Raw genomic sequence first — 247,608 nt, 5'->3', positions numbered from 1 at the left:
ATTTATGACATTCCTGGGAGTGTGTAAACTTAAATGTTGTATTATCATACCAGTTTTGTATGTTCTCTATAGTTATGTACTTGAAAAAGTATCAATTGACCAATTCGGCACATTATACAACATTTTCAATAGTAATGCAATGGTTCATTGGAATAATCTAAAACTTTGTACACACACTGCTGCCATCTAGTGGCCAGAATCGAAATTGCGCCTAGAGTCCTAAGTGTAATAATGGCCTTTCTCTTGCATTTCAAAGATGAAAAAAATTTAAATAGAAAACGCAGGTTTTTTTCATTATATTATCTTTTACCAGAGCTAATGTGTTATATTCTCCTACATTAATTTCACATTTCCACAAACTTCAAAGTGTTTCCTTTCAAATGGTATCAAGAATATGCATATCCTTGCTTCAGGTCTTGAGCTACAGGCAGTTAGATTTTGGTATGGCATTTTAGGCGAAAATTGGAAAAAAGTGTCCGATCCATTTTAAATGGGTTTCCATGCGTTTTCAACTCTACCGATGGTTTTGTCTCAAACTGTTGCATTATATAGCAAATGTGCCCAGTCTGGTCTTGGCAGTGAGCTCTAACCAACAGCTCGCAGATACAGTGCTGGTATAGCCTACATTATGATATTATGGATAAGAGCGGGATCATTTTTATTTCTCAAACTGGAGCCAATTAAGCATTGATCATGTCACCAGAATTAGATCCTCCATATTTATTGAAATGGAGCATCAAACTCATCACAGTGCACTTTCACCACCCTGTAAAGTTCATAATTTATTTCAGCTGCAGCCTTCTAAACTGCATGCTTTCCCGAGTCATAGTGGGAAGACCATACGTCATCGCGTCACCTCAAATTGACTACGATATGATGGTTATTAGGCCTATAGGCTATCAATATTTGCGCATAAAGTCGTTTCCACCACCATTTCTCGAATCATTTATTTTACCGACGCAAACAAATCATACATTTTCTAGCATATTTTGTTTTGTTAACATTTGGAAAGTTTACTGATTTGCTATTACCATCGTGACATTTTTTATCCGACGTACTTTATATCTATAAAAAGGTTGTCTGGAAACCTGGCTAGTGTCAATTCTTACCTTTCAAACTTCGCACATTTAAGTAACAATTTCCGAGTTCCCAGTTGTTTGGAACGCCGCATAAAATACTGTAAGGAAGTGGGAAGGAGGGATCAGTGGCGTGGTGAACGGAGAGGGTTGAGTTGGTTTGTCAGACGCCTCAACTAATATAAAAACGTTTTCTTTTTCAGTCCGTAACCAAAATATGCGGGCAAATGGCGTAATAGTTTTAACACTGTGGCCGATTGAGATGATTAGAGTCTGAGTTCAGAAGACATTTTTGGCATTTCAAAATTGCATAGGCCCACCTAGGTAACAGCATTTGTGGGCAGGTAGGGAAGTAGTCTTCCGGAAAAATTCGCGATACAGGTTGGCAGTTTGCATACGGCACTCGTAAAGCAAGTTTTGAAACAAGTTTTTAATCAACTACAGCCTCTATCAACAGAAGGAAAAATGAAGGATTTTAGAAAGAAGAAGCTGTATGTCTTCGTGGACGTGCTGTGCGTGGTAGTGGGTAAGTACAGTAGCTACAGTGTATCAATTTCACACTGCGCTTGAACAAAGACAGGATTATATACTAGGCAGGCTACGTAAACGGATCTATTCACATACAGTCATTGGGACTACCGTGTCCGTGCCTCGGTAACATTGATTTTAATTATAGACTGATGAAAAACCATTGGACATGAGGTATCCAGATTGTTACCAACATAATATTCCTCCTCGTGGTTAATTTATGTGGCAAATGACAACGTCTTGACTGTAGATTTAACTGATTTAGTCACTTTTGATTACATAGTTGAGTCGGCCTACTCTTCATAAAAAAATAGAAAGTTCAAATATGTGCGCCCTAGAGACAATTCTTATAAAGCTGGCGGACTGTGAAAGAGTCAAATGTAAGTTTTTGTGTAAACACTTTCTCCAGTTCATACTGATTATAACACCGTAGTAGGGAATAAAGATGGGAGTAGCTTGTTTATAATGCCAGCCTGTCTGATCCAGACCATCACCACTTCCAAACATGCAGATTTGTCCAGATGACATGATGCGATATTAAATTGCACCATGGGAAAATAGGAAAAGCTCATTCGCATCATGGGCCTTTACTTTTTGTACTGAGTTTCAGTAAACTCAATATTTGTTTACGGAAATGTAATATGCATATGTGTGCCCCCTTATCCCTATTTTCCTCTATTTGGCCTTCCAAAATCTTTTGAAGAATATGCCTCTTGTCCACATTCAATGCATTTTCAAGGAAATTGCTTGCAAATGTGCATGACAGACCAGCTACTTCAATACTGAACTTCAATATGAACTCTGGCTGGGCATTTCAAGTGCAGACTGTCAATGAATCAATGAATATAAATAATAGGGCAGTGCAAATGTACAAGTGGACAGTGGTTTGAGGTGAAGCTATAGCAATACATACAGTACCAGTCAAAAGTTTGGACACACCTACTTATTCAAGTGTTTTTCTTTATTTTTACTATTTTCTACATTGTAGAACGATAGTGAATCAATCAAAACTATGAAATAACACACATGGAATCATGTATTAACCCAAAAATTTGTTTTATATATTTTACATTTGAGATACTTCAAAGTAGCCACCCTTTGCCTTGGTGACAGCTTTGCACACTCTTGGCATTCTCTCAACCACCTTCATGAGGTAGTCACCTGGAATGCATTTCAATTAACAGGTGTGCCTTGTTAAGTTCATTTGTGGATTTTTTTTCCTTAATGCGTTTGAGCCAATCAGTTGTGTTGTGACAAGGTAGGAGTGGTACAGAAGATGGCTCTATTTAGTAAAAGACCAAGTCTATATTATGGCAAGAACAGCTCAAATAACAAAGAGAAACGACAGTCCATCATTACTTTAAGACATGAAGGTCAGTTAATCTTGAAAATTTCAAGAACTTCAAATGCAGTCTCAAAAACCATCAAGCGCTATGATGAAACTGGCTCTCATGAAGACCGCCACAGGAAAGGAAGAACCAGAGTTACCTCTGCTGCAGTGGACAAGTTCATTAGAGTTAACTGCACCTCAGATTGCAGCCCAAATAAATTCACGCAGTTCAAGTAACAGACACATCTCAACATCAACTGTTAAGAGGAGACTGCGTGAATCAGGCCTTCGTGGTTGAATTGCTGCAAAGAAACCACTACTAAAGGACACCAATAAGAAGAGACTTGCTTGGGCCAAGAAACACAAGCAATGGACATTAGACTGGTGAAAGTCTGTCCTTTGGTCTGATCAGTCCAAATGTGAGATTTTTGGTTCCAACCGCCGTGTCTTTGTGAGATGCAGAGTAGGTGAACGGATGATCTCTGTATGTGTGGTTCCCACCGTGAAGCGTGGAGGAGGAGGTGTGATGGTATGGGGATGCTTTGCTGGTGACACTGTCTGTGATTTATTTAGAATTCAAGGCACACTTAACCAGCATGTCTACCACAGCATTCTGCAGCGATACGCCATCTGGTTTGGGCTTAGTGGGACCATCATTTGTTTTTCAACAGGACAATGACCCAACACACCTCCAGGCTGTGTAAGGGCTATTTGACCAAGAAGGAGAGTGATGGAGTGCTGCATCAATGACCTGGCTTCCACAATCACCCAACCTCTACCCAATAAAAAAAATATATATATTTAACTAGGCAAATTCTTATTAACAATGATGGCCTACACCGGCCAAACCCGGACGACAATGGGCCAATTGTGCGGTGCCCTATGGGACTCCCAATCACGGCCGGTTGTGATACAGCCTGGATTCAAACCAGGGTGTCTGTAGTGACGCCCCTAGCACTGAGATGCAGTGCCTTAGACCACTGCGCCACTCGGGAGCCTGACTTGAGATGGTTTGGGATGAGTTGGACCGCAGAGTGAAGGAAAAGCAGCCAACAAATGCTCAGCATATGTGGGAAGTCCTTCAAGACTGTTGGAAAAGCATTACAGTTAAAGCTGGTTGAGAGAATGCCAAGAGTGTGCAAAGCTGTCATCAAGGCAAAGAGTGGTTATTTGAAGAATCTGAAATATTAAATATGTTTTGATTTGTTGAACACTTTTTTTGGGTTACTACATAATTCCATGTGTTATTTCATAGTTTTGATGTCTTCACTATTATTCTACAATGTAGAATAATAGTAAAAATATAGAAAAACCCTTGAATGAGTAGGTGTGTCCAAACTTTTGACTGGTACTGTATATTGTTGTCCAATCATCCTCTCTGACTTTTCTATTATTGTGTAGCACATTCCCCATACATGTCAAGCAGGCCAATCAGTCCCTACTCCCTAGAGATGGGTTTCCCAACTCCGGTCCTCAAGTACCCACAACGGCACACATTTGTTTTTGTAGCCCCGGACAAACACCTGATTCAACTCATTTAAGGAATGATTCAGGTTTTTTCGTCCAGGGCTACAATAAATATACACTGCTCAAAAAAATAAAGGGAACACTTAAACAACACATCCTAGATCTGAATGAAATAAATAATCTTATTAAATACTTTTTTCTTTACATAGTTGAATGTGCTGACAACAAAATCACACAAAAATAATCAATGGAAATCCAATTTATCAACCCATGGAGGTCTGGATTTGGAGTCACACTCAAAATTAAAGTGGAAAACCACACTACAGGCTGATCCAACTTTGATGTAATGTCCTTAAAACAAGTCAAAATGAGGCTCAGTAGTGTGTGTGGCCTCCACGTGCCTGTATGACCTCCCTACAACGCCTGGGCATGCTCCTGATGAGGTGGCGGATGGTCTCCTGAGGGATCTCCTCCCAGACCTGGACTAAAGCATCCGCCAATTCCTGGACAGTCTGTGGTGCAACGTGGCGTTGGTGGATGGAGCGAGACATGATGTCCCAGATGTGCTCAATTGGATTCAGGTCTGGGGAACGGGCGGGCCAGTCCATAGCATCAATGCCTTCCTCTTGCAGGAACTGCTGACACACTCCAGCCACATGAGGTCTAGCATTGTCTTGCATTAGGAGGAACCCAGGGCCAATCGCACCAGCATATGGTCTCACAAGGGGTCTGAGAATCTCTTCTCGGTACCTAATGGCAGTCAGGCTACCTCTGGCGAGCACATGGAGGGCTGTGCGGCCCCCCAAAGAAATGCCACCCCACACCATGACTGACCCACCGCCAAACCGGTCATGCTGAAGGATGTTGCAGGCAGCAGAACGTTCTCCACGGCATCTCCAGACTTTGTCACGTCTGTCACGTGCTCAGTGTGAACCTGCTTTCATCTGTGAAGAGCACAGGGCGCTAGTGGCGAATTTGCCAATCTTGGTGTTCTCTGGCAAATGCCAAACGTCCTGCACGGTGTTGGGCTGTAAGCACAACCCCCACCTGTGGACGTCAGGCCCTCATACCACCCTCATGGAGTCTGTTTCTGACCGTTTGAGCAGACACATGCACATTTGTGGCCTGCTGGAGGTCATTTTGCAGGGCTCTGGCAGTGCTCCTGCTGCTCCTCCTTGCACAAAGGCAGAGGTAGCGGTCCTGCTGCTGGGTTGTTGCCCTCCACGTCTCCTGATGTACTGGCCTGTCTCCTGGTAGCGCCTCCATGCTCTGGACACTACGCTGACAGACACAGCAAACCTTCTTGCCACAGCTCGCATTGATGTGCCATCCTGGATGAGCTGTACTACCTGAGCCACTTGTGTGGGTTGTAGACTCCGTCTCATGCTACCACTAGAGTGAAAGCACCGCCAGCATTCAAAAGTGACCAAAACATCAGCCAGGAAGCATAGGAACTGAGAAGTGGTCTGTGGTCCCCACCTGCAGAACCACTCCTTTATTGGGGGTGTCTTGCTAATTGCCTATAATTTCCACCTGTTGTCTTTTCCATTTGCACAACAGCATGTGAAATGTATTGTCAATCAGTGTTGCTTCCTAAGTGGACAGTTTGATTTCACAGAAGTGTGATTGACTTGGAGTTACATTGTGTTGTTTAAGTGTTCCCTTTATTTTTTTGAGCAGTGTATATACTATTGGCGGTACTTGAAGACGGGAGTTGGGAAACACTGCTTAAAGTTTGGTTCTCCATCTGTCAAGGCTCCAATGTGGGGGTGTTGTTACACAGGGGGGTGTATGATAACTGCACTTACACTTGGCAGACTGATTGCATAATGGTCTGGCCTTTAGCAGCACATTCCCGTGTTGTTGTTGTTCAGTGTGGTGTGAGAGAAGAGGAGAGCAGAATGGGTCATGCCTGTTGGGACCTGCTTCAGAGCAGCATCCCCAGGCTTTCAGGATATGATCCATTCCACCATGAGATTCCAGCAGTGAGTACATCACACCGACTGCTACATGGAGAGAGTCTGGCTGGCCCCCCTAATGAACTCTAAAGCCCACCATGCCACGAGGCTTAAATTCTCACGGTCAAATTTAGAGGATCCGCCTCACTTCTTGCACCCTCCAAAGAAAGGAGAAATAAGTCAAATCCATGCTCCTGATCTTTGCAAAAAATAGTGTTTTTAGGCACAGGATACACTAGTTATGGTGTGGCTTTTGTTCCACCTCATAAATGGATTGAAATGCGCTCCACTGCCCATGCCCGTTGCAATAGTATGAGAACAATGTTTTTGCTGGCTTGCCTGAAGGACATAAATTGCTAGAAGTAAAAATACAACTGAATCTTTACCATGGGGAAGTTGATATAAAGGGAGGGTGCAGTGATGTGGTCTGTAGTTTAATTATTAGAAGGTTACTGTGAAGTGTGAATTAATGGTATTGCAATGGTTATGCAACAAGTCAGAACCACATTCCCCAGAGTTAACCTCTGATGTAGGCTATTACATTTAAATGACATTACACTAAGCTCTGTAGATATAATCACAGAGTAATATAACTGGTAAATACTTATCCTGCCCAGTGCTTTGCCCATGTCAAACTATCAAAAGCTGGTGTGGCAGGTGAGGTGTGTGATTATTAACCATGGGTCATTTCCATTTTTAAAGGAGCCATGAGCCCCAGCATAGGAAGTTCATAGGAGCATATCAAATTGGGTGTCAAATGAAAGCTAAGAGTCTATATTTTTGGCAAATGAAGGCATAGATTCATTTTTCAACCATTGTCCATGTAAAACAATTGTAATGGCTTTGATTTCTGGTCAAACAAATGGAAAAGGAGTCTTAGAAAACATCTTCCAGAAAAAGTCTTCAAAGGTATTAGAAATACATCAAAACACAATCATGTTGAAGAAAGAACCCTGCCAACTAATATCAACACTTCTATTTAGTTTTGGAGAATTTATTTTCCTTCTGTGAATTTATGAAACATTGCCTTGTGCCTTGTAATTCCATTACCAAAAACCCACATATCTTTAAGATATTTTCAAAAGTCTCTCCCTCATGATTAGGGAGGATTATGAAAGTTCACAGAAGTAACAAGTAAAGGTAGACCTACCAATTTGTTATAGTGTTTTTACTGATCAATATTTGTTTATGAGTTATTAAGCGACTCAAACTCAATTCTGTTACCAAATCAGTAAGAATGACTGAAAAATCAGTAACGGAATTACTGCAGTTGAATTGTCTACAATGGGAAATGATAGTAGTCACAATCCACAGTTAGGTCTCCTGCTACTGTCATCCCTTCCACTGGTATACTGGTATGTTCAGTTTATAACGGTTGTCTTTCTCTTTCTGTCGTTTCGTGGTCAAAAACTGTCTGGACAACCCCATCCGCTCTCTCTCTCTTTGCCTCTCTTCTCTCTCGTCTCTCAACTTCTCTCTCGTCTCTCAACTTCTCTCTCGTCTCTCAACTTCTCTCATTCTCCTCTCGCTTCTCTCTCCTCTCTCTTCTCTCTCTCTCCAGTTAATGTTACCTCTCCTCTTTCTTTCTCTCTCTCTCTCCAGTTAATGTTACCTCTCCTCTCTCTTCTCTCTCTCTCTCTCTCTCTCTCTCTCTCTCTCCAGTTAATGTTACCTCTTCTCTCTCTCTCTCTCTCTCCAGTTAACGTTACCTCTCCTCTCTCTTCTCTCTCTCTCCAGTTAATGTTACCTCTCCTCTCTCTTCTCTCTCTCTCCAGTTAACGTTACCTCTCCTCTCTCTTCTCTCTCTCTCTCTCTCTCTCTCTCTCTCTCTCCAGTTAATGTTACCGCTCCTCTCTCTTCTCTCTGTTCTCTCTCTCTCTCCAGTTAACGTTACCTCTCCTCTCTCTTCTCTCTCTCTCCAGTTAATGTTACCTCTCCTCTCTTACTGACAGCTACCCAGCATGAGCCCCCTCTCTTTCCATGTACTGTAACCAGCATTCCTACCAACTGAGCACTGACCTACACCGGACATCCATGGACGTTGAAAAGTAGTTGATTTGATTTCAACATCCACAGACGTTGTTTTTTGGTCCGATCCGGAACGGCCTTGATTTGGCCCAAACGTGGACGTGAACCAATCATAGACGTCTATTTCACAAGTTTGGTCATCACAGTACAGTCGACTATAGTACTGTAGAGCACACTAGAGTTTAGTACAGAAGAATGAACTCTACTGAACTGTACTGACCTCTACTTTACTGTGATGTACTGTGCTGTTCAAACAATGTGAAACAAAGATGTCTATGATTGGTTGAGATTTGGTCCGAAACAACCAAATTTGGGCTTGTTTGTGGGCGGAGCTCTTTACAATAATAGTCATATATGCAAAGGATTATGTTGCATATTTCTACCTTTATGTACCTGTTTAGGACACATCACCATGAAGAGAATGACATTCATATCCATAATTATGCATTTCTGTGTAGTACAGATCAGGGATCCATGATTGAATTGGTTACTGTAGTTCAGTAACCAAAATAGATTATTTAAAAGTCATAGCTGACATCCCATTCTTTCTGCAGACATCTTTGAATCTAAAAGGGATACTTCGGGATTTTGGAAATTAAGCCCTTTATCTACTTCTCCAGAGTCAGCTGAATTCATGGACACCATTTTTATGTCTTTGCATCCAGTATGAAGGAAGTTAGCATTAGCTCGCAAAACTACCTCTAACTAGTGTTACCATAGACTTCCAGTCATTGCGCTATCTACTAGCAGCTACCATAGACTTCTAGCCATTGCGCTAACGCTACTTAGCAACTTTATTCAAACTGCATGCAGACACATGGTATACATAAGTTAATCTCTGGGGAAGTATATAAAGAACTTCATTGCCTAAATCCTGAAGTATCCCTTTAATTCGGAACAAATACTGTTTTTGAAAAACGTGGTCGCATATATGGTTTTTTAAACTTTGAAATCAATGTTTTTTGTTTGGCTCAGCATAATTCCATTATTGTGGAATTGCCCCATGACAAAGAGGCAGTTTCAAAGTCACTAGTTGGAGTCCTCACAAGCCCCCTGCTTTACAACCCATGCTAGTATTTCACTGTGGAATTAGATGTTCCTCAGACAATAAGGTGCTTCAGAGAGCTTTCTCTCATGTTTAGGAAGATGGCCTCAGCGGCTAGTAAGTAATCTGCAGTTACCAATTTTTTGGGATACTCAAATATCTGCCCTAGTTTAGGCTTGAGTTTGACATTCAATATAGGCTCCTCACTCCCACCCCTCTCAAACCCTCTCTCTCCCTCCCTCTCTTCTGTCTGTAAACCTACACTCAGCACAAATAGACAGTGGGTGTTGGCTGGGGTTAACCTCTCCCTGTCTGAAGTTTTCATAGGTATCACTACAGAGAGACCAGCAGAGCAGAATAACATAGTCTACATTTTCAGCTGTACTCTGTGCTTCAGTCCATATGTATAGCTTTGTACCCCCCCCCCCATCCACATCGACAGGGCCGCAGTGGTGAGGTTGAAAAGTTTCAAGTTCCTCAGTGTGCACATCACTAACAACCTGAAATGGTCCTTTCACACAGACAGTGTGGTGACACATCACTAACAACCTGAAATGGTCCTTTCACACAGACAGTGTGGTGACACATCACTAACAACCTGAAATGGTCCTTTCACACAGACAGTGTGGTGACACATCACTAACAACCTGAAATGGTCCTTTCACACAGACAGTGTGGTGACACATCACTAACAACCTGAAATGGTCCTTTCACACAGACAGTGTGGTGACACTCACTAACAACCTGAAATGGTCCTTTCACACAGACAGTGTGGTGACACATCACTAACAACCTGAAATGGTCCTTTCACACAGACAGTGTGGTGACACATCACTAACAACCTGAAATGGTCCTTTCACACAGACAGTGTGGTGACACATCACTAACAACCTGAAATGGTCCTTTCACACAGACAGTGTGGTGACACATCACTAACAACCTGAAATGGTCCTTTCACACAGACAGTGTGGTGACATCACTAACAACCTGAAATGGTCCTTTCACACAGACAGTGTGGTGACACATCACTAACAACCTGAAATGGTCCTTTCACACAGACAGTGTGGTGACATCACTAACAACCTGAAATGGTCCTTTCACACAGACAGTGTGGTGACACATCACTAACAACCTGAAATGGTCCTTTCACACAGACAGTGTGGTGACACATCACTGACAACCTGAAATGGTCCTTTCACACAGACAGTGTGGTGACACATCACTAACAACCTGAAATGGTCCTTTCACACAGACAGTGTGGTGACACATCACTAACAACCTGAAATGGTCCTTTCACACAGACAGTGTGGTGACACATCACTAACAACCTGAAATGGTCCTTTCACACAGACAGTGTGGTGACATCACTAACAACCTGAAATGGTCCTTTCACACAGACAGTGTGGTGACACATCACTAACAACCTGAAATGGTCCTTTCACACAGACAGTGTGGTGACACATCACTAACAACCTGAAATGGTCCTTTCACACAGACAGTGTGGTGACACATCACTAACAACCTGAAATGGTCCTTTCACACAGACAGTGTGGTGACATCACTAACAACCTGAAATGGTCCTTTCACACAGACAGTGTGGTGACACATCACTAACAACCTGAAATGGTCCTTTCACACAGACAGTGTGGTGACACATCACTAACAACCTGAAATGGTCCTTTCACACAGACAGTGTGGTGACACATCACTAACAACCTGAAATGGTCCTTTCACACAGACAGTGTGGTGACATCACTAACAACCTGAAATGGTCCTTTCACACAGACAGTGTGGTGACACATCACTGACAACCTGAAATGGTCCTTTCACACAGACAGTGTGGTGACACATCACTGACAACCTGAAATGGTCCTTTCACACAGACAGTGTGGTGACACATCACTGACAACCTGAAATGGTCCTTTCACACAGACAGTGTGGTGAAGAAAGCGCAACAGCTCCTCTTCAACCTCAGGAGGATGAAGAAATTGGGCTTGGTCCCTAAGAACCTCACAAACGTCTACAGATGTACCATTGAGAGCATCCTGTCGGGCTGTACCACCGCCTGGTACGGCAATTGCACGAGCTGTAACCGCAGGGCTCTCCAGAGGTTGGTGCGGTCTGCCCAACCCATCAACGGAGGCACACTGTCTGGCCTCCAGGTCATCTACAACACCCGGTGTCACAGCCACCCGAACCTCGGCCTGTTCACCCCGCTACCATCTAGAAGGCAGAGACTGTACAGGTTCTTCAAAGCTGGGACCAAGAGACTGAAAACAGCTTATTTCGCCAGGCCGTCAGACTGTTAAATAGTCACCACTAGCCAGCCTCCACCGAGTACACTGATCAGTCTCTGACATCCCATTTGGCCAAAAAGCAACAAATTTGAAGTTTTGGAATGGCCTAGTCAAAGTCCAGACCTAATCCCAATTGAGATGTTGTGGCAGGACTTGAAACGAGCAGTTCATGCTTGAAAACCCACAAATGTCGCTGAGTTGTGCATGGAAGAGTGGGCCAAAATTCCTCCACAGCGACATGAGAATCTGATCAATAAGTACAGGAAGTGTTTGGTTGGAGTACATTGCAGCTAAAGGTGGTACAACATGTTATTGACTGTAAGGGGGCAATTACTTTTTCACACAGGTGTTGAGTGTTACATGACTTTGTGAAATAAGGATGTCATTGTTGTATTATTTGTTCCCTTTATCTAATATTAGGTTTTGGTTGAAGATGTAATTACATTCTGTAAAAAAAATATGCAAAAGTAGAGAAAATTAGAAAGGAGGTGCAAACTTTTTCACAGCACTAACTACTGCTGTACACGCCTTTTCTATTCATATACTGTCCTTACTGTGTATTCACACCATTATATACATATAGACATTGAGTGGACAAAACCGGATACAGGCTTCAATAAGCCTTGAGTTTCTCAGCATTTCCATTCTGTTTTCAATCGGCTGCAAGGTGTGAACATTCCTACCAATAGGATTTTGTATTGAAAGGCTGTGTGTGTGGAGACAGATTTCATGTCATACTGTCTAAAACATTTCCAGCTGTACAGTAACGACAGCCATGCACACAGTAGCCCTCAAGACAAGTTTATTTTCATTAGAAATGTATGTCCATGTCCACTGAGTGTACAAAACATTAAGGTCACCTGCTCTTTCCATGACATAGACTGACCAGGTGAAAGCTATGATCCCTTATTGATGTCACTTGTTAAATCCACTTCAGTCAGTGTAGATGAAGGAGAGACAGTTTAAATAATGATTTTTAAGCCTTGAGACAATTGAGACATGGATTGTGTATGTGTGCCATTCAGAGGGTGAACGGGCAAGACAAAATAAGTGCCTTTGAACGGGGTATGGTAGTAGGTGCCAGGCGCATTGGTTTGGTTTGGATGTGTCAAGAGCTGCAATGCTGCTGGGTGTTTCCCGCTCGACAGTTTCCCGTGTGTATCAAGAATGGTCCACCACCCAAAGAACATGCTGCCAACTTGACACAACTGTGAGAAGCATTGGCGTCAACATAGGCCAGCATCCCTGTGGAGCGCTTTCGACACCTTGCAGAGTCCATGCCCTGACAAATTTAGGCTGTTCTGAGGGCAAATAGTGGTGCAACTCAATATTAGGACAGTGTTCTTAATGTTTTGTACAGTCAGTGTACATATTTATATTCTGGTCTCTGACATTGCTTGTTCTGATATTTCTTCATTTGTGTGTATTGTTAGGTATTACTGCACTGTTGAAGCTAGAAAAATAAGCATTTCGCTGCAACTGTGATAACATTTGCAAAATATGTGTGCGGCCAATAAAATTATATTTGAATGTTAGTGCCATCGGTAAGAAAGTTTTTCTATCCGTGTTAAATAGGATAGTACTGGAAAAATGTTGGGAAAAAGATTTGACTCAATAAAATATGTTCCCATGTTCTTTGACCTGACTGCCCTGGAGTTTCTAGTGGTTGAAAGAGGCCTGTGAAGGAAACGATGAAGCAGTCTCCAGGGATTCAGGATTCTCATCCACATTGGTTGGGAAAAGGCATTGTCATGAGTTCTCCAACTGGTTCCACTCACGGAGAAATGTACTGATGACAGCAGAGGGAATAGTGCTCCCAGGGCAGTTACGTTATGGAATCTGAAGGCATTTCAATAAACAGAGTAGAATAGGTGGACAAACACACTTAGATGAGTTTGTTTAGTGAAGTATTGCAACAAATTTCGCAACCAATGACCTTAAGCACTACATTTTAAGGATTTGATACAATTAGGTTAAATGGAATGGAGAAGAGTACCTTAAATAGTTTCTTAACCTTTTTATATCATGGGTCTACAAATATCTATAGCTCCCAGATGTATAATCAAAATGTGTTGTCTGGTCTATTTGTTTGATCTAAGATAAGTCAGACTATTCCCCAGACCAGATTTAACTGCCCTCCATCCGCACTACTTGGTGCTCAGAATGCGTAAATGATGAGAACGAGAGAAAGGGGATTAGAAAGCAATGGGTAGCTGGATTTGGTGTGAGTGATTGGGGAAGTCGGGTGTTTCTAGTGTGAATTAGAATTCCCGATCCAAATGCAGAAGTTGTATGCTCAGCACATACCTTCCACATTAGTCAGTCTAGCCTGCCAGAGAGGACAGAGCAGAGTAGACTGTGGGGCTGGGAGAAGGGCCCTAGTCCACACACTACACAGTGAGGGAAGAAGACATTGAGAGAAGTTGAATGAAGTGCTCTACACAGTCTACGCAAACAGAGCCGATGTAGGTCCGTTTGCATTGTGTTCCAAAAATTCAGCCGCACAAATGTATGTTGAACTACGTAGAGAACGACACAGATGGACCTCCGCCAGCTCCATTTGTGTAGACTGGGTAGAGAGGACGGAGAGAGATTGTAATATTGGCAAGATGAGAGTTGAGGAAAGGGCGTAGATGGACTGGCGGAAGGAGAAACAGAGTAGAGGCACTGAATGAGAGACTTAGAGGAGAGTGGCTGGAGAGAAAAAAAAGTCGCTGGATGACCCTCACAGTGTGGAAAGACAGGCCATCCAATCCCAGGAAAGCAGAGTGTTCTAGCACGTGGTCCAGCTGTGACTCTGTAGGAAGGCCGCCTCTCCAGTCTGAACCAGTCAAGTCACACCTAGGGCTGTTGGGGTGACAGTGTTACTGTGAAATTCTAGATGACTGTCGAGTCACAGTAATCTCCTCTTATGCATTCTTGTACCTTTTATTGACCTTTTTATTCCAGTATTTGCACTGTCTCTATGCACACTCACAGGGCCCTACACACTCACACACACACACTCACTCCATCTGCTCACTCACACATAATAATGCACATACATTTATACTGACTCTACATACCTGCACACCCACTCACATACAAGCTGCTGCTACTCTGTTTATCTTATATCCTGCTGCCTAGTCCCCTTACCCCTATATATATCTACCTCCATCACTCCAGTATCACTGCACATGTACAGTAAATATGGTAGTGCAAGCTTTTTTTTGCAACTTTCTCAAATCATCAATAGCCTGTAGTCGCATCATGCAGCCCATGTAAGTTTTCATTTCTAATGCATTCTAAGGTTTGTTTCATTAACAACTAAAGTTGCCCAATAACTCGAAATCAAATGATCACTTTTATGTTTAACATAGCCACTTCATATGCGCGCGCTCTCTTGTTCCGGAATGGGAAATTATTCAGCTAAGTTCCAATATATTCTTCTTACTATAAAATCATGTAAAATAATGTCACGGGACTTATAAGCATATCTTGTCAGCTAAATGAACAAGCCTACAGCCTATATCATGGAGCAGAGCCAGATTACATACAGTATCTAGTCAGCTAAATGAACAAGCCTACAGCCTATATCATGGAGAATAGTCAGATTACATACAGTATCTAGTCAGCTAAATGAACAAGCCTACAGCCTATATCATGGAGCATAGCCAGATTACATACAGTATCTAGTCAGCTAAATGAACAAGCCTACAGCCTATATCATGGAGCATAGCCAGATTACATACAGTATCTAGTCAGCTAAATGAACAAGCCTACAGCCTATATCATGGAGCAGAGCCAGATTACATACAGTATCTAGTCAGCTAAATGAACAAGCCTACAGCCTATATCATGGAGCATAGCCAGATTACATACAGTATCTAGTCAGCTAAATGAACAAGTCTACAGCCTATATCATGGAGAATAGCCAGATTACATACAGTATCTAGTCAGCTAAATGAACAAGCCTACAGCCTATATCATGGAGCATAGCCAGATTACATACAGTATCTAGTCAGCTAAATGAACAAGCCTACAGCCTATATCATGGAGCAGAGCCAGATTACATACAGTATCTAGTCAGCTAAATGAACAAGCCTACAGCCTATATCATGGAGCATAGCCAGATTACATACAGTATCTAGTCAGCTAAATGAACAAGCCTACAGCCTATATCATGGAGCATAGCCAGATTACATACAGTATCTAGTCAGCTAAATGAACAAGCCTACAGCCTATATCATGGAGAATAGCCAGATTACATACAGTATCTAGTCAGCTAAATGAACAAGCCTACAGCCTATATCATGGAGCATAGCCAGATTACATACAGTATCTAGTCAGCTAAATGAACAAGCCTACAGCCTATATCATGGAGCATAGCCAGATTACATACAGTATCTAGTCAGCTAAATGAACAAGCCTACAGCCTATATCATGGAGCAGAGCCAGATTACATACAGTATCTAGTCAGCTAAATGAACAAGCCTACAGCCTATATCATGGAGCATAGCCAGATTACATACAGTATCTAGTCAGCTAAATGAACAAGCCTACAGCCTATATCATGGAGCATAGCCAGATTACATACAGTATCTAGTCAGCTAAATGAACAAGCCTACAGCCTATATCATGGAGAATAGCCAGATTACATACAGTATCTAGTCAGCTAAATGAACAAGCCTACAGCCTATATCATGGAGCATAGCCAGATTACATACAGTATCTAGTCAGCTAAATGAACAAGCCTACAGCCTATATCATGGAGCATAGCCAGATTACATACAGTATCTAGTCAGCTAAATGAACAAGCCTACAGCCTATATCATGGAGCAGAGCCAGATTACATACAGTATCTAGTCAGCTAAATGAACAAGCCTACAGCCTATATCATGGAGCAGAGCCAGATTACATACAGTATCTAGTCAGCTAAATGAACAAGCCTACAGCCTATATCATGGAGCATAGCCAGATTACATACAGTATCTAGTCAGCTAAATGAACAAGCCTACAGCCTATATCATGGAGCATAGCCAGATTACATACAGTATCTAGTCAGCTAAATGAACAAGCCTACAGCCTATATCATGGAGCAGAGCCAGATTACATACAGTATCTAGTCAGCTAAATGAACAAGCCTACAGCCTATATCATGGAGCATAGCCAGATTACATACAGTATCTAGTCAGCTAAATGAACAAGCCTACAGCCTATATCATGGAGCATAGCCAGATTACATACAGTATCTAGTCAGCTAAATGAACAAGCCTACAGCCTATATCATGGAGCATAGCCAGATTACATGCAGTATCTAGTCAGCTAAATGAACAAGCCTACAGCCTATATCATGGAGCAGAGCCAGATTACATACAGTATCTAGTCAGCTAAATGAACAAGCCTACAGCCTATATCATGGAGCACAGACAGATTACATACAGTATCTAGTCAGCTAAATGAACAAGCCTACAGCCTATATCATGGAGCATAGCCAGATTACATACCGTATCTAGTCAGCTAAATGAACAAGCCTACAGCCTATATCATGGAGCATAGCCAGATTACATACAGTATCTAGTCAGCTAAATGAACAAGCCTACAGCCTATATCATGGAGAATAGCCAGATTACATACAGTATCTAGTCAGCTAAATGAACAAGCCTAGAGCCTATATCATGGAGCATAGCCAGATTACATACAGTATCTAGTCAGCTAAATGAACAAGCCTACAGCCTATATCATGGAGCATAGCCAGATTACATACAGTATCTAGTCAGCTAAATGAACAAGCCTACAGCCTATATCATGGAGCATAGCCAGATTACATACAGTATCTAGTCAGCTAAATGAACAAGCCTACAGCCTATATCATGGAGCATAGCCAGATTACATACAGTATCTAGTCAGCTAAATGAACAAGCCTACAGCCTATATCATGGAGCAGAGCCAGATTACATACAGTATCTAGTCAGCTAAATGAACAAGCCTACAGCCTATATCATGGAGCAGAGCCAGATTACATACAGTATCTAGTCAGCTAAATGAACAAGCCTACAGCCTATATCATGGAGCATAGCCAGATTACATACAGTATCTAGTCAGCTAAATGAACAAATCTACAGCCTATATCATGGAGCAGAGCCAGATTACATACAGTATCTAGTCAGCTAAATGAACAAGCCTACAGCCTATATCATGGAGCAGAGCCAGATTACATACAGTATCTAGTCAGCTAAATGAACAAGACTACAGCCTATATCATGGAGAATAGCCAGATTACATACAGTATCTAGTCAGCTAAATGAACAAGCCTACAGCCTATATCATGGAGCAGAGCCAGATTACATACAGTATCTAGTCAGCTAAATGAACAAGCCTACAGCCTATATTATGGAGCATAGCCAGATTACATACAGTATCTAGTCAGCTAAATGAACAAGCCAACAGCCTATATCATGGAGCAGAGCCAGAATACATACAGTATCTAGTCAGCTAAATGAACAAGGCTACAGCCTATATCATGGAGCATAGCCAGATTACATACAGTATCTAGTCAGCTAAATGAATAAGGCTACAGCCTATATCATGGAGCAGAGCCAGATTACATACAGTATCTAGTCAGCTAAATGAACAAGCCTACAGCCTATATCATGGAGCAGAGCCAGATTACATACAGTATCTAGTCAGCTAAATGAACAAGCCTACAGCCTATATCATGGAGCATAGCCAGATTACATACAGTATCTAGTCAGCTAAATGAACAAGCCTACAGCCTATATCATGGAGCAGAGCCAGATTACATACAGTATCTAGTCAGCTAAATGAACAAGCCTACAGCCTATATCATGGAGAATAGCCAGATTACATACAGTATCTAGTCAGCTAAATGAACAAGCCTACAGCCTATATCATGGAGCAGAGCCAGATTACATACAGTATCTTGTCAGCTAAATGAACAAGCCTACAGCCTATATCATGGAGAATAGCCAGATTACATACAGTATCTAGTCAGCTAAATGAACAAGCCTACAGCCTATATCATGGAGCAGAGCCAGATTACATACAGTATCTAGTCAGCTAAATGAACAAGCCTACAGCCTATATCATGGAGCAGAGCCAGATTACATACAGTATCTAGTCAGCTAAATGAACAAGCCTACAGCCTATATCATGGAGCATAGCCAGATTACATACAGTATCTAGTCAGCTAAATGAACAAGCCTACAGCCTATATCATGGAGCAGAGCCAGATTACATACAGTATCTAGTCAGCTAAATGAACAAGCCTACAGCCTATATCATGGAGCATAGCCAGATTACATACAGTATCTAGTCAGCTAAATGAACAAGCCTACAGCCTATATCATGGAGCAGAGCCAGATTACATACAGTATCTAGTCAGCTAAATGAACAAGCCTACAGCCTATATCATGGAGCAGAGCCAGATTACATACAGTATCTAGTCAGCTAAATGAACAAGCCTACAGCCTATATCATGGAGCAGAGCCAGATTACATACAGTATCTAGTCAGCTAAATGAACAAGCCTACAGCCTATATCATGGAGCAGAGCCAGATTACATACAGTATCTAGTCAGCTAAATGAACAAGCCTACAGCCTATATCATGGAGCAGAGCCAGATTACATACAGTATCTAGTCAGCTAAATGAACAAGCCTACAGCCTATATCATGGAGCAGAGCCAGATTACATACAGTATCTAGTCAGCTAAATGAACAAGCCTACAGCCTATATCATGGAGAATAGCCAGATTACATACAGTATCTAGTCAGCTAAATGAACAAGCCTACAGCCTATATCATGGAGAATAGCCAGATTACATACAGTATCTAGTCAGCTAAATGAACAAGCCTACAGCCTATATCATGGAGCATAGCCAGATTACATACAGTATCTAGTCAGCTAAATGAACAAGCCTACAGCCTATATCATGTAGCATAGCCAGATTACATACAGTATCTAGTCAGCTAAATGAACAAGCCTACAGCCTATATCATGGAGCATAGTCAGATTACATACAGTAGGCCAACTCATATTCTGTTCTTCTGAAATACATTTTCTTCAAGTTTCTTTAGACCTGCCTAAAATAAATAATGAATTTATTGTGATGGTGTATATTCAATTGATTTACTATACTTTTTTAAATGTAGATGTTCCAAAGGTGAGCATCAGAGGCTTGTATGCTGCTTGTGTGAGTAGGGGGCCTGGAGATGCTAAACATGTTTATGTTAAATAACTGTAATGACAATAACCAGCTGACCATTTCATGACCGCCACAGCCCTAGTCACACCACAGCATGTGAATATCACATCAGATCAATCAGCTATGCTTTAAAAAAATTGCACAAAGTAAAATCCCAGGCTGTATGTTTTTGTAATTTTGTCCAACTGTGTCTATAAAGCAGTCCAGGTGCCACAGAGTAAAAGGCAGGGAGAGGCCCGGTCTATAGTGCAGTGTCAGTAAAGTTTGAGGCGGAGAATGATTCTTTAATGAAATCAGTGGTCTAGATGAGTTGTACAGTCAGTACAGTTACTCAGGTGTTTGAGTTCAGGCTCTGACCACTCCGTTACTGCACTCATTTCAGGGAATAAATGTAAATTCCAATGCAAGAATCGAAATGAGCCATGTACAGTGGGGGAAAACGTATTTGATCCCCTGCTGATTTTGTACGTTTGCCCACTTACAAAGAAATGATCAGTCTATAATTTTAATGGTAGGTTTATTTGAACAGTGAGAGACAGAATAACAACAATAAAATCCAGAAAAACACATGTCAAAAATTTTATAAAATGATTTGCATTTTAATAAGGGAAATAAGTATTTGACCCCTCTGCAAAACATGACTTAGTACTTGGTGGCAAAACCCTTGTTGGCAATCAGAGGTCAGACGTTTCTTGTAGTTGGCCACCAGGGTTGCACACATCTCAGGAGGGATTTTGTCCCACTCCTCTTTGCATATCTTCTCCAAGTCATTAAGGTTTCGAGGCTGACGTTTGGCAACTCGAACCTTCAGCTCCCTCCACAGATTTTCTATGGGATTAAGGTCTGGAGACTGGCTAGGCCACTCCAGAACCTTAATGTGCTTCTTCTTGAGCTACTCCATTGTTGCCTTGGCCGTGTTTTTTGGGTCATTGTCATGCTGGAATACCCATCCACGACCCATTTTCAATGCCCTGGCTGAGGGAAGGAGGTTCTCACCCAAGATTTGACAGTACATGGCCCTGTCAAATGATGCGGTGAAGTTGTCCTGTCCCCTTAGCAGAAAAACACCCCCAAAGCATAATGTTTCCACCTCCATGTTTGACGGTGGGGATGGTGTTCTTGGGGTCCTAGGCAGCATTCCTCCTCCTCCAAACACGGCGAGTTGAGTTGATGCCAAAGAGCTCCATTTTGGTCTCATCTGACCACAACACTTTCACCAGTTGTCCTCTGAATCATTCAGATGTTCATTGGCAAACTTTAGACGGGCATGTATATGTATTCTTGAGCAGGGGGACCTTGCGGGCGCTGCAGTATTTCAGTCCTTCACGGCGTAGTGTGTTACCAAATGTTTTCTTGGTGACTATGGTCCCAGCTGCCTTGAGATCATTGACAAGATCCTCCCGTGTAGTTCTGGGATGATTCCTCACCATTCTCATGATCATTGCAACCCCACGAGGTGAGATCTTGCATGGAGCCCCAGGCCGAGGGATATTGACAGTTCTTTTGTGTTTCTTCCATTTGCGAATAATACCACCAAATGTTGTCACCTTCTCACCAAGCTGCTTGGCGATGGCCTTGTAGCCCATTCCAGCCTTGTGTAGGTCTACAATCTTGTCCCTGACATCCTTGGAGAGCTCTTTGGTCTTGGCCATGGTGGAGAGTTTGGAATCTGATCGATTGATTGCTTCTGTGGACAGGTGTCTTTTATACAGGTAACAAACTGAGATTAGGAGCACTCCCTTTAAGAGTGTGCTCCTAATCTCAGGTCGTTACCTGTACAAAAGACACCTGGGAGCCAGAAATCTTTCTGATTGAGAGGGGGTCAAATACTTATTTCCCTCATTAAAATGCAAATCAATTTCTAACATTTTTGACATGCGTTTTCCTGGATATTTTTGTTGTTATTCTGTCTCTCACTGTTCAAATAAACCTACCATTAAAATTATAGACTGATCCTTTCTTTGTCAGTGGGCAAACGTACAAAATCAGCAGGGGATCAAATACTTTTCCCCCCCACTGTACAGCCAGGTCCAACATTATTGGCACCCTTGATAAAGATGAGCAAAAAAGACAGTATGAAATAAATAATACATATTTTATGTTCAACATTTTTTGGAAATGTATATTTTATACTAATACAATTACTCCAAAAAGAGGCGTATAAATGATTGGCACCCCTGTTTTCAATACTCTCGGCACCCTCTCCTTGCCAGGATAACGGCACCGAGCCTTTCTCTCAAGTGTTTTATGAGTTGGAGAACACATTGGGAGAGATCTTAGACCATTCCTCCATACAGAATCCTTCCAGATCCTTGATATCCTTCACCTGCACTTATGGACTGCCCTCTTCAATATAAACCACAGGTTTTCAATGGGATTCAAGTTTGGAGACTGAGATGGCTATTGCAAAATTATGATTTTGTGTTCAATTAACTATTTCTTTGTGGATTTTGATGTATGCTTGTATTGTCTTGCTGGAAGATCCACGTTTCAGCTTCCTGGCAGAAGCAACCAGATTTTTGGCTAAAATGTCCTTGTACTTGGTAGATGCCGTTGACCTTAACAAGGGCCCCAGAACCAGTGGCAGCAAAACAGCCCCATAACATCAAAGATTCACCACCATTTTTACAGAAGGTATGAGGTTATTTTCTGCATATGGCTCTGGATATGGCTCTGGATAAGAGCGTCTGCTAAATGACTTAAATGTAAATGTAAATGTTTCAACGCCAAACCCACCACTGGTGTGCGTGGCCAAAGGGTCATCTGACCATAGTACTGGTTCTAATCCAAGTGCCATTGGCGTTTAGCAAACTTTTACATTTGTTGGTGGCTCTCAATAAAGTCACTTTTTATGGCAACCCTTCCAAAGAGCCTATTGGCATGGAGGTAACGTCTAATTGTAGATTTGGAGACTTGGCGACCCAAAGATGTGACCAAGTTCTGTAATTCTCCAACTTTGTCCCTTTTGATATTTCTTTGCGTCCTGAACCATCTTCCTCACTGCGTGGGGACAAGATATGCGTCCTATCAGGCAAGTTTACCACTGATCTTAATTATTGCCCTAATAGTGATAAATGGTATATCTTTTTTTATTGCTATTTTCTTTGTACTCATTGGCTGATTTTTATGAAGGTCAACAACCAATTGTCACTTCATTTGTGAGCTCTTTGCCTTTTCCCATGGTAATGGCTGACAACAGGATTTTACATGCGTGTTATGTCATTACCAGTAAAACAGGAAGCCATGAAAGGCCACAATAGTTAATTAGTTGAAATTAACTTCAAATCTGCATTCAAATTGAAATGTTTTATTTTGTTTGATTTTATTTCTGAGAATCTTTAGATGTGCCAATAATTTCAATTCCATATGTGTTATTTCATAGCTCTGATGTCTACACTATTATTCTACAATGTAGAAAATACAAAAAATGAAGGAAAACCCTGGTATGAGTAGGTGTGTCCAAACCTTTGGCTGGTACTGTGTATATATACCATCCAATAGCTCAGTATTTTAATTATTTGTTTTATACAGTCTTTTTTGCTCATCTTTATCAAGGGTGTCTGACTGTATTTTCAATTATGTCTCTTTGGTTCTTTTGCTGGAAATTCAATTCACTTCATGAATTGAGATGGCATTGACCTTATCCCTGCCCTCCACTGTGTAGACAGAGAGAGGATGTGACAAATTGCAGTGACTCTCAGCTTCCAGTGAGATCATGACCCAAATCATCCCATGTAATTGCAGATCAGCTGTCTAAAATAAGCCGGGCTCCATTCAGACCTCTATATTTACAGAGCGGGAGAGTATAGGAGGACACTGGGATTGAAGGAATGACAGAGGATGAATGAGCTCGAGAGACTCTGAATAAGAGAGGATAGGAGGATAGAAATTAGTGGCGTTGATGTAATACAATGAATCTCTTCTACCCAGCTCAGAGGGGCCAGGTAGCTTAGGACCCTCTATGAAAAAGTGTAGATCTTATGTATATCCTGTAACTTTGAGCAGGTGCTGGATAGCTTTAAGTGAAACTTTTTTCCCATGTGTTTGTGTCAGAACCAATTGTCTTCAAGAGTCATTTTCCTCCCCTCTCCCTCGTATTTCTGTGCCCCAAGACCCCGTTTAGGAGAAGCATAGAGTAGATGAAGGTGACATTGTAAATGATTGTGAAAATCGAAACTAGAAGAGAAAAGGGGAACATTAGCTTCTGAAAATGTGACTGAAAGCTGTTCAAATGGGGTTCCTTAATCTGAGGCAGGTAATGTGAACTCCTGCTTCTTGTGACTTCAGAAGGCCTCATTATGGGCTCAAATAGGAGATATTTCACTGGCATTCCAAGCAGGGCCTCATTTCCCTCCAACTGTATAGTCAGGTGTTTCATGGAGCGAATACATTCCCTTTCAAACCTGCTTTCCTCTATTACTCTACCTTTTCTTGCAACAACTTTCATTTGGACCTTTAAAGACCAAGTTCCCTATTTTCCTTCTGTAAAAATAAGGTTCTGCAGCACTGTCAATTTGGGCTGTGGCATTTTGTTGTGGTATCCTGGAGACCTATTTTGCCTGTCTATTTTTGCCAGGTCAGTGTGGCTGTGTTTGTTTGTCTGTCTGTGTGAATGTTTTTTGGGGTGGGTGAAGAGGCTTGGAAATCTCTTTCAGATATTCTATGTAGACCTCATGAGGTTTGTTAGACACTTCTACTGTAGGACACTAGAGACAATTTATTTTTATTTTTGGTATTTGTTTATTTATTTATACATTTATTTAAATTTTTTGGTACTTTATTATTTTATTTTTTTGCTGACATTGTTTAAAAAACTATATTTTCATATTAACTTTTAGATGTATGTCTCATCAGTCAAAGTGATGTCTGCAGTATAAATGCAGTATTATGAGTACAGAAATAAAGATGTACACAGCTTAACAAGCCTGGAGGGGGTCATTTCAGGCTTGGTGTACTGCCTACCCCATGCCCTACACTAATACACTAATAGAAAAAGTGTCCTTCACTCTTCTAACTTCTTTATAGCCAGAAGTGCTAGATCCAAACTTGATGCAATGTAAGATTTCTGCACAAATATTGTAGTTATTTTTGCTCATCTCAGATTCGACACTGATTCTCTCCACTCCTGCACTGTCTTGTTACTTATGTTGTAGTGATATTTTTCTCGGTTTTCTGTTTTCAGTTTATAGGAACTAATATTCACAAGTCTGAGTATTCGGTCACTTTTCTTTCATAATTTGAACCTTATTTTTCCCACTTAGCCACTATTAATGCTCCTGACAGACCCTTCTGAACAATGGTGTTAAAAGCATTGCAATTGCTGCAGGGTGTTTGTTATACAGCATCAAGCACAAACTGGCTATTTAAAATGGCCTTTCACCATGCTGTATTAAAGAAAAGAAAAATGTCCTAGATTTTATCCAGGGGTGCAGACCAGCGCTCAGACTCACAACACTAATACTGTAAGCATTCTATGTTCACTCATATGGGCAATGCAAACCAGATACAGGTTTCTATAAGCCTTGAGTTTGTCAGCATTTCCATTCTGTTTTCAATCGGCTGCAAGGTGTGAACATTCCTGCCAATAGGATTTTGTATTGAATGGCTGTGTGTGTGGAGACAGATTTCATGTCATACTGTCTAAAACATTTCCAGCTGTACAGTAACGACAGCCATGCACACAGTAGCCCTCAAGCACAAGTTTATTTTCATTAGAAATGTATGGCCACTTATAGTCCCGGTAAATATTGTTTTTCTGAATACATTACAGAGGATTTGACAGCTGGCGCTAATCCCAAGCAAGCTACATTATGAAAGATCAAGAGTCTGGAACTTCGCTTTGAGAAAATACTGTATGTTGTATAAAAACTTTCAAAGTGATGTATGATTAACTCAGAAGTGAAGTGGTGATAGAGTGAATGTCCTTCAGAGATCATCAGCCTGTCCTGATTTAAGTTACACACAGTTCTTTCTGTGATTCACTTCCTGCCATGTGTGGATTTGGAGGAGGAAAAGGAAGCCGTTCCTTGACATTCTTGGTGTGATTCTGACTGACGTTGTTTGTGCTAGCTGGAGGCAGGGTGTAAGACAAATGAATTGACAATCAAATGGTGGATGGCCACATTGTCTTGTGGCACCACCAGAAAGGATGGAGGTGCTGAGGGCCTGGGGCCACTAAGGCTTTTATTCTAGGGTTCTATTCCCTCACAAAGCCTTCTACCACTGTGTAAACACTACCCCAACAGGCCTGTGCTGAGAAAAACATGGAGCGGCAGGCAGGTGAGCTACTGCTGCTGGTGATGACAAACACAGAGCAGAATACAGAGGGATAATGGTTGGTGCCGGTTGGTTCCCATATGAAATATCTGACGGTTAAGTGCAATCTGTTTGGTGGTGACGCTGTCTGATCTCTGTTGATATAATGGTGGGTGCTTGCATTCATATTAAATGTAATAAACATATCCTCTTGAACTAATATTAGAAGGCTAGCAATGCAATGGACCATTTCTGTCAATGTAGCTTGTGTGAATCTCAGCTGCTATTTCCAGTTTTTTCTCTCCAATGTTTGTCTCATTGTGCCTTTTGTCGTGTCTGAAACCTAGCAGCAAGGTTAGACTGTATGACACAGTACACTGATCTGTCTTTATCCTATAGGGTAGTTCCACCTCAAAAAGCACAAGAAAGAGGATTTCGACACCCACCATCTCAGATTGTTCTGAAATTGTTTCTGTTGTTGTAAGCAGATAAGTTTAGCATTCCTGCAACATTGTTTTATATAATTTGATCTCTGAGAAATTAAGCTAATAGATTACACCCAAATTGGCCATTTTAATTGATGGGATTCATATAATATTCAATAAATATAGTACCTAACATCTGATTTGGACCAAACTTTTTTTTCGAACAATGAGTTAGACATGAGGAATCCAAAGAAATGGTCTAAAGCCCCTCACGGACTCAGTCGCCAGGTGCACAGTGTTTCCTCCGACACATTGGTGTGGCTGGCTTCCGGGTTAAGCGGGCATTGTGTCAAGAAACGGCACTGCTTGGCTGGGTTGTGTTTCTGAGGACGCACGGCTCTTGACCGTCGCCTCTCCTGAGTCCGTACCGGAGTTGCAGCGATGGGACAGGACTGTAATTACCAATTGGATACCACAAAAATTGGGGAGAAAAATAGGTATTAAAAAAAAGTCCATAATAAAGTAATAGTGCTAAGTGGCTAGCTAGCCACGAAAAATTGGCAGTCAGCTACCCACGACAAATTTACATCTACCTTGCATAACGTTAGTTTTAGGTCATTTTTGCCTGTTTAACTAGCTGGCTAGCTAGATTATTACAGTTCACATATATCAAGCTGATAATTATGAAGTAAAACGCTTGCTTTGTTTATTTCTTGTTTCATCTATTGTTAACATTGTCCTGGCTGGAAGAAGGTTCAGTGAAGGGGGAGATGCAGCATTAGGTAGTATAGTAGGGGGAGCGATTGCTTCTTAAATGTAATGTTTTATGCGTTCTCCACACTCTCGCCCTTACAAGAACGTCCTCTGAGAATGCACTCGGAGAGTGTGGAGCACGATAGTATGCATATTGATAAACACCCTGTGTTTAAAAGCACTGTCTGTGTGTGTCCCTAACCTTGCCAACAGACAAAGCTGTGAATGGATCAGTGGTTCACCAGTCAGGGCCTTGATTAGCTCTGCAACAGTAACAAGGCGTGATGTGTAATGAGAAAAATAAAATGGGTGGAGAGAACGTTTCTTTAGGACCATCAGGTGACATCCTGACAACTGATAAACGGAAATGTTTATGGCAACTATGTTTGGTGGGATGTTGGTGGAATATTCTAACCCTCAGAAAACTGGACACGTGAAATGTATTGCAACGTCCCATGAAACGTGTCTATAATATTAATATTGGATATTCTGAGAACATGGTAACCACGTTCTGGATTGGTTTGACATTAAGGGAATGTTCGCCTAACTCTAACCCCAAAACATGCTAAATAGGTTTTCATTGAATGTTCCTGGAAAACTGGACACTCAAACATTAGGGATAATATTACAAACACTTTCTCTCTCCCTAGAATTGTTAGCTGGGAAGAGCTCCTTGCAGTTGTACCAATAAGGTATTTTTCCACATATGTTTTATTTCGTAGATGCAGCACAGACTAGAAGAACATTAGTCATTAGGTTGAGTTTATCAACAGGAACTGCAGCAACGAACGCGTAATGCCTTCCTTGTGGTGTGTTTGTGGCTTTGCATCACACATTAGACAGGTTGAGCGTGTGTGTGTGGATTCAAAGATGTTTTCTCAATGTTTCAAGTACATTTTCCATCCACTCTATAGTCTGGAGCGGCTATATTTGGGCTTGTTTGTGCACACCACCACATCAGTCAGTCTTCTAAGGAAGTGCACTGGGGAGGTGTGTGTGTGTGTGTGTGTGTGTGTGTGTGTGTGTGTGTGTGTGTGTGTGTGTGTGTGTGTGTGTGTGTGTGTGTGTGTGTGTGTGTGTGTGTGTGTGTGTGTGTGTACATCTCAGTCCATGTGTTTGTTTTTGCAATCCCTTACTCTAAAGACTTTACTACAACATTTCACAACCTACTTCAATGTGTGGTGTGCACAGCTTCGGTATACTGGGCTTTTCTGGGCCATGAATGTGACATATTTTCAGGATAGTGTTATTCCACTGAACGAGGTCTTCAGGAAAGGAGGAGAAATAAAACTTCTCAGAGCACCTTGAAGAAACATTTAACCTCCCAGATTGAATAGTGATGTAATGTCTGGGTTTCTGGAAATGTAAAATATATTTTATTTAACTGATGGATGCTCTCGTAAATCTTTATATACGTTAGCTTGAATCAACAGCATTATCATTAATCGCTCCTGATGTACTTTATCACCCTTTATTATAGGAAATGTCAATGCTGGTAGTTGAAGTGAAATAATGAAAGAGAAAATAAAATTCACATCCTGCTAGTTCAGGTGCTGGACATAAAAACGAATGAAGAATGAAATGATGTCAGCAGTTGGATCATATCCATACAATTGTTGCAGACATCATTTTTCCAGTTGGAGTGAATTAACAAGTTGCCTGCCTGCTCTCTCTTCTCATAGCGGCACTGCCTTTCCTCATTATGACCGTCGTTTTCCGGCCATACCAGAGGGGCGTGTACTGTGACGATGAGGACATCAAGTACCCCCTCAAACCTGACACTATCACCCACGGCCTGCTGGCTGCGGTCACCATCTCCTGCACCGTCATCATCGTGAGTCCCGCCCTATACTTTCCTCTCTGACACCTAGGTGAGATAAAGAACATCTGACTACATTGATTCCCAGATCAGTGTAACAAACAGCTGTTTCTCTATGTAGCCAGTGGACCAAACCAGATATTAGCTGTCATACTGGAAGGTTAGATGTAATTCAAGCTCCTCTCTCTTTCTCTTCCCATAGCTAGCATCAGGAGAGGCCTACCTGGTCTACAGTAAGAGGATTCACTCTAACTCTGAGTTCAACGGGTACGTGGCGGCGCTCTACAAGGTGCTAGGTACCTTCCTGTTCGGGGCAGCTGTCAGCCAATCACTGACGGACCTGGCTAAGTTCACCATTGGACGCCCGCGGCCCAACTTCATGGCCGTCTGCAACCCCAAGGTCTGCAAAGGCTACATGCTGGATATCAACTGCACCGGCAACTCTCATGACGTCACTGAGTCCAGGTAGTTACTGAGGTAGAGGGTGTCAGGGGAATATTGTTGACCGGTGCATTGCTCTATGCCAGTGGTTAATGCTGAACTGGAACCAATGCTTGCACAAACTGCTGCTCACCAGGACACGGGTTGGTGACCACAGCTTAATGCTCTGATAGAAACACACTGAATAGATCCACTGTCGTCTCCAAACAGTCATGATAGGTTGACATGACCATTTTTAAGAACATCAATTCTTTCCATTTCTCCAGGTTGTCCTTCTACTCCGGCCACTCCTCCTTTGGGATGTACTGTATGCTGTTTCTAGCAGTGAGTATCCAAGGCTCATGGAACAGACGCCAATATCGACTACAAACACCCTTATATTCAACATTCTCAAACAGAATCAATTTATGTAATGCCTCTCCATTTAAATTAGGAGTAATGGGGTAGATATGAAAAGGCAAAATAGAGCAGGCTTTACCGAGAGTGATTGTGATATATATATACGCAGAGGCTAATGCCCTGCTGGACTGCCATAGACCGGAGATGAAGGCTAGGCCTGTGCTCTGTTCCTGGTTATCTAGTTCAACTACCCTGGCCCTTGTCATTGGCTTTTTAGTATTTATTACCATCCCCATTAGCTGCTGACAAGGCAGCCGTTACTCTTCCTGGGGTCCAAACAGGAATAAAACAACACATCAAAACAATAGTCTACATCATAAATAAAACAATTACATCACCACAAAACAATAGACTACATCAGTGGTTCCCAAACTTTTTATAGTCCCGTACCCCTTCAAACATTAAACCTCCAGCTGTGTACCCCCTCTAGCACCAGGGTCAGCACATTCTCAAATGTTGTTTTCTGCCATCATTGTAAGCCTGCCACACACACACACTATACAATTCAGTTATTAAACACGAGAATAAGTGTGAATTCTTGTGAATTTTTGTCACAACCCGGCTCGTGGGAAGTGACAAAGAGCTCTTATACAGTAGGACCAGGGCACAAATAATAATATAATAATGATCAATAATTTAGCTCTTTATTTAACTATCTTACATATGAAACCTTATTTGTTCATCGAAAATTGTGAATAACTCACCACAGGTTAATGAGAAGGGTGTGCTTGAAAGGATGCACATAACTCTGCAATGTTGGGTTGTATTGGAGAGAGTCTCAGTCTTAAATCATTTTCCATACAGTCTGTGCCGGTATTTAGTTTTCATGCTAGTGAGATCCAAGAATCCACTCTCACATAGGTACGTGGTTGCAAAGGGCATCAGTGTCCTAACATCGTGTTTTGCCAAAGCAGGATACTCTGAATGCAGCCCAATCCAGAAATCTGGCAGTGGCTTCTAATTAAATTACATTTTCACAGAACAGCTTGTTGCAATTTTGATGACGCTCTCTTGTTCAGATATCGGTAAGTGGACTGGAGGCAGGGTATGAAAGGGATATCGAATCCAGTTGTTTGTGTCATCCGTTTCGGGAAAGTACCGGTACCTGCTTAATTACGCACCCAACTCACTCAGGTGCTTCGCTATATCACATTTGACATTGTCAGTAAGCTTGAGTTCATTTACACACAAAAAAAATCATACAATTATGGAAAGACCTGTGTGTTGTCCTTCTTAATGCAGACAGAGAAGAGCTCCAACTTCTTAATCATAGCCTCAATTTTGTCCCGCACATTGAATATAGTTGCGGAGAGTCCCTGTAATCCTAGATTCAGATCATTCAGGCGAGAAAAAACATCACCCAGATAGGCCAGTCATGTGAGAAACTCGTCATCATGCAAGAGGTCAGACAAGTGAAAATTATGGTCGGTAAAGAAAACTTTAAGCTCATCTCTCAATTAAAAAAAAAATGTGTCAAACTTTGCCCCTTGATAACCAGCGCACTTCTGTATGTTGTAAAAGCGTTACATGGTCGCTGCCCATATCATTGCATAGTGCTGAAAATACATGAGAGTTCAGGGACCTTGCTTTAACAAAGTTAACCATTTTCACTGTAGTGTCCAAAACGTCTTTCAAGCTGTCAGGTATTCCCTTGGCAGCAAGAGCCTCTCGGTGGATGCTGCAGTGTACCTAAGTGGCGTCGGGAGCAACTGCTTGCACACACGTTACCACTCCACTATGTCTGCCTGTCATGGCTTTTGCACCATCAGTACAGATACCAACACATCTTGACCACCAAAGTCCATTTGATGTCACAAAGCTGTCCAGTACTTTAAAAATATCCTCTCCTGTTGTCCTGGTTTACAGTGGTTTACAAAAGAGGATGTCTTCCTTAATTGACCCTCATAAACGTAATGGACATATACCAGGATGATGAAGTCATTGTCTGTATAGTTTTTGTGGCCTTTTCCCCCAGCATTGTCCCAGCCATATCCGCGGCAGCAGGAAGAATTAAGTCATCCACAATAGTATGAGGCTTGCCTGTCCTAGCCACTCTGTAGCTCACCATATAAGACGCATCTAGCCCCTTCTTATTAAAAAAAAGGCTGCCTAAGTATGGCTTCCAATCAGAGACAACGATAGACAGCTGCCTCTGATTGGAAACCAAAACATATAAATACCAACATAGAATGCCCACCCCCTATCACACCCTGACCTACCTAAACAGAGAAAAACCAGCTCTCTTAGGTCAGAGCATGACAGTACCCCCCCCCAAAGGTGCGGACTCCCGGCCGCAAACCTGAACCTATAGCCTTGAGGGCTAGTGGTAGGTCATTATTAAAAATAGAAAACAGTAAAGGACCAAGACAGCTGCCTTGAGGTATATCACACTCTACCTGGTTTACGTGAGAGAGGCTTCCATTAAATAAACCCCTCTGTGTTCTATTAGGTAGGTAGCTCTTAATCTACAATATGGCAGAGGATGTAAAGCCATAACACATCTTTTTCAGAAATCGATTACAATCGATAACCTCAAAAGCTGCACTGAAGTCTAACAAAACAGCTCACACATTCTTCTTTCTGCTTATCATCAGTCATTTGTCTCAGTGCCATACATGTTGAGTGCCCCTCCCTATCAGCGTGCTGAAAGTCAGTTGTTAATTTGTTTACTGTGAAATATCATTGTATCTGGTCAAACACAATTCTTTCCAAAAATGTACTAAGCGTCGGTAGCAGGCTGATTGGTCAGCTGAACCAGAAAGGGGTACTTTAATATTCTTGGGTAGCGGAATGACCTTTGCTTCCCTCCAGGCCTGAGGGCTCACATTTTACTGTAGGCTTAGATTGAAGGATAAAGGAGTGGCAACACAGTCCACTACCATCCTCAGTCATTTTCCATCCAAGTTGTCAGCACCAGAGGGTTTGTCATCATTGATCGACAGCAATAAATCTAGCCATTGACAGACACAGACAGACAGACAGACAGACAGACAGACAGACAGACAGACAGACAGACAGACAGACAGACAGACAGACAGACAGACAGACAGACAGACTCTAGCAGACGACTCGGTCCTCACTGCCAATCAAAGCAATCAGTCATCTGCTCTGCTTTGTTTCTCACAGACCCTTTGATATTCCCTATTAGGTGTGATTAATATCTCCATCTCCCTACAAGTGTTGAATGCTGAGATTGAGTGTATGTGCGGTAGGGGGGCATGTATGGATGCCAATTTACACACCTACTATGGCAGGAGCCTGCTAGCAGCCCAGAGAAATGAATGTGCCAGTTAGACATTCTGGCAGCAGCTCTCTTCTTCTGTGAAAAGGGGTTTCAGTCCATAGTTGGGCATAAATTAGATCAACATTCAACGTCTTTTCATGGTTTATGCGATTCAAAGCATACCATATTTCAGTTTTTGCTGGAATTTGATTTAGTATGAAGGGGCATTTAACTTTTAAATTATTGCCTGTTATCATGTTTATCTGACTAAATCAAATCACAGTTCATTTAATGTGTATTTAACAAAGTAACGACACACTTAACAGAAAGAAATTAAAAACAATTATTTCCTGTTACATGTTTATCTGACTAGTGACTACATGTAGCTGATGTTAGCATTTTGTAAAAGCTGAACAATGTGCTTTCATATTAGCCACTTCTAGAATGGACTCCCACACACTGTATACATGAAAATAACATTTACTAACAAATGCTGTGTTTCACATGTTCATTGAGGCATATTTGATGGACTGAAATATGATGATAGGCTTTATGTTACTGGGGCCAGTTTACAGTCAAATAACATTGCCTTATTTGGTGAGATGGTTCACCACTAATGACCTCAATCAGCAGTAAAAGCAAATAGTCTTCAAACAAAGATAGCTCTACTTATGAGAACTGAAACATCTCCTCCCTCTCTTTCTCTCTAGTTGTATGTCCAGGCGAGGCTGAGGGCAAAGTGGGCCAGACTCCTCCGACCCACAATTCAGTTCTTCCTGGTGGCCTTTGCAGTGTACGTGGGCTACACCCGCGTGTCCGATTACAAGCACCACTGGAGCGACGTTCTGGTGGGCCTCCTCCAAGGCGCTCTCATTGCCATCCTCAACGTGAGTGTTGCCTGCTGGCTTTTTATTGTTCCTAGTCCCCTGTTTTGATTGAACCTCTTTCAGCAGCGCCTTTTGGATGTCTCGGAGACGTGGGTGATTCATATTGGAAAGCGTAGCCGCGATTCGTATTTCAGACTACTGCATGCAATTGGGGACCCTCCCAGGCCCAATGTTTTATGACTTCTCTGGCCTGGTTAGAGAGCTGGAGGGGTTATGCAATGCACTGTGTGTTCCTCTCAGACGTGGAGCAGCTGCATGGTGCCCTCCACCACCAGACATACAGTATATAATCACATTTTCCAGCCCTACCCTTGGTCCTCTCACTTTATCTGACCCACACCATTTCACTCCTCTCCTCCCTACAGGTGCGCCACGTATCAGACTTATTCAAGCAGGGTCCTCCCCACTGCTCCAGCCCAGAGACGGCCGAGGACGAGGAACTGGAGCGCCGCAAACCCAGTCTGCAGATTTCAGATGCAGATCACAACAACCATTACAGCTACCCAGGGCCTGTGTGAGAGGGGCCAGCCCGGTCAACCACTCTCACAACAAGGTCCCACAAATCACTGGACTGACTGAGGGGGCTGCGCACATTACCAGAATCCTCTATGGCCTGGGTGCACCAGCGCATGAGTGGGAGAGGACTTTTATATTGAGACATCATGGTTGATGTTCACTAGTTTTTTTTTGTATATTCGTCTCAGATGTTTTTTTTACACAATAGATTAGGTAAGAGTACCAAACATTCAGATAAGAAAAAAAGAAAGACCATTCTCAGAAGACAAGATGTCTAGATGAGTCCCATTTTAGTGCACCTTAATCATATGAGTAATCTGAATTTCAGTGGGAGTTTGGGATTGATATGTTGAATGTTTCACCTATGTGAAATGGACTGCAGAGATTTAGAAATGTTGATTGTGTAAGCTTGATATACCACTAGATCACAAACAATCAATGCAAACGTTTGGCATAAAGATTTTAGAAATTGAAAATGAGAAATTCTGCTTTTAGCTATGCACATTCTGGCATCAATCACTCTATTTTTTTAAATGAAGAAATCAATGTTTTAACAGTAGCATTGCTCCTTTTACAAGAATTTAAGGTATTTGGAAAGTGCCTATTCATTTTTATTCTATAGATTACTTTATTCACAAGGTCGGAGATGTCTATTATGCCAGCGCTGTTAAGGTATTGTGCAATCACAATCACCCCTGTTAGCCACTATGAGCCACAAATACTGTATCTGCTAATAATATGGCTTTTTTCTTTTTTCAAGTATGTTATTTTTTTCTGTGGCCCATATCAAACCAGTGCCTTGTTGGACTAGTGCCCTTTAAGATTGACACAAATGGATCAGATTCCAAGTTCACAACACAAACCAGATGCCTTAACATGAACCTTTAAGAGTTGTAATGATACAGCTTACCATTCGAATCATTTGTGGCAAGCAGGTATAATGCTCTATGCAAAGTTGAAAGATTTTTCCTTTCCTGTGTGGACTGCTGGGGCTAATTTGTGAAGAAATGCTCCTGTACAGTGACTATGTCAGGCCTGGCCCTGCTTGGCACAGGAGGACTGATGACAGATCAGTCAGCTCTGGCAGAGAGAGGCTCACCTGGTAGTGATTGTGAGGCTCAGAGAGCTGACTCAGAGCTGGCCTGTGACTGTGGAATGGCAAGGTACTCAGAGGGGCCTCCTGCGGGGACGCGGGTCCTACGGACTTCAAGAGTTTTAAAGACTTTTCTTTGAATTCCATAAATGATAACCACCTAGAGCAGCTTCAGTGAAGTGTTGTTGTTGTGTAACGTCTCAGCCCAAATTTACCCATGAAGCAATAGTATCACAATGTTATGGGGTTTGAGTTTCCTCCAGGTTTCCATCATAAAAGGCCCTCCGTTAGCCTTGTTCTGGGTGGTGTGTGTGTGTGTGTTTCATATGTAATAATACTATTCCCATTAGAGGATTGGTGCCTAAGGTCCTGGTTGGCCATTATATGTACAGTTGAAGTCGGAAGTCTACATACACCTTAGCCAAATACATTTAAACTCAGTTTTTCACAATTCCTGACATTTAATCCTAGTAAAAATTCCCTGTCTTAGGTCAGTTAGGATCACCACTTTATTTTAAGAATGTGAAATGTCAGAATAATAGTAGAGAGAATGATTTATTTCAGATTTTATTTCTTTCATCACATTCCTAGCGGGTCAGAAGTTTACATACACCCAATTAGTATTTGGTAGCATTGCCTTTAAATTGTTTAACTTGGGTCAAACCTTTCGGGTAGCCTTCCACAAGCTTCCCACAATAATTTGGGTGAATTTTGGCCCATTCCTCCTGACAGAGCTGGTGTAACTGAGTCAGGTTTGTAGGCCTCCTTGCTCGCACATGCTTTTTCAGTTCTGCCCATACATTTTCTATAGGATTGAGATCAGGGTTTTGTGATGGCCACTCCAATTCCTTGACTTTGTTGTCCTTAAGCCATTTTTCCACAACTTTGGAAGTGTGCTTGGGTTGATTGTCCATTTGGAAGACCCATTTGCGACCAAGCTTTAACTTCCTGACTGATGTCTTGAGATGTTGCTTCAATATATCCAGATAATTTTACTTCCTCATGATGCCATCTACATTTACATTTTACATTTGAGTCATTTTGCAGACGCTCTTATCCAGAGCGACTTACAGTAGTGGATGCATACATTTCATGCATTATTATTATTATTATTTTTTTTTTGTGAAGTGCACCAGTCCCTCCTGCTAGCAAAGCACCCCCACAATATGATGCTGCCACCCCCGTGCTTCACGGTTGGGATGGTGTTCTTCAGCATGCAAGCCTCCCCATTTTCCTTCAAACATAACAATGGTCATTATGGCCAAACAGTTCTATTTTTGTTTCATCAGACCAGAGGACATTTCTCCAAAAAGTACGATCTCTGTCCCCATGTGTAGTTGCAAACCGTAGTCTCTTTTTTATGGCGGTTTTGAAGCAGTACAATATCAAACAGCAAGCTTGAGTTGCGATAATAAGTTCTCTAACAATGGTCAGTTGGTTTAGAAAAGACGTGAAATCCGTCTCGCTACATGTACGTTACTGTAGAAATGATTGTCGTTAGCTAGCCTGCTACTGTTAGCTAGCTAGCAGCGCACTCCATGCTGAGCGGCCTTTCGGGTTATGCCGATATAGGACTTGTTTTACTGTGAATATAAATACTTTTGGACCTGTTTCCTCCAGCATTTTCACAAGGTCCTTTGCTGTTGTTCTGGGATTGATTTGCACTTTTCGCACCAAAGTACGTTCATCTCTAGGAGACAGAACGCGTCTCCTTCCTGAGCGGTATGACTGCTGTGTGGTCCCATGGTGTTTATACTTGCGTACTATTGTTTGTACAGATGAACGGGGTACCTTCAGGCGTTTGGGAATTGCTCCCAAGGATGAACCAGACTTGTGGAGGTCTACAATTTTTTTTCTGAGGTCTTGGCTGATTTCTTTTGATTTTCCCATGATGTCAAGCAAAGAGGCACTGAGTTTGAAGGTAGGCCTTGAAATACATCCACAGGTAAACCTCCAATTGACTCAAATGATGTCAATTGGCCTATCAGAAGCTTCAAAATCCATGACATCATTTTCTGGAATTGTCCAAGCTGTTTAAAGGCACAGTCAACTTAGTATATGTAAACTTCTGACCCACTGGAATTGTGATACAGTGAATTATAAATGAAATAATCTGTCTCTAAACAATTATTTGAAAAATTACTTGTGTCATGCACAAAGTAGATGTCCGAACCGACTTGCCAAAACTATAGTTTGTTAAAAAGATATTTGTGGAGTGGTTGAAAAAATAGTTTTAATGACTCCAACCTAACTGTATGTAAACTTCCGACTTCAACTTTGTCAAACATTATGCTGTTCTGTTCACTGTACATTTATCTATCCATAGCTGTTTATGTATACACAAAAGGAATCTAAATAAATACTAAATACACCATGTTTCAATACAATGCCATATTTTCATATTAACAAAACAGCTGAGTCTGCGTAGCTTTCATCATGGTTTAATCTTCGATGTATGCATTGTCTTGACACGTTATTTGTCATACATTCCATTCCACATTTAATGAGTTTGCATTCCAAAGAACTCATTCGGTAATCAAATAATTAGATGCCACGCTGGTTTCACTCTTGCAACACATTTCACAAGTATGGGTTAGGTGGTGGGGCTTGTGAGTTCAGAAGTGTGAAATGTAACTGATCTCACATTGTGTCCGAGTGATTTGTAAATCGTGATGAGGTGGGTATGATATCAGAGTGCGTTTTGAAGTAAATTTGTGGGCAATAAGAGAAACAGGATGCCTTGCCATCTAGTCTGGTTTTGACTAGATGGAATACAGCTTTTGTCAGATTTGACTTTTTGTAGCAGGTTAGGAGAACTTATGCAGCAGGTTAGGATAACTAATATAGCAGGTTAGAAGACATAGGTTAGGGCTAGCTAAAATGCTAAATGAAATCCAACTTCTGGCGTCAGTTTAACAAAAGCTGTATCCCTTATAGTCTGGGCATGCTCCAGCTAGCTTGTTTATAATAATCATGAATCCTGATTTCCAGCTGTTCTCTGCTTGATGATTCCAGTCCCTCTGCAATTACTTACTGTACGAGGTGGAAGGTCTCACTCAGAAATTAAAGTTTAAAAAATTATGTAACTTTGTTTATTTCACAAATATACACTAACTTGTATACATCTACTGATAAAGGATTGGTATCTGCTTTTATGGGTCTATTGTTTGTGAGAGATAAACCTGACCATAGATAATCCCTATGAGTTTGACATCCTTCTTCCTATTGACAGTGGAATTCCCACGAGTAAGTTATTCTGACTGTTAAAAACACCCTGCCTCACCATTGTTCCTGTGCAAAGAGGAAACCAACATTCTCTGTAAAAAAGCTATTTGCTCATTGTTCTGCTACTACCATGGTTCTCTTATCTGAGTTTCTGTTCTTGTGTGAGGAGGGTATATTTAGGGATTCTTCAGTCTCCTTCACTGTTTGTGTGCACTTGGCCCTGAGTATTTTCACTAGCCATTGTAGGCAGTTTATCCTGTGTACATTAAAGAGATGAATAGAGATATCACAATCATCAATGCCTGTCGGGTTTCTGCTCTTGCTCACTTGAGATGGAGTAGAGCTTTGAAGAAGCTATCTTGAGGTGGTTAATCATGACACTTCCGCTGACGTTTTCTGTCCATTTAGACATAGCGGTAGCAACACTGACTACATGAGGTTATACGTTTGATTAGTGTCTGAGAGCCCAAGGCTTTGCATGCAATGCATGGTGGGAATATGGCTCAACTGGGCAGATCCATGAATTACATGGTTTTTACTTGGAGACATCCTGTCCTGTGGCCCCAGCTCTGTCCTGCTTTACAAGTTCAGTACAAAACCCCTTGACTTATCCCCCTGGCTTTTCAACAAGACTAATTAAAATCAAGTTCCAGGGATTGGGAGAGGTTGAGCAAGACTCTACCCCCTCAGAGAAGGGCCAGAGAATGGGAACTCTCAACCAAAATAAACACACATTTATATCTAAATAAACATTGGACCCCATATTTTTAAAAGTCTTATTGGCAGCTCAAATATACACCACTCATTTAAAACAATATGAGTTACTGACCTATTTTGAAATTCCTGAGTATGTCTCTAACTTGTTTTGGATTTTCAATGTCAAAGCAACTCAGTCAGGAGAGTAAAAATCATTGATTGAGTTGCAGCTAGGTACTGAGTGGACTTAAATGCATATGCTACATTTCTCAGTAATAAATAACACATTCATACAATGGTATCCCGAGGTTGCTGAATATCTGTTCCTATGGTAACACAGGCACATTTCAGAGCAATGAGTGTGAGGCTACGGACCTATAACTGAAATGCTAAGACATTTCAACCCCTTGTTTAGCATAGTAATAAGAACATTCATAGATCTGACTGGAGAGTTAACCTCACGATAAATATGACTAGGCTAATCTTGCAGGTGTGCATTTATTATAACCCTGAAATCTCAGTATTAATCCAAAATACAGGTATCATAATCTTCATACATGACAAATAACACAGTAATTCACACAATTCCTTAAAACCCATCTGAGCTCAGTGCCTGGTGAAAAGTGGCTCCTCAAATGAGTGGTTAGAGAATCCTCATCTGGGAAGAAGTCTAGAAGTCTGAGAGAGAGAGAATGGGCTCCGGCTGCAGTGTTTTGGGGTGTGGCTCCAGCCCTGTAGTGCGCCTCATTCTGGTCCGACTCACACACACTGTGATGACCATGTGGTCCGAAGCTGGAATGCCTGGGCAAACACTGGAGCACGTTAGATTGTAGCCTTGTATTGTCTCTCTTCGCCTCGGCCTATGTTGTTATTTTGCGGCTTTCATTGTTGTTATTTTGCGGCTTTCATTGGGGTGTGTCTCTGTTTATGTTCATGGTTCACATGCTTAAGACAAGGGAAGTGAGTGCTCCTCACACTGTCAACACCCACTCTCAGTAACTAGCTACTAGCTGTTGTCAGACTTAAACAGGGGATTAGACCTATTGATCAAATGGCCCGGTTCAAAGGTTATCTAGATAAGACCATTAGGCCAGTGACTACTCACTGATTCTGCTGCATTCACTCATTTGCCAGTCGCTATTCAATGTAAAATGTACACTATGTATACAAATGTATGTGGACACCCCTTCATATAAAATCAAGCACATATACATGCAATCTCCATAAACAAACATTTGCAGTAGAATGGCCTTACTGAAGAGCTCGGTGACTTTCAACGTGGCAAGAAGTTAAAGTTTCATCATTTCTGCCCTGCTAGAGCTGCCCTGGTCAACTGCAAGTGCTGCTATTGTGAAGTGAAAATGTCTAGGAGCAATAACGGCTCAGCCGTCTAGTGGTAGGCCACACAAGCTCACAGAACTGGACCACCGAGTGCTGAAGCACGTAGCGTGTAAAAATTATCTTGCCTCGGTTGCAACATTCACTACCGAGTTCCAAACTGCCTCTGTAAGCAACGTCAGCACAAGAACTGTTCGTCGGGAGCTTCATGAAATGGGTTTCCATGGCCAAGCAGCCGCACACAAGCCTAAGATCACCATGCGCAATGCCAAGAATCGTCTGGAGTGGTGTAAAGCTCGCCACCATTGGACTCTAGTGCAGTGGAAACGCGCTCTCTGGAGTGATGAATCATGCTTCACCATCTTGCAGTCCATCAGACAAATCTGTGTTTGGCGGATGCTACCTGCCTGAACGCTACCTGCCCGAACGCGTAGTGCCAACTGTAAAGTTTGGTGGATGAGGCATAATGGTCTGGGGCTGTTTTTCATGGTTCAGGCTAGGCCCCAGTTCCAGAGAAGGGAAATCTTAACACTACAGCATACAATGACATTCTAGACGATTCTGTGCTGCCAACTTTGTGCCAACAGTTTGTGGAAGGCCCTCTCCTGTTTCAGCATGACAATGCCCCTGTGCACAAAGCGAGGTCAGTGTGGAAGAACTTGACTGGCCTGCCCAGAGCCCTGACCTAAACCCCATCGAACACCTTTGGGATAAATTGGAACATCGACTGCGAGCCAGGATTAAACGCCCAACATCAGTGCCCGACCTCACTAATGCTCTTGTGGCTGAATGGAAGCAAGTCCCCGCAGAAATGTTCCAACATCTAATGGAAAGCCTTCCCAGAAGAGTGGAGTCTATTATAGCAGCAAAGGGGGACCAACTCCATATTAATGCACATGATTTTGGAATAAGATGTTCAACGAGCAGGTGTTCACATACTTTTGGCCATGTAGTGTATCCACCATCAACTGTAGGTATACAGTAGGTGTCATGGTTAAGGTTTTCTTTTCTCATGCAGGATCCCTGTATAGAGGCATTTTTAGCTTAGCTCTACATTCTACCAATTAAAATGTCTCCACAAAATAAGCTGCCACTGCTTGAGTCACTGTTGTTTTCCACCTCCTATTACAGGCAGCTCTCTGTCTCACTGCTGGCTCCTAATGCGACATCACCCTCATGTGGCCTTGTCCCCATAGCATCCATTCACTGTTGTGTTCTGTGTTCATTCGTCGTGTCATGGATGGTAATACTCTAAATCCTCTTGAACTTGTATTGTAATCCCTAGAAATATAATTATTCTTTCTCCAAGCCATTTGACTAAGTTTTAGTCCACCGTCATATTTTTCATATAACTCCATTAGTCGACTTGTCTAACGCTTTAGTGAAATTGAGTCAAAACTGATTGTCATAACAGAAAAGCCACATGCCTCGCTATCAAGTATGTTAACATGTTTTGGTCCATTTCACTGCATCTATTTCAGGAAGCTTCAATTAATTTAAGTAATCTGTGATAGAGCGAAACCACGTTCTTAAGCCTATTATTTTCATGTCTAGTAGGGTTTGACTGTAAAACAGTCCAAAGCAGATATTTATAAAAATATGTGCATGTTTCATCCTGCAAAATAACCAAATGGTGGAGTGCCTCCAAATCCTTACCTCACACACTCCTATCCATTCCATAGTTTGTATTGCAAATTAACCCATGGTTTGATTCTCATGTGACCCATTCATATTTGCAATTTATATCTAGGCTTTACAGAACGATGTATTGCTTTTGCAGACATTCCTTTTACAAACCATTAATTTCAGATGCAAACTGTCCCTTAATGTAGTGAGCTAGAGTTTTCTCCTTCCCCTGAAGCAAAAATGGAAAAAGAGAAGAGCAGAGTTCAACCCGGTCTCATAGCCTTTCGCGTTATTATGTACGTAAACCCAAAATGCTCCCTTTAGGATGAAATATTATGTTTCGTATGGCATGCATTAATTTGTGCATGTCCATCATCCATTTTGTATGATATGTTACGAATTTGCGAAATGTACAATATGTTACGAATTAGCAAAATGTATGATTGTTACAAATTTCCAACGTATAAAAAATAAATAAAAAATAATAATATGTTGCGAATTTCATTTTTGGGGGGGTAACATTAGCTAGCCGGCTAATGTTAGCTAAGTTAATGGTTTGGGGTTAGGGTTAAGGTTAGGAGTTAGGTTTTAAGATTAGGGGAAGAGTTAGCTAAAAGTATTAAGGTAAGGGTTAGGCTAAGTAGTTGCAAAGTAGCTAAAAAGTAGGAGTAGTTGAAAAGTTGCTAATTACCAAAAATGCTAAAGTTGTCCATGACAAGATTCGAAAACGCAACCTTTGGGTTTTTAGATCTTCGCGTTATACAGTTACCTATCCATCCCCCTTTAAGGGATGGATCAAAATGTACAGAATGGTTACCTGGAGGTAAATGGGGTAGGGTAATGCTTTTTCAATTTGAGTCCAGGGGAGGGTCATGTAATTTGTACCTGATGAAATTTCAATATTTCTCAGTGTTTTAGAATTAGTTTATTAGCCTATATATCAATCAGAGGTGTCAGTGAAACCGGTGAGGCGAATTTACTGCATTTCTACACAATTTAAAAACTCTAACATGCTATTTGGAGAACAGCAAAAGCAAAACCAAATGACCCCAGATATTAATTATCACCTCAATATTAGGTTTAAATTCGGAAAGTATTCAGACCCCTTGACTTTTCCCACATTTTGTAACATTACAGGCTTATTCTAAAATGGATTAAATAGTTTTTTCCTCATCAATCTACACACAATACCCCATAATGACAAAGAAAAAACTAGTTTTTCAAATTTTTTTGCAAATGTATTAAAACAAAAAAACTGGAATACCTTATTTACGTAAGTATTCCTTTGCTATGAGACTTGAAATTGAGCTCCGGTGCATCCTGTTTCCATTGATCATCCTTGAGATGTTTCTACAACTTGATTGGAGTCCACCTGTGGTAAATTCAATTGATTGGACATGATTTGGAAAGGCTGTCTATATAAGGTCCCACAGTTGACTGTGCATGTCAGGGCAAAAACCAAGCCATGAGGTCGAAGGAATTGGCCGTAGAGCTCAGAGACAGGATTGTGTCTAGGAACAGATCTGTGGAAGGGTACCAAAACATTTCTGCAGCATTGAAGGTCCCCAAGAACACAGTGGCCTCCATCATTCTTACATGGAATAAGTTTGAAACCACCAAGACTCTTCCTAGCGCTGGCCGCCCGGCCAAACTGAGCAATCGGGGGAGAAGGGCCTTGGCCAGAAAGGTGACCAAGAACCCGATGGTCACTCTGACAGAGCTCCAGAGGTCCTCTGTGGAGATGTGAGAACCTTCCAGAAGGACAACCATCTTTGCAGCATTCCACCAATCAGGCCTGTCTGGAGGAAACATGGCACCATCCCTACGGTGAAGCACGGTGGTGGCAGCATCATGTGGTTGGGATGTTTTTCAGCGGCAGGGACTGGGAGACTAGTCAGGATAGAGGGGAAAATGAACGGAGCCAAGTACAGAGAGATCCTTGATGAAAACATGCTCCAGAGCGCTCAGGACCTCAGACTGGGGAGAAGGTTCACCTTCCAACAGGACAACAACCCTAAGCACACAGCCAAGACAACGCAGGAGTCTCTGAATGTCCGTGAGTGGCCCGGCCAGAGCACTCTCCATTCAACCTGACAGAGCTTGAGAGGATCTGCAGAGAAGAATGGGAGAAACTCCCCAAATACAGGTGTGCCAAGTTTGTAGCGTCATTCCCAAGAAGACTCGAGGCTGTAATCGTTGCCAAAGGTGCTTCAACAAAGTACTGAGTAAATGGTCTGAATACATATGTAAATGTGATTTTTGTTTTTATATTTACATTTGCAAAAAAATCGAAAAACTAGTTTTTTCTTTGTCATTATGGGGTATTGTGTGTAGATTGATGAGGAAAAAAACTATTTAATCCATTTTAGAATAAGCCTGTAACGTAACAAAATGTGGAAAATTGTCAAGGGGTCTGAATACTTTCCTAATGCTCTATATATTCTGTTCAGTTTGATAAGGAGAGCGTGACGATGAGAAGGAGGACCGGAGGTTAACTTTGATGGCATGCTACTACTATAATTTTATTTAATTTAAAAAATATATGTTTCTTGCCCATGATGTATTTATCAAAGTTATTGACCTCACTATAAGCCAGATTCGAGTAACTTACATTGTGGTGCTCAAACTTGAAGCAGCAGCCGCGTCACAATCAATTGGAAATGGACAGTTCATGGTGCTGAAAGTAAGCAAATTCGAGTAGGCATAATTAATTTAAACCGTCTTCATTTTAATTAGACTTTACTAACAACAAGACGGCTTTGTGTTGGAATTTCTTCCTTTTTAAGAAATAAGAGGTAGGCCTACCTGTTTGACAAACTATAGGCTATAGGCTGCTAAATCCATAGATTTGTAGGTCAATTCCTCCACCCACCATGCACTCTCTAAATCCTTAACAGTCTACTGACTCACCGTGCATCAATCTAAGTCACATAATAAAAAAATCCCATCAAAATCCATTTAAGCTAGAGAGAGATATTAATTTTTTTGCATGGTCTATGTCTCAATTCACAGCTACATTGATGTTTGTCAGACCATGAGACCATGAGACCATTCTCACAAAAACTTCTGTAGCATCCGAATGGTTGGCCTTCAAACTAATATGAGCACTCTATGGAATGATGAGACTCTCACGAACAAATGCGACTCTCTTGAAGGTAATTTTTTTTTATGGAAGTATGGAGGTAGTTTAATGCCAACAAAAAAGGGCTTAAATATGTGTCTAAAAAAATTATAATATATTTTGAGCTTTCTTGCATCTCCTAGATATAGGGCAGACACTTCAAAACCTTATTCCTCATTATTTATTTTTGGACTGTCTGTTTTGCCATTTATGAATGTATTATTCAATGTGTTTCTGTAGACTATAGTAAAAAGGGCAAATTCAAAATTCGATCTAATAGTTTTTCTATCTTTTTTTTATACCTACAACGGGGGTCCTAAAATTCTAAATCAAATAGCTAAATGATCCATCGTATAACCATCTTAAAAAATGTCCATATTTTAGCTTAGTTGATTCCCCCCCCCCTAAAATTGAGGGGTTATGAGAGAGTATGCCATAAGCCTACCTTTTATTAAAGAAAATGGCAAAAAGCACAGGCCTACCCCTTGTTAGTTTCAGATACTGAAGAAAATAAAACAGATCCGATTACATAAAGTGATCTATAACAGCACTTTGGTCCCACATACTTTATACTACAAACAAGTTGTAAAATACCCGGAAAGACGTGACTGTCACGACTTCTGCCAAAGTCGATGCCCCTCCTTGTTCGGGTGGTGCTCGGCGGTCGACGTCATCGGTCTTCTAGCCATCATTGATCCATTTTTCTTTATCCATTGGTTTTGTCTTGTCTTCCTACACACCTGGTTCCAATCCCATTCATTACATATTGTGAATTTAACCCTTTGTCAGAGATTGTTTGTTGTTTTGCGCGTGTTGTAATTTTTGGTGCGCAACAGGGTTTGGTACCCATGTTTCCTTTTTATTGTACTTTGGTTTTTGGAGTTTGTTTTACTTTATTAAACTACTCCAGTTCCACGAAGCTTGTTCCTCCTGCGCTTGACTTCTCTGCCACCTACACCCACGTCTTGACAGTGACTCTGATGCATATGGGGATATCATTGTTTCATTTCTTTGACATTCAGAGGCTGAGCTACAACCTTCTATAATCGAGGAGACAAAAAATTGACTTTGCTTGGGAAGTAACCTAATTCTGTCACTAATTGATTAAGCTATTCATATTCTGTACAATAGAAGATGTTTAAATCCAGACAATTTTAGGAAAACACTAGCCAGCAGTTAAAGCTTTCGTTTGTCTGCATCCGTAGACCAGGGGTGGAAAGGTAGGCCTAACTTTTGAAAGTACAATGCTCAGAATCCTAATGGCATCTTAGATGTAATTATTTTCAAACAGGGACAGTTTCTTTGCAAACAAGACATAATGATTTGGCATTGGAAAAATACTGTATGATAAGATGAACACATCTCCCTGTCCATTCTTAGCCTGTAATTTCGGTCATTTGTGTTATTAAAAAATATTCTGCCAATATGTAAAATGACTTAGAATTGCATTTAAAAAAAATCAAAAAAATTGTCGGACCTGCAAATACAATGATACTGTAGATTCATGTAATGCTTTTACTACAAAGGAGATCTTTCCACCCCTACTCTTGTCTACGGTGATCTGTGAACCCACAACATTCTGGCCTGCAGCCCTGGGCACTATCAAAATTCCTGAGTTGCCATGTAATGCATACAGAATGAACAACAGTTTCTAAAACTGCATATATAAGGCTCTGGTCTGTCCAAGAAGTGGGAGTAAATGGTAAACATGTTCTCTTCTATCCACTTTGTTCTAATAATTATTTTGGGTATAAGGGAGGTTCTTTTTTGTTTGTTTTTTTAAGCATTCAAGGAGGGTTTAGGTTAAATATATTATGCTGAATGTCGGGCCATCCATTTTCCTTTCAGAGAGGTCAAATGCTCGCCATGTAAACCTTATTATAAATAACGTTCACTCCCTAAGTAACCTATCTTATCTAACAGTACAAAGCGTAACATATCATACTAATTTGAGTGTCCCGTATTTACAATGACTATGTTACGTCTAGTCTATGACACCAGGCTGCAGAGCGAGGAGAGTAAACCATACAGCAGTCTGCAAGCAGGCCTATGAAAGACAGAGGGTGTAAACCACAGGAGACTGTTGAGGGGAGGAAGCCTCATAATAATGGCTGTAACGGCGGGAATGGAATGGCATCAAACACACGGAAAGCATGTGTTTGATTTATTTGATACTGATCCACCTTTTCCACTCCAGCCATTACCACGAGTCCGTCTTCCCCAATTAAGATGCCACCAACCTCCTGTGGTGTAAACAGTTTTTTTGCAGGACTCTGGGTCCCTTTGGACAGGCGTTGAGTTCTAGACCCGGGGCCTGGCTGGACAATGCTGCACTTCTTTCAGCCTGTGGAGCAGAGCACTGACGTCTGGCACCCAGCCATCCCCACAACCACCACCAGCCCTGACGATGGATTTATATATTTATACATGGCCACTGTTACTGTCGCTTCAACTGCGGCTCCAATCGCTACTATTTCACAGCGGCATGTGCTGTGCTGTCACCCATAAATCTATAAAGCTGTGGATGACTTACTGGCTCACTGGGAACGACCATCTCAGACACACAGAGAAAAACAGACGTTCAGTACCTGAAAGCGCAGCGTGAGAGCCATGTCTGACAGCCAGGGGCTTGATATGGATACAGCAGAAGGCTCTGTTTCAGTATGGAATGATGTCATTTTGCAGGGAAGGATACACTTACTGCAGCATGGGATAATACCTCATTTGTTGATCACACATGATGATGAGCAGATATGTTGCTGCGTCTATGTGTTTACATATACAATAATGTACACACAAATCATGTGAATTATATACCTTAATGATATACTGATGATACACAGCTCAGCCATCTCATCTAGTGTGGAATTGATTTATGTCTCTGCCAAATGGGTGAAAAGGAGTATTTATCCAACTAGATTTTTACCATGTTTATGTGTTTATCTTTAAGCGAGACCGATTTAAGACCAAGACCGGAGCTGAGGGAAAATAGAGCTACTCTACAAATTATTACTAACCCAAACACAGTGGAGAACAATGGGCCTTCTATGCCTTCAGAGAAGGGCTAAGGATTTATAAAATAATGATTATAATAATAATGACCATTATATTCTAAACAACGATGTTCTGATTTAATCTCCTCAGTTTTTGTTGGAAATGAAAGGGTTAAGACTGAAGAGAAAAATCAATCAGGATTTTTATTTTTGTTGTTCTCTGGGGAGATAAATCTAGCTAGCTAAGTCAGCCATTGGCTAGGCCATCAGAAGCTAGATAAATCAAATCAAATCAAATGTTATTACTCACATACACGTGTTTAACAGATGTTATTGCGGGTGTAGTGAAATGCTTGTACTTCTAGTTCCGACAGTGCAGCAATATCTAACAAGTAATATCTAACAATTTCACAACAAATACCTAATACACACAAATCTAAGTAAAGGAATGGAATTAAGAATATATAAATATATGGATGAGCAATGTCAGCCATTCAACTGCATTAGGGCAAAATGTTGGAGTGACAGTGGATTCAACCAATCACATTTTGACTGTTTTTACAAAAACGTATGGAAACTTCTGCCTTCTTGAAGGCCAACAGGTTACTGCGCAATAGCGAGCAGTAGTGTTCCCACAGTCTAGCTAGCTACCTTTTGTTGTCGTCTAGTTTGCAGCAGCTGCAGCAGGTGTTATCAATGAGGATGTTGTTGCTAATTTGTTAGTGTCTCCCTTCTCAAGAATAACATTTAAAGTGGACGTGACAGCATTTTAGCAATATCAAATCTTATTGAAATCATATACAGTCGTGGCCAAAAGTTTTGAGAATGACACAAATATTCATTTTCACAAACTTTTCTGCTTCAGTGTCTTTAGATATTTTTGTCAGATGTTACTATGGAATACTGAAGTATAATTACAAGTATTTCATAAGTGTCAAAGGCTTTTATTGACAATTACATGAAGTTGATGCAAAGAGTCAATATTTGCAGTGTTGAGCCTTCTTTTTCAAGACCTCTGCAATCCGCCCTGGCATGCTGTCAATTAACCTCTGGGCCACATCCTGACTGATGGCAGCCCATTCTTGCATAATCAATGCTTGGAGTTTGTCAGAATTTGTGGGTTTTTGTTTGTCCACCCGCCTCTTGAGGATTGACCACAAGTTCTTAATGGGATTAAGGTCTGGGGAGTTTCCTGGCCATGGACCCAAAATATCAATGTTTTGTTCCCTGAGCCACTTAGTTATCACTTTTGCCTTATGGAAAGGGGCTTCATCATGCTGGAAAAGGCATGGTTCGCCACCAAACTGTTCCTGGATGGTTGGGAGAAGTTGCTCTCGGAGGATGTGTTGGCTGTGTTCTTAGGCAAAATTGTGTGTGAGCTCACTCCCTTGGCTGAGAAGCAACCCCACACATGAATGGTCTCAGGATGCTTTACTGTTGGCATGACACAGGACTGATGGTAGCGCTCACCTTGTCTTCTCCGGACAAGCTTTTTTCCGGATAACCCAAACAATCGGAAAGGGGATTCATCAGAAAAAATGACTTTACCCCAGTCCTCAGCAGTCCAATCCCTGTACCTTTTGCAGAATATCAGTCTGTCTCTGATGTTTTTCTTGGAGAGAAGTGGCTTCTTTGCTGCCCTTCTTGACATCAGGCCATCCTCCAAAAGTCTTCGCCTCACTGTGCGTGCAGATGCACTCACACCTGCCTGCTGCCATTCCTGAGCAAGCTCTGTACTGGTGGTGGCCCGATCCCGCAGCTGAATCAACTTTAGGAGACAGTCCTGGCGCTTGCTGGACTTTCTTGGGCGCCCTGAAGCCTTCTTCACAACAATTGAACCACTCTCCTTGAAGTTCTTGATGATCCGATAAATGGTTGATTTAGGTGCAATCTTACTGGCAGCAATATCCTTGCCTGTGAAGCCATTTTTGTGCAAAGCAATGTTGACGGCACGTGTTTCCTTGCAGGTAACCATGGATGACAGAGGAAGAACAATGATTCCAAGCACCACCCTCCTTTTGAAGCTTCCAGTCTGTTATTCAAACTCAATCAGCATGACAGTGTGATCTCCAGCCTTGTCCTCGTCAACACACACCTGTGTTAACGAGAGAATCGCTGACATGATGTCAGCTGGTCCTTTTGTGGCAGGGCTGAAATGCAATGGAAATGTTTTTTGGGGGATTCAGTTCATTTGCATGGCAAAGAGAATCTTTGCAATTAATTGCAATTCATCTGATCACTCTTCACATCATTCTGGAGTATATGCAAATTGCCATCTTACAAACTGAGGCAGCAGACTGTGAAAATTAATATTTGTTGTTATTCTCAAAACCTTTGGCCACGACTGTACACCTCCAGGAAGAATATGACACTTAAAAAAAAAACATCTGACAAGCGACCACTAAGATATTGTCATTTTCACGTTTTGATAAATTCTTTGAATGTTTGGGAATTACGTATACTAAGGCATTTGTGAAAATTCTATAGCAAAATAGAGTGGGAAAGCAGATGTGCATTTGCACAATTAATAGACACTGCAGTAAATAAAACCAAATAAAAACATCTGTCTTGTCCAGGACCAGAGTCTACACAGACCGGTGCGCTATAGCCAATCAGAGTTATAGTTGGCCTTTATAAAAACAAGCCATTTGCCAAACGGACCTACCATCATTCACTTTGAACTGAACTGTGTGTTTACAGGTAGTTGCAACAGCACGACTTTAGATCATTAGAATGCATTTGGCAAAAGCCACATAAATACACCAGAATGGAATTCTGCAAATATGTAAACACCATGGGAGTCCTCTTACATTTGGGAACTTTACAGTCCCATTGATCAAGCAACCATGAAAGGTAGGCTCTCTCTCCCACAGTTATGCACATCAACTTCAACAAGATCAACAACTAATGCTAGCCAGAGCAAGACGAGCTAAAATGAACATTAAAGCTAAAAGGAACATTAGATAAACCCTCTCAAACTTTTCCAGCTAGTTGGCCATCAACATTGCACTGATAAATGATGGGGAATTGTAGCCTCCTCGTCCTGCTGTAGCTTGCCTGCCATTGCATGCTTGTCCCAACCAAGCACCCAAGCAAACTGGCTAAAGTTGGATAGCTTGCTAGCTACCTACTACCAGACATAAATGAGAGAACACCTCGTTCTGACAATTTTACTCGCCGTAGCAGAGCTGGTTAGGCTGTTTACATGTTATCTAGACAGTACTTGACTAACTATTACTTTTTTGGTCTACGTTTACTGACATCGGTCATATTCAGCGTTTGTAAATTCATCAGTTGTTCTGCGCTCTGGCACACTCAGACGAGAGTACTCTGAAATTGGAGTATATAGCAAGAGTGAATTTGCAAATGCAAGAGATTTGCTAACTGGATAACAGTCATACAAGTTCTTAAAACCAAATGACACCTGCATCTCTAGCTGTGTATAGCCACCGAAAAACAAAATGAGGGGGAAAAGTCAGTCACTCATCCACTCTTCCAATGGCATGACATTACATTTTCCTAGCAGCTGGATAGCTAGCTAGCCAACATTAGGCTCCATGTTTTTTGCTTGCTAAATAAATATATATGCTAGCCTATTAGCAACATTAAGACTGACTTGTGATCATTGCCCTTGCTAGTTTGATTGTATTGACATTCCCAGCCTTCATTACATTTGTCCATTTTTGGCCAGAATATTGAATAATTGAAACTGAAACAGTGCATTCCAAATGGAGGCAGCAAACAATGTACCAGGCCATCTGTGATTTACAACCTGATAGCAATATTTTTTGGACTAACAAGAAATGTATTGGTGAATTATATTAATCATGCATTGAACTGCATCTATCTATTCTGCCAACAATGCCTTAGTGTACATTATGGAACTTTGAGTCAAATAGAACCTATTTTTAAAACCTCTTATAAAGCTGGTTTTGTAGCATAAACTGGGAATTTGAAATGGTGTGCTGATATTATGATTGTCTGTTTGTTTCATATCTGCAAAGTAGTTAAAACGCTGTCAGTTCTACTTTAAACTTTAGGTCACTTTGTGTGCTAAACGGGAAATGTTTATGCAATGGGAAGTAATAGTTACATTTCGACTGGGAAATGTTTAATGGTCGTGTTTTTGTATTATTATGATTGGGACCTACTGTCTTATTATGTCAGAGTTTATGGACTGCTTATCCTTTAACATCATGCTGTATGTGACTGCTGTCTTTCCATCGGCCCTATGCAATGGTGTAGTGGTACCTGGAGAAGTGGGTATACTCATATTTTGCCAAAAGGTTCCCAAACGACCTGCCCAGCGAAGGAAAGGCACCCTGTGTGAAAAATCACACTTTTTACAGAAAAAAATACAAGGATTAGATGGTCGAACAATGCTTAAACAACATCAATCTGATTGGGTGGGCCTGTCAGGGCCTGGCTTCCCAGTGGGTGTGGCCTCTTGTCCACCCAGACACATCCATGTCTATGCCCCTGATGCAAACAGTGCATGATGACAATTTCACATCACAAATAGCCTACTAACCAACACTTCGGACTAAACTTTTTCAATATCTAGTTTGCATACCCATTGTTGCCTTAGATAGCGTTTACTGGTAGATATCAAAAGTTGAAACATCTTTCCTACCCTACCGGCTACCGATGTCATTCTTCTGTGAGCTGCTCCATGCCAAAACCAATTGAGAGCTGCACACTCTTGCTGCCTGGAGATGATATTCCACTGAAATTTGGCTATGTGTGCGGTGCGCGCATGTGAATATAATTCACTTGCTTTGCGATTGTGTGGGCTACTTTGTGCATGATTTCTCTATTGTACTAAATAATTGATACATCGTATACCTCCACTACACTACTTTGACACACATCAGTAGGGATTAAGAAGTGAGTATATGCAATGCCCACTGAAAAACAAAGTAAAAATGAAAACGAATTTAGTTTCATCCTTCAAGACATTTAGAAGTATGAAACTTTGTCTTGAAACTTTTTTTTTCAGGGTTATCCTTGCTCTAATGTTCTATTATCATTACGCTATTTATTATTCTACTATGAGAGATACTATGGCAGTAATTCACTGTAATAGGTACACACGTTGTATCTGACACAAGTGACGATTAAACTGATTTGGATTTCAAAGACTGCCATTTCATTACGTTTTTTTGCAAATGTATGCCTTTATTACATTTATTTTGGCTGAATACTCAACGATGATTAACACCTCAGTTATGTGTGCTGCTGTCATGGTTGTGGTCAAATGTCATTTAAAGTCAATTTAGCAATTGAACAAAAATCCAATTCAATTTGAAAATGTTCCTAATTGCAAAAGCATGTAACAGAATTTGGGTATTCCAGAACTGTAATTTACATGTAAATAAACATAACCCTGTTTTATGTTTTTAATACTGCAGATAGAATGCTCTGTGTGCCAGAGATTGTACCATTGAGGATGACAAAGAAGGACTTTAACAAAGCCAAAATAGAAAATGATTGGAAGGGGCCTCTGCTGTTCAATTAGAGACATATAAATAAATGACTGTTGTGCCTTGTAACTACTTTAAAATGTGGAACTGTTGCACTAAAAATGCGAACATTTATTTGGCATAGAATTTAAGATTGTAAACATTGTACAACTTTATGTAAACATTGTCTAACTTCATATAGAATAAGTTGCACTTGAAATGAACATTTCTTTAAAGTTATTGCAAATAAATGCATATTTTCACTTTTTTCTGAAACAGTCACTGAATTGGTTATTCATTTCTTCATCTTTAAATGCAATATTTGAGATTTTATGTATTTCTATCAAATCAAAATGCTGGAATTTCTACTCAAGGCAAAGGTTTTAAAAGTATGCTAGACATTTATATAATAAATCATACCTAGTTTGATGATTCTGTCATAATAAGTGAAAACGTTATTGATTTATATAGTTTAAATGGCATTTTATAGATGTTATATATTTCTAGCAAATCAAAACTGGAATTTCTACTCAAAGCAAAGGTTGTAAAAGTATGCTAGACATTTATAGAATAAATCATACATAGTTTGATGTTCCTGTGACAAACAGTGAATTAGTTATTGATTTATACCACTTTAAATGGCATCTTACAGATTTTATGTATTTCTATCAAATCAAAAGTTTTCAAATCATATTTTTATGTTTCTATGACAATCAATGAATTAGTTATTGATTTTTACAATTCTAAATGGCTTTAGGCGAATGTCTGTTGAATGTCAAATCAAATCAAATTTTATTAGTCACATACACAATACAACAGGTGTAGGCCTTACAGTGAAATGCTTACTTACGAGCCCCTAACCAACAATGCAGTTTAAAAAAATACGGATAGGAATAAGAAATAAAAGTAACAAGTATTTAAAGAGCAGCAGTAAAATAACAATAGCGAGACTATGTACAAGGGGGTACACCGGTACAGAGTCAACATGCGGGGGCACCGGTTAGATGAGGTAATATGTACATGTAGGTAGAGTTATTAAAGTGACTATGCATTGATGGTAACAACAGAGAGTAGCAGCGGTGTAAAAGAGGGGGGTGGGGGGCCATTTGATTAGATGTTCAGGAGTCTTATGGCTAGGGGGTAGAAGCTGTTTAGAAGCCTCTTGGACCTAGACTTGGAGCTCCGGTACCGTTTGCCGTGCGGTAGCAGAGAGAACAGTCTATGACTAGGGTGGCTGGAGTCTTTGACAATTTTTAGGGCCTTCCTCTGACACCGTCTAGTATAGATGTCCTGGATGGCAGGAAGCATGGCCCCAGTGATGTACTGGGCCATTCGAATAACCCTCTGTAGTGCCTTGTGGTCAGAGGCCGAGCAGTTGCCGTACCAGGCAGTGATGCAACCAGTCAGGATCCTCTTGATGGTGCAGCTGTAGAACCTTTTGAGGATCTGAGGACCCATGCCAAATCCTTTCAGTCTCCTGAGGGGGAATAGGTTTTGTCGTGCCCTCTTCATGACAGTCTTGGTGTGCTTGGACCATGTTAGTTTGTTGGTGATGTGGACACCAAGGAACTTGAAGCTCTCAACCTGCTCCACTGCAGCCCGTTGATGAGAATGGGGGCGTGCTCGGTCCTCTTTTTCCTGTAGTCCACAATCATCTCCTTTGTCTTGACCACGTTGAGGGAGAGGTTGTTGTCCTGGCACCACACGGCCAGGTCTCTGACCTCCTCCCTATAGGCTGCATCGTCGTTGTCAGTGACCAGGCCTACCACTGTTGTGTCATCAGCAAACTTAATGATGGTGTTGGAGTTGTGCCTGGCCGTGCAGTCATGAGTGAACAGGGAGTACAGGAGGGCACTAAGCACTCACCCCTGAGGGGCCCTGTGTTGAGGATCAGTGTGGCGGACGTGTTGTTGCCTACCCTTACCACCTGGGAGCGGCCCGTCAGGAATTCCAGGATCCAGTTGCAGAGGGAGGTGTTTAGTCCCAGGGTCCTTAGCTTATTGATGAGCTTTGAGGGCACTATGGTGTTGAACGCTGAGCTGTAGTCAATGAATAGCATTCTCACATAGGTGTTCCATTTGTCCAGGTGGGAAAGGGTAGTGTGGAGTGCAATAGAGATTGCATCATCTGTGGATCTGTTGGGGCGGTATGCAAATTGGAGTGGATCTAGGGTTTCTGGGATGATGGTGTTGATATGAGCCATGAGCAGCCTTTCAAAGCACTTCATGGCTACAGACGTGAGTGCTACGGGTCAGTAGTCATTTAGGAAGGTTACCTTAGTGTTCTTGGGCACAGGCAGTATGGTGGTCTGCTTAAAACATGTTGGTATTACGGACTCGGACAGGGAGAGGTTGAAAATGTCAGTGAAGACACTTGCCAGTTGGTCAGCGCATGCTCACAGCACACATCCTGGTAATCCGTCTGGCCCCGCGGCCTTGTGAATGTTGACCTGCTTAAAAGTCTTACTCACAACGGCTGCGGAGAGCATGATCACACACTCTTCCGGAACAGCTGGTGTTCTCATGCATGTTTCAGTGTTATTTGCCTCGAGGTGAGCATAGAAGTAGTTTAACTTGTCTGGTACGCTCGTGTCACTGGGCAGCTCTCGGCTGTGCTTCCCTTTGTAGTCTGTAATGGTTTGCAAGCCCTGCCACATCCGACGAGCGTCAGAGCCGGTGTAGTACGATTCGATCTTAGTCCTGTGTTGACGCTTTGCCTGTTTGATGCTTCATTGGAGGGCATAGCGAGATTTCTTATAAGCTTCCGGGTTAGAGTCCCGCTCCTTGAAAGTGGCAGCTCTCGCCTTTAGCTCAGTGCAGATATTGCCTGTAATCCATAGCTTCTAGTTGGGGTATGTACGTATGGTCACTGTGGGGACGACTTCATCGATGCACTTATTGATGAAGCCATTGACTGATGTGGTGTACGCCTCAATGCCATCGGAGGAATCCCAAAACATATTCCAGTCTGTGCTAGCAAAACAGTCCTGTAGCTTAGCATCTGCTTCATCTGACCACTTTTTTTGTCTAATCACTGGTGCTTCCTGCTTTAATTTTTGCTTGTAAGCAGGAATCATGAGGATAGAATTATGGTCAGATTTGCCAAATGGAGGGCGAGGGTGCGTTTTGTATGCATCTCTTTGTGTGGAGTAAAGGTGGTCCAGAGTTTTTTCCCCTCTGGTTGCACATTTAACATGCTGATAGAAATTTGGTAAAATGGATTTAAGTTTCCCTGCATTAAAGTCCCTGGCTACTAGGAGTGCCGTCTCTGGGCGAGTGTTTTCTTGTTTGCTTATGGCGGAATACAGCTCATTCAATGCTGTCTTAGTGCCAGCCTCAGTCTGTGGTGGTATGTAAACAGCTACGAAAAATACAGATGAAAACTCTCTAGGTAGATAGTGTGGTTTACAGCTTATCATGAGATACTCTACCTCTGGCAAGCAATAGCTTGAGACTTCCTTAGATATTGTGCACCAGCTGTTATTTACAAAAATACATACTCCGCCGCCTCGTCTTACCAGACGCCGCTGTTTTATCCTGCAGGTACAGCGTATAACCAGCCAGCCGTATGTTGATAGTGTCGTCGTTCAGCCACGACTCTGTGAAGCATAAGATATTACAGTTTTGAATGTCCCAATGGTAGTTTAATCTTCCGCGTAGGTCATCTATTTTGTTCTCCAAAGATTGCACGTTTGTTAGCAGAATGGAAGGAAGTGGAGGTTATTCGATCGCCTACGAATTCTCTGAAGGCAGCTCGCCCTCTGGCCCCTTTTTCTCCGCCTGCTCTTCACGCAAATCACAGGGATCTGGGCATGTTCCCGAGAACGCAGTATATAATTTGCGTCGGACTCATCAGACTCGTTAAAGGAAAAAAAGGATTCTGCTAGTCCATGGTGAGTAATCGCAGTCCTGATGTCTAGAAGTTATTTTCGGTCATAAGAGACGGTAGCGGTAACATTATGTACAAAATAAGTTACAAACAACGCAAATAAACAAACCAAAAAACACAGTCGGTTGGGGACACGTAAAACGTCAGCCTTCTTCTCCAGCGCCATTGTCTGTTGAATGTCTGTTGAATGTCCAAATGTGTGAATATAAAACCAACTTCACCTTGGTCCGCTCGTCTCAACTGGTCTCTGGAAGAAATCCCTAGTCCTCACTGTCCGAGACTGAGTCAAGACCGAGTACAAATGTATCCTACATCGAGACTAGACCGAGACACTCAATATGTGGTCTCGAGACCAGACTTGAGACCGGTCTCGAGTACTACAACACTGTCTTTAAGTCACCCTATATTTAGATTGGCTTTATGAAGTATTATCTTTTGGGGAGGTGAGTTGAGGTGAATCCGGTTGAGCATTAATTTAATGCCATCATTCAAATTCACAAACTCCGCACTTCCTGATAACTGTCAAAAAAGATCTGCTTTTACATGGCACCTTAACAACTTGCCTGAAATCCAATGATTTGTTTATAAATGATATTGACTAGCACCTCACAGTCAATCCCAGTGGGTTAGGGTGCAGTATATCACAATGCACTGGATTTGTCATGAAATGCCCTTGCACACAATTACAAACCCCACAACTCAGTAGCCAAAAGCATGGTTGACTTTACTAGCTACTGCTATCCAGACTTGACTAAATCCATGTAGCAAAGGGCTGGATCACATCTACTGGGTTTGTACTGGTTTCTATTGGGCTGGTGCAGTGGGCCCATTCCAGTTCCAGACAGAGTGAGGGACCACAGGGGGAACCAGGAGGCCTGGGTTTACTGCACTCTGCACAGCCAGCTGGGCTCCCCTGGAAAATGCTTGGTCCCTTCCTATGCCAGAAATGTGGAGGGGAGAGGGAAAAACAAGCGAAAAAAGGAAAATCTGAGTGTGATGGCCAGAGAGTGGAGGGCAGTTCAGTTCCCGTGCTCTGGCGCCCCAGGGGGAAATAAGAAGGCTTAAGAGAGGATGAGAGGCACATAGAGCGAGAAGGAGCCAATACATGTGGGAGAGAAACACAAAGGAAAATGTAAATTTAAGAATAAAAAAAGGTAGAGGATGGATAAGTGGAAGAGTAACCTAATACATGGATTGTTTTTCTTCATAAAACTGATGATGAATGGAGCCAGAGAGGATAGTCATCATAGCTTTCTATGTGGCTGTCCTGAGGCAGACGTTTTGGCTAGTGTTATGGAGAGACCGGGAAGACAATTAAGGGAACAGACATGTCAATAACAGTAGTATATATTCAGCATGAGACACCACAAACTCACCAAGAAGGGATACTTGAGAGAGAGCAAAGTGGTTTGCAGTCTGTTAAGCATGACCAGTCCTCAGGATAGAGAAGATGTGCTTCCTAAAATATTGTAGTCATCTAGGCCTGCTGAATGTGAACCAAAGGCTTGATACACAATACTCTTTCAATAGAGAGACAAATACTGTACTTCATTAGATAAATAGTAATATGGCCTCCCGAGTGGCGCAGTGGTCTAAGGCACTGCATCGCAGTTGTTAGCTGTGCCACAAGAGATCCTGGTTTGAGTCCAGGCTCTGTGCAGCCAGTCGTGACCGGGAGACCCCTGGGGCCGTACACAATTGTCCCAGTGTCGTCCACGTTAGGGGAGGGTTTGGCTGGCAGGGATGTCCATGTCCCATCGTGCTCTAGCGACTCCTGTGGTGGGCCAGGTGTAATACACGCTGACATGGTTACCAGGTGCACAGTGTTTTCTCCAACACATTGGTGTGACTGACTTCCGGGTTAAGTGGGCATTTGGTCAAGAGGCAGTGCGGCTTGGTTGGGTTATGTTTCGGAGGACGCATGGCTCTCGACTTTCGCCTCTCCCGAGTCCATATGGGAGTTGCAGCAATGAGACAAGACTGTAACTACCAATTGGATACTGAAAAATGGGTAAAAGTAGATAAAGATTAATATAAACATGGTGGCGTTTAGGTCAAAACGATGTACTTGAGAGCTTAGTCCAACCTCATAACAGTGACTTTCTTCTGACCCCATCCATTCCCCAGCAGAGCAGATCATCTCTGGTTTCCACTGATTATTTTCATTTGTCTGTTTTTGTTATCATTCATTCTGCTCATTAAGGATGTGAAATATTGCTGACTGATACAGATTCACTAAGATTCATATTTGGGCCCCTTTAGCTCCACAGAACTGGGTTTGTCCAGACAGCGGAGACACCCTTGACCCCTGACCTCCAGGATCTTCATGGTCCAGAGAGGAGTCAGATATCAAGATGGTCAGGAAGACTCAGCTCACTCATGAGTGTCTGTGTGGGTTTATTGGTTTTAGTAGATAACAGCAAACAGACAGTGAGTGGGAGGACATTATCATATTTCTACACAATTGTTTTTGTTTGTCCAGTTCCTGTGCCAAGTCAGATATGCATAAACACTCTTGTTGTTATTGGCTTTCATTAGTCATGTAGTCACCCTGGAGTCTGACTGATGAGACAAGAGCTCTACTGTATCTCTACTATATGACATGTTACTGCACTGGAACAATCTATTGACCACTGTGAAGAAGACTATGGGTGAGAACTACTAAGCAGCAACAGCCAGCAGGACCCACTAATTGGGCTCAGGGTGCCAGTGCCGATATGTTATAGTTTAGTTCATGATATTTCTGAATGGCACAACTGCAAGGAAAATTTTACGACAAACCCCAAATCTATGTGAATAAAGGTAGATCACTGTCTAATAATGTTTATATGCAAGAATGGATAGGATTTTTAAAAAATCGTATTCAGAACATTGTGATATCCCGAGTGGTGCAGCGGTCTAAGGCACTGCATCTCAACGCAAGAGGTGTCACTGCAGTCCCTGGTTCAAATCCAGGCTGCATCACATTAGGCTGTGATTGGGAGTCCCATAGGGTGGTGCACAATTTGTCCAGGGTAGGATGTCATTGTAAATAAGAACTTGTTCTTAACTGACTTGTGTAGTTAAAAAACAAATGATGTTGTTTTCTTCCAACAAACCTCCCTGTGCGGCGATGACTGTACATGGAAAATATGAACTTGTTTAGTGTTTCCAAAAGCTTATGGTTATTAGTCAAGCTTCAGAACATTGACTACACACACATAATCAGTGGTACATTTGTTGTGAATTACAGTCATCCACTGCCTGTGACAACTGAGACTCCTAACGGACATCATCCTCTGTGCCTCATTAGAAAAGATGCACACACAAACACAGACTGATTTTATTGTTGACAAGACTGCACTGATCCCTTGTCAGTCTGTGAAAAGCATATGATGGACCCATGAGGGATTAATATGATTTATCACATTTTTTGTAGGAAAAGAATGTTGGTCGTAAAAGGGAAGGAAAGGGGAAGTATAATACTACAACCAGTTGTGGGAAAGTCAATGGAAAACCCTCACATACCTTCAGAAGTTAGGGTTGAGGTTAGGGTTAAGGGTTAGGGTTGAGCTGTGTTTTGGACATAATGCCAAGTTTAGGGTCAAGGGTTAGGGTTAAACTGGGATGTGGACATGAAGCTAGGTTTAGTGTCACACCCTGATCTGTTTCACCTATTTCCTTGCTTGTCTCTACCCCCCTCCAGGTGTCGCCCATTCCCCATTATCCCCTGTGTATTTATGCCTGTGTTCTCTGTTTGTCTGTTGCAAGTTCGTTTTGTTCATAAAACCTACCAGAGTTTGTTTCCCTACTCCTGCCTGTTTCTTACTCCTGTTTTCTAGTCCTTCCCGGTTTTGACGTTCTGCCTGCCCTGAGCCTGATGCTGCCTGTCGTTTTGTACCTTACCCCACCATTCTGGATTATTGACCCCTGCCTGCCCTGACCCTGAGACTGCCTGCCGTTCTGGACCCTTTACACCCTCTCTGGATTATTGACCCCTGCCTGCCCTGACCCTGAGACTGAGACTGCCAGCCGTTCTGGACCCTTACACCCTCTCTGGATTATTGACCCCTGCCTGCATTGACCTGTCGTTTGCCTGCCCCTGTTGTTGTAATAAACTCTTATTACTTTGACACTGTCTGCATCTGGGTCTTACCTAAACGTGATAGTTAGGGTTATAGGAATAGGGTTGAGGGTTGACCAGTGATGTGGGCTAGGGTTAGGGTTAGGGCTAAGTTTAGGATTACTGCTGTGAGTACAGTGTAACACATTGAATCAATAAGTAATTACAATACTTGTTCAACTGTAATTGCACAAGTAGCTAGACAGTAATAAGGGAATTGTAATGTAAAGTGGTACCATTTAAAGTTAGATAATTATTTTTTGTATTTTATTGTGAAAACACAATTAGTAACAAGATGAGGACAGAAATAAATTGTTTATCTCTCATTAATTGTCTCTCATTCACGGTGTGTGTATGTATGACCATGAGATGCAAAAGTAACGATACAAAGCCCTGTGCCTAATGACTATCCTCTATCAGCTGTACTATACTGACTCCTTGCGGAAACCTTTATAACTGCAGTTTTGATAATACTTTATGTATTTTTTCCCATGGTGCCAGCTTGAGAAATGTGAGAGCTTGAGAAATGTGCTTTGCATAATAATAGGGTGTTATGTGACTCTACAAAAAACAGCAGTGATCAAATCAATTTTCACTAAATGTCATTAATGTGGTCATCAAAATTTCCAATAAATCATTTGAAAACATGATTGTGGAAATTGTTAACCACAATACTGTAAGTTAGGATGAGCATTTCTACTCCGATTGCAGAGCACTCTCTTCTGAGTGTGCCAGAGCACAAAATAACTGATGAATTTATGAACACTCAACACCCGTTGATTATGGCCGGTGTCAGTAAACGTCGGCAAAAAAACGTCATTAAATTGTTGCCAGCAGCACAGTTACAGTCACCAACGCTCTGAAAAACATGAAAACAGCCTAACCAGCTCTGCTAGTGCAAGTAAAATGGTCAGAGTGAGGTGTTCTCTCATTTGTGTCTGGAAGTAACTAGATAAATTTAGCCAGTTAGCTTGGGTGCTTGACTGCGGTTGTGAGGTCAGAACGCTCGGATCAACCCTACTCCTCGGCCAGAGCGTCCAGTGTACGCTCTAAACGCTCTGCATTTACGAACTGACAATTTACAAACGACCAGAACTCACTCTGAGCGGACTCTGGCACTCCAGAGTGAATTTACGAACACACCCAATATTTCCACGATATGAGCCCAAGTGACGTACTTAGAATGTTAAAATCTGTGGGACAGTCTTTTTTATGAAACCAGCGAAATCGGTATGTTCATATTTGTTCTTTGAGTTTGCGATGGGCATTCCACACTCCACCAGAGTAAGATCGATGGGACATTGTATTGCCAACAAGTATGGGTAAGTCCTGAGGTTGTTTTATGGTCATAAGACTTCCTTGGACTGAAATATAAGGTATCCTTCACTTCTGTCATTCAGGTGTTTTTAGAGACACGCCGTACTTAATTTGTACATCGGGAGGTGCCGGAACAAATAGTGAGCGCGAGAGGGGGGTGACCTGGGGAGCTCTGAGGTACCGGAAAATCGCCATTATAATAAAGTATTGCATGCACATCATCACATTTACGTAGTGGTCTAGACTAGAGCAGTAGAGTAGAGGCGCTTGCATTATTTTTTTGAAGCCTAGGGTCCGAGAAAAATGTGGCCTTTTAGAAACGCATTTCATGCAATTCTATGTCATTTTACATGACTAGAGACTTTAGCAGAATCTTTTTTAATACCGCACAAATGATTGAAATGTCAGGCTACTTTGACACTGACAAACTGAGAATGTGAGATCATTAAAAACGACCTCGTCTTGAATCCATATGTAGCCTAGGCCTAGGTGTGTGGAAGAGACACATATTGTACAATATGAGGAAGAAATTAAAGTCCTTAAAAGCTTCCAGTTTCACTGACTCAACCAATGATGAGCAACTCACTCACCAGCCATCGTTTAAGTTTGTAAAAACAATGCTATTCACTCAATAGGCCTATTTGGAAGGTATACAATATTTTTGCAGCCTACAGACAGATAAGTATTTTTGTTTCAGCAGGAGCCATTTACTTTACAACCTGTAGTATCGCACGATTGTGTTAAAAATATTGCAAAAGGCCTGTTTTGGCTGCATGCTGTTCACTGACAGATTTGCCACGCGTTCCCGAAAGTAGGCAATGCCTTGTTATTGGGCTGCACACCATCCACAGCTAGGCTATTTAATCAACAACAACAAAAGCGATTGATCCTCTGTGGCTAAATTATAGGCTTACTCCTGATGTAGTATTCTGAATTATTTTATTTATTTCTGAACAGACGGCAGTAATTCTATAACTTTGACAACTGTATTTCAATTTGTCAGGAGTGCTGAAGCGCCACCAGCACCCTATGATTCTATAAGGAAACAAATGATGAAGTACAACTCAGGAGAGATGGTAGTTGCAGGCTCATGTCTACCAGAGCAGAGATGGGGAAAGAGATCATAGAAAGTGAATCTCATTCTGGTTCTGTGAGAGATAGGCTACAGGCACGCTTTTCGTTCACGCCACAGAAACAGCCACGAGTTGGTATCTAGGCTACAATGTTGAGCAAATCATAACCCAGGGCTGGCCCAACCCGAAAACATTGTTAGAATATCGGGCACAGGCGGAAAATCTATGTTTTTTATAGGGAGCAGGACAATTACAGAGGAGACAACTCAAATGAACTCTGATGCTTTTATTCGACTGTTTACATTGCAAACAGTGAACATGGTGTTTCATGCCACGAGAGGTACCGGATGCTGGCAAATAGGTTCCCAGAACGAAACAGTCCAAAACTGAGAGGTGCTGGATCCTGTTCGGCTCAAATTAAGCAACAAAAACATCAAGTTACAAAGTAAAACTCATAGACTAGATGGAACACAGTAAATGTTATTCCGGGACACTCAAATTAGGGTGATATGTTACGCTTGGTAACCTCACAGACAATTGTACCTAATTAGCAAATTTTCAACTACTTACTACTTTTTAGCTACATTGTAACTACTTAGCATGTTAGCGAATCCTTCCCATAACCTTAACCCTTTTAGCTAACCCTAACCCTTTAACCTAACTCCTAAGCTTAACCCTAAAGTCTAACCCCTATCCCTAACGACTAGCCTAGATAACGTTTGCCAGCTAGCTAACATTAGATACCTAGCACCTAGCAGAATCCATAACATATCATATGTTTAGCAAATTCATAACATATAGTACATTTTGCAAATTCGTAACATATAGTATGTTTTGCAAATTCGGAACATATAATGCAAATTGTAATTTGTGACCTATAAGAGGATAACATACGAAATGTGTGATGGACATCCACAAATTAATACATACCATACAAAACGTAACATATTATACTAAATGGAGTGTCTCGGATTTACATACAGAATAATACGAAATGCTCTGAGACCAGGTTTACATGGCTGGCACTTTACTCCATAGTGTAAACATTCTTCATTGCTAAAGCATATGGCTCTGTACACTTTATGTATTCTATATTCTTCCTTATTCTCCTGTACTTATGTATATAACCTTTTACCCAATGCTGCTAATGCTCATCATGTTTGCACTGTTACTGTACACTTATGACCATATAATAATGCACCTACATACTGATATTCTATGAGAGAAAGAGAGAGAGAGAGAGAGAGAGAGAGAGAGAGAGAGAGAGAGACGCCCATGTTGGTGTGTGTGTTTATGTATATGGGGCTGGGGAATTATTTTTCTGGTCTTAATGCCTTGACAAAAAACATGCAAATCTGCTAGTGGGATGTCTCAACTTCCTGATGTCTTTCGGAAGGTGGCGTCGATTAGATTAGTGCATTCAGAAAGTATTCAGACCCCTTGACTTTTTCCACATTTTGTTACGTTACAGCCTTATTCTAAAATTAATGAACGTTTTTTTTCCCTCATCAGTCTATACACAAAACCCCATAATGACAAAGCGAAAACAGGTTTTTGAAATATTATATTTACGTACAGTACCAGTCAAAAGTTTGGACACACCTACTCATTCCAGGGTTTTTCTTTATTTGTACTATTTTCTACATTGTAGAATAATAGTGAAGACATCAAAACTATGAATCAACACATATGGAATCATGTAGTAACCAAAAAAGTGGTTAACAAATCAAAATATATTTTATATTTGAGATTCTCTAAAGTAGCCACCCTTTGCCTTGATGACAGCTTTGCAAATTCTTGGCATTCTCTCAACCAACGTCATGAGGTAGTCACCTGGAATGCATTTGAATTAACAGGTGTGCCGTGTTAAAAGTTAATTTGTGGAATTTCTTTCCTTTTTAATGCATTTGAGCCAATCAGTTGTGTTGTGACAAGGTAGGGTGGTATACAGAAGATAGCCCTATTTGGTAAAAGACCAAGTCCATATTATGGCAAGAACAGCTCAAATAAGCAAAGAGAAACGACACTCCATCATTAGTTTAAGACATGAAGGTCAGTCAATCTGGAAAATTTCAAGAACTTTGAAAGTTTCCTGAAGTGCAGTCACAAAAACCATCAAGCGCTATAATGAAACTGGCTCTCATGAGGACTGCCACAGGAAAGGAAGAACCTCTGCTGCAGTGGACAAGTTCATTAGAATTAACTGCACCTCAGATTGTAGCCCAAATAAATTCACAGAGTTCAAGTAACAGACACATCCCAACATCAACTGTTCAAAGGATATTCTGTGAATCAGGCCTTCTTGGTCGAATTGCTCCAAAGAAACCACTACTAAAGAACGCCAAAAAGAAGAAGAGACTTGCTTGGGCCAAGAAACATGAACAATGGACATAAGACAGATGGAAATCTGTCCTTTGGTCTGATGAGTCCAAATTTGAGATTTTTGGTTCCAACTGCCGTGTCTTCGCGAGACACAGAGTAAGTGATCGGATGATCTCTGCATGTGTGGTTCCCACCACGAAGCAAGGAGGAGGAGGTGTGATGTTGTAGAGGGTGCTGTGCTGGTGACACTGTCTGTGATTTATTTAGAATTCAAGGCACACTTAACCAGCATGTCTACCACAACATTCTGCAGCGATACGCCATCCCATCTGGTTTTTGCTTAGTGGGACTATCATTTGTTTTTCAACAGGACAATGACCCAACACACCTCCAGGCTGTGTAAGGGCTATTAGACCAAGAAGGACAGTGATGGCGTAATACATCAGATGACCTGGCCTCCACAATCACCCGACCTCAACCAAATTGAGATGGTTTGGGATGAGTTGGACCGCAGAGTGATGGAAAAGCAGCCAACAAGGGCTCAGCATATGTGGGAACTCATTCAAGACTGTTGGAAAAGCATTCCAGGTGAAGCTGGTTAAGAGAATGTCAAGAGTGTGCAAAGCTGTCATCAAGGCAAAGGGTGGCTACTTTGAAGAATATCAAATATAAAATATATTTTGATTTGTTTGCTACATGATTCCATATGTGTTATTTCATAGTTTTGATGTCTTCACTATTATTCCACAATGTAGAAAATACTAAAAATAAAGAAAGCTTGGCACACCTGTATTTGGGGAGTTCCTCTCAAGCTCTGTCAGGTTGGATAGGGAGCGTTGCTGCACAGCTATTTTCAGGTCTCTCCAGAGATGTTCGTTAAGGTTCTGGCTGAACCACTCAAGGACATTCAGAGACTTGACCCGAAGCATTGTCTTGGCTGTGTGCTTACGGTCGTTGTCCTGTTTGAAGGTGAACCTTCGCCCGAGTCTGAGGTCCTGAGCACTCTGGAGCAGGTTTTCATCAAGGATCTCTCTGTACTATGCTCTGTTCATCTTTTCTTCGATCCTGAGTGGTCTCCCATACTCTGCCGCTGAAAAACATCCCCACAGCATGATGCTGCCACCCCCATGCTTCACGGTAGGGATGGTGCCAGGTTTCCTCTAGACGTGACGCTTGGCCTTCAGGCCAAAAACTTACATCTTGGCCTCCTGAGTGGCGCAGTGGTCTAAGGCTGGTGGAGTCACTACAGATCAGGTTCAATCCCGGTTTGTGTTGCAGCCAACAGTGACCTGGAGACCCATGAGGCAGCACAGTGTTGTCTGGCTTATGGGAAGGTTCGGCCCGGCCGGGATGTTATTGTACACAGTCACCAGTAGTATGGCGTTTCCTCCAACACATTGGTGTGGCTGGCTTCTGTGTTAAGTGAGCAGGGTGTCAAGAAGCAGTGCGGCTTGGTGGGGTTGTGATTTTCGGAGGATGCATGGCTCTCGACATTCGCCTCTTCCGAGTCCGTATGGGAGTTGCAGTGATGAGATAAGACTGTAAGTGGGCTGTCATGTGCCTTTTACTGTTCATATTGTGAAAATGTATATTCTGCCTGTTGCATGGATCGTAAAACGTGTGCTGCTATACTTTACATTTCAATTTGCTGTTATACAGTGGTGGGAAAAGTACTCAATTGTCATACTTGAGTAAAAGTAAAAATACCTTAATAGAAAACTAGTAAAAGTCAAAAAGTATTTGGTTTTAAATATACTTAAGTATTAAGAGTAAATGGAATTGCTAAAATGTACTTAAGTATCAAAAGTAAAAGTGAAAGTTTAAACCATTTCAAATTCCTTATTTAAAGCAAACCAGACTGCACAATTTCCTTTTTTTTTCTTTTTATTGACAGATAGCACTCAGACATAATTTACAAATGAAGCATTTGTATTTAGTGAGTCCGCCAGATCAGAGGCAGTAGGGATGACCAGGAATGTTCACTTGATAAGTGTGTGAATGGGACCATTTTCCTGTCAAAATAGAACGAGGATTTTTGGGTGTCAGGGAAAATGTATGGAGTAAAAAGTACATTATTTTCTTTAGGAAAGTTAGTGAAGTAAAAGTTGTCGAAATGTAAATAGTAAAGTAAAGTACAGATCTCCGAAAAAGCTACTTAACTAGTACTTTCAAGTATTTTAACTTAAGTACTTTACACCACTGCTGTTATACTTTGGTTCTATATATATATATCACAAATAATACAACGTTACTGTTATAAAACAAGAAATCTAATGATTCAGTGTTTTGCATATATGGCATATATTTGGTGTACCAATATCAAACTGATATCTACTAACTTGCCTGTATTATCATTGATGATTTAGCCTATTGATAACATGTCAAATGTCACATAGAAATCCAAAGTTGCAATTTTTCATAAAATAAGGTTCTACCGAGATTTGAACTCGGATCGCTGGATTCAAAGTCCAGAGTGCTAACCATTACACCATAGAACCGTGCTGCGCATGACGAGTGGAATTATAAGATATAAAGATGATCTATCGTTCAAATGTTGACATTGAGTAATTGTAGAAATATTTTGAGTAGGATTGTATTCGCTTAACCCAATATTACAGTTCATATTTAGCGGTGTCTAGTAGCCGGCAAATCATTCCCCTACGTTTCAATGCAATTGCAATGCCACAAATGAACGGTAGGCGGCAACCTGTGCTTATCATCGCAAACAGATTTCCTTTCAAAGAAAGCCCATGTGGTGTCCAAGATGAGAAACAGAATGATTTGGAAGCTTTGGCAAATGGTACTACCAAAGATTTGTATAACTAACCCAAGATAGATCACAGCCTTTCGTTTTCAATGGGAGCAAATGAATCATAAGTGGGCAGAACAAGCAAGGAGGTGGGCAGAGCCAAGCACGAGCTAGCGAGATCCTATTGGCGTGTTCTAGCAAGTAGATAATTTGCATATTTCATTAAGGACACCTAATGCGCGTGTGCAATAACTCAATTCGCCCTTGGACTCCTAAACAACTTTTACAAACTTTGGCAAAGGTTAAAGCCTCATCTGCATTGTTTACCCCAATGGGCTAATCATTAGCTAGGTCACAGACTCTAAATAGGATGTTGTTGCTTGTTTAATGTCTTTAAATAAAAGCTCCCATTGGCACAAATACAATCATGTGATTTTTACGGTGTTAATAAATACAGTGAAATTGTGTGAATTTTACAGTTAATAGGCTATAGCAGCCAGATCGTTCAAGATTGACTTCGAAATATTGTCATGCCAGACACTCAGATTGTAAAACGCTGCCAATTGCGCAAAAAAATGGATTTCATAAATATATAGTATAGCATAAAAAACCTGCTACCCCGCGCTTTTCAATAAATATCAGCAACACTTGTCTTTTCCGTAAATTGTATTTAGGAATGTTGGCAGTGACTGGACTTATTCAAACATTTCTTTCCACGCAGCAATCAGCTTTGTGTGAGGAGTTGCACACTCTTGCCACCCGACAGCTGATATATTAAGCTCATAAATAAATGACATAGCTCATTATTAACAGCTTCGGGAATTAATATTTTCTTAAACATTATTTTATTTTATTTTTTACAATTAGGCCTATACAGACTACAGAATCGCATTACTACAATATTCATTTTTATTTATTCCTGTAGGCCTGGCCTATTTAACCAAAAAGTGATTTGTTTAAATAATGTTCATGTCTTGACAAACAAGCAGCTCCATAGTATAGGCCTACATAAACCTTTCTTTGCTAATAATGACATCGCTGTGTCTAGTATGAAAAAAATACAGAAAAGTAGGTAGTTATTTTCAGTGGTGTAAAGTACCTAAGTAAAAATACTTTAAAGTACTACTTAAGTAGTTTTTTTGATATCTGTACTTTACTTTACTATTCATATTTTTGCCAACTTTTCCTTTTCCTTCAGACATTCCTAAAGAAAATAATGTACTTTTTACTCCATACATTTTCCTTGACACCCAAAAGTACTCGTTACATTTTGACAGAAAAATTGTCCGATTCACACCCTTATCAAGAGAACATCCCTGGTCATCCCGTGTACTGCCTCTGATCTGGTGGACTCACTAAACACAAATGCATGTTTGTAAATTGTCTGAGTGTTAGTGTGCCACTCGCGATCCGTCAATAAAAAAAAAATGGAATTGCGCGGTCTGGTTTGCTTAAAATAAGGAATTTGAAATGGTTTATACTTTTACTTTTGATACTCAAGTACATTTTAGCAATTCCATTTACTTTTAATACTTAAGTATATTTAAAACCAAATACTTTTAGACTTTTACTCAAGTAGTATTTTACTTGGTGACTTTCACTTTTACTTGAGTCATTTTCTATTAAGGTATCTGTACTTTTACTCAAGTATGACAATTTTTCCACCACTGGATATTTTTAATGCGCATGCTGATGTTCAACACTAAATTGATGAGTTTTCCGCCTCCGCTGAGATAGGTCTGGCGCAAGGATCCAGGACGTATAGGCGGGGCTCACTCGAGATGGAGATTATTTGGCATTCTTACCTCTGCTTGGTTGATAACAAGTGTGAAGCGTCAGAGGTCGGGAAGATTGTGAAGCATTAAATACAAATATCATTTTTACATTTTTCTTTTTTGAAAATGTAGCCTACTGGCCCAAGCTGGCCATATGAAAGTTTAATTAACTGGCCCTGTGTGCTCGGAAGATGTTGCCGGGCCAGAGGGCATCCCTGAATGTCGAGCCCATGATTAACATACAGTAGGGAATAGCCTATGTGGTGGGACTGCCCATGAGCAGGATTTTCTAGATGTGAGAAAAGAACAGGTCCCACTCTACTGTATGTAATGAATGACAGGGCAGTGAGAAAAAGTTGTAATTTGCAAGTCAATGTTAGGCCAACATCTCTTCCTCATGCAGAGTGTGTTTGAATTCAAAATGAATTGCTAATGCCAAGATACTGGACTGTTTTAAATACATAGGCTATATCCGTTATATTGATCATACAGAGAACAAGAGAATATTGCCATCAATTTTTTATTTTATTTTGTACTTTATTGAGCCTTTATTAAACTAGGCAAGTCAGTTAAGAACAAATTCTTACTTACAATGACGGCCTATAGCCTACAGTAGGCTTATGTCAGATATTGACAATGACACCTTCAATGATCCCCCCCCAAAAAATTCATAGTCATATTGCATAAACATTGTTAAGCCAAGGGAATTGTATTTTTATGGTGACACATGGTTTATTCCAAAGAGATGTGTAGGTAGTTTTGGTTGAGCAATGTCTGCTGTTGTTGTTCGCATCCACAAGAGCAATGAACAAGTATATGAAAAAAGACAACATTTTATCACTCCTAAATACTGGTAGGCCTATATGACTGTATGCAACTAACTGATCAATTGGGATGGGGTGTATTGTTTCAGTTTCTAGTGTAGTATGGACATATAGCCTCATATTGCATCAGGAATGTGAGGGACAGTTGAGTGGGCGGGGAATGCAACATGAAAGGAGAGCAGTGGAATCCTGAGTTCACAGATACACATGCCTGTGGGTGTTAATGTGCCTGAGTCTGTGTCAGGAGTGTGTGTGTGTGTGTGTGTGTGTGTGTGTGTGTGTGTGTGTGTGTGTGTGTGTGTGTGTGTGTGTGTGTGTGTGTGTGTGTGTGTGTGTGTGTGTATATTTTGGGTTTATTTCTGAGTGCATGAAAGTATGTCTCTGTATGTGTGTGTGTCTGTGTGTGGCTGCTGATGTGGGTCATTACCCCTTCTTTTCCCCCAGGGGCCAGGAGGAAAGAGAGGAGGGAGGATGGAGGGATGGAGTGGGGGATGGAGGGAATGGGAGAGGGAGGCGGGTTCCCAGGAGAAGAGAGACCTATAAATCACTGTGCTGTCTCTGTGCTGACACCAGGCTTGTCTGCTGGGGGGAGGGGCACTCACAACAACACTGGAGCCTTGTCTCTCTGTCACTCACCCCCATGCTGGGCAGGAGCCATCCCCAGCATGGGGGTGCAGGGGGTGGGGGGCATTTGGGGGTACCCAGCCCCCCATCGGTTCAATATGATACCTCATTCTATCACTTGTTTTCATTTGAAATGGATGTACTGAAACAGCTTAGTTCTATGTTAAAACGTGATGTGAAATGGATGAATTTACTAACTCTTTTGACTCATCAGATATGCTGCTGTTACTGTTTATTATATATCATGTTGCCTAGTCACTGTACCCGTGCACATTGACTCGGTACTGGTACCCCATGTATATAGCCAAATGATTGTTACTCATTGTGTATTTATTCCTCATGTTATTATTTTTTATATATTTTTCTCTCTGCATTGTTGGGAAGGGCCCTTAAGGAAGCATTTCACTGTTCAAATCAAATCAAATTTCATTAGTCACATGCTCCGAATACCACATGTGTAGACCTTACAGTGAAATGCTTACTTACAAGCCCTTAACCAACAATGCAGCTTTAAGAAAAAATTATTGTTAAGAAAGTATTTACTAAATAAACTGAAGTAAAGTACGGCTTGCCATGTGGTAGCAGAGAGAACAGTCTATGACTTGGGTGGCTGGAGCCTTTGGCAATTTTTAGGGACTTCCTCTGACACCGTCTGGAATAGATGTCCTGGATGGAAGAAAGCTTTGCCCCAATGATGTACTGGGCCGTACACACTACCCTCTGTAGTGCCTTGCGGTCAGAGGCCAAGCAGTTGTCATACCAGGCAGGGATGCAACCAGTCAGGATGCTCTTGATGGTGCAGCTGAAGAATTTTTGAGGATCTGAGGACCCATGCCAAATATTTTCAGTCTCCTGAGGGGGAATAGGCGTTGTCGTGCCGTCTTCACGACTGTCTTGGTGCGTTTGGACCATGACAGTTTGTTGGTGATGTGGACACCAAGGAACTTGAAGCTCTCAACCTGCTCCCCTACAGCCCTGTCGATGAGAATGGGGGCATGCTCGGGCCTCCTTTTCCTGTAGTCCACAATCATCTCCTTTGTCTTGATCACGTTGAGGGAGAGGTTGTTAACTTGGCACCACACTGCCATGTTTCTGCCCTCCTCCCTATGTTAGTCTACACCTGTTGTTTGCGAAGCATGTGACAAATACAATTTTATTTTATTTGATAAATCAGTGTAGCTAGGCAATTGTATGTGTTTTTGCAGCCAAAAAACAGGTTGCTGCATCTCCACAATTCCTCATATTCAACCACTCCCTGTTGATGTTTTTTTTGGCTGCTGATATTTTCCTGTCGATAAATAGTAGTTTGCCTTGCTCTTACTGCTGTGTACAAGCCCATCTCTGTACCAAATGCAGTTCTGCAAGTTGTGATTACAAGGGATATTGCAGGTGCGTGACCATGTGTGCATGTATGATATAAAAGGAGTGTGTTGATCATATCGACTAGTTGCTTTTCAACAGGACATTTTCCTAAAAACAAAAGAGCCTCTTCCATAACAATGGTGTGGTGATTGAGGACTTTGAAAGGAGTGCTGTGCTCCAGACCAGACAGCACTGGGATCTGCAGGCCTCAATCAGACCCCAGTTAGTATCACCCCCTCTCTGGGCTGACCTGCCTATAGCAATAATGTGTGTCCTTCACTTCTACCAAATCACATTCTATCATCTATTATTATGCCTCCTCCAGCACACAACGCACACCCATACATCCTGCTGGCTGCCTGCCTGCCTGCCCTCTGCTGCCCGCCCTACCCGCCCACCTCCTACATGAAACATCTCCAAGCAGAAGCCTGCAATACATTGCATTCCTCACAACTTTTTTTTCTAATAAATGTGATCCTAGACCCTGGGAGAGAGACCAGCAAGCTGCATTAAAATTCATTGGGAAAAAATGGCAATAAAATCTCTCTCTCTCCCCCTCCCCATTTCTCTCTCTCTCTTTCACTCTCTTTTTCTACCACCCTTGGGCACTCTCTTTCATTCAATTTCTAACTCTCACACTGGCTCTTCTTTTTTAGCATCCCCGCTGTCCTTCATCCCTCTCTCTCTCCCTCTCTCTCTCTCTCACACACACTCTCTCTCTCTCTCTCTCTCTGTATTTTCCAACTCCACCCCTGGCAGGTTGTGATTTCCACTGTCAGAAAATTGCTTTTTCAATATCTGTCTCTCTAATTATGAGGCCTGCTAAAGGGGTCGTGCCACCAGAATACCAATACATGTCTCTGAATTATTCCTCTTTTAAATGCTATTTTTGATTCTTTAAAGTTTAAAGGAACAAACAATACACACTGAAATGTGCAGGTGCTTGGCTATAATCACCATTGTATTACTCACTGGTTCATCAAGAGTGCAAGTCTCAATGCTGTGTTGTTTTCAAATCAACAACAACAACAATGGCAGTGTGTTTTAAAAACATTTTTAAAGCTTACAGCTATAGCTTTCCTTCTGTACCATACTTGCAATATTAACTAATTATGAGATTAAATACATTCGTTTGTGAGGTGGGATGCTCTCTTTACTCATGTCCATTGTTTATTTGAGATGTCCAAAAATGAACATTACTCAGATTTAGAATATCATTTTATCATAGGGCCTGACAATATATTTTCTTATTTTCAGCTGTGAATACAATTATATATATATATTATATTATATTATATTATATTATATTATATATATATATAGATAGATAGATAGATAGATAGATAGATAGATAGATAGATAGATAGATAGATAGATAGATAGATAGATAGATAGATAGATAGATAGATAGATAGATAGATGATAGATAGATAGATAGATAGATAGATAGATAGATAGATAGATAGATAGATAGATAGATAGATAGATAGATAGATAGATAGATAGATAGATAGATAGATAGATAGATAGATATTATGCAACATTCAAGATTTGTGCACCGATATACGATTTGTGGGAAGAGGAAATAAACTATATGGACACTGTTCTGTAGGTCTACCACAACTTCACTATCACGTCTAAAGGGTTAAATTGTGCTCTCAGCGGTTTTAGACTACTTGATTGACGTTTGGAGCACTGTAATACCAGCATCCTCCAATAAACAAACGGTCGGTGTTCCCCACGTGGGTTTTCAGAATACTCATTGGTTACTTTCACCAGAGTTAATTGTGACTGGGTCGAGCCCCACGTGGCGATTTCATTCAATTGTTGAACGATTCCATTGTACCCCCACGTTCTATTGTAGGCTACACGTAGTGTATATACAATTATAACATGATTAATGTAGGAATCTCAAATATATATATATATATATTGTTTAAATACAAAGCGGGCTTCAATTGCATGGCTACACGAATGAACCGAACTGAGTAGCAAATGTACAAGCATGGTGAGAAAATGAACAAGGGTGTTTACTTTACTAATATCATTAGACTATTTATACAAGAGTAATTGGCAAACTGTATGTCATTGGTCTGAAATGTTTTAGCACCAGCAAACAGATTTGGCCTTCTTTCATTAGAGTGGGTGGGTAGGCTAGATGCGTTGTTCATAAATAAGGACAGAAAGGCGAAACCTTAGCTCCAGTCCTATGCTGGCTTGATCAACGAGAATAGCGAGATACTCCCTTCTCATTCTGTCTAGCAAAGGTCCCTTTAGTTTCTCTCTCAAGAAAACAAGTCAGCTATGTCTTGAAGATCAGGCGAGGACCAGAAAAGAAGGTGGGAGTGTGAGGAGAGCAGTGTTGTAAAGGAGAAGGGCAGCGAACGAGACAAAAGAGGCTGCATTGAATGTGGCGGTGTCCGACTCATAACCCACATAGTACAACCTAGCCACATTTGCTTTTTATTCTTGGTGAGAATACACCGGGGAGGGGAATATTTACGAGAAGAAAAGGTGCCATTTTACTCATTCGAAGTGCGTAGTCACGAGGACTGTAAACATTTAGTCGTGGACTGGGTGCATCTTTACTACACCGAATGTTATTTGTCTGTGGGTTGAACATAGACCAGAACAAAGGGAGTCTTGAGCAAGGAATTAGCGAGCCGAGACTAGCTTTGCCATTACTGCCTCTGAAACCAAGCCAAATGCGTCTCTGAAACCGACAATATAACGTCTTCTCCATTTCTGTCCGAATCTTTTTGCCCATAAGAGAGGAAGAAGATTTTAAAAAACTAAGAAATCGGCGTCCAGAATGTTTCCTCAAAACCGACCTCCGGTAAGTAGGCTATACGATTAGCATGTAACGTTCGGTAATTGTTCTGTTGGAGCTATACTATACAACCTCAGCGATCGATACATTATTATCTAACCTTTCTCTGTCTATTGAAGTAAGTTTATTTGAAATAAAGGAAACAACTTCAGCAAGAATGTATACAGAGGTAGGGCCATACAACTTGCTACATGATTAATTGTTCCATTTTATCTCTGTCTTTGTATCTATGCTATTTGTATCCGGAATTCCTTTGTGATTATGTTGGTCAAAAAGTAACACATGCTGCAACATTGCAAACCCTTACTCATTTTACGTTTAGTACTTCAACGATGAGCGGTGTAAACTCAATCCGACATAGGTCAAATATGGGTCTGTTCTAAACAGAGGGGATTTATACCGCCAGAATCTGGCAAAACAAGAACTTTAGTGAAACTCATTCTGTGCAAATTCTGGTCTCCTGTTGTTGGTATAACTTTAAAGTGTCAAATTAGAACATTCAACCTCGAGTTATCCAAATGGTAGGCTGTATTGGCCTAGATGATGGAGTGGTCTAGGTTTGTTTGTCCTTTCCACACTCGGCAGTCTATTTGAGGGGTGAGTCAACTATAGGCAAGGGTTTGGATTGTTTATTTAACTAGGCAAGTCAGTTAAGAACACATTTTTATTTACAATGACGACCAAGGAACAGTGGGTTAACGGTAGGTAGCCTAGTGGTTAGAGCGTTGGACTAGTAACCGAAAGGTTGCAAGATCAAATCCCAGAGCTGACAAGGTAAAATTCTGTCATTCTGCCCCATTAAAAGTAAGAATTTGTTTTTAACTAACTTGCCTAGTTAAATAAAGGTAATATAAAAAAATATATTTAAAAAACAACATATTTTACCTTGTCAGCTCGGGGATTCGATCTAGCAACCTTTCAGTTACTGGCCCAATGCTCTAACCACCAGGCGACCCACTTATTGTTTTCAAGAATTCGTTTTTTCTCTCTGGCATTCATTTTATTGATGATGTATGTGCTTTTGATTTGTTTGATTCGAACAAAGTATCAGGCTTATATATAAATGAGGTTTTCTAGACACCCAGTACCAGGAACTACAATCTGAATTGACTTTGAACTGTTAACTAAATATTTGTGCTATAAACCTTACTCATGTCACATGTTTTTTTTAATGTACTTGTGTGGAATCACAAGTTTTTCGCAAAAATACAGTACATGTCTTCTATATGAAGTAGCCTATCATAAGTTTCTATTTGAAACAGAGTAACCCTCGTCTCTCCTCCATGCCAACCATACACCCCACCCTGAGAGTGCTTTCACATCCATGTCCTCCTAGGGATGGAGATTAGGCCCTAATGCTAAGTATGATGCCATGATTCATGGTCGGAGCCAGGGTGGGGAACAGAGGTTAATGGGGCACCTTTGTCCCCAGAACACATACAATGCCTTCAGAAAGTATTTACGCCCCTTTACACATTTTGTTGCATTACAGCCTGAATTAAACATTTATTAAATTGAGATTGTCACTGATCTACACACAATACCCCTGAAACCCCACCTCTTTAAGGAATACCTGGGATAGGATTAAGTAATCCTTCTAACCCCCCCCCCACAAAAAAAAAGATATAGATGTACTATTGTAAAGTGGTTGTTCCACTGGATATCATAAGGTGAATGCACCAATTTGTAAGTCGCTCTGGATAAGAGCGTCTGCTAAATGACGTAAATGTAATGTCAAAGTGGAATTTTGTTTGTAGAGAATTTGAAATTACTATGAAATTAAAAGATGAAATATCTTGAGTCAATAAGTGTTTAACTCCTTTGTTATGGAAAGCCTAAATAAGTTCAGTAGCAATGTGCTTAACCAATAAGTTGAATGGACTCATTCTGTGTTCAATGATGGTGGTTAACATGATTTCTGAATGACTACCCCATCTCTGTACCCCACACATACAATTAGCTGTAAAGTCCCTCAACCGAGTACTGAATTTCTAGCACAGATTCAACCACAAAGACCAGGGAGGTTTTCCAATGCCTCGCAAAGAAGGGCACCGATTGGTAGATGTGTAAAAAATAAAGTACATGCTGCATATTCTTTTGAGCATGATGAAGTTATTAATTACACTTTGGATGGTGTACAGTATCAATACACCCAGTCATTACAAAGTTACAGGCATCCTTCCTAACTCAATTGCCAGAGAGGAAGGAAACTGCTCAGGGATTTCACCATGAGGCCAATGGTGACTTTAAAACAGAGTTTAATGGTTGTGATATAAGAACTGAGGATGCATCAACAACATTGTAGTAATCCACAATACTAACCTAAATTACAGAGTGAAAATAAGGAAGCATGTACAGAATAAAAATATTCAAAAACATGCATCCTGTTTGCAACAAGGCACTTAAGTAAAATTGCAAAAAATGTGGCAAAGAAATTCACTTTTTGTCCTGAATACAAAGACTTATGTTTGGGGCAAATCCAACACATCATTGAGTACCACTCTTCATATTTTCATGCATGGTGGTGGCTGCATCATGTTTTGGGTATGCTTGTCATTGGCAAGGACTAGGGAGTTTTTTTTTTTTTTGCATAAAAATAAACGGAATACAGCTATAAGCACAGGGAAAATCCCAAAGAAAAACCTGGTTGTCTGATTTCCAACACACTTGGAGACAAAGTCACCTTTTCAGCAGGACAATAACTTAAAACACAATACCAAATCTACACTGGAGTTGCTTATCAAGACAATGTTGAATGTTCCTGAGTGGCCTAGTTCAGATTTGATTTAAATTGGCTTGAATATGGCTGTCTAGCAGTGATCAACAATCAACTTAACAGCGCTTGAAGAATTTTGAAAAGAACAATGGGCAAATATTGTACAGTCCAGGTGTGCAAAGCTCTTAGAGGTTTGCCCCAAAAGACTCACAGCTGTAGTCGCTGCCAGGTATTTCTACAAAGTATTGACTCAGGTGTGAATACTTATGTAAATTACATTTCTGCATTTAATTCTCATTACATTTGCTTATTTCTAAAAGCACGTTTTCACTTTGTCATTATGGGGTATTGTGTATAGATGGGTGAAAGAACATATATTTAATCAATTTTGAGTTCAGGCGGTAATACAACAAAATGTGGAATAATTCAAAGGGTACTTTCTGATGGCTAGCACCAGACATTACACTGTTTTTAATCAATAAAACCTTGTACATATTTGAAAGTAGTTGAATTGGGTTCAAATGGATTCTACTAGTAATTTTGAATGTATTTATTTATGCCACTTCTTGAGAGGAAATTCTACCTCTTCAGATTCTCTCTGTTCTCTCCATACCATGCCCATAGTACCCTGACAGAAGAGTGAGAGGGCTCTAAACAAACTTAATGCGCCCTCAGCCCAGCCAGCTGTAGGACTAAAGGGAGAACAGAACAGAATGTGGCCCTGTGGTTACAGCTCTTAACCCAATCCATCTCATCCACCAACTCTACACTACATCCCCTGGGGAGCTAGCTACCAACCACAGCTCAAATGTATGGTTATGCATCCTGGAGGGAGAGGGGCGCTGGGTTGGGAAAGAAAGCACGGATTCTGTTTCATTTTAACCACAACAGACTTGAAACACTGTGAAAGCCTGTCTCTCCAAAGTCATTGGCTTTCATTAAAGCATGTTTGAAAGACCCAGGGAACAATTTATAAAACTATACTTTACAAAAATATAAACGCAACAATTTCAACGATTTTTTTTTCTGAGTTACAGTACATATAAGGAAATCAGTCAATTGAAATAAATTAATTAGACCCTAATCTATGGATTTCACAACTGGGCAGGGGTGCAGCCATGGGTCGGCCTGGGAGCCCACCCACTGGGGAGCCAGTCCCAGCCAAACAAAATGAGCTTTTCCCAACAAAGGGGCTTTATTACAGACAAATACTCCTCACTTTCATCAGCTGTCCGGGTTTCTGGTCTCCGATGATCCCGCAGGTGAAGAAGCTGAATGTGGAGTTCCTGGGCTGGTGTGGTTACATGTGTTCTGCGGTTTTGAGGCTGGTAGACGTATTGCCAAATTCTCTAAAACGACGTTGGAGGCAGCTTATGGTAGAGAAATTAACATTAAATTCTCTGGCAACAGCTCTGTTGGACATTCCTGCAGTCAGCATGCCAATAACACACTCCCTCAACTTGAGACATCTGTGGCATTGTGTTATGTGTCAAAACCACATTTTAGACTGGCCTTTTATTGTCCCCAGCACAAGGTGCACCTGTGTAATGAGCATGATGTTTAATCAGCTTCTTGCTATGCCACACCGGTCAGGTGGATGGATTATCTTGGCAAATGAGAAATGTTCACTAACAGGGATGTAAACAAATTTGTGCACAAAATCTGGGTGAAATAAGCTTTATGTGCATATGGAACATTTCTGTGATCTTTTATTTCATGTCATGAAACATGGGACCAACAATTTACATGTTGCGTTTCAATATTTTTGTTCAGTGTATATATAATCCTTTATGGAATGTTGTTTGTCAAGTTTCCTTTAATGTGGAAAGCATGGTAGAGTGCGTATACATTTACCTGGTCAGTCTGTCATGGAAAGAGCAGATGTTCCTAATGTTTTGTACTCACTGTATATGTAACAGAATATATAGCCATAAATGTGCTCTTGCTAGAGTTGTTCTTATGACTATGCCATGAATCAAGTTCAATTAATGTTTAGGTAAACACCTGACATGCAGATGTGTGAAAAACATCTTTCCTCATTTTTGTTACATAGCAGTGAGACATTGATTTGATAACATTTTGCTGTGGCAGGCAGACTGCTTAGTATAGCCTGACCAAGGAGACTAGCTCCACCTTACAGTTCTTGGAAATCAGCATAATGCGGACTAGTAGTAGATGTGTCAGCACTGCTGTTCTCAATGCTTAGCATCCAGTTCCATTTACCGTTAGCGTTTGCCGGCCAAGAGTAGTTAGCACCTCTGAGCAGAGTGCTGGACGTAAATTGCAAACCGATTCTACATGTAGAATCGCACGACAATGTCGGCAGTCAGACGTCCACCAGAGAGTAAGCTCACCTAACCAAACTCTGCTTATGGAAATGCACCACACTACACAGGTCTGGCTGTAGAGTGTAGATCTACAATCACACCTAATGATTAAGAGTTCTGTTTGTACATGTATCCATTCCACCCCCACCCCCTGTTCCTCTGAGGTCCAGTAATGCCAGCAGGCTCCTGGAGCTCCGTTGGCCCAGTCAGCAGACCCTCCTGCTCTCCCATCAGGCCCTGATTGATCCAGGACTCCCACTGGGCTGATTCTGGACAGGTCCACTTCAGCAGCACTGGGGAGTGATGGGGCTAGGAGGGAAGCGCCGGGGAGTGATGGGGCTAGGAGGGAAGCGCCGGGGAGTGATGGGGCTAGGAGGGAAGCGCCGGGGAGTGATGGGGCTAGGAGGGAAGCGCCGGGGAGTGATGGGGCTAGGAGGGAAGCGCCGGGGAGTGATGGGGCTAGGAGGGAAGCGCCGGGGAGTGATGGGGCTAGGAGGGAAGCGCCGGGGAGTGATGGGGCTAGGAGGGAAGCGCCGGGGAGTGATGGGGCTAGGAGGGAAGCGCCGGGGAGTGATGGGGCTAGGAGGGAAGGGCTGAGAAGAGGATGGAGGCAGAAGGACAGAGGGCCTCACCCCGTTGCCCCCACAGACCCAGCGCGTGTGAGGCACTTCCTGTAACCCAGCTTGCTTAGCTCTTTATTTCCAGTGTTCGATTAGATGGCCGCCCGCCTGCCAGAGGAGATGTTTTTGGGCCAGGTTTACACCAGCTCTGGAGGTGTGGCTCTTAAGTCTGAGCCATGGAAAGAACAAACCGGCTGTGGGTGGGTTACCTAATAAAGGAAGGTACTTACAGCAATTAACACAGCTGACAACCAAACAGTTCTGCACCGCCTATATACACTGACAGCGGGGACATTTGAATAACAAGCTTTCAGGAGCGAGGGGAAAAAAAGAAAGGTGTAGCGCAAATGAAAGCAGTGCCTAGCAGCCCTCCCCTTAGTAAGAGAGAACTGGGGCATTTCTCTCACTCATTCACTCCCACATCACAGCAGAGAGATCCTGGTGCTTGTGATCAATTGTGTGCGTGCGTTTGTCTATGTGTATTTGTGTGCGCGTGCGTGCGTGTCATCCACCCACAGAGGTACTTTAAAATGCAAATAACTGGTTTGTTGACTATCATATTTGAATAATTTGATATGAGGCTTGAACTTCAAACGCTTTCTGCAAGGACAATATATTGCCATGTTTCACAGTTGTTGTGTTTTAATCAGTAGGGGAATGCTTGGGTGAGAGTAGAGGGGGGCAGGGGGCTGTTACTCTTCTATGGTTCTCCAGCTGGAGGCCGGGGTTAGGTCTGCCATGCCCTCCTTCCCACTACTGTGTCCCCAGAGACGGGCGGGCAGACAGGCAGGCAGTGCCCCAGCAGTGAGGGAGCATAGTGGCTGTTTACTCGGAACGATGGGCTCTGTGGGAAAGCACAGTGTAATTAGCAGGATGGTTCGTTGGCTAGATTGGTTTCCAGTTCTTATGCTGTTGGAGACTGGGAGAAAGACTGCTTGGCATAGAAGTGCAGGTAACATAAAGAACTAAAGTCCTCAAGGGGCTTCACCTTTTGTGTGTGTGTGTGTGTGGGCGTGTTGCGTCGTGTGTGTTTTGGGGAGAATCAAGGGATGTGAGGTCATAGTGGTTTAGTGCTATTTGGTTTAATTAGAAGGAGTAAAAGGAAAACAACATTGATTGCATGCAGGGAATGCCACACCCGCTGTTCCTTAGAGGGTGTGTGTCTGTGCATGTCTGTCTGTGTGTGCATGTCTCGCTCTCTCTGTGTGTGTTAACATGTAGGACTTTAATAGCAGCCAGACTCTCTATATGAAGCAGCAGGCTGTGTGTGCTAGCCAGCCTAGCCCCAGCCAGCCTAGCTCCAGCCCAGCACCCAGCGGCAGTCTTCCCTGGCTGGGGTGTCCCTGTAGGCCTTCCTCCAGCCTATTTAAAGGCCCATTAAAGACAACTTAGGCCTGATTAGAGACATTACTGTCCCGGGATGCCTCTTCACCTCCTCTCCTTTCCACCACTACTGCTCCCAGCTGGGGCCTGATTTAATCACTACAATGTATTCCTTGCTGAGCTGGACCAGGGCAGATTACCAGGGGACTCAGGGAGGAAGGTGGCTGATCAGATAGCAGCCTGACTGCCTATGGTTCCTTTACCCTGATGGTGCTCTCTAGCCTCTGGCTCTTCATGGCACGGTGGAACATGGCTGTTTGGAGCTTGGCACATTCCCTGACTTCCTATAGGGACAAACAGGATTAGTTGGAGTAATCAGAGGGATTGTAATTGTACTTGAGAGTACATTTGAGTCCTATCTGGCTGGCTGGATGCCTGGGTGGGTGATTGGGTAATCCAATGGTGATCAGGTCAGCAGTGTGACCTCTGACATCACACTCAACCAGAGCAGCTGACCAGTGAGGTAGAGGGATCAGAGAGTCATCTGACTGACAGCTAATGGAGGGTCTGCTCTGCAGCACTCCACTCTTTCATATTGTTGTTTCCGTGAGGGGCCACAGGGGTCTGCTGTGTGCCTGCAGGCACCTATTCTGTATTTGGCCTGAATCATAACAGCACCTGGGCATCAGAGACAGAATGGCTGATGTTAGCAGAAGCCCAGGCAGCAGTTTCCTCTGTCTTCATAAATCTCCCCCATCACCGAACTCAACTACTGGGTCAGCCTCGATCCCACACTCCCACACTCCCCATTTCTGTCTCAAAAAGGCTCTCTGCACCTGTTCTCCGGAGCGCACACACACACTGAGGTGGAAAAACAAGAAAAAAGGGAGTGGAAGGTGGAGAGAGAAGGGCAGAAGTATTCCCCCTCCCCCTCCTTACCTCCCTCTCCGCCTTCTACAAAATGGCCTTGGCGCTCTTGTTCCTGAGGCGCCTTTCTCTGGCCTGTGAAGAGTAATTGGTGTGTGAGAGAGAGAGGGAGTCTGTGTGCCTGTGCTCAGGGGGAGGATCTGGCCAGCAGATTGAGTTGGAGCGCAGGCAGCCAGGCAAGCAGGCAGGGGAGAGGAGCTCGTTAGAGGCTGGAACAATGAGCAGCCCCTCTCTTGAACCTCAGTGGACCTGAGGGGTGTACTACGATTTAAGCTAGATCTACTCAGGGTTTTCTAAACCTTGCCGGCTTCAGTTAGCTTCACATTCCAGCTCTGGCTTCATCCTTACTACGACGGTGGATATTTCTCGTCTGCCTATGTCATGCTAACACACACCTGCTTTTAGCGGTGCTGTGCAGATCCACAGTGCAGTCACATGCAGGACCGAGCACTGAGTTCCATATGTCCTCTCTCGACCTCTCCCTTCTCCAGTTTCCCCCTCCACCAGGGAATCCAGCGGAACGAACAAGCCATCTACTTAATGTGACTGTCACTTTATAAACCAATAACATTCTTCTGCATAGGGCACATGAGTAGAGCTATACCCACTCAAATATTTCCTCTAGACACACACACACACACACACATACACACACACACACACACACACACACACACCACCTCTGTTCTCATTAAAGAGAGCAGTGGTGTGAACGGCCTGTCGTATATTCTTCAATGTAGCTTTAGCACCAGGGCGGAGGGGTGGGCCTCCATTGACAGAGACCCAGACAGACAGACAGTCGCTAGCCCAAGGTCCGGTCCATTGTCTGGCTGTCCTGAAGCATTACCTCTGAGGCCCTGCTAACTAATTGCTGGAAGTCCCGCAGAGAGGGATCAGAGAAGAAGGCCAGGCTACCGAGGATGCTACTCCAGAGAGGGGAGGGCCAGGCTACCGGGGATGCTACTCCAGAGAGGGGAGGGCCAGGCTACCGGGGATGCTACTCCAGAGAGGGGAGGGCCAGGCTACCGAGGATGCTACTCCAGACAGAGGAGGGCCAGGCTACCGAGGATGCTACTCCAGAGAGGGGAGGGCCAGGCTACCGGGGATGCTACTCCAGAGAGGGGAGGGCCAGGCTACCGAGGATGCTACTCCAGAGAGAGGAGGGCCAGGCTACCGGGGATGCTACTCCAGACAGAGGAGGGCCAGGCTACCGAGGATGCTACTCCAGAGAGGGGAGGGCCAGGCTACCGGGGATGCTACTCCAGAGAGAGGAGGGCCAGGCTACCGAGGATGCTACTCCAGAGAGGGGAGGGCCAGGCTACCGAGGATGCTACTCCAGAGAGAGGAGGGCCAAGCTACCGAGGATGCTACTCCTGAGAGAGGAGGGCCAAGCTGCTGGGGTTGCTACTCCTGATGGGGTCCCGCCCATTCTCCCGCTCTCCTTCCTTCCTTTCAACCCAGACTTAATATTAAACAAGTGTCTTAATTTGGTCAAGAGCCCCTTGTTCTCCCCTCCCTCCTGGTTCCCCTCACACATCTGGCACTGACACTTTTTTGTCCCATCACAATGGTTCCTGTCTCCCCTGGCCTCTCCTGGTTTCCCGACAGTCTCATCCTCCCTCCCCTCTCTGTGCTCACACACGCACACCCCTCCGAGTCTTTCAGCTTTGTCCTTCAGCTTCAGGAAACCCATCATGGCTCTCCAACTCACAACTGCTCCCCATGCATACAATCACATCTCTCATAGGACCCACACACAGAGATGACTAGTGTTTGGCAAACATCTGGAATTAGATTCATACGTGAAGGATGTTAACCTGACTTGGAATGTAAACATACAGTGATAAAACGTGTACAGGTATAACATTATTACCAAATCACCACAAAATATACTGGTTATGTACAGGTAACTGACAAATTAATGGAAACATTTGAGTAAATGAAGCATACAAAGTATATTGAAAGCTGGTGCTTCCACACAGGTGTGGTTCCTGAGTTGATTAATCAATTAACATCCCATCATGCTTAGGGTCATGCATAAAAATGCTGTTGATTTGGTCATTATTTTGTCTGCCATAACAATGCCCCCAACCACAGGGTACGAGTGGTCACTGAATGGTTTGATGAGCATGAAAACGATGTAAACCATATGCCATGGCCGTCAGTCACCAGATCTCAACCCAGTTGAACAGTTGTGGGAGATTCTGGAGCGGCGCATGAGACCGCATTTTCCACCATCAATAAAACACCAAATTATGGAATTTGTTCTGGAAGAATGGTCCAATAGAGTTCCAGACACTTGTAGAATCTATGCCAAGTCACATTGAAGCTGTTCTGGCTCGTGGCGGCCCAACGCCCTATTAAGATACTCTATGTTGGCGTATCCTTTATTTTGGCAGTTACCTGTTTATAGAGTCTGAAAGATGTTCACACTTTTGACAAGATATGTTCACAGTGCTTATTGTCTTTCTGCGTAGGCACCTCTCCAGCCACCCCCTGGGTCTTCAGCGTCTGCGGCGGCAGCTGCAGCCTCGGGAGCCCCCCAGGCCCTGAAGCTCACCTACCCAGAGACCCTGGACCGCATCAAGGAGGAGTTCCAGTTCCTCCAGACCCAGTACCACAGGTATATAACCTCCCCAAGTTTCTCTCTCTCTGTGTGCGTGTTTGTTTGTGCTAGTTTACAGCTTATGTAGCTCACAGGGGCCACGAGGGTTTGGAGATCTGCTTAACATCTTATTAGGCTACCATGACCAGAAGCAGGAGTGGGTTGGTTATATACTAGATCTGTTCTAGAACGCCCACATCACCCAACCTCAGCTTGTACTGAGGGGGAGGAAGAGGAATGAGAGAAGTGAGAGAGTACAGTGGTGAAATGGGCCACAGAAAGGAAACGGGGAAAACCACAACAATGGATGGAGGCTCACAGGCCTTCTTCATCCTTTTAGTTTGTAGCTGGACTGGAACATGCATCTTCTGGATGTCGTTAACTGTATATGAGTCGTTTTTTATGCCTTTCAAGGCTTTGAGAGTTTTCCTTCTGTGGGCTGCTGGGCATTGGGGGTGGATTGGCACTCTGTTGTTGGGGTAAGGAGTTTCAGAAGATTGAGACTCCATAACAATATTCCAACATGTATGTGTGTGTCTTCCTGTATGTCTGTGTGGTTGATGTGTAAGAATGTAGACAGAGCTGGCCTGACTGGCTTTGACTGTGGAACTCTAGCTGTCAGTGTCGTCCCAGCCTCAGCCTGCTCTGCCTCTCTCTGTTCTCTTGGCACACCTTCACACGGTCCCCCGCTTTGATTCGACCAGCCAGAATCAGCTCATCCACCCTCTCCTCCAGCTAACTTCTATTGTATGGCCCCCTCTCCCTCCACCCAGCTCCCAGGAACCGGATGAAAGGCTCCCTATACAAACAGGGGGCCAGCGTTCAAACAGGCCTGGCTGATTCCAGATATATCTTCCAGTGGCGCTGCATGTCGGTGACTCGTTTCTCTCAAACAAGCCAGCAATTAAAAAAAAATGAAAATAAAAAAATGTGTGGGTTGCCTGCACATTTTCTTGTTCTATGTGATACCATAATGTGGATAATTCCCCTACCCCTTTGTGGATTATAAAGTCTACAGATGTGATCAATATGTTCAGAAACATTGAACTCAACCTTCTGGCAATCGCAACATGCTTCTTCCTTATCAAATGCGTAGTGTTGGGATCACCTGGATGCTGGAGCTCCCTGGGGAACGGAGATGTGCTCTGCTGCAAGAAGGACGGGCTAATCCTGCTAAGGAACACTTTGAATGGGGAGAGGGAGTGTTTTCCAGACATACCGGATTATATGAGGAGGACAGAAACCAAACACAAACGAGTCAAGAAGGGCGTAGTAAGGCAGCACGTCAGAGCCAGAAAAAGCCACCCACCTCTCCAAACTATCCTCCTAGCTAATGTATGTTCCCTGTCAAAGCATCATGATGACCTTGCTGCCAATTTCAGACACCTCAATTGAATACAGAGAGAGTTTTCTACTATGTCATCACAACCTGGCTAAAAGACATTCATGATGGCAATTAACTTAAAATAGAAGGCTTTGGAACCCCGATTAGAACAGAGATCCCATAATCACCCAAAAGTCACTGGGGGACTCACAAGTCACTGCTTACTCACAAGCCCTTTCCCAACAATACAGAGCCAAAAAGTAAGAAAAAATTACAAAAAAAGAAGATGGTAACATAATAAAATGACAGTAACAAAACTATATACAAAGAGTACCGGTATCGAGTCAATGTGCAGGGGTACGAGGTAGTAGACACAGAGGTAAAATGTACATGTAGGTAAGGGCAAAAGTTTGCATTTAATATAAACTAAATATGAATTGGCAAGAATCAAGCTTGCTGGATTAACACTGAATTCATTATCCCCCAACTATAAATTGCATTCTGTGGCAGATTCTAGATTCGACTTAAGCATTCTACGGCAGCGAGCCACACACATAGTGTTATGCAAAGCATGTTTAGGACAGACACCAGTCTATTGGATTAGGGGTGACCTGCTTTAGCATCCCTCCGCAGACAGACAGGAAAGCTGCAGGTCTCTCGCCACAGAGGATCTCATGAGCACACACTCCCCTATTACTGACAGACTAATCAGACTTACTCGAGGTTAAAACGCATGGCACACAACACGCACACACGCCACAGTGGACAGAGACCGACAAGCTGAATGCAGCCTCACACTCAGACCTGGGTTAGAAATAGCAGGGTTTAGGTTAGTATTTTGGCCTTATTGATCATGGCTGGAGCCTGATTGTTGTTGCTGAAGTGGATTAGGAGGCAGGAAAGAGACCAAGGTAAAGGGATTAGGAGTAATGTGCTATGTCTTTCCTGGTGTCTTTCAGTGTGTGTGTGTGTGATACAAGATACAGTATCCGGACCCCATAGAAGAGGAAGACATTCATTAAACCTAGCTAGATGTGTGGGTCACTTGCTACTGCATGAAATGAACTTGTTTGTGCCTGCCAAGTTAGTTTTGTGTGTGTGTTCTGCAGCTGCTCTTTAAACAACCTCTAATCAGCAGACTGGAGGGAGCTGCTTACATGGGGCTCTCATTACAGTAATTCTCTCTACACACAACCCCCCCACACACACACACATGCGCACGCACACACACATGGATCTGTCTTGACTGGGGAATGTGTGACATAGAAACACTGTTTCCATACGAAGGTCAGTGCCGGCACACACCTAACATAGTGTGTTGTGTATGGAGGTCTAGAGTGGAGGAGAGGCTCTCATACTGTTACCATGCTGCCTCTCAGAGAACAGAGTACCCACTTCTCTCTTCTGCTCTGACAGGATCACACTGTTTTGATACCAGGACTGTGCTCAAAACAACTGTGTGAGCTGATGGAACATTGGGTTTATGTCTGTCTCAAGGTTTGTGGTTCAGGGTTGTTTGTGTGTGTGGCACAGCCTGTCTTTGTGGAATTGTGTGTGACTGAGCATGTGTTTGGTGGTTACTGGTTGGTGCTTAAGTGAGCAGGGTGGGTCTGAGCATGTTTTCATGAAAGGACAGTCTGTACAGTAAACTAGTCTCATGTGTGCACACACTGTCTTTACTGTAAACTCACACATGCTAGTTAGTACAAAGAGCACTGCCCCCACCCTTGAAAGGCTACACTGAGTGGAGCGCTGGGGGCAGGGGTTTAAGAGAGGACGAGATGGGGGGGGGGGGAATGAGATGGAGGTAAAATGTGCTGTGTTACTGCAGAGGAAAAGCTCATTAATAATGAATTAGATGTAAAATGAACATCCACACACCTGGAGGGGGTAAATGGCCTTAATGTACCCCGAGCACGACAACACGAACAACCATCCGCCGGCCGGCCTGTCCTACTCCCCGCCCGCCGGGCCTGTCCTACTCCCCGCCGGCCGGGCCTGTCCTACTCCCCGCCGGCCGGGCCTGTCCTACTCCCCGCCCGCCGGGCCTGTCCTACTCCCCGCCCGCCGGCGTGTCCTACTCCCCGCCCGCCGGGCCCGTCCTACTCCCGGCCGGCCTGTAGCTGTCAGTGGGGCGTTTTGTGTCCAAGCCTTGACTCGCTCATTGGGAACAAGGTGAAGATGATGATCTGGACTCATCCAATAAGAATTGCTCATTTAAATGTTCTGTTACAAGACGTTTTGAAACGTTCCATTGCGTGGCCTAATGAACCCCAGGCAGGTGTGTGGGTAGGAGAGGCAGCAGCAGAGGTTTAGCATAGCCACCTGCGCTACAGCTCTGACACACATTGGAACCATGCAATGTACTCTGCAATACGCTATGGTATTTTAATGAGACCACGTTTGTTTTGATTGAGGTATAGTGCGTGTGTGCATGTGATCGAGCGTGTGGGCACTGCAGTGCGCAAACATGCCTCTGTGTGATCGTGTGTGTTTAGTGTAGGTCTGGTGGCACGTGTGCCGTGCATGTTTGTGTGTGTGCTTGGGGTAATGGTGCACTGCTGACAGAGCTGTCTGAGTGCTGGCAGGCTGCTAATTCGTAGCGCATTCCGATGATCATCTTATCTGCTGTCACCGTGAGGGAGAGATGGGGAGAGCAGAGCATGCTGACATGTAGCAGACTCCATATCACTCTGTTTCTCTCTCTCTCTTTCCCTGTCTTACTCTCACACTGTGTTTCTCTCTCTCTCTCTCTTTCTACTATCTCTACCAGGGGTTGGAACCGGTTCAGGGAACAAACCCCAAAACTGGGAAATAACGACATTTATCCAGGAACAGAACCATCGTGTCCTCTAGTATTCCGGAACAGAACCGTCGTGTCCTCTAGTATTCCGGAACAGAACCGTCGTGTCCTCCTAGTGTTCCGGAACAGAACCGTCGTGTCCTCCTAGTGTTCCGGTACAGAACCGTCGTGTCCTCTAGTATTCCGGAACAGAACCGTCGTGTCCTCCTAGTGTTCCGGAACAGAACCGTCGTGTCCTCCTAGTGTTCCGGTACAGAACCGTCGTGTCCTCCTAGTGTTCCGGAACAGAACCGTCGTGTCCTCCTAGTGTTCCGGTACAGAACCGTCGTGTCCTCCTAGTGTTCCGGAACAGAACCGTCGTGTCCTCCTAGTGTTCCGGAACAGAACCGTCGTGTCCTCCTAGTGTTCCGGAACAGAACCGTCGTGTCCTCCTAGTGTTCCGGAACAGAACCGTCGTGTCCTCCTAGTGTTCCGGTACAGAACCGTCGTGTCCTCCTAGTGTTCCGGAACAGAACCGTCGTGTCCTCCTAGTGTTCCGGTACAGAACCGTCGTGTCCTCCTAGTGTTCCGGAACAGAACCGTCGTGTCCTCCTAGTGTTCCGGAACAGAACCGTCGTGTCCTCCTAGTGTTCCGGAACAGAACCGTCGTGTCCTCCTAGTGTTCCGGAACAGAACCGTCGTGTCCTCCTAGTGTTCCGGAACAGAACCGTCGTGTCCTCCTAGTGTTCCGGAACAGAACCGTCGTGTCCTCCTAGTGTTCCGGAACAGAACCGTCGTGTCCTCCTAGTGTTCCGGAACAGAACCGTCGTGTCCTCCTAGTATTCCGGAACAGAACTGGTTAATTGTTATTCACCAAAAATATTCCTATCTAGTATATCATTCTGTAATTCAGTGAAGTTATTTTCATCCCCCCTCTACTCACCCGTGAAATTTCTGTCGCATCTCGGACCTGCACTTAACTGACCAATTAAACAACTACCTTACCCGTTCCATAGCAAGCTGCTCTAGCCGTGCTAATTGGTAGGGTAAATTAATGAGCTAAATGTGAAAACGATGTTGATTTCACAGCTTAAAAAATGAACGAAAAGGAACTATATGAACAATTACATTTTTGGGGGTTTGAACCGATTCAGAACTTTATTATGCTGGTCGGATCAGGGGGTGTTTGGAACGGAGCAATGAATCTTTCTCTCTCAATCTACACACCATCCACTCTCTCCTTTCTATACACACTCTCTCCTCTCCTCTGTCTGAATGCTGCTGAGCCATGGACTAATTATTACAGGCAATCATTTCTACATGAAATACTCCCCCCCCCCGCCCCCTTATGCTCTTGTGGTCACTTAATGACATGGAGACACACACATGCCCACACACGTACAGTAGCACACACAAAATGAGACCCCCCCCCATACACACTAGGAGAGAATTGTGCCATTTTCTTTTTGAATGTGATCCTATCTTCTGTGCTAAATTCACAATAAAAATCTAGGAATATATTTGCCAGTATATGTGCGGTATATTCCTCTGCTGTTGTATTGTATAGATGGGCTGATATAAAGGTCAAACATTACAAAGGAAGGGTGTATGTCAAATCAAATTAAAAAAAATCTAATCAAACTTTATTTGTCACATGCGCCGAATACAACAAGTGTGGACTTTACTGTGAAATGCTTACTTACAAGCCCTTAACCAACAGTGCAGTTCAAGAAGAAAATATTTACCAAGTAGGCTAAAATAAAAAGTAATAATTAAAAAGTAACACAATAACAATAATGAGGCTGTATACAGGGGGCACCGGTACCTAGTCAGTGTGCAGGGGTACCGGCTAGTTGAGGTAATTTGTACATATAGGTGGGGGTGAAGTGACTATGCATAGGTAACAAACAAACAGCGAGTAGCAGCAGTGTACGGGGGGGGGGTTGTCAATGTTAATTGTCCGGTGGCGATTTGTATGAATTGTTCAGCAGTCTAATGGCTTGTGGGTAGAAGCTGTTGATGAGCCTTTCGGTCCTAGACTTGGCGCTCCGATACCGCTTGCCTTGCGATAGCAGAGAAAACAGTCTAACTTGGGTGACTGGAGTCTCTGACCATTTTATGGGCTTTCCTCTGACACCGCCTATTATAGGTCCTGGATGGCAGGAAGCTTGGCCCCAGTGATGTACTGGGCCGTATATACACTACCCTCTGTAGCGCCTTACGGTCAGATGCCGAGCAGTTGCCATACCAGGCGGTGATGAAACCGGTCAGGATGCTCTCAATGGTGCAGCTGTAGAACCTTTTGAGGATCTGGGGGCCCATGCCAAATCTTCTCAGTCTCCTTAGGGGGAAAAGGTTTTGTCATGCCCTCTTCACGACTGTCTTGGTATGTTTGGACCATGATGGTGTCCACATCACCAACGAACTAAGGAACTTGAAACTCTCCATCCGCTCCACTACAGCCCCGTCGATGTTAATGGGGGCCTGTTTGGCCCGCCTTTTCCTGTAGTCCACGATCAACTCCTTTTGTCTTGCTCACATTGAGGGAAAGGTTGTTGTCCTGGCACCACACTGCCAGTTCTGACGACCTCCCTGTAGGCCGTCTCATCGTTGTCGGTGATCAGGCCTACCACTGTTGTGTCGTCAGCAAACTTAATGATGGTGTTGGAGTCGTGTTTGGCCATGCAGTCGTGGGTGAACAGAAAATACAGGAGGGGACTAAGTACACACCCCTGAGGGGCCCCAGTGTTAAGGATCAGTGTGGCAGACGTATTGTTGCCTACTCTTACCACCTGGGGACGACCCGTCAGGAAGTCCAAGATCCAGTTGCAGAGGGAGGTGTTTAGTCCCAGGGTCATTAGCTTAGTGATGAGCTTCGTTGGCACTATGGTGTTGAACGCTGAGCTGTAGTCAATGAACAGCATTCTCACAGGTGTTCCTTTTGTCCAGATGGGAAAGGGGAGTGTGATTGAGATTGCATAATCTGTTGGGGTGGTATGCGAATTGGAGTGGGCCTAGGGTGTCTGGGAGGATGCTGTTGATGTGAGCCATGACCAGCCTTTCAAAGCACTTCATAGCTACCAACGTGAGTGCCATGGGGCGGTAATCATTTAGGCAGGTTACCTTCGCTTCCTTGGGCACAGGGACTATGGTGGTCTGCTTGAAACATGTAGGTATTACAGAATCGGTCAGGGAGAAGTTGAAAATGTCAGTGAAGACACTTGACAGTTGGTCCGCGCATGCTTTGAGTACACGTCCTGGTAATCCGTCTGGCCCAGCGGCTTTGAATGTTGACCTATTTAAAGGTTTTGCTCACATCAGTTACCGAGAGAGTTATCACACAGTCGTCCAGAACATCTGGTGCTCTCGTGCATGCTTCAGTGTTGCTTGCCTCAAAGCGAGCATAAAAGGTTAGCTCGTCTGGTAGTCTCGTGTCACTGGGAAGCTCGCGTCTGAGTTTCCCTTTGTAGTCCGTAATAGTTTTCAAGCCCTGCCACATCCGACGAGCGTCAGAGCCGGTCTAGTAGGATTCGATCTTAATCCTGTATTGATGCTTTGCTTGTTTGATGGTTCGTTTGAGGGCATAGCAGGATTTCTTATAAGCGTACAGATTAGTCTCCCGCTCCTTGAAAGCGGCAGCTCTTGCCTTGGCTTCTGGTTGGGATATGTATCACTGTGGGGATGACGTCATCGACGCACTTATTGATGAAGCCAGTGACTGAGGTGGTGTATTCCTCAATGGCATTGGATGAATCCCGGAACATATTCCAGTCTGTGCTAACAAAACAGTCCTGTAGTGTAGCATCCGCGTCATCTGACCACTTCCGTGTTGAGCGCGTCACTGGTAGTTCCTGCTTTAGTTTTTGCTTGTAAGCAGAAATCAGGAGGATGGAATTGTGGTCAGATTTACCAAATGGAGGGCGGGGGAGAGCTTTGTATGCATCTCTGTGTGTGGAGTAAAGGTGGTCTAGGATTGTTTTTTTTTCCCCCCCCCATGGTTGCACATTTGTGACATGCTGGCAAAAATGTGGTAAAACTGATTTAAGTTTGCCTGCGTTAAAGTCCCCGGCCACTAGGAGCGTCGTTTCTGGTTGAGCATTTTCTTCTTTGCTTTTTTTTTCACCTTCATTTAACCAGCTGGCTAGTTGAGAACAAGTTCTCATTTACAACTGCGACCTGGCCAAGGTAGGCGGCAGCGTAGGCGGCAATAGACGGCTACGAATAATACAGATGAGAACTCTCTTGGTGTGGTCGGCAAGTTATCATAAGGTATTCTACCTCAGGCGAGCAATACCTCGAGACTTCTTTAATATTAGACCTTGCGCGCGCACACCCCCACCCCTCGTCTTACCAGAGGTAGCGTCTCTGTTCTGCCGATCCATAGAAAATCCCGGCTGCTCTATATTGTCTGTTTCTTTGTTCAGCCACGTCTCGGTGAAACATAAGATGTTACAGTTTTTAATTTCACGTTGGTAGGATCATCTTAATAGGTCATCAATTTTATTTAACGATTGCATGTTAGCAGGTAGAATGGAAGGCATTGGGAGTTTACTCGCTCGCCTCCAGCTTCTCAGAAGGGTCCCCCAGTCTGCATCCCCTTTTCCGGCATCTTTTCTTCATGCAAAAGCATGGATCTGGGCCTGTTCCAGTGAAAGCAGGATATCCTTCTCGTCGGACTCGTGAAAGGAAAAAGTTTCTTCCAGTCCGTGGTGAGTAATCACTTTTCTGATGTCCAGAAGTTATTTTCGGTCATAAGACTGTAGCAGCAACATGAAGTACACGATAAGTAAAAAAAATAAGTTGCGCAAAACAAATAACAAAATTGCACAATTGGTTGGGAGAATGTAAAACGTCAGCCATGTTCTTCGGCGTTGTCTGTGACCTGTGGGATTTAATTAGACATTGGCCTCAATGAATGCACTTTCCCACTGAATCCCAGTCTGGATACGACATGCCAGTCTGTCAAGGCATTGAATACAGAACCAGTCTTCTAAACTCCTGATAACCTGGCTGTCTGAGAATCCATCTCTCCTGCCCCCTCAGCACTCCAGAGTCCTCTGGAACCTCAGTAAGGGCTCACCACTTCACTCAGCTCGACTGTTTCCTGTACTTAATTACATGTTGTAAATCCATTAAACATTATGAAAATATAATATTTACCCTGATCTGAGAACAGTTATTGTCCTAATCCCAGGATCGGTGTTTGTATATGTCATCGGTGTTAGCATGTTTCTCTCCACACAACTTGAGGAAAGTCACCCTCGGAAATGCCCAGCCTTGTCTAGGTGAACTGATACGGATAGAATTGTCACTTCTCAGAAATCCTGCCATGGGGGACTTCTGCGTGGGAGCGACACCACTATAATAAAATCTATCAGGGGAATGAATTTAATCCCCCGAGCTCTCACCCGCCCTTCCCATCCCTCAATCTCCTCCCCCTCTCGTCTCCTCCCTGGCGTTGATAAATGAGTCAATTATGGGTGGCAGCGCCGGCCTTCTGAAGGGGAGCGGATGTGCTGTTATTACCTGTTGTAGCCTGGTAATGTTGCAGTATTAATCATATTCTAATTTCCCAGGCCCTCACTGCTCTCCCCCGCATAAATCTGCTACACACAAACAAGTCAGCAGCATGCCCGCCGGGGTGAAATACAACCCTGGGCTGGGGAGGAGGGAGGATGTGTGTGTTAGAGGACACGGGGGAGGGGTGTGTGTTAGAGGACACGGGGGAGGGGAGGTCGATGGCTAGTTCCTTAAAGGAGCGCTGTGTGTGTGTGTGCTTGGCTGAGGATTCCTGGGGTCCCATGGTGGGTCATGGTCACAGCAGGGTGACTTGGCAAAGACAGAAGGACTGAGGGAGGAGGGGTCAGAGAGGCAGAAACGGACAAATGGAGGGAAGAAAAGAGGGAGGAGGGGACTGATAAATAGTGAGAGGGAGGGGACAGACCAGGAGCAATTAGAAGGGGGAGATGGACAAATGGAGAGAGGAGATTGGGAGGGAGAGGTGCGCCCCGTCCCTGCCCTTCAATGACACCTTAGTCATGGGAGAGACTACCGCCAGGTCTGGTCTGGCTGGGAGGCAAGTGCTAAGTGTGAGCTCAACTATTCCTGGTGTGCTCTGAAGCGATAATGTCCTGTCCACCTGCCCAATCCTATTTCTGCTGGCACACATCTATCTGCAGGTGTCTGCACTGCCTACTAAACATGGATGTGTGTGTTAGTTAATGTGTGTGTATTTCTGGCTCTGTGTGTCTTTGTGGGCGTGGGGAAACTTTTAGAATTATATTGTATGAAAACATTTGAACAGGGTGTGTATTATATAGATACTCATATCTGCTCTCTTGTAAATCTTAATCTCTTCCTTACAGCCTGAAGATGGAGTGTGAGAAACTGGCCACAGAGAAGACTGAGATCCAGAGACACTATGTTATGGTGAGACCCTCAAACACAGTCAACAACAAACACTCAATCCACTCCACCTTGGGTCTTCTAACAAACACCATGCTCATGATTCTTGTCTGTAGGAGAAGAGTTGAGATTTGTGTTTCACTGAGCAGGCAGACAGTTCAAGGGCTTTATTGTCATGGGAAACATATGTTAACATTGCCAAAGCAAGTGAAGTAGATAATAAACAATAACAATTAACAGTAAACATTACACTCACAGAAGTTCCAAAAGAATAGACATTTCAAATGTCATATGTCTATATACAGTGTTGTAACGATGTAAATATGGGTTGTATTTACAATGGTGTTTGTTCTTCACTGGTTGCCCTTTTCTTCTGGCAACAGGTCACAAATCTTGCTACTGTGATGACACACTGGTATTTCACCCAGTAGATCTGGGAGTTTATCAAAATTGGGTTTGTTTTCGATTTCTTTGTGAATCTGTGTAATCTGAGGGAAATATGTGTCTCTAATATGGTCATACATTTGGCAGCAGGTTAGGAAGTGACCTAATTTTGTGGTCAATGTGCACATAGCCTGTCTTCTCTTGAGAGCCAGGTCTGCCTACGGCGATCTTTCTCAATAGTAAGGCTATGCTCGCTAAGTCTGTACATAGTCAAAGCTTTCCTTAAGTTTGGGTCAGTCACTGTGTATTCTCTGTTTAGGGCCAAATAGCGTTCTAGTTTGCACAGTTATTTTTTTTGTTTGTTAATTCTTTCCAACGTGTCAAGTAACTTATCTCAAATCAAATTTTATTGGTCACATACACAAGGTTAGCAAGATGCAATAGATGGTATAAAATACAGTATATACATATGAGATGAGTAATGCAAGATATGTAAACATTATTAAGTGGCATTATTAAAGTGACTAGTGATCCATTTATTAAAGTCACCAATGATTTCGGGGCGGCAGGTAGCCTAATCACTTTAGCTTTGGGCCAGTAACCGAAAGGTTGCTGGATCGAATCCCCGAGCTGACAAGGTAAAAAATGTTGTTCTGCCCCTGAACAAGGCAGTTAACCCACTGTTCCCTGGTAGGTCGTCATTGTAAATAAGAATTTATTCTTAATGGACTTGCCTAGTTAAATAAAGGTTCATTTTTTTTATTCAAGTCTGTATGTGGTAGTAGCCTCTGTGTTAATGATGGCTGTTTAACAGTCTGATGGCCTTGAGATAGAAGCTGTTTTTCAGTCTCTCGGTCCCAGCTGTGATGCACCTGTACTGACATCGCCTTCTGGATGATAGCGGGGTGAACAGGCAGTGGCTCGGGTGGTTGATGTCTTTGATCTTTTTGGCCTTCCTGTGACATCGGGTGGTGTAGGTGTCCTGGAGTGCAGATAGTTTGCCCCTGGTGATGCGTGCAGACCGCACCACCCTCTTGAGAGCCTTGCGGTTGTGGACGGTGCAGTTGCTGTACCAGGCGGTGATACAGCCCAACAGGATGCTCTCAATTGTGCATCTGTAAAAGTTTGAGGGTTTTAGGTATCATCAAATTTCTTCAGCCTCCTGAGGTTGAAGAGGTGCTATTGCTCCTTCTTCACCAGACTGTCTGTGTGGGTGGACCATTTCAGTTTGTCCGTGATGTGTACGCAGAGGAGCTTAACTTTCCACCTTCTCCACTACTGTCCCGTCGACGTGGATAGGGAGTGCTCCTTCTGCTGTTTCCTGAAGTCCACAATCATCTCGTTTTGCTGACGTTGAGTGAGAGGTTGTTTTCCTGACACCACACTCCAAGTGCCCTCACCTCCTCCCTGTAGGCCGTCTCGTCGTTGTTGGTAATCAAGCCCACTACTGTTGTGTCGTCTGCTAACTTGGTGATTGAGTTGGAGGTGTACATCGCCACGCATTCATGGGTGAACAGGGAGTACAGGAGGGGGCTGAGCACGCACCTTGTGGGGCCATAGTGTTGAGAATCAGCGAATTGGAGGTGTTTCCTACCTTCACAAGGGTATGCGCTTGATTTGGTTGGGCCTAATTGTGTTGCTGTCCTGGGGCTCTGTGGGGTCTGTTTGTGTTTGTGAACAGAGCCCCAGGACCAGCTTGCTTAGGGGACTCTTCTCCAGGTTCATATCTCTGTTGGTGATGGCTTTGTTATGGAAGGTTTGTGAATCACTTCCTTTTAGGTGGTTGTAGAATTGAATGGCTCTTTTCTGGATTTTGATTGTTAGTGGGTATTGGCCTAATTCTGCTCTGCATGCATTATTTGGTGTTTTACGTTGTACACAGAATATTTTTGTAGAATTCTTCATGCGGAGTCTCAATTTGGTGTTTGTCCCATATTTGTGACAGACCTCACAACCATAAAGGGCAATGGGTTCTATAACTGGTTCAAGTATTTTTGTTGTTGTTGCCAGATCCTAATTGATATGTCGAATTTTATGTTCCTTTTAATGCCATAGACGACCCTTCTTGTTTTGTCTCTCGGCTCACAGCTTTGGTAGTTACCTGTGGCGCTGATGTTTAGGCCAAGGTATGTATAGTTTTTTTGTGTGCTCTAGGGCAATGGTGTGTAGATGGAATTTGTAATTGTGGTCCTGGCAACTGGACCTTTTTTGGAACTGTCTCGGGTTAGACTGGCTGTGTGTGTCTGACTACACAACACCACTGATGCCAGCATCTGGCAAGGGACTAAACATCACACCCACTGGAAACCACATGGACCACACGTGTGTTGTCTCCAGCCCAAATATGGGTAATCCTCCACATTCCCTTAGAGCAAGCGGTGTTCAGATGAGGCGTGATCAGAGAGCCCCCTAACTGCAGCTGACTGTGTGGTGCCAGGCCCCACTGTTGCAAAAGGAGCTATGTGGTAGCCTGGCACAGCCCTGGCACTCTACCCATTTCTCGCTTCTTTTTTTGGGCTCTGAATTTTGGAGTCTGCAAGTTGCCTAGCAACAGCTCTGAATCTTGGCACAGCGGCAGAACAAACAGCCAGCTGTCTCATACATACACACACACACGCGCTTCCATCTCTTTATTTCTTCCACCTAGCTGACAAACCACTCACTACTTACTCCTCAACCAACCCTGTTGAAAATGACATGTCAGAATGTCATATAAGGGACGTCTGTTTTTAAAATGATTTGAGCTCTGCCCAATGATGATTTTCCATCCTTGTTCTGAACCGATTGATTGACACACCATCTCTGGGCTCACATGCCAGGTTGGCATAGCTTGGAGCTGAGGGCACAAAATGAAACAAAACGACTCGCCCACTCATCTAGCCTTGAAAGGTGTATTTTCTTTGTAGATCTACATATATGCAAATGTATAACCATCGATTTATGTCTCATTTTTACAGTATTACGAGATGTCATACGGCCTTAATATTGAAATGCACAAACAGGTGAGTACAACCCCCTTCCATTGTCATCTCTCTCCCTCTGTCCCTTTCTAGTCAATCTGGGTCTAGAGGAGGTATGTATGTATGTATGTATGTATGTATGTATGTATGTATGTATGTATGTATGTATGTATGTATGTATGTATGTATGTATGTATGTATGTATGTATGTATGTATGTATGTATGTATGTATGTATGTATGTATGTATGTATGTATGTATGTATGTATGTATGTATGTATGTATGTATGTATGTATGTATGTATGTATGTATGTATGTATGTATGTATGTATGTATGTATGTATGTATGTATGTATGTATGTATGTATGTATGTATGTATGTATGTATGTATGTATGTATGTATGTATGTATGTATGTATGTATGTATGTATGTATGTATGTATGTATGTATGTATGTATGTATGTATGTATGTATGTATGTATGTATGTATGTATGTATGTATGTATGTATGTATGCTATGTATGTATGTATGTATGTATGTATGTATGTATGTATGTATGTATGTATGTATGTATGTATGTATGTATGTATGTATGTATGTATGTATGTATGTATGTATGTATGTATGTATGTATGTATGTATGTATGTATGTATGTATGTATGTATGTATGTATGTATGTATGTATGTATGTATGTATGTATGTATGTATGTATGTATGTATGTATGTATGTATGTATGTATGTATGTATGTATGTATGTATGTATGTATGTATGTATGTATGTATGTATGTATGTATGTATGTATGTATGTATGTATGTATGTATGTATGTATGTATGTATGTATGTATGTATGTATGTATGTATGTATGTATGTATGTATGTATGTATGTATGTATGTATGTATGTATGTATGTATGTATGTATGTATGTATGTATGTATGTATGTATGTATGTATGTATGTATGTATGTATGTATGTATGTATGTATGTATGTATGTATGTATGTATGTATGTATGTATGTATGTATGTATGTATGTATGTATGTATGTATGTATGTATGTATGTATGTATGTATGTATGTATGTATGTATGTATGTATGTATGTATGTATGTATGTATGTATGTATGTATGTATGTATGTATGTATGTATGTATGTATGTATGTATGTATGTATGTATGTATGTATGTATGTATGTATGTATGTATGTATGTATGTATGTATGTATGTATGTATGTATGTATGTATGTATGTATGTATGTATGTATGTATGTATGTATGTATGTATGTATGTATGTATGTATGTATGGTTATGTTATTGGGAAAATCTAGTGAACTGGCCTCCAGCACAAAATGCTAATCCGCCCATGGTGGACCCATGACACTATGCTGCTGTTGCATTAATAGGATCTGCAAACAGAATTCTTATTTCTAGACAGACAAGAGGAGAGACGTGCCCTTCCTAAAGCAGCTGGAACATCCTCTTTACTCCCCTCAAAAATCCTCTCTATTACCGCTGCTGACTTTACCCTCCTCCCTAGATCCCTCCCTCTCTCCCTCTTTATTTATAACCTCCTCCTCTCTCTCCCTCTTTCTCTATAACTTTCTCCTCCTCTGTAACTCCCTCTTTCTCTATAACGTTCTCTTCCTCTCTCTCTAACCTCCTCCTTTGTCTCTCTCTCTCTCTCATACTCTTTCTCTCTCCTTCTCTGCCCATCTCTTTTAGTCTTTTCCTCCCTCTCTCCTGCAGGTATACAGTCCATGCTGCTGAATTTCACTTTAAATCAGGTCACTGCCTTCAGAGCGTCTGCTCTCTCCCTTCGTTTCGCCATCTCAATCGCTCTGCTTTTGACAAGCCACACAAATCACCCTCCTTCCTTCCTTCTCTCTTTCTTTCTCTCTAGCTCTTCTTTCTCCTCCTTATGCATCCTGCCTCACTGGCTGTCAATTCCTCAAACGCACAAGAGCCTCCCCTTTCATTTCACTCTCCCATTTTGTTCTCCCCTCTTTATCTTCTTTCTCTTGCTCTCATTTTCATTCTCTCTCTCCCTCCCACCGTGCTGCCCTTCTCTCCAATCTCCCTGGCTCCCTCTCTCCTGAAGATGACATTCAGTAGTTGGCGTTCTCTAACAAGAAATCATTGTTTTTCCCTGGGGGGGGAGCTGATGGATTTATGGAGGAGAGTGCTGAAGGGTGGGCGCTGCCTGTCTGCAGAATAGAGGGAAGCGGATGGAAGGCGGGGGAGACAAGAAGGAGAGGAAGAAGAGTGTGAAGGAGGATATGGGTGGGAGTTCACCACAGCATCAATAAATCACTTAGTAGAGAATGGTGTGGGGCTGTGTGGCCGGCCGGAGCGAGAGGAGAGAGGGAAACCGAACAGCAGAGGCTAGCTGTCAGCAAGACTAATGACCCCCAGTCATAATGATGTTGTCATCATGATCTCTGCATGCATATCATTACTGGTCTTAACAGGTTTGCTGGGGGCCACCGCTAAGTTAATGAGGGGAGGGAGGGAGAGCTGTGTGGATCAGAGAGGCAAACGCCCATGGCTAAGCCCACTGAACCCCAGCAGGTAGGCATGCACACACAGATGCTGGCCATGAATATTTTAGCTAGGCTCCCTGGCAGTGTTTGGATTTGCATGGACCAGATGTGAGGAGCTGAAATATTTACCATACTGGCCCTCACAGCCAGCCCTGCTAAGGTTTTGGGGTGTGTGTTTTGCTTTGATGAGCACACACAAAACCACAGTGTCCTGCCTCACACACTCGCCCTCTCTTTTTCTGCAGACGGAGATCGCCAAGCGCCTGAATGTGATCTGTGCCCAGCTCATCCCTTTCCTTTCACAGGAGGTGAGACACACATACACACGGTCATGCATATTAACACATCAGTAACACGTTGGGTATCTCTGACATCCACCCACAGACTGGCGCACATGCATGCTCCTCGTAACAAAAAGTCCCAGTGTAACATTCAGACGTACAGTACCACTAGGAAGCAGACACGCACATTAACACAGATGCTGTGACAGAGTAAAAACATGAATAAAAGTCCTATGATGGTAGTGATTGCCCATTTACTGCTTATCACTTAGTAACCATTTTTTCTCATGACTTTAATAAAATGATTATTATTTCATTCCAAGTCATCGTCTAATCTCTATAGAGCTGTTGCCTATGCTGTCTGACATAATCACTATTTTAGTAGTTCTTCAGCCAGCTGTGCAGGCCGACTCTCATCGTCCAGGATATGTTTTGCATTATTCTAAAGGACTACTGCAACACATAGCATGTTTTAGTTTCCCTTACAATACATTTGATTAGTAATAGTTACAGTAAATAAAACAGTCCTGTAACAGGTCATTTTTACAGAGTAAAACGTGAAAGAGAATAGTATCAACCTACAAGCCATGTGGTCAAAGTATTAAAATGAACCACAGATAAATGGGCATAACATTAGCTCATCATTACACTATTGTTCTATATTAGATCAACCTCTTCACCCTCATCATTCAGTTAGGCCTCATTTAAATTAGATAGTGAAGTAACTTGCACAAATAGTGCCCCTTCCATGCATTTGTCATTCATTCAGTGGTTTGGCATCGTTTGCGTCGCTGGATATGTTTTGCATTATTCTAAAGGCCTGCTGCAACATGTAGCATATGTTCGTTTCTCTTACAATGCATGTTATTAGTAATACGGTTTTAGTAAATAAAACAGTCCCATAACAGCTTCTTTTTACAAAGTAAAACGTAAAAGAGAATGGTATTAACCCACAAGGCCTGCGGTTAAATGATTTGCCGCTGATAAATGGGCATAACACAAACTTCTCATTAGACTATTGTCTTTCTAAATGAAATCAACCTCTTCACCCTCCTTATCATTCAGTTCGGCTTAATTTAAAAATGAATTGTGGGGTAAGGTGCACAATTATTGCCCATTCATCCATTTTGTCTTTCATTCATTCAGTGAGGCGAGAGAGAGTGACCCATTATCGCCTGGCTGGGTACTAACGTCCTACAGTTAAGAATAGATGTGAAAAAAACTAGTAAAAAGGCTCAATACTTTTTCTGTTTGTGATTTCAAAATTCTGACAAATGAGCAGTGTAAAATACAAATATTTAGGAAGTCGGGGAAGGAGCTAGACAAAGATTTGTTTTTGGAGCATTTTTTTATTTATTTACAAAATCAGATGTTAGTGGCTGTTGGCCTATGGTGGTTCTAGTGTTAACCGGTTCACATGCTGTTCCGGAACAGTATTGATCAATTTAGTTTTTGGTTCGGGGTCTGTTCCTAAAATAATGTAGTTATTTTCCAGTTTTCAGTTCTGTTCCCTGAACTGGTTCCAACCCGTGCTATATATACCACATTTTTTTCATTGAATGTATTTACATTTTGTTAAAATGCAGACTTTTATTTAAGTTTCCCCTCTCCCCATCTCACTGTTACCTTGGCTTGTCCCACAGCACCAACAACAGGTGGTCCAGGCCATGGAGCGCGCCAAGCAGGTGACTATGGGGGAGTTAAATGCGTCGATAGGGGTACGTGGACTCCCTCCTATACCTCATACAGTGTTTAACTCATCCTCTCATACATCTTAATTTTGGTTATTTTGTTTGTGCTTTCTGTGGGTAGTCAATTCCCCCTCCTCCCAGCATGCACACAGGTTCTCTCACACACACACACGCGCACACACAGACAAATTGGTCACTTAGTGCAGGTCTGACTGGAACAGGCTGAGATGAGTGTTAGGAAATGGAGAGGGAGAAGAGAGAGGGATGAAAGATGACACTGTTTGTGTGTCTGCACAATGCTACTGCTGTGTGCCAAGAGACAACTCAATGGCCTCACCAAACCGGAGGACTTTCAAATTGCACATTGCATTGATTTTTACACTCTTGAGAAAAATATTTTAGTGCTATGTGAAGAAATACAATTATTATTTTCAACTGAAGATGATTAGAAAAAACAGAAAACACAATTATTTGAGAGATTATGATTTTCTTGGCTCTTTTCACGTCACATCTTTTTAACAATCATGCACTCCATGGATTGATTTTGTGACAGTCTTCGCTCTCCTAGGGAGACTCTCCTTCCCTCCACTCTCCCACCATCTTGGATGGCACCATGCATGGGCTCCTGCATCACTGGAGACAGACCTCTTTCTGTATACCTGTCCCCCTTCAGCCCCTGTACAGCCCACATCCAGTCCACCTCTAACCCTGCATTGTCTTCTCTCTCTCCTTCTCTCTCCTCCTTTCAGCAACAGCTGCAGGCGCAGCACCTCTCCCAGCATGTGGCCCAGGGTTTGCAGGGTCTGCACGGTATGCAAATGGGGCCCCATCCTGGGGGTCTCCCTCACCCTGGCCTGGCACTGGGCGGAGGGTCCGGCCTCTTGGCTCTGTCTGGGGCCCTGGGGGCCCAGCTGGCTGCCAAGGAGGGCCACGAGAGGGCCCACCTGGAGGCTGCCGCTGCTGCAGCTGCCGCAGAGCACCACAGAGGTATGGGCTAGGACGGGGACAGGAAGTGGAGCAGGATAGAGAAGGACGGGACTGGTAGGGATGGATTAGACTGAAAATAATGAGATGTGTAGGGTTTGGTCTAGGCTGGGGCTTGGCTAGATTGTTGGAGCTGATTGGGTTGGGCTAATAATGTGTGAAATTGATAGTGATATGCTAAAGAAATAGACATTTCAAGAAAAGACCATGTGTGAGAATGGTGATAGTCATGTTGTATTGTGTTTGCTCTGTTTTGGCTGGCTGCGGGGACGCGGGGCGATGCTGCCCATCATGGACGTAGACCGTGAAGCTGGACCGGTGAGAACGGCTACACCCAAGTTCCCTACACCCAAGTACACTGCAATATAGTACACTTCACCATATTACACTTCACCTCGATCCTCAATCTCCCTCACAGACACTGAGCCCCAGTCGATGCTGTGTGATTTTTCCCATCACATTTAGCCAGTGTGGTTATGAAGTTGACATGGTTTATACAGTTCCTCTTGACACATCATATTCCCTCCCTCAGAGCTCTATGTCCAACGGGGATAAGGGCCGTTCAGCAGACTACCTCAGCAACGGGAAGAAGAGGAGGGCGGACGAGAAGGAGTTCATGACAGACTATGTTAGTATGCTGCATCGCTGGAAAGTTGATTAGCAATATGTGTTTGTCACATTAATTCAGTAATTAGGTGGGTGGGTGTGTGCGCGTGCGTGCACTAGAGGTTCTGGGGGGGCAGTGCCCCTGTGACAACAATTTTGGACCCCCTTGTGGCCCCCCTAAATGTGGAGTATGAAATAATTTTTACATAACAAATTTTTGCTATCGTTCTTTTTTTACATCCGTTATTAGACAGTGGCAACAATAATGATTATGCACATGGTCTTTTGCCTGCTAATGCCTGCAATGCAGTGAAGAAAACGATATGACAACAATAACGTCTAATGTAACTGGCCCCTCTAACAGTACAACTGGCCCCCAGTTGAAATGGTCTAGAACCACCACTGCGTGCATGCACATTTTTAACTAATATCCCACATTTTGATTGCAGGGCAGCGATGCGGATAAGAGTGATGATAATTTGGTGGTGGATGAGGTGAGTTGGCCTGTCTTTGCATCTCAGTTCAAATCCCCTAAATCACTCTGATAATTGACTGATTCAGATTGATGAGAGAAACACTGTGGGGCCATGGCTGGTAAACTACCCCCCCCCCAGGACCCCTCGTCCCCCCGCAGTGTCCACTCCTACTCGTCCAGAGAAAACGGCCTGGACAAGTTGCCCCCGTCTCGTAAAGACGCCCCTCCCCAGGCCAGCCCTGCGTCCCTGGCCTCCTCCAGCAGCCAAGCCTCCCCCTCCCGCTGCAAGGACCGGGAGCCACCGGTATGCTCAGCATCACTCCATTACATGCCTTTATTGTGAGACAAACGCACAGCTTCATACAGTTATGCCCAGGGTAAGATGAGTGCTTGTATGTATGGTGAGGCATGCTCAGCCCACACACTTAGTTCCAGTGATGGTCCTTCCATTCAGCCTCACTCTGTGTCAAGGGCACTCACGTCCCATGTGACCCTAGCCTTACTGAGTCTTAGTGAATTACTGCATTTCTACATGACCTCTCTACAGTATAGATAGATTGTAGATGCATAGAACAGCAGTGATACAGAAGCCATCTGTTAAATATTCCATTCCAAATGGTTTCTCCATGTTGGGTGTCCTTCATGTAACTCCACAGCATTAGCACCTAGTGTCTCTCTGATAACTGTGGTGTGATGGAAGGATATCTCACATTCACGTCACACGATCTCTTCTCTCACACCCTCTCGTTCTCTTTCACACTTTTCAATCTTTACCTCCCTCCTCCTCTCCCCATCTCGCTCTCTCTACTTCCCTCTCGCTCTGTCTCACTCTCTCTGTCTCTCTGTCTCTGTCTCAGAGGGAGAAGTCCAGTACCCCAGGTATGAAGCCAGGCACCCCCCACAGTTCCCAGGACTCGTCCACCCCCGGCCCCAGTGCACCCCCACAGTTCCGGCCCGTCCCTGGCAAACCTGGCGTTGACCCTCTGGGTAAAACCAACAACATCATGGATCACATGTGTACTGAAGTTTTCAATAGGTTTTTTTAATATCAGCCTTGATCATTGATTATCAGATTTTATCTGAAGCAGCCTACAGTTTCCATCTGCATTCAGTATTTGAGTCCATGCATGAATCAAAATGGTAAGCCATGTTACAACCAGCTGAGCTATACAAAATGCCCTTGACATGGGTTACCTGATGTGTTTGTGAGAGTTGTGGATTTTCAGCTGGGAGTTTGAGAGGTGACGGACTCTGACACTTTCATAATTATGCTGTGTCAGTCTATTGCAATGCATCAATCTCCCCTCCCAGCAGCTCCCATTCAGTAGTCAAGTGGCTCCACACTGCTGTGTGGCAGACCAGCCAGCAGAGTGCAGTAGTGCTCTTGTGATGTTCTCGCTGCTGTGGCAGAGAGCTATGCGTTTGAGCCTGTTTGATGTGGAATCCTGCGTAGAGGATCAGAGCTGGCTCCCAGGCTGGCTGTTTACACAGGGTCTCTGTCTTATCTAACAGTGTTAACTCTATCAGCCACACTAATGGGAATGGTAATCATGTCCTTTCCCAAGAAAATGAATACACCCAAGATGGGTAATAGAATGAGGATAGAAAAATGCAACTGGATCAATTCAACCTGATGTAATATAGATTTACATTTTAGTCATTTAGCAGAGGCTCTTATCCAGACAGACTAAGTGCATACCTTTTCATACTGGTCCCCCCATGGGAATCGTACCCACAAACCTGGCGTTGCAAGCGCCATGCTCTACCAACTGAGCCACACGTATAGGTGCTGACACTTTTTTGTTGTAGTTGATTATTGGAACAAAGCAATACAAACTTGTCTTGGTGTCTCCTCCATCTCTGTATTCATAGTTCTAAGGTAAACATCAGCTACTAGTCTCTGTTGGATTCTAGCTTTTTTATATTTTATTATTACTTTTCTCTCCAATTTTATGGTATCCAATTGGAAGTTACAGTCTCATTGCTGCAACTCCCATATGGACTCGGGAGAGGCGACGGTCAAGAGCCATGTGTCCTCCGAAACAGGACCCAACCAAGCCGCACTGCCTCTTGACACAATGCCCGCGTAACCCGGTAGCCAGCCACACCAATGTGTTGGAGGACACCTGGTGACCGTGTCAGCGCCTGGCCCGCCACAGGAGTCGCTAGAGCACGATGGGACAAGGACATCCCTGCCGGCCAAACCCTCCCCTAACCCGGACGACCCTGGGCCAATTGTGCGCCATCCCATGGGTCTCCCGGTCACAGCCGGCTGCGACAGAGCCTGGACTCGAACCAGGACCTCTAGTGGCACAGCTAGCAACTGCGATGCAGTGCCTTTAGACCATTGCACCATTCGGGAGGCCCGGATTCTAGCTTTTGAAGGTTAATTTCCTTTGTCGCTTTATCGATTCTTAATCTTTTAAATCATTTTATTTTATTTTTTACCTTGTTTTTCTCCCCAATTTGGTGGTATCCAATTGGTAGTTAGTCTTGTCTCATCGCTGCAACTCCCCACCGGGCTCGGGAGAGACGAAGGTGGAGTCATGTGTCCTCTGAAACATGACCCGCCTAGCCGCACTCCTTAACACCCGCCAGCTTAACCCGGAAGCCAGCCGCACCAATGTGTCGGAGGAAACACCGTTCAACTGATGGCCGAGGTCCGCCTGCAGGCACCCGGCCCACCACAAGGAGCCGGTAGAGTGCGATGACCCACGTGAAGCCTCCTCCCCCACCCGGCCAAACCCTCCCCTAACCCGGATGACGCTGGGCCAATTGAGTGCCGCCCAATGGGACTCCCAATCACGGCCGGTTGTGATAGAGGCCGGGATCGAACCCGGGTTTGTAGTGACGCCTTAGACCGCTGCGCCACTCGGGAGGACCCCGATTCTTAATCTAATCTTTTCTCTCCCCATCAGCTCTGGGTCTGAGGAACCCTTTGGCGGTGCAGGGAGCGTATCCCCCCGGGGCATTTAGCCTGCCCCCTCCAGGGGTGAATGGGGAGCTGGCGGGGGCAGCGGCAGCCTATGGGGCGGGGCTCCACCTGGTCTCGCCCCAGATGAACGGCTCTGCAGCCGCCGCCGCTGCAGCCGGATATGGACGATCACCAGTGGTGAGAGAGGGATGGGGTAGTGATGGAGGGGAGGTAAACGGAAAGAGAGCGAGAGGGAAACGGAATATATATACACACACACACACGCACACACACAGTTGAAGTCGGAAGTTTACAAACACCTTAGCCAAATACATTTAAACTCAGTTTTTCACAATTCCTGACATGTAATCCTAGAAAAAATTCCCTGCTCTTAGGTCAGTTAGGATCACCACTTTATTTTAAGAATGTGAAATGTCAGAATAATAGTATAGTGATTTATTTCAGCCTTTATTTCTTTCATCACATTCCCAGTGGGTCAGAAGTTTACATACACTCAATTAGTATTTTGTACCATTGCCTTTAAATTGTTTATCTTGGGTCAAACGTTTCGGGTAGCCTTCCACAAGCTTCCCACAATAAGTTGGGTGAATTTTGTCCCATTCCTCCTGACAGAGCTGGTGTAACTGAGTCAGGTTTGTAGGCCCCTTGCTCGCACATGCTTTTTCAGTTCTGCCCACAAATTTTCTGTAGGATTGAGGTCAGGGCTTTGTAATGGCCACTCCAATACCTTGACTTTGTTGTCCTTAAGCCATTTTGTCACAATTTTGGAAGTAAGCTTGAGGTCATTGTCCATTTGGAAGACCCATTTGCGACCAAGCTTTAACTTCCTGACTGATGTTTTGAGATGTTGCTTCAATATATCCACATCATTTTCCTTCCTCATGATGCCATCTATTTTGTGAAGTGCACCAGTCCCTCCTGCAGCAAAGCACCCCCACAACATGATGCTGCCAACCCCGTGCTTCACCGTTGGGATTGTGTTCTTTGGCTTGCAAGCCTCCCCCTTTTTCCTCCAAACATAACGATGGTCATTATGGCCAAACAGTTCTATTTTTGTTTCATCAGACCAGAGGACATTTCTCCAAAAGGTACGATCTTTGTCCCCATGTGCAGTTGCAAACCGTAGTCTGGCTTTTTTTTATGGTGGTTTTGGAGCAGTGGCTTCTTACTTGCTGAGCGGTCTTTCAGGTTATGTCGATATAGGACTCGTTTTTCTGTATATATATACTTCTTTACCTGTTTCCTCCATCTTCACAAGGTCCTTTGCTGTTGTTCTGGGATTGATTTGCACTTTTCGCACCAAAACACGTTCATCTCTAGGAGACAGAACGCGTCTCCTTCCTGAGCGGAATGACGGCTGCGTGGTCCCATAGTGTTTATACTTGCGTACTATTGTTTGTACAGATGCACGTGGTACCTTCAGGTGTTTGGAAATTGATCCCAAGGATGAACCAGACTTTTGGAGGTCTACAATTTTTTTTCTGAGGTCTTTGCTTGACATCATGGGGAAATCAAAAGATATCAGCCAAGAGGCACTGAGTTGGAAGGTCGGCCTTGAAATACATCCACAGGTACACCTCCAATGGACTCAAATGATGTCACTTAGCCTGCGAGAAGCTTCTAAAGCCATGACATCATTTTCTGGAATTGTCCAAGCTGTTTAAAGGCACAGTCAACTTAGTGTATGTAAACTTCTGACCCACTGGAATTGTGATACAGTGAAATAATCTGTAAACAATTGTTAGAAAAATTACTTGTGTCATGCACAAAGTAGATGTCAAAACCTATAGTTTGTTCAACAAAAGATTTGTGGAGTGGTTGAAGAACAAGTTTTATTAACTCCAACCTAAGTGTATGTAAACTTCTGACTTCAACTGTATCTGTGTACTTGCACACTGAGTAGGCTTTTATTGAAAATGAAATTATATGACCTCATAAACCAGTTATATCTCTTCATGTTATGGACTTATTATTCACTGTGGGAAAGCAGTACATTTCTGCTATGTGGTTTTGAGAAGGCTTTTTGGGAGTGTGAGTTGTAACTGTTTTGTCAGATGCCTGAGCTAACATTTTGTCCCTGTCCTCCAGGTGGGCTATGAGTCTCCTCACCCCCACATGAGGGTCCCAGGGTTACCCGCCAGCCTGCAGTCCGCTGCCTCTGGGAAACCGTGAGTGCTGTTCTCTGTTCTCTCAGCCTCTGCTTACCACAGCCACTTATACGGTCATCACGCCCTCTTATTCTCTGACCACAGCACAATTTTACTGTTATGTCTTCATACTCGTTTGTTGCTATTGTAGGCTTTTATTGTTTTGAGGGTAACCTCAAGCTTCAGCCTTGTTAAAGGCCCAGTGCAGTCCAAAAAAATTATTTTCCTGTGTTTTATATATATATATTTTCACACTGAGGTTGGAATAATCAGCGGCGTGGACTCAGTTGCATGACTTGGACTCTATTCTGACTCCAATTGCAAATTTGACTTGAGACTCGACATGATGGCAAATAAAATGACTTGACTTGGAGCCTCAAGACTCGGCTTTGACTTGAGACTGATGACTTGAAATTATCTGGGCAGGTTTTGTCACTCATTTTGTGGCACGGTGTCTATGTTGATTACTCTCCACGCAGCCAGAGACAGTAGCTGCTCCATCGACTTGCATAGATTTTCTAGTGAAACGCAAACTCTGCGCTCTGATTGGACCAGCTAACTGTTAATCAACACATGTCAGGGTAGGTAGTGCAGTTCTCAAAGTGAGATGGTTTTGGGGGGTAACGAGTGTGAAATTGAATGGGAAAAAATATATATTTTTCATATATTTTAATATGCTACCATTTTGTATTTTCTATATATCTTTGTCCATTTGATCTGATTTCTAATATAGGCCTACTGTATTGCACTAAATTGTCTCAAACATCTCTTCTGTGTTTCAGAACCCAAAAATTGCATGTCTTGATTGTTGACCAGTCATCAGCATAGGCACCCATAGTCGAGCACGCATACCCAGAGATTAGTGACCAGAAAGCTCTTGCTTACTTTTCCCTGGCAAAAACAGAGTAGGCCTACGTTTTATATTATTCATATAAAATACAGTTTAGAAATCTACTACAGACGCATCTTTGCAAGAACAATAATAGGCTACCTGGCATTTTCATTGATCATTTTCATATTTCAGGTGGCTACTGGCTAACGTTATGTCTAAAGATGGCTGTAACATCGCACTGCCTTCAATATTATGGGACGAAGATGTAACATATAGTACGGGGGAAAAATGTATGAAATGTATGCATTCACTACTGTAAGTCGCTCTGGATAAGAGCGTCTGCTAAATGACTAAAATGTAAATGTAAATGATATTCTGGTGAATTAATTATGTTATTTGTGAGGAAGAGGGTCTACCCAGTTGGCAACGAGCATTCTGCGGGCAGGCGGCCCTCAAGTGATGGCACGAGGCACTGACAGACCATGTTTTCCACCCTATCCTGCTACCTCCACTGCATACAGTTAGGCATTATGATTCTGCTTGCTCTGGACAGAGAAGTGAAATGATATCCCTAGTTAATATTGGCTGCTAACATGAATGACTTTCAGATAAAACTGCATTTTACAACCGGATTTGTATTTCTGTGTCTTGCGTTTTGAAAATGCTTTGCCATTTATGTCTCTAATGACAGGCGATGTTTGCGCAGTGATTATGTGCACTCGTGTGCATGGGGGGGTCGTGGGTCAAAACGTTTAGGACAGCTATAGGATCAGGTGCAGCGCAAACGTCAAATTGTAGGAAGAAAAGATTGACATATCTAGCTCCAAATATTGTTTGGTGACAATATTAACTGGTTACTTTGCAAGCTCACCAGCAATGGAGCTCAATCAACAATTACTAGCATAAGCCTAGCTACTGGTCTTATGGTAGGTCTATGGTAGATTTATCATTTACTTATGAAGCTTGAATTTGTTATTAAACTTAATTCTTACATATCAAAATGTGTTAGACAAAATACTGAAAAGGCCTTTCTGGTAGCTTCAACAAATAGACAGATTTGTAGTTGAACAAGTCATTGTATGTAAAGCATTTTTTGCATTTTTGCTTGACTTGAGACTTGGCTTAAAACTTGTCTTGATTCTATTCTTAGAATGCACGACTTGGTCTTGACTGGACTCGTTCTACTTGGGACACGATTTGAGACTCTGACCTTGTGACTTGAATAATAGTGATTTGGTCCAACCTCTAGGAATAATATTATGCAAATTGAGATGATGCCCTTTTAGTGTAAGAGCTGTTTGAAAGACTGACTGAAATGTTTGCCTGTTTTGGTCTGCCAGGTGACATCACCAGGTGGTAAATGAGTTAATAGACCAAGTAGAGTTCCAAACCTCTGCCAACAGCTAGTTTAGATATTTCGCCTCCCCACTCAGACCACTCCCAGACAGTCCTAGTAAAATTCTTGCTTGCGAAATTGCTATTTGCTAAGAAGCTATTTTTGTTTCTTTTTGCCAATTTTAATTGAAAACAATCATAGTAAGGTACTTAATTAAATAAAGATGACTGCATTGGACTTTTTTTTTTTTAAATGAACAACTACTGCAGAGCAGCACATTTCACTGCGCCTAGCTTGTGTATGTGACAATAAAACACACTACTGGCCAAAGGTTTTAGAACACTTACTCATTCAAGGGTTTTTCTTTATTTTACTATTTTCTACATTGTAGAATAATAGTGAAGACATCAGAACTATGAAATAACACATGGAATTATGTAGTAACCAAAAAAGGGTTAAACAGAATATGTTTTCGATTTTTCAAATAGCCACCCTTTGCCTTGACAGCTTTGCACACTCTTGGCATTCTCTCAACCAGCTTCACCTGGAATGCTTTTCCAACAGTCTTGAAGGAGTTCCCACATATGCTGAGCACTTGTTGGCTGCTTTTCCTTCACTCTGCGGTCCGACTCATCCCAAACCATCTCAATTTGGTTGAGGTCGGGGGGATTGTGGAGGCCAGGTCATCTGATGCAGCACTCCATCGCTCTCCTTCTTGGTAAAATAGCCCTTACACAGCCTGGAGGTGTGTTGGGTCATTGTCTTGTTGAAAAACAAATGATAGTCCCACTAAGCCCAAACCAGATGGGATGGTCTATCTGTGCAGAATGCTGTGGTAGCCATGCTGGTTAAGTGTGCCTTGAATTCTAAATAAATCACAGACGGTGTCACCAGCGAAGCACCCCCACACCACCTCCATGTTTTACAGTATGAAATACACATGCGGAGATCATCCGTTCACCCACACCGCGTCTCAAAGACACGGCGGTTGAAACCAAAAATCTCAAATTTGGACTCTAGACCAAAGGATGGATTTCTACCGGTCTATTGCTCATGTTTCTTGGCCCAAGCAAGTCTCTCCTTCTTATTGATGTCTTTTAGTAGTGGTTTCTTTGCAGCAATTTGACCATGAAGGCCTGATTCATACAGTCTCCTCTGAACAGTTGATGTGTCTGTTACTTGAACTCTGTGAAGCATTTATTTGGGCTGCAATTTCTGAGGCTGGTAACTCTAATGAACTTATCCTCTGCAGCAGAGGTAACTCTGGGTCTTCCATTCCTGTGGCGGTCCTCATGAGAGACAGTTTCATCATAGCACTTGATGGTTTTTGCGACTGCACTTGACATTTTCCGTATTGTATGACCTTCATGTCTTAAAGTAATGATGGACTGTCGTTTCTCTTTGCTTATTTGAGCTGTTCTTGCCATAATATGGACTTGGTCTTTTACCAAATAGGGCCATCTTCTGTATACCCCCCTACCTTGTCACAACACAACTGATGGGCTCAAACGCATTAAGAAGGAAGGAAATTTGACAAATTAAAATATACATTTAATTTTCTTAAAAACGATTGTTTACTACAAGATTTCATAGTTTTGATGTCTTCACTATTATTCTACAATGTAAAAAATAATAAAAATAAAGAAAAACCCTTGATTGAGTAGGTGTTCTAGAATTTGACCGGTAGTGTACACAGTAATGTTTTTGTTCTTCTCCTCCCTCTGTTTACCTCCTCTCTCTCTCTCTCTCTCTCTCTCTCTCTCACCAGTGCCTACTCTTTCCATGTAAGTGCGGATGGACAGATGCAGCCGGTGCCTTTCCCTCCGGACGCCCTGCTGGGCCCGGGCATCCCACGGCACGCCCGGCAGATCCACACTCTGAACCATGGAGAGGTGGTGTGTGCCGTCACCATCAGCACCTCCACACGCCACGTCTACACTGGCGGCAAGGGCTGTGTCAAGGTGTGGGACATCAGCCAGCCTGGCAGCAAGAGTGCCATGGCCCAGCTCGACTGTCTGGTGAGTGGACACACACACACTCTGCATAGTCACAAACGCACTGACACAAAAGAGATAGCAAAGGAAGGACTCACTCAAACAGTGGTCATGTAAGGACAACTTAGTGATTGGCATTTTTTTATTATGCTTTACAGTGTATATGAAAAATGTATGTACCAAGTTGTCTTGAAGGGAAATGTTACTGGGTGGTAATGTTTTACTCTGGTGGTACTGCTGTGGCTGCAATCCTTAGAGGACTTCATTCTGATGCGGTCATATTATTAATAGTTGTGAATTTTATGTTGCCCACCTCACACAGTCACATTTGCACCCTATAATCACTGGAGTTTTTTTCTCTGTTACCCATTCAGAATAGGGATAACTACATCCGCTCATGCAAACTCCTCCCTGATGGGCGGACCCTCATTGTTGGAGGCGAGGCCAGCACACTGTCAATCTGGGACTTGGCCACACCCACTCCCCGCATCAAGGCGGAGTTGACGTCTTCTGCCCCGGCCTGCTACGCTCTGGCCATCTCCCCCGACAACAAGGTCTGCTTCTCCTGCTGCAGCGACGGAAACATTGTAGTCTGGGACCTGCACAACCAGACCCTGGTTAGGTAAGGAGAGGAGAACGAGAGGGGGATAAAGAGGAAGATGAGGTTAGGAGAGGGGGGAAATATTGTGGTATGGGACCAGCACAACCAGACCCTGGGCAGAAGAGGAGGGTAGGGCAGGGCTGGAGGAGAGGAGGAGGAGGAGGAGGGTAGGGTAGGGCTGGAGAGGAGGAGGAGGAGGGTAGGGTAGGGCTGGAGAGGAGGAGGAGGAGGGTAGTGTAGGGCTGGAGAGGAGGAGAAGGAGGGTAGTGTAGGGCCGGAGAGGAGGAGAAGGAGGGTAGTGTAGGGCTGGAGAGGAGGAGAAGGAGGGTAGTGTAGGGCCGGAGAGGAGGAGAAGGAGGGTAGTGTAGGGCCGGAGAGGAGGAGAAGGAGGGTAGTGTAGGGCCGGAGAGGAGGAGGAGAAGGAGGGTAGTGTAGGGCTGGAGAGGAGGAGGGTAGTGTAGGGCTGGAGAGGAGGAGGGTAGTGTAGGGCCGGAGAGGAGGAGAAGGAGGGTAGTGTAGGGCTGGAGAGGAGGAGAAGGAGGGTAGTGTAGGGCCGGAGAGGAGGAGAAGGAGGGTAGTGTAGGGCCGGAGAGGAGGAGAAGGAGGGTAGTGTAGGGCCGGAGAGGAGGAGGAGAAGGAGGGTAGTGTAGGGCCGGAGAGGAGGAGAAGGAGGGTAGTGTAGGGCCGGAGAGGAGGAGAAGGAGGGTAGTGTAGGGCTGGAGAGGAGGAGGAGGAGGTAGTGTAGGGCTGGAGAGGAGGAGGGTAGTGTAGGGCTGGAGAGGAGGAGGGTAGTGTAGGGCCGGAGAGGAGGAGAAGGAGGGTAGTGTAGGGCTGGAGAGGAGGAGAAGGAGGGTAGTGTAGGGCCGGAGAGGAGGAGAAGGAGGGTAGTGTAGGGCCGGAGAGGAGGAGGAGAAGGAGGGTAGTGTAGGGCTGGAGAGGAGGAGGGTAGTGTAGGGCTGGAGAGGAGGAGGAGGGTAGTGTAGGGCCGGAGAGGAGGAGGAGAAGGAGGGTAGTGTAGGGCCGGAGAGGAGGAGAAGGAGGGTAGTGTAGGGCCGGAGAGGAGGAGAAGGAGGGTAGTGTAGGGCCGGAGAGGAGGAGGAGAAGGAGGGTAGTGTAGGGCTGGAGAGGAGGAGGGTAGTGTAGGGCTGGAGAGGAGGAGGGTAGTGTAGGGCCGGAGAGGAGGAGAAGGAGGGTAGTGTAGGGCTGGAGAGGAGGAGAAGGAGGGTAGTGTAGGGCTGGAGAGGAGGAGAAGGAGGGTAGTGTAGGGCCGGAGAGGAGGAGGAGAGGAGGGTAGTGTAGGGCTGGAGAGGAGGAGGGTAGTGTAGGGCTGGAGAGGAGGAGGGGTAGTGTAGGGCTGGAGAGGAGGAGGAGGGTAGTGTAGGGCTGGTGAGGAGGAGGAGGGTAGTGTAGGGCTGGAGAGGAGGAGGAGGGTAGTGTAGGGCTGGAGAGGAGGAGGAGGGTAGTGTAGGGCTGGAGAGGAGGAGGAGGGTAGTGTAGGGCTGGAGAGGAGGAGGAGGAGGGTAGTGTAGGGCTGGAGAGGAGGAGGAGGAGGGTAGTGTAGGGCTGGAGAGGAGGAGGAGGAGGGTAGTGTAGGGCTGGAGAGGAGGAGGAGGGTAGTGTAGGGCTGGAGAGGAGGAGGAGGGTAGTGTAGGGCTGGAGAGGAGGAGGAGGGTAGTGTAGGGCTGGAGAGGAGGAGGAGGGTAGTGTAGGGCTGGAGAGGAGGAGGAGGGTAGTGTAGGGCTGGAGAGGAGGGTAGGGCTGGGGAAGAAAGGAGAGGAGGAGGAGGGATCAGGCAGGAGAGGAGGAGGAGGAGGAGGGGGGTAGGGCAGGAGAGTGGATGAGGAGGGATCAGGCAGGAGAGGAGGAGGAGGAGGGTAGGTCAGGACAGGAGAGTAGATGAGGAGAGAGCAATAGAGGAAGAGGAGAGCGCATAAGAGTAGAGTGAGAGGGTAGGGCAGGAGAGTGGAGAGGAGGGGAGAAGGGTAGAGGGGAAGAGAGCAGGGCAGTGGGCTAGATGACTATGGATCACATCTGAATGGCTCTGGGTTGATGTTGATTGTATTTCTGTGCTCCCCAGGCAATTCCAGGGCCACACTGACGGGGCCAGCTGTATTGACATCTCCAACGATGGGACCAAACTGTGGACGGGGGGGCTGGACAACACAGTACGCTGCTGGGACCTGAGAGAGGGACGACAGCTGCAGCAGCACGACTTCACCTCACAGGTACTGACACCAGCTGAGACTAGATCATGGCCAGTATTCACAGTGTCGCAGAGTAGAAAATTGGTTTGAAGAATATATTGAGAATATACATTTTACCCCTACTTTTATGGGTGAAAATAAAATCTCTGCATGAAGCCTCCTTAGTCATAACAGTCCCACCTTGTCGACATGTATTTAGGACACCTCATGAGCTGTCCTAAACAGTTAAGTTACCAGCAGGTGTCTTGATAATAGAAAAATGCAGTGAGTCAGTGGTTCCTGCGCCACATCCAACTGCTTTGGAGTTGTTGAGTGTTTTGATATTTCTTTATGATCAATCCATATACAATCTAGGTCTGTGTACAACAGTAGACTTATCTCTTGTGCTTTAGACAATGATTTCACAAGATATGCCTAAATACTTAGAACCATAGGACTAATAAATAATACAGCTTCTTTTCGATTATTTAATTAAACTACGTATGTGTTATTTGAAGTTATCCTTTTGGAGCGCAATTTCACATTGTAATTTTTTAAAAACTTTGTTCAATTTGATTGTGTTCGATGAAAATTCTAGACCTTTCAAATGATTTATATTACATTATCGGCAAGTGACTTGATGCCTACTGTGCCAAAGCAATTTAGTTGTGTGTTAATATAATGGTAATATTATAAAAATTCCACTTTTTAACAACCATCCGTTAGTTAAAAATGTTTTATGCATACTAACATACAGTGGCGTGAAAGTATTTGGCCCCTTTATTTTCTATTTTTACATATTTTGGATATGAATTGCTCTTCAACTAAAACTTAATATTAGATAAAGGGTACCTGGGTGAAAAAATTACCTGTTGACACTTTTTCATTTATTTAATAAACAAAGTTATGCAACACCTTTGTGTGAAAAAGTAATTGCCTCTTTACACTCAATAACTGGTTGTGCTACCTTTTAGCTGCAATGACTGCAATCAAACGCTTCCTATAGTTCATCAGTCTCTCACATCACAATGGAGGAATTTTGGTCCACACTTCCATGCAGAACTGCTTTAACTCAGTGACATTTGTGGGTTTTCGAGTATGACCTACTTGTTTCAGGTCCTGCCACAACATTTCAATCAGGTTTAGGTCTGGACTTTGACTAGGCAATTCCAGGTTTCTTTTCAGCCATTCTGATGTAGACTTGCTTTTGTGTGTTGAATCGTTGTCTTGCTGCATGACCCAGCTGTGCTTCAGCTTAACCATGAATTCTACTCTGTATCAATTCTCTGATACAGAGCATAATTCATGGTTCTTTCAAGGATGGCAAGTTGTCCATGTCCTGAGGCAGAAAAGCATCCCCAAATCACACTACCACAACGCTGGATCCAAAAAGTAAACATTTTGAATCATCTGTTCATAGAACATTCTTCTAGGAGTCTTGATGGTCATCCAGGTGCTTCCTGGCAAACTTGAGTCAGTGTTTTGGACGACATGGGTCCCATTTATGTCTGCTAAAAACCAAACGCTGCATTCCACAGTAAGAACCTCGTACCAACGGTCAAGTATGGTGGTGGTAGAGTGACGGTTTGGGGACCTGGAAGACTTATGTATGTTTTGAAACGTGCTATAGAGTTCAGAGCTGGCGATGCCTTATTGCAATTGGTTATTCCCCATTTGCAACAATGTCAATGAGCGTCATCACTATCTTTTCTTTGCAGTAACTGTTGTGATTACCAGCTGAGATAAACCTGTGTTGATTTTACTCCTGGCTCAGTGTCTTATCATCCTAAAGCCTACTCTGAGCTTTGAGTGTTTTTAGTCTTAGCATCTCCGAAAAGGTTTTAGGAATCGTGTTATGTGGATATGGCCCCTGTACTGTACTTCACTTGTTAATATATATGGAGTGGCTGCATTTCCGGATTTTCTGGAACCCGATTTGCTGTAGCTAAATATGGAGATTTATGCGCATGTGCAGTATTTTTTTTTTTTTGTTGACGTACCGCTGCCCACTCCGCTGCCTATGTAGCGGCTCTCAGTAGTGATTGGAAGTTTGGATCTTTTTACTGACTCCAATCTTTCGACTCATTTAATTTGATTCAGTAATGCCCAGAGCACACAGGACCCCCCTACCGGCGAACTTAAAACTGGAATCATGATTCTACAAGCTTCTAGTTCACTGTTGGAGGCTTATTGTAGCTGTCATTTGTTTGAAGCACGCTTTTATAAGTATCAATGTACATACGATTATTTATTGATGGCTTTGAAACGAGGTCTAGTTGTGGCCACAAAGGACTAGATTGTGAATGACTTTTGGCGGAATGCTTTCGGCTTGACTGCCGCGAGGGAGATTAGCACAATATTGTTTGAACTGCAGCAGCCCCCCCAAATGAATTGTTCGAGTGTTGAGCAGAGGCGTGTTTGTTTTGGTTCTACAAAGCTGTGTCCATCGATAACATTCGCTAATCAATTAATTGCGTTCATTCTTGCACCATGTGATCAATTATCAGTTCTAAACATGTATTTTTCTTTGTCAAACTGTATCCACAGCCTAATATACAAGACCTGTCGCTCCATTCAGTCACGTAATGAGCTAGTTCTCTCTCTCATCCTCTCCCTCCCTCCAGATCTTTTCTCTGGGCTACTGTCCTACAGGAGAGTGGCTGGCAGTGGGTATGGAGAGCAGTAATGTAGAAGTGCTGCATGTCTCCAAACCAGACAAGTACCAGCTGCATCTCCACGAGAGCTGTGTGCTCTCCCTCAAGTTTGCCTACTGTGGTACGTACCACACTGCTAATTGTTCCATTCAAATGTTTTCTTGTGTCATCTTGAGGACAAAATAACATTTTAGTAATTTAGCAGACTCTTATCCAGAGCGACACACAATTAGTGCATTCATCTTAAGCTAGCTAGGGACAACCACATATCTCAGTCATAGTAAGTACATTTTTCCTTCAGTAAAGTATCAATGAGCAAAAGGCTGCTAGGAAAATAAGAAAAAGGGAGGGGGACTTATTTAAGATACTCTTTTGAATAGGTAGGGTTAGCCTGAAATGACTGTAGCTCACAAAGCAGAAGTCCCTTTCTCTTTCTCCCGGTATGCAATAAACTAGCCATCCCTCTGTCATGCTGCATCTCCTCTGCCCATCTCCCATTGTGTGTGTGTGTGTGTGTGTCTTTGGTTCTGCAGGTAAATGGTTTGTGAGCACAGGCAAAGATAACCTTCTGAATGCATGGCGGACACCCTATGGATCAAGCATATTCCAAGTAGGTCCCCACTTTGATTTACTTCTGGTTTGTGTCTTAGAATTTCTCTAGTGACAAAGTTTATTTCAAGTGCATTTGTTGGATTTATACTATTTATTATATAAATCACTTTTTTGTAATGATATTGTCTCTGTGAATATGGCTTGTGTGTGTAACTGGAGTCTTTTTTTAAATGTTTGTTTCTCCAGTCAAAGGAGTCGTCTTCTGTGCTCAGCTGTGACATCTCCCCTGATGACCAGTTCATTGTGACAGGCTCGGGTGACAAGAAGGCCACTGTGTACGAAGTCATCTACTGAGGAGGGAGCACTCTGACTGGATAAAGTGGGGGTGAGGCTCCCTTGGCGCACCAATGACTGTAAAGAGAGTGGTGGGCGTCGTGGAGACCAGAGACACATTGTACTTTGTTTTATTGACTTTTGTAAAGGATGCAGATGAGGGTGAAGTCGGATATCTGGAACTTTGACCTTAAAAAAAAAAAATGCTCAGAAAAGGCTGGTAGTCTAGCGACACAAACCGTGGGATTCCTCCAAAGACCTGTTTTTTCCCCCACCTTTTTTTTTTTTACAAAATGAAAAAACATATTTTTTTAGCCTTAGAATTCATGATGAGCAGTAGGACCATGGTGTGTGCACAGAGGGAGATAAGGGGGTTGTGAGTGCTAGAGGGGGGTACTGGACGGAGGGGTGTGGGTGGGTGACCACAGTTTTGTGTGTAGCCTTACCCAGTCTCTGTTCGTATCACTGTCTGTCTGTACTCATCTAGCAGATGGCATGGCGGACAGACAGTTTGCTGTGAGATTCCAATGGCTAAAGGTGGTTAGATTCAGCAGCAATATGATTGTATTGTAATACATGATAAAAGGACAGAACACTATCCAGAATACAAAACTAAAATGTGTTCACAGTATTCTGCAATTTCAGGGAAATGGCTACTTACATCAACACTCAACAATTACATGTTTTCTATTGTATTTGTTAGGGCACATAGACAGGTATTTTCACTACTGCATCTTGACCTTTGAACTCAGTATATATCAACTGTAAATAAAGCTCTCTAAAGGCAAAAAAAAAGGACATTCGTGGGTCGGATTTGCTTAGAGCCGAGGAGAAAAAGAAATGGAAAAACTAAATTGTATGATGTTTGTACATTGTAGTTGAGTATCTCTTTTAAGTGCATATTCCCAAGAGAAGCAGGACTGTGACTAACCACCATACGGGACTGATGGGTCTGGAAAGGTGTCTGCAACCACACAGCTTAGTGGGAGCTTTGATATGAGCCTGGCTGAATGTCTGCTGCTTTTAATGTCATTGTCTCATTGTGTCCTTAACTGGAAGTGTGGCTGAGGAGGACCTGCCTCTAACTTCAGTGTCCTCTCAACCCTTCCCTACACACACCCTGTGTATTCGCTCTCTATAGTACAGCTTTGCTCAGAACAGAATCCTCAACCATGAGTAGGGCTCATTTCCAAAGGTGGATATGTTCCAGCAGGGGGGAGTTCTGCCTGAGTACAGATGGATAATAACACAATGTGTTCAAAGCTACTGTGTGCCCCCTGTAAATCTGAATGGTCTGAAGAGTATAGCAGCGATGTCATGGAGGCCCCCCCAGGGCCATGTCTTTATAATGGACTCTCATTAGGAGTGGGATGAAGTGGCCCTGGCCTAGACATTTACCTGGAGGAGCTGGTGATTTATGGGATGATGGAGGTATTCTCTCTAGATGGGGAGCCGGTGTGTACTGGCCAAGGAATGGACCTGTGGGCTAGGTGAAAGACGCTGGGGGAATGATGTGGGCAAGAGTAGATCTAGGTGATGTAATGAGACCAATAAACTATTTTGTATGGTTCTTGGTGTTTTCATACTGTACTGCATGTATCCAACATTCAAAACTGCATTCAATAAGAAAAATGAATACTCAGCAGGCACTTAAAAGATGAACACTTTATTTTTCCAGTCGTATTTCTTGTAGAACACATGGAAAATTCGTTAGGAAGGAAAACAATGCATTTTTTTAAAAGTTCATTGGCTTTAAGTCATTAAATAAGAGCACTATTCAATCCGTAGCGCTGAAGAGCTGTGCTACAGTGCAGTAGAAATTTAAATGTTCCCATTTTCAAGGAGACTTCATTAACGGTAAACACTGCATATGTCGGCTCAATCGAAGATGACCCTTAAATTTCAATCGCGCTACGGCTTGAATCGAGCACTTAAAACAAAAATCATTAACTGTCGTAACAGAGAAAGCAGGGGCTGTGGAGGTTTTACTGACAGTGACCACGTTTACATGCACACCAATATCCCGATATTCTGGATACTTAAGTATTCTGTTTCTAAGTTGACGCATATAACGGGATATGTTTTACAATAACCTGAAAAAGCTTGTATCCCGGTTATGAGAGAACCAGATAAGATGCCTGGGATGTGCTAATCTTTGACGGGATACTGTGGCATATAAACATCTTATCCCGTTTCGAATATCATGGGTGTTGGGTGATGTTTTCATCTGATTGTCAAACAAATCACTTCAAAAAGTAGGCTACCATAATATTTCCATAATGAATTTTTCCTCGACTCCGTACTGGACCGTATAGCTTAGTGACTACTTTCACCCTTATTTTGACAAATTTCGGACATTTAGTAGGCCAGATTATAATTTCCAACATTCGGTAAGCCATTTGCCAACTAGTTAGATTCATGCAGCTTCTCTTCTGTCATAACTTGTTGCCCGAGAAGACTAAAAAAGTAGTACGCACCAGAATGTCTTACATCAATAGAATGAACACCGGTAAAGTTGTCTGTTTCGTTAGGGACCGGGGAGAAAATGCAATAATTCAAACAGTGGAAAATGTCCAAATGTGATCAGTTTGACTGGTTTTAAGGAAATGAAAAGCTGATCAAATGATGAAACACATTTCTAAAAAGACTTGTTTGTCTTGGGTGCATATTTTCATGTGGTTGAAATACTGTCTGCTTGCATAAGTGTCAAAGATAAAACGCATTTTTCTCACTCTAGTTCCTGACAATTTACATTAATTGTATAATTTTACTGCAAGAAATGCATAATTCAGCAGGAGTTAATATTCTATTACACTACATGTGTGGTTATAGACCTACAGTCAGTGTCCATATTCAGTTACTATTCCATTTAACCCATATGAACTTAAAATGAGGAATATTATGTTTATTCATGGTTACAGGGATTCTCACGATAGGGATATCAAAGGTGCATGTAAATAACTGATCCCAAATAAGACCTTAAGCGGGATATGAGCTACAATCCGGAATACAAGTACACATGTAAACGTGGTCAGTGAGCTGAGACACTCACCCGCAATAGCATCTGCTAAATATGTGTATGTGACCAATAAAATGTGATTTTGAATTGAGAGAGACTGTCTATTGTTGACAGGCAATGAGTGGGGTGGTGAGGCAGGCACCATATACTGTACACTTCCCAATGTCTCTTCACCTTTCCCCAACACAGCGACATGACCTAACACCTGCTGCTGTATACTGATTGACTACAGACTGAACAGAAACACTGAAATAGCATTACACACTAATGACTGAGAACCTACATAAGTACAGTTATTACTTCTGCTTGAAACGGGAACAAAAACAGGAATCGGAACAAGCCTTCCCCAAAATGGTAGCCCAGTTTTAGGGCCCTTGTGGTGTTGTGAAAAGGGTAGTACAGTCCAATGCCTGTCACCATCACCAAGGAGAAGGACACATCAGATAGATAAAAAAAGAAAAACAAAAGGACATATTTCCCTCACCCACTTGTGTCACTAGGTCGTGTCACTAGGTCGTGTCACTAGGTCGTGGGTCGTGTCACTAGGTCGTGTCACTAGGTCGTGTAGTGTATCGCTTCATTTTGCTCTCCAAGGCCAACGTACAGACGTAGGCAAACACAGCACCCTCTTAAAACATAAAGCAACAACTATTCAAGTAGCTTGAGCGTGACTTAAAACAAATGTACACATTAAGCTCCGTGACAAGTTCTATCGAAGCAGGGTTTTGCAATATACGTGGATATCATCAATTTCCTTATTTGCTACAAGTTGAAGCATGTAGTATTAAACAGGGAAGTTAAATGAGCATTAAAGGGTGAGTGGTGTCAGGAGAACAAGCCATTGGTAAGCATGAAGATGAACAGCGTAGCCCAGTGTTGCTCCTGTCTGTTTAGTGTTTGTGGCACAGGGGCCCGCTGAGACTCAGATTGACTCTGCTCCTCATTAAACGCGGCCTTTGTGAGACAAAAGTAAAATAGATATTAGGGGAGTGAGACGGGGAGCGCTGCTATGAATATTTAATTGGGTGCAGGGCTGTGTGTGTGTATATCTCTGGGGCAGAGCTCCAGCACTTCTCCAGCCTGGCTCACGGTGATAGCTCTCCCAAGCTCCTGACACCCCTGGCTGGGGAGCTGTGGCGCAGCGTTGGCATCATTAAGGGTTCCACTGTCTGACTAATGAATCGATTGTCTGGTATCAGTGCTCCTCGCTGCAGCTCCCAGAGTGGCGCGCTCCTCCTCTGGGGTTTCCCTTCTGCTGAGCTCTTAATCAGAAAACACTAATTACCCTCCTTTTCTCCCTCTCCTCTTCCTTCTCTTGTTATCTCTCGCTCTCTCCCTCCATCTTACTCTCCCTCTCTCTTGCGCTCTACGCATCTCTCCCTCTTTCTACCCTGCCTCATCCTCAGGGCTATGGTGGTAGTGTACACGCTGGGAGGTGCAGCTAGCTGAGATGAGGGGGGTGTTGTTGTAGGGTCCTTTGGGAGCCGGAGCTGGAGAGCATTGCTACTGTACAAAAGAGCCATAGCTGCCCCCACCTGCCCTGCTGTAGTCCTGAAGTAGGTAACCCCCCCCCCCCCCACACACACACACACTTATTTCCTGTTCTCAGTAGACCACCTCATACACGGTGGCCTTCTTGTCTCCAGAACCAGTCACTATGTACTTATCATCCGGTGACACGTCACAACTCAGGACAGACGAGGACTCCTTGGACTGACAGAGAGAGAGTGATAAGAAGAAAGGAGAGCGGGAGGGGAAAAGAGACGGAGAGAGGAAGAAAAGGAAAAAGTTGTTACAAATCAGTGTCATCCATGAACTCTGATGTGGACCAGAGGTGGACCTGCCAAAGCCTGGTCATTATCAGTAGGTGTAATAACACTCAGCTCCACACAGCTACATGTCTTAAACAAGGGAGTGAAACTGAGTTTAAACAGAGAGACTGATAAGGCACTGCCATACTGTGTTAGATCTTGTCTAGCCATCTTGTCTCGAGGACCACAATGGAAATAAGTCCCAGACTTTGTGTGTTATCCTCTGATTTTATTTATGTGCATGTATGGCTTTTTCAAGTTTTATCTGTGCTTGTTTTTTAAAATGGTTGAATTAATAAACTAAATGGAGTCACAGACAGTATGAGACAGACAGAGAGGTTCAGTGAGAGACAGATGTGTGTTTACTCAGGAACACGTATGTCTGGGAAGGAACACACTTCCACCAATTCTTCCACAGCATTGGGTGAGGTCTGGGAAGGAACACACTTCCACCAATTCTTCCACAGCACTGGGTGAGGTCTGGGAAGGAACACACTTCCACAGCGGTGGGTGAGTGACAGTGATTAGGAGAGATCTCCCTGGGGGTCCCACATGGCACCACACATCACTGCTCTACTCAGGAAGCTAATGTCTCACTTGCCTCATGCCTCTATAGCACCGTTTATACCTGGTTCTAACATGTGTCCTTTGTCCTGATCCTGTCCACATTCTGATTGTGCCCACATTTTTAGACAGGTGTAGATGACTAAAGGATGCATTAAACTGATTGTGATCAGGTCTTCCTGACCACCTCCTGTAAGATAGATATCCAGACACATTGTGTAGACAGATCTGGACAGTGAAACCATTTAAATCACCATTATCCCACCCTCTAAAATCATTGACATGTTGCATCAATATGTGTCTTAAAATAAATAAATACATTATTTTGAAAGAATATCTGGACAAAGGACGCATGTAAGTGTAACCGATGTGAAATGGCTAGCTAGTTAGCGGGGTGTGCGCTAATAGTGTTTCAATCGGTGACATCACTCGCTCTGAGACCTTGAAGTAGTTGTTCCCCTTGCTCTGCAAGGGCCGCGGCTTTTGTGGAGTGATGGGTAACGATGCTTCGAGGGTGGCTGTTGTCAATGTGTGCAGAGGGTCCCTGGTTCGAGCCCAGGTAGGGGCGAGGAGAGACCCGGAAGCTATACTGTTACATAAGCACTAGGTATAAACCAGGCTTATCTCTATGTTGGTCCACTACAGAGTTGGCTCCTTATAGCTCAAAATGCCCTAAAAACACTAGTGTGTATTTTCAGAGGAGGCTGGTGGGAGGAGCTACAGGAGGATGGGCTCATTGTATTGGCTGGAATGGATTATTGGATCGGTACGAAACATATGGAAACCACGTTTGACTCTATTCCATTCCAGGCATTACAATGAGCCCGTCCTCCAATAGCTCCTCCCACCAGCCTCACTGATTACCGCCTAGAAGTATTCATTGAATCAAAATAGGGCACAAAATAACATGTTTTTCGGAATAGTAAATAATATCGGAATAGTAAATAATATATTATGGTCTTTCTGGTGTATTATTGACCATTCTTTACTTTGTAGAAAATTACCAAGTCATTACAAGGGTTTTTAGATCATCCCAGTAATGGTAATTGCTACACAATACATGTTTTATAACAGACAATGGTGCCTGTAACTTTTATTCTTCTTCATCTGACCGGCAGAGAGATGTCTCCCAAGTGGCACAGCGGTCTAAGGCACTGCATCTCTGTGATAGAGGCATCACTACAGACCCTTGTTCGATTCCAGGCTGTATCACAACCGGCTGTGATTGGGAGTCCCATAGGGTGGTGCACAATTGGCCCAGCGTCGTCCAGGTTAGGCCGTCATTGTAAATAAGAATTTGTTCTTAACTGACTTGCCTAGTTAAATAACGGTTAAATAAACATTTCAAAAAGTCAACCCAGGTTCTTAAAGGAACAATCCACCCAAAACCACAAATTCCTATGATTTACAATGTTAAATAACTCTATATTTTTGTTGACAAATTATTCATTTTGTCATTATAACAAGGTTGGTAGCAACATGTGAAAATCGTTGTGGAAATCTGTTGCAGACAAGTCGACTACAAAACCCACAATGCAATGCTCTCTCTGGACTGGCTGTCTAGTTAGCTAGGTATCTACTAGTCAGCAAACGTAGCTACACACAATAATACTAACGTCAATATCAGCATGCGAAGTAGCTAGCTACCTGTAAAATCACCTAAAGAAACCGCAATTTACGAGTACAATCTCAACCATGTTCAAATTGCAGTTCCTCTCAGTCTACCTCAGAGCCCAGGGTGAAGACGTTGTTATGGTAACAACGGCCCTTTCACACAGACACACAAGGCGCATTGGGTGTTGGGTTGCCAGGTCTACCAAAATTCTCCAGCGAATGACTACTCAAAACCCGATCAAAAGGCCTGGAAACAATGACCATATTTTGTTTTTCGCAGCAAGAGAGGAGTTGCCACATGTATCCAAAAATATGTCAAATAAGCTAGCGCTGTTAGTTTGTTGTTCTCACATCACTTGTCATGACGTGCACAACTCTACTCTGTCACGTGACTCAGCTGCCTGCTATACCACTCTTCCAACACAGGTTTGACGTCAAAACACCTAAGACACACCCTCTCCCCTCAGCTCTCAAATTAAGTGGACACTTCTGATGACGTGTCATGACGTCTGACGAGTATACGCTTGCAGGGCAAGGAGCGAGGGCGGAAGGAATACTCTTAACAAAAAAGCTGTTCGAATTGAGGTCCTTGTGTAATGTGATATTGTACCCCCAGCCCAATTGTCCTTTGTATATTATATATAATTGTGTTCCCACATGTACTTCCTGTATTGATTTGTTAATAAAAAATAAAATCGTTCATACCGCGATGATTGTGTTTTCAGCCACAGGTAGCTTGTGGGTGCTTTATATGCGCTACAGTCAATTACGAGTGCATGTCTACTTATATTAAATATATCATCATTAATTTACGCCTACAGTATGATAGCTACCATTAGTTAGCTAACTAACGTTAGCCTGCCTAGCTGAAACTTCTGAAGGAAAATGTTTTAATTCTACAATTTCCAAAAGATAATCAAACAAAAACATATTGAATTTTTACGAGACGTTTGTGCCATGTGCATTAGTAGAACAATTTCTAACTTTTTTGCATTCGTTTTAACTTACACTTGTATGTTGACTTCTCCATTGATGTTGTTTTTAAGTTTTTGCGGACTTTTCTTAGCAGATGTACAATCGTAGCAAATTGAATTATGGGGAGTTTCAGGCCCCGGAGTTAACATAATTGTACACTCGCAAAGCCGACTAAAAACAAGGGCTGAGGGGCTTACGTTGCAAACTTCCCTTGCTTGGCCAATCATTTGGATCACCCTCCAAGATGGCGACAGGGATTCTCCCAAGGGCACAAGGCGAGGGTAAGTGGACGAGGGTGTGTCTTTTAAGTGTTTGGAATGCATCTGTTTGGACCGTAGAGAGTGGCAGCATTCCAAACACTTAAAAGACACACCCTCTCCCCTCAGTCCTCAAATTAAGTGTACACTTCTGATGACGTACCATGACGTCTGACGAGTTTACACTTGCGGGGCAAGGGAGGAAGGAATTCATTTTAAATGGACCGCCCTTGTCCGGAAATTCATCCCTCGTTCGGCCTGCAACGATTGTGTTTTCAGCCACCGGTAGCTTGTCGGTGCTTTATATGCGCTACAGTCAATTATGATTGCATTTCATATCTTGGCTAGAAGACCACGCATCCGCAGACATCGAATATTAGCCATCCTACTATATCAGGTAAATGTAAAATTACAATGTATAAGTGTGATGTCAGGAAACGTTATGTGCGCAAGTTAACGTTTCCAAAAAGCTAAACGAACAAAAACATCATTACATGTTTGAGCCGTCATGTGCATTAGTAGCACTATTTCTAACTTATTTACATTTGTTTTTACTTACGCTTGTATGTTGACTTCTCCATATTAATGTTGGTTTTAAGTTTTGGTGGACTTTTCTTAGCGGATGTACAATCATCGTGAATTGAATTATGGGGAGTTTCAGGCCAGGAGTAAACATAATTGTACACTTGCAAAGCCGACTAAAAACGAGGGCTGAGGGGCTTGCATTGCCAACTTCCCTGATCATTTGGACCAATGACAAAGATGGCCACAGGGATTCCCCTAAGGGCATAAGGCGAGGGTAAGTGGAGGAGGGTGTGTCATTTATGAGTTTGAAACGCAGCCTGAGGGTGACTTCCAGAGAATGGGGAGAGGATCAATAAACCCATCAATTTTGGGGGACACACACTTGACTTGAATGATGCAATTCATGTTCTACTTAAGAAATAAGGCCCGAGGAGGTGTGGTATATGGCCAATATACCACGGCTAAGAGCTGTTCTTGGGCACAAAGCAACGCTATTATAAACTGTTTACCAAAATAATTAGAGCAGCAAAAATAAATGGTCTTGTCATACCCGTGGTATACTTAAGTGATAATGCCCGAGAAGCCGGTGTTTGGAGGATATATAGGCACAGGTGTTGTTAACTTTAACTCCTACATGTACATATTACCTCAACTACCTCGACTAACCTGTGCCCCCACACATTGACTCTGTGCCAGTACTCCCTGTATACAGCCTTGCTAATGTTATTTTACCGCTGCTCTTTAATAATTTGATATTTTTATTTAAAAAATTTACTTATTTTTTTACTTAACACTTAATTTTCTTAAAACCGCATTGTTGGTTATTTATTTTTTTATTTCACCTTTATTTAACCAGGTAGGCAAGTTGAGAACAAGTTCTCATTTACAATTGCGACCTGGTCAAGGTAAAGCAAGCAGTTCGACACATACAACAACACAGAGTTACACATGGAGTAAAACAAACATACAGTCAATAATATAGTAGAAAAATAAGTCTATATACAAAGTGAGCAAAGGAGGTGAGATAAGGGAGGTAAAGGCAAAAAAGGCCATGGTGGCGAAGTAAATACAATATAGCAAGTAAAACACTGGAATGGTAGATTTGCAGTGGAAGAAAGTGCAAAGTAGAAATAGAAATAATGGGGTGCAAAGGAGCAAAATAAATAAATACAGTAGGGGAAGAGGTAGTTGTTTGGGCTAAATTATAGATGGGCTATGTACAGGTGCAGTAATCTGTGAGCTGCTCTGACAGCTGGTGCTTAAAGCTAGTGAGGGAGATAAGTGTTTCCAGTTTTAGAGATTTTTGTAGTTCGTTCCAGTCATTGGCAGCAGAGAACTGGAAGGAGAGGCGGCCGAAGGAGGAATTGGCTTTGGGGGTGACCAGAGAGATATACCTGCTGGAGCGCGTGCTACAGGTGGGTGCTGCTATGGTGACCAGCTAGCTGAGATAAGGGGGAACTTTACCTAGCAGGGTCTTGTAGATGACCTGGAGCCAGTGGGTTTGGCAACAAGTATGAAACGAGGGCCAGCCAACGAGAGCGTACAGTTCGCAGTGGTGGGTAGTATATGGAGCTTTGGTGACAAAACAGATGGCACTGTGATAGACTGCATCCAATTTATTGAGTAGGGTATTGGAGGCTATTTTGTAAATGACATCGCCTAAGTCGAGGATCGGTAGGATGGTCAGTTTTACGAGGGTATGTTTGGCAGCATGAGTGAAAGATGCTTTGTTGCGAAATAGGAAGCCAATTCTAGATTTAACTTTGGGTTGGAGATGTTTGATGTGAGTCTGGAAGGAGAGTTTACAGTCTAACCAGACACCTAGGTATTTGTAGTTGTCCACATATTCTAAGTCAGAACCGTCCAGAGTAGTGATGCTGGATGGGCGGGCAGGTGCAGGCAGCGATCGGTTGAAGAGCATGCGTTTAGTTTTACTTGTATTTAAGAGCAGTTGGAGGCCACGGAAGGAGAGTTGTATGACATTGAAGCTCGTCTGGAGGGTAATTAACACAGTGTCCAAAGAAGGGCCAGAAGTATACAGAATGGTGTTGTCTGCGTAGAGGTGGATCAGAGACTCACCAGCAGCAAGAGCGACATCATTGATGTATACAGAGAAAAGAGTCGGCCCAAGAATTGAACCCTGTGGCACCCCCATAGAGACTGCCAGATGCCCGGACAACAGGCCCTCGGATTTGACACACTGAACTCTATCGGAGAAGTAGTTGGTGAACCAGGCGAGGCAATCATTTCATAAACCAAGGCTATTGAGTCTGCCGATGAGGATGTGGTGATTGACAGAGTCGAAAGGTTAAGGGCTTGTAAGTAAGCATTTCACTGTTAGGTCTACACCTGTTGTATTCGGCGCATGTGACAGTTAACATTTGATTTATGGGATTAAACTTCGCTCTGAAGCCGGCAGCATTGCTGGCTCGGTCAAAGTGATTATCGGAGGGTCTAATTAGCCCCTACCTACACCCTCCATAATTTTCACTCCTCCAGTTTTGGGACACTTGTGCATAGGGCGGAGACACACGGGAACGTGCAAATGGAGGGCTGAGGGGAAGGGGTTGATTTGGGAATCAGCGACACACACCTCTCTGGCCCTGCCCCCCACTCACTCAATCAGCAACAGCCTGCCTCACTGCCTGATAGTCAGCAGCAGCAGGTCGCACTGTCACAGTGAAAATAATAATAAAAAATATCAAAAATTATGAGAAAAGTCATGGCTGACGCGGTGCAATTTAGAAGTAGCCCAAAAACCCGCAATCAATACATTTTCACCCGTGACATCGTTTTCAAAGTAGCCCAACTGCTAGAAAACTATGGTCATGGCAACCCTGATTGCATAATGGTACTTGATGGAAAAACTGAGATGAATAATTTGGTACACTGTTTAGATTGAGCACATCTAAGCGAGATATATACTTTGTCATGACAATATAAACGGATGGAACTGTTCTAGACCAAGCGGATCTCAAACCCTTTGTGGCCGGGGACCCCTTTTGTGATAGCAAATTCATCAGGGACCCCTCAATCAGAACACAACTCGAGTGCGTTCTGATAGCCTATAAGGAGTTTTACTATGACGTCTGAAATCCATGGCTGGACGAAACAGGTCTCGGGCCCGGGGAGAGAACATTTTAAAAGCCTGCCTCTTGGCACTTTTCAAGCTAATTTCCTGCAATTCTACACATTTTGTCATGGGGCAGAGATATTTGTTGTTGTTGCAGCTTTAAAGCGAATATCCTGCAATTCTACACATTTTGCCATGAGGCAAAGAGAAAACATTGCAGTTTTAAAGCTTAAATTACAGTGCATTTATGCATAAAAAAAATAATACATTGGGGGAATAGTATTGAGTCGAAAAGTGTATAATTAGGAGTACTGTGGATACAAATATCCCTGTGAGCCAGGCCCATGTTGCCCAGGGTTAAGAACATACATTGTAGATGAATAATATTACATTGTCTTGTATTATTACACACTTTAAGAACATATTCCATGGATCCCTTGGCCAAAAGTAGTTTCATCTGTTAGTAAAATTCATAAAAAAATGCATTGTATAATAAAAAATAAAAAACGTTTCAAAAAAATAATATATATATATATATATATATATATTTTGAGATCTGGCCGCAGACCCCCTGCAGTACCTCCGCGGACCCCACTTTGAGAACTCCTGTTCTAGATAAGTATGCCCATACCATCGATTGGCTGATTTGGCAATCTGGAGTGCAGGTAATTGTTTTTTATTTACATTTTAGTAATTTAGCAGACATCCTTATCCAGAGCAACTTACAGCAGTGAGCGCATACATTTTTTTTTAAGCGTTATGAAATGTGATATTGTCTTATCCCCTATCTCCAGTGATTAGAACCTTATAGGTTTGACAAGTTCCTACACGATTTCCTGATTTCATAGACGGACCACTTAGACGTTAAATCATGGTGAAAATAGTTATTTTACACACTCATAGAACATACACTATCCTCAAACTGACAGGAGTTTCATGTTTCACTTCTGGGGGTGGATTATCCTTTTAACCCTACGTGGTTCAGCTGTGCTCTCAGCATCACTAATCACAGCTGTCAGAAATACAGGGAGCTGACTCTCTCTCCGACTTCCTCTACAATAACTGAATAAACAATCCCTACTACTGTACCTCCATTCTGTCTCCACCAGGATCTGTCTCTGTCTGCATCAGACCTATGATCCTGTCCCCAGATGGTTCCCTACTAGCCCTGCTCCTCTCTCAATCCATCCCTCCTTTAAACCTCTACCTCCTGGCACTTCTCCCCCTCCACTTCTCTACCTCCACTTCTCTCCCTCCTCTTTCAATCTCATCCTCCTTGCATCCCCTCTCTCCTCCACATGACAGGTACATATCACCAGGGCTGTCAATCAGCAGGCCACTGGTGAGAGAGGCCATGTTGACTGACAGATACGCTCACACTACAGAGAGAGACGGGGAGGAGGGAGAGAGGATGGATCGGTACAAGGGATGAGGTAGTGTTGAGTGAGAGTAATTGGAGGGATGAGAAAGGGGGGGTGTATGTACATGTGAGAGAGAAAGAGAGCGAGAGAGAGATGAATCAGGGGAGTTAAAGTGAGCAAGAGAAAAAGCGAGAGAGGAAGTAGCAGAATAATACCCTTCATAGACAGAACGCCACTACAGTAACATTTCGATAGCAACAACTGATAACCTTTAAGACAATTTAAAAAAGTGCAGCATCAAAAGCGTCTGTACCTTTTCTGACAGTAGAATTCTGCTCCGGCATAGAATGTTCTGTATTGTTTCCCTGACGACAATAAACGTTCCTGATTGCTGTGTTGTTTTTATGCTGTTTTTTTATGGTGGGGAAGCTAGATGTGTTTTCTTTCTACTAAATGTCTTGGTAAGTCACAGTATTTAATGAACTTTTAACATAATATTTTTAGGAGAGAGTGGTCTGCGCGCAGGCAGCAGGCAGGCTGGTTACGAGCAGGCATCTCAAGATTATTATTTACAGTTCGCCTAATGATTGATGTTAGTCCCACTTCAGAAGTGGCATTCCTTTATAGACAAGTAAAATGCCCGTTTAGTGGCGCTTTGAATTTCCAGAGAAGGTTTCGTGTCAGCATTTCAAAAGCTGTAGTATATGTACCCTTACAGACAAACATGCCGTAGCCGAGGAGCTTTCAAGGTTCCACATTCCATATGTCTGAAAAGGGTATCAGTGTGAGAGACACAGAGCGACACAGAGAGAGAGAGACAGACACAGAGCGAGAGAGACACACAGAGAGACAGAGAGAGAGACACAGAGAGAGAGATGCGAGGGAAATTGTGAGACGTCATGTAGAGGGAACTGAGAGGCATTTGGATAATAAAGATAGCCTCTGTGCTCATCAGAGTTCTAAGGAGACACCAGCCAAGGCTGCAGATTCCTCCCTCCCTGCACTAGACTAGCAAACGACAATGACAGCCATACTGCCTCCCTCCCACACACAACACAATATCTCCCCTTTAAACGGTCTTCCTGTAGCTCATCATCACACTCATACATACCCAGCACAGATAAAGCCTAAAGTATGTGTGTGTGTGATGCAGTCTGTTCTCTGTCTGATAAAGCCCAGAAAGTCACCTTGAATCATATCTGTGATAAACAACTTGTCTTTCAACCTCTGTCCCACCCTCACTCTCTCACAGTGGGAAGAAGCTAACGTCCTGCAATTATACACATTTCATTTTGCCAGTGAAAAAATTTGCAGTTTTAGAGCTAATCTCATGCTATTCTATACCTTTTGCCATGGGGCAGAGAGTGAATGTTGCTGTTCTATAGCTAATCTAATGCTATTCTACACATTTTGCCATGAGGCTGAGAGAAAATGTTGCAGTTTTATAGCTAATTTCCTGAAATTCTACACATTTTGCCATGGGGCTGATGGAAAACCAGGGGGCCCCCAACACCACAGGGGCTGCGGGGGGTTGTGCTATGCCAGTGCTCTGACTAACACACACTGATGGGAATAGGAGAATATTAGAAGATTGGGCTATGGATTGGTGTTGGTCGTGGGATAGGGAAAATAGATTGTGTTGGGGTGGGATAGGGTTAGTGTTGGGTTCACTGACGGTACAATACCATATGAGTATTAGCCAGAGGGCTATCCTGCCTCTCTCTCTCTCACCTGGAAAATACTGGCTCCATATGGCGTCCTCCATGCATTCAGCAGATTGTCCTTCCCTGTGCTCACAAACCACTTGCCTGAAACGCACACGTTATACTTCAGAGTTAGCTGATGTATCCAAGCACTATACATCTCATTAGCATAAGTATGCAAGTTAGTATGAGAGTGTATGTGAGTGTCAGTCAGAGTTCTGAGCTTGTACGTACCACAGGAAGCAAACTTGAGGGAGAGCACACAGCTCTCGTGGAGATGCAGCTGGTACTTGTCTGGTTTGGAGACATGCAGCACTTCTACATTACTGCTCTCCATGCCCACTGCCAGCCACTCTCCTGTAGGACAGTAGCCCAGAGAAAAGATCTGGAGGGATGAGAGAGAGAGAGAGAGAGTTCATTACACGACTGAACGGAGCTCATCTGACAAAGATTATCATCTGCATCATCATGGAGATATGATACAACGGAGAGGAGCAGAGTGACTGGTCTGAAATTGAGGCTGATAGCTACACTATCATATTAAGGTGAAGTCTTCTCAGAAAGACAGTCCTGAGTCGGTCAGAGCTAGCGTTAGCTAGTCTCACAACGTCTCAGGTGTTCCATCAGTACCTGTGAGGTGAAGTCGTGCTGCTGCAGCTGTCGTCCCTCTCTCAGGTCCCAGCAGCGTACTGTGTTGTCCAGCCCCCCCGTCCACAGTTTGGTCCCATCGTTGGAGATGTCAATACAGCTGGCCCCGTCAGTGTGGCCCTGGAATTGCCTGGGGAGCACAGAAATACAATCAACATCAACCCAGAGCCATTCAGATGTGATCCATAGTCATCTAGCCCACTGCCCTGCTCTCTTCCCCTCTACCCTTCTCCCCTCCTCTCCACTCTCCTGCCCTACCCTCTCACTCTACTCTTATGCGCTCTCCTCTTCCTCTATTGCTCTCTCCTTATCTACTCTCCTGTCCTGCCCTACCCTCCTCCTCTCCTGCCTGATCCCTCCTCATCCACTCTCCTGCCCTACCCCCCTCCTCTCCTGCCCTACGCCCCTCCTCCTCCTCCTCCTCTCCTGCCCTGCCCTACCCCCCCTCCTCCTCCTCTCCTGCCCCTCCTCCTCCTCCTCTCCTTTCCTGCCCTACCCTCCTGAACTCTCCTCCTGCCCTACCCTCCTCATCCTCCTCCTCCTCCTCCTCTCCAGCCCTACCCTCCTCCTCTCTAGCCCTACCCTCTTCCTCTCCAGCCCTATCCTACCCTCCTTCTCCTCCTCTCCAGCCCTACCCTACCCTACCCTCCTCCTCCTCCTCCTCTCCAGCCCTACCCTACCCTCCTTCTCCTCCTCCTCCTCTCCAGCCCTACCCTACCCTCCTTCTCCTCCTCCTCCTCTCCAGCCCTACACTACCCTCCTTCTCTCCTCCTCCTCTCCAGCCCTACACTACCCTCCTTCTCCTCCTCCTCCAGCCCTACACTACCCTACTTCTCCTCCTCTCCAGCCCTACACTACCCTCCTTCTCCTCCTCTCCAGCCCTACACTACCCTCCTTCTCCTCCTCTCCAGGCCTACACTACCCTCCTTCCCAGCCCTACACTACCCTCCTTCTCCTCTCCTCCAGCCCTACCCTACCCTCTTTCTCCTCTCCAGCCCTACCCTACCCTCCTTCTTCTCTCCTCCAGCCCTGCCCTACCCTCCTCTTCTGCCCAGGGTCTGGTTGTGCTGGTCCCATACCACAATATTTCCCCCCTCTCCTAACCTCATCTTCCTCTTTATCCCCCTCTCGTTCTCCTCTCCTTACCTAACCAGGGTCTGGTTGTGCAGGTCCCAGACTACAATGTTTCCGTCGCTGCAGCAGGAGAAGCAGACCTTGTTGTCGGGGGAGATGGCCAGAGCGTAGCAGGCCGGGGCAGAAGACGTCAACTCCGCCTTGATGCGGGGAGTGGGTGTGGCCAAGTCCCAGATTGACAGTGTGCTAGCCTCGCCTCCAACAATGAGTGTCCGCCCATCAGGGAGAATCTTACATGAGCGGATGTAGTTATCCCTGTTCTGATTGGTAGAAAGAGAGAACATATGTACTGGAAAGCTAAAACAATCAATATGATTGGTTAAGCCTTTTATAGTTTGTGTCCACTCACCAGACAGTCGAGCTGGGCCATGGCACTCTTGCTGCCAGGCTGGCTGATGTCCCACACCTTGACACAGCCCTTGCCGCCAGTGTAGACGTGGCGTGTGGAGGTGCTGATGGTGACGGCACACACCACCTCTCCATGGTTCAGAGTGTGGATCTGCCGGGCGTGCCGCGGGATGCCCGGGCCCAGCAGGGCGTCCGGAGGGAAAGGCACCGGCTGCATCTGTCCATCCGCACTTACATGGAAAGAGTAGGCACTGGTGAGAAAGAGGAGGTAAACAGAGGGAGGGAAGTAGGAGAAAATGGAATGAGTGCCAACCACTGAAATGGAAATCTGTATATTATTACTAACAGTCATGCAAAAGCATTGAAGACTGTCAACCTCGCAATGGGAATGGCAATTGAGAAATATTCACCCAAACCTTGCTAATTGTTTTTACACAAAAGCCGTTGGCAGAATGCAAAAGGGAATATTGTATTACAGGGGCCAGAGTAAGAGTGCTATTTCCAATGGCCAATCAGTTAGGGCCGGGACAATACCAGTATTGAGAACGTTAATATCGTGGGCAAGGAAACAAAACACAAAGCGGATTGAACTTCTTTAGGAAACAGACCTAATGATGGAAACAAACATCAATATGTTGTCATCCAAAGTCACATTTATTTATTTTCCAAGCTATAACACACAATATTTTACATAGAGCAGGTTTTTAAAGGACCAAAGAATTTGGTCTACTTCATATTTTCATTTTTGACATGAAAACTAAATATTGCAATACTGGTATCGTCCTGGCCCAACAATCAATAGCATAGCGATGCCAAGGTTGTTGTGTAATTTTATATCTAAATTGGGAGAGCTTGCTGCTTGCCCCAGCTAAAACAACAACGACGGTTCTCTATGTTTGGATGGAGGAGAGGAGCGACGTACGGTTTTCCCCCAGAGGATCCACCAGGCAGTGAGGAGGACAGCCCTGGGGCCCTGAGGTGGGACCGAGACTCATATGCCACCTGGAGAGCCTAGGAGGAGGACCAAGACATTAGGAGGATTACTAAAATAATCATCCTGTGTTGTAACAGTTCAATCTCAGTAAATCCTAATCTTATCAAATTCAGTGAAATCTTGACAATTCATCCAGCATAGGCTTTCAAACCAGTTACTACCACAGAAAACATTGTCAAAACAGAATAAGGTTGTAAGTTTTGTTTTAAACCAGTGATGCATATCTTCCATGCTTCAGGGTCACAGTGTTTAGACTTTGTTTCCTTATAATTAGTAATTGATTCACACCTGGACAACCAGGTGGGTGCACTAACTGGCCAATTTGGGACATAATTGATCAATTAAGTGCCAGGAAGAGACAAAGACGATAGACAATGCAGCCCTTGAGGTCTGGAGTTGTGGACACCTGTTTTAAACAGAGAGATGAGTGAGGTGTGCTAAAGAACTCACCAAGGGGCTGCGGGTGTAGGCGCTGGCGCTGGCGGCAGCGCTGATCTGGGGCGAGAAGCCCCCGGGACTGGCTAGCTCCCCATTGACGCCTGCGTGGGACACCCCCCCAAATTGAGCCGGGTACAAACTGGGGGGCACAGACAGAGGACTGCGGAGAGCTAGGGGGGTGAAGAGCGGGTGGATGAGAACATTTTAGGTCACGGAGGACCAGAGAGGTCAGACAGGTGGGGTCTACAGAGAGTTGTGTTGGTGATATCTTATACTATAACATGTCTTTATTGCTTTTGGCTGATCAACAGTACCACAGGAGCACATTATCACAGTAGGGAGTAGGGGGGAGTTCTAATGGTATTATGAGCAGAATAAAAGTATAATTATGGTACTACATGGCTATATGATCACAATAGATTAATAGGATGGTATAGCAGGGGTATAATAACAGGGGCACAGACAGAAGGTATGAAAGACAGACAGGTGTGTCTGACTCACCCAGAGGGTCAGCGGAGGAGGCAGCCCTGCTGACCAGGCGGAGGCAGGACGTACTGGGGCCGGCGGGGCCGGGGGTAAGAGCCTCATGGTGAGACGGGGACGGGGTGCTCGACTTAGACAACGAAGACCCAGACTTCTCCACCTAAAGAGAGGTAACGAGATACAGTCATGATACACCTTCATACAGATAAGTAAGTGATAATACTTTAATTTGTTGATGTTGGGCACAATGTTAATGCTTGACAATGAATGTATAATACCTGTGCTGGATCCTTGGCCTTGCCCGGTGTGGGGCTGCATGGTAGGGGGGAGGACGGGACCTCGCCGGGGCTCCTGGGGGACCCTGGTAACTCCTTCCTCAGGGTGGGGGCCCGGTCCAGACCGTTCCCGTGGGGGGAGTGAGGGGGGCTGCCTGCGGGAGACGTGGGCTCCTGTGTACATAGACAGATAAGGGACTCCAGGTCACCCCAAAACAATAGCTTCACATTAGCTTTCAAAAATCTCTAAAGCTGTAAGATTATAGACATTATAGATTACTATAGTGTCCGTATGGATTTAAGCACAAGTGTGTATGAGGCCTGTACGGTACTGTAAGTCAAACCCAGCAGACTGTCTACATCCCTGCCACAGCCACCCCAATAAAACCATTCCCATCTTCTCCCAGTGTGCTGCAGTCAGCACATCTCCTGTAGCTGTCTGAGTAGAACACACATCCACAGACTGTACTACAACAATCCCCAGAGACATTCCCACTCTCACACCCATTAAGAACATCTGTCAAATTCTCAAATTGTTCTGTATGCAAAAATCACACAAGAGACTTTCCCGCTTTTGTGCATTGTGCTGCGCAGTACCAAATGCAGAAAGCTTGGATAAAACATATATTTGGGTAGACTGCATTAAGTATTTAAACAATTGAAAATATTCTGAGGGCATAAATAAAGGAAACACACTGCTGCTATCTGGTGAGAGGAGGGGGTCTGTGTGTGTGTTCCAGAGCTGTGTTCAACAGGGAGAGACTACTCACTAGGAAAGGAGAGAACAGCAGCTCCTCATAACTCAGTGATTGGTGTCCTCATTATGAAATTATCAATTTTACCCTGTACATTTAAAAATGACCAAATACACTGATTTGTTTAAAGCAAAACTACCAAAACTATTGCTGATGGTGAACCTGAACAATCAATTATATTGGAAGACTTAGCAGGTAGGCTATAGCCAGATGACAGTTGTCTCCGGTAGCTTACTTTTATTCCGCTACATTTTCAGCAGCACATAGATGTCAATAACCTAGCAAATTACATAGGTTTTATTAGTTGAGTGACAACCTAACAACACACAAGCCATTTTAGTATTTGAATGCTGAATGTGCCACACAGATTTGCAAGATCAAGAACAGGCAGCCTACTTCATGTTTGTCAGCGCGCGAAGCTGGGCACAGTACACAGTTTGACCAGGCTACTGACACTGCCTGGGGTTGTTCAGCATGCAAACTGATCAATGACTCACTTTTCACTTTCAAACACTTTCACTTTACACTGAAGGAGAGAGGATGCATCAGCTGTCACAAAAGATTAGGTATTTTCGAAAGATACGAAAAATGTAATATTTTTTGGGGTGACAAATTGTTTATTTTATCATTTTTTTCTTTGGGGAGGGCTACAGGTACACTACGCAAACTCATACAATCTCATACTCTGTTCGCATTTTCCTGTTGGCTAATGCTCAAAAAGAAAAAAACATCCCAAAAAAGGTACAGAAATATAAAGTACTGATCATTTTGACCATATTACAGAATCAAAAAGTAACAATAAACCCTGTTTGCAAAGGAAAATAAAAACAAAAGTTAGTCTCCACGCCCAACATCTCACTGTGGATAATTCTAATGATAGAACTTCTAGTAGTAACTGCATCCACTGGTGAATTGAGAGAGAGTGAGGTGATTGCCATCTAATAGCCAACATCTGTTTTGCAGCAGTGCTGCCTGCCAGCAGTAATTGTCTCTGATTAATTAGGAGATTCAAGAAACTATCATCGTTAAGTAACATAGTACAGTGCATTCGGAAAGTATTCAGACCCCATCCCCTTTTCCACATTTTGTTACGTTACAGCCTTCTTCTGAAAGGGATTAAATTCATTGTTTTCCTCATTAATCTACACACAATACCCCATAATGACAAAGCAAAAACAACTTTTTAGAAATGTTTGCAAATGTATAAAATAAAAAACTTATTTACATAAGTATTCAGACCCTTTGCTATGAGTCTCAATTGAGCCTAGGTGCATCCTGTTTCCATTGTTCATCCTTGAGATGTTTCTACAACTTGAATGGAGTCCACCTGTGGTAAATTCAATTGATTGGACATGATTTAGAAAGGCACACACCTGTCTATATAAGGTCCCACAGTTGACAGTGCATGTCAGAGCAAAAACCAAGCAATGAGGTCAAAGGAATTGTCCGTAGAGCTCCGAGACAGGATTGTGTTGAGGTAAAGATCTGGGGAAGAGTACCAAAACATTTCTGCAGCCTTGAAGGTTCCCAAGAACACAGTGGCCTCCATCATTCTTAAATGGAAGAAGTTTGGAACCACCAAGACTCTTTCTAGAGTTGGCTGTCTGGCCAAACTGAGCAATCGGGGGAGAAGGGCCTTGGTCAGGGAAGTGACCAAGAAGCCGATGGTCACTCCGACAGAGCTCCAGAGTTCCTCTGTGGAGATGGGAGAACCTTCCAGAAGGACAAGCATCTCTGCAGCACTCCACCAATCAGGCCTTTATGGTAGAGTGGCCAGATGGAAGCCACTCCTCAGTAAAAGGCACATGACAGCCCGCTTGGAGTTTGCCAAAAGGCACCTAAAGGACTCTCAGACCATGAGAAACAAGATTCTCTGGTCTGATGAAACCAAGATTGAACTCTTTGGCCTGAATGACAAGCATCACGTCTGGGGGAAACCTGGCACCATCCCTACGTTAAAGCATGGTGGTGGCAGCATCATGCTGTGGGGATGCTTTTCAGCGGCAGAGAATGGGACACTAGTCAGATGAACGGAGCAAAGTACAGAGAGATCCTTGATGAAAACCTGCTCCAGAGCGCTCAGGACCTCAGACTGGGGTGAAGGTTCACCTTTCAACAGGACAACGACCCTACGCACACAGCCAAGACAACACAGGAGTGACTTTGGGACAAGTCTGCCAAATGTGCTTTTTTTCTTTGTCATTATGGGGTATTCGGTGTAGACTGATGAGGAGAAATACTTTTTTTATCAATTTTAGAATAAGCCTGTAACGTAACAAAATGTGGAAAAAGTAAGGGGTCTGAATACTTTCCAAATGCACTGTACATGCAAAGCATTGAATATTTACATTCATGTACTTTGAAAGGAATTTTGTAACTTTGTCCCAGAAGCATTTAACTGCAGTGCCTACCTGATTTAGGGGACACAGTGAACAGTTGGGAGTTGGGGCCAATTTCTTCGTAAAATGTTTCCTTGGTGTTAAATACAGTCTGTGAACAAACTTAAAGTTTATAAATTGATGGTTCAGATTACTGGATGCCATGGTCACGTTTCCATATTCTGTTCCAATAAAGGGTTGTTCAGATTCACTTAGATCTAACTCATACTTTTTAATGGCTAGCTCAGAATATGAGCTTTCCAAAAGTTGTTTATTGACATCAGTCCTTTTGGGAGCCCGGATAATTTATGATATTTCACATAATTGGATGGTTCGGTATTTGGGTTCCCCAAGGGACTCCATAGGACAGCATTGCTGACCTAAGTTGTAAATCTAGAAAAAAGAAGTTGCCTGTTAATGTTTATGTGTATTTCAATCTTGGAATGTTTTCAAACCATTACTATCCATGATATCGACAAGGGTACGGATTACACATTTGAACCATTGAAAAGGCCGCCCTCCAGATCGCAAGGTATTATTGTGAAATATTGGAGTATGGGCATGCCATTTTGATTTCAACAAAATGTCGCGCAAAATAGAGATTGTGTGAGCAATAGTAGGACGAAAGCGTAGTTTACATTGTTTAAATAGACGGATTTTGATGGGGATTTTTGTTTTATGTTATTTTGATTTCCGCGGAGCCACAGAAATTGTAGGAGAAGGATTAAGTGGTATATCAGTGAAGACCACCTCTTCCAAGGCAATAGGAGACACCATTTTTCTCTCTATACTCAGTCAGAGAGCGGAAGAATAATGTCTAAACCAATTTAGGATGGGGAAAAATGCTAGTGCCTGGAAATACAATTTCAAGTTTGGTACGGATAGTCCTCCTACTTCTTTCCCTCTTAATTTTATCTGGGATCACTTACATTGCCTTATTCATTTTTTAAATCACTCTATGAATTTCATCCCAAAAGCCAGAAGGGGGAGACATGGGAAGAATTGAATTTCAAAAATCCAGCCATGGCCATTTTTCATTTTGACAATACATATTCTGCTGGTTAAAGCAACAGGGATGTTAGTCCATCTACTGAGGTCTGATTGAATTGATTTGAACATTCTGTTAAAGTTTCTAGCAATGGTTTTATATAAGGAAGAACATTTATTACACCTAAATATTTAAAATGGGAAATGATTGGGATTCCAAAAGCAGAGATGGAGTCCTCCATCTGGGTCTTGAGAGGAAGTAAGGCTGATTTGGTTCGATTAATTTAATAACTTGAGATGAAGCTGAATTTATTGATGATCTTCAATGCATTTGGGAGTGATTGACATACATTGTCTAGATATAGTAAAATATTGTCCACATATAATGAGATGAAGTGATCCGGGAAATTGGTATTATTTCCTTCAATGACAAATTGCCTGGGCCAGGGGTTCCATGGATAATACAAATAACAAAGGAGAAATCAGATCGCCTTTTCTGTTGCTTATTGTGATTCTGAATGATCAGAGCAGATATTGCCTATAATATCTATGGCTGAGGGATTGGCATATTTAGTATTTTAATCATATTAATGAAATTGGAGGCCAATTCCCATATGTTCGAAGACAGACCAGAGATATGACCATTCTAGTCTATCAAAAGCTTTTTCTGCAACAGGAGATAAAACAGCCCAAGGCGCTGTTGTTTCTGATGAAGCATTTAAGATATGTAATAGTCGATGAGGTTTTCCGAGAATAAACGTTTTTTAACAAACCCACTTTGGGTAAGGAAGTCTCAAGACGGGACGACAACATTTTGGAAAACGGTTTGATATCTGTGTTTATCAAGATAGGGAGCGATAGTGAGAACACTGGGTAGCATTCTTACCTTTAAAAAAAGAATAACTAAATTAGTGGTGTATTCACATCTCCCAAATGAACCTTTGTGAACGGCTGTGTTAATCATTTCAAGCAATAGTGGACCAAATTGATTCCCACATTTTAAATAGACCTTAAGGGGGAATCCCATACAGGCGATCTTCCTTTATTCATTCTACCCAATGCCCTTTTGAGTTCATTGAGAGAGATTTGGGTCCCAGCGAGGCGGCTTCCTCTGTTGAGAGAAGAGGAGTTCTTAATTATTTTAGAAAGGCCTTAGTCTGACATTGTGTGGATTTACAATCAGAAGTGTACAGTTCTTTATAGCAGCGGGACAATCTTTGATTAATTTCGGTTCTGATATTAATTCCCCTTTTTCAGATTCAATAGTTGCTATATCAGCTAATTGATCATTACTGCATAGCTTATTGGCCAGTAAATGACTGGGAAGATTACAATGGAAGTAATGGTTGAGTCGAACTCGATGGATGGCAAATTCTGCTCTCGGTCTTATCAATAAATTAAGTTCTGTCTTGACTTTGGAAAAAGTAATAGTTACCTGGTCTGAAAATAGTGTTTGTTGTGAATGCTCTAACGCAGTTAACAACATTTCCAATTCTGATATCTTCTTGAATTGTAATTTATTCAACCCAGATGCAAATGCAGTTGCCTTCTTTTTTATAAAACATTTGGTAGCATCCCATAGAATCCAGGAATCATCGGTTGAATTGTTATTGATCAATATGAATTAGTTTAGCTTTAATTTTAAATTGATCCCAGAATGTAGGATTCTGTAGTAATGAAATGCTGAATCACCATCTTGTAGCTCTTTTAGGAGATAATACCATAAAATCGATTCGGGGGAATGTTTTAATTCCTGTTTGAGTAGACTTGTGTACTCATTTGCTTATGGATTATGTGCTCGCCAGGCATCAATGATGTTGTAATCAGAAAGAATATACAGTTGAAGTCGGAAGTTTACATACACCTTAGCCAAATACATTTAAACTCAGTTTTCTGACATCAATCAATCCTAGTAAAAATTGCCTGTCTTAGGTAAGTTATCATCACCACTTTATTTTAAGAATGTGAAATGGCAGAATAATAGCAGAGAGAATTATTTATTTCAGTTTTATTTCTTTCATCACATTCCCAGTGGGTCAGAAGTTTACATACACCCAATTAGTATTTGGTAGCATTGCCTTTAAATTGTTTAACCTCACTAGGGTAGGGGGCAGCATTCGGAATTTTGGATGAAAAGCGTGCCCAAAGTAAACTGCCTGCTACTCAGGACCGGAAGCTAGGATATGCATATAGATTTGGATAGAAAACACTCTACATTTTCCAAAACTGTTAAAATAATGTCTGTGAGTATAACAGAACTGATATGCCAGGCAAAAATCTGAGGAAAATTCATCCAGGAAGTGCTATTATTTTGAAATGCCTGTTATTCCATTGAAAGCCTATCCACCATACAAAGACTTATGACCGAGTTCACGATCCCCATGGCTTCCACAACATGTGGCCAGTCTTTAGGCATTGTTTCTGGCTTTTACTCTGAAAAATGAGGGAGAAACACCACTTTCAATCAGAGGACAGTGGAAATTTCCAGATATGAGTCCTGCGCGTGACCGGGAGCGTGCCTTTCTTGTTTTTCCTTTTCTATTGACGAAGCTATTGTCCGGTTGAAATTTGATCGATTATTTATGACAAAAACAACCTGAGGATTGATTATAAACATCGTTTGACATGTTTCTACGGTACATGTTTCTATGGTACTTTTTGGATTTTTCATCTGTGTTGTGACCGCGCTTTGTTCCAATGGATTACTGAACAAAACGCACCAACAAAACAGAGGTTTTTGAATATAAAGAGGGACTTTATTGAACAAAACAAACATTTATTGTGTAACATGGAGTCTTGGGAGTGCAACCATATGAAGATCAAAGGTAAGTGATACATTTTATCGCTATTTCTGACTTTTGTTACTCCTCTTCTTGGCTGCTAACTGTTTGTAATGATTTGTCTGCTGGGCGCTGTTCTCAGATAATCACATGGTTTGCTTTTGCCGTAAAGTCTTTTTGAAATCTGACACAGCGGTTGGATTAACAAGAAGTTTATCTTTAAGCTGGTGTATAACATTTGTATCTTTTATGTATGTTTATTATGAGAATTTCTGTTTTGTTGAGTTTCACGCTCTGCAATTTCACCGGATGTTGTTTGAGACAGTGGGTTACTGAACAAAACACACTAACAAAATGGAGGTTTTTGGATATAAAGAGGGACTTTATCGAACAAAACAAACATTTTTTGCGGTAACTGGGAGACTTGTGAGTGTAACCATATGAAGATCATCAAAGGTAAGTGATTAATTTTATCGCTATTTCTGACTTTTGTTACTCGTCTACTTGGCTGGCTACTGTTTGTAATGATTTGTCTGCTGGGCGCTGTTCTCAGATAATCGCATGGTTTGCTTTTGCCGTAAAGTCTTTTGGAAATCTGACATCGTGGTTGGATTAACAAGAAGTTCATCTTTAAACCGATGTATAACATTTGTATATTTCATGAATATTTATAATGAGTATTTCTGTTTTTGAATTTGGCGCTCTGCAATTTCCCTGGATGTTGGCCATGTGGGACGATAGCGTCCCACACCCCCTAGAGAGGTTAACTTGGGTCAAACGTTTCAGGTAGCCTTCCACAAGCTTCCCACAATCAGTTGGGTGAATTTTGGCCCATTTATCCTGACAGAGCTGGAGTAACCGAGTCAGGTTTGTAGGCCTCCTTGCTCGCACGCACTTCAGTTCTGCCCACAAATTTTCTATAGGGTTGAGGTCAGGGCTTTGTGATGGCTACTCCAATACCTTGACTTTGTTGTCCTTAAGCCATTTTGCCACAATGTTGGAAGTAAGCTTGGGGTCATTGTCCATTTGGAAGACCCATTTGCGACCAAGCTTTAACTTCCTGACTGATGTCTTGAGATGTTGCTTCAATATATCCACATAATTTTCCATCCTTATGATGCCATCTATTTTGTGAAGTGCACCAGCCCCTCCTGCAGCAAAGCACCCCCACAATATGATGCTGCCACCCCCGTGCTTCACAGTTGGGATGGTGCTCTTCGGCTTGCAAGCTTCCCCCTTTTTCCTCCAAACATAACGATGGTCATTATGGCCAAACAGTTCTATTTTTGTTTCATCAGACCAGAGGACATTTCTCCAAAAAGTACGATCTTTGTGCAGTTGCAAACCGTAGTCTGGCTTTTTTATGGCGGTTTTGGAGCAGTGGCTTCTTCCTTGCTGAGCGGCCTTTCAGGTTATGTCGATATAGGACTCGTTTTATTGTGGATATAGAGACTTTTGTGAAGATGCTGGAGGAAACAGGTACAAGGTCCTTTGCTGTTGTTCTGGGAATGATTTGCACTTTTCGCACCAAAGTACATTCATCTCTAGGAGACAGAACGTGTCTCCTTCCTGAGCGGTATGACGGCTGTGTGGTCCCATGGTGTTTATACTTGTGTACTATTGTTTGTACAGATGAACGTGGTACCTTCAGGCATTTGGAAATTGCTCCCAAGGATGAACCAGACTTGTGGAGGTCTACATTTTTTTTCTGAGGTCTTGGCTGATTTCTTTTGATTTTCCCATGATGTCAAGCAAAGAGGCACTGCGTTTGAAGGTAGGCCTTGAAATACATCCACAGGTACACCTCCAATTGACTCAAATGATGTCAATTAGCCTATCAGAAGCTTCTAAAGCCATGACAACATTTTCTTGAATTTTCCAAGCTGTTTAAAGGCACAGTCAACTTAGTGTATGTAAACTTTTGACCCACTGGAATTTGAATACAGTGAATTATAAATGAAATAATCTGTCTGTAAACAATTGTTGGAAAAATGACTTGTGCCATGCACAAAGTAGATGTCCTAACCGAGTTGCCAAAACTATAGTTTGTTAACAAGAAATATGTGGAGTGGTTGAAAAAAATAGTTTTAATGACTCCAACCTAAGTGCATGTACACTTCCAACTTCAACTGTATGTTGGAGAGCCTTGGTTGTGTGTGGACAGTAGTTTGTCTTATTAGATTTGTCCCGCATGTCCAAAATGGCATTCATGTCTGTCAGATGGAATTGAGTTAATTCTAACAATATGGTGTTCAGAAAATCAAAACATTTAGGATCATATGAATTTGGAGTGTACACATGAATAAAGGCAATTTTCTGTAAGATTGTAATATGAGCAAAACATTTTAGTGAACTGGCAATTCGTAACATTTGAATCGATTTTCTGACCGATGCATACTACATTTAGATGGGTTTGGGGTCTGCGGACCGATGGTGCACTTGTATCTGTTATACTCCCTTTTCTCCCCAATTTCATGATATCCAATTGGTAGTTACAGTCTTGTCTCATCGCTGCAACTCCTGTACGGACTCGGGAGAGGCAAAGGTTGAGAGCCGTTTGTCCTCACAACCCATCCAAGCAGCACTGCTTCTTGACACAATGCCCGCTTAACCCGGAAGCCAGTCACACCAATGTGTCAGAGGAAACACCGTACACCTGGTGACCATGTCAGCGTGCATGCGCCCAACCCGCCACAGGAGTCGCTAGAGCACGATGGGACAAGGACATCTCTGCCGGCCAAACCCTCCCCTAACCCGGACAATGCAGGATCTCTAGCGGCATAGCTAGCAACTGCGATGCAGTGCCTTAGACCACCGTGCCACTCGGGAGGCCCGATGCACTTGTATCTTAAACATTTGAATCGGGGACCCATCCGTATCGGTGAATTGTTACATGGGGTCAGATGACGGTGCATGTAGAAAGGTGCTGATCTAAGGCCAGTTTAGCCTTTTCCCTCTGACGGGTTTGGTTAGAATTGGGAGAGGGTAAGCTCATCCAAGATCTGTGCCTACGTGTGACTTGGTTATTCTTACTTCATTAGAGACATCAACCACCAGGTTATCCTCACTCTTGTCCCCATCACTGTCCTAAGAGACACAGAGGAGAGAATGTCAGGTACACACACGTAAACAACATTGCCCACCCTTCACGTCTTCCCTCTGTCAGCCATACACACAGACTAACACACACACTACACCAACCCAGGCTTGCACACATACACAGATATGCCCACCCATCCCTCCCGTTCTCCATCTGTTTGGCTATATTACTACTTTATTCCTCTCTTCTTCTCCTTCTCTCTCTCTGGGAATAGTGGTGACAGCGATGGCACTTAATCACCATGGCAACAGTGCGTTGATGTGATCGTGGCCTGATATTCCTACTGACATCACGGTGGAGTGGCATCACCCCCTAATTATATTGAGCCAGATCAGGGCCATGTTGGAGAGGAGACTATTCCTAAACATAGACAGACCAGAGCTAGGAGAAAAACATCCTGGACGTAGACCGACCGGAGCTAGGAGAAAAACATCCTGGACGTAGACCGACCGGAGCTAGGAGAAAAACATCCTGGACATAGACAGACCAGAGCTAGGAGAAAAACATCCTGGACATAGACAGACCAGAGCTAGGAGAAAAACATCCTGGACGTAGACCGACCGGAGCTAGGAGAAAAACATCCTGGACGTAGACCGACCGGAGCTAGGAGAAAAACATCCTGGACGTAGACCGACCGGAGCTAGGAGAAAAACATCCTGGACATAGACAGACCGGAGCTAGGAGAAAAACATCCTGGACGTAGACAGACCGGAGCTAGGAGAAAAACATCCTGGACGTAGACCGACCGGAGCTAGGAGAAAAACATCCTGGACATAGACAGACCAGAGCTAGGAGAAAAACATCCTGGACATAGACAGACCAGAGCTAGGAGAAAAACATCCTGGACGTAGACCGACCGGAGCTAGGAGAAAAACATCCTGGACATAGACAGACCGGAGCTAGGAGAAAAACATCCTGGACGTAGACCGACCGGAGCTAGGAGAAAAACATCCTGGACGTAGACCGACCGGAGCTAGGAGAAAAACATCCTGGACGTAGACCGACCGGAGCTAGGAGAAAAACATCCTGGACGTAGACCGACCGGAGCTAGGAGAAAAACATCCTGGACGTAGACCGACCAGAGCTAGGAGAAAAACATCCTGGACGTAGACCGACCGGAGCTAGGAGAAAAACATCCTGGACGTAGACCGACCGGAGCTAGGAGAAAAACATCCTGGACGTAGACAGACCGGAGCTAGGAGAAAAACATCCTGGACGTAGACCGACCGGAGCTAGGAGAAAAACATCCTGGACGTAGACAGACCGGAGCTAGGAGAAAAACATCCTGGACGTAGACCGACCGGAGCTAGGCGAAAAACATCCTGGACGTAGACAGACCGGAGCTAGGAGAAAAACATCCTGGACGTAGACAGACGGGAGCTAGGAGAAAAACATCCTGGACGTAGACAGACGGGAGCTAGGAGAAAAACATCCTGGACGTAGACAGACGGGAGCTAGGAGAAAAACATCCTGGACATAGACTGACCGAAGCTAGGAGAAAAACAACCTGGACATAGACTGACCGAAGCTAGGAGAAAAACATCCTGGACATAGACCGACCGGAGCTAGGAGAAAAACATCCTGGACGTAGACAGACGGGAGCTAGGAGAAAAACAACCTGGACGTAGACAGACGGGAGCTAGGAGAAAAACATCCTGGACATAGACTGACCGGAGCTAGGAGAAAAACATCCTGGACATAGACCGACCGGAGCTAGGAGAAAAACATCCTGGACGTAGACAGACGGGAGCTAGGAGAAAAACATCCTGGACGTAGACAGACGGGAGCTAGGAGAAAAACATCCTGGACATAGACTGACCGAAGCTAGGAGAAAAACATCCTGGACGTAGACAGACCGGAGCTAGGAGAAAAACATCCTGGACGTAGACCGACCGGAGCTAGGAGAAAAACATCCTGGACGTAGACAGACCGGAGCTAGGAGAAAAACATCCTGGACGTAGACCGACCGGAGCTAGGAGAAAAACATCCTGGACGTAGACCGACCGGAGCTAGGAGAAAAACATCCTGGACGTAGACAGACCGGAGCTAGGAGAAAAACATCCTGGACGTAGACAGACCGGAGCTAGGAGAAAAACATCCTGGACGTAGACAGACGGGAGCTAGGAGAAAAACATCCTGGACATAGACAGACTGGAGCTAGGAGAAGAACAACAATTACATCATGTAGTACAGATAGGGGGATGATCAACAGAGCTCCCTGTCCAGCCTGTTTTAAAAACACAACATCTCCCTTCACGAGAGGCTACACTTATGTGATATTTAAGGCAGTTCTCATAGAGGAGCTATGTCAATCAGAATACTCACTCCACAGAGAGAGAGATTATGTTCACTAGGGTAATCTATTTTGGCCATTGCATGTCTTACCCTTCCAAGCTAAACACATATTTGACTAGCAGAATGACTGTGACCCCTGGTTGACCTGTGATGTCAGAGACTTGGGGCTGATCCAGCGTTAATACTGCAGTGCAGGTTTAATTGAATGGCATACGTACGTAGTGAGGTGGGAGGGGCTCCTTGTCATCACAGCGCCTCCTCTTAGCGTCGCCCCCTCCCTGGGAGGAGGAGTACCCCCCTGACGGGCCCTGGCGCTCCTCCACTTGCTGGCTGTCTGTCGACGACACAGACTTACTCTGCACACACACACACACACACACACACACACACACACACACACACACACACACACACACCGCATAAAAAAGAGCCGACAAACAACAGGTAAGTCATACAGAAAATGCAATCAAACAGCACATTAAAAGTGTATTAACTTTCTCCCTGACACGGAAAAGCTCATATGACTCTCAAATATGACTCTGATCATTTTACAAGAAGCCAATTTTCTGGCTATTTATACTAGAAAGAGCATGGTGTGATCACCATAACAGAGGAATAAAACATCAAAGTGGAGTATTATTTCTGGGGTCTATGTGGGCTAACTCTATTCTCTTTCATCGGTTGACTCCTATGGAACATTCTGTGGAGGACACAGACAGGAAGCTGGTTGGACGGACGAGACCAGAACACACAAAGAACCACAGTTTTCTCAACAAACTCCCAGTCTTCTCCTCCATCTGTCCCTCTCTCTCTTCTCTCCCGCTCTTCCCCTTGCTTTTTCTTTCTTCCTCTCCATTTAAAAAAAAGTCACACAAGCACAACTTAACAAATAGCAATTGATATGCACCTCTCCTTCCTCCCTCCATATTTTGGAGGACGTTATCACAAACACGACCTCTTTAAGATCAGTGCATTAGTATAAGTGCATAATTCTCTAGAGTAAGATGTTGGGAGGGTGTTATAAGCTGACATTGAATTGTTTTATGATGGTCATATGTATAATTTAGCTATTTGATTTTAGTTACGGTCTGTCTCATCGCTGCAACTCCCGTATGGACTCGGGAGAGGCGAAGGTCGAGAGCTGTGCGTCCTCCAAAACACAACCCAGCTGAGCCGCACTGTTTCTTGACACAATGCCCACATAACCCGGACACCAGCTGCACCAATGTGTCGGAGGAAACACAGTACACCTGGTGACCATGTCAGCGTGCACTGTGCCCGGCCCACCACAGGAGTCGCTAGAGCACGATGGGACAAGGACATCCCTGCCAGCCAAACCCTCCCTTAACCCGGACGACGCTGGGCCAATTGTGCGCCGCCCCATGGGTCTCCCGGTCACGGCCGGCTGTGACAGAGCCTGGACTCGAACCAGGACCTCTAGTGGCACAGCTAGCACTGCGATGCAGTTCCTTAGACCACTGCGCCACTCGGGAGGCCCCTTGGTAATTTATATTCTAAATAAAAATATTTGAATAAAAACTATATATTCATATATATAGTTTTCATTTTTTATATCTGTGTCCATGAGTTTCTAGTGTATAGACCATATGGTTCAAGAGAAAAATTGGCTAATTAATGAAAAAAGCATCTAATCAACAATGGCATTATTTTCAATTAACTCTGCAACTCGTCCAACTACTGTCTTTTTTTCATAACTGCCACCAGTTTGACGCCAAAACATCAACATGTTAACATAGTGAAATAAATAAGTGTGTATAAAATATTAAGGATATCCCATGCTGAAACCCTCATATTAAACACCAATGGTATTCACTAAGTTGATGGTTTACATTTAGGATCATGTTTAACAGCTTTGCCATTAATTATTTCATATAGGCCAGAGAGAGGGCCAGAGATAATTACAGACACTTGTGATCATTTGAAGTACTCAAAAGGGCCACTATATGTCTTGTGATACTTTACATAAAATACTTGAAAGATACCAACCCCTCTCTTTGCAACCCTACCATTGGGCCTAAGTTAAGGAACAACAGAACTGTTCTACTGTTGTACTAGCTATACTAACTCTGGTGCTGGTCCTATTAATGGGAACTCTCCAACAAAACAGACCCTTTTAGAGGTCCTCTTTAAAGAGGGTCTCACAGTCACACACACACACACACACACACACACACACACACACACACACACACACACACACACACACACACACGTTGGGGTTACTTACCCTGCTGGGCGCAGCCTCTGTGAAGGGAACAGAGAGAGGGAAGGAGCAGTAGAGGGGGGGAGGGATAGAGGGGGAAGGGGTAGAGGGGATTGACGTCAGCATAGATAATAATAACAACAGCCCCACAGCATGCCAAGGTCAACCTGAAAAAGGCCTGTCCCAGTGCAATAAAAACACAAGCTTTGTATTGTACATGTTTCCAATCTGCAGTGCTGCCCTCTCCGTCTCTGTCTCCACTCCTCAGAGACACAATGCTTTCCGTCTTCCCGTTCATTCATTCAGCACTCATCTGTCTGCTCATTCTCTCTCTCATTCTTCTTCTGCACCAGGGTCCTACAAGTTTAACATCTAGTCACCCTCCATCAATACAGCCTCGCAGGCAACAGAATGCCATTTGTTAGTTGTTCTATGTTTAATGAGCGCTGTTCCTCAAAATATTCCGCCACCCTTTGAGTTCAACAAAAGTTCAACCAAGTGGTTATTTTGTATCAAAAGCTGACACATTTCAGTACTACAGTTCTTCACCAGTGTCCTTCACGTGGAGGTCAGTCAGTGAGTCCTACCTCTCAGGTGCTCAGGGTCCAGGTGGTTGCGTTCATCCTTGGAGGCCAGGTGGGCTGAGACCCCCATGGCACCAGTAAGGGCAAGCAGACCTGAACCTCCCCCCAGAGAGAGGCCTGACGGGTGGGGAGTCAGGGGAATACCTGGGGTGTGGTGAGACAGGTGCTGGAGCTGCTGCTGCTGTACACCAGGGAGACAGGGCAGGGGGAGAAGGAGGACAGAGAGAGAGGGAGAGAGGACAGAGAGAGAGAGCGAGAGAGGACAGAGAGAGAGAGCGAGAGAGAGAGAGAGAGAGAGGACAAGGAGAGCGAGAGGACAGGGAGAGCGAGAGAGAGAGGACAAGGAGAGCGAGAGAGAGAGGACACAGGGAGGGAGAGAGAGAGAGAGAGATAACACAGGGAGGGAGAGTGAGAACACAGGGAGAAAGAGAGGGAGGACAGGAGGAGGGAGATAGATCGGGAGTAGGAGGAATAGAAAAAGAGAGAAAAGAGAGCAACAGAGAGAGAGAAAGAGAAAGAGTGGGGCAGAGAGAGAGAACAAAACAGAGGGGGGGAAAAGAGATGGGATGGAGGGAGAGGAGAGGAGGGGGGTACAGACAGATAAAGAGAGGCTATTTTCCTTGGGTCTTATTACAGCTTATTTTAGTGTGTGTGTGCTACAGTGAGAGCTTGTCGGAGCTCTGATCACATTACACTCTACTTACACCCCAGCACTTTAAACACTGCAGAGAGAGAGGTGTGCATGCCCCTGTAGACTGTGTCTTTGTGTGTGTGTGTGTTGATGTTGATAGTGTCGCTGTTGGGGGTGTGAGGGTTGTCATGGTGACCAGAGGTGACTCACCCCAATGATGGCGTTGAGTTCGGCCATAGTGACCTGTTTGGCCCTCTCCACTGCCTGGACCACCTGCTGTTGATGCTACACACACACACACACACACACACACACACACACACACACACACACACACACACACACACACACACACACACACACACACACACACACACAGGTTATTTATCCCGCTTTGTGCTTCTCATAACACATAGACATACACTATATACAGTACCTTGCAAAAGTATTCATCCCCCTTGGCGTTTTTCCTATTTTGTTGCATTACAACCTGTAATCGAAATAGATTTTTATTTGGATTTCATGTAATAGCATACACAAAATAGTCGAAATTGGTGAAGTGAAAAAAATAACTTGTTTCAAAATATATATATATATATATTTTAAAAAAATATAACGGAAAAGCAGTGCGTGCATATGTATTCACCCCCTTTGCTATGAAGTCCCTAAATAAGATCTGGTGCAACCATCAGAAGTCACATAATTAGCTAAATAAAGTCCACTTGTGTGCAATCTAAATGCCCCAGAGTCTGCAACACCACTGAGCAAGGGGCACCATCAAGCAAGTGGCACCATGAAGACCAAGGAGCTCTCCAAACAGGTCAGGGAAAAGTGGGGGAGAAGTACAGATCAGGGTTGGATTATAAAAAAAATATCAGAAACTTTGAACATCTCACGAGGCACCATTAAATCCATTATTAAAACATTTAAAGAATATGGCACCACAACAAACCTGCCAAGAGAAGGCCTCCCACCAAAACTCACAGACCAGGCAAGGAGGGCATTAATCAGAGAGGCAACAAAGAGACCAAAGATACCCAGAAGGAACTGCGAAGCTCCACAGCGGAGATTGGAGTATCTGTCCATAGGACCACTTTAAGCCATACATTCCACAGAGCTGGGCTTTACCTAAGAGTGGCCAGAAAAAAGCCATTGCTTAAAGAAAAAAATAAGCAAACACGTTTGGTGTTTGCCAAAAGGCATGTGGAAGACTCTCCAAACATATGGAAGAAGGTACTCTGGTCAGATGAGACTAAAATTGAGCTTTTTGGCCATCAAGGAAAACGGTATGTCTGGCACAAATCCAACACCTCTCATCACCCTGAGAACACCATCCCCACAGTGAAGCATAGTGGTGGCAGCATCATGCTGTGGGGATGTTTTTCATCGGCAGGGACTGGGACACTGGTCAGAATTTAAGGAATGGTGGATGGCGCTAAATACAGGGACATTCTTGAGGGAAACCTGTTGTTTCAGTCTTCCAGAGATTTGAGACTGGGATGGAGGTTCACCTTCCAGCAGGACAATGACCCTAAGAATACTGCTAAAGCAACACTATAGTGGTGTAAGGGGAAACATTTAAATGTCTTGGAATGGCCTAGTCAAAGCCCAGACCTCAATCCAATTGAGAATCTGTGGTATGACTTAAAGATTGCTTTACACCAGCGGAACCCATCCAACTTGAAGGAGCTTGAGCAGTTTTGTCTTGAAGAATGGGCAAAAATCCCAGCGGCTAGATGTGTCCAAGCTTATAGAGACATACCCCAAGAGACTTGCAGCTGTAATTGCTGCTAAAGGTGGCTCTACAAAGTATTGACTTTGGGGAAGTGAATACTTATGCACGCTCAAGTTCAGTTTTTTTGTCATATTTCGTGTTTGTTTCACAATAAAACATAATTTGTATCTTCAAAGTGGTAGGCATGTTGTGTAAATCAAATGATACAAACCCCCCCAAAAAATACATTTTAATTCCAGGTTGTAAGTCAACAAAATAGGAAAAATGCCAAGGCGGGTGAATTCTTTGGCAAGCCACTGTATACACAATAGTATGTGGACACCCCTTCAAATTAGTGCATTTGGATATTTCAGCCACACCCGTGGCTGACAGGTGTATAAAATCGAACGCACCGCCATGCAATCTCCATAGACAAACATTGTTAATAGAATGGCCTTATTGAAGAGCTCAGTGACTTAAAACGTGGCACCGTCATAGGATGCCACCTTTCCAACAAGTCAGTTCGTCAAATTTCTGCCCTACTAAAGCTGCCCCGGTCAACTGAAAGTGTGGTTATTGTGAAGTGGAAACTTCTAGGAGCATCAACGGCTCAGCCGCGAAGTGGTAGGCCACACAAGCTCACAGAACGGGACCGCCGAGTGCTGAACCGCCTAGCGGGTAAAAATCGTCTGTCCTGAAGCAACGTCAGCACAAGAACTGTTAGTCGGGAGCTTCATGAAATGGGTTTCCATGGCTGAGCAGCCGCACACAAGCCTAAGATCACCATGCACAATGCCAAGCGTCGGCTGGAGTGGTGTAAAGCTCACCGCCATTGGACTCTGGAGCAGTGGAAACTAGTTCTATGAAGTGATGAATCACCCTTCACCATCTGGCAGTCCGACGGACAAATCTGGGTTTGGCGAATGCCAGGAGAACGCTACCTGCCCAAATGCATAGTGCCCACTGTAAAGTTTGGTGGAGGAGGAATAATGATCTGGGGCTGTGTTTTTCATGTTTTGGCTAGGCCCCTTAGTTACAGTGAGGGGAAATCTTAACGCTACAGCATACAATGACATTCTAGACAATTCTGTGCTTCCAACGTTGTGGCAACAGTTTGGGGAAGGCCCTCTCCTGTTTCAGCATGACAATGCCCCTGTGCACAAAGCGAGGTCCATACAGAAATGGTTTGTCGAGATCGGTGTGGAAGGACTTGACTGGCCCACACAGAGCCCTGACCTCAACCCCATCGAACACCTTTGGGCTGAATTGGAACACCGACAGCGAGCCAGGCCTAATCGCCCAACATCAGTGCCTGACCTCACTAATGCTCTTGTGGCTGAATGGAAGCAAGTCCCTGCAGCAATGTTCCAAAATCTAGTGGAAAACCTTCCCAGAAGAGTGGAGGCTGTTATAGCAGCAAAGGGGTGACCAACTCAATATTAATGCCCACGATTTTGGAATGAGATGTTCGACGAGCAGGTGTCCACATACTTATATTGTACCTGACATGTTTTGTAATCTCATTCACAAACACACCGTTTGCCACATACTGTTCACGTAATACAAATATCACAACAAACACTCGTTGAAGAAAACATACTGTATGCACATGCAGTACTAATGTATGCACTGATTGAGCTACCAGACACCCACACAGAAAAAAAGTCACATACCCACACAAACGTACGCAGCAGGACTACACACTCAAACAACCCAAAACCTACACCTATTTACTCATTCAAATGTACACACACACACACACACACACACACACACACACACACTGCGTAAACACACACACAGGCAGTATTGATCAATGTAAAACAGTCGCCAGCTCTGTGACCTTCCCTTCAGTGGACACACACTTGTCACCGGACAAACACACAAAAACAAACAATGTATTATAAAGCCAGTGTAGCCAGGTTTTACCTACGATTGTTGTTCACCACATTTCTGTCACAAACATGGTAGTCAATGGGATTTCAGGCAAACATATTAACCCAATTTAAAATAACATGGTAAGAAACTGATTTGGGTCATTGTATGTGTTGATAGATCAAATAACTACCATGAGTTATGAAACAAAAGTTAAAGAAGAAAAACAGCATATAAATGTAAAAGGCAACCTGGCTGTGTGTGTGTGTGTGTGTGTGTGTGTGTGTGTGTGTGTGTGTGTGTCAGTGAACTTACCTCCTGAGATAGGAAGGGGATGATCTGAGCACAGATGGCACTGAGACGCTTCACAATCTCCGCCTGCAACACACACACACACACACACACACACACACACACACACACACACACACACACACACACACACACACACACACACACACACACTTCAGTCTCATCTTATGTTTCATACAAGGTAATTCATGCGCTTGGGCCCTCAGGGTAATTTGCTTCAGGGGAGCAGCAGGAGCAACAAACACATACATCAATGAAAGTACAGACACTTTGTCCATACCATCTCATACAATTATCAAAGTTAGATCATTTCATTGAGGCAAATCCGGTTGGTAAACGTGATGGAGGTAGTTCGGTGACAACTTAGCTCCTTAAGCTCATACCTTGGCTTTCGGTCAGCGAACTAACAGTCATGTGGCATGCGGGTGACCTGGTTTCAAACCCAGCCTACCACAAGCGAATGAGAGAGAGAAATAATATGAGACCGGAAGAGAGAAAGTGGAAGAGAGAAGCTTTGAAAGGCCAGCTATGTTATTAGACTCCAGTTTCTCATGCAGCTCTCTCCTTCTCCTCACTGCATTCAATGCCATTCTTTCATCCATTTTCTCTCGCTTGCCGAGGCCCATTGAAAATTCTCTCTCTAGATGTGAAGAGTCGAGGACATTGAATTGTTGTCTATTCTACATACACACACGCGTACACACGCACGCACACAGAAAAGCACTAATGTGGTAACACACACGACATATGGTACAAAGGAAAATGTACAAATGAGCATGCACACACACGTCTACGCACACACACACACACACACACACACTACATGCCTCACCTATTTCTGCCCTGAGACTCATTATGTTCTCTTCTTCACTCAGGCGTTCTCACCCTCTTTAACAGCCTTCCCACTGAGCCATTATTACCCTATTCATCCTTTTCCTTCCTTCATCTCTCTCTATCCTCCCTCCCCTGCCTGCATCCCTGCCTGCCTGCCTCCCTCCGTGATGGTTGTCTATTTGTGTGTCCTCCATCCCTCCAATCTAACACATGTTTCTGACACACAAAGGGAGACAAACGAGATTAGAGGACACAGGAAGTCCTGACACCCCCTCTACACTGACTGACAGGAGCTTATTTATACACACACACACACTGCCAGCCTGTCCCATCTCAATACAGGCCAAATTATACAACACAGCTCTCTGATAGATACATCGCTCTGTTCAAAGGGTAGAGAAGACCTAGCTAATTATATAATGTGGGTGTGTGTGTGTGTGTTTAGACTGGCTTGTGTGTGTGTGTGTGTGTGTGTGTGTGTGTGTGTGTGTGTGTGTGTGTGTGTGTGTGTGTGTGTGTGTGTGTGTGTGTGTGTGTGTGTGTGTGGTGAAAGGGAGAGAGAGGACGTGAAATAGTCAGAAGAGAGAAAGGGAAGAGGGAACAGGGACTCTCCTATTGGCCTTGAGACAGAGGGGTTTATTTTCACTGGACTGTGTCTACAATAAACTGTATTGATGCTGTGCAACAGTAATACATGTAGCTAGACACAGACAGAGATGCATACAAAGCTCTCCCTCGTTCTCCATTTGTCAAACCTGACCATAACTCTATCCTCCTGATTCCTGCTTACACGATAAAACTCAAACAGGAAGTACCAGTGATGCACTCAAAACGGAAGTGGTATGAAGCGGATGCTAAACTACAGTACTGTTTCGCTAGCACAGACTGGAATATGTTCCGGAACTCATCCGATGGCATTAAGGAGTTAACCACATCAGTCACCGGCTTCATTAATAAGTGTATTGATGGCATCATCCCCACTGTGACCGTACGTACATATCCCAACTAGAAACCATGGGTTACAGTTAACATCCGCTAAAGGCTAGAGCTGTCACTTTCAAAGAGCTGGACACTAACATGAGTGGTAATAACAAATCCTGCCAAGCTCTCCGTCAAACCATTGAACAGGCAAACTGTCAATACAGGACTAAGATCGAATCCTACTACATCGGCTTTGACACTCGTCGGATATGGCAGGGCTTGCAAACTATCACGGATTACAAAAGGAAACCCAGCCGCGAGCTGCCCAGTGATGCAAGCCTACCAGAAGAGCTAAATGCCTTCAATGCTTGCTTCGAGGCAAGCAACACTGAACCATGCGTGAGAGCAACAGCTGTTCCAAATGATTGTGTGATCACTCTCTCCGTGGCCGATATGAGTAAGACCTTTAAACAGGTTAACATTCACAAGGCCGCAGGGTGAGACGGATTACCAGGGCATGTACTCAGAGCATGCGCTGACCAGCAGCCAAGTGCCTTCACTGACATTTTCAACCTCTCCCTGACCCAGTCTGTAATACCTACATGTTTCAAGCAGACCACCATTGTCCCTGTGCCCAAGAACGGCAAGGTAACCTGGCAGTGTGGTGCCAGGAAAACAACCACTCCCTCAACGTCAGCAAGACAAAGAAGCTGATCGTGGACTCCATAGTGGAAAAAATACCCAATTATCATACTTGAGTAAAAGTACTTTCATTGAAAGTAAATGTCACCCAGTAAAATACTACTTGAGTAAAAATCTAAAAGTATTTGGTTTTAAATATACACAACATGACAAAAAGTATGTGGACACCTGCTCGTCGAACATCTCATTCCAAGATCATGGGCATTAATATGAGAGTTCACCACTTTGTTGCTATAACAGCCTCCACTCTTCTGGGTAGGCTTCTACCCCCAGGCCATAAAGGCTGCTAAATAGTTAGTTAAATAGTTAACCAAATATCTACCCGGAATATCTGCATTGACACTTTTGCACAAACTTCTTTTTTACTAATCACATACGCTGCTGCTACTGTTTACTATATGTTACTTAATTCTTAGTTATGTGTACAAACTGTATCTACCTCAATTACCTTGTACCCCTGCACATCGACTCAGTACTGGTGCCCCTTGTACATAGCCAAGTTATCATTACTCATTGTGTATTTATTATGACTTTTATTATTACTTGTTTTACTTTTCTATTATTTCTCTATTTTTCTTTCTCTTTGCATTGTTGGGAAGGGCCTGTATGTAAGCATTTCACTGTTAATCCACACCTGTTGTTTCCAAACATGTGAAGAATAAAATGTTATTTTATTTAGACAGAGAAACTAATCATTTAGTTGTTGACGAGCCAACAACACAACCATGACTGCAACTGATCCTGGATCTGTCAGACAAAAGTCTTGGCAGCCTGCTACAAACAGAGATCAGCACTGCTTCCTCTCCTTCATCCCTTTCACTCTCCCTCTCTTTCTCCAGCGTAGGCCAGTTGTCAGCAATAACATGGACTTTCTCTGCCAAACAAGTGCATAACATGCTGACAACACCGCTCGCATTACGCATTACATACAGTGAGGGAAAAAAGTATTTGATCCCCTGCTGATTTTGTACGTTTGCCCACTGACAAAGAAATGATCAGTCTATAATTTGAATGGTAGGTTTATTTGAACAGTGAGAGACATGTATGTATTCACTACTGTAAGTCGCTCTGGATAAGAGCGTCTGCTAAATGACTAAAATGTCAAATGTAAAATGTAGAATAACAACAAAAAAATCCAGAAAAAAGTAATGTCAAAAATGTTATAAATTGATTTGCGTTTTAATGAGGGAAATAAGTATTTGACTCCTCTGCAAAACATTACTTAGTACTTGGTGGCAAAACCCTTGTTGGCAATCACAGAGGTCAGACATTTCTTGTAGTTGGCCACCAGGTTTGCACACATCTCAGGAGGGATTTTGTCCCACTCCTCTTTGCAGATCTTCTCCAAGTTATTAAGGTTTCGAGGCTGACGTTTGGCAACTCGAACCTTCAGCTCCCCGCACAGATTTTCGATGGGATTAAGGTCTGGAGACTGGCTAGGCCACTCCAGGACCATAATGTGCTTCTTCTTGAGCCATTCCTTTGTTGCCTTGGCCGTATGTTTTGGGTCATTGTCATGCTGGAATACCCATTTACGACCCATTTTCAATGCCCTGGCTGAGGGAAGGAGGTTCTCACCCAAGATTTGATGGTACATGGCTCTGTCCATCGTCCCTTTGATGCGGTGAAGTTGTCCTGTCCCCTTAGCAAAAAAAACACCCCCAAAGCATGATGTTTCCACCTCCATGTTTGACGGTGGGGATGGTGTTCTTAGGGTCATAGGCAGCATTCCTCCTCCTCCAAACACGGCGAGTTGAGTTGATGGCAAAGAGCTCCATTTTGGTCTTATCTGACCACAACACTTTCACCCAGTTGTCCTCTGAATCATTCAGATGTTCATTGGCAAACTTCAGATGAGCATGTATATGTCACGAGCGGAATGAACAGTTTAAGGAGTGAGTCAAGCGCAGGAGACTGAGGTCCGTTGGAACAATCTTAATTTAATAAATCCACGGGTAAGTTTCACATACGGCTGGGAGCATAAAAATGACAAAAAGAAGCTCCGCTCAAAAGGCAGACGGGGCGCAGCCCGGCAACCCTAATGCCTATATAATATAAGTAACACCACACGTAACAACGAACAATCCCGCACAAATCCTAGCTAAACACAGAAAGACTAAATACCTCCCCACTAATGACAAACACAAAACAGGTGCAAACAAAAAACAGACATAACTAATAGACACTGAAACACAGATCGGTGGCAGCTAGTAGGCCGGCGACGACGACCGCCGAGCGCCGCTCGACCGAGGAGAGGCGCCACCTTCTGTGGATGTTGTGACAGTATATGTGCTTTCTTGAGCGGGCGCTGAAGGATTTCAGTCCTTCACGGCGTAGTGTGTTACCAACTGTTTTCTTGGTGACTATGGTCCCAGCTGCCTTGAGATCATTGACAAGATCCTCCCGTGTAGTTCTGGGCTGATTCCTCACCGTTCTCATGATCATTGCAACTCCACGCGGTGAGATCTTGCATGGAGCCCCAGGCCGAGGGAGATTGACAGTTCTTTTGTGTTTCTTCCATTTGCGAATAATCGCACCAACTGTTGTCACCTTCTCACCAAGCTGCTTGGCGATGGTCTTGTAGCCCATTCCAGCCTTGCGTAGGTCTACAATTTTGTCCCTGACATCCTTGGAGAGCTCTTTGGTCTTGGCCATGGTGGAGAGTTTGGAATCTGATTGATTGATTGCTTCTGTGGACAGGTGTCTTTTATACAGGTAACAAGCTGAGATTAGTAGCACTCCCTTTAAGAGTGTGCTCCTCATCTCAGCTCGTTACCTGTATAAAAGACACCTGGGAGCCAGAAATCTTTCTGATTGAGAGGAGGTCAAATACTTATTTCCCTCATTAAAATGCAAATCAATTTATAACATTTTTGACATGCGTTTTTCTGGATTTTTTTGTTGTTATTCTGGATTTCTGTTGTTGTTATTCTATCTCTCACTGTTCAAATAAACCTACCATTAAAATTATAGACTGATCATTTCTTTGTCAGTGGGCAAATGTACAAAATCAGCAGGGGATCAAATATTTTTTTCCCTCACTGTATACATGTTGTTATTCAATCATTTCATTCAAACTGTGCGTTAACAAGCATCTTATTTTTTTTTCGCTCCGTGTCGACAATAAAGGGTCCAGGCCAATTGGCAAGGGCGGTATTGTAGCCCTAGAATTAGCTGGTATATGAGCCTAGCTCGGGGCTAGCTCAAGGCTAGCTGGTGCTTGCTTCGGGACAGAGGCGTTAGCTAACAGTAGCCACTCGTTTGCAGCTAGCTAGCTGCGATGATCCGGTGTAATGATCCAGAGCGGCAGGAATCCGGTGATGTGGTAGAGAGAAGCAGTCCGATATGCTCTGGGTTGACATCGCGCTATGCCGACTGGCAGGTATTGTCCGAGCTAAGGCTGGCTGGTGACCGAGAAAAAGGTGAAGACTGCTAGCTGTGGCTAACAAAGACTAGTAGCTAGTTAGCTGGCGAGCTCCTGATGGAAGTTCCAGTTATAAGGTGGGTTGCAGGAAAGTATATCTAGTTCGTAGATAGAAAGTGAGATTAAGATATATACGAAAAAGACCAGCTATTTACATGGGATAAGACAAAGACTAACACACATGTCCGACTGCTACGCGATCTTGGATCAATGTCTGCGTAGCCAGGCACTAAAATAGAACTTGATGTGCTACACGACGCGCTGCAAGTCCCGCCTCTCCCATCTCCTCATTGGTTTTTAGTAGCATATACCCACGTGGATGATTGAAAGATGAACTGAGGTCCGCACTCCAGTCCAGTTGGTGGTGGTAATGCACCTTAACGTTGGTTGCCAACCGCCATATAAAGTCCACAGAAGAAGAAGAAGAAGCCTGAAGGAGGAGAGATTACTAGAAGCTGACAAAATGTCCCCTTTTATCTGTGGATTAATTGTTGGATTAAAGAACACACGATTTTGTGTGACTCAAAATGGGTCAAAATTAAACAAAGATCCCGGAAAAAAAGGACTTTGTGCGTTTCAGATAAAATAACAACCCAGTGTTTATATCCCAGGACAAATTAGCTAGCAACAGCAAGCTAACTGAATGTCCATGAATGTTTAAAGTGTTTCGACCTGTCCCCAAATTAATATAGTTGGTTCAGAGTTCGTTTTGATATTTCAACCCGCGTGTCCTGATTGCGTCTGGTGTGGATAGACAAAATCAACATGTGTGCGACGGCAGACGCACACACCCAGTCTAGTCAGCATGTAAGGGAGTTTTGGCAGGGCTGTGAATAGAGGGATGGATGAATGGGTGGATGGATACAAAGGAGGAAGAGAGAGCTGGTCAATAAACACCTGAGGATAAATAATCTGCCAACAGAACACTGCTGTCTCTTTGTCTGGCAGAGGGGGGGTGAGATGAGATGGAGAGAAATGCGGAGGAGAGGAGAGAGAATGTCATTCTATCTTAAGCTACATTTAGAACAGAGCAGCAAATCACCCTAAATTCTTACAAAATGAGGGAGGAAGAGAAGATGGATGGATGAGAGGGAGGACAAGGACCCAGTCCTCTGGAGGCTGTGGAGCACACCAGTCAATCACTGAGACACAAACGTGAACGCATGCACACACACACATGCACGCACGAAAGCATGCACGCACACATATACACTCAGCGTGCTCGCCAATCATCAGATATGTGTCAGAGTCACAATTAACACAGTTTGCTGAAACACAAGTCATTACTGAGACTCTGAAACTAATGCAAGTGGATCCTCAGTATGACATAGACAAGCTGCAGTAAGCTTTTCTGGAGTATTTACTTTATAACACAATGCAAATGCTTTGCTAATAAAGCTTTGTGAAATTTAATGTGATTGGAGTGGGAGGGGGGGGGGGGGGTGCATTTGGGCAATGCCAGCTGTGTCTTTCCCTGAGCCCCAGTGTGGCTGTGCTGGTCAGCTTTACAGAGAAGAGGTGGGTGAGAGTGTGTGTGTGTGTGTGTGTGTGTGTGTGTGTGTGTGTGTGTGTGTGTGTGTGTGTGTGTGTGTGTGTGTGTGTGTGTGTGTGTGTGTGTGTGTGTGTGTAGATGTGGGTGTGTGTTTGAGGCATGTGCATGTGTGTGAGTATTTCATTTTATGTGTTTGTGCATGCCTTCCTGACTGCAGTGCATCTCAGTGTATGCTTGCGCGCCTACATATGTGTTTAGCAGGAGTCCCCCCAGCCCCCTCAGCCCTGTAGCACCAGAGACAGAGAGAGAGAAATCATATCTACTGGGTGAAATACCACAGTGTGTCATCACAGCAGCAAGATTTGTGACCTGTTGCCACAAGAAAAGGGCATCCAGTGAAGAACAAACACCATTGTAAATACAACCCATAATTATGTTTATTAATTGTCCCTTTTGTACTTGAACTATTTACACATCATTACAACACTGTATTTAGACAATGACATTTGAAATGTCTTTATTCTTTTGGAAAATCTGTGAGTGTAATGTTTACTGTTAATTTTTATTGTTTATTTCACTTTTATTTATTATCTACTTCACTTGCTTGGCAATGTTAACATATGTTTCCCATGACAATAAAGCCCTTGAATTGAATTGAGATCCTGGTCAGCCAGCCTAAGTCTAGCCTTATCTCCCTCCCCCTGCTACCTAACACCATGCCCAGACAGGACACGGGTCTGTGCCATCGTGAGCAAATAGATTTTGTCCCCCGACACAAAACGCGATCCCGACGCGCAGGATGAAATATCAAAACAAACTCTGAACCAATTCTATTAATTTGGGGACAGGTCGAAAAGAAATTAAACATTTATGGCAATTTAGCTAGCTAGCTTGCAGTTGCTAGCTAATTTGTCACATTTAGCTAGCTTGCTGTTGCTAGCTTATTTGTCCTGGGATATAAATGTTGAGTTGTTATTTTACCTGAAATGCACAATGTCCTCTACTCCGACAATTAATCCACACATTAAACGGTCAACCAAATAGTTTCTAGTCATCTCTCCTCCTTCCAGGTTTTTTTCTTTGGACTTTATATGGCGATTGGTATCTACTTTCATAATAAGGTGTATTACCACGACCGACCGACCGACCGACCGACCGACCGCAGTTCATCTTTCAATCACCCACGTGGGTATAACCAATGAGGAGATGGCATGTGGGTATCTGCTTCTATAAACCAATGAGGAGATGGCGTGTGGATATCTGCTTCTATAAACCATGGGAGGCAGGACTTGCACCGCATTCAGCGTCACAAATAGAACTGACTTCTATTTTAGCCCATGGCAACGCAGACGCTCGTTGGCGCGCGTGAGCAGTGTGGGTGCAATGATTGAATAACATGTATGTGTAAATTTATTTTGCAACGCACGCGATGCGAGCGGTGTGGTCAGCATGTAATGGAACTGCTCTCCTCTCTCTGCAAACACTTTAAGACAAATATTAGTGACCAATGACGCACTAACGAGCCACTGGTTGTGGTCACAGCCACAGATCAATAAAATAACTGATCTCTTTCTCCCTCACCTATTCTTTCTCTCACTCTTTCTCTCCATTCACTTAGACTCTCTGTCTATCCTTCTCTTTCCTCTGTGCAGTTGGTCTCTCTCTCTCTCTCTCTTCATCCTGTTCACAACCCCCCCTTCCTCTCTCTCTCTCCCTCTCTCCCTCCCACTCTCCCTCCCCTCTGGGCAGAGTGCCAGCCTCTCTTCCTGGCACTGAGCCAGCAGCCCCCCTTCCATCCTCTCTGATTGATGGCCCCTCTATTCGGGAAGAGGAGAAGGAGAAACACACAGAGGGAAAGAGGAAAGGAGAGCAGTAAAGCAAACATACACAAGCATGACCACATGCGCACATACACGAACAACAAAACACAAACAGTGCAGAATAGAGCACACACACACACACACACACACACACACACACACACACACACACACACACACACACACACACGGAACAGGAAGGCGCGCCAGCTGCGCCAACAGTACCAGTCAAATGTTTGGACACACCTACTCATTCAAGGATTTTTCTTTATTTTTACTATTTTCTACATTGTAGAATAACAGTGAAGACATCAAAACTATGAAATAACACATATGGAATCATGTAGTAACCATAAAAGTGTTGAACAATCAAAATATATTTTATATGACATTTTTAAAAGTAGCCACCCTTTGCCTTGATGACAGCTTTGCACACGCTTGGCATTTTCTCACCCAGCTTCATGAGGTAGTCACCTGGAATGCATTTCAATTACCAGGTGTGCCTTGTTAAAAGTTAATTTGTGGAACTTCTTTCCTTCTTAATGCGTTTGAGCCAATCAGTTGTGTTGTGACAAGGTAGGGGTGGTATACAGAAGATAGCCCTATTTGGTAAAAGACCAAGTCCATATTATGGCAAGAACAGCTCAAATAAGCAAAGAGAAATGACAGTCCATCATTACTTTAAGACATGAAGGTCAGTCAATACGGAACATTTCAAGAACTTTCAAAGTTTCTTCAAGTGCAGTCGCAAAAACCATCAAGCGCTATGATGAAACTGGCTCTCATGAGGACCGCCACAGGAAAGGAAGAACCAGAGTTACCTCTGCTGCAGTGGACAAGTTCATTGGAGTTAACTGCACCTCAGATTGCAGCCCAAATAAATGCTTCAGAGTTCAAGTAACAGACATCTCAACATCAACTGTTCAGAGGAGACTGCATGAATCAGGTCTTCATCGTCAAATTGTTGCAAAGAAACCACTACTAAAGGACACCAATAATTGGAAGAGACTTGCTTGGGCCAAGAAACACAAGCAATGGACATTAGACGGGTGGAAATCTGTCCTTTGGTCTGATCAGTCCAAATTTGAGATCTTTGGTTCCAACTGCCGTGTCTTTGTGAGACGCAGAGTAGGTGAACGGATTATCTCTGCATGTGTGGTTCCCACCGTGAAGCATGGAGGAGGAGGTGTGATGGTGTGGGGGTGCTTTGCTGGTGACACCATCAGTGATTTATTTAGAATTCAAGGCACACTTAACCAGCATGGCTACCACAGCATTCTGCAGCGATACGCCATCCCATCTGGTTTGCACATAGTGGGACTATCGCTTGTTTTTCAACAGGACAATGACCCAAAACACACATCCAGGCTGTGTAATGGCTATTTGACCAAGAAGGAGAGTCATGGTGTTGCATCATATGACCTGGCCTCCACAATCACCCAACCTGGTTTGGGATGAGTTGGAACGCAGAGTGAAGGAAAACCAGCCAACAAGTGCTCAGCATATGCGGGAACTCCTTGAAGACTGTTGGAAAAGCATTCCTCATGAAGCTGGTTGAGAGAATGCCAAGAGTTTGCAAAGCTGTCATCAAGGCAAAGGGTGGCTACTTTGAAGAATCTGAAATATTTCATATATTTTTATTTGTTCAACACTTTTTTGGTTACTACATAATTCCATATGTGTTATTTCATAGTTTTGATGTCTTCACTATTATTCTACAATGTAGAAAATAGTACAAATAAAGGAAAACCCTGGAATGAGTAGGTGTGTCCAAACTGTCGATTGGTGCTATATGTAAGCAGAATCACACAGTGAGACCCAACAAACAGTTATCCTTGTGGGGACCAAAACATCTATTTCCATTCAAAATCCTATTTTCCCTAAACCTAACTTTAACCCTAAAACGAACCCTAAAATAGCTAAATGTCTCCACTTTGTTTTAATATCCTTGTGAGTATATCTGGTCCCCACAAGGATAGTTAAACCAACACACACACACACACACACACACACACACACACACACACACACACACACACACACACACACACACACACACACACACACACACACACACACACACACACACACACACACACACACACACACACACAAGCCTTTATAGGGCATCTGTAAAAATGTAGTCCTGCGGACAAATTTCTGCCTGTCCCAGAGTTTTTAACAATATCTCTCCTAGGCTCCCCAGCAATATAATGTGCTTACCCATTACTCTGACATTCATATTCACACACTGCCAACTTACCAGCTTGGCCTGACAGACTGCCTCAGCTTTAAACTCCTGTCCACCACAAAGCAATTATACAGTACACAGCTAGCCCTGTATACTGGCCACACACACACACACATAGAAAAGATACATACACACAATGTGGAAGCACACACACATATACACTGTGGTAGTACACACACAGCAAAGGAGTGTACCATACCGTACAAACGCAGTAACATACTGGCACACACACGCAGGCAAACACAGACATTTGTTTATGCTTTCAGTCTCACACGCATATATAAACAGGCTTGCATGTGCACACACCTGTAGACACACACACAGATGTATTCACACACGTACACATACACACAGATGGGCTCACACACAAACACCCAGCAGGGCGTGTGCAGCTACTCAGATGCCTTTTGATCGAGTGACAAACCCATTATGCTAAAAGACTAGCTCCCTGGGAATCCCTCCCTCCCTCCCTCCCTCCCTCCCTCCCTCCCTCCCTCCCTCCCTCCCTAAATGAGCTCTGTTACACACACACCTCTGGATTCAGGTCATAACGCCAGCCAAGCACAACCAGAGGAGGATGTGAATTAATATGAACTACATATAAACATGCACTGGGCTGTCTGAGCACATAGCTAGCGGTAATTAGGCATGAGCGAACAAACACACATTTATATTATGCAGATGCTAGAGCACACACACTCACACACTTTTTATAAAACCCTCTCACTTTCTCGGTCTATAACTCTCTCTCTCTCTCTCTCACACACACACACACACACACACACACACACACACACACACACACACACACACACACACACACACACACACACACACACACACACACACACACACGGAACAGGAAGGCGCGCCAGCTGCTTCATCTGTCCTTAGGAGTCTACTGGGGATAGAGCAGAGCAACTCTAAAAACATCACCCCCCCCCCCCCAGCCTTCCGTAGGCAGTAATCACTAACTACAGTGCCTTCAGAAAGTATTCATACCTCCTGACTTATTACACATGTTGTTGTGTTATAGCCTGAATTCAAAATAGATTTTTTTGTCTCTCACCAATCTACACACAATAACAAAGGGTTTTTAGAAATGTCTGCAAATGTATTGAAAATGAAATACAGAAATCTAATTTACATAAGTATTCACACCCCTGAGTCAACAATACATGTTAGAATCACTGTTGGCAGTGATTACAGCTGTGAGTCTTTCTGGGTAAGTCTCTAAGAGATTTGCACACCTCGATTGTACAATATTTGCACATGATTATTTTTTTAATTCTTCAAGCTCTGTTAAGTTGGTTGTTGATTATCGCTAGACAACGTTCAATGTTGTCTTGGTAAGCAACTCCAGTGTGTATTTGGCCTGCTAGAAGGTGTGTCCCAGTGTCTGTTGGAATGCAGATAGAGTCAGGTTTTCCTCTAGGATTTGACTTGTGCTTAGCTCTATTCCATTTATTTTTATTTAAAAAAATAACTAGTCCTTCCTAGTGTAACCGATGTGAAATGGCTAGTTCGTTAGCGGTGGTGCGCGCTAATAGCATTTCAATCAGTGACGTCACTCGCTCTGAGACTTGAAGTAGGGTTTCCCCTTGCGTTGCAAGGGCCGCGGCTTTTGTGGCGCGATGGGTAACGATGCTTTGTGGGTGTCAGTTGTTGATGTGTGCAAGGGTCCCTGGTTCGAGCCCAGGTTGGGGCGAAGAGAGGGATGGAACCTACACTGTTACATTGGTGCCGTGACCCGGATCATTGGTTGCTGTGGAAAAGGAGGAGGTCAAAAGGGGGGTGAGTGTAACCAATGTGAAATGGCTAGTTCGTTAGCGGTGGTGTGCGCTAATAGCATTTCAATCAGTGACGTCACTCGCTCTGAGACTTGAAGTAGGGTTTCCCCTTGCGTCGCAAGGGCCGCGGCTTTTGTGGCACGATGGGTAATGATGCTCCGTGGGTGTCAGTTGTTGATGTGTGCAAGGGTCCCTGGTTCGAGCCCAGGTTGGGGCGAAGAGAGGGACGGAACCTACACTGTTACACTACCATACCCATAACATGACGCAGCCACCTCCATGCTTGAAAAGATGAAAAGGGGTACTCAGTGAGGTGTTGTGTTGGATTTGCCCCAAACATGATGCTTTGTATTCAGGACATAAAGTTAATTTCCTTGCCACATTTTTTTGCAGTTTTACTTTAGTGCCTTATTGCAAACAGGATGAATGTTTTAAAATATTTGTGACTCGTTTCTAGCTAGCTAACATTAAACCTAGTTGGTTAGCTTTAGCTACCTGCAGATTTATGCATGGTGGCTAGCTATGACAATCAGTATGGGTTGGGATTATTGCTGCGTTCAAAACAATCTCGGAACTTGGAAATCTCAGACTTCTGACTTCAGTGCTTTCAAGACAACTGGGAACTGAAAAGAAACAAGCTCCGACTGGGAAAAATCGTTTTGAACGGTCATCCAACTCGGAAATCCAACTCGGACCACTTTCTAGAGCCCTGACTTTCCGACATGAAGATCACTGACGACGTCATGATTTCACCTCGTATTTTTCAAAGTTCCCAGTTGAAAAACACTGTTAGGTTCATTGTTTAGCTAGCTAGCTACAAATCTAATCAAAATACTCCACTTTGCCAGATGATTACATGACTGACCCATCAGGTTAGCCAGGTGTGTCTGGGGTGATTTTGGTCATCTACTGTATTTCATGAACATGTGTTCATGTCTGGACAATAGTGACCCATCCACTTAGCTAGATGTGGCTGTGGTGTGGTTATAGCATTTCCTTCACATGACCCATCAAGTGTGTCTGGGTAAGAATCATCTAATAATTTATACAATTTAATTTATACAATATTTATACAATACAATATTTACATTCTATTTTGATATTGCTACTATGCACGTAACCATTTCACTGTACCGTTTAAACCTTTTGTATCCTGTGCATGTGACAAATAAACTGATTTTATTTGATAAATTGTGTGTTTACCAGAAACGGTAATGTGAAGAACAACATGACCTGCACCAAAGTCAGATTAGGATATAGGCCAAGGACTAGATAAAGTGTATTTATGCTACTACTTTCACCACTTTTAGTCTTGAAATCTTTGTATGTTGTTTACTACACTACTTTACCCCACTCTGTTTAGCACATGGCCCCACATGAATCCTTAAAGATGGGTGGGGCTAAGGCTTAAGAGGGTGTGAACAATGCTGAATGGGGTGTGAATACCTTCCAAAGGCACTGTATATCTACTGGCATTCTAGACCTGACTGGATATATAGAACTAGCCTTCTGTAGGCCGTTATCACTAACTATATCTACTGGCATTCTAGACCTGACTGGATATATAGAACTAACCTTCTGTAGGCCGTTATCACTAACTATATCTACTGAGCCTTCTAGACCTGACTGGATATATAGAACTAGCCTTCTGTAGGCCGTTATCACTAACTATATCTACTGGCATTCTAGACCTGACTGGATATATAGAACTAACCTTCTGTAGGCCGTTATCACTAACTATATCTACTGAGCCTTCTAGACCTGACTGGATATATACAGGATATTGTCGGGCAATATCCCTGAATACAGTATATAACATCACTGAATATAGTAAGTAACTAGCCTTCTTCAGAACTACAGTATATACTGTATATCACTGAATATTTAAATCCTTTTTTCTTGGACCTATATCTGTGAGCAAACTTACTGCAGGCTTCTTAGGACCGATATCACTAGAACTACAGGGGTGGTGTACATCTGTGGAGATAAAACTACTACTGCAGGCTTCTTAGGACCGATATCACTAGAACTACAGGGGTGGTGTACATCTGTGAAGATAAAACTACTACTGCAGGCTTCTTAGGACCGATATCACTAGAACTACAGGGGTGGTGTACATCTGTGAAGATAAAACTACTACTGCAGGCTTCTCAGGACCGATATCACTAGAACTACAGGGGTGGTGTACATCTGTGAAGATAAAACTACTACTGCAGGCTTCTTAGGACCGATATCACTAGAACTACAGGGGTGGTGTACATCTGTGAAGATAAAACTACTACTGCAGGCTTCTTAGGACTGATATCACTAGAACTACAGGGGTGGTGTACATCTGTGAAGATAAAACTACTACTGCAGGCTTCTTAGGACCGATATCACTAGAACTACAGGGGTGGTGTACATCTGTGAAGATAAAACTACTACTGCAGGCTTCTTAGGACCGATATCAGTGAATATAATGTACCACCATACCTCCTGTACACATATACCACCATATCCCTGAGCCTTCTGAGAACATATAGCATGGAATATATAACTAGCTGTCTGCAGACCTAAAACATCACACGTGATGATATGACTGTATTGCTGCCGACATATATATCACTACATATGTAACTCCATTATACTAAGCCCTCAGTGTTTCTACATATCAGTAGTGCTCCTCTCTCTCTCTTCCAGTGAGGCAGGAAGGTGTGTGTTGTGCTGCGCCTGCTGTTTTAAAGCCACCATGATGCCATGGCTGATCAGTGATCACCATCTCCACGGCAGGAAGGGAGGGAAGGGCAGACAGAACACACACACAGATGCTATCAGATCAGTTGGTATCAGTAGCCCTGTTGGCAGATGGCCCATTCCTTCCAAATCCTCCCCTATACACATCCCTCCCGGATCAGTAGAAGCTAAAGGGAATAGTGACTCCTGTAGACAGCGAGTGACTGCTTGATGGCTCAATTAATGGCAGCAGCACACCACGAGATGGCCCCGCACGTGATGAGGAGGAGAGTAATGGCACACGGCTGGGGCTGGGAAGAGAGGAACTAAGAGCAGATACTGTTAAATCTATTCATGATTCATTATTCCTTGCTTTGGCTCAAAGCTCCCCTTGTCATTTCTCAGTGCACTCTCGCTCATTTAAAAAAAAAAAATGTTTCACCCTCTCTCTGGCTCATCCTTTCTACAGCATCTCTCTCTGGCTCATCCTTTCTACAGCATCTCTCTCTGGCTCATCCTTTCTACAGCATCTCTCTCTGGCTCATCCTTTCTACAGCATCTCTCTCTGGCTCATCCTTTCTACAGCATCTCTCTCTGGCTCATCCTTTCTACAGTATCTCGCTCTGGCTCATCCTTTCTACAGCATCTCTCTCTGGCTCATCCTTTCTACAGTATCTCTCTCTGGCTCATCCTTTCTACAGCATCTCTCTCTGGCTCATCCTTTCTACAGTATCTCTCTCTGGCTCATCCTTTCTACAGCATCTCTCTCTGGCTCATCCTTTCTACAGTATCTCTCTCTGGCTCATCCTTTCTACAGCATCTCTCTCTGGCTCATCCTTTCTACAGTATCTCTCTCTGGCTCATCCTTTCTACAGCATCTCTCTCTGGCTCATCCTTTCTACAGCATCTCTCTCTGGCTCATCCTTTCTACAGAATCTCTCTCTGGCTCATCCTTTCCACAGCATCTCTCTCTGGCTCATCCTTTCTACAGCGTCTCTCTCTGGCTCATCCTTTCTACAGTATCTCTCTCTGGCTCATCCTTTCTACAGCATCTCTCTCTGGCTCATCCTTTCTACAGCATCTCTCTCTGGCTCATCCTTTCTACAGCATCTCTCTCTGGCTCATCCTTTCTACAGTATCTCTCTCTGGCTCATCCTTTCTACAGCATCTCTCTCTGGCTCATCCTTTCTACAGCATCTCTCTCTGGCTCATCCTTTCTACAGTATCTCTCTCTGGCTCATCCTTTCTACAGTATCGGTCTCTCTGGCTCATCCTTTTCATAGTATTGGTCTCTCTGGCTCATCCTTTCCACAGTATCGGTCTCTCTGGCTCATCCTTTCCACAGTATCGGTCTCTCTGGCTGATCCTTTCCACAGTATCGGTCTCTCTGGCTCATCCTTTCCACAGTATCGGTCTCTCTGGCTCATCCTTTCCACAGTATCGGTCTCTCTGGCTCATCCTTTCCACAGCATCTCTCTCTGGCTCATCCTTTCCACAGCATCGGTCTCTCTGGCTCATCCTTTCCACAGCATCTCTCTCTGGCTCATCCTTTCTACAGCATCTCTCTCTGGCTCATCCTTTCTACAGCATCTCTCTCTGGCTCATCCTATCTACAGTATCGGTCTCTCTGGCTCATCCTTTTCATAGTATTGGTCTCTCTGGCTCATCCTTTCCACAGTATCGGTCTCTCTGGCTCATCGTTTCCACAGTATCGGCCTCTCTGGCTCATCCTTTCTACAGCACCTCTCTCTGGCTCATCCTTTCTACAGCACCTCTCTCTGGCTCATCCTTTCTACAGCATCTCTCTCTGGCTCATCCTTTCTACAGCATCTCTCTCTGGCTCATCCTTTCTACAGCATCTCTCTCTGGCTCATCCTTTCTACAGCATCTCTCTCTGGCTCATCCTTTCTACAGCATCTCTCTCTGGCTCATCCTTTCTACAGCATCTCTCTCTGGCTCATCCTTTCTACAGCATCTCTCTCTGGCTCATCCTTTCTACAGCATCTCTCTCTGGCTCATCCTTTCTACAGCATCTCTCTCTGGCTCATCCTTTCTACAGCATCTCTCTCTGGCTCATCCTTTCCACAGTATCAGTCTCTCTGGCTCATCGTTTCCACAGTATCGGCCTCTCTGGCTCATCCTTTCTACAGCATCTCTCTCTGGCTCTTTTTTTACTATCCATTTGTCTTTCTCATATCACACTCTCTATTTAATTCCCCCCTCACCCTCTCTCTGTTCTCTCTCATCACCTGTCTCAGCCCTCCTTCTCCCTTCGCCTGTGTCCCCTGCCAGCAGCCTCACTCCCCCTCTCTCATTCCCTCCTTCCCCTCTCTTCCTCCCCTCCCTCCCCCCCTCCCTCCCCCTTTCTGGAGTAGCACAGGCAGATCTCTATTTACATCTCCTCTGTGGTGACAGTAGAGCTGACAGTGGAGCTTTACCCTGTCGGCCTGGCTACTGGCTAATGGCACATATTCACTATGGTTCTGGATCTGTTTGGTTCTGTGCCTAGCTCTGGGTCCAGCATGTGGAATGCTAAACACCACCGGACCTTTTCACTGCTGTCCGTGACGATGGAGTAGAATGAGCCTGTAAGTCACCTTGAATGAAGACGTCAGTCAAGTGGATAATGCGCCACAACACACACTCTGCAACAAGAAAGGGACATGGGGTGCCTGCCAGGACTCTGCTGATCATGACACACACACACACACACACACACACACACACACACACACACACACACACACACACACACACACACACACACACACACACACACACACACACACACACACACACACACACACACACACACACACACACACACACACACACACACACACACACACCCTACTGCGATGAACACACTCTTTCAGAGATGATGAGAAATACTACAGTTCATGAGTGTGAAACACACATGCACACACACTCGGTTTGAGGGTGTGTGTGTGTGTGTGTGTGTGTGTGTGTGTGTGTGTGTGTGTGAGAGAAAGAGAGAGACAGACAGTGGCTGGTGTCAGAGAGGGCTGAGAGGGATGGTGACTGTGGTGTCTGCCCTATACTGCTCCCTGTAAAGACCAGACACAGACAACACACACAGTAATACTGACAGACAGTACGTCTCTCTTACCTGCTTGTGCATCTCTATGTTCAGCCCATAGGACATCTCATAGTACTGTATGGAGAGAAATAACAACATTCAATAAGTATACAGAGGTAATACATTAAATATAATCAGGTGATCAATTCTGTGTGTGAGTGTGGGTCCGTTCATGTGTGCATGGTGGAAATGTGAATGTGTGTCTGTCGTTGTCAGTGTGTATGAGGCGGTGTTTGTCTGTCTCCGCGCCAGTGTGGGTGTGTGTACACAGTAATAACTTCCATCCGGGCTGGAGAGACAGCGGGGATCAGTCATTGTGACATAGCCAGTCCCAGTCTCAGCAGGCACATGAACAGCACTGAGAATGATGACCATCAAACCTGACTTCTCTCCCTCTCTCTCTCTCTCCCACCCCCCCTCCCTCTCTCCCCCCCTCTGAACCTCTCGCTGTCTCTGTCTTTCTGTCTCTTCTCGCCCTCTCAGAATCTCTGCATCTCACAGGGACTGTCTGTCTATATCTCTTTCTCTCGCTCTCCATCTCTTGATCTCTCTCTCTGGCATTTCTCTCTCGGTTTCTCTCTCTATCACACACACACGTACGATGCATGCACACACACATGCGCTCACACAGTTCACACAGTTCATACACACACACACACACACACACACACACACACACACACACACACACACACACACACACACACACACACACGGTCCTCTTAAACCTTCCTTCCTTTGTCCATCTCTGAATCCTCTCCTCTCTCCAACATCATAAAAGCCATGTTCTTTTGTGCCATCTCTCCTCATCATGTCCTCCCTCCCTCTACCGCTCCATCCATCCCCCATCTCTCTCTCTCTCTCCCCCTCGCACTCTAACCATTATTAGTCTCTCTTTCTCTCTCCATTCTTATTCATTCTCTCTCTCATATTAGATAAGTAGGTTCTGAGGACCAGTATGCTAATGTGGCCATGTACTGGACAACACAAGCCTCTTCACAGAGCAGTCTGTATGGAGGAATAAGGACGATGTAAAGGCTTTAGAATGCTCTACATACCATATTATAGACTGAAAGATAGTGTATAAGGCTCTATAGAGAACCAACATGGCTGGACCCATGTAGAGAGGTGAACAATGTGGGGATGGATTACTGAGTATACCAAACATTAAGAACACCTTCCTAATACTGAGTTGTGTCTGTCTGTGTGAGGATACTCCTCTGGCAAAGTCAACACTGATAGAGAGTCAGGCTAAATTAATTAAATGGCATGAAAGATCAAGATACTGTACAGCCACATATGATCCATACAACACACTGCACAGTGTACTACAAGGAATCTGCTCAGCTTAATCACACCAAAATACATCTGTCATGTCATGTCTTGCATATTCTCATTCATCTAATCTACCCTCATTCATTTGAATAATTCACATTCTTATAACTCTCCACACATACTATTCCAAGGATCATCATTCTCAGCCGTATAAAAGAACAACGCTAAAATCCCTATGCAGGCTTATGATCCCAGGTGATGAAGCTGAGCTAGCTAAGAGCCCCACACTACACAACAACACAACAACAGCAGGCAGCCACAGAGCTGTTATCAAGGCTGATCTACTACAGACAGACAGCAGAGCGAGGCAGCGTTGTTGTAGCGTTGTGCAGGTTTGCCTGTTCTGTTTCTTAATGGCTTCATCTTCCCCTAGCTGACTGCCTGACTGTCAGCCCCTCGTCCTACTCCCTCACCACCCACCATTATATAATCTCCCTCTCGTGTCAGTGCATTCTCATTGAGCGCTATGTGTATAATACCTGGTGTATGCGTGTGTGTGTCAGTCTGGAGCAGATTGTGCACGGCATGTGGCGGATGTGGCGAAGGCTAAGCCCGGCAGAGAAACAGTAAGCCAGCCTGCTGATGCTGACGTCACCTCCCCAACCACCACAACGAGGAGGGTGTGTGTGTGGTGTGTGTGTGTGTGTGTGTGTGTGTGTGTGTGTGTGTGTGTGTGTGTGTGTGTGTGTGTGTGTGTGTGTGTGTGTGTGTGTGTGTGTGTGTGTGTGTGTGTGTGTGTGTGTGTGTGTGTGTGAGAGAGAGAGTGATAAACAGAAAGAGAGGGTGAGACAGAGATGAGGGTGTATGTCGCCATATATAGGTTCGCCTGTGTGTGCATATGCATGTGTGTGTGTGTGTGTGTGCGTGCGTGCGAGCACACGTGCGCATTAACTTGATGGCGAGGATCGACCATGCAGCTGGGTGTGAGTGTGTTGGCCCTCACACTAGACCCTGCTAGGTCACTGTAGCGAGACGATGTCTGTCATTGGCTAGTGGTTGATGGCTGTCAGGGTGTGTCAACACAGAGGTGGGCCTGTACAGATACATCTCTGGGGCCCACTGCTGCTCAGAGATCCCCTGCCAGATAGCCTGGAGGTTCAAGACAACCAGTCAACGTGTGCTGCTGTGAGGAGGCCCGACAGGAGTCTTGGTCATGGAGAGGCTTTGTACCGGCAAGGGGAGACTTGTGCATGACTTGTGCATGAATCCACGTCAAGGGCTAGCCGGCAGCAGAGAGCTGTAACGAGAGTATGCAAGCACGTAGTAAGCGGGCATGCAACTAACCTCTACCTAGGCACTACTGCACTAGACAGTTGCCCGCTGCCCGCTGCCTTGTGGGTTAATCTGTTACGACAAAGGCTAGGGGGGCACACCCTGAGAGAAAAGCAGTGTGCTGGCGGCGCGCGGTAGGCGGACGCCGGCAGACTTGGTTTCCGGCAGCCTCCTGCAGCTGTAGAAGATACTGGTCATCCTGGGTTTCCCCCTTGCCACTGGAATTTCCCATTTCTACAGTGCTGTTGGGGATTGCGCACCCTCAGCGGCACTTTAAATAACTTCCTTTGAGCAGGTATCCACTTCTGACCTCGGTGAAGCCATCAACTGGAAACCGGACTAAAGTCTGGCGGTGTTGGGGTGTCTGGTGACGGCGTAGGAGTGGATGCATCGGGAGCCCTTCATCAAACCCCTGCACGCCAGCAGCACAGAACTATTATGGTCACTAGCAGTTGGGACTTGAGTGGCAGCTGCTCTCAGCAGACCTATTTAGGAGCCACATTGCTCACCCCAGCTGGGGAGAGGCCTTGAAAAGGTGGCCTAAAAATTCACTTCATCCTGGATAGGCTACCGCACCTATAGGGAGTTCCACTCAGCGGTCGAAAAATGCAAAAGAAATAATTCCCCTGAAACTGGCGACATGGAACATCAGAACTCTTGGACACTGACGATAACAGCGATAGACCCCATCGGAGAACAGCTTTGATTGCTACAGAACTAAGGCGCTACAACATTGACATTGCTGCCCTGAGTGAGACCAGGTTCCTGAATGAAGGTTCCCTGAAAGAGGAGGGAGAAAGTTACACCTTCTTCTGGAAAGGTTACCCTCCGGTTGGACAACATCAGCACGGTGTGGGACTGGCAATTAAGAACAGCCTACCACCCAGCCCTTCCGAAACACCTGTCGGCATAAGTGAAAGACTCATGTCTCTCGGTATCCCCCTAGCCAAGATGCATTATGCTACTCTTCTCAGTGCATACGCACCCAAGTTACCATCTGAAAATGAGGCAAAGGACTGCTTCTACAAGTCACACCGCATCCCCAGGAATGACAAGATATTTCTGCTGGATGACTTCAACGCTAGTTTGGGACAGAACAACAGGATATAGAGCGGAGCCATGGTGTTGGCCAGGTCAATGAGAACGGCATGAGACTACTAACTCTATGTGCCGAGCACAATCTTATTGTCACTAACACCTTGTTCCAGCAGAAGAACAAATATAAAACATCATAGCTGCACCCACGCTCCAAACATTGACACCTGATTGACTACGTCATAGTGAGACATGCTGACACTAATGACGTCCTGCTAACACCTGCCACGAGGGGTGCAGAATGCTGGACAGATCACCGTATGATACTGGCTAAACTCCAGGTGAGAATACATCCCCCCAACGCCAACAGAAGTCCAGTAAGAGGCGTCTGCACTGTATCTGGCTTGAGAAAGCTACAGTAATGGACGAGTTAAGTTGCTCTCTCGCTGAAAGGCTGAGGAAGACTGAGCCTCTTCTGAGAGCAGAGGACCCCATGGACCAGAAGTGGGCATCTATTAGCTGAGTGCTCTATCAGGCAGCGGCCCACTCCATTGGCTACAGAGCTAGGAAACATCATTGTAACACCATCACAACCTTACTGGACAATGGTATGCATAGCGCAAGGAAGTGCATCCAACCTTGCGTGCTCTGCAGAATGCATGGTGGATGAATAAGGAACAAGAAATCCAAATTTATGTAGACAAAAACAGCATGCACAATTTCTACAACTCAATTAAAGCTATCTATGGCCCTAGAAGTCGCTCCATCACCCCCATGAAAACAGCCGACGGTCTGACTCTCTTGAAGGACAAAAACCAGATCCTGATGAGGTGGGCTGACCACTTTGAAGCACTACTCGATCAGCATACCTACAGACCACTCCATCCTGGAAGAACTGCCTGTCCGTCCACCCATTCAAGACTTCAACCATTCGCCAACCTTCCAGGAGGTGTTATCAGCTATCCGTCCCTCAAGAACAACAAGACCCCTGGTGCTGACAACTACTTAACAAGGGAGGTTACTTCTGCACGGACCGGGAGATTGTCCCCCCAACAGTGGCGGGATGCAAACATTGTCACCATCTATAAGAACAAGGGTGACAAGTCCATCTGCGGCAACAGATGGGGGATATCGCTTCTGGCAGTGACCAGCAAGTTCGTGGCCAAGGTGATGCTACACATGCTGGTGAACAACATCACAGAGGAACTGCTGCCAGAGTCACAATGCGGCTTCAGAAAGAACAGGAGATGGTTGACATGATATTCACAGCACAGCAACTCCAGGAGAAGTGCCGTGAACAAGATCAGGACCTTTTCATGGCCTTTGTCCACCTCTCCAAGGCCTTCGACACTGTGAGCAGGGAACTACTATGGGGCATTCTACTCAAATTTGTCTGTCCAGACAAATGTGTCAACATCCTTTTCCAGTTCCATGATGGGATGATGGCTCAGGTGGCTATAGGAGGGCAGGAGTCAGTGCCCTTTGGAGTAAGCATCAGTGTGAGACACGGATGTGTGCTGGCACCGGTACTCTTTAACATCTTCCTCCTATGTGTCACTCAGCTTTTCCACAAAGTTGCGGTGGACTTCAGACTGGATGGAAACCTATTCAACATAAGGAGGCTCCAAGTAACCACCAAGGTTTTGACGTAGCGGGTTCTTGAGCTGCAGTATGCTGATGACTGTACTCTTGTGGCCAACACTCCAGAAGACCTTCAGTCCATCCTTGTAGCATCTATGAGGTTCTATAGCAGGATGGGACTGTCTATCAACACCAGCAAGACAGAGGTGGTCTGCCAATGGAGATCCAGCCCTCCACCCACCATGCCTGTCTTCACCATTGACCATAAATCACTGACAATAGTCCTGTCTTCCAAATACCTGGGCAGCATTCTCTCAGAGGACTCAAAATTCAAAATAGGATAAAGCAAGCATTTGCTGCCTTCGGGAAACTCAGACGCAGGGTCTTCCAAAACAGGGATCTCCACCTCCACACCAAAGTCGCCGTCTATCAAGCCGTCTGCATCACCACACTTCATTACAGCTGTGAAGACTGGGTCACTTACAGTCGCCACAACAAACAGCTCGAGCGATTCCACATAAGACGTCTGCAACACATTCTGGGAATCACCTGGTGCAACCGTGTGCCCTATACAGAAATACTTGCTAAGACCAACTGCAAGAGTATGGAGGCCATGGTCACCCAGCACCAACTGTGCTGGCTTAGGCATTTCATTAGAATGTCTCAGGAGCGCTCGCCACGGAAGATCCTGTATGGCCAGATACATCTTGGCCGGCGATCTGCAGGGGGCAGATGAAGCACTACAAGGACCAGCTAAAAACATTGCTGAAGCAATGCAACTTAAAATCCACAGACCTAGAGGATGCTGCTGTCGACCGTTCCACCTGGCGGCAGCTCTGCCAGAGCGGTGTACTGAGGTGGGAGGAGGAGAGGAGCACAAAGAGACGGCCAAAACAGCTCGGGAGACATACAACCATGCCTGCCCCGCCAACACAGACTGCATATGCCCCACCTGCAATACAGTTTGTGGATCTCAGATTGGACTCCACAGTCAAAGAATTCACTGTTAACTCAGAAGTGGAAGTCATCATCAGATACGATGGACTACCATAAGGAAGTCATTGGCTAACTAATCTCTAGTCATGTGATAGTCCTAAACCATCAACAACATCACCCCCACTCTGTCTTTCTATTCCTTTCTCTAACACTCACACACTCACATTCACACACAGTCATCTGAGCAACCAACGCATTAAGCAGTCAGTCATTCATTTCACTCAACCAGCTGCTCCTCTTTTCTTTCTCTCTCTCTCTCTCTCTCTCTCTCTCTCTCTCTCTCTCTCTCTCTCTCTCCTTCCATTCATTTCAGAGTGTTTGCGCTCTCGTTTGCCCTTCCTCCATTTCAGTGACTCATCGTGTTGAGTGAGTGTCAAAGTGTCTTTACAGCCAGCCTGTCTTTACTATTCTGTTAAATCTCCAGACTTAAGAAGATGCTCTGTGGAGTGCATCTAATCCAAGGTGATTTGGCTAAATGGTATGTGTGTGAGTGTGTGTGTGAGTGTGCGTGCGTGCACGTAGACTGCATTGTTTATCAGAATCCCTCAGGTGGTGCCTGTCTCTCCACTACTCTCTCTCCTCCCACACCGACAGATACCATCAGTGTATTAATACATTCATTAGCAAGCTTTACTCACATGTCCTTAAAACTGGTGAGGTCTGACTTTTAGCTCTGTAAACTCCACATAGAGAAATAACTAAAAGTAGATTTAGGATAGAAAGTCTTTACTTCTTGGTTCATCATCAGAGTTGGAGAAATATGACCAAATCCCAACCAAAATGGATTGACCTTGGAGTAGCCTTTCTCATAGGGCCTAGAGAATGAGGGGCATATTTTACCAGGTAAATTGACTGAGAACACATTCTCATTTACAGCAACGACCTGGGGAATAGTTACAGGGGAGAGGGGATGAATGAGGCAATTGTAAGCTGGGGATGATTATGGGGACTGTGATGGTATGAGGGCCAGATTGGGAATTTAGCCAGGACCTCAGGGTCTTACAATAAGTGCCGTGAGATCTTTAGTGACCAGAGAGAGTCAGGACACCTATTTAACATCCCATCTGAAAGACAGCACCCTACAGAAGGGATATTTTCTTAGACCAGAGGAAAGGGTGCCTCCTACTGGCCTTCCAACACTTCCAGCAGCATCTGGTCTCCCATCCAGGACCAACCCTGCTTAACTTCAGAAGCAAGCCAACAGTGGGATGCAGGGTGGTATTCTGCTGACAAATGTTGATAGAGCCACCAGCAGCCAATCTTTGTAAAGATGTGTGTTCTGCTGTGTTCCGACATGTTACCAGACAGTCGAGGCAGATTGAAGACTCTTAAAACACAATCCTCCTGGCCCCTTTTTTTCTCCCTAAATCCTCAGCTCGCACTATCATATGTCACAGAAACGGTTAGCTTACCAGGGTGCATTCCTTTTACAATTCTATCCTCATCCCTTCCCCTCTCCCCCTCTGCCCTGGTTCTCTCCTTCCTCCCCTCCCCTCTTCTGACACTCCATCTCTCTCTCCATCTCCCTCTCTCCATCTCTCTTTCGCAATCTGTGACTGTAATGTTCCTGAAGAGAGCACAGTTTGTCAGGCTGAATCAGACAGATAAGCTGGGGGTGGAGTAAGCGGCTGAGAGTAGTGCATTAATCCACCCCCCTCACAAACACTCCTCCCCCCTGCGGGGATGTATAGCACGCAAACACACATGAACACACAGGGTTATAGTGCATGTGACCACATGGATGGTCATTAAATGGGACCCCTGCAGACCCCCTCTATTTCAAACAGAAACACTACACACAAATACTAAACACACACACAAACACACTCATAAAACCCACAGAAATGACACAGACATATGCCAACCTCATCTGTCTCCCTGTCTCAGGCCTGACACACACACCTCTCATTCTCTGATTAGACAGTTGAAACAATGGGGTCTTATTTAGGCCCAGGGAGCCAAAAACGTGATTTTCCTGTGTTTTGAGGTTGGAATAATACTGTGAAATTGGGAAAATTATGATAATGCATTTTGAAAAGCCTGCCTGAATTTCAGCCTGTTTGGGTGGGATGTCCTAGCAAAATACTTGCTTGAGAAATTGCCCTTTGCTAAGAAGCTATTTTTGTTTCTTTTTATATATTTTTTTTACTTTTTACCCCTTTTTCTCCCCAATTGTTTGTGATATCTAAATTGGTAGTTACAGTCTTATTCCATCGCTGCAACTCGCGTACGGACTCGGGAGAAGCGAAGGTCGAGAGCCATGCGTCCTCCGAAACATGACCCTGTCAAGTCGCACTGCTTCTTGACACACTGCTCGCTTAACACGGACACCAGCTGCACCAATGTGTCGGAGGAAACACAGTACACCTGGCGACCGTGTCAGCGTGCATGGGCCCGGCCTGCCACAGGAGTCGCTAGAGTGCGATAAGGACATCCCGGCTGGCCAAACCCTCCCCTAACCCGGACAATGCTGGACCAAATGTGTCTCTGTCACGGCCGGCTGCGACACAGCCCAGGATCGAATCCAGATCTGTAGTGACACCTCAAGCACTGCAGTGCCTTAGACTGCTGCGCCACTCGCGAGGACACTTTTCTACCATTTTAATTGAAAACAATCACAGTAAGGTACTTAATTGTTACCCAGAAATGATTTGATATTGGGATAAAAATGGCTGCAAATACACAGATTTCAGGAGAGCTGTGAAATCTGAGCCCCATGAATTATAAATAGAACAACCAGAAACAAGGCGCCCGCAGACACCCTCTCGTGTGTGTATGTCCATGTCTCTGTAGACTACCACAGAAGACTAACAGAGACGGCTTCCATATCTAACAGAGATGGGTTCCATAAAAAAGAAACTTCCTCACTGTCAACTGCGTTTATTTTCAGCAAACTTAACGTGTGAGGGAGTCAAAATTAAAAGTAACAGTCAGTAACGTGTGAGGGAGTCAAAATCAAAAGTAACAGTCAGTATCTGGTGTGGCCACCAGCTGCATTAAGTACTGCAGGGCATCTCCTCCTTATGGACCAGATTTGGATTTTTGCAAATTATCTTTGAAAGACAGGCTCCTGAAAAAGGGACATTTCTTTTTTGGTTGAGTTTAGCTTATGCATAAAGCTGCAGAGTGCGTTAATCAAACGTATAAAACACCACCCAACCCCTGCTGCCTGCTGATGCTTTTACCTCATTTTATGGAGGCAACATTCCAATATGCTGCTCCAAATTAATCCTGATGTCTATTCCATGCTCAACATCATCATCATTATCATCATCAGCCGAGTCGTAAGTCATTCCCTGGAAGTAGTACGTTAGCGGGCGGGAACATCCCATTCCTGTTTTTTTAAATTACAGAATAATGAATGATAGGAGCAGTCTAAAGAAAGACTGGACTGCCTGTGCAAACAAGTCTTAAGGCTACTGTCTAACTACCTAAATATATCCTTCTGGGTTAACTCCACTGTGGAGCCACTGAAACCTTGTTACTTCACATTATTTATGTGTCTGTGCTCACGCTCTCTTTCTCTATCCCTCTCTTTTCCTCCCTTTCCATCTCAGCCACTCTATCTTTGTCATTATCTGTCTCTCTCTGTTTGTGTTGTATCTCTCTCTGTCTGGCTGCCTCTCTCTCAGCCTCTCTTTTCTATTTTTTTTCTCTCCCTTTCTCACTCCTGAGCCCCTGTCCCTGCCTTTCTCCCTCACTTTCAATCTCCCTCCTTCTCACTTTCTGTTCCTTACACTCCCTCCCTCCAGATCACTGCCAATACAGTAGGCATCACAGACACAGATGGTAGAGACCATTCCTCAGAGCTAACCTCAAACCCAGCCATTCATAGGCTACTCAACATAACTTGTATGTACACCAATATACAGTGCTGTGAAAAAGTATTTGCCCCCTTTGTGATTTTCTCTATTTTTGCATAATATTGATACCGAATGTTATCAGATCTTCAACCAAAACCTAATATTAGATAAAGGGAACCTGAGTTTACAAATAACAAAACATATGGATACTTATTTTATTTATTCAAAAGTTATGCAACGCCCAATTTCCCTGTGTGAAAAAGTAATTGCCGCCTTACACTCAATAACTGGTTGTGCCATTTTTAGCTGCAATGACTGCAACCAAACGCTTCCTATAGTTCATCAGTCTCTCACATCACTATGGAGGAATTTTGGCCCACTCTTCCATGCAGAACTGCTTTAACTCAGCGACATTTGTGGGTTTTCAAGCATGACCTGCTCATTTTAAGTCCTGCCACAACATTTCAATAGGGATTAGGTCTGGACTTTGACTAAGCCATTCCAAAACGTATACTTTGTTGCTTTTTAACAATTTTCATGTAGACTTGATGGTGTGTTTTGGATCATCCAGGTCCTGAGGCAGCAAAGCATCCCCAAACCATCACACTACCACCACCAGGAACCACCGCATTTAACCATGGAAAGAGGTCTGGGAATATGGCTGAATATAAACAGCGTAGTTATTCCCTCCGCAAGGCAATCAAACAAGCGAAATGCCGATACAGATACAAAGTGGAGTCCCAATTCAACGGCTCAGACACCAGACATATGTGACAGGGTCTACAGGAAATCACGGACTACAAAAAGAAAATCAGCTACGTCATGCTTCCAGACAAACTAAACACCTTTACTCACTTTGAGGATAATACAGTGAAACCGTCGCGGTCCGCTAACAAGAACTACGCCCCCTCCCCCTTCCTTATCTGTGGCCGATGTGAGTAAAACATTTAAACGTGTTAACTCTCGCAAGGCTTCTGGCCCAGATGGCATCCCTAGCCACGTCCTCAGAGCATGCGCAGACCAGCTGGCTGGTGTGTTTACGGACATATTCAATCGCTCCCTATCCCAGTCTGTTGTCCCCACATGCTTCAAGATGGCCACCATTGTTCCTGTACCCAAAAAGGCAAAGATAACTGAACTAAATGACTACTGCCCCGTAGCACTCACTTCTGTCATCATGAAGTGCTTTGAGAGACTAGTCAAGGATAATATCACCTCCATCTTACCAGCCACCCTAGACCCACTTCAGTTTGCATACCGCCCTAACAGTTTCACAGACGATGCAATCGCCATCACACTGCCCTATCCTATCTGGACAAGAGGAATACCTATGTAAGAATGCTGTTCATTGACTACAGCTCAGCATTCAACACCATAGTACCATCCAATCTCATCATCAAGCTGGAGGCCTGGGCCTCAACACCGCCCTGTGCAATTGGGTCCTGGACTTTCTGATGGGCCGCCCCCAGGTGGTGAAAATAGGAAACAACATCTCCACCTCGCTGACCCTCAACACTGGGGCCCCACAAGGGTGCATGCTCAGCCCCCTCCTGTATTCCCTCACCCACGACTGCGTGGCCATGCACGCCTCCAACTGAATCATCAAGTTTGCAGATGGCATAACAGTGGTAGGCTTGATTACCAACAACGATGAGACAGCCTGCAGGGAGGAGGTGAGGGCACTCAGAGTGTGGTGTCATGAAAACAACTTCTCACTCAACGTCAAGTCAACAAAACAAAGGAGATGATCGTGGACTTCAGGAAACAGCATAGGGAGGACCCCTCTATCCACATAGAAGGGACAGCAGTGGAGAAAGTGGAAAGTTTTAAGTTCCTCTGCGTACACATCAACGACAAACTGAAATGGTCCACCCACACAGACAGTGTGGTGAAGAAGGCACAACAGAAATTTGGCTTGTCACCCAAAACCCTGACTAACTTCCACAGATCCACAATCGAGAGCATCCTGTCGGGCTGTATCACAGCCTGGTACAGCAACTGCTCCGCCCACAACCACAAGGCTCTCCAGAGGGTGGTGCGGTCTGCACGCATCACCGGGGTCAAACTACCTGCCCTCCAGGACACCTACACCACCCGATGTCACAGGAAGGCAAAAAAGATCAAAGACAACAACCACCCAAGCCACTGCCTGTTCACCCCGCTATCATCCAGAAGGCGAGGTCAGTACAGGTGCATCAAAGCTGGGACCGAGAGACTGAAGAACAGCTTCTATCTCAAGGCCATCAGACTGCTAAACAGCCATCATTAACACAGAGGCTGCTGCCTACATTGAGACACTTTAACAAATGGATCACTAGTCACTTTAAATAATGTCACTTTAATAATGTTTACATATCTTACATTACTCATATCACATGTATGTACTGTATTTTATACCATCTATTGCACCTTGCCTATGCCGCTCGGCCATTGCTCATCCATATATTTATATGTACATATTCTCATTCACCCCTTTTTAGATTTGTGTGTATTAGGTAGTTGTTGGGGAATTGTTAGATTACTTGTTAGATATTACTGCACTGTTGGAACCAGAAGCACAAGCATTTCGCTACACTCGCATCTGCTAACCATGTGTATGTGACCAATAAAATTTGATTTGATTTGTAAACCATGCTTGACCGTTAGTATGAGGTTCTAACTTTGAAATGCTGTGTTTGGTTTTCGCCAGGCATAATGGGACCCACGTCATCCAAAAAGTTATACTTTTGACTCATCTGTCCATAGAACATTCTTCCAAGAGTCTTGATGATCATCCAGGTGCTTCCTGGCAAACTTGAGTAAACTTTTTGGACGAGATGGGTCCCATTATGCCTGGCGAAAATCAAATACTGCATTCCTCAGTAAGAACCTCATACCAACGGCCAAGCATGGTGGTGGTAGTGTGATGGTTTGGGGATGCTTTGCTGCCCCAGGACCTGGACAACTTGCCTTAATAGAAGGAATCATGAATTCTGCTCTGTATCAGAGAATTCTACAGGAGAATGTCAGGCCAGTGTCTGTGAGCTGAAGCGCAGCTGGGTCATGCAGCAAGACAATGATGCAAAACACACAATAAAAATGTTTAAAAAGCAACAAATTCAGACCTAATGCCAATTGAGATGTTGAAAATCAGAAAGGGGGCAAATACTTGTTCACAGCATTGTACATTACATGCAATATATACACATTTTAGAAAAAAAGGTGCTATCTAGAACCTAAAAGGGTTCTTCGGCTGTCCCCATAGGAGAACCCTTTTTAGTTCCAGATATAACCCTTTTGAGTTCCATGTAGAGCCCTTTACGCAGAGGGTTCTACACGGAACCCAAAAGAGTAGTACTGTACCTTGAACCAAAAGGGGTTCTCCTACGGGGACAGCCGAATAACGCATTTGTAACCCTTTTTTCTAAGATTGTACATGTATATCGCACCTGCCCCACCTATCCTCCATCTCTATGGAGACCAGGGAGTCCAACACTATAGAAAAGGCTTCATTCACAGACGTTTTAGCCTATTTCTTCCTGCTGTTGACCAACAGTCCTGTGGTCACAAAGGTCATGACATTTAGTATGTATGCATGAGGGTTGATCAAATGTCGCTGACTGTCCCCCAGTCTATAACACAGAGTACACTGTAGTCTCTCCTCACATTGTAGTAAAGGCTCCTACATATCTATCCAACTACCGCCAACCATCCATCAAACCCTGCAAACGTGAAATCATCCATAAAGTACAGCCTCTCACAGTCACAGAGAACAGTGTGAATACTCTTAGTCTGAGGTAGTGTCTGTCTGTCTATCACTGTGCACAGCCCTTCCCCTTTCTCTCAGTCTCTCTCACTCACTTTCTTCCATCTCTCTCTCTCTCCCTGATGAAATGGGAGCTTCTCAGCAGATGGTTCATATCATATTCAGGTTGTCCTCACTGTGTTTGTTCCACAGACACAGACATAGTTAATAACATACAAGTCTTTAGGCAGACAGACTGATGTGGAGGGGCTCAAGCTGTTGCAGAGGGAGTAGAGCGAGAGCGAGAGACAGAGAGAGGGACATGTTCTGCTTTTGGACAGTCTGAGAGTCTCATCCTCCTAACTCAAGATGATGCTCCTCAACAAGCTAGAATCAGGGATGAGCAACTCCAGTCCTCAGGGGGCCTGATTGGTGTCAAACTTTTGCCCCAGACCCAGCTAACACACCTGACTCCAATAATCAACTAACCCTGATCTTCAGTTTACAATGCAATGACTTTAAATCAGCTGTGTTGCTTGGGATGGGGAAAACATTTGGCCCCCGAGGACTGGAGTTGCCCATTCCTAGGCTAGATAGTTTCCTATGTTGGTGTAATGGAGAGAGGTATATTTGTAAAGCAAGACAGAGACAGGGCCTTCCCTCTCCATGTTGTCTCATTGATGTCTGTGAACCAACGCTGGAGGAAATAGAATAGATCTTACCATGATGTAGTGTCTCTGCATCTCTGTCTTCTCACTGGCCAGCTTCTCACACTCCAGTTTCAGGCTGCGGAGAAAGAGGGAAAACACACACACACACACGTGTCAACAAACTGATCTAAGGCAGGACCGACCCTGCTGCAGCTCAACCTGAATCTCTCCTTTGTGTCAAAGCTGAAAAAGGTTATGGGTCTAGATCAATTAGACAGAGAGACCGATGGGATCCAAGCTGCAGTGGGAGAACAATGCTATCTTCAACACACTGTTCACTGCTGTGACCGAGAGAGTTATGGCCATGAGTATTCAGCTCATGATGTGAAGCTGGGCTCCCAGCACCAAGGTCACAGTCTGGAGGTCAACTCTACTCTGCTAACACTCTGATAAAACAGACACTCTGCTATGATATGGAAGAACAGACCAATATCACCACACCCTGCTAGCCTGTGACATCGGGTGTAGGAGTCAGTAAAACAGCACAAACAGATCTGGGACCAGGCTTGCACCCTGCCACTGTGACATCGGGTGTAGGAGTCAGTAAAACAGCACAAACAGATCTGGGACCAGGCTTGCACCCTGCCACTGTGACATCGGGTGTAGGAGTCAGTAAAACAGCACAAACAGATCTGGGACCAGGCTTGCACCCTGCCACTGTGACATCGGGTGTAGGAGTCGGTCAAACAGCACAAACAGATCTGGGACCAGGCTTGCACCCTGCCACTGTGACATCGGGTGTAGGAGTCAGTAAAACAGCACAAACAGATCTGGGACCAGGCTTGCACCCTGCCACTGTGACATCGGGTGTAGGAGTCGGTCAAACAGCACAAACAGATCTGGGACCAGGCTTGCACCCTGCCACTGTGACATCGGGTGTAGGAGTCGGTAAAACAGCACAAACAGATCTGGGACCAGGCTTGCACCCTGCCACTGTGACATCGGGTGTAGGAGTCGGTCAAACAGCACAAACAGATCTGGGACCAGGCTTGCACCCTGCCACTGTGACATCGGGTGTAGGAGTCGGTCAAACAGCACAAACAGATCTGGGACCAGGCTTGCACCCTGCCACTGTGACATCGGGTGTAGGAGTCGGTCAAACAGCACAAACAGATCTGGGACCAGGCTTGCACCCTGCCACTGTGCCAGGTGGACGAAGATGGATAAGATTAGAATCACTACCTGCATTTGACCTGTGTATGACTGTTATATCAACCATATAGTTCACTGCACCCAGCCTTGGCTTTCACATACATCAAGTGTAGTATTATTAAGCCTGACGTGTAATATTCCTCAGAATAATAAGTGGAGCAGTAGAAGTGTGACAGTGGTTCCCAGGGGGATCCCCCAGTCCTTTAGAGAGAGGAGGGACAGTTCCCCCCTGAGGTACACACATTCATATAGGACACAATCCTCAGACTCCCATCTTCAGACACACACATCTTTACTTCTATTGTGTATTAATGTTTATGACATACAATATCACACAACTATAGTTCCTTTCGAACCAGGGTGTCTGTAGTGACACTGAGATTCAGTGCCTTAGACCGCTGCGCCACTCAGGAGACCAATATATATCGTAGGTAGAGCAGCGGCAGAGATGGAGATCCATGTTGAGTCTTTTTTCCCCCACTGTATGGTGTCTAATTTGTCATAAACTTCAACACAGAATAGAAGTAAAAGTCTGTGCTATCCATGTATCTGTGTGTCTGAAGATGGGAGTTTTGAGTTACATACATGGATTTTACGTTAGGATTGTGCCTACATATGCCTGCATGGGGTAAGATGGAGGGTGGTGTGTATATACTATCTGTATAGTCTATAAGGGGGAGGTGGGGGGTAGTGAGTGAGTATATAGCACCTGTGGTATTGAGCCTGGAGGAACTGGAACTCCTCCTTGATGCGGTCCAGGGTCTCCAGGACTGTGAACTTGAAAGACTGGCCAGGCTGAATAGGGACCTGGGGGAGAGAAAAGAAAGGAGAGAGGAAAGAAGAAGGGAGAGTAAGGTCACTTCAACAGACATCATAAAACATTTTCCTTGCTCTCTTTATCTCTCCGCACCCCTCTTTCACAAACACTCTCTCACTCTTTTCTTTCCAACCACCCTCTTCTTCTCTCCCCTTTCCTCCTCCTCTCTCTCTCCTAATGACGGTCTCCCTCCCCCTCTCACATTAGCATCTCTCTCGCCTCTCCTCTCCTCCCTCTCTCCTCCCTCTCCTCTGCTAGGATGCTTCTGCTAATGTATTCTTGCCTACAAAGCACTGAGAAGGGAATACGTCAAATGAATAACTCATGGTGAATCACAAACATTAAAACGGCACTGTCTTTCACCTGTTAAAAGCAAAGAATCTCAACAAACGCCCCCCAGGAGAACCCTGCTCCCCCCTGAAGCCCGTCTGAAGCACTTTAGCTGTGTAGTTGGGGGAACACAAACACAGCAGGGATGTTGTTTTAGAGGCAGGGCGATATAACCGGGTAGAGGGTGGGGGGGGACTAGGTAGCTGACTAGTGGTGGCTATTCAGCAGCCTGATGTTCTGGGGGTAGTCTTGGTAGTATTGGCCAGTCTTTCCGTTTTTGCCATGATGCTCCTGTACTGCCTGCGTCTGAGTGATGGAAGTGGGATGAACAGGCCGTGGCTCGGGTGGATGGGGTCCCTGATGATCTTCTTGGCCTTCCTGCGACACCTGGTGTTGAAGGTGTCCTGGAAGGCAGGCAGTGTGCACCCAATGGTGTGTTCGGCTGAGCGTTCCACCTTCTGTAGCACCTTACGGTTAGCAGGGGTGAAGTTGTGTTGCAGCTTAACAGTATGCTCTTGATGGTGCGCCTGTAGAACACTGGGCCCTCGGAGACATGTCAAATTTCTTCAGCCTCCTGAACTTGAAACCTTTGACCGTCTCCATGGCAGCCCCATTGATGAGGATCGGGATGTGCCCAGCCTGGTTCTTCCTGACGTCCACAATCAGCTCCTTTGTTTTGCTGACGTTGAGCGAGAGGTTGTATACCTGGCACCAAGCCGTCAGAGTGCCTACCCCCCTGTAGGCCGTCTCGTCATTGTTGATAATCAGGCCTAATACTGTCGAGTCGTCAGCGAACTTGACGATGGAGTTCGACCTGTCTGAGGCCACGCAGTTGTGGGTATACAGGGAGTACAGGAGGGGACATATGACGCAACCTTGTGGGGCCCCCGCGTTGAGGATCAGTGTGGAGTTAATGTTACCTACATTCACCATCTGGGGGTGGCGCGTCAGGAAGTCCAGGAACCAGTTGCATAGGGAGTTCAGTCCCAGGGCCGTGAGCTTTCTGGTGAGCTTAGAGGGCACTATGCTGTAGTCGATGAACAGTGTCCTCACATATGCATTCCTTTTCTCCAGGTGGGTGAGGGTAGTGTGCAGTGAAATGGCGATTGTGTCGTCCGTGGCTCTGTCGGGGCGGTATGTGAATTGGAGAGGGTCGAGTGTGTCAGGGAGGGAGGAGGTGATGTGGTCATTGACGAGCCTCTCAAAGCACCACACGGTGACGATGGTGAGTGGTATGGGTCGGTAATCATTCAGTTCAGTTACATTCCCTTTCTTGGGCACTTTATAGCTGAGGGGATGGAAGTGTCGTGAGGGAGGGACATAATACTGAAACATACAAACAGGTGCGTACACACACACGCGCTGAGCTGACATGCAACAAGCCCTTGTGCTAAATGGGGGCTACGCACAAAAAGCCTGGGACGCACGCAGGCAAAAATGCACGCACACAACTGAGGCTAAAAAGATAATGCATGTCAGTGTTATTCAACCACAGGCTCCAGATCAGTGGCATAGGCTGCTTCAAATCAAAACACATAGATAATGCATGTCAGTGTTATTCAACCACAGGCTCCAGATCAGTGGCATAGGCTGCTTCAAATCAAAACACATAGATAATGCATGTCAGGGTTATTCAACCACATGCTCCAGATCAGTGGCATAGGCTGCTTCAAATCAAAACACATTTTATTTGTCACATTTAGCAGATGTTATTGCAGGTGTAGCGAAATGCTTGTAATACTTCACCTCACACGCCCTGACCGGACTTTAGTCTGCACAACTCTCTGTCCATCTCCCTCTCCCTCCTCTCATTCCCTCACCACACCCACCCCTGAGAGCCAATACCAGACCTCTCCCCTTTGCCCTTCTCCGCTCCACCTCTTCACCCTCTAACTTTCTCCCCCTTTTTCCTCCCCCTTTCTTTCCACAGAATAGGGTGTGAATCCAGTCTGTCCAGAGGCTAGCTAGGCGGCTAAAAGATTGCAGGTTTCAGTAGGAGCTTAATTAGTCTAGACAAGGAAATTCAATTAAATTTCAATTAGGCTAATGGTGGAGGTCAGACACTCTTTGGGCTTTCCAGTAATTAAGCTGCGGGTTGTGCAGCTCAGTTTGTGCCTCAACTCAGTACACAACCCCAGTGGGGGAGGGGCGGCTGCCGACGGAGCCCCACTGACCTTCATTCATACCACACTGGTCTGACACACACACAGGGGCAGGGAGGGGGATAGACAGAAGTAGAGAAGAGATGGCCTAACAAATCCTCTGACCACTAGACAGTGGACCACCACAGACTACATTCCAGACCGACTACTGTTCATTTTACATCAGCACTCACAATAACACATTCCTCAATGTAGTCCGGTTTTCTGTATGGGTCAGGTTGTGAGTGATATAACTACAGACCCAGCGTGTTCTGGTCTCAGTGCATCCTGGGGGAGTGGGGGGTGGGGGGAGTGAGGGGGGAGTCTCCTCTCCTCTCTCTCAGTGTGGCTCAGTTGGGCCCTGGTGGTGTCAGACAGCATGGGGGATCCTGAAACACCAAACAGATCCGGTTAATCTAGGAGAAGAGGGAGGGGGTAGACAGACAGGCCAGCCATGTGGGACGACAGCATTCAATCACAATTTAGAGGAGCTGGAACTGGAGCAAGTTGAGCCGAGAATTTAGAAGGATTATCCATGGGGGGGGGGAGAGACTGGGCTAGGAGATCACATAACAGTACAGAGCCAGCAACCGGGCCACAGCCCTCCCTACCCCTCCCTCCATCCGTCCTCTCATCACTCCCCCTAATCTGTCCATCAATCACTGGGGGAAACATTTGATTTAGGCCGCTGTTTCTGGGCTGAAACAGATGTGGGTCTGGGACTGATCGGGACTGCAGAGCGTCTGTCTGCTCTGTGGCACACTTTCTGTTCTGCCACCCCGCCCGCTCCCTCTCTTCCTCAATCTTTCTCTTTCCATCTCCCTCTCTTGCTCTCACTCTGTCTTTCTCACTCACTCTCTGTCTCTCTGTATCAGACAGGCTGGGGAGAGAGATGTTCAGAGGGGCATGAAATAATCATTTGCTGGTGAAATATTTAGGGTAAAGGCACATGAATAGATGAAGAGGACCAAGTGTAGAAGGGAAGTGTTAACGTGATCTTGGGTGTAGGGGACGTGTGTGTATGTTTGTGTGGGTGGGTGTGTCCTCCACATCACTCCGGTTCTCTCTTTTTATTTTTCCCTCCACTCTTTCTCCTCTCCTCTGGGTGTCCCCATCTCTCCTCTCAGTCTGGTGTCTCCATCTCTTCTGTCCCCCTCTCTCCTCTCACTCTGGTGTCTCCATCTCTTCTGTCCCCATCTCTCCTCTCACTCTGGTGTCTCCATCTCTTCTGTCCCCCTCTCTCCTCTCACTCTGGTGTCTCCATCTCTTCTGTCCCCCTCTCTCCTCTCAGTCTGGTGTCTCCATCTCTTCTGTCCCCCTCTCTCCTCTCACTCTGGTGTCTCCATCTCTTCTGTCCCCATCTCTCCTCTCACTCTGGTGTCTCCATCTCTTCTGTCCCCCTCTCTCCTCTCACTCTGGTGTCTCCATCTCTTCTGTCCCCCTCTCTCCTCTCAGTCTGGTGTCTCCATCTCTTCTGTCCCCCTCTCTCCTCTCACTCTGGTGTCTCCTTCTGTCCCCCCTCTCCTCTCAGTCTGGTGTCTCCATCTCTTCTGTCCCCCTCTCTCCTCTCACTCTGGTGTCTCCATCTCTTCTGTCCCCCTCTCTCCTCTCACTCTGGTGTCTCCATCTCTTCTGTCCCCCTCTCTCCTCTCACTCTGGTGTCTCCATCTCTTCTGTCCCCCTCTCTCCTCTCACTCTGGTGTCTCCATCTCTTCTGTCCCCCTCTCTCCTCTCAGTCTGGTGTCTCCATCTCTTCTGTCCCCCTCTCTCCTCTCAGTCTGGTGTCTCCATCTCTTCTGTCCCCCTCTCTCCTCTCAGTCTGGTGTCTCCGTCTCTTCTGTCCCCCTCTCTCCTCTCGGTCTGCTGTCCACCGCTTCTCCTTCCTGCAGGAGTTCTAGAGCGCTGGTCTGGGCCTGTCCTGTGTAAAAAGGCTGGTTGATGGATAACAGGCTCCAGGAGGCACGGCTTTGTAGGGACTATGGTTAGCGGGATGGGACACACCCACCAAAGTCCTAAAAAGATTAGTGGATCAGGACACACGCTTTCAAGGCAGTCAGCAGCAGCATTTTAGCTGGAACGGAGCCCTCCTTCAACACCTGAAGGTTTTGATACATTTGAATCATTTAGCAGATGCTCTTATCCAGAGCAACTTACAGGAGCAATTAGGGTTAAGTGTCTTGCTCAAGGGAACAGACAGATTTTTCACCTTGCCGGCACAGGGATTCGAACCAGCAACCTTTTGTTTACTGGCCCAAAGCTCTTACTTGCTAAGCTACCTGCCACCCTTTGATAACATGGCTCCAGCCAGCCTGTCACTTAGTCACAATACATTGTGGTGAGAGGCAAAAGCCACTGCCATAAAATACTGGATTAGAAATGGAGGGATTGGCAGTGAAAAGAACGCTTGGAGTGGATCCAAAATTTGGTCAGATCAGCTCTTTTTATAAAAACAACAAAGGCTTTGACTGAGGGGAGAATGAGCGTTAGGATTGGAGAGCACAGTTCATTTGGATTGATGTGTTCATACTTGACTTCATAAGAACCAGCTTGTTATCAGAAATGTAAACAGGTAACAGTATGGATAAAGATGATGGTTACATCTGCCAGAAAATATCCATGATGTATGTACCTGTATATCATTAAAATCCTGAGGCGCGAACAGAACAACAAGCTCCACAATACAGATGTATCCAGAGGAAAACAACCTAAAAGCAAGAGAGCGCTAACGCACGCACACCACCACTCGCCCTAACCTAATTAAGGGAACATATGTGATTTGTGCAGCCAGATATTTGGCGTTGGTTTGTTTACTTGGCTGTAAAAACAAAGTGTTACCCTGAGAGACGCAGAGAAGTGAGACCAGACCCAGTACACACAGCCCCAAGCTAGAGTATTAACATGGGCCTAATGGTCAGGAGGTGGAACACAGAGGCCAGACTTAAAGCTAGATTTACTAGGCAGATGAGAGATTACTAATACTTAAAAAGCACAGTTTGTGAAAATCTACTCTCTGCCGACCCTGAATAGTCACGGGGAGTATGAACTGTTCTGCTGCCACTCCAGCGCTACCAGAGAACAGAATGTACAGTTACACACACACACACACACACACACACACACACACACACACACACACACACACACACACACACACACACACACACACACACACACACACACACACACACACAGCTGTAACATTGGCACCCTGGTGAAGCAGTTAGTAGCAGGCTCTCTGTCCCTGCCGTATCCCCCCCTGTGAGTCTACTTCCATTAGATTAGGATCAGTCCAGGGCCAGATCAACTCTTTCCAGACAACTATCACAACCGTCTCTTGGGGGGGTTGGGGGAGGGGGGGTTACACACACTCAGTCTAAGCGTGCAGGAGCTAATGTCCACCACCGAAGCCTGCTCCATCCCCCCCAAAAATGTACAAATCAACTGCACCAACAACAATATGTAAAGTACAAGGATTCCCTCTGTGTTCAACATCGTGTAATGCCATGTTCATTTCAGTCCATGCTGTGAGTCCCTACAGGTAAAGACAGAGTGGTCTAGTCAGTGGATGTACTAAGAATCAGCTAGTCTTTCACAGACCTCAAAGTAGACTTCAGCTTTAACACAAAGATTACCAGATGACCTACCATACCACTAACTTTAAACTCATTATGGGGGTAGCAGTGGTCGTTTGCTACCTACTTTGTCTATGTAGATAAGGACGGTGTCCATCCCACCATCTGTCCACTCTCAGGTCTGCCTCCCATGGCTCTTGCTGCAGTGGTTGGAAATGTGTGTTTGGTAACTGCGGAAACTCTGGGCGTGACAGCTCAAGCATTCACAGCCTGGTTTTAATGTTCTTGGCCTGGGCGGGTGGCGATTCACGGTAGGGTGGGCGATATTACGATAGTATCGTCTATTGAGGATGATTGACAGCCATCGCCGATGGTGACGACATTGTGATGTGACAGACGATTCAATTTGACTATCCTCGCGCCATAAAGAGAAGAGCGGAGTCATGCAGTGCACAGCAGGGCAGTGCATGGGTGACAGTCTGATTAAATTACCTATATTCCTATAGCCCAATTCAATTCATATATTATATTTACAGAATGCAAGAGAAAAATGTAGACATGGCTAGGTTCCACCAAAGCAGCACTAAATGTCTGGTCAGAAAATATGTTTTTGTTTTTTCTCTCTCTCCAGTAGTGGATGATCATGATTCCATGATCAAACAATGAATCTCTCAGAAAGTTTTAAAAGTTGCTACATATAGAATTCTCCCCCATGTGTAAGATATGTGAATTGCAAGAACACAAGGCTGCATTCAAAACAAATCTCCCCCGTATCCCATTTCACCATAACATGGTGGAGACTCGAGCTTCAGTTTTTACTTTCGGTTTTGTCCACCGGTTTTTAAACAGATGTAAAAACAATATTTTTTGTTATTGAAAAGATATTTCACAGTGATTTAGACGGTACAATGATTCCCCACACTATTTAGTGCTTTTTTTCCTCACATAAACTGAAATTTAACGAACTCTGTAGATTTTTAGCAACCAGGAAATGACAATGATTTCTACATTGGCCCCTTCCCCAGTTTCCACTAGATAACACAGCTTCAGTGTTGCCAACTCCTCAGTAAGGAAAGTAGCTATTGGCTGCCCTAAAAGTCACTAGAAGTCGATAAATGACGTCATCGCCTAATTTGCTTACTTGGCCATGTGCATGTAACTGTGATGGACGCTGTAGGAGAGAGGAATAACATCGTGGGAGAGACAAAAAGTGAGTAAAAAACACCCTAAATATGTTTAGAACTACAAATGAACTTTCTTCTGTCGATTCTTGTTTTTTTAATGTCACAATTCCAACCCTCCTCCTTTATCCGGGCTTGGGACCGGCAAAAATGACCCAAAAGAGACACTCTGGCGGAGTTAGTTTGTTTTTAAAAAAAATTATTTATTTTTTGGGGGGGTTTTTAGTTTAGTTTTTTACATTTACATCCCGCCCTGAATGTAAGCCAGGGTGGGATCAGCCAGCAGCTGCTTCCCGCATGCGCGATTCATTTGCAGTCTGGACGCGGAGGGGTGAACATCTCCTGCTCTGACTGCAGCTGGGAGGGACTGCTGTGTGCGGACTGGGCCGCCTGTGAGTGCTTTGGGACGGGGTGGGGCCCACGGCAGCACCCGCTGCTCGTTGAGAAGAGTAAGAACGATATGTGCTTTCACGTCAGAGTCTCCAATAACACCAGAAAAAGTCGCTAGATTTGTCGCTAGTTGCTTTTTGAAAACGTGTCACTAGAGGGTCTGAATACTTGCTAAATATAGCGACAAAGTCACTAAGTTGGCAACACTGCACAGCTTTCCTATTTTGACAGCAGAAGCCGGCAATAGGCAATATCACAACACTGGCAGGTAAGTTATACTGTGAAACACTATCATTCCACTATTACTGCAGATATATTATGGACATTTTCTAAAATTACAATGTAAAAATACAAATCCTATTGGTAATACCTTTTACGTTGTTTTTGAACAACCTACAAATATGGTAGGCTTAATGTAATAATGAGAGCGATAGAACAAACAATAGCAAGATAGAAACATCCAATGAGAAATTTTAACAAACCTGACTGTTGAGCAAAGCATTATGACATAAAATGCATTGATGCAAGACCGCAAATGTTTGTTTTTTTTAAATGCCAAAAGCCTAATCCTAATAATTTAAATAACATAAAAGCATTAAGACAAATTCAGTTATGAAAGTATTTCACAAATATTCTGTGTTTAATGTCCTAAATTTGCTGCATTTAAATGGGAACAATTATGTAAGTCAGAGTCTATGCTATTTTCAATCACAACTTTATTCTAAAATGACAAATAAGTGACATTGAGAAAACAATACCAAGATGGAAAAATCGAAACATGAAATAAAACGATGTGTAACCTAGTTGGCCTGGCCCTATTTCCATATTACTCTAGCAATGTCAACCTACCTTCAAGGCCTAGTAGCCTAATAAGAGAGGATTAGGCAAAAATGCTAATCAGTTTATAATTATCCAGTTCTGAGGACAGCAAAGTAGCTTGCTCTGTCTGCAACCCATGATGATTTACAACCCATTGCACGATGCACAGCCAGCGAGGCTCTTTGACTGTGTCACTCGCTCTATCTGCGCGCTTCGGCACACACAGACATGCCCACACACCTCTTTCGTGCCACAGATCCACTAAATATATTTTGTCAATGTGGGGATTTATCTCATCCCTCTCATAGCATGCAAGCTCACTGTGGGATCTTTTAAAAACTTGTTTGGGGGGGGGGGGGGGTCAATAGCGGGCTATACCAGAGTATATCACAATGTTTAATGAGTGCATAATCACGTGAGAAAGATTGACATCACCCAACCCTAGTTCACAGAGCAGTCCCTCACTTCAGATAACACTAGCCACAAGAATCCAGTGGAACCAATTATGTTTCTGTTTACCTTGTAAATCAGCCCTGGGTTTAACCCTTTAGGAGGACCACTGAACAGATAACAATGTCTCTGTTCTGCCACAGGAGTCAACACAACACAGTGCTGTTGCCATGTCTATGTGGTTTATGTTTTCAGTTACTTATTTCAAAAGGCCAGTGACATTGTGAGTGACAGTGGAGATAGAGGCCCTTCCTCCTCTTTGTCTCGGATGGTGCATACAGGATGTATACAGATACCGCTAGTGAAGTCCAGTGAGTCTGACGTTTAAATTATCTGGACATTGATGTGTTAATTTGATACAAAAGTAGACATTAATTCATAGGATATTAATAGTATAACAAGATGAGGATTGGGATATACACAAAACATGACTACCTTTGAAAAATGAGATGCAAAGAAACTAGTCTCTTGACAGTAATAGGTACAAGGGGCTATTTCAAAGTCTACACAGTCACCCTCTTTTCCTTGTTCTCTCTCAAGCTCACACGCGTGCACACGTTCCTTGCACCCTCACTCTGTGCTGTAGATCCCATTACACTGGCAGCAGCAGTATGTATTGATCTGTTAAGGTTGGCTCAATCTGGGACCGAACTTTATCACAAACACTACAACTCTGAACAAAACCTCTGATCTGTGACTGAGTATAGTCCTATTTCCAGTGTGATCTCCTACTCATTTCTAATTCACAATGCCTCGGTTCTCTCTCAATCTTGCTTCCATTCTATTCCCCTGATTTGCATTCTTTCTGTACATATAATTGATTTCACATGCCCCCTCTTCCGAAAATGTCACTTATAATTCTCTGTGATTGCAGGCTGAAAGCTAAGTGTTCACTGACCTATTTGCACCAGATACAAAGACATGGACAACAAATCTGACTATAGAAACTAGACCTTGGCCTCCCAAGTGGCTCAGCGGTCTAAGGCACTGCATTGCAGTGCTAAATGCGTTACTACAGACCCGGTTCATTCGGAGCTGTGCTACAACCGGCTGTGGCCGGGAGTCCCATAGGACGGTGCACAATTGGCCCAGCGTCGTCAGGGTTAGGGGAGGATTTGGCCGGTGGGGCTTTACTTGACTCATTGCGATCTAGCGGCTCCTTGTGGCGGGCTGGGTTCCTGCAGGCTGACTCCGGTTGCCAGTTGAACAGTGTTTTACTCCAACACATTGGTGTGGCTGGCTTCCGCGTTAAACTGGCGGGTGTTAAGGAGCGCAGTTAGGCAGGTCATGTTTTGGTGGACGCATGACTCCACCGTCGCCTCTCCCGAGCCCATTGGGGAGTTGCAGCGATGAGACAAGATCGAAAATTGGGGAGAAAAAGGGGGTAGTAAAAAAACAAATAATAATAATAAATATATATAACTACACCTTGTCTCTCTCTATCTGCCTCTCTCGCATGTATGGTCAAACCCATCCCCTCTTCCAGCTTCATCCTTCAGTTCCTAATGAAAGGAGGGTGGTAGGGGCAGAGGGGACTGAAGGGAATACCTTCCAGTGCCTTCTAACACATTATCCCTGGACACTTAAACACAGATACAGCACAGAGTGCGCACACACACAAGCGTTTGTTTTATTATCCAAACAATTGATTCCCATTCAAAATCCGATTTTTCTTAACTTTAACCTCAACCCTAACCTTAACCCCAAACCTCACCCTAATTCTAACCCCTAAACCTAAAATATACCTTTTTCCTTGTGGGAACATTTGGCCAGTCCTCACAAGGACAGTAACCCCCCCCCCTGTCTTTCCCCTGTCAGCTGCACCCAGGGGCTGTTGAGAGGTAGTTGAAAGGTAGTTGTGTGGGTGGCATAGCTGACTCTCACTTCACGTGTGTGTGCGACTGCATGCGTGTGTTTGTATATGTGTTAGAGGGACTCTCTTCATACACCCTAACTGTTCCATGTCTCTGTCCTCTCAGTGTAGTCCCTGTCTCTACCTCTGTCCTCTCAGTGTAGTCCCTGTCTCTACCTCTGTCCCTGAGCAGTAGTCAGATAAAGAGAAAAAGAGGAGCGACTTACCGGATGCCTGCCCTGAGGGTACATGGTCCCAGGAGAGATGTTCAGTCTGTTTGATTATCAGGTCAGAGCCTGTCCCCTGGCCCTCCACTCCTCTGCCCACCACCAGGAACACAGCCCAGTCCAGATCTTTCCCCTGCTTTGGTCTGGTCTCAGGCAAGGTTGAAGAGAGCAGTCCTCCCTCCTGCCCAGTCCTGCTCTCTTCTCTTCTTTCCGTTCAGCTCTGCTCTGTCTGTCCCTGTCCGACACGGAGCCTGTCGACACAGCTTGGAGAGCTCTGTCAGTGCATCCGTCAAACAGGTCTCACGGTAAAACAAATCCCCACACTAACACTTTGGCTCCTTTTCCTTCTTCCCGTTTCCTCGGTGTAACCAAAGTCTCACTCTCGTTTCTCTCTTCCTCTCTCCGTCTCTCCCGCTCTGTGATCAGTTGGAGTCCACACACACTGACATGGCAGTGAAGCTTGAGCGTTACACCCAAGTACCCCCCCTTTCCTGTCCCTTCACCAACCCCTCCAACAAGATACAAACACTACACTCCTCCATCCAAATTCACCTACAATCTACAGTACCTCCAGTCCCTCTTCTTCTCATAGGAGAGAGCAGAACCTTAAACTGAAGGGTTGTGTTGTCTGTTGGAATACAACATTTAAAAAAAGAGGGAGAAAAACTATGACAGAGAGCGAGCTTTGCTTTTAATCTAAATAATAATAAAAAAACAGGAAAGCAGGAAAGAACAGCAGGTCACTAGAAGATCCTGTAGGATTTTCAGCAGGGAGCCCTGGACTGTAATATATTGTGCCTGTTGGCTTCAACATAAACAAGACAGCCTGCTAAAGCTCCCCTTAAGGTGGAGCGGCTGAGATAGAGACACACCGACATGGAGATAGAGATCCCCTTTCAATTGTAGTCAGATGGACAAAGCAGTCAGCCATGCACAAAGAGACAGGCGCAAACAGAAACACACATCCTTACACGCTATCGTTATAGATACGAGTGCACACACACTCGTAAACGAACCACTCACACAAAAACACACACAAACGCATAATTAGTCATTCTGAAGAGATGAAAGGTATGTCAGTATTCTAGTTCATACACGCACACACACTGACGACACACAGAGAGAGAGAGAGAGAGAGAGAGAGAGAGAGAGAGAGAGAGAGAAAGGGATTTCACACACTTCAATACCCCTGCATTTATTTGAACGTCAAGAAGAAAATAGTCCTTTCAGTACATACATGTATCCTCAGCAAAGAACTGGGTCTACAAAACATAGGCTATGTTAAACATGCAATGTTTCAAGACATACGAATAATGTAGCGGTTATTTCTGCCCAGATTGTTATTTAAAGCCATAAGTCTGTACTCCCACTGTTTGCCTATTGGCTTGATGAGTTTACAGAGGGCAGCTTCACTGTTGAACTTGATCAACCAGGAATTAATCCCTTATGATTGAACATCCCCCCTCTCATCGCTTCCAAGACTCTTACCAGGAAAGAACACACAGACACTCTTACAGCATCTTGAAAAAGAGGTCACTTAGTAACAAGTTAAGCTCTTTCCATTTTTACAGAACAAAAGTTTACAGTAACTAAGGCATTTGGTACACAATAACAGGTTAATACACATACCTGGACCTAACTGTGCTACACATCAATCCAGGGGCGAAAATCTGATATCAACTTTGGGGGGGACAATTACATGACATTTTCTCAAGAGCAATTCCTGAGGGGGACACCAAAAGTAGTGCTGTAACACATAGCCTACATTGTAATATGGTAAATGTATATTGAGGAACCAAAGAAATAAGGTGTTTGCCGTACTCCTAACTACCGGTACCCAAAACTACACAACTATTCACAACAGCAATACCATTGCCTTTAACAAATCTTAGTTCAGTCACCAGTTTAAGTTGAGAGTGGGGGTATCCATGGCATTTTCCAATTATGTTCCTATTTTACAAGTAAAAAAATGGAGAACCTTTCATAATGTTGCCAAACAAAGACTCAACAAACTTACCTGAGACTCCCTGTCTCTGCCAGTCTGTCCCTGCATATCTGTCCCCAACTCTGCTGTCTGTGTGCAATCTGTTGCCTGCTCTGCCTAATGACATCATTGTGAAACATTTCCATTAGAATTTCATTTCTTTCTTATGAACATTTTATCAACTAGTCTTTGAGATATTAGGCTACTAGGGTTCTTACTTTGCGTTTTGGTGTACTGAAAAATACTCTGATGTCCGTCTTTTATTTTTCTGCCATTTTTCTACCTGGCTGGCTGGCTACACACACACACAGTGTGTTGGTTATTTACAGTAGGAGATGGGCTTCTATCATCTTATCTTTTATCATTCTATTTGGGCTTCGATCTAAAAGGTAGCTAGCAAATGTGAAACGGATTAAAATGACAAGAGTTGACAGCTGTATGAGTTCACCATTTACACAACATATGCTGCAACCTTTTGTAATTTTAATAGTTTGTTTCATATTGGCTGGCTTCCAACAATAGCTGAATTTGCAAAGCTTGCGAACACCAATTCAGTTTCAGTGGTGTTTGCTATAATCTTTGCTACCTGGATTAAATCAGTTTATCGCTAACCTTATCACAGGGACTTTGAAGCACTAACTTACGTCATCTGCATGCTGATCTCGGAATAAATTGACCATAGCAAAGATTCCATCTTTGACGAGGCCACATAAATGGAATAGGTACTAGCTAGCTTAATAGTTAATATTTGCGCGCTAGCTGTGCATATTCAGCTAGTGTGTGTGCGCGATTGACTGGATTAACCTCACGTCAGTTACGTTCATTGAGTGCCTTTCAGACAGTGGCTACGACCCCTCTGTTACCTTGCCAGTGGATCAAACCATTGTGAGGAAAAGGGTGGGGGGGTCGCAATCTTTTGAAACTTAAAAACGCGCTGTTAAGTGTCTATAATCAGCACAATTGCTTTCATTGCGTATTATTAATATTATTTAAATTACATAGTTATGTTTCAGTGATATATTGGGGGGGACAAATCATATTTTTCCCAGGATGGGGGGGTCGTGTCCCCCCCGTCCCCCCTGCGATTTCCGCCCCTGCATCAATCCTTCTCTCTTACAGTCAGTAACTGGAGTTATTCATATCCCTAACTAACCCTCACTCCACTCCATCCATCTCTTCATCTCACACACTTCATCATCCACAACTCATTTGCCCCCCCCCCCACATATTTGTCTGCCTCCCTCCCTCCTCTCCCCGAGGTAAGTGTTCCCTCACCCTCCACCCAGGCAGGTAGAGGATTGCACTAATCATAGTTATCTAATTGCAGGGATTAGGCAGGTAATTATTCACATGACTCTGAGTCTGTTTCCCTGGGAGAGCTGATCGGGAACACAGGGTTCATGGCTGATAGGCTGATGGGCTGTCTAGTCTACACATGGCTGGCTGGGTGGTGCTGGATAAACAGGGCTGGGTGCTGGCTAAATATGGATGACTGTGTTCATGTCTACACAGGCACCTTGAGATGTGCCTAAGAACACCTAAGTATAGTGGTCACTCAGTATGGTGGTCAGCTATTGTAGGTGGTACCAGTGTTTTTGACCAGTGTTTGTGATTCTCCATACTCAAGTCGATATGGCCCTTATCCAACTTCAATTTACATTTATTTTTTGTTTAACCTTTATTTAACTAGGCAGTTAATAACAAATTCTTATTTACAATGGCAGCCTACCAAAAGGCAAAAGGCCTACTGTGGGGATGGGGGCTGGGATTAAAAATACATTTTATAAAAATATAGGTCAAAACACACATCACGACAAGAGAGACAACACAACACTACATAAAGAGAGACCCAAGACAACAACATAGCATGGCAGCAACACATGACAACACAGCATGGTAGCAACACAACATGACTACAACATGGTAGAAACACAACATGACAACAACATGGTAGCAGCACAAAACAGGGTACAAACATTGTTGGGCACAGACAACAGCACAGAGGGCAAGAAGGTAGAAACAACAATACATCACGCAAAGCAGGCCACAACTGTCAGTAAGTGTCCATGATTGAGTCTTTGAATGAAGAGATGGAGATAAAACTGTCCAGTTTGAGTGTAACAACCAATATACAGCCTGAAACAAATGCCTACAAAATTGTCTAAATGTTCCTGACAAGCCAGAATGTTGAATAAAATTAAATTTAAACTTACTCTACAGGTTGTCTGTGCATTTGTCCTTCAGCTGCTCGAAATGAGACTGAATATCCACAGGAAAGTATTGTTTACCCAACTTTTTAGAGAGCTAGTAGAGGTATATGGTTCAGTTAGGCACCGAGGTAAGATTCGTTTTATACTGGATAATCTCTCGTAAATAGCTATTGAACCCAGCATGCAATGCCAATGAAGATGGTATATTCTGATTGGGGGGGATGGAGAACAATCAACACCTTTTTCGGATTTCAATCTACAAAACAATTCTCAAATTAAATTCATGGAATGGTTGGTTGGTTCAATAGCTATTGATGAGAGAAAACCGAATATCCAAGATAAAATAATTTAACCTCAGTGCCAAGCCATATATCTACCAGTTCTCTAAAAGGTTGGGTAAACAATTTGACTACCCATCTGTGGATATTTAGTAAAAAATGTCGAGCAGCTGAAAGACAAACCACACAGAACCGGTGAGTAACTGGAACTGTAATTATATTAAACATTCTGGCTTGTAAGGAACATTTACACGATTTTGCGGGCATTAGTTTCAGGTTGTATATACCAATTATTGTGTATTGCAGCCTGATTAATCAGACTACCTTCATGCAGGATTGGCCTATAAAAGCAATTGTTATAGTCATTTCATGGCATCTTCCTAATGACTAAAGTTCTGTCTGCATCAATCTCACCTCCCAGGAGGGCTTCGAACCTACCTGTGACCCCAGTGTGCATAATGATATCATAACCTACCTTTAGTCAACAGCGCAGCAACATTATTATATTTCTATAGAAGTGCACGCCGTGGGCGATACTGTATTAGATTGCAATCATATTTGCCTTTGTTGATGGCAGTTGAAACTATAAGCCTAGACAAGTGAGTTATCCCTGCTTTTCTTTCAAAATTCACACATGTAGTTTGTTATCTACAGTAAGCGCCATCAAATAAGTTCACTCAATCAAAGACGAAAAAATAACCAGCCTAAACAGATATAAGATTAAAAGAACAGCCCTAGCTGTAAAGATAACTGTGACGAGACAGACCAACATTATCGTCGAGGCATGATACCCTCTGGGATGATTCAATTTGAGGAAACGAGTACATACCGTAATAGTTCAGGACCACCTTAAAAGCTTGCCACTGTCGAACTGTGTAATCGCTCTCTGATTGGTCAAGCGTGCTGCCTGCTTTAGCCAATAGGCACCACTTTGTCCCACGTTGGGTCTTGACATCGTTCGAAAAGTCTGACCAATCATGGCTTGGATGCCAAATGACTGGCTGTGGGCAGTGGAGAGGGAGTTTTAATTTATTTTTTATTTAACCTTTATTTAAGTAGGCAAGTCAGTTAAAAAAAGAATCGCATTTTACAATGACGGCCTACCCCGGCCAAACCCTCCCCTAACCCGGACGACGCTGTACCAATTGCCCTATGGGACTCCCGATCACGGCCGGTTGTGATACAGCCCGGGATCAAACCAGGGTTTGTAGTGATGCCTCTAGCATTGAGATGCAGTGCCATAGACCGCTGCGACACTCGGGAGCCTGTGAGGATTGTGGGCATTGAAGTTCCAATTATTTTGCACAAACACACACACACATGCCTTCACCGACTCCTGCTGTCAGTCACGCTACATAAATGCTCAGTAAATTCTGCCATTAATTTCAATTCTTCTATTCCTACTGCTGTATTCAAGCTGAGCGGGTAAGCTTCCCACTCGTGTCCGCAGTCCGAATAAAAGATGAGAAATGTTTTGAAGGAGACTGAAAAAATGACCATTATGTTCATTTCAAAGCTAGAATTATTCTGTTTACAGTATCTTCAGATGAGACCATTCCATGCCATGGACAGAATATGATGTGTGTGTATTTCTTATTCTGTCAACATAAGAAGATTTAAGACAGCGAGGAGTCTCTCTACTATACTTCTTTTGCATCTGCAACCTACAGATTAGTCGCAGAGACTAACGTTTGTTGATGCAGTACTCTGGAGTCTGTATTTCTATAACATGTTACTGTAAAGCAATGCAGAGGTCTCAGAACCCAGAGCTTTGAACTCACTCCAGCTGTCTGCTTTGAAAGCCTCCCCGTTTGAAACAGTGTTGTCACTCTGTCCCTGTCTATGACTGTGTTATCTGCTGCACACACATGCACGCACTCATACACACACACGCAAACACATACACACCAACATAAACACACTGAGCTACACACACTTGTCAGTAAGCATCGATCGCTATGATAGATGAAGCCTATTCCATGAGTAAGTGTTTGCCACCTTTGGCCCTGTACCTCATTGCCTGTATCACCCTCAGAGCAGTGACTCACCTCTCTCTCTCTCCCTGATTCAGAGTGGTTGGGGTAAATGCAGAAGCCACATTTCGGTTGAATGCATTCAGTTGTACAACTGACTAGGTCTCCCCTTTACTTTTCTCTTTCTCCATCGCTCTCTATCACCCCATGTCTCTTTATCGCTCACTTTCTGTGTGCCTGTCTCCCCATCTCACACACACAATTCAATTTAAGGGCTTTATTGGCATGGGAAAAATATGTTAACATTGCCAAAGCAAGTGAAGTAGATAATAAACAATAAAAATGAACAGTAAACATTACACTCACAGAAGTTCAAAAATAATACCTCTCTACCTCCCCCACTTCTTTTCTCTCTCTCCACCCCCCTCTGTCTGCTCGTCACTTGTTGCCTCCTTCCCTCCCATATTTGTGAAAGTCAGTCTGTCAGGGCGTTTCACTATAATGATAGTTCTGTTTACAACTCCATCAAAAGGAGAAAAAAATGATCTTCACCTCCCATGCTCCAGACAGGTTCTCTCTGCTATGAACACAGCAGTTACTCCCTAGTTCACAGTAGCACACATTCAACTTTTGCAGGTTTCAACCTCATAGGACAAATACATTCAGTAAAATACAATGGCAGTTAAAAAAAACCATTCCCTTCAAATGTGAAACTCTGGACAAGCTGGATGTTGGCCTTGTAAGTAAGCATTTCACAGTAAGGTCTACACCTGTTGTATTCGGCGCATGTGGCAAATAACATTTGATTTGATGTTGACATTGGGTAAACAGAACGGTTCCAATGAAAATGATGTGAACAGCGTCCCTGTGTTTTACCAGTACTGTGGCCTAGCCCTCTCCTGACCTAGTAGTGAAAACATTTGGGTGTGTTCATGTGGACATTCCCTTTCCTGTCTGTGCGCTCAGGGCCATATGTGAGACTTATTCAGTCACACTTCCATTTAAGTTTATCCCACTTATATCCTGTTTGATTTGGAGATGGGGGTGCAGAGTTGAGCTTGTATGTACAAATGTGTGTGTGTGTGTGTGTGTGTGTTTGTCAGATCGCAGGTGTAGCGAAATGCTTGCGTTTCTAGCTCCAACCGTGCTGTAATACAATTAAAATAAAAAACACAATACACACATAATCCAGAAAAATTATGAAATATCAGCACAAGCAATGTCAGAGACCAGAATATAAATATATGTACATAGAATGTATATAAATATATACATATAATGGTGTATTTTGTCTGTACACATTATTAAAGTGACCAGTTTTCAATGACTAGAATACAGTATATACATATAAATGGTTAGGGTCAGTATATACATATAAAGTGGGTAAAACAGTATGCTGATCCGTAGCTGATCTTTAAATAAAATCCCAAGTTCAAGAAACATTGGGAAACAGTGGCACTCAAACGTTTTTTTTTTAAAAGGACAAAAAGATGTCACCTCATTTCACCTTTTTATTTTCGGTCAGGCTGGCTAACGTACTTCAGCAGTTATGCCTTCATCAGAATATGTGCCAAAGCCATCGTTTTTTTTTATATGCAGGTGCCTAGGTGATAATTACAATTGACAACACCTGTGTGAGTGCGGTACACAGTGGTAATGAAAACATTAGTGAACCAACAATTGTCACAAAATACACTATCTATACAAAAGTATGTGGACACGCCTTAAAATGAGTGGATTCGGTTATTTCAGCCATACCCGTTGCTGACAGATGTATAAAATCGAGCACACAGCCATGCAATCTCCATAGACAACCACTGGCATTAGAATAGCCTTATTGAAGAGCTCAGTGACTTTCAACGTGGCACCGTCATAGGATGCCACCTTTCCAACAAGTCAGTTCGTCAAATTTCTGCCCTGCTAGTGTAACAGATGTTAATCGTCCTCTCCTTGCGTTGTGTTTAGTTCAAAGAAATCGCCCCAGCCAGTGGTCCCAGTTGAGCGTTATTTATTATCTGTGATTAAATAGGAAACAGCACGTTAGTTGTGCAGGGCTTAATAATGTTGATGGCTGTCGATGGTAAAATCTGTAGCATGAAAACAACTGTGTTAGCAGTGAGCTTATGTGACCATTACATCGGTGCATGCTAGCTAACACTCTTATGTACAGCAATCATATATTAAAGCACATCCCAGAAAGCCCCTCAATCTCTAACAGGTACCATATGCCCACACATGTATAAATCAGGAATGTACAGCTAACTTGTACACATTGTAAAATATGAAAATAGAATGCAGTATTCAGCACGTGACCTACCCCATGCATCACATTTTGATACTGGGGAGACCTGACGTTCGCGATCTCCCCCTACAGGTGAAGTGGGAAGTTAACATACACTTAGGTTGGAGTCATTAAAACTCGTTTTTCAACCACTCCACAAATTTCTTGTTAACAAACTATAGTTTTGGCAAGTCGGTTAGGACATCTACTTTGTGCACGACAGAAGTCATTTTTCCAATAATTGTTTACAGAGAGATTATTTCACTTATAATTCACTGCATCACAATTCCAGTGGGTCAGAAGTTTACATACACTAAGTTGACTGTGCCTTTAAACAACTTGGAAAATTCCAGAAAATTATGTCATGGCTTTAGAAGCTTCTGATAGGCTAATTGACATCATTTGAGTCAATTGGAGGTGTACCTGTGGAAGTGTTTCAAGGCCTACCTTCAAACTCAGTGCCTCTTTGCCTAACATCATGGGAAAATGTAAAGAAATCTGCCAAGACCTCAGAAAAGAAATTGTACACCTCCACAAGTCTGGTTCATCCCTGGGAGCAATTTCCAAATGCCTGAAGGTACCACATTCACCTGTACAAACAATAGTACGCAAGTATAAACACCATGGGACCACGCAGCCGTCATACCGCTCAGGAAGGAGACGCGTTGTCTCCTGGAGATTAACGTACTTTGGTGAGAAAAGTGCAAATCAATCCCAGAAGAACAGCAAAGGACCTTGTGAAGATGCTGGAGGAAACAGGTACAAATGTATCTATATCCACAGTAAAGAGAGTCCTATATCGACATAACCTGAAAGGCTGCTCAGCAAGGAAGAAGCCACTCCTCCAAAACCACCATAAAAAAGCCAGACTACGGTTTGCAACTGCACATGGAGAAATGTCCTCTGGTCTGATGAAACAAAAATAGAACTGTTTGACCATAATGAGGGGGAGGCATGTTAACCGAAGAACACCATCCCAACCGTGAAGCACGTGTGGTGGCAGCATCATGTTGTGGGGGTGCTTTGCTGCAGGAGGGACTGGTGCACTTCACGAAATAGATGGCATCATGAGGCAGGAAAATTATCTGGATATATTGAAGCAACATCTCAAGACATCAGTCAGGAAGTTAAAGCTTGGTCGCAAATGGGTCTTCCAAATGGACAATGACTCCAAGCATAATTCCAAAGTTGTGGCAAAATGGCTTAAGGACAACAAAGTCAAGGTATTGGACTGGCCATCACAAAGCCCTGACCTCAATCCTATAGAAAATTTGTGGGCAGAACTGAAAAAGTGTGTGCGAGCAAGGAGGCCTAGAAACCTGACTCAGTTACACCATCTCTGTCAGGAGGAATGGGCCAACATTCACCGAACTTATTGTGGGAAGCTTGTGGAAGGCTACCCGAAACGTTTGACCCAAGATAAACAATTTAAAGTTAATGCTACCAAATACTAATTGAGTGTATGTAAACTTCTGGCCCACTAGGAATGTGATGAAAGAAATAAAATCTGAAATAAATCATTGTCTCTACTATTATTCTGACATTTCATATTCTTAAAATAAAGTGGTGATCCTAACTGACCTAAGACAGGGAATTATAACTAGGATTAAATGTCAGGAATTAGGAAAAACTGAGTTTAAATGTATTTGTCTAAGGTGTATGTACTGTAAACTTCCGACTTCAACTGTATCTGCATGGGGGCCAATAACAACACGCCTTATTGTCATCGGAATTGAACCAACCAATACGAGTGCTTTAACATTAAATAAATACAAAATTGTAGGCAAATGGAAACATAACCAACCCTGTTACACTAGAGCTGTCCCAGTCAACTGTAAGTGCTGTTATTGTGAAGTGGAAACGTCTAGGAGAAACAACCGCTCATCCGTGAAGCTCACAGTATGGAACCACCGAGTGCTGAAGCGCGTAGCATGTAAAAATTGTTTGTCCTCGGTTGCAACACTCACTACTGAGTCAGCATAAGAACTGTTCGTTGGGAGCTTCATGAAATGGATTTCCATGGCCGAGCAACCGCACACAAGCCTAAGAACACCATGCGCAATGCCAAGCGTTGGCTAGAGTTGTGTAAAGCTTGCTGCCATTTGACTCTAGAGCAGTGGAAACACATCCTCTAGAGTGATGAATCACACTCCACCATCTAGCCGTCCGACGGATGAATCTGGTTTTGGTGGATGCCAGGAGAAGAGTAATGGATGGTGGTTTACTATCCCCAATGGATAGTAAAAAATGTCAAGTTTGGTGGAGGAGGAATAATGGTCTGGGGCTGTTTTTCATGGTTCAGGCCCTTTAGTTCCACCGAAGGGAAATCTTAACGCTGCTGCATACAATGACATTCTAGACGATTCTGTGCTTCCAACTTTGTGGCAACAGTTTGGGGAAGGCCTTTTCTGTTTCAGCATGGCAATGTCCTCATACACAAATCGAGGTCCATACAGAATTGGTTTGTTGAGATCGGTGTGGAAGAACTTGACTGGCCTGCACAGAACCCTGACCTCAATCTCATCAAACACCTTTGGGATGAATTGGAAGGTCGGCTGCGAGCTAGGCCATGGTTCAGGCCCTTTACCCAACATCAGTGCCCGACCTCACTAATGCTCTTGTGGCTGAATGGTAGCAAGTCCCCTCAGCGATGTTCCAACGTCTAGTGGAAAGCCTTCACAGAAGAGTGGAGGCTGTTATAGCAGCAAAGGGGGACCAACTCCATATTAATGCCCATGATTTTGGAATGAGATGTTCGACGAGCAGGTGTCCACATACTTTGTCATGTAGTGTACATAGACATACATATACAAATACACAGATCAGCAGAATAAACTTGATAAATAGCATTTAGGTATCATGATGACATGTAGGGAATGTGAGACTTTTTTGGTGCATTCAGTTACTTCCTATTGCACAGTAAAGCCTACAAAAACAGATGCTATGAGATATAAAACATTGACATCTGGATAGAAAGATTGCAATTGAATTGAAATACATAAACTTAAAAAAACAGAGCAGCCATATACATCTATAAAATATCTGAATGAGAGATCATAATTTAGACCTTGAGGATGTGTGGTATTCAGTGATGTGCACGCCGAGGAACTTGAAGCTTTTGACCCTCTCCACTGCCCCATCAGTGTGGATGGGGGTGTGCTCTCTCTGCTGTCTCCTGTAGTCCACAATCAGCTCCTTCGTTTTGTTGACGTTGAGAGAGAGATTATTTTCCTGGCACCACTCCGCCCTGGGCTCTCACCTCCTCCCTGTAGACTGGCTCATTGTTGTTGGTAATCAGGCCTACCACTATTGTGTCATCAGCAAACTTGATGGTTGAGTTGGAGAGTCTCTCTGGAGAGACCTTAAAATAGATGTCCAGCGATGCTCCGGTTGGAGGTTGGATGCTCCCCATCCAACCTGACAGAGCTTGCAGAGAAGAATGTAAGAAACTCCTCAAAAACAGGTGTGCCAAGCTTGTAGCGTCATACCCAAGAAGACTTGAGACTGTCAACGTTGCCAAAGGTGCTTCAACAAAGTACTGAGCAAAGGATCTGAATACTTAAAGTATGTACACTACCGGTCAAAAGTTTTAGAACACCAACAAGCGTTTTTTATTTTTACCTTTATTCAACTAGGCAAGTCAGTTAAGAACAAATTCTTATTTACAATGATGGCTGAGGAACAGTGGGTTAACTGCCTTGTTCAGGGGCAGAACAACAGATTTTTACCTTGTCAGCTCAGCGATTCTATCTAGCAACCTTTCAGTTACTGGCCCAACGCTCTAACCACAAGGCTACCTGCCGTTTTTCTTTATTTTTTACTATTTTCTACATTGGAGAATATGAGTGAAGACATCAAAACTATGAAATAGCACATATGGAATCATGTAGTAACCAAAAAAGTATTAAACAAATCAAAATATATTTTATATTTGAGATTCTTCAAATAGCCACTCTTTGCCTTGATGACAGCTTTGCACACTCTTGGCATTCTCTCAACCAGCTTCATGAGGTAGTCACCTGTAATGCATTTCAATTAACAGGTGTGCCTTCTTAAAAGTTCATTTGTGGAATTTCTTTCCTTCTTAATGCATTTGAGCCAATCAGTTGTGTTGTGACAAGGTCGAGGGGTATACAGAAGATAGCCCTATTTGGTTAAAGACCAAGTCCATATTATGGCAAGAACAGCTCAAATAAGCAAAGAGAAACGACAGCCCATCCTTACTTTAAGACATGAAGTCAGTTAATACGGAACATTTCATGAACTTTGAAAGTTTCTTCAAGTGCAGGAATGGAAGAACCAGAGTTACCTCTGCTGCAGAGGATAAGTTCATTAGAGTTACCAGCCTCAGAAATTGCAGCCCAAATAACTGCTTCACACAAGGAACAGACATCTCAACATCAACTGTTCAGAGGAGACTGTGTGAATCATGCCTTCATAGTCGAATTGCTGCAAAGAAACCACTACTAAAGGACACCAATAAGAAGAAGAGACTTGCTTGGGCCAAGAAACACGAGCAATGGACATTAGACGGGTGGAAATGTGTCCTTTGGTCTGGAGTCCAAATTGGAGATTTTTGGTTCCAACCTCTGTGTCTTTGTGAGACGCGGTGTGGGTGAACGAATGATCTCCTCGTGTGTATTTCCCACCGTAAAGCATGGAGGAGGATATGTAATGGTGTGGGGGTGCTTTGCTGGCGACACTGTCTGTGATTTATTTAGAATTCATGGCACACTTAACCAGCATGGCTACCACAGCATTCTGCAGTGATACGCCATCCCATCTGGTTTGGGCTTAGTGGGACTATCATTTGTTTATCAACAGGACAATGACCCAAAACACACCTCCAGACTGTGTAAGGGCTATTTTACCAAGAAGGAGAGTGATGGAGTGCTGCATCAGATGACCTGGCCTCCACAATCCCCCAACCTCAACCAAATTGAGATGGTTTGGGATGAGTCGGACCACAGAGTGAAGGAAAAGCAGCCAGCAAGTGCTCAGCATATGTGGGAACTCCTTCAAGGTGAATTCCAGGTGAAGCTGTTTGAGAGAATGCCAAGATTGTGCAAAGCTGTCAAGGCAAAGGGTGACTATTTGAAGAATCTGAAAAATAAAATATATTTTGATTTGTTTAACACTTTTTTGGTAACTACATGATTCCATATGTGTTATTTCATAGTTTTGATGTCTTCACTATTATTCTACAATGTAGATACTATTAAAAAGAAAGAAAAACCCTTGAATGAGGTGTTCTAAAACTTTTGACCGGTAGTGTAAATGTGATATTTCAGTTTATTTTTAATACATTTGAAAAAATGTCTAAAAATCTGTTTTGTCTTTGTCATTATGGGGTATTTTGTGTAGATTGATCAGGGGGAAGAAATTAATCAATTTTAGAAGAAGGCTGTAACATAATAAAATGTGGAAAGGGGTCTGAATAGTGGAGGGGTCTGAATACTTTCTGAATGCCGTGTATGTCTCATGTCGGGGCTGTTGAATTGCTACTCTACTTTGTTCCTGTACTGTCGTTTTGCCTCTAATCGTCACAGTGGAAACAACATCCTCTATGCACTTTCTGATGAACCCCGTTACCGAGTCAGGGTTTACGAGTCAGGTATACTATTCTCAGAGGCGACCTGGACCATTTCCCAGTCTGCATGATCAAAACAGTCTTGAAGTATAGATTCTGCTTGGTCAGACCAACGTTAAACAGTCCTTACCACGGGAGCTCCCTGTTTAAGTTTTTGCCTATAGTTGGGGAGAAGCAGAATGGAGGCATGATCTGATTTTCTGAAGGGAGGGCGGGGTACGGCCTTGTAGCCGTCCTGAAAGGGAGAGTAGCAATGATCCAGGGTCCGTGTTGCGCGTGTAGCACAGGAGATGTGTTGATAGACTTTTGGTAGTATTTTCCTCAGATTACCTTTATTAAAGTCTACAATAAATGCGGCCTCAGAATATGCGGTTTCCAGTTTGCACTTAGTCCAGTGTAGTTCCTTGAGAGCCATCGCGTGTTGGCTTGGGGGGGAATATAAACGGCAGTGACAAAGGAAATTCTCTCGTGTGGTAATGCGATCGGCATTTGATAGTGAGGTATTTGAGATTGAAAGAATGGTATGCACGCCGCCTGAGTCTGACTAGGGCCCTGCTCCTTCTACCTCTTCTCTGGCATTGGCTTTGTGGTGCAGCCCCGGGATGAATAGAGCTTCCTCTGGAAGTTCAAACAAAGGATCCAGGTCAGGGAAGACGAATTTCTGCTTGAATATCTGGTGAGTGACCGCTGATCTAACATCCAAAAGTTATTGCCGGCTGTAGGTAATAATACAAGAAACGTTCTGAGCAAATAATTTAAGAAATAACACCAAAAAATTGAATACTGCAAAGTTGGCTAAGAGCTAGAAACAGGGTGAGGTGACGGTGCCAGCTTGTGCGTGCGTGTGTGTGTGTGTGCGCATAGTACGTATGTACATGCGTGTGTGTGTGTGTGTGTGTGTGTGTGTGTGTGTGTGTTGAGGTGGTCATTGTGTTTTGATATGAATGTGGAGAATCTCCAATCTCCAGGAAACAAGACAAGCATCCAAACTTGGATCAGGCTCATTTCCATCTCACTACCGCCTCCCGCTCACACACATGGACTTGTGTTGGCAGCTACTCATATGTGTGTGTGTGTGTGTCTCTCTCTCTCTCTCTGGGTTCTATAAAGCATACATGCCTGGTGGCGTTTTGTGTGAGCTTGCATACAGTTTGAGGTTGTGAGTTTGCATGCATGTTACTATTGACATATTGGTTATATGTTGCTATTTTTGTTCAGTGCTCCATCTTTCCTCTATGTGTAGGACTGTGTAATATATCACACATACAGGTATAAAGGTAGCAGGTAGCCTAGCGGTTAGAGCGTTGGGCCAGTAAATGAAAGGTCGCTGGTTCGAAATACCAGAGCCGGTGAAAAATCTGTCTATGTGCCCTTGAGCAAGGCACTTAATCCTGATCTGCTCCAGTGGCGGCGTACTACAATTGCTGACCCTGTAAAAACAACACATTTCACTGCACCTATCTGGTGTATGTAACAATAAAACACTATTTTGTACAATATGGTGTGTATGACGTATGTATAATGTTGTTGTGTATACTGTACGTGTAGGCGTATATAAGCGCATAAATATGTACAGTACCTCCACTGTATATCTCCTGTTTATCTGTGTGAGTCAGTGTCCCTATGAAGCCAGCCAGCACATCCTTGGTGCTGCCTGTGAGTGGAGTGCTGCAGTACTTTCCTTTGGGCTATGTACTGTACTCTGATCACGCTGCTTGGCTAAAGCCAATTGTGTGACTAATTGGGATTCAGGCAGGCTGCAGTGCAAAACAGCTTTTTTCAATGCCTGGCTCTGTGGAAGGCTGGAGTGTATGGTAGTGTCGAGGGAGGACAATGTAAGTTATGCATAAGATAAAATACACACCACACCCAAAACACACACACACACACACAAACAAACGTGCATGCATACACACATCATGCATGCACAAACACGCAGTGTGCATGTCACACAGTGACAAAACCCAATGGTCAAGTGCATATATTTGGAACAAATACATAACATGTACTATGACCATGTACAGTGCATTCCGCCTCTTCCCTGTTTCCAGATTTTGTTACGTTACAGCCTTATTCTAAAATTGATTAAATAAAAAATGTTCCTCATCAATCTACACACAATACCTTATAATGACAAAGCGAAGAAAGGTTTTTATAATTTTTGAAAATGTATAAAAAAATAAAAATGTAAATACCTTATTTACAGTTGAAGTCGGAAGTTTACATAGAGTTAGGTTGGCCCATCTGCTAGCCTGCTAGCCGCGGCCCGCTAGCTGTCTAGAGCATATTGGACTGTTGGCTGAAGAGATCCATTGGCCAATTTCTTGGGCCACTATACCTACTTTGTCAATTGGACTGGATCCCTTTACTACATGGAACCCTACTAATCCATCACGACTGGACTACCGACGTAACAGCACGAGGAGGCTCCGCACGAGGAGGCTATAACAGACTTTGTCCATCGCGACGTCCCTCTAAGGCCCTTCTGCTAGCTTGCTAGCACCGGCCCGCTAGCTGTCTGAATCGCCGTGTCTCCAGCCAGCCTAACTAGTCACTGGGCTCCTATGATCACTCGGCTACGCATGCCTCTCCCTAATGTCAATATGCCTTGTTCTTTGCTGTTCTGGTTCGTGATTATTGTCTTATTTCACTGTAGAGCCTCTAGCCCTGCTCAATATGCCTTAGCTAACCCTTTAGTTCCACCTCCCACACACGCGGTGACAATATCTCTCTCATCATCACTCAATGCCTAGGTTTACCTCCACTGTATTCACATCCTACCATACCTCTGTCTGTACATTACGCCTTGAATCTATTCTATCGCACCCAGAAACCTGCTACTTTTACTCTCTGTTCCGAACGTACTAGACGACCAGTTCTTATAGCCTTTAGCCGTACCCTTATCCTACTCCTCCTCTGTTCCTCTGGTGATGTAGAGGTTAATCCAGGCCCTGCAGTCCCTAGCTCCACTCCCATTCCCCAGGCACTCTCATTTGTTGACTTTTGTAACTCTAAAAGCCTTGGTTTCATGCATGTTAACATTTGAAGCCTCCTCCCTAAGTTTGTTTTATTCACTGCTTTAGCACACTCTGCCAACCTGGATGTCCTAGCCATGTCTGAATCCTGGCTTAGGAAGACCACCAAAAATTCTGACATTTCCATCCCTAACTATAACATTTTCCGACAAGATAGAACTGCCAAAGGGGGCGGAGTTGCAATCTACTGCAGAGATAGCCTGCAGAGTTCTGTCTTACTATCCAGGTCTGTACCCAAACAATTCGAGCTTCTACTTTTAAAAATCCACCTTTCCAGAAACAAGTCTCTCACTGTTGCCGCTTACTATAGACCAACCTCTGCTCCCAGCTGTACCCTGGACACCATATGTGAATTGATTGCCCCCCATCTATCTTCAGAGCTCGTGCTGCTAGGTGACCTAAACTGGGACATGCTTAACACATCGGCCATCCTACAATCTAAGCTTGATGCCCTCAATCTCACACAAATTATCAATGAATCTACCAGGTACAACCCCAAATCCGTAAACACGGGCACCTTCATAGATATCATCCTAACCAACTTGCTCTCCAAATACATCTCTGCTGTCTTCAACCAAGATCTCAGCGATCACTGTCTGCATACATAATGGGCCTGCGGTCAAACGACCACCCCTCATCACTGTCAAACACTCCCAAAAATACTTCAGCGAGCAGGCCTTTCTAATAGACCTGGCCCCGGTATCCTGGAAGGATATTGACTTCATCCCGTCAGTAGAGGATGCCTTGTTATTCTTTAAAAGTGCCTTTCTCACCATCTTAAATAAGCATGCCCCATTTAAAAAATGTAGAACCAGGAACAGATATAGCCCTGGGTTCACTTTAGACCTGATTGCCCTTGACCAGCACAAAAACATCCTGTGGCGTACTGCATTAGCATTTAATAGCCCCCGTGATATGCATCTTTTCAGGAAAGTTAGGAACCAATATACACAGGCAGTTAGGAAAGCTAAGGCTAGCTTTTTCAAACAGAAATTTGCATCCTGTAGCACAAACTCAAAAACGTTCTGGGACACTGTAAAGTCCATGGAGAACAAGAGCACCTCCTCCCAGCTGCCCACTGCACTGAGTCTAGGAAACACTGTCACCACCGATAAATCCACTATAATTGAGAATTTCAATAAGTGTTTTTCTACGGCTGGCCATACCTTCCACCTGGCTACCCCTTCCCCGGTCAACATCTCTGCACCCCCCACAGCAACTCGCCCAAGCCTCCCCCATTTCTCCTTAACCCAAATCCAGATAGCTGATGTTCTGAAAGAGCTGCAAAATCCGGACCCCTACAAATCAGCCAGGTTAGACAATTTGGACCCTCTCTTTCTAAAGTTATCTGCCGAAATTGTTGCAACCCCTATTACTAGCCTGTTCAACCTCTCTTTGGAAAGATTGGAAAGCTGCCGCGGTCATCCCCCTCTTCAAAGGTGGTGACACTCTAGACCCAAACTGCTGCAGACTTATATCTGTCCTACCGTACCTTTCTAAGGTCTTCGAAAGCCAAGTTAACAAACAGATTACCGACCATTTCAAATCCCATCGTATCTTCTCCCCTATGCTATCTGGTTTCAGAGCTGGTCATGGGTGTACCTCAGCCATGCTCAAGGTCCTAAACGATATCATAACCGCCATCGATAAGAGACAATACTGTGCAGCCGTATTCATCGACCTGGCCAAGGCTTTCGACTCTGTCAATCACCACATTCTTAACGGCAGACTCAACAGCCTTGGTTTCTCAAATGACTGCCTTGCCTGGTTCACCAACTACTTTGCTGATAGTGTTCAGTGTGTCAAATCGGAGGGCCTGTTGTCCGGACCTCTAGCAGTGCCACAGGGTTAAATTCTCGGGGCGACTTTCTTCTCTGTATACATCAATGATGTCGCTCTTGCTGCTGGTGATTCTCTGATCCACCTCTACGCAGACGACACCATTCTGTATACTTCTGGCCCTTCTTTGGACACTGTGTTAACTAACCTCCAGATAAGCCTCCAACTGCTGGCCTCCAACTGCTCTTAAATGCAAGCAAAACTAAATGCATGCTCTTCAACCGATCGCTGCCCGCACCTGCCCGCCCGTCCAGCATCACTACTCTGGACGGTACTGACTTAGAATATGTGGACAACTACAAATACCTAGGTGTCTGGTTAGACTGTAAACTCTCCTTCCAGACTCACATTAAGCATCTCCAATCCAAAATTAAATCTAGAATCGGCTTCCTATTTCACAACAAAGTATCCTTCACTCATGCTGCCAAACATACCCTCGTAAAACTGACCATCCTACCGATCCTTGACTTCAGCGATGTCATTTTCAAAATAGCCTTCAACCCTCTACTCAACAAATTGGATGCAGTCTATCACAGTGCCATCCGTTTTGTCACCAAAGCCCCATATACTACCCACCACTGCGACCTGTATGCTCTTGTTGGCTGGACCTCGCTTCATACTCGTCGCCAAACCCACTGGCTCCAGGTCATCTACAAGTCTTTGCTAGGTAAAGCCCTGCCATATCTCAGCTCACTGGTCACCATAGCAGCACCCATCCGTGGCACGCGCCCAGCAGGTATATTTCACTGGTCACCCCCAAAGCTAATTCCTCCTTTGGCTGCCTTTCCTTCCAGTTTTCTGCTGCCAATGACTGGAATGAACTGCAAAAATCACTGAAGCTGGAGACTCATATCTCCCTCACTAACTTTAAGCACCAGCTGTCAGAGCAGCTCACAGATGACTGCACCTGTACATTGCCCATCTGTAAATAGCCCATCCAAATACCTCATCCCCATACTGTATTTATTTATTTATCTTGCTCCTTGGCACCCCAGTATCTCTACTTGAACATTCATCTTCTGCTCATCTATCACTCCAGTGTTTAATTGCTATAGCGTAATTACCTCGCCACCTTGGCCTATATATTGCCTTACCTCCCTTATCTTACCTCATTTGCACACAATGTATATAGACTTTTTCTACTGTATTATTGATTGTATGTTTGTTTATTCCATGTGTAACTCTGTCTTGTTGTATGTGTCGAACTGCTTTGCTTTATCTTGGCCAGGTCGCAGTTGTAAATGAGAACTTGTTCTCAACTAGCCTACCTGGTTAAATAGAGGTGAAATAAAAAAATACATTAAAACTCGTTTTTCAACCACACCACAAATGTCCTGTTAACAAACTATAGTTTTGGCAAGTCGGTTAGGACATCTACTTTGTGCATGACACAAGTCATTTTTCCAATAATTGTTTACAGACAGATTATTTCACTTATAATTCACTGTATCACAATTCCAGTGGGTCAGAAGTTTACAAACACTAAGTTGACTGTGCCTTTAAACAGCTTGGAAAATTCCAGAAAATTATATCATGGCTTTAGAAGCTTCTGATAGGCTAATTGACATCATTTGAGTCAATTGGAGGTGTACCTGTGGATGTATTTCAAGGCCTACCTTCAAACGCCTCTTTGCTTGACATCATGGGAAAATCAAAAGAAATCAGCCAAGACCTCAGAAAAAAATTGTAGGCCTCCAAAAGTCTGGTTCATCCTTGGGAGCAATTTCCAAACGCCTGAAGGCACCACGTTCATCTGTACAAACAATAGTACACAAGTATAAACACCATGGGACCACGCAGCCATCATACCTCTCAGGAAGGAGACGCGTTCTGTCTCCTAGAGATGAACGTACTTTGGTGCGAAAAGTGCAAATCAATCCCAGAACAACAGCAAAGGACCTTGTGAAGATGCTGGAGGAAACAAGTACAAAAGTATCTATATCCACAGTAAAACGAGCCCTATATTGACATAACCTGAAAGGCCGCTCAGCAAGGAAGAAGCCACTGCTCCAAAACCACCATAAAAAAGCCAGACTACGGTTTGCAACTGCACATGGAGACAAGTATCGTACTTTTTGGAGAAATGTCCTCTGGTCTGATGAAACAAAAATAGAACTGTTTTGCCATAATGACCATACTTATGTTTGGAGGAAAAAGGGAGAGGCTTGCAAGCTGAAGAACACCATCCCAACCGTGAAGCACGGGGGTGGCAGCATCATGTTGTGGGGGTGCTTTGCTGCAGGAGGGACTGGTGCACTTCACAAAATAGATGGCTTCATGAGAATGGAAAATGACGTGGATATATTGAAGCAACATCTCAAGACATCAGTCAGGAAGTTAAAGCTTGGTCGCAAATGGGTCTTCCAAATGGACAATGACCCCAAGCATGCTTCCAAAGTTTGGCAAAATGGCTTAAGGACAACAAAGTCAAGGTATTGGACTGGCCATCACAAAGCCCTGACCTCAATCCTATAGAAAATTTGTGGGCTGAACTGAAAAAGCGTGTGCAAGCAAGGAGGTCTACAAACCTGACTCAGTTACACCAGCTCTGTCAGGAGGAATGGGCCAAAATTCACTCAACTGATTGTGGGAAGCTTGTGGAAGGCTACCCGAAACGTTTGACCCAAGATAAACAATTTAAAGGCAATGCTACCAAATACTAATTGAGTGTCTGTAAACTTCTGACCCGCTGGGAATGTAATGAAATAATTAAAATATTAAATAAATCCTTCTCTCTATTATTATTCTGACATTTCACATTCTTAAAATAAAGTGGTGTTTCAGATGTACCTAAAACAGAGAATTTTTACTAGGATTAAATGTCAGGAATTGTGAAAAACTGAGTTTAAATGTATTTGGCTAAGGTGTATGTAAACTTCCGACTTCAACTTGTAGATGTGTGGATAAACCACTTCTCCAATCTTTTTGGCTCTATAACAAAGAACAAACAGCAAAAAGATATACATGATAAATTACAAATCTTATAATCAACTTTTAAAGACTACCAGAGCCCACTGGATTCTCCAATTACATTGAATGAACTATAGGACTAAATACAAACCCTCCAACCCAAAAAGGCCTGTGGTGTTGATGGTACATTCCCAAATATTTGGAACCAAGGACTGATAACCCCAATCCACAAAAGTGGAGACAAATTTGACCACAATAACTACTGTGGGATATGCGTCAACAGCAACCTTGGGGAAATCCTCTGCATTATCATGAACAGCAGACTTTTACATTTCCTCAGTGAAAGCAATGTACTGAGAAAATGTCAAATTGTCTTTTTACTACATTACCGTACGACAGACCACGTATTCCCCCTGCACATCCTAATTGACAAACAAACGAAACAAAGCAAAGGCAAAGTCTTCTTATGCTTTGTTGACTTAAAAAAAACGTTTCACTAAATTTGGCATGACGGTCTGCTATACAAATTGGTGGAAAGTGGTGTTGGGGGAAAAACATACAACATTATAAAATCCATGTACACAATAAACACACACAGGGCAGTGGGGTGAGACAGGGATGCAGCTTAAGCCCCATCCTCTTCAACATATATATCAAGAAATTGGCGGGGGCACTAGAACAGTCTGCAGCACCCGGCCTCACCCTACTAGAATCTGAAGTCAAATGTCTACTGTTTGCTGATGATCTGGTGCTTCTGTCCCCAACCAAAGAGGGACTACAGCAGCGCCTAGATCTTCTGCACAAAGTCTGTCGGACCTGTGCCCTGACAGTAAATCGTAGGAAGACAAAAATAATGGTGTTACAAAAAAGGTCCAATTGCCAGGACCATAAATACAAATTCCATCTACACACCTTTGCCCTAGAGCATACAAAAAAATTACACAAACCTCGGCCTAAAAATCAGCGCCACAGGTAACTTCCACAAAGCTGTAAACGATCTGAGAGACAAGGCAAGAAGGGCCTTCTATTTATTTTATATTTTTTTATTTAACCTTTATTTAACTAGGCAAGTCAGTTAAGAACAAATTCTTAGTTACAATGACGGCCTACCCCGGCCAAACGACGCTTGGCCAATTGGGCGCCGCCCTATGGGACTCCCAGTCATGTCTGGTTGTGATACAGCCTGGAACATGCCATCAAAAGGAACATCAAATTTGACATACCAATTAGGATCTGGCTAAAAATACTTGAATCAGTTATAGAACCCATTGCCCTTCATGTTTGTGAGGTCTGGGGTCCACTCACCAACCAAGAATTCACAAAATGGGAAAAAGACCAGATTGAGACTCTGCATGCACAATTCTGCAAAAATATCATTTGTGTACAACGTAAAACACCAAATAATGCATGCAGAGCAGAATTACGCCAATACCCGCTAAAGGAGACATTAAATTCTACAACCACCTAAAAGGAAGCGATTCCCAAACCATCCATAACAAAGTCATCACCTACAGAGAGATGAACCTGGAGAAGAGCCCCCTAAACAAGCTGGTCCTTGGGCTCTGTTCTAAAACACAAACAGACCCCACAGGACAGCAACACAATTAGACCCAACAAAATCATGAGAAAACAGAAAGATAATTACTTGACACATTGGAAAGAATTAACAAAAAAACTAGCTGGAATGCTATTTGGCCCAAAACAGAGAGTACAATGTAATTGACCCAAAATTAAGGAAAGCTTTGACTATGTACAGACTCAGTGAGCATAGCCTTGCTATTGAGAAAGATTGCCGTAGGCCCTCAAGAGAAGACAGGCTATGTGCACACTGCCCACAAAATGAGGTGGAAACTGAGCTGCACTTCCTAACCTCCTGCCCATTGTATGACCATATTAGAGACACATATTTCCTTCAGATTACACAAAGAATTCGAAAACAAATCCAATTTTGATAAATTCCCATATCTTTTGGGTGAAATACCACAGTGTGCAATCACAGCAGCAAGATTTGTGACCTGTTGCCACAAAAAAGTGGCAACCAGTGAAGAACAAACACCATTGCAAATACAACCCATATTTATTTTCCCTTTTGTACTTTAACTATTTGCACATCGCTACAACACTGTATATATACATAATATGACATTTGAAATGTCTTTATTCATTTTGGAACTTGTGTGAGTGTAATATTTACTGTCCTTTTTATTGCTTATTTCACTTTTGTTTATCCATTTCACTTGCTTTGGCAATGTAAACATATGTTTCCCATGCCAATAAAGCCCCTTGAATTGAATTGAGAAAGCGAGAGCGAGAGCGTGTGCCTGCTGGCTGAGGGGCAGACAGTGGATGTCAATGTTGAAAAAATCATGATGCCATGTTTGGAAAATCCTTCGGGGAGCTTTGTTGTTTAACTGGCCCAAAACAACTGTGCTACGGGAGAGTGTGGACAACACTGACCACATTTACATGCACTCCAATATCCAGTCATTATTCTGGATACTCAAGTATTCTGTTTTTGAGTTGACGCAAATAAACATCATATCCCGTTTTACAATAACCCGAAAAAGCTTGGTTAAGGGTTTGGAGTTAAGGTTAGGGTTTGGTTAAGGTTTAGGGTTAGAGGTAGAGGTCTTCATGGATCCACCTGTACCCAAATACCCAACACCCAATCCGGGACCCAAGTGGGTCTTAACATCACGGTTCTGGGTTGGATCTGATATGATTGTCAGGGGTCTCAGGTATGTATAATCTTAACTGACTTGTCTGGAAGGGCCCGTAAAAAGATCCGAACGCGACTGCTGCAGTAGAGAGACATTTTATAATTCCCTTGCATTTCACGAGAGTGGAGCTTGGTACGTATTGCTTGTTGTTGGCCAATCATAAGTCATCAAAGCAGCAATAGGCTACAGTCCAGAGCCTCCGTGTGTGGAAAAAAGTTAGGAGATATCTAATCAATGGAAGATGGAATTAAAATGACGGAATTAAAAGTTAAAGGAGAAGAATAGGCTACAACAACCAAGAGCCAACAGGTAGGCTGCTACTTAATATTCTGGAGTTGTTGATATTTGTAACTGTAGGATGACAAAGCGCATGCACTGCAGCCTCAATTAGCCTAGCTATCTAACATTAGCCAGCTTAACTAGTTTCACCTGGTTTAACACAGTCAATATAAGTACTACGTAATCAAATTTGATGATAAATAACCTAGCTATGGCAGCTATTAGTCTACAATAGTGTGAGTCGGCTTGGTTGGTTGCTGTCTCTCATCTCTCCCTCCTCTCTGCTCCTGTCACTCACTCACAGTACGGCCCCTCCCCCGGCTGCTAGAGCAGCACCGCTCTCTTGCATGCTTTATCAGCTCCGGTTAATAAAGTAGCTTACATAAATTACTTTTCTGCTTCTTCCTTCACTCTAATCGGAACGGGTCTGGATTTGACCAGGTCTATACAGAACGGGTCTAGTTGTCCTCCAGTCCGTTCGGAACGCGTCTCTATATTTAAAAACATTTATTTATGTATATCGGGTCCAGGTGGAAACATTTTGGACCCGTGAAGATCTCTAGTTAGGGGTTAAGGGAAATATGATTTTTAATGGGAATCAATTGTTTAGTCCGTACAAGTATGGTAAAAACAAGCGTGTGTGTGTGTGTGTGTGTGTGTGTGTGTATGTTGGTGCGTGCGTGTGTGTGCATACAATAGGCACACATAACAAGAAAGTAGTAGGAGTGCCTGTCTGTGTGTGAACCAGTGGAGGCTCCTCAGAGGAGGAAGGGGAGGACCATCCTACTCAGTCAATTTCATAAAAATAAAAATAGTGGAACATTAAAGTTATCCTTTTTAGATAAAACTATACTAAATATATTCATGTCACCAAATAATTGATTAAAACATACTGTTTTGCAATGAAGGTCTCCAGTAGCCTCAACAGCACTCTGTAGGGTTGCGTCATGGTGTAGCCAGAGGACACCTAGTTTCCGTCCTCCTCTGGGTACATTGATTTCAATACAAATCCTAGGAGGTTCATGGTTATCAACCCCTTCCATAGACGTACACAGTAATTATGACAACTTCCGGAGGACGTCCTCTAACCAATCAAAGCTCTTGCAGCATGAACTGACATGTTGTCCTCCCAATCAAAGGATCAGAGAATTAATCTAGTACTGAAAGCATAAGCTACAGCTAGTTAGCACTGCAGTGCATACAATGTGGTGAGTAGTTGACTCAGAGAGAAAGCTAGCTATATTTCTTTGTATTTCTTTCACTTTCACTTAGCTAGCGAATGCAGCAAGCTAGTTTAGCCTACTCAAACACCCGGCTCAAACAGAGAAGGATGCTATGTTAGCTATCTGGCTATCCAACACTGGAACTCTTCCAAGTCAGGGTTTTATTAATTTACTTCCATCAGGCCTTGCCGGTGTAACCGCTAAACTGCTTGCTGACTACAGTGTACTGCATGATTGTAGCGGGTTTACTAACACGTTAGTTCTAGTAGCTATGTTGACTATGATGTGAGCTAATATGGTGACAACAATGTAGGCTGTGTGTAGTGGTTAGCGGTAATGATATGAACATTTGGCTTGGAAAGGTTTTTACGCCTGGTCACAGACAGTTGATGTGTTGTGTACTGAAATCCACAAGCGAATGGAAAAGGTGAGAGGACGAGAGCGTGTAGATGCTACAAGGAATTATACAACGAGCAAAATTATCATGCTGTTTGTTTGTGGCTGCTATGAAAGTGAACTGTGTTTGTGTATGATCAGGCGTGTATTCGTTGCGCCGATTCTGTTGAAAAACGTTTCTTAAATGGAAGCAAATGGAACGAAGATACACATAGCTGAATATGTCCAATAGAAACTCTCGTTTGCAATTGTTGGACTAATGATTACAGCCTAGATCAGCTAGATGCAGGCAAGAGTGTGCAAGGTGGTATTGAATGTGTCACTGTCACCTTGATTACTCAAATTGCTCTCGAGCTCTGCACCTACGTTGTAAACTTTCATTCATAGGCTAGGTTGTAGCAACCTCATGATTGGTATAGGGAAAACTGGAGTATTATGTAGTAGCCTAAACTTCCCGAAGTTACATTGAACTGGGTGAATGGAATATGAATGACAGTCATCCAACATGCTGTAATAGAAATAAGGCCATTAAAGCTCATAAAAAAAAGTCTCGTCCTCCCTCATCTTAAATGTTACCAACCGCCACTGGTGTGATCATCCATGTGAACAAAAGGAGAGAGGAACTGCATTACACAAGATCTGGTGGATTACACCAGATAAAGCCCTGAAATGTCCTATGTTCAACAGAAAACCGCATTGAGGAAGGCTTACTTTGTTGTACCCAGCCAAGTCCAAATGTTAAAACAGAACAGTTAAAACACTACAGGCAATCCGGTAATGGAAACTGACTACACAACACACGTATGTGATAAGCTGTTTAATCGTCTATTTTCATTATTATTCACATGCAAAACATTATAGGCCTCAAATATTTATTGTTTTACAGAATGGAAGCAAATAGAAGTGGAAAGATAGATGGGCTGATAAACAGATGAGGTATCAAATCCCTCCCATCTCTTTCCCTCCCTCACTCCCTTTCATTTTTCTCTCCCTATCTCCCTCACTCCCTCCTTACCTGTCTTCCTCTCCCTCTCTCTCCCCATCCATCCCTCTCTCCACACACACAGCTGTGGAATGTCCAGGCAGGTTGGCTGGGTGCCTGGTTCATGTCATGCCAATTAAGTTCAGCAGCTAATAGTCTTCCATTTGGGAATCCATCCTGTTACAGACAACATTAACCCTTCCCTGAACTGAGAGTAACTAATACACACTCTCACATGCATGGAAATGGGCAGGCATGCTGTGACGAACACACACACACACACACACACACACACACACACACACACACACACACACGCACACGCACACGCAGATGCACATACTAGTAGCTATGTTGACTATTTATTAATGTGTATGTGCGGGTGTTTGTTAAAAGCAGAACTAAAATTTGGGTTGGACCTTGTGGGTAATTCAGCAATAAAGTGATATTAAGCTTAATCTCCCACCAGCCTCCTCTGATAAATATACATAGAAATATAAATTTACAGAACACACGTAAACACAGCCACAATAATTTATACAAAAACCGACCCTCTCTCAATTATGCACATTGAAAACATTTTCCAAATAGAAATCCAGATGTTACATCCCCCTCTCCCACATTCCATTTGAACATGTTCTCGATATCATCAAAGCACGACGGCAGAAATGAGATACAGTACATTAACAAAGGAAGTGAAAAATATGGAAAGAGAGACATGATTGTGGGATGGATGGATGATGGTGGGGTATGGGGAGGGGGTGTTGAGAGAGGGACCCAGAGAGACATCTACATCATTTGGCCTAATGACACCATCTGGTGGATGGTAGGGACATCAAGATCACACTCACACAAAGAGGAGGGAAGTGGGTGAAGTGTAATGAAGCATTTGGTTCTGGGGGAAAAACACTTATGAGAAAATTCAGTTTTCAAATCAAATAAAATCCAAATGTATTTGTCACATGTGCCGAATACAGGTGTAGACCTTTCTGTGAAATGCTTACTTACAACCCCTTAACCAACAATGCAGTTAAGAAAATATAGTTAAGAAAATATTATCTAAATAAATTAAGGTAAAAAGTTACACAATTAAATAACAATAATGAGGGTATATGCAGGGGGTATCAGTACCGAGTCAATGTGCGGGGGTACAGGTTAGTCAAGGTAATTTGTACATGTAGGTAGGGATAAAGTGTGAGAACAGTCTGTGACTGGAGTCTCTGACAATTTTTTGGGCCTTCTTCTGTATATAGATCCTGGATGGCAGGAAGCTTGGCCCCAGTGATGTACTGGGCCGTACGCACTACCCTCTACAGCGCCTTACGGCTGGATGTCGAGCAGTTGCCATACCAGGCAGTGATGCAACCGGTCAGGATGCTCTCGATGGTGCAGCTGCATAACTTTCTGAGGATATGGTGACCCATGCCAAATCTTTTCAGTTTCCTGAGGGGAAAAAGGCATTGTCGTGCCCTCTTCACAAGTTTCTTGGTGTATTTGGACCATAATAGTTTGTCGTTGATGTGGACATCAAGGAATTTGAAACTCTCAACCCGCTTGACTACAGCCCCGTAGATGTGAATGGGGGCCCTCCCTTTCTTGTAGTGCTGATACTTGACTCTTTTCCCACATTATACACAGTTATGGTAAAAATACACCTGTATAGTGGGCTTCTGTTTTGTATTGAATTCTTATCAGCGTGTACAGTATGTGAGCTGCCATTTTGCATTGAGTTCCCTTCAGTGTGGATGTTTCCCTGTGAGAGTAAATGTCAGAGTGATTGAGCGGGCAGCAGCGGCGTTGTCTGGTGAGGCTCTGTGGGTTGGACCAGCCAGGGATTCCCTCAGGACTGGAGCACTGTGACTGCATGTTCCACAGCTGTCAGCAGCCATTGACTCACCACTAGACACCACTGACTCACACACTGACACTCACACACACTGATACTCTCACACACACTGCACAAACACGATTGTACACACACACACACACACACACACACACACACACACACACACACACACACACACACACACACACACTCTCTATGACTGCAGAATGACACCCCTTGTCACACTAGTGACCACTATCGTCACACACCAGACCCCAAAGCCCACACACACCATATACAGGACACACACTTAACCCCCAAATGAGACCTTGAATCTGTCCCAGTACTTCATGTCAATGAGGTATCATCACTGTCGCTGTAGACATACAGTACATTCAGTGGGATTTTGTGGCTTTGTTGAATCCTCTGCATAGAAATCTATACAAATATAACTGAACCGAATTAAGTCAAATCATGCCAACCCCCTCCCCTCCCTCTGTCTATTTCCAACCGCCTCCCAGCTGTACCTCTCCGTGACCCTCAGATCCCTCTCTCCCATTTCTCCACAATTCTCTCCTTCCCTCTCGCGTCTTCCCTCCCTATACCTCACTCTCTCTACACCTCTCTGTCACTCTTCTCTCTCCCCATCCTCTGCCCTGTCTCTGACCTCACAGTGGGGCGTCTCTGTGCAGCATCTGACCCCCTGGCCGCCTGTCTCACAAATCTCCCATAGAGCCTCTAATGGCTTCTACACATGCAGCCGTGACAGGACATTATACACTACCTGTACTCATTAGATACTGGCTACTGCTGCCGCTTCACTCTGTGGATCACACTGTGGATAGCCTGGTGCTGTAGTGTGTGCTTCTATCCTTACCCGTCTTCACCTTCATGTAACCTGGAATGAAGAGCTGACCTTTACTAATCCAATCACATACTAATCAGCAAATATCTCAAAAGAGTGAGGATGGAGGCATTTCACAGTATTGGAACATGGCCCTAGTTTTCAGTCCTTTTTGAATGAGATTGTTCGTTCCTCTGAAGGAGATGATCCAATTAACATGCAGTTCAAATTTGTCTTTGGGTGAAAAGCATCATTTCTGCAAGATCATTTATGACATGTATCATTTTCTCCCAGTTCATTATGACTTACAGGCTAGCCTCATGGCAGGCTATGATGGTAAATGACTTTTCTCAGCTCATTGCCAGATTATTCAGGATGTGGAGCACACTAGCTCTCATAGTGTAATAATGAGATGATCGACAGTAGGAAAGAGAGCTATGAGAGGTCCAGAGACGGCAGCGTGTACATTTACATGTTTTATTTAACCTTTATTTAACTAGGCAAGTCAGTTAAGAACAAATTCTTATTTACAATGACGGCCTACCCCGGTCAAACCCTAACCCGGACAACGATGGGCCAATTGTGCACCGCCCTATGGGACTCCCAATCACAGCCAGACGTGATACAGCCTGGATTCGAACCAGGTACTATAGTGACGCCTCTAGCACTGAGATGCAGTGTCTTAGACTGTTCCGCCACTCAGGAGCCCTCGAAAAGAGTGAGAGAATGTGTGTGTGTGTGTGTGTGTGTGTGTGTGTGTGTGTGTGTGTGTGTGTGTGTGTGTGTGTGTGTGTGTGTGTGTGTGTGTGTGTGTGTGTGTGTGTGTGTGTGTGTGTGTGTGTGTGTGTGTGTGTGTATGTGTGTGTATGTACACTGGCTTTCTAATCACACCCTAGCAGAACCACAGAGGGTTTCATTGGGAAACGCCAGTCAGCAGACAGAAAGTCACAAGCCCCAGTCAGAGAGCAGGAAGAACCACACTGGCAGTGCAACGAGACCTCAGTATGACTACACCACAACCACACGCCACTCGCCCAACGACCACAGCTTAGGGGCAGGCCAGCACCAGAGCACGGTCCTCTGGGAGTGGAGACTGGAGAGGGAGGGCGAACTGGGACAACAGTACCATCATACAGTACTAAGACTCATAGGGCTGATTGATTGACTGACAAAGAGGGGGATCCAACTGGAGAAAATGTTACTTTAGCTTGTCTGTGTTTACAACAGTAATAACCCTATCATTATCATGTCATTGACACTTACACTGTTGCTTACTGTCTGGGACAAGGGAACATTAGCAAAAAGACAGGAGTTAATAAGAGGAGAGACCATGTGACAGAAAGATATAGTGAAGAAAGGCACTATTGTACATGTAGCTGGAGGTGCTTTCCTACTTCAGAGTGGTGATGGATGGAGGTTGTAAAGGGATGAATAAGAGATGAGGATCAGGATGAAAGGGCTTTCCAGAAACAGCAGCCTTAGTCACACAGCTGGGCTGGGACCCCTGAGCCTACCAGGCCACACCACACCACAGCCAGCCTCACTGATCAACACAGACACACACACACAAAGTAACAAACACACACAGTCATATGCAGTCACACAAACACACACCTCCCAAGAATCCAGATTCCAGCTCCAGCCTAACCCTATACCCAGCCCCAGTTGACATGAGAGTCAGAGGGAGGGAGGGAGGGAGGAAGAGAGGAGGACTGCCAGCCAGCCAGAGAGGTGGAAGGGAGGAAGTGAGGAGGACTGAAAGCTAGCCAGACAGGTGGGGGTGGGAGGGAGGGAGGAAGAGAGGAGGACTGCCAGCCAGCCAGAGAGGTGGGGGTGAGGAGGCTAATCTGAAAACAAGGCTCCCTAAATTTTATCAGCATATCGAATGCGCGACCCGGGCTGGCAACACCCTGGATCATTGCTACTCTAATTTCCGCGATGCATATAAAGTCCTCCCTCGCCCTCCTTTCGGCAAATCTGACCACGACTCCATTTTGTTGCTCCCAGCCTATAGACAGAAACTAAAACAGTAAACACCCGTGCTCAGGTCTGTTCAACGCTGGTCCGACCTATCTGATTCCACGCTTCAAGAATGCTTCGATCACGTGGACTGGGATATGTTCCGGATAGCATCGGACAATAACATTGATGTATAGACTGATACGGTGAGCGATTTTATTAGCAAGTGCATCGGTGATGTGGTACCCACGGTGACCATTAAATCCTTCCCCAACCAGAAACCGTGGATTGATGGCAGCATTCACGCAAAACTGAAAGCGCAAACCACTGCTTTTAATCATGGCAAGGTGACCGGAAACATGACAGAATACAAACAGTGTAGCTATTCCCTCCGCAAGACAATCAAAGCGTCAGTATAGAGACAAAGTAGAGTCGCAATTCAACGGCTCAGACACGAGACGTATGTGGCAGGGTCTACAGTCAATCACGGACTACAAAAAGAAAACCAGCCCCGTCACGGACACCGATGTCTTGCTCCCAGACAAACTAAACAACTTCTTTGCGCAGACCAGCTGGCTGGTGTGTTTACGGACATATTCAATCAATCCCTATCCCAGTCTGCTGTTCCCACATGCTTTAAGATGGCCACCATTGTTCCTGTTCCCAAGAAATCTAAGGTAACTGAGCTAAACGACTATCGCCACGTAGCACTCACTTCCGTCATCATGAAGTGCTTTGAAAGACTAGTCAAGGATCATATCACCTCCACCCTACCTGACACCCTAGACCCACTCCAATTTGCTTACCGCCCCAATAGGTCCACAGACGACACAATCGCAACCACACTGCACACTGCCCTAACCCATCTGGACAAGAGGAAAACCTATTTAAGAATGCTGTTCATCGATTACAGCTCAGCATTTAACACCATAGTACCCTCCAAACTCGTCATTAAGCTCAAGACCCTGGGTCTCGACCCCGCCCTGTGCAACTGGGTCCTGGACTTTCTGACGGGCTGCCCCCAGGTGGTGAGGGTAGGAAACAACATCTCCACCCCGCTGATCCTCAACACTGGGGCTCCACAAGGGTGTGTTCTCAGCCCTCTCCTGTACTCCCTGTTCACCCACGACTGTGTGGCCATGCACGCCTCCAACTCAATCATCAAGTTTGCAGACGCCATAACAGTGGTAGGCTTGATTACCAACAATGACGAGACAGCCTACAGGGAGGAGGTGAGGGCTCTTGGAGTGTGGTGTCAGGAAAATAACCTCTCACTCAACGTCAGCAAAACAAAGGAGATGATTGTGGACTTCAGGAAACAGCAGAGGGAGCACCCCCCTATCCACATCAATGGTACAGTAGTGGAGAAGGTGGAAAGTTTTGAGTTCCTTGGGGTATATATCACGGACAAACTGAAATGGTCCACCCACACAGACAGTGTGGTGAAGAAGGCGCAACAGCGCCTCTTCAACCTCTGGATGCTGAAGAAATTTGGCTTGTCACCAAAAACACTCTAACTTTTACAGATGCACAATCGAGAGCATTCTGTCGGGCTGTATCACCGCCTGGTACGGCAACTGCTCCTCCCACAACCATAAGGCTCTCCAGAGGGTAGTGAGGTTTGCACAACGCATCACCGGGGGCAAACTACCTGCCCTCCAGGACACCTACACCACCCGATGTCACAGGAAGGCAAAAAAGATCAAAGACAACAACCACCCAAGCCACTGCCTGTTCACCCCGCTATCATCCATAGGAAGGAAGAGTGGTTGCGAATGGACTGCCAAATTTATATACCCTTTATGTTTATTTTGTAAATTTTTTTTTTTGTAGATATTCCGCACGGTCGCAAACTAGAAGCACAAGCATTTCGACTACACTCACATTAACATCTACTAACCATGTGTATGTGACCAATAAAATTTGATTTGATTTGAGGAGGGAAGAAGAGAGGACTGCCAGCCAGAAAGGTGGGGGTGGGAGGGAGGGAGGAAGAGAGGAGGACTGCCAGCCAGCCAGCCAGAGAGGTGGGGGTGAGAGAGGAAGAGAGGAGAACTGCCAGCCAGCCAGAGAGGTGGGGGTGGGGAGGGAGGGAGGAAGAGAGGAGGACTGCCAGCCAGTCAGCCAGAGAGGTGGGGGTGAGGAGGGAGGGAGGAAGAGAGGACTGCCAGCTAGCCAGCCAGAGAGGTGGGGGTGAGGAAGAGAGGAGGACTGCCGGCCAGCCAGCCAGAGAGGTGGGGGGTGAGGGAGGGAGGAAGAGAGAAGGACTGCCAGCCAGACAGTCAGAGAGGTGGGGGTCAGGAGGGAGGGAGGGAGGAAGAGAGGAGGACTGCCAGCCAGTCAGAGAGGTGGGGGTGAGGAGGGAGGGAGGGAGGGAGGGAGGGAGGAAGGAAGGAAGAGAGGAGGACTGCCAACCAGCCAGCCAGCCAGTCAGAGAGGTGGTGGTGAGGAGGGAGGGAGGAAGAGAGGAGGACTGTCAGCCAGCCAGCCAGCCAGAGAGGTGGGGGTGAGGAGGGAGGGAGGAAGAGAGGAGGACTGTCAGCCAGCCAGCCAGCCAGCCAGAGAGGTGGTGGTGAGGAGGGAGGGAGGAAGAGAGGAGGACTGCCAGGCAGCCAGAGAGGTGGGGGGTGGGGAGGGAGGGAGGGAGGGAGAGAGGAGGACTGCCAGGCAGCCAGAGAGGTGGGGGTGGGGAGGGAGGGAGGGAGGGAGAGAGGAGGACTGACAGGCAGCCAGAGAGGTGGGGGTGGGGAGGGAGGGAGGGAGGGAGGGAGGGAGGGAGGGAGGGAGGGAGGGAGAGAGGAGGACTGACAGCCAGCCAGTCAGAGGTAGGGGTGAGGAGGGAGGAAGAGAGGAGGACTGCCAGCCATCCAGAGAGTTGGGGGTGAGGAGGCATGCTGCTAATAGAGCTAGGAGGAGGAGTGCACACTAAATTAATTTGGCTTTGAGCAAGGGGGAGTCTACAACAATGTGTCAGTGGTGTGTGTGTTTGTGAATGTGAGTCAGTGTGTGTGTGTTCTGCGCCAAGGTTGTGTGTGTGACTGCGCGTGTGTGTGTCTATGAGAGCCAGAGAGTAGGTGGTGGAGAGGAGGGGTGTGTGTAAGGATGGGGCCAGGTGGAACTCTAGCTAGCTCTGTATGTGGTGTCACTGGGATGGGAAGTGACAGGCAGGAAGCCCCACAGACAGCTGGGTAACAGCTCACTCCCACACTGGAGAGGGCTTTACACTGAACACCAAAAGTACTGCCTCTCCTCTCATTCATTATTTTTTTCTCTCACTAGCACTGGATAGAGGGGGAGGATGATTCATAGAAAGAGAGAGGAAGAGAAAACGATAGAGGGTGGAAGAGTGAGAAGGAGGGATAAAAGAGTCTCAGGATAGATTGGGAGGTAGGGTGAGACAGGGAAATAAGAGAGGAAGATGTTGAGCAAGAACAGAGATAAAGAGAGAACAGAAAGAAGGTGAGAGGGAATTATAGAGGAGGACATGAGACGGGGGAGATAGAGCGGGAAGGACAGTGAAGGAGAGAATAGATAGGCAGTGAAGAAAAAAGCGGGCGATGTTGTTTGTATTCACATGACTCCATTAAACAGTCCTCATTTCTCCAGTTAGGTTTCCTGCTACTAGATCACCAAAACAGCTACCGCAAATCCCACAGCCGACCAATGACGAGACACATTTCCCCCCCTCTCTCTCTCACACACACACACACACACACACACACACACCACCTACACCTACCTAAGGGACAGAGTAGAGAGGCAGTGAGAGGAGGATACAGTGCCTTCAGGAAGTATTCATACCCTTTGACTTATTCCACATTTCGTTGTTACGCGCTGAATTGTCAACATGGACTCCTCCAGCTGGGTCGTGTCAACATGGACTCCTCCAGCTGGGTCGTGTAAACATGGACTCCTCCAGCTGGGTCGTGTAAACATGGACTCCTCCAGCTGGGTCGTGTAAACATGGACTCCTCCAGCTGGGTCGTGTAAACATGGACTCCTCCAGCTGGGTCGTGTCAACATGGACTCCTCCAGCTGGGTCGTGTAAACATGGACTCCTCCAGCTGGGTCGTGTCAACATGGACTCCTCCAGCTGGGTCGTGTCAACATGGACTCCTCCAGCTGGGTCGTGTCAACATGGACTCCTCCAGCTGGGTCGTGTCAACATGGACTCCTCCAGCTGGGTCGTGTCAACATGGACTCCTCCAGCTGGGTCGTGTCAACATGGACTCCTCCAGCTGGGTCGTGTCAACATGGACTCCTCCAGCTGGGTCGTGTCAACATGGACTCCTCCAGCTGGGTCGTGTAAACATGGACTCCTCCAGCTGGGTCGTGTCAACATGGACTCCTCCAGCTGGGTCGTGTAAACATGGACTCCTCCAGCTGGGTCGTGTAAACATGGACTCCTCCAGCTGGGTCGTGTCAACATGGACTCCTCCAGCTGGGTCGTGTCAACATGGACTCCTCCAGCTGGGTCGTGTCAACATGGACTCCTCCAGCTGGGTCGTGTCAACATGGACTCCTCCAGCTGGGTCGTGTCAACATGGACTCCTCCAGCTGGGTCGTGTAAACATGGACTCCTCCAGCTGGGTCGTGTCAACATGGACTCCTCCAGCTGGGTCGTGTCAACATGGACTCCTCCAGCTGGGTCGTGTAAACATGGACTCCTCCAGCTGGGTCGTGTAAACATGGACTCCTCCAGCTGGGTCGTGTCAACATGGACTCCTCCAGCTGGGTCGTGTAAACATGGACTCCTCCAGCTGGGTCGTGTCAACATGGACTCCTCCTGCTGGGATGGGCCATACTATACACTCACTCACACAGAGAAGGAAGATGAAGACAGACACAGAGAGAAACAGATGAGAAAAAAATAAGAGATTGACAGGGAGGAAACAAGGGTTGAATTGTGTGTGTGTGTGTGTGTGTGTGTGTGTGTGTGTGTGTGTGTGTGTGTGTGTGTGTAAAAGAAAGACATGAGAAATAAATGAAGATTAAGATAAATAGGGAGGCCTTTGCAGAAAAAAAACAAAGACCGCCACAGATGTAAGAGTCAGAACAAAAGAGAGCGAGTGACAGAGGGAGAGTGACAGAGGGAGAGTGACAGAGGGAGAGTGACAGAGGGAGAGTGACAGAGGGAGGCAGTGAGGGAATGACAGGAGGAGAGATAGACGGAGGGATGGAGGGGAGGATGGATGAGAAGCAGAGAGATTGACAGCTTCCGTTCCCTGGGACACATGAATAAACCAGCACAGCATATATTGCCTTGGAGAGAGAGGGATGACAGAGAGAGATAGGGATGAGAGAGTGAGGAGAGAGAGGGATGACAGAGAGAGATAGGGATGAGAGAGAGAGAGGCAAGAGAGAGAGAGGAGAGAAAGGAGGAGATGAAGAGAGAGCGTCTCCATAATCAAGCCATCAAGGAGAGCAGGAGCGAGGGAGTGATGGGGGAAGCAGCGATGTCTCTGAATGAGTCAATCATGATTAATCAAAACGCTTCTTGCTCTCCATTCAGGCGCTCCCCTCTATCTCCTCTGCTCAGTACATGCACATGGTTACTCGACAACATCACAATATGGTCTTCTGGGCATTTCCATCAAATCAAATGTTATTGGTCACATACACATATTTAGCAGATGTTATTGCGGGTGTAGTGAAATTCTTGCGTTCCTAGCTCCAACGGTGCAGTAGTATCTAACTATACACACATCTAAAAAGACACTGTATATGTGTTAGTGTTGCTAATATAACCATTGAAGTGAAATCCAAATGATTTTCTCAGCCTTTATGTACAATGTGTTGTGTCGCAGAGGAAAAAAACATTCCCACCACATCAGTGCTTCTCAGAGGAGTCCTGTATCCTGACAGAAAATAGGGCACTTTCATATTTATTTAAGTACTGGGCTCAGATCCAGAGGAGTCCTTGGGAAGAGACAGAGCGGGCAGGAGAGGAGGAAGCGGGTTGGAGCCACAGTAGCTCTGAGGTTTCACCAGCACTGCCTCCAAGCACACAAACACACACAGCCAAGGGCACACTGTCATTCAACACGCACAGCAGAAATAACCAATATGGATAGGGTGTGTGTAACCGCCTGTGTGTGCGCGTAACACTATCTGGGTGTGTGTGTGTAATAAAAATAGCCGTGAATGCAATGACACAAGTTGTGCGTTTGACAGATAGATGGGATATCTACATGAGGGTTGTGCGTTTGACAGATAGATGGGATATCTACATGAGGGTTGTGCGTTTGACAGATAGATGGGATATCTACATGAGGGTTGTGCAGCAGTACCAACTGGGGTATGTCCCAATGTCGTCAATGTTACAATAATAAAACATCTGGTGGTGAAAAACTAAACCTCAAATCAGGAACGCCATGGAACAGACATA

The 247,608-nt window shown here is 44.0% G+C and overlaps 3 protein-coding genes and 1 non-coding gene across 12 annotated transcripts; 2 read left to right on the top strand and 2 right to left on the bottom strand.

The window, feature by feature from the left end:
* The first annotated feature begins 1,174 nt into the window (after positions 1-1,174).
* LOC106584410 (phospholipid phosphatase 2-like) lies at positions 1,175-36,035 on the top strand. The gene is made up of 6 exons (XM_014169705.2): positions 1,175-1,602; positions 29,050-29,201; positions 29,389-29,651; positions 29,894-29,951; positions 33,960-34,136; positions 34,502-36,035. Exons 1-6 carry the CDS (start codon positions 1,542-1,544, stop codon positions 34,652-34,654), a joined length of 864 nt encoding a protein of 287 aa, XP_014025180.1. The 5' UTR covers positions 1,175-1,541; the 3' UTR covers positions 34,655-36,035.
* A 33,299-nt stretch (positions 36,036-69,334) lies between these two features.
* Positions 69,335-69,406, bottom strand: trnaq-uug (transfer RNA glutamine (anticodon UUG)). Its single transcript has one exon. It is a non-coding gene; the product is annotated as a tRNA-Gln (tRNA).
* Positions 69,407-76,391: 6,985 nt separating this feature from the next.
* tle2a (TLE family member 2, transcriptional corepressor a) lies at positions 76,392-125,169 on the top strand. Of its 4 annotated transcripts, XM_014169695.2 has the most exons (21): positions 76,392-76,581; positions 77,013-77,078; positions 87,463-87,608; positions 98,062-98,125; positions 101,443-101,487; positions 104,241-104,303; positions 105,920-105,994; positions 106,717-106,954; positions 107,208-107,269; positions 107,484-107,579; positions 108,007-108,051; positions 108,172-108,336; positions 108,890-109,049; positions 110,951-111,144; positions 113,056-113,135; positions 117,051-117,300; positions 117,651-117,898; positions 119,955-120,102; positions 122,685-122,835; positions 123,248-123,324; positions 123,513-125,169. In XM_014169695.2, exons 2-21 carry the CDS (start codon positions 77,055-77,057, stop codon positions 123,618-123,620), a joined length of 2,439 nt encoding a protein of 812 aa, XP_014025170.1. In that variant the 5' UTR covers positions 76,392-76,581; positions 77,013-77,054; the 3' UTR covers positions 123,621-125,169. The 4 variants fall into 4 exon arrangements, with proteins under 4 accessions (XP_014025170.1, XP_014025173.1, XP_014025172.1 ...); XM_014169698.2 differs by having other exon boundaries at positions 76,410-77,078; positions 107,253-107,269; XM_014169697.2 differs by having other exon boundaries at positions 76,411-77,078; positions 105,920-105,961.
* Positions 125,170-125,249: 80 nt separating this feature from the next.
* LOC106584409 (transducin-like enhancer protein 4) lies at positions 125,250-209,904 on the bottom strand. Of its 6 annotated transcripts, none has more exons than XM_045706348.1 (21): positions 208,890-209,904; positions 197,820-197,917; positions 195,971-196,034; positions 181,533-181,577; positions 162,460-162,522; positions 158,992-159,045; positions 158,766-158,840; positions 157,928-158,105; positions 157,365-157,381; positions 155,335-155,472; positions 152,755-152,808; positions 142,825-142,995; positions 142,565-142,706; positions 142,076-142,233; positions 141,554-141,642; positions 140,633-140,882; positions 140,296-140,543; positions 139,132-139,279; positions 138,736-138,886; positions 138,530-138,606; positions 125,250-128,331 (listed from the first exon to the last, which is right to left on the bottom strand). In XM_045706348.1, exons 1-21 carry the CDS (start codon positions 208,911-208,913, stop codon positions 128,224-128,226), a joined length of 2,352 nt encoding a protein of 783 aa, XP_045562304.1. In that variant the 5' UTR covers positions 208,914-209,904; the 3' UTR covers positions 125,250-128,223. The 6 variants fall into 6 exon arrangements, with proteins under 6 accessions (XP_045562304.1, XP_045562302.1, XP_045562303.1 ...); XM_045706346.1 differs by lacking the exon at positions 208,890-209,904 and adding an exon at positions 204,098-204,200; XM_045706347.1 differs by lacking the exon at positions 208,890-209,904 and adding an exon at positions 204,098-204,199 and having other exon boundaries at positions 157,928-158,102.
* Positions 209,905-247,608: the final 37,704 nt, after the last annotated feature.

The sequence above is a fragment of the Salmo salar genome, chromosome ssa23 (assembly GCF_905237065.1).
Source record: "Salmo salar chromosome ssa23, Ssal_v3.1, whole genome shotgun sequence".
Lineage (NCBI taxonomy): Eukaryota > Metazoa > Chordata > Actinopteri > Salmoniformes > Salmonidae > Salmo > Salmo salar.
Note: the sequence above shows the minus strand (reverse complement) of the source record. Positions and strands in the feature narration are given on the sequence as shown.

Excerpts from the sequence above, each read along its gene's own strand:
- LOC106584409 (XM_045706346.1), bottom strand. The coding sequence starts at position 204,127 with ATGGACACCGTCCTTATCTACATAGACAAA. Across the intron at positions 158,106-158,765 it reads AACTCAACGCCATCATTGGG|CAGCAGCAGCTCCAGCACCT; the intron begins GTGAGTCACCTC and ends CCTGGTGTACAG. Across the intron at positions 138,887-139,131 it reads AGCACGACTTCACCTCACAG|ATCTTTTCTCTGGGCTACTG; the intron begins GTACTGATGGAA and ends TCATCCCTCCAG.
- LOC106584410 (XM_014169705.2), top strand. The coding sequence starts at position 1,542 with ATGAAGGATTTTAGAAAGAAGAAGCTGTATGTCTTCGTGGACGTGCTG. Across the intron at positions 29,202-29,388 it reads TCTCCTGCACCGTCATCATC|CTAGCATCAGGAGAGGCCTA; the intron begins GTGAGTCCCGCC and ends CTCTTCCCATAG. Across the intron at positions 29,652-29,893 it reads CATGACGTCACTGAGTCCAG|GTTGTCCTTCTACTCCGGCC; the intron begins GTAGTTACTGAG and ends CCATTTCTCCAG.
- tle2a (XM_014169695.2), top strand. The coding sequence starts at position 77,055 with ATGTTTCCTCAAAACCGACCTCCG. Across the intron at positions 87,609-98,061 it reads CTCCAGACCCAGTACCACAG|CCTGAAGATGGAGTGTGAGA; the intron begins GTATATAACCTC and ends TCTTCCTTACAG. Across the intron at positions 113,136-117,050 it reads TCCGCTGCCTCTGGGAAACC|TGCCTACTCTTTCCATGTAA; the intron begins GTGAGTGCTGTT and ends CTCTCTCACCAG.